Source organism: Geotrypetes seraphini, chromosome 7 (genome assembly GCF_902459505.1).
Source record: "Geotrypetes seraphini chromosome 7, aGeoSer1.1, whole genome shotgun sequence".
NCBI lineage: Eukaryota > Metazoa > Chordata > Amphibia > Gymnophiona > Dermophiidae > Geotrypetes > Geotrypetes seraphini.
Window position 1 is genome coordinate 153,319,191 of NC_047090.1, and position 245,192 is coordinate 153,564,382.

General features: G+C 42.9%; 1 protein-coding gene and 1 non-coding gene across 2 annotated transcripts; one reads left to right on the forward strand and one right to left on the reverse strand.

Moving 5' to 3' along the window:
* Positions 1-38,886: 38,886 nt before the first annotated feature.
* On the reverse strand, positions 38,887-38,993 carry LOC117364384. Its single transcript, XR_004540232.1, has one exon. It is a non-coding gene; the product is annotated as a U6 spliceosomal RNA (small nuclear RNA).
* A 56,855-nt stretch (positions 38,994-95,848) lies between these two features.
* Positions 95,849-228,939, forward strand: AHNAK2 (AHNAK nucleoprotein 2). Its single transcript, XM_033953266.1, has 10 exons — positions 95,849-95,981; positions 188,288-188,346; positions 200,494-200,589; positions 204,269-204,376; positions 208,601-208,742; positions 213,283-213,449; positions 217,147-222,207; positions 222,310-224,238; positions 224,534-225,847; positions 226,030-228,939. Exons 1-10 carry the CDS (start codon positions 95,927-95,929, stop codon positions 228,937-228,939), a joined length of 11,841 nt encoding a protein of 3,946 aa, XP_033809157.1. The 5' UTR covers positions 95,849-95,926.
* Positions 228,940-245,192: the final 16,253 nt, after the last annotated feature.

Consider the following 245,192-nt stretch of genomic DNA (forward strand, 5'->3'; position numbering starts at 1 on the left):
TGGGTTGGCTGGAGCAAGGAATACTACTGGGGAGGTAGCACTCACAGCCCGCTGTCAGGAAGGGAATCCTAGCCATTACTCAACAGTGACACCCAGTGACCAGACTTGAGATGCACAAGCACTGAGTTCCCCAATAGTCTGAGGCACCTGACCAAGAACTTGCAGTTAGCTAAATGAAAGGAAATATATGAAAGGGTTAAAAATCTGGAAATCCTCCAGAATCCCGGCTAACAAAGAGTGTTCCATGCCTGCAGCCTGAGTCTGTTCCAGCTAACTAGAGAAATGACTACTTGTAAATCAAGAGAATATAACCTTGGCTTTGGAACTTACATGTAGTTTACTATCTGAGTGTGTGTGGTGCAGTGGTTAGAGTTACAGCCTTAGCACCCTGACGTTGTTGGTTCAAATCCCCCACTGCTCCTTGTGACCCTGGGCAACTGGAACAGAAGAGAAATATGATAAAGGAGCCAAATTTAAATACTACATAGGATATAAGTGGTATATAAACAATTACAAGATAAAAAAAAACCCCTATAATAGTGGTGTCAGCATTTTACTGCATACAATTTTAATGTAAAATAAAATGGCATAAAATCACCATTCCTATGCTATCATAACGCTAAGACACAATAACGTTATAGACATTATTAGAATGTCTAGGCAATGCCTAATAGGCAATTGTGCAAAGGATGTTTTCAGACTCATCACTGCCGTATGTAACATTGCTATAAGTAACACCGCTGTATGTACCTTACAGCAAATGTAACAACTCTGCAAATGTAACCTAGCTGTAAAATAACTTCACCGTAAATGTATCGTCAAAAATGTAAACGTAGCATCGCTGAAAATGTAACTTCGCTGTAAATGTACAGTCTCTTCATCTGTTAACCGCATAGAACTTCCATGGTAATGCGGTATATAAGAATAAAGTTGTTATTATTATTATTATTAACAATATAGAAGCGCTTAGATTCGCTCAGTGCTGCTGAGCATGATTCTCTATAGTATGTGCCCTGCATTCTGCTGCTGGACGTCTAAACGACGCCTAATTTTTCGACGTCCATTACAGAATCTGCCCCAAAGTGTTGTTTTCTTCCTCCAAATGTGACATCTGTAATGCAACCAATGAATCAAGGAATTATCATTTCCTTGAAACAATCTTACAGGAAACAATTGTTACAGAAACTTCTATTGGCTGAAACCGATGATGAATTTGGCATGATGCAGAAAGCAAAGCAAAGAAAAATCCAACGGGTCTGCAGTGAAAGGCGAACACCAAAACAAGGAAAAGACTGCAGATTGGATTGCACAAGGTGGCCTGATCCAGTTCATAAAAGATTGTTCATACATGATTGCTGGTGCTTGGACATTAGATAAAAATGAAACCCTAAAAAAATGCGTGGAACGTTATTCTAAACAAATCAGAAAGACACGGAGAAGCAGAAGATGATGGTGTCCTTAAAAACATCACAAAGGAAGTTCTTACAGGTTCCTGGCTTCTCTGATTGTGATGTCAGCGAATGAATAAACAGTGATGCCAATGATCCAGGGTATCGGATCGTAGCAGATGATGAAATTGTGGAATCCCTACAAGACAAGGAACAGGAGGAATCAGAAACTGATGAGGACCATCACATGCAGAAGCCTTTGAATGTTTAAATACAGCAATGACTTGGCTAGAAACGCAGGAAGGCAGCAGTGTGAAAAGCCTATGTGGCCTTGCAGCGCAGAAATGAAAATCAGCACTAAAGCAATTAAGAATTACTTCTTTTTTTTTTTTTTTACATAGAAATACAGTAGTATCTGTACTACAAATATAGTATGTACTGCAGTTTGGTATTTTCCCCCCTTGTTGATAACCCCCCCCCTTTTCCGAAGCCACGTTAGGATTTTGTTAATTGCCGGCCGCAGCGGTATTCGCTCCAACACTCGTAGAATTCCCATGAGTTTTGGAGCTAATACCGCCGCAGCTGGCGATAAAACAATCGCCAGACAATCTGGAGATAATATCAGATGTGTTCAAGGTGCTCCCAGCAACAGTGCCCGACGCATGTCGCCCAACAAGGCTGCTTCAGGGGCATTTAATTAGCTGGTATTGGAAACAGATTCCACAAGGAATGAAAGCCAGCAGATGCAAAGGAACGGCTTACTCCAAATATGCATTGTGTCTCCTTAATCTCTGTCAAACGATTGCCATTGTCTAAAGGAAAGTAGGTGCCTGTTTTCCTTCATAGAATACCAACACAGCAGAGCAAACACACACACATATATTTTAGGCATAACCAAGCCAGCCATAGAGAAACTGAGGGTAGGAGTGAAGGGCCACTACTCGGACTGGAGGAGGGCCACAAGTGGGGTCCTGCAGGGCTTGGTGCTCTGGCCGCTGCTATTTAATATATTCATAAATGATCTAGAAACGGGGACGAAGTGTGAGATAATAAAATTTGCGGACGACACCAAACTATTTAGTGGAGCGCGAACTAAAGAGGACTGCGAAGAATTGCAAAGGGACTTGAACAAACTAGGGGAATAGGCGATGAGATGGCAGATGAAGTTCAACGTTGAGAAATGTAAAGTATTACATGTGGGAAACAGAAACCCGAGGTACAACTATACGATGGGAGGGATGTTATTAAATGAGAGTACCCAAGAAAGGGACTTGGGGGTAATGGTGGACATGACAATGAAGCTGACGGCACAGTGCGCAGCGGCCGCTAAGAAGGCAAACAGAATGCTAGGCATAATCCAGAAGGGTATTACAACCAGAATGAAAGAAGTTATCCTGCCATTGTATCAGGCGATGGTGCATCCGCATCTGGAGTACTGCGTCCAATATTGGTCGCCGTACCTTAAGAAGGACATGGCGTTACTCGAGAGGGTTCAGAGGAGAGCGACGTGTCTGATAAAGGGGATGGAAAACCTTTCATATGCTGAGAGATTGGAGAAACTGGGACTCTTTTCCCTGGAGAAGAGGAGACTTAGGGGGGATATGATAGAGACTTACAAGATCATGACGGGCAAAGAGAGAGTAGAGAGGGACAGATTCTTCAAACTTTCGAATAATAAAAGAACAAGAGGGCATTCAGAAAAGTTGAAAGGGGACAGATTCAAAACGAATGCTAGGAAGTTCTTCTTTACCCAACGTGTGGTGGACACCTGGAATGCGCTTCCAGAGAGCGTAATAGGGCAGAGTATTGTACTGGGGTTCAAGAAAGGATTGGACAATTTCCTGCTGGAAAAGGGGATAGAGGAGGATTACTCCACAGGTCCTGGAACCTGTTGGGCCGCCGCGTGAGCGGACTGCTGGGCACGATGGACCTCAGGTCTGACCCAGCAGAGGCATTGCTTATGTTCTTATGTTCTCCCACTTAGATTGCTAAAAAACCACATGCAAATGACAGTAATCTATAATTTAGGTGCCCACATTGCCCACACTCTGCTTATGAGTATAGAATGGCATTTATGCACATATGTACACACATCCATGTGTATAAACCAGTATTATGTGTGCACATGCTTGTGTATATGTTGGTGTTATATGCACACATATATGTATATGTCAGTAATATTATTTTATTTATTTAAAAATTTATATACAGTCTTCCTTAGGGGTCCCTATAGGTCCTATGATAAGATCTCGTGGATTAAAAAGTCCTAATGAACAGATTCAGGAAAAACTCTGTGCTGATGAGAAGTTCTCAGGAGTGGGGTCTTATCATAGGACCTATAGGGATGCCTGAAGAAGACTGTATTGTCTAAACACAAGACGTGTTGGGTCTGAAGTTCCCGGTGTATTGGATCCTAGACATTTTTATGTGAATTACCAAGTTGGATTCTTAATAAAGCCTACATCTTGAACATCAACTCTCCACAGAGTCTTTTGTTTCTGTTGGATTTCCTTTTGTGGATTAACCAGGGTCAACTTGTTTGCTTGTGCCATTACTACAGAGCTTCACACCCGCTGGTATGGCTCCAACTAGGCCTCAAGCATGGCTTTCTTACAATGTGCAAGTTTAAGTTTGGCTACCTTAGCCAGGTTCTAGTATCTTATATGTAGGTTGTGAATAGGGTTACTATATTTGTGAAGACAAAAAAGAAAACACATAACCCCATCCACACCACCCATTTCTAGAGTTACCATATTTTCTTCCGCAAAACCCCGTACACATGACCCAGCCCCACTCCGTTCCACCTCCAGCCTCACCCAGTTCAGCCTCCTGCCCCACCCCTTTCTACCCCCATCCCCACCCCCACAGTCTCCTCTCTTCTTCAGTGAGCTCTGGAGGGCCTGGAGCATGTGTAGATGTGTGTGACATCATCTTAGCATGCTCAGAGACCCTACAGATGTGGCCAGAGCTCATCGGGGCTTTCCAAAACCCAGACAAACTGCCAGGTTTTGGAAAGTCCTTCCGGGAACCCGGACAGTCCTCTATAAAGAGGACATGTCCGGGTTTTCCCAGACATCTGGTAACCCTACCCATTTCTTTGGTCCCTCTTTCTATCCTCTGTACCCTTTTAGTGCTTCTCTCTCTTTCCAACCCCCTCACCTGTGGGTGCTTCTTTCTTTCTTTCTCTCTCTCCTTCCAACACCTCCCCCCCCCCCCCCCGCGCGGGTGCCCCCATCTGTTTTTCTCTCTCCCTTCCCATCTAGCACTACCCTACTCCCTTCATGTTGTTATACCAGTCCCTTCCCCTCCCCGGGCCTGGCCAATGTAATTTATCCCCCCTTTACAAAACCACATTAGCTGAATGATCTACACTGCTCCCGACGCTCATATGAATTTTATGAGTGTTGAGAGCAGTGCAGAGCATTCAGCACACCAACCTGTGCTAAAAACCGCTATCGTGGTTTTGTAAAAAAGGGGGGGGGGATTAATCTTCAGGCAGCCAGCAGCAGCAATAAGATAAGCCTGTTGCCGCTGGCTTGCCCTGGAAGCCATCTCTCTGCAAGACCCTGCAGGAAGAGGAAGTTGCTGAAGAGAGGCGACTTCATGGAGAAGGCAGGCCAGCAATAGCGGGCTTATCTCATTGCTGCTGTTGCTGACTGCCCAAAGATTAAATTACAGCAGCCAGACCCGGGAAGGAAGTAGGTGAGGGAGTTGAGAGAGCCAGCTACACCTGGATAGATTCCGCCATTTTTGAAACACCGACAGGCATCCGGACAGTCCTGATTGTGAAGGCATATGCTGCAGAGCATCTTCTTTCTTTCAAGGGCCTCCTTGCCTGGTCTGAGCTGTGGGGTTTTATTTGTTTGGCTACACCCTTCCTGCTTCGTACTTTCTGAGTCACTGCTTCCCTGTTCTAGGCCCTGAAAAGGATTAGGTTCCAATTCCTGCCCCATTCTTTCTCTGTCATTTGGAAGACAGATGCACCTGAGGACATATTGTAGAGGCAAGAAATGATCTCCAAACATGTCCAAATTTATTATCAGCTTCACATCTCTTTTATATTATTTTACATGAATCAGTGTTGTCAGCATGTGACGTAAACACAAACCATATATGGACACAGGTCACATGAAACTTTAAAGACATCAGCATTTTTTCTATCTGGAGACTGAAGTCCACAGAGGATGCTGTGGTCAGCAGAGCTTTTTTCTTATCTAAAGCTGTTTGTAAATACGGCTTAACAAAACAATTGAATTCACTTCACAACAAGTTAAGAACATATGTTTTCAAACATAAATGTCCTTGTACTCTCTTCAAAGAAGGAAAGACAAACAGGGTCTGGATTTACAGCTTTAAACAACATATGCCTAAGGAAAATTATCAAGGTTCATGATATGTGTCCCTTCAATCCCCTCTTACGTCATGAAAATGACATCATAAATACACAGCATGAGCTGGAAGGGAGTGATACTCTAGATATGTCTCTCGAGGAGGGTTATTTTTAGGAGCTGTAATACAAATAACACAGTACATGAGCAGTCAAGACAAGAGTGCAAATAATAAGAGATTATAACAATAAAAAGGTCTTTTACCCAACCCTGCATTCAACTAAAGTGCTGATCCCAAGAATTAGATAAATCAGAGTTACATTTGAGCTCAGCAAAGAGGTCTGCTAATTTCTGAATGGCCATAGTAGGACCTATATTGTCAGAAAGAAAAGTACAACAGCTTAAAGTACTGAGAATAATTTTTTAGCTAGAATCATAGCTAGGGCCATACGATTTAACCATCTGAGAAGTGGAGCCTAATTGATCAGTAATACCTTGCAAGGCGTCCCTAGAGTAGTTCACAAAGCGTTTCTGATTATAATAATTTTAATTAATCCAATCAACATTCTTATTAATAGTAATAAAGGGAATAAGGAACTCAAACCCAGCCTTAACCTGAGCTCGGGCCTTAAATTCAACTGGGACCCCTCTTGGGACCCCTATAGCATCTATGTATACATGTGATCAGATTTATATCGAGACAGAAAAGAGGAAAAACCATGTGAATAGGAAGGATGCCTTTCAGAAAAATATGCAGGAGCATAGTAACCTTAGCTAAAGTGCACTGGCCTATCCACTGGCTGGGTAGCTTAACAGGGAGCCAAAAGTCTCCATAAAGCCAGTAAATATCACCTAGGTTGAAAATCTGATGCAGCAACAATGGGGCATACCTATGAGCCAAGACAGAACAATAACCTGGGGGTAAATTACCTACAAAACTACCTGTGTCAGATTAGAAACATGACATGTGTAATTACCCTTATAGATGGTAACGGCAATATCAAGCTTTTTCTCTGTCCAGGCAGCAAAAGGTATTTAGAACACCACAGTGCACAAAGGGGATAGGTAAAATTAGAGGAGGTAGATAGATCCCATACGAAAACTGATGGGTCGGATAGCTAGACCCACCCTTAAACCACATGTCCATAATGTACATACCTTCATCAATAGGTCTAGGGTTGTCAATAGTAAGAGAAAGCTTAATAATTTCTGCAGGAACACTTTTCCTATAACAGTTTCCAACCTTATGAAGGGTCATACAAGTAAGCAGTGATTTACCATTTTGGTCCACCTTTTTTTCAGAGTATGTTCTAGTTTATAAGCCCAGTCAGTATCAATATTCCACCCTACCGCTCCCCAGAATGCACACTTATCCCCCAAAGTGAGTCAGTAACATATATATATATATATATATATATATATATATATATATATATATATATATATATATATATATATGTCTTTAGTTTTTAGGAATCTCTGAGGACCAATGACACAGCCTTGGGATATCAATTGATGAACAGTCCACAATGTCACAATACTCAAAAGAGAAGGTGGCAACTTGCACACTGCTGGAATTATACCAAAGGGTAGCATACTGTCTGTCTTTCTGGATTCCAATTGAAGGACAGCCTTTGCGAGGGAGTAGTCCAGCTTAACGTGTGTTCGCAAAGAGGTGCCGGGGGTGCTGTTTACAGATGGGTATGGGCAGAAAGTGTCGTGGACCCAGAACACATCATCCCTGTAGACCCAGTTAGAAATGATCCATACAGGGAGAAAAACTAGCAGCAGTGTTGCCAGTAAGAGAATGATAAAGTTGGTAGAATGCTGCAATGAGATCATCATGTTGTTCCACTGGAGGAGATGAAATCTGCGCAGGGAAGACTTGCTTCTAGGGTTTTAGGTTAACCCTCTTGAAGCGACTTGCGTGGATCCAAACAGGACACTCCTCAGTGAGTGCAGCGGGCCTGGTCACAGCAATCACAGTAGTGGGAAGGCCGAAGGGGAAATCCGTCTGCTTCCGATCCTTGGAAAGCTTCTGGACAATCACCAGGCTGGAAAAAATGGGTAGGAATCTGTGGAGAGAAAGGAGAAGTGCAAGACACATTTCTTTGAACAAGCCCTAATATTTCAATTAGCTTTTGGATGTATTCCTCCTGTATCAGGGAAAATCTACCCATGGGGCGGGGAAAGGTCATCCCGTGAGAACCTCAAAGGGAGAGCAGCCAGATGTCTGTGCATACAGAAATAGATACTTGAAAAGAGATGCTTGAAAAGCATTCCAAATATCATTCAGCAGCTGTACTCCAATGTGATCCAAATAAGAGATAGAAAACAAGAGAAACCATGTTGCCTGTACTGAATGTGGCAACATGTAACAATACCAATTCATTTACTTGATATAGCTATGGCAAAAGAGAGACAATACTCAGTTACTTAAGGTTCTTAATTGAACAATCCAAAAGGATATGTTTTTTTTTGTGCTGCATATAACTATTATGCACTTCAGAGAGACCATACTGATGTACTGAATGTATTCAGAAATGTATATTAAATGGATCATATGTAGGGAACACCACGAAATAAACGCTGTATAAAGTAAAACTTTTTCTTAAACATATAACCCTTAACTAAACTATATTCAGAATATAAAAGCTATAAGTAAAAGAACATTGCGCAGTTAGACTAGTAAGAAGTGGAAAAAGAGCTCTAGAAATGGCCAATGTTATGTATCCTGGGGTACCCACTAAACTAAAACAAGTAGACATGACACAGACAACACATAAAGTTTTAAGTGTGGAGCTATTACTCCATCTGTCAAGTGTGCAGGGCTGAATTTAACTCTGCAAATAAACACATTGATATAAAAAAAACCAAAACAAAGAAACAATAATATATATCATAACCATCTCATATTTGGAAAAAGGCATAAAGCTAATGTCTCTTTGGAGTGTCTCCATCTCTGCAGTGATAAAGAGGACCCTTGGAAAACATTAGAAATATCAGTGCCAAAACTGATCTGGGATGGCTATGTATACATCCGGACAAAACATTTTAAATTAGCAACATCCTAATTTCAGCTAAAACAATAGAAAGGAATTGTATTTTCCAATTTGTTTTCAAGTCACAAACGTGCCAGCTGTAATTATCGAGCTATATATATCTGTATCAAGGAGCAAAAGGTCAAGAATGAAAATATCACTAGCAAGAAGTTAAAATGTCGAGCGAGCACTACGATAACCAATACCATGATATTGGGCAATTGAATAAGGGAGAGCTAGCAGCTGGTATCCAGGGTTTCCCCTCTTTGCACCAAAGTCCGTCCAAAAGGGCGGCTTTGGGCGCCTGCCAAACGCCAGGCATCAAGTGCAGAGGGGGGGGGGTAACAAAGGACTGAAACTGTCCTGTTCACCCTTGAGACCCAGGAGCCCATTTAAAAGAAGGGCTTGGACATCATGAAAAGTGTGAAGGGTAATGGGGTGACCAAGGGTCAAAGGAGTAACCATCTCTACCACCACAGCACATGCAGCCAGGGCTTTCTTGAACAGGAGTGACTATAGAAAAAAAGGCAACAGAGCGTAACTTACCGCCATGTTCTCCCTTCATGGTGTTACAATAGTCCCAAACAAAGAGATAAAACATGTGGGCATAAGCAGAAGAACCCAAACCTGAGCTAGAAACCAAAGCACATTGCATGAGTCCATCTGATAAGAGCAGTCATTTCAGAAACCAGGGTCTGTCTCAGAATCTGGTCATAGAAGGAACAAGCAGAGATCCATTGGCGGCATTGACCAATCATAGCAAGAAAAATAAGCATGTCTTGCTTGGTAGCTGGGCGGGGCAGACCCAGAACAGCAGCAGTGCGGAAAATGCAGATTTTCCTCTGACCATGAAACAGGACAAAACCCAGGTATTTCACTTCAGATTTACACCAGTGCAATTTATTTCGTGACACCTTGTGACCACACACAGACATTATAAAAGGTGCAAACTATCATCCTGACAGGTCTCCTGAATTATGGAACACAAAAAGAGGTACAAAATGAGGGCAGGACCATGAGGGGCAGTGCATGACTGTAGAATAGCCCAAAGGGCAATGGAGTCAACATAGTCCTGGGGCATTCCACATCAGGTATACTGTTGCTTAAAGGTGAAGGCAAAAAAGAGCTGAAAAGCCTCACCAACAGGGACAAAAATAAAACATTCTTTAGGACAATGACAGAAAAAAAAATCATTGGCTGCCGGTGGAATGGTGGAAGAAACATAAGTGCAATGAGAATTACCAAAACATTAACAGCCCTAAAATCTAGGACGAAACGGGGAATGCCATCAGCTTTGACAACAGTAACAAGCAGTAGAATCATGATTCTCACCGTACTGCTTGATAAAAACAAGAATGAGTAACTTCAAAGAAGCACTATAGGGGGTCAGTGTAAGCCCAAACTGAGAAGTCTGGGGGAAGGGGCAAAAGCATTCATGCACGGACCCTGATAATGAAAGCTGCTTGTATACAAGCTGCGAAGGAAAGATCTTAGGCTGATTCAAACAGTGCTTTCAATTCATTCCACATAACAGCACGTCCTACCTCAGTGTTAAAGATTGGTGACACAGAAAGATGTGAGCTGAAGGAAGAATGTCATACACACACAGCCGTACAAGTCTCATTTGTCTAGGAGAATCCTAAGTGCCTTTATGACTCATTACAAAAACAATATAACAATGCAAAAATATTCGCTTATCTTACCTTATAAGCGAGGTACAGTAATAAGAGACAATAAAATCTTATACTCTATAAAAGTTTTAACCTTACAAATGACAGAGTGGGCAGGGGGGTTCTATAAATAATTTCATTCTTCCCGAAAGAATGGCAGCTGCTTATATTCACGAGGGGCGCTTACCGAAAGTACCCCGAGAATTTTCCCAAAAAACTCCATAATAGAACCCAAAGCTTGAACTTAAAATAAGGGGTGGGTACAAGTCACCACTACCTAGTGAGTATTAAAGAACAGAAAAAATTCAGAAATACTCACAAAATATTGGTGATATCATCTGCCCATCGCGGACGTGCCCCCAACTGAAAAGGATTAGGTTCCAATTCCTGCCCCATTCTTTCTCTGTCATTTGGAAGACAGATGCACCTGGGGACATATTGTAGAGGCAAGAAATGATCTCCAAACATGTCCAAATTTATTATCAGCTTCACATCTCTTTTATATTATTCTACATGAATCAGTGTTGTCAGCATGTGTCAGCATGTGACGTAAACACAAACCATATATGCACACAGGTCACATGAAACTTTATATGTATATAAATTAATATGTAAGTTTACCATTTAGACTATTGTACGGCATCTAGACTCTTTGTTCGGTACGGTATTTAAACTTATTGTATAGTATTGTATTTAGACTTACTGTATTGTATTATATGTGGAGTTATTGTATTGTATTAGCATTGTACTGTACTAAGACCTTTGTTATTCGCTGAATGTCCAGCCTTCTTACATTGTAAACCGCCTAGAAGTCGCCTGACTATGGCGGTATAGAAAAATAAAGTTATTATTATTATTATTATTATTATGAAACTTTAAAGACATCAGCATTTTTTCTATCTGGAGACTGAAGTCCACAGAGGATGCTGTGGTCAGCAGAGCTTTTTTCTTATCTAAAGCTGTTTGTAAATACGGCTTAACAAAACAATTGAATTCACTTCACAACAAGTTAAGAACATATCTTTTCAAACATAAATGTCCTTGTACTCTCTTCAAAGAAGGAAAGACAAACAGGGTCTGGATTTACAGCTTTAAACAACATATGCCTAAGGAAAATTACCAAGGTTCATGATACGTGTCCCTTCAGGCCCTGCCTTTTAAAGTGACCCTTTAACTATGAGGAACTGCCTTTAAGGGAGAATGATAGTTTCCTATAGACTCCCTCACATAGTCTATGATTGGAGCAAAGGAGCAGTGGACTGGGAATTGGAGGACCCAGGTTCAAATCTCAAAACAGCACTTGTGGGGAGAATGCCCTGGGGGCTAGTGTCAGACTAAATCATCCCCCCTTCATGGCAGCAACAACATATTAGTATCTTAGAGTACACAGGAGAAGACAATGGCAAACCACTCCATGCCAAGAAAACCACAAATGGCTGGGGTCCCTCATTATGCGCTCACCAAGAGCTGGTTTCACTCATGGGTAGGGTTACCATATGGCTCCAGAAAAAGGAGGATGGATTAAGACATCCGGGTTTTACTTCCATTGCTTTCAGCAGAAGTAAAACCCGGATGTCTCAATCTGTCCTCCTTTTTCTGGAGTCATATGGTAACCCTACTCATGGGTGCACTTGGATCAGAGGGAGAGCCTATAGACCAGGATGTTTTAATGACAAGAGTGCAAGACTGAAGATTCACCTAATGCATTTTATACTCTTGCAGCAGCTTTGGCCGTGGGCTGAGAAGGCAATGGCAAAACTCTGCAGTATACTGTCAAGAAAAACATTACAGACACTGAAGTGAGGCTATGATTGTCCAACCCTGAACCTTTAAGTGGCTAGAAAGAGGTTAGGAAAAATAACGGGAATTCTCACGGGACTTTGTAAAGAAGATGCCTTTTCAGGGAAGGATTTTTGTATTCTAATTTAAATCACTGGGAATTATAACTTGTTCCTACCGCAGAGCTGAATAATTCTTATTGGGATCAGATTGTGAATCATACTGATTGTTTGTCAACAGAAGAAATGACTTTGCTAAAGCACAGTGAGATTTTAAAGGTGCCCCACCCTTCCTGGTTAGGTGTTGCTTGGAATCCTGTTACATTTCTTCAGTTCTGTTACCTGCCAGAATAGGGTTGGTTTCTTCTCCAGGTTATAATTAGATCTGCCTTCTACAGGGCTTTGGACTTGTTTGAACAATAGGAAGAGCTGCAAGTTTTCTAAAATTCATGGCATTGGCAGGATCAATGCCTTTATTGTCACTGAAAGCATTCGGCTGGTGAGCAGAGGAGCCAAGCAGCTGATATCAAGAAGGGTTTAGGGAGGGCCAGTCAGCGAGAGTGTTAGGATGAGAACACGGTCACAGGGGCTGCTTATGGAAGGGAAAGCGAAAAGATTTTGGACTTAGCTCACACCTTATTCTGTAGTAGTTCAAGGTGAGTTATATTCAGAAGAATTCATATTTTTCCCCGCACTATAGGGACCTTATTACTACACTGTGAAAGGTGCTAATGCGCATCTAATGTACCTTAAAATGGCATTACTATAAGATGCGCTTAGGTAGGGTTACCGTATGGCTCCAGAAAAAGGAGGACGGATCGAGATATCTGGGTTTTACTTCTACTGAAAGCAATGGAAGTCAGGAGGTCGGATAGAACCATCTGGGCTTTACTTCCAGTGAAAGTAAAATCCGGATGTCTCAATCCGTCCTCCTTTTTCCGGAGCCATATGGTAACCCTATGCTCAGGCATCCTATGGTAAGTGCCGAATTAGTATGTGCTAATGTGTGCACAAAAATAATTGTGGGTTTGTTTGGGTTTTTTTTGGGAGGGACATGTCGGGGGGAGGAGGGACAGTGGGTATTACTGTGCTAGACAGATAGTGCATCCATGTTACTGCACACTAACTGGCTTACATAGGAATCCCACACGAGCCCTTAACACCTACAGTAAGTAGGATTCATGTGGATTCATGGGGCTGCAATTTGTGGTACCTTGAATCCCATGAATCCCACATGATGCAGCTTCCTGTTTCCGCCTGGGCAGTTCGCGTCAGAGGGAAGCTTTGGGATGAGCACCGCTTGCATGTGCTGTGGCTGATCTCGCTGTCGATGCCGGGGGGGGGGGCAATCATGCTGCCCACTGGCTGTACGAGCGTTCTTCACTGCGTCTGTGGGATGGAAGCGGGAGCCTCTGCAGCAGGTGAGCGCCGTGGGAGGGGCGGCTCCAGGATGCGTGAAGAGGGAGCTCCGGGGGGAGCGGTGTTTGCTGCAGGTGTTGGGCACAGTGGGGAAGGAGGAAGAGGAGTAGCTGGTGGTGTGAAGAGTACCACCAACTGCAGCCCCATGAATCCCACATGTAGGATTCATGTGGGATTCTATAAATGGTGCGTAGCTCGCAAGCGCTGTTGAGTGCAATTGTCGATTTTCTCATAGGCGATGTTTATAGAATCACGCCTGGCAGACATCTACCTCGAAGTGGTAGGTACCTACCGAGTTTTGTGCCTACCAGATAATTTTTTAAAATAATTTTAAAATTGGTTTTAATGGCACTTTCAATTAAACCTAATTGAATAATTAAGTTAGGTGCCTAGATGCGCCGATCTAGGCACATAATTTTAGGCGCCTTTTATAGAATCAGGGCCTAAGTGCTCACATAATAATTTTTTTTTTTTTTTAATGGATGCGCACTAATGGCATCATTAGCGCATGGCCCTTTAAAAAAAAAATAGAAAATTGACTACAGTAAAAATGGCCTCTGCACAGAGGAAAAATCCACACAAGGGTGCACTAAGATCACTTTTTATCACAGCTTAGTAAAAGAATCCCCAGGTTTGTAGCTGAGGGAGGGAAGGGTTAAGTGGTTTGCCCTAGATAGAAGTAGTGAGATTTGATCAGCTTCCCTGGTTCTCAGCCTGCTGCTTTAACTGCTTTGGGGAGAGAGCTGCCAACAGGCCTGGTACTAGGTGTGGTTTATTATAGTTTTTCTGAACATGCTTACATATATTTACACATATTAAAATTTTTCAAGTTAACTTAAGAATTGCCCACTGGGACACACTGAAGGTCCATCAAGCCCAGTTTCCTGTTTTCAACAGTGGCCAATCCAGGTCACAAGTGCCTGGCGAGATCCCAAGGAGAAAAACAGATTTTATACTGCTTATCTTAGGAATAAGTAGTAGATTTCCCCAGTCCTTAATAATCCAAATAATAAGAATCTATATATATATAAAATCGGAGGTATGTATGTGTGTATGTATGTGTGTGTGTATGTGCCGCGATCACGCAAAAACGGCTTGACCGATTTGAACGAAACTTGGTATGCAGATCCCTCACTACCTGGGATGATATGTTCTGGGGGTCTCGCGGCCCACCTGCACACGTGGGCGGAGCTACAAACATAAAATCAGATTTCACCCATTCATGTCGATGGAAAAAATGTAAAAAGCTGCCATTCTCACAGTAATTCAAAAACGGCTTGACCGATTTGACCGAAACTTGGTATGCAGATCCCTCACTACCTGGGGTGATATGTTCTGGGGGTCTCGCGGCCCACAACTCTATGTTGCTTGCTCAAGGGTGGGTTCACCCAAGAATTTATATGTTCTTGCTCCAGGAGGTGAAACTAAAAATGTTGTTTATAATCACGTTTTGCGTTAGTTGTATTGTATTCATTTTATCAAATATTTCACATTATAATTTGAATATTGTACTTTTTATTAAGCTGTAAAAAAATAATTTCATTCACCACTATAAAGTATCTTTATTTGAATCCATTTACAGTGTTATTGCTATAATTAAATACCCGTGCAACGCCGGGGCATCAGCTAGTACTATATAAAATTAGCCTTATTGGGTCAGACCAACGGTCCATTTAGCCCAGTATCCCGTTTTCACGGTGACCAATCCAGGTCATAAGAACCTGGCCAAAATCCAAACAGTAGCAACATTCCAAGTTACCAATCCAGAGCAAGCAGTGGCTTCCCCCCTGTCTGTCTCAATAGCAGACTATGGACTTTTTCTCCAGGTCCTTGTCCAAACCTTTTTAAAACCCTGCTAAGCTAACCACTTTCACTACATTCTCTGGCAATGAATTCCAGAGTATTTATTTATTTATTTTAAATTAATTTTTCTTCCCTGCTTAACACCTATGCAGGTTACAGTACAAAACATACTCAAACATGTTATAATATATCCATCCTATCCTATTCTTCCACATATAATCGCTAAAATTAGCATAATGCTTGTAAAAATGTTCATCCCCTATGAACATAAAATGCAGTATAATTATACATTGAGTAAAGAAATATTTTCTCTCTTTAAAAAAAAAAAAAAAAAATCTATCACTTAGGGCTCCTTTTACTAAGGTGTGCTAGTGTTTTTGGCGCATGCCACAAGATTAGTGCGCGCTAGCCAAAAAATTACCACCTGCTTAAAAGGAGGCGGTAGCGGCTAGCGCGCACGGCATTTTTGTGTGCACTATTCCGCGCGTTAAGGCCCTAACGCACCTTTGTAAAAGGAGCCCTTAGTAGCTTCATTGCATGCCTCCCTAGTTCTAGTATTTTTGGAAAGAGTGAACAGGTGATTCACATCTACCCATTCCACTCCACTCAGTATTTTATAGGCCTCAATCATATCTCCCCGAGCCATCTCTTCTCCAGGCTGAAGAGCCCTAGACACTTTAGCCTTTCCTCATAGGGATGTCATCCCATCCCTTTTATCATTTTTGTCGCCCTTCTCTGTACCTTTTCTAATTCTGCTATATCTGTTTTGAGATGCGGCAACCAGCGTTGCACACAGCATTCGAGGTGTGGCCACACCATAGAGCGATACAAAGGTGTTATAACATTTTCATCTTTGTTTCCCATTCTTTTCCTGGTAATTCCTAACATTCTTTTTTTTTTTAAGGAAAGAATGTGTTTTAAGTTTTTTATTCATTTTTCATATAATAACAATTTCATTGAGCACACACTTGATAATCCTTCATACTTCATTGTAAATACAACATATTATTATTATATAATACTTTACTATAATATTGAAAAAGCATATCATATTTAATAAGTATACCAACTATTACTCTAATTATAAACCCACCCCCTCCCCTTCCTTTGAAAATTGCATACAATATGACAAGATATAATGATGAATTATATTATGAGATGAATAAAATAAACCCACCCATATCCCCTCTTATCAAATATCTTATTATGGGAAAATTATATCATTCATTGCAAAAGTCTGTTAATGGTCCCCAAATCTTCTTAAACTTATCAATATAACCTCTTTGTATTGCAAATGTACGCTCCATTTTATATATATGGCATACTGAATTCCACCAAAAGTTATAGTTTAACCTGTCATAGTTTTTCCAATTGTGTGTTATTTGTTGAACTGCAAGTCCAGTTAAGATAAATAAAGGTTTGTTATTATTTGAAGAAATTTGACTCTGTGCTCTCATTGCTGTGCCAAATAGAATCGTATCATATGTCAAGGCTACCGGATTCTTTAACATCCTATTTATCTGAGGCCAAATTGATTTCCAAAATAATAATATGAATGGACAATAAAATAAAAGATGATCTAATGTCCCCGGCTCAAGATGACAGTGCCAACATCTATTAGACTTAGAGCTATCTAATTTTTGTAAACGAACAGGGGTCCAAAAAGCTCTATGCAAAAGAAAAAAACATGTTTGTCTCATAGACGCTGAAACTGTACACCTTAACCTCCAAGACCAAAGTCGTGGCCATTGAGATGCAGTAATCTGATGCTTAATCTCAATGCTCCAAATGTCTCTAAGGCCATGTTTTAGTTTTTTATTTATAAATCCAGATATTAATTTGTACCACAGTGCGGCCCGGTGGCCCATAGAATCCATTTGAAAACATAAAAATTCCAGGCTATGATAATTATTAAGATTTCTCCATTCAGGGAATCCCGCCTGAATGGCCTGCTTCAATTGCAACCACCTAAAATATTGCGATTTATTTAAACCAAATTTATGTTGCAATTGTGAAAACTCAAGCAGTTTCCCTTTGTTCCTCACATCCTCTAAAGTACAAATTCCAGCCATCATCCAATGTTTCCAAATGATTTTAAAACCGCCAACCTTGATCCTGGGGTTTAGCCAAATTGTTTGAGTTGTTGATTTATTTATTGGAATAGGAGTTAGACTACTTATATACCTTAAAGTTTTCCAGGTATCAACAAAAATTTTATGTTCTTTATATAACCTTACAACAACAACAATACACTCCAAATTTGCCAAAATTCCTACTGTAGAAAAAACACAAAAAGGCAACCTAGTCACGTCAAGGTTTGTGTGGGGGACGTTCAAGACGCCAAAATTGGCTCGCAACTAACAAACCAAAAAGGGGTGAATATAATATAATATAGGGTGCTCTCAGTGTGAACCCACAGTGATAGGAGCACAGCTCCGACACTTCACTTCTGGGTCAAGGCGGTAAGCCTCCACCCACACACCATCATTGAGCACCCTGAATGTGCTGAAATTAAAGGGACCTGAGTCCACTAAATCAAACAAATCAAACAATCAAAGTGAGTAAATTAAACTCAACACAAACAACCTGAGCGACCCCCAAACAAACCCTGCCAGCCAGACCCCCCGACTCACACAACAAAATCAAAAATCACCATGCAAAAATCAAATGAACATAGTACTTATTTGAAACTATCTCACAAACTGATAAACGCAAAAAAAACGCGCCAGGAGAAGAGGTTCGACCGCACTGGTTTCGGGAGGAGCCCTTCTTCAGGAACCTGACCCCCGACGGAACACGAACAAACCTCTTTGTTCGTGTTCCGTCGGGGGTCAGGTTCCTGAAGAAGGGCTCCTCCCTAAACCAGCGCGGTCGAACCTCTTCTCCTGGCGCGGTTTTTTGCGTTTATCAGTTTGTGAGATAGTTTCAGATAAGTATTGTGTTCATTTGATTTTTGCATGGTGATTTTTGATTTTGTTGTGTGAGTCGGGGGGTCTGGCTGGCAGGGTTTGTTTGGGGGTCGCTCAGGTTGTTTGTGTTGAGTTTAATTTACTCACTTTGATTGTTTGATTTGTTTGATTTAGTGGACTCAGGTCCCTTTAATTTCAGCACACTCAGGGTGCTCAATGATGGTGTGTGGGTGGAGGCTTACCGCCTTGACCCAGAAGTGAAGTGTCGGAGCTGTGCTCCTATCACTGTGGGTTCACACTGAGAGCACCCTATATTATATTATATTCACCCCTTTTTGGTTTGTTAGTTGCGAGCCAATTTTGGTGTCTTGAGCGTCCCCCACACAAACCTTGACGTGACTAGGTTGCCTTTTTGTCTTTATATAACCTTGGCATTTGAATTCTAATAACATGACTAACATTCTAATTGCTTTCTTAGCCATTCCAATGTATGTAAATGACATTATGCAGATTCATTATGGGTATCCTGAAAACCCAACTGGCTGTGGGTCTGGGATGCCCTGAATTAGCTTGTATTGTCAGTGGTTTCTCATATAGGGTTGTACTTACTATATACATTATCCCCATAAATTACACAGACATAAGGACTAAATTCAGGATATGACCTGCTAGAGCAGTGGTTCTTAACCTGGGGTGCGAGAAAGCATTTCCAGGGGTGCGAGAGAAGTTTCTACATAAATATATATATATATATATATAAAAATTATCTTGCTGTAAATGTGATCTCCTAAATAGAAAAATAGAAACATATTTTTCAAGGGGGTGCCGATCACTAAAGAGGTTACGAACCACTGTGCTAGAGGTATGACTGTTTTCACAATTTGTTTAAAAGAACCAGTTTCAAGCACATCAAACCTTATTTTTCCCTGAATCCCTGAGACATAAAAGGAGAGATCAAATTGCACAATAAAGTCACCTAAAATACAGAGTTTATCTAAATAATATACAGTCAAAGATGCCAAAAGATCGAACAGAGGAGAACAATTGGCAAGCAATTTTCCTGGTGGACAATGCAAAACACAAGAAGCGGTAGAGCCTTTTACTGCGAACCGGTGAGGTAAATGCTCCAATGCTCAAAGGAATTGAATGAGCATCAAAGCATTCACCTCACTGGCCCATTCACTGGCCCATGGTAAAAGGCTCTACCCCGCTTCTTGATAAAAGGAACCCACAAATAGCCATTTCCTCATTTGCTACAGTTAGAATTTCTGCAAATTTAGTTGACTCAGAATGGATCGGTTTAAATTTGAAAGAATGATTTAAATTTGTATGAAATATTATTGTAATTCTTATTGTATTGAATGTATTTTTGTATTATCCTATTGTACTGATTATTTGATTCTTTCAATAAAAATTGTTATACATAAAGGCTAAATCCTTATATAAAAAAAGACAACTCCTCCACCCCTCTTATATGACTTACAAGCTCATTCCCAACAATAATCGACAGGATAACATTATCTAACACTCGCTAAATCAAGATGTTAATCTAATTTAGTCTTCAATTTATATACCGGGTCATCTCCCAACGGAGCTCGACTCGATTCACATGTAATTAAGACTAGAGTACATAAGAAGGAGAGGATAAAAGAAAAAAAAATCTGGATTATCGTCAAATCGTTGATACTATAGTTAAGCCGTTTAGATTTTGTGTAAACAGCAGAGTTTTCAGGGCTTTATGAAATTGTTGTAGCTGGCCTATCAGTCTAATGGAGTCAGGAAGTCCATTCCACATCTCTACCAGCTTGAAGACAAAAGATTTACTAAGCTTTCCTCTAGATTTAATACCCTTAAAAGAAGGGAAAGATAGTTTATATCTCTGTGTATTCCTCAAATGGCAAGATCTGAAGGGGTTCCAATATAAGGGAACTAAAGGATCAAATAGTCCATAGGGAAGCTTAAAGATAATGCATGCGCATTTAAATTGAATCCTGAAGCGGACTGGAAGCCAGTGAAGCTTTCTCAACAAAGGAGAAACATGATCGTACTTTCGCTTCTCGAATATAAGCTTAGCTGCTGTATTTTGTATCAACTGAAGTCGTTTTAGACTGTCCTGCTTAATGCCTAAATAGACTGAATTACAATAGTCTAGCTGGACAAGCACTGTAGATTGTATACCAATACTGAAAAATGTTCTTGATGGAACAATGATCTAACTTTCCTCAACATACATACATAGACTAAAAAAAAACACTTTTTTGTCAAAGAATTTATCTGTTCGTGAAATGAAAGTGACGAATCAAGGATAATACCCAATACTCTAGAACAGTGTTCTTCAACCTTTTTACACCTATGGAAAGGCAGAAATAAAATAATTATTTTGTGGACCGGCACCAGTCCACGGACCGGTGGTTGAAGAACACTGGGATAAGTCATAGGCCAGACCCTACCCATCTCCGCCCAATCTCCGCCCCAGAACCCACCCCCATAATAGTACTAATTGTAACTATTTTTTCTTTTCATTTTTCATATATATAAACAATATAATTTTAACAACACATAACGGTTAACCACAAAATTAAACTACAGAAAACACGCTGTATGCTTCTCAACATTCATTCTTTCCTGAACAGTGCAAAATACATACAGCAGATGTAAATTCTCAAAATTAACACAATTCAATCACTAAATTTAAAAATAAAATCATTCCCCCTACCTTTGTTATCTCCCTCCCTCCATGCTGTGCCTTAATTTCTGGCCTGCTTCCGCCTGGATGTTTTATGCCACCCCCGGCATGGGGTATTATCTTTGGGCTGGCTCCCTCTTCCTCACTGACACAGTGCACAAAGCAATGGGCAGCAGCTCCTTGCTCATCCCATGCCTCATCTGGAAGCCTTCCCTCTGATGTTGCGACGTCAGAGAGAAGGCTTCTGGTTCAGGTGCAGGATGCGCGTATGAGCCGCTGCCCACAGCTTTATGCACTCCGGCAGTGAGGAAAAGGGAGCTAGCCCGAAGATAATGCCCCATCAATTGCACTACGGACCAGCGGTTGAAGAACACTGTTTCAGGCCCAATGCACATGCCGGCCCTGTGGACCAGCAGGGAATTTCTGCGGACCGGCACCAGTCCACAGACCGGTGGTTAAAGAACACTGCTCTAGAGGAAAAACCTATGTGCAATGAGATAACTGTATTCAGTATAACAGAAGTAGGAAGTTTTTCTAATCTTGGTCCAACCCAAACCAATTTGGTTATAGCAGTGTTCAATTTCATTTGGATGGACAATGCCCACATTTGGAGTTTAGAAATATAGCCAAATTGCTGAGATCAGAGTCGAATTCCAATAAGATAAAAATATCGTCTGCGTAAGAGAATATAAAAGCCAGGATTCAGTAGTACAGAGTACAGTATATCATAAATTTGTGGTAAGAGTAAATCATAAAATTGGTAGTGCTGACAGCTGATAATGTAAGATATGTGGCAACTCAACTTCAAGGGCTCCTTTTACTAAGCTGCGATAGCAGTTTTAGCGCGCACTTAGTGCACGCTAAAATGCCCCGCGCGCTAGACGCTATCACCAGCATTAAGCTGGCATTAGTTCTAGCCACGTAGCGCGGGTTTAGCGCACACTAAAATGCCCCCCGCGCTAGATGCTATCACCAGCATTAAGCTGGCATTAGTTCTAGCCACGTAGCGCGGGTTTAGCGCACACTAAAATGCCCCCCGCGCTAGACGCTATCACCAGCATTAAGCTGGCATTAGTTCTAGCCGCGTAGCGCGGGTTTAGCGCACGCTAAAATGCCCCCCGCGCTAGACGCTATCACCAGCATTAAGCTGGCATTAGTTCTAGCCGCGTAGCGCAGGTTTAGCGCACGCTAAAATGCCCCCGCGCTAGACGCTATCACCAGCATTAAGCTGGCATTAGTTCTAGTCGCGTAGCGCGGGTTTAGCGCACGCTAAAATGCCCCCGCGCTAGACGCTATCACCAGCATTAAGCTGGCATTAGTTCTAGCCGCGTAGCGCGGGTTTAGCGCACGCTAAAATGCCCCCCGCGCTAGACGCTACCACCAGAATTAAGCTGGAATTAGTTCTAGCCGCGTAGTGCGGGTTTAGCGCATGCTAAAAACGCTATCGCAACTTAGTAAAAGGAGCCCCCGAATGTTTTCCATTGCTGGACTATCATATTGGAACAAGCTTAGCAGGCAACTAAGATTATGTACAGATCAAAACCAAGCTGTTTGTTGACGCATCCTTTTGATCTGTCTTTCCAAACGTTGTTTGGGCATTTTTGTAACATTTTTTAAAAATACGTTATTGAAGAATTTGTAAGTTTTGTTTTCACATGTGTTAGTATTATTATGAAGAATGGTTTGTATTGTTATTGTTTAGTTTCTCACTGGCCTAGCATTTATCAGTCAGATTTTCACCCTTCCTAAATTTAACTGATCTTTCCTGCATAACGGCACTTGCTTTAATACATCAGTTACTCCGGTAAAATCCCTTTGACAACTAAGAATAGAAACCAACTCCCTATCTACCTTGCCCCATTACCACGTCAAATCAAAGAGATTTTACACATTCTCAAAACTTATCAATTATACCAGGGCCAGCTCAAGAGAGTACAGTGCCCTGGCCCATGTCCCGCCCTGCCTCGCTCCATGCCCTGCCCTATCTTGGTCCATGCCCCACCCCCAGTCAATTCCCACCTCCCTCCTCTGATGCTATGCCCAGGCCGGCAGGATGCGGTTTCATAGGCCTGTGTCTCTCTGAGCACACTACCCGGACCCTTGTCCACGCTCTCGTAACCTCACGCTTAGATTACTGCAATCTACTCCTAACTGGGATCCTGCAGTGTCACCTCTCCCCCTTGCAATCTGTGCAAAACTCTGCTGCACGAATCATCTTCTACCAAACTTCGCTACGCTCATGTCACCCCTCTCCTTAAGTCACTTCACTGGCTCCCTATCTGCCATCGCATACAGTTCAAAATCTTATTGCTGACCTACAAGTGTGTTCATTCTGCTGCCCCTCAATATCTCTCCTCGCTTCTCTCTCCTTATGCACCTCCCAGAAAACTCCATTCCTCAGATAAGTCACTCTTAACGTTACCCTTCCCCTCCATTGCCAATTCCAGACTTCGTTCCTTTCATCTAGCTGCCTGGAATACATTACCTGAGTTTGTCCGTCAATCCCCTTCCCTTCCTGTGTTTATAAGCAGACTGAAAATCCACCTTTTTGATATAGCTTTCAATTCATAATCCTACTCCCCACTGCCTACCAATCCAGCCAGCAGATCAACCGTTCCCCTTGACTGTATCCATGACATCCTGTTTGTCTGTCTTGGCTGTTTAGATTGTAAGCTCCTTCGAGCAGGGTCTCTTTTCTTCTTCTTTATGACTCTGTGCAGTGCTGCATGTGTCTGGTAGCACTATTAAAATAATTAATAATAGTAGTAGTAGTAGTGTCAGAGGAAGGAATATGGTGCAGGACCTGCTTACATTGGAAAGTTGGTCCTCGACCTGGCAGCTGGGCTTCAACGCTAAGAAATGTAAGGTCATGCACCTCGGAAGCGGAAATCCATGCAGAACGTACACCTTGAATGGAGAAAGTTTAACTAGGACTTCAGCAGAACGAGATTTAGGAGTAATCATCAGTGCAGACATGAAAACTGCCAATCAAGTGGAGAAGGCATATTCTAAGGCAAGGCAGATGATGGGTTGTATTAATAGAAGTTTCGTCAGCCGGAAGTCTGAAGTCATAATGCCATTGTACAGAGCCATGGTGAGACCTCATCTGGAATACTGTGTGCAATTCTGGAGGCCACATTACCGTAAAGATGTGCTCAGAATTGAATTGGTTCAGCGGATGGCCACCAGGATGATCTTGGGGTTCAAGGGTCTCTCGTACGAAGAGAGACTGAACAAATTGCAGCTCTACACTCTCGAAGAACGTAGGGAGAGGGGAGACATGATTGAGACATTTAAGTACATCACGGGACGTGTCGAGGTGGAGGATGATATTTTCTTTCTCAAAAGACCCTCGGCCACAAGAGGGCATCCGCTCAAACTCAGGGGCGGGAAATTTCATGGCAACACCAGGAAGTATTTCTTCACGGAAAGAGTGGTAGATCATTGGAACAAGCTTCCAGTGCAGGTGATCGAGGCCAGCAGTGTGCCAGACTTTAAGAATAAATGGGATACCTATGTGGGATCCCTACGAGGGTCGGGTTAAGGAATTGGGTCATTAGGGCATAGACAGGGGGTGGGTAAGCAGAGTGGGCAGACTTGATGGGCTGTAGCCCTTTTCTGCCGTCATCTTTCTATGTTTCTATTTCCCTCCTTTGATGCTGACACTGGCCCATGAAGTTGCACCCTGCCAGAACAGGGCAGCAACATCAGAAGAGGGAGGAGGAGGAATGCCACAAGGTAGCTTAGCTTATGGGCCAATGATGTCACAGCCCTGGGCGTTTGACGCCCTTTAGCACCAGAGCTCTAGGCCAGTGCCTCAACTAGTCCATAGGTTAAGCTGACCCTGAATTACAATGGTGTGCAAAAGTCTGGAACTGCTTGTGAATTTTGCATTCTTTCAACTTTCTGACCTTTTATTTGAATTTCTTTGTTGACCCAATGGATTTGTCTGTGTACTACATTATAAGGGATACATTTGGCTATTAGAATCAACTTTTTTAAGATCACTTGTTTTTAGTTTTACAATTTTGTTGATACTGGGACATAGCTACTATAACTTTTACAGATCAGACTGGATTGAGACTGTCCAATCAGCACGCGCTATTTCTGACCAATCAGGAGGCTGCTTTTGTCAGTCAATCACAGTGCAGATATCTAGGTAACAGAGCAGCTGTAAAAAGCATAGGCTGTTTGGGTTTCATACATTTTCTGCATCAATCATGAACAAGATTCAGAACCTGACAGAGGAGCATATTCGTGTGTGAGTGATGAACGAGGAAGGATTTTTGTGCCACCGGTCACAGCGCAGTAGTAAAGATTGTACAAAAGAAAAGGGTGATGAGTTCAGTGGTAGACAAGCCTCGGTCCAGTCATCCACATGAATCAACATCATGCCAAAGCCATACTCTTTGACGCATTTCATTGACCAATTGCAAGTTGACCTCACCTCAGCTACTGCGTGAGTGATCAGACAATTGTCATGTCATTGTCAGCTCATCACCAGTTCATCGCCGGTGCCTGCAGTTTGGTCTGTGGGGCTGCAAAGCAGGCAACAATCCACTGATGACTGATGTCCAAAGGCGCAACTGGATCGAGTGAATGCGGAAGCACTCGAGCTGGACATGAGGAGGTTTCCTGGAGAGGAGTTCAAGCCTGAGTGCCTCAACCTCACTGTGAAGCATCCTTTGAGGGTCATGGTCCGGAGCTACATAGATGCCAGTGGCTTCATTGATAGAATGGTCAACGAGACCAAGTGCATCGCAATACTGCAAAAGTGCATGGAGCCATCAGCTGACTATTGCTTGAACTACCTAGCCATTGGTACCCACAGGAGTCACTACTGTAATGGCAGCCATCTTCCCTCACACGGGTGCTTCTGTGGCACACCAGAGACCCACTGACTAAGAAATTTAAACAACAATCATCTGCACTGTGCATCATCTTCTAGCCATTAGGCAGCATAGGACGCTACAGATGCTAACACTGACCTGAAAATGTAGGGTCGGGTGAGAAGCACCCCGGTGCTAAATCTGACGACAGCTTTTTTAAAGTGCACAGCAAAGCGTCTAGACATTTTTGAAAACATTTTATAGTATATCGCTTTAACATACAGTAGAAATCAATAGCACGTCGGTTCCCTTTAGTCCTTCCCTTTTGCATTTGAGCTACAGAAGACATGCAGGATCATCTTACAGCACTCACCAAGGACTCATCTGTCATTCAATAGAAAATAGATCTTCTCACCGGAATCAATACAACTGCAAGCCTACATAATCCTATTATTGTGCCACTTCCTGTGCTCCACCTTCTTCTCAACCATGTAGACAGGATCAGCACTGGATTAAATTTAGCCAAACTTTAATACAGACTTTTGCAACAGCTGCAAAAGTCACTCTACTGAGTTTTCCTGCCTGTGAAATAAGGGTCAGACAGTAGCATAGGGGAGGGGAGGTGGTCTGCCCTGGGCGCCATCTTGGTGGGGGGGAGGGCAGCATCTGTCTTCTTCTCCGCCCCCCCACTCCTTCTCGATCTCCCCTGCCGCATGCATTTGCCCCTTCCCTCGTACCTCTAATTTTCCCGGCGTGAGCAGCATCACAAACTTGCTGCCTATATCGGTGTCGGATCTCTCTGATGTCACTTCTGGGTCCCGTGCCTAGGAAGTGACATCAGAGCGAGAGCAGACATGACGCAGGCGGCAAGTTCGTGATGCAGGTCGGGACAGGGAAATTAAAGAGCTACAGGGAAGGGAAGGGGGTGTGCGCACGGCAGAGATGTGGGTCAAGGAGTAGCACGGGGGTGGGGAACGGGCGCCACTCACCCTCGCTAAGCCAATGGTCACCATTAAGTTTATTTATTTATTAGGACTGATTTAGGAAATTTACCCAAGGCAGTGTACACGAGTAAGCCAAACATAGGCAATAGAAAAGCAGTAAAAATATTCAAATAACAGTATAAATTGTGTTATAGTGCACTACTTATAATGTCGACACCGTACACATTACAACATTGTCATAGCAAAGGCTCTAAGCAGAAGTGGAACATAAAAACAGATAAGACAGAGTAACAGGAGTTAGATGGAAGATAAGGGTGACTAACTTGACAAATTACATGGAGTCAGAAAAGGTACATGAAAATGATCTCAGCTAGGGTAGGAGTTGATAAGCAAATTCTACTATAGTATGAGGGGCCGCTTGACACTTTTCATTTCACATCAATGAAACAAAAAGGGTCAAGAAAAGTGTGGAATAACTTGTAAGTTTTGTGGCTCTACATCATTCTCTTCTTGGCTGGGCTGAGAACCTTTCAGCGGCCCCTCATATTGTGATGTCATAATGCCTCATTCCACCAATGCCTAAGAGTCAACCTCGTCGGTGATGTCACAATGGCTTGGTTTCCCTATACTTGTGCCCCATTTGCTTCATTGAAATGAAAAATGTCAAGAGAAGTGTGGAATAACTTGTAGGTTTCATGGCTCCACATCATTTTCTTCTTGGTTGGGCTGAGAACTTTTTAGCAGCCCCTTGTAAGTATAGCTGAGAGACTAGCCATTAAAATCTTGGGAGAAGAGCCAAATTTTCCAAATTGTAGGTAATACCTTTTCATTGAACTAACTTAAAGTATCTTTGACAAGCTTTCGAGTTATCCATTCTTTATCAGATCAGTGAATAATGATTCATGTAAACCATTCTGAGCTCCCCTGGGAGACCAGTATAGAAAATCAAATAAATAAATATGCAAGGGAGGCAATGGGTGACTTCAATTATCTGGGGATAGACTGGAACCTAGGCACCTCCGGCTGCAGTAGGGAGACCAAGTTCCTGGCGATTGCTTCCTAGAATAACTTGTGAAGGAAAATACGAGAGGAAATGCAATTCTGGACTTAATTCTAAATGGATTACGAGGACCGGCGCAAGGTGTAGAAATAGAGGGGACATTGGGAACCAGTGATCACAATATGATCCACTTCGACCTGAACACAGGGGCAAAACATCGATCTAGAACAGTGGTCTCAAACTTGCGGCCCGCCAGGTACTATTTTGAGGCCCTCGGTATGTTTATCATAATCACAACAGTAAAATAAAACATTTTCTTGATCATATGTCTCTTTAGCTATAAATTACAATATTATTATTAAGACTTAGCCAAAAGGAAAGATTTATAAACTATAAAGAGTTTTACCTCATGCAAAATTGTCATTTCTTTCATAAAACATTAACTATTTTTTTCTGAGGCCCTCCAAGTACCTACAAATCCAAAATGTGGCCCTGCAAAGGGTTTGAGTTTGAGACCACTGATCTAGAACGACGGGCACAGTGCTGAACTTCTGGAAAGAGAATTACGAAGGGATGAGATTCATAGTGGGGGAGAAGATTAAGAAGAGGATAAGCACTGTAAAGACGCTAGAACAGTCATGGTCCCTTTTTAAGGACACTGTCACTGAAGCGCAAAATCTATATATACCGCGTATCAACATGGGATCCAAGAGGAAAAAGAACAAGGAAACAGCGTGGCTCACTGTAGCGGTGAAGGAAGCGATCAGAGACAAGAAGATTTTGTTTAAGGAATGGAAAAGGTCAAAAACGGACGAAAACTGGAAAAAGCACAAACAGCATCAAAATAGGTGCTATAACGTGGTAAGAGGGGCCAAAAGAGACTACGAGGAAAAAATAGCCAAGGAGGCAAAAAACTTTAAGCTGTCTTTCAATATATTAAGGGGAAATGACTCTTGAAGGAAGAGGTGGGGCTGTTGGATGACCATGGAGTAAAGGGAGTGCTAAATGAGGACAAAGCCATCGCCAACAAACTGAACACATTTTTTGCGTCTGTGTTTACCGAAGAGGATATACACAACATACCAGAAGCCGACAGGCTATATGCAGGAAACAAAGTTGGGAAACTGACAGGGTTGACAGTCAGTCTAGAAGAGGTATGCAGGCAGATTGATAGGCTTAAAAATGATAAATCCCCTGGACCGGATGGCATCCATCCAAGGGTAATCAAGGAACTGAAAGGGGCTATAGCTGAATTGCTTCAACTAATATCCAATCTGTTGCTCCAATCAGGAAGGATTCCAGAAGCCTGGAAGGTGTCGAATGTTACGCCGATCTTCAAGAAAGTTTCGAGGGGCGATCCGGGAAACTACAGACTGGTAAGTCTGACCTTGGTACCGGGAAAGATGGTAGAGGTGCTGATAAAGGACCGCATCATTGAGCACCTTGATGGACACAATCTGATGAGGACCAGCCAGCATGGCTTCAGCAAAGGAAGATCTTGCTTGACGAACTTGCTGCACTTCTTCAAGGGAGTACACAGGCAGGTAGACAAAGGCGACCAGGTCGACATTGTATATCTGCATTTTCAGAAGGCGTTTGACAAGGTTCCGCATGAACGACTACTTCGAAAAATTGCGAGCCATGGAATCAAGGGTGAAATACTCACGTGGATTAAAAACTGGCTGGTGGATAGAAAACAGAGAGTGGGGGGTAAATGGACAATACTCAGACTGGAAAAGCATCACCATTGGAGTGCCGCAGGGTTCGGTGCTTGGACCTGTGCTCTTCAACATATTTATAAATGATCTGGAAATGGGTACGATGAGTGAGGTGATTAAATTTGCAGACGATACTAAGTTATTCAGAATAGTGAAGACACAGGAGGATTGCGAAGATCTGCAACGTGGCATAAACATGCTCAAGAAATGGGCCGCAACATGGTAAATGAGGTTCAACATGGATAAGTGTAAAGTGATGCATGTCGGTAACAAAAATCTTATACACAAATACAGGTTGTCTGGGGCGGTACTTGGAAAGACCCCCCAGTAAAGAGACTTGGGAGTACTGGTCGACAAGTTGATGAAGCTGGCGGCAAAAAGGGCAAACAGAATGCTAGGAATGATCAAGAAGGGGATCACGAACAGATCGGAGAAGGTTATCATGCCGCTGTACCGGGCCATGGTATGCCCTCACCTGAAATACTGCATACAGCACTTGCACATGAAGAAGGACACAGTACTACTCGAAAGGGTCCAGAGAAGAGCAACTAAAATGGTTAAGGGGCTGGAGGAGTTGCCGTACAGCGAGATTAGAGAAACTGGACCTCTTCTCCCTTGAAAAGAGGAGATTGAGAGGGAATATAATCGAAAAATTCAAGATACTGAAGGGAATAGACTTAGTAGATAAAGACAGGTTGTTCACCCTCTCCAAGGTAGAGAGAACGAGAGGGCTCTCTCTAAAGTTAAAAGGGGATAGATTCCATACAAACCTAAGGAAGTTCTTCTTCACTCAGAGTGGTGGAAAACTGGAAAGCGCCCAAATATATGATATTACAGTAATCAACACTACTCAGGATGGAAGATTGAACTAACAGACGAAAAGAGGCTTCGTCGAAATACTTCTTACTAGTGCGGAGTTTCCAAAGCACTGAGATACTTTTCTTAAATACTAAATCAGAATGTTTTCCAGAAAGCATGAAGTACTAATAATATGCCCATCACTGCAGTGACCTGGCTGTGATGAATGGAAAATTTGAACGTGGAAGCAGAGATCAGGGGCGGTTCCAATAAGTTTCAGGTTTAAAAGGAATTTATTTTCTTTTTTTGCTATCTGGACTGAAAAAGGAGAAAGTAGGAAAGCAAAGCGAACTAGTGCCCATATGACACGCCACACTGCACCAGCCTGTCAAATGTGCAAACTCTGGTCGCTAGTGCTGTTTAGCACTGTTACCATCGGGACAGGCAGTCCCGCTGCTGCCCGACTTGTTCCAGCTGAGAGGGTCCTTCGGAATCCTACAAACAGCGGTCCAGCCGCCGAGGGAGCCTGTCGCTAGTGCTGTTTAGCACTGTTACCATCGGGACAGGCAGTCCCGCTGCTGCCCGACTTGTTCCAGCTGAGAGGGTCCTTCGGAATCCTACAAACAGCGGTCCAGCCGCGGTTGCGAGCCCCGGGTCGCGAGCTGAAGGGGCGTGGCTAAAGGGGCCTGCCCCTTTTGAGCCCCTTCGGAGCCTAAGAGGAGCAGGGAGCAGGATTACCGACTCTTCAACATGGGTAAGAGGAAAGCTAAAGCAATACCATCTGCTGTAACAACAGGCCCGATGGATCGCCATCTTGTGGTTCCTATCTTGCCTCCTGTTGAGGAACAGGTAACTTTTAATATTCAAGCTGTCTCCTTATCCTCTGGGGAACCAACACCACCTCCTCAACCATCATATTCCTTACGGTTAGAAGAATCTCCTTCCCCTTTTAAGGAAGGAATAATTTCTTCTTCCCCTCAATCATTGTCATTATCTGGTCTGGAGGTTTCAGGACAGTCCCTGGGACAGGCTAAAGAACTAACCCCAGTGCAGATGAGTACTGGGCAAAGCTCGGATGCTCTCCCCAGGGATAAAGTGATCACTCTAAATGATGTTTGGCTTAGTATTAACAGAATAGAGTCATCTTTACAAAAAACCGTTTTGAATTTATGTCAATTTTCATCTGATGTAACTGTGAAAATTAAAGAACAAAACGATAAAATAGGAGAAACAGCTGTAAAGGTTGAAAAGTTAGATCAGGTAGTAGGTAATTTACAAGCTAGCGCTGTTTCTAATATAAAGGATAGTATGATGCTACATGCTAAATTAGAAAAAATGGAGAATGCTATTAGAGTTAAGAACCTTCGTTTGTTAAATTTTCCTACCACACACTACCTTTCTTCAATGGAACTCTTGAAAATGTATTTGAGGGAGATATTACATTATAGTAAAGTGGAGACCTTTGAGGTCGATAATTTATATTACATTTCAAGAGATTCCAAAGAAAAGGTAGAGGAAGGTGGAATGGATAGAATAGTATCACCTGAGAGTTTGAATGTGTCACAGTTTTTGGAGTCATCTAAAGACATAATTGAAAAACGAGCAACTCTTCTCGTGACCTTCAAGACAGAACTTGAGAAACAAGATATTTTGAAATTATATTTCCTGAAAAAACAAGAGATGTTTTGTGGTCAACGGGTAGTTATTTTTCCAGATGTCTCTAGACAAACCCAGTTTAAGAGGAAACAGTTCCTTCAGCTAAAGCCTAAGGTTCTGGCAGTCGGAGCTACTTTCTTTTTAAAATTTCCATGTAAATGCCTGATTTCATATGGAAATGATAAATATGTGTTTTTTGATCCAGCCCAGGTGGAAGATTTTATCAAAGAAAAACCTTTATTGAAAGTTTAATTCCCTATATTTAGTTTATTTTTGGAGGATGATGTATAATGCATATAAATAGCCATTTGCCTGTTCCTAGATAGTAGATAGAAAGATTTGCTTTGATGTTTTATTTGTACTGGCGATCAGCTTTAATGTGGACTAGGATATGGTTGAATTAGTTTCCTTATATACTATGTTAATTCCCATTTGGGAATTTACAATTTGTATTTTTTGTGTTCATTCATGTATGTTTGTTACAAAGATATTGTAATGAATAATCCAATAAATAAAGAAAAAAAAAAAAAAAAGAAAAAAAATGTGCAAACTCTGAGTTACTTCAGCAGATAGTTACTGTTATTTCTTTGAAACAACATGCCATAAATTATACTCTGTTCAAACAAAGGCAGAAATGAACGCAATAATTTGATTGCTTTTAATAAGAGACTGTCCTAAATGTTCCATTAACTCCATAAAGGGCAATACTCACACAAAGGGCCGGCCCAAGGGTGACACCCTAAGTGATCCTGTTACTGTGCACCCTCCACCCTGGGAGGATCAAAGCCCTCCCCTACCTTGCTCATGTTCAGCCACACCCTACCCCTACCAGAGTCCAGTTTCTCTCTCCTTCCCTATTCCCCCTCCTCACGGTGCCACTGCAGCATCTCTCTCTTTTCCTATTCCCTTCTCTATGTTCAGTATCTCCCCTCCACATCTCAAGATGTTCAGCAACTTTCCTTGTCCTTTGTATCCCATATGGAGCGGCCCAGAGTGCCTATGGAAGACATTGCAGTTGGCATGGGGCTTAGTGTACACATGCGTGCTCAAAGCCCCCTGGGTACTGCCCCTTCTGAAACATAAAGTTAGGACTCAGTAGGCCTTGAGCATGTGCAGTTGTTCAAGACTTCTCACCAGATACAAAGGCATTCATAGGTGTGCTGAGTCTGACTGCTGCATTGGTGCCAGACCCCCAAATTGTGTTGTCCTAGAAAAGCTGCATCGGCGGTCATCGGGGGGAGCAGATAGCAACATTGGGGGCATATTGATAGCAGCATCAGAGATCATTGGGGGGGAGCAGATAGAAAGCAACATTGGAGGCATATAGATAGCAGCATCAGAGGTCATCGGGGGGGAGTGGATAGAAAGCAACATTGGGGGCATATAGATAGCAGCATCAGAGATCATCGGGGGGAGCGGATAGAAAGCAACATTGAGGGCATATAGATAGGAGCATAAGAGGTCATCGGGGGGAGCGGATAGAAAGCAACATTGGGGGCATGTAGATAGCAGCATCAGAGATCATCGGGGAGGGGGGGGAGCGGATAGAAAGCATTTTTCTGTTTTCAGTGTTGAATTACTTATTAATTTTTGATTTCATCTTGAAGTAGCTTAGTGAAACACTGTCCATCATTGGACATAGACAGTAATTGAGGAAAATCCTATTCCCTCAATATTCAGTCAGTGGCAGAGAGCATTTTGTTGTCCATCATTGACGTTATTCCCAGATTTTTTGCATTTATTATCCTTTTTTTTTTTTTAAGGCCCCCTTTTACCAAGCCGCTTAAGGGATTTTTATTGCAGGCTGCTGCAGTAAGAGCTCTCATACCCATAGAATTCCTATGAGTGTTGGAGTGTTTACTGCAGTGACGTGATGATTTTTTTTTTTAAACCCCTAACACAGCTTGATAAAAGGAGGGCCTAAGTCAATAGTCAGCCATATATTTAATTCATAGAAAAAAAATTTGTACTTAACTTCTAAACACATACCAACTGATATTCAAAATTATTTAACTATCTGGAAATGGCTGACGAACAGTCAAATCAGTTGATCGTGGCTGTTTGTTCATTTTCAGCAGCACTTAACTGGTTATCTCCCCTGAAAATGACTGGTTGGCAGCAAACTCAAAAGCAGCTAACTTGTGGACATTCCAGGGACGGAGCGGGGTTAAGTGCCAATATTCAGCGCCTTACTTCATAAGTCAAAAGCTTGGATTCTCTAAATGGTGTCATTTTTATGGGTGCCAGTAAGCACCCAAGTAAAAAAAAAAATGCCGTTTCAACAATGTTTTTAACTGAGTTTCAAGTCGCCTACCTGTGCCTTAAAATAATCTGTGTCGGAATCGTACCTACGTAGGATGTTTTCTGTAGACTTGAATTTGTAACTATTCCTCCTGTCAATAAAAACAGACCTGCTGGAACCATGAGGATATAAGAATATAATAACAGCCATACTAGGTTATACCAGTGGTCCATCTAGCCCAGCATCCTGCTTCCAAGTACCTGGCAAGATTCCATGCGATCAATCCCAGGGACAGCAGTGGCCTTAATAGCAGATTATGGACTTATCCTCCAGGAACTTGTCCAGACCTTTTTTTTTTTTTTTTTTTTTTAAACCCTGCTACGCTAACCGCTGTAACCACATCCTCTGGCAATGAGTTCCAGAGCTTAAATATTTGTTGAGTGAAAAAATATTTTCTTCTATATGTTTTAAAAGGGATAGCTACATGAAATGATTCTCAATTTGCATGAGGGAGGAGAGTGAAACCATGCAGTGGTTCTTGCCTGCCCAGCCTGTTTCATTAAATGGTTCGCCACCTTGTTCATTACAACATCTAATTGACTTCTAGCTAATATGAATTCTTAACCCGGTCAGGGAGTGCCTCAAAGAACAGATTACACTTGCAAACCTAAAATGAATATGAATGGATCATATCAGAGGAAGGAAGGATTCTTTTTAAAAAAAAATTCACACAGACGATCCTTAGCTGCTGAGAAGATATCCAGAGAACAAGTTGGTTCTGTGATCATAGACAAGGAATTTAGTTGGCTAATAGCTAACGCTACATTGTACAAACATTTCAGGAAACTTTTGAAAACCTATTTATTTGATAAACTTCTGTAATATTTAACCATGGACATATTAATTTGGTTTTTTTTTTTTGTAGTTCCTGAGATTGTCTCAGAATCTTAAAGTTGTGAACCGCATTGAACTATGAGTAACTAATGTAATGTAATGGGGAAAATGAGTCACACAGTCATTATGGGACCAATTCTACCAAATCTATGTGCCCATTACATGCATAAATGTTAAGTGCCATCCCTGCACAACATGCGGCCCAATAAGGCTCTCACTGCGGCCTGCACAAATTGTGAACTCATACTGTCCGCCCGCCCACCCGCTTCCTGGTGTTCTAATTTTAAATCTTCGGGCAACTCAGCTGCCACGTCAAAGAGCAAACCTGCCCCGGAGCACTTCATTCTACTTCCAGGGGTAGGCCTGCTCGCTGATGCTGCGCAGTGGCTGCCTGAAGACCTACAATTAGAACGCTGGGAGGAGGTGGGTACTTAACCAGTCCTGCACAACTCAAAAATGATCTGGGGCTGCAGCAAAAGTCGGAAACTGTAGTGCGGGACCGCAGGTCGCGTTAAATTTACCAAAAGAAAATGAAGGTGGCAAATCTCAATATTTTCAAGAGAGTACCAATTAAAAACACCTTTTTAGTGCGCGCTAACCTCTGCGCTAGCCGAAAAACTACCGCCTGCTCAAGAGGAAGCGGTAGCAGCTAGCGTGGTCGGCAAATTAGCATGCACTATTACGCGCGTTTAACCGCTGCTTTGTAAAAGGAGCCCTTAGTTATCTAATACTTTCTTAACATGTTTTTAATTGGTACTCTCTTGAAAATGTTGAGATTTGCCACCTTCATTTTTTTTTTGTAAATTTAACACATGCACTAGAATATGCGTATGCAAGAGTCTGTCAATGTTAGGAGCATCTGCATGTGTAAGGATGCAACCGATGAAAACAAAAACAGAAACTATGGATACAGATGTTCTGGAGATAATTTATTAAACACTGACATATAAAAACCATGAAAATTCAATTAAAAAAAGTACAATGATAAAAAATACTGTGATAAAAATCCAACCGGACCCAGACAAGCATCATTCTTTGACATGATTGGTCCTTGAAAACTAATAGCAAGCAATTTTAGTTTTATTTTTTTATGCAGTAGTTATGCTAACTTGCGCAACAAAGCAATTGAGGCTTTGTTACCTTTTGGATCTTCTTATCTTTGCGAACTTGGATGTTCAGCTCTGACAGAAAGTAAATTTTTTATAAAAAAGAGAATGACTGCAGATGGTGGATGATGAAATGCATGTTTGCTTGCTGACTATCGAGCCGCGTTTTGAGGTAATTTGCACTCAAAAACAAGTGCCTCCATTGCATTGATTTGCAAGTCTATTCTATCTACTTTAGTTTCACATTGTTACAATTACCCATACATAGCGTAAATTTTTTGTTGGTTTTGCAATTTTTTAATTTCAATTATAATGTGCCGCGAAAAACATTTGCTCCGTTTAGTGTGTCAGAGCCAAAAAAGTGTGAGAGACACTGTTCCACATTCTTACAAGACTGCAACTGGAGGTTGGAGCAGCCATTTTGAGATTGGAGCCAGCACAGGCAGGAGTGACTGGGGATCACTATTGCCCCAGCTATGCCACTAGACCACCAGGAACTCCAAGATAGGCCAGGGGTGGGGGGGGGGAGGCCTATGGATGGGTCTGGGAACTACCCTGGTTGAGGGGAGGGGAAGAGAGAGGAAGGAGAGATTGGAGGTTGTTCCTGGTTTTTTTTTAGGGAGGTGTAGTTTTAATTTGGGCCCAAACTAAGTGGTCATTTTTGGGTGCAGATTTGATTTCATCCGACACTGAAACAAAGTGGTTTCAGTTGCCCTCCGCTGTCTGGCATCATCGCATCACCATCTTGGGGGATGATCTGAAGCTTACCACAAGGATTAATATTGTCACCTATCTTGTTTCTTATTTGCCTCAAGGCACCAGGCTGATTCAGTGGATTGGTACCAAGTCCTACACCTATGCAGATGACATTCAGCTTACTCATACCTGTTGAACCAGACTTACTTACAGGCCTGAATAAACTGACTGCCTGTTTAACAGCAATCCAAGAACGTGCTAAAAACAATAAGCTTCGCCAGAATCCAAGTAAAATTGAACTCCTGTGGGTTCCTAACCCAAGCGGTCATGTACCTGACATCATAATCTCTTTTGGGAGCTACAAACTTCCCCTTCAGTCACACGTCAGGAGCCTTGAGATACAGGTAAACCCAACACTTATGTTGATCCTCCAAATCCATGCAACTTTCAGGAGCTGCATCTATCATCTGTGATAGGGTTACCAGGTGTCCGGATTTCTAGAGGACATGTCCAGGCATGTCCAGGCATCCGGACAGCTTTTCAAAACCCAGCACTTTGTCCGGGTTTTGAAAAGTTTGCAGTTAGGAGAGATGTCGGGGAAGGCATCTGCGCATGCAAGGATGCAATGCGGTGACATCACGCGCATGCATGCATGCATGTGACATCATCGCATCACACCAGCGTATGCACGGATGCCCTCCTGACAAGTGAACATGTTGAGGGGGTGGGGCTGAGGGCAGGACTGGGGGGGCAGAATGGGGCGTGACTCGGGCAGGACTGGGCTGGCCTGGGGGCGGGGCCATGGGTTCAGATTTTAGTTCCGGAAAATCTGGTAACCTTAATCTGTGGTACCTACACTGTCTCATTCCATACATTGAGAAGGCAAGTCTTGGTACAGTGGTTCCTGCCATGCTAACATCAAGGCTTGAATACTCTAATACACTGTACACTGGTCTGACTACAAATGCATTCAAAGTGCTGCAGCACAACCGATTGTAAATAGTGTGATCATAGGGTTACCAGATTTTACGGATGTAAATTCCAGACCCATGGCCACGCCCCCAGGCCCGCTCATTTCCACCTGGCCCAGCCCCCTCAACCAGTTCACTTATTCGGAGCAGTGTCGGGAGGGCATCTGTGCATGTGCAGGTTTGACATGATTTGTAGCAAAAAAACTCGGAAATGTGAAAAGCTAATAATATTGAAACAAACACTTTCACCAATGCAATAGAATGTCACAAAAATCAGTACTGCTGCAGTTTCAATAGAGGGAGTTTCAAATGACTTGAGGAAAAAGCCTCAGATTAGAACCCTTCCACCACCACAATGGTGGTCCAAGGTGGTCAGGCGAGCACCTCACTGGCAAAAAACCTCCAGACTGACTCCCAATAGTAATAAACTTGAAGCAGGGCTGTTGTGCAAAAGATAGAGGAAAAATCCACTTATCTAAATTGTTGATCGGTACACCAACGATGGCCAGCGTTTCACATATCTGCTGCCTCAGGGTGTAGAGCAATCCGATCACACTTTAAGCTGGACGCAAACCGCATCTCAAGATCAAAAGATGGCTCAAGATCAAAAGATGGCATTTAGATAAGTGGATTTTTCCTCTATCTTTTGCACAACAGCCCTGCTTCAAGTTTATTACTATTGGGAGTCAGTCTGGAGGTTTTTTGCCAGTGAGGTGCTCGCCTGACCACCTTGGACCACCATTGTGGTGGTGGAAGGGTTCTAATCTGAGGCTTTTTCCTCCAGTCATTTGAAACTCCCTCTATTGAAACTGCAGCAGTACTGATTTTTGTGACATTCTATTGCATTGGTGAAAGTGTTTGTTTCAATACAGGTTTGACATGATGACATCACACACATCACCCGCAACCGCTCCCTGCTGAAAGCTTTTCAAAACCCAGACAAAGTGCCGGGTTTTGAATAGCCGTACAGACGCCTGGACATGTCCTCTAAAAATTATTATTATTTTTTTTAAAATGTGGAACACTTCACGAATTTGCGTGTCATCCTTGCGCAGGGGCCATGCTAATCTTCTCTGTATCGTTCCAATTTTAGTATATGTGCTGCCGAAACAAGCACATCCTCTAAAAATTTTGATGTAGCTGTATTAATTTTCTGTTGCCCAGAGCACTCTCACAGAACTTAGAAGGTTTCTTATGCTGACGTCACTTCTGGGCGCCGCACATAGGAAGTGATGTCAGAGGGAGAGCCGATGGGGTCGCGAGGAGCATGTTGTTGACCGTCGCGAGCAACAACTTCAACTAAAGGTATGGGGGAAGGGAAGGAGGTGCTTGCAGCAGGCGGGATCAGGGAAGGAGCAGGGGGGTGGAGATGGGGGCGGGGAAAGGACACCACCACTCAGAGCGCCTCTCACCCACGCTGTGCCACTGCTGTACGGCCTCTTCTTTCTGCTGCTGCGAGCGTGGGTTCTGGGGAAGGACGGCAACGGCGGCGGCAAACTTGCAGGTTTATCCTTCAGACGGCAAGAGCCGCCGCAGCCGACAGCCTCTGCGCTGCCGCGTGCATGCACACTCCTACCTGTGGGAGACTACAGCGCACGGAAAACGGAACACGCAGGTGGGAGTGCGCATGCACGCTTAGAGTATTATTATATTAGATTTTCCAGTAGGAGACATGATCTAAACATTCAAGGTACTAAAGGGAATAGTAGATAAGGACAGGTTGTTCACCCTCTCCAAGGTAGGGAGAACGAGAAGACACTCTCTAAAATTGAAAGGGGATAGATTCCGTATGAACGTAAGGAATTTCTTCTTCACCCAGAGAGTAGTAGAAAACTGGAACGCTCTCCCGGAGGCTGTCATAGGGGAAAACACCCTCCAGGGATTCAAGAGTGGTTGATCGCTGGAACAGTCTTCCACTACAGGTGATTGAGGCCAGCAGCGTGCCCGATTTTAAGGCCAAATGGGATAGACACGTGGGATCTATTCACAGAGAAAGATAGGGGAGGGTCATTAGGGTGGGCAGACTAGATGGGCCGTGGCCCTTATCTGCCGTCTATTTCTATGTTTCTATGTTTCTAAAGTTAGACAAGTTCCTGCTAAATAAGGGCGTACGCTGGTAAGGCTAGTCTCAGTAGGACGCTGGTCTTTGACCGGAGGGCCGCCGTATGAGCAGACTGCTGGGCATGATGGAGCACTGGTCTGACCCAGCAGCAGCAACTCTTAAGTTCTTATGTAGGCGTAATGTAGGCATCTACGCTGAGGCACCTACCTGAAAAGTAGGCATGGTTAGGGGAGAAGCATGGGTGCTGGTAGGTGCCTAGTGAAGGCGCTGGTATTGTGGGCCATGAAAATGCTGGCCTAATATACTGACGCCTACCTCGATCTAGGTGCCACTAGACGTGATTCTATAAATGGCACCTAACTTTAAATGACCCTGACGGCGTGAAAAACATGAGGAAGGCCCCAGTGAAGTTTGAAGAATGGTTTGTGGCAGTTAAGAGTTAACGTTAGGAAAGGCAAGGTCATGCATTTGGACTGAAAAAACCCAGGGGAACAGTTCAGTTTAGGAGGTGAAACCTTATAAAATGCACTGAAACCCAAACTTGAATTTTGGCCCGGTTTTGGTGCTGAATCCAAACCTGAAATTCGGTTGGCCTGTAAAATGAATACTACAACTAAAGTCCATGCCATGTCTGCCTGATGTACCCAGAATATTGCAGCTCATAAGTGCAATTCTATAATAGGCTGCAAAGAGTTAGGCACCTGGCAGTGGCGTAGCAAGGGTGAGTGGCGCCCCCCCCCCACCCACCCACTACTTCCCGACCCCCCCCTTCCCTTCCCCGTACCTCTTTAATTTTCACGGCATGAGCAGTATCAGGAACTTGCTGCCCGCATTGGTGTAGGCTCTCCCTCTGATGTCACTTCCTAGGTGCGGGACCCGGAAGTGACATCAGAGAGAGAGCTGGCATCGGCGTGGGCAACATATTCCTGATGCTGCATGTGTGCCGGGAAAATGAAAGAGGTACGGTGAAAGGAAAGGGCCTCAACCGTGCTGAAGAGGGGGGTCAGGAAGGAGCCGGGAGGAGGAGGGTGGAGAGGAGGACAGGTGCCAGCACCCCCACCAAAATGACGCCCTGGGCAGACTGCCTCCTATGACCCCGTTACTACACCACGGGAGCTGGGCAGTACCTGATAGGAGCCTATTTTATAATGGAATGAAGGTGCCTACTTTCACTTATGGTATTCTAGCCTAACCAGGTACATATACGCTTTCAAGGTGCATGCAGTTATGTAAATGCGCGGCTAAATGTCAAATACAGATCCTCAATGCGTTTAATGTTATGGCTCGGTAAGCACGTGAGCAAAACAGCTTGTGAATATTTAACCACAATATCAAAACAAGCCCGTCTCAGAACCAACATAGCTGCACGGCGACAAATGAATTGCCTCGAAGTGCTATATAGACTGCAGAAGATTTAAGGGGGATTTAAAAGAGACTTTTAAAATAATAAAGGGATTTGATAAAATCGACCAAGAAGAAGCATTGCTAACTATTTCGGAGGTGACACGGACAAGAGGTCACAGACTGAAACTGAGTGGCAGCAGGTTCAGGACGAATGTCAGGAAGTTCTTTTTCACGCAGCGAGTGCTGGGAATTTGGAATGCTCTCCCGGAGGATGTTGTGACAGAGATTACTGTTCTGGGATTCAAGCGCAAGTTGGATGCACACCTTCTTGCAAATCATATTGAGGGCTACGGTATATCTGGGTCTCCAATCAGGAGTACCTAAATGGGCCGCCGCGTGTGCGGATCACCGGACTGGATGGACCTCGGTCTGATCCGGTGAGGGCTTTTCTTATGTTCTTATGTTTTCATGTTATTTCACAGCAAGCACTTTATTAATTATCGGTACTGTTTTGATTTGTTTTCACTATTTTCACACACACACAAAGTGTGCGCCTATGATGGTGTGTGTCAGTGGTCTGAAATAATCCCTGGCAAAGTCTAAGCGTTTCGAAAGCAGTAGAGCCGTAACCGTTTCAGTTACTGTGCGCCGGTTGCCCTTCACTGTATAAACGTGATAAAAAAAAAAAAGGGTAGATGGGGGTAAGGGGTACGATAAACAGACAGGCAGTGGGCAGGGACATTGACAGACAGCAGCGGCGGCAGTGGTTCGTGCTGGTGGGCCAGAAAAGACCAGGAAGCCGGGAGGGAGGGAGGGTAGGAACGGCGTTTTGGGAGCAGGTATTAGGGAGTAGGGAAGAGGTGCTGCTGGACATGGGGGGAGATAAAACAAAGGCAGAAGGGCTGCTGCTGGACAGGGGGAGCAGTGAAGGGGTGCTGCTAGACAGGTATTGATGGACAGGAGTTGCAGGGAAGAAGTGCTGCTGGACAGGGGGCAGGTAAAATGAAGGGAGAAGGTGCTGCTGGACAGGGGGAGCAGGGAATAATAATAACTTTATTTTTCTATACCGCCATAATCTTGCGACTTCTAGGCGGTTCACAGAGAAGAATAGCTGTACAGTCAGAGAATTACAATATACAGATAGAGAAGGGGTCTCAGAGCAATCAGTGATTACATGATGCAAATTGGCAAGAAGAATGATATACATAGGTTACATATAATTTTAACATGTTACACTGAAATGGTTGGAAAAACCAACGAATAGCAAAATACAGATGAGAGGAAGACATTGAAGAGTCGGAGAATACGGAATACCAAGTACCGTTAATGGGGAAAAGTGGAATCAGTATGATGAGCGGTAGCTATGAAAGGGGGGGAGGAAGTCTGGCTATGGAATAAATTTATTGAACAGAGTGGTCTTTAATTCTTTCCGAAAAGCGCCGTATGTCAGCCTGGCGCCGTCGATGAAGTGGCCTAGCCAGGTTTGCTGCCTACCAGCTTGAAACTTGAATGTTCTGTCTAGAAAGGTTCGGTATCTGCAGCCTGTAATCTTCGGGTGGGCAAAGAGGTTGTGATTTCTGGTTATTCTTGCGGGGGAGTAAAGTTCGAAGTGTGGTAGTAAATAGTTAGGCACCATTCCCCACACCAGTTTATAGCAAAAGCAAGAGAATTTGAATAAAATTCGAGCCTCAATTGTTTAACCAATGCAGCAGTTTGTAGTAGGGACTAACGTGATCACTTTTCTTTAGTCCGAATATTAAGCGGACGGCAGTGTTTTGAACTATTCTTAATTTTCTAATGTTTTTTTTTAGGTATACCCACATAAATGATGTTGCAGTAGTCCAGGGTGGATAGAATCAGTGACTGTACCAGTAGTCTGAAAGATAGGGGGGGTCGAAGTATTTTTTTATGGTTTTTAATTTCCAAAGTGTGGAGAAGCACTTTTTTGTCACCGAATTTGTGTGTTCGTTCAAGGTCAGGTGGGTATCTAGGGTGACTCCTAGTATTTTTATAGTTTTAGATATTGGGTGATTATGGCCGTTTAGATGTATTGATGTTGTAGTGATTTTGTCCTTTCGGCTTGCCAAGAAAATTTTTGTCTTTTCTGAGTTGAGTTTCAGTTTAAAGTTGAAAGTCCATTGTTCAATTTCCGTCATGATGTGGGAGATGTGTTTTGAGGTGGCATTGGTCACATTGGTCACTGGAATTAGAATGGAGATGTCATCTGCATATTTATAATAAATTAGGTTTAGCTTTTGTAGTAGGTGACCTAAGGAATAGATATAGATATTAAACAAGGTGGGAGATAAAGGGGAATCCTGAGGAACTCCTGAAGGGCTTTTCCAAGAGTTAGAATAGTTCCCTTCGTAGACCACTTGATAAGATCGTTTTGTAAGAAAGCCTTGGAACCAGGCCCAAACTCTTCCCGAGAGACCCATTGCGTCTAGGAAGGGATGCTTCTGGACAGGGTGGAGGTAAAAGGAAGGTAGAAGGGCTACTGCTGGACAGGGGGAGCAGGCAAAGGGTGCTGGTGGACAGCCAAGGAAAGAGAAAGACAGAAAGAAAGACAGACAGACAAGCGGCCAAGGAGAGACAGAGACAAAAAGAAAGAAAGATAGACAGACAGAAAGCGGCCAAGGAAAGAGAGAGAAAAAAAGAAAGAGAGATACACACATCTATTCTAGCACCCATTAATGTAATGGGCTGAAAGACTAGTTATGACATAATATGCTACTTATAATATCAACACAGTATACATTAAAACATCTTTATAGACAGCCATAGAGCAAACAAAGGTGGAACAGATAAACAAATATGAGAGAGCAACAGGAGTTAGATAGAAATAAGGGTGATTTATTTAAGGGAAAGTTTCACATGGAATCAGAAAAGGTGCAGGAACATGATTTCAATTAGAGTGGGAGTGGATAAGTAAATCCCGCAACACCAGTCAGCTTCAGCAGGTCTGAGCTGCTGAGGCTGATACCCCACGCATGCTCAGTATACATAGCTGGTGTCAAGGCCCACGCCTAGCTGTGAAATAAGAACTTAAGAATAGCCTTACTGGGTCAGACCAATAGTCCATCAAGCCCAGTAGCCTGTTTTCACAGTGGTCAATGCAGGTCACTAGTAGCTGGCCAAAACCCAAGGAGTAGCAACATTCCATGCTACCAATACAGGGCACAAAAATATTACAGGGGTAAACAATTCAAATACTACGTTGGTATTGTAGAGTGACTAAAGAGATATCAGTGATACTTAAAAAAGTCACTGCAGCACCATCAAAACGATGTAAATTCAAAAATAACTTGTTTACAATTCTTGTCTTAGAACTCTGCTCAGAGACATGAAGGCTGATTACTCCGCCTCACCACCCAATCATTTAAGAAGAAGTCCATGTTAAGTGAACCAGCGTATCAATCTAATGTGACTTCACCTCCAGCTTTAAGTCTAGCTGTTTTGTCGGTTCCCTGACGCAGCAACGAAACGTGGCACGTCGGAATCAGTCACTATTTTCAAAGTTAAGTTCATTCTTAAAGACACTAAAATTATTGAAGAAATGACAGTGTTAGCATAGCTGTTCGGGCTAGCACTTGATTTATTGAAAGCTCATATTCTCAGAGTCAGTTCATTATCTGAACACTGCAATGATTGGGTGGTGAGGCGGAGTAAGCAGCCTTCATGTCTCTGAGCAGAGTTCTAAGACAAGAATTGTAAACAAGTTATTTTTGAATTTACATCATTTTGATGGTGCTGCAGTGACTTTTTTTAAGTATCACCAATACAGGGCAAGCAGTAGCTTCCCCCATGTCTTTCTCAATAACAGACTATAGACTTTTCCTCCAGGAACTTGTCCAAACCTTTCTTAAAACCAGCTACGCAATCCGCTCTTACCACATCTCTGGCAATGCGTTCTAGAGCTTAACTATTCTCTGAGTGCAAAAAAAGTTTCCTCCTCTTGCTTTTAAAAGTATTTCCCTGTAACTTCATCAAGTGTCCCCCTAGTCTTTGTAATTTTTGACAGAGCGGAAATCGATCCACTTGTACCCGTTCTACTCCACTCAGGATTTTGTAGACTTCAATCATATCTCCCCTCGGTCGTCTCTTTTCCAAGCTGAAGAGCCCTAACCGTTTTAGTCTTTCCTCATATGAGAGGAGTTCCATCCCTTTACCATCTTGGTCACTCTTCTTTAAATGCATCTATAACATGTTATGCATGTACGTGTGACCATGTTCCCCCCGAACTCTATCCATGTTTGTGCCTACTGGCACACACTTTTCCACTAGGTGGTATTCTATAAGAGGTCATTTTCTTATATAAGTGGTCACTGTATACTGCTACTATATACTTTGGAGGAAAAGCGTGAGAAGGGAGATATGATAGAGACTTTATATGCCTACATAATGTAAATGCATACGAGTCAAGTCTCTCATTTGAAAGGAAACTCTGCAATGAGAGGGCGTTGGATGAAGTTAAGAGGTGATAGGCTCCGGAGTAATCTGAGGAAATACTTTTTTACGGATAGGGTGGTAGATGCGTGGAACAGACTCCCGTAAGAGGTGGAGGAAACATAGACTGTGTCTGAATTCAAGAGGGCCTGGGATAGGCACGTGGGATATATCAGAGAGAGAAAGAGATAATGGTTACTGCGGATGGGCAGACTGGATGGGACTTTTGGCCTTTATCTGCCGTCATGTTTCTATGTATTTGCGTGCCTTATTGGTTCCTAAATCTAGCCATACATGTAGAATTAGCCTCTATTAGCCGAATATTGCCAGTTAGCTGTAGAGTTAGGTGAAACACCCATAATCCGATAGTGCTGGTGTGATCTGTAACAATTTTCAGCAGAGCTATCTGTGTAGTGCTGCTGAAAATTTGCAGAGAGGGCACTATCCATTGTAACAGCTGCTCCCATATGGATAAGGACTTTTGAATATCAGGCCCATATATCATAAATTAATTATATGCTAACTTGTTAATATCAGTTTTATTAAATCTTTCTACTGTAGATTGCTTCAAAAATCAAAATTCTCGAAGCCTAACACATTCAAGCATTTAAAAATCATCATTCATTGTGATGTGGGCAGTTGTCCAGCTACTGTTCTCATCTCTCATAGGAATTGTCCAAACCATGGTGCCAAGGAGCAGCGAGAAGAGCTTTAATGAACTCGCTGGCTCTTGACTTTGAAACGTTTGTTCTTAGAACAATGGTCTCTTTTGTTACAGAACAATAACTATCACAGGTAGTTGAGTCAGCAGTCACCAGGCTTTGAATTTTACATGCTGCAACGTGTCTTATTTTGAATTCAGTTATTAGCAACTGGTAACTAGGACTCATTGCATGAAACGGGACCTGGCTAATATAACATGAGTGGTGAAATCACATGTCTTAATGGTAGCCTACATCAATAACATACCTCCCCCACCCCCGTCCCAGCATGCTCCATGGCAGTGGTCTCAAACTCAAACCCTTTGCAGGGCCACAGGAAAAAATAATTAATGTCTTATTAAAGAAATGACAATTTTGCATGAGGTAAAACTCTTTATAGTTTATAAATCTTTCCTTTTGGCTAAGTCTTAATAATAATATTGTCATTTATAGCTAAAGAGATATGATCAAGAAACTGTTTTATTTTACTTTTGTGATTATGATAAACATATCGAGGGCCTCACAATAGTACCTGGCGGGCCGCATGTGGCCCCCGGGCCGCGAGTTTGAGACCACTGCTCCATAGGATTCTTTTTCATAAAAGCAACTTTATTAGGTATAACCCTAAATAAATTATTTACAAAATCAAAACCAAAAGTAGCAGAAATCATACAGACACAGTCTGAAGTAGAACTTCTCAGAATGGCATGTTTCTCTATTAATCCTCTGTTAATTCCCTTTTCTTGTCTCTAAGAGCCAGATGCGTTAAAGTCAGCGATCCTGAAACGATCATCGCCAAACTGGTTTTGACTGGTTTAGCGACGATCAGATTTACCGACCTGATGCAGAAAATGGCTCACTGCCTTGTACTGATAGTTAAGCAGAATACAAATGTCAAAATTAAATAAAACTAAACTGAAAAAGAGCATGCCAAGGGGTGCTGAAAAGTTCTCAGTTCACCCAACCCACTTCCTAAATTCTGAGCATTATTTTGCCACTGTAACTGAAAAGAGTGATCTCTTATTAAGTTAAGTGCCAATTTGCAGAAACAAAATTCTATGTTTTGACATTGTTTCAGATTAAAGAATGACATGGGGCCAAATTTTTCCCCGTCCCCGCGGAAACTCATTTTCCCATTCCGTCCCCGTGAGTTCTTTTCCTGTCCCTGCCCCATTCTTGCAAGCTCCGTCCTCATCTGCACAAGCCTCAAACACTTTAAAATCATAAGTAGCAACATTCTAGAGCTCAGATTGTGATGTCATAATGCCTCATTCCGCCAATGCCTAAGCTCCGTCCTCATCTGCACAAGCCTCAAACACTTTAAAATCATAAGTAGCAACATTCTAGAGCTCGGATTGTGATGTCATAATGCCTCATTCCGCCAATGCCTAAGCTCCGTCCTCATCTGCACAAGCCTCAAACACATCAAAATCATAAGTAGCAACATTCTAGAGCTCAGATTGTGATGTCATAATGCCTCATTCCGCCAATGCCTAAGCTCCGTCCTCATCTGCACAAGCCTCAAACACTTTAAAATCATAAGTGTTCGAGGCTTGTGGAGTTAAGACAGAGCTTACAGGAATGGGGCAAAGACAGGGACAGTGCCAGAACTCATGGGGATGGGACGGGGAAATTGAATTCCTGCAGGGACAGGGAAAAATTTGTCCCAGTGTCATTCACTATTTCAGATCATTGATTGAATCATATCCATGTCGTTCTCTTCATGGTTGGACTGAGAACTTTTCAGCACCCTCTCAAACAAGGATAAGGTAAGTCCTGCTGAGTTAAAGCAAAACAGCATCCTGGCTCTCACAGTGATTAGGCCAGGTTGCAAGTACCACCACATGCCAAAAAGTAGATCAATTTCTTGAAGAACGGCTTTTCCAAATCTATCCGGCTAATAATTTTTTTATTTTTCCTTCAGAAGCTTATTCGATTCTCTTTTGAATCCTGTTCTTTTAATACAACCTGTCTTCCCATACAAAGACCCACAGGTCTCCAATCTGTGCACCTAGTAGCAGCAGGAGTCCTATAATTCAGTCATCTTTTTCGCCCTAAGTCAACTCTCCACTATTTGCATGTGACGACAGTAAAACAAACCCTTCTTTTCTCGTTCTTCTGTGGTTTTCTTGTTTTATTGCACGAAGCACCTTTTGCAAAGAGCAACACCAGTTCAACATGTTTACATTGGAATAGGGGCCGAAAACGTAACACTTTTGTTTCCATTACCTAGATCAATGGGTAGTCGTAAGGTTCAGACAGGATGCTGATAAGATTCAATGTGACAAGATCATGAAGGGCATAGAGAGAGTAGAGAGGGACAGATTCTTCAAACTTTCAGAACATAAAAAAACAAGAGGGCATTCGGAAAAGTTGAAAGGGGACAGATTCAAAACGAATGCTAGGAAGTTCTTCTTTACCCAACATGTGGTGGACACCTGGAATGCGCTTCCAGAGGACGTTATAGGGCAGCGAACGGTACTGGGGTTTAAGAAAGGATTGGACAATTTCCTGCTGGAAAAGGGGATAGAGGGGTATAGATAGAGGATTACTGCACAGGTCCTGGACCTGATGGGCCGCCGCGTGAGCGGACTGCTGGGCACGATGGACCTCAGGTCTGACCCAGCGGAGGCATTTCTTATGTTCTTATGTTCTTATGGTTACGTTTTGTTTTCTATAAAAACTGATGTAGGAAAGCAAAGCAATCCTGGAAGGGCTACGTTTCGTTTCTATCCATCATTCCAAAGACTAGTTGATTGGAATTAAAAGTTACAGTGATTCCTGATATGGGACTAGATGCACTAAAGTCAGCGATCGTCACTAAACCTGTTTTCACAGCTTTAGCAACGATCACTTTTACTGACCTGATTCACAAAATGGCCCACTGTGCATTTTTCCCTTCGATCGCCCATTTTCCATACTGGCCATGCAAATTGACTAAAACCCCGTGCAAAGTAGCCAAGCGATTGATACACTAACATTGATGGGCTATTCCTCCCCCCCCCAAAAAAAAAAGGGGGTTTTAGCGATCGAAAAAACCGACATGTCTGCCTGGGGTTTGTTTTTTTTTTTTTTCAGTGGCACAGATATTTTGTGTGTGTTACACATGTAAAATATCTGTCCCATAAAAAATAATGAATAAAGTCCCCACCACAAATGACAGCCCTCCCCGATGATCCCCAACAAATGCGGCAGGAGAAAAAATTGGCAAAAGGGATGCCCACTCCCTACTGCCACGCAGAATACCCTGCGCCATGGCCCCCACTGCGTCAGGCACCCCCAAGCCACTATCTCCCCAAACCCTCAAAAAATGGCAGGAGGGTTGCGCACTCCCTCCTGCCACCGGATGCCCCTCCCTCCCCCACACACACACTCTGAGGCTCCTGCTTCACACCCACCAGTCCTAAATGACAGGCCTTCCCCTCCCTGGTGCATCATGTGATGCACAGGAAGGGGCCAGAGGTCCTGATTGGTTTAGTTGCCTAAGGCCCCTCCCAAGGGGCGTCTGAGTCAATCAGGATGCTGAGGCTTGACCAATCAGAGCTTTAGGCTCCTCCCTCAGTAATCCTGGATACAGAGGGAGATGCCTAAGGCCTGATTGACCAATGTATCGGGGAGGGGAAAGCCTACCATTTTGAAGAGGCGGGCCAGCTAGGGAGTAGGCATCCCTCTGGACAGCCATCTGAAAGTAATGTAAGGGAGAGAGGGTGGGGGTCGTCGGAGGCACAGGGAGGGGGGTGTTGCATGGTGGCAAGAGAGCATGAGCATCTCTCCCACTACCGAGGGGGGTTGTGGGGTGTCAGGTGGAGGCGGGAGAGATTGGGCATCTCTGCTACAACTAGGGAGGGTGTTTCTTGGCAGCGAGAGAGATTGGACATCTGCTGTCTGGTGGAGGGTTACTTGCGGCTCAATTTTTTGTTGTCGGGGGGGGGGGGGGGGGGGTGTTTGTCTTTATTCTTCACATGTGCCCATCGCTATCACCAGCAATGTTCACATGCAAATTTAGCAAGTCTTTGCTACTCTCCACCAACCTCATTTGTATGAGCATTTGGGGGGGGGGGGAATGACTCACTTTTTAAAAATCGCTACTATAATGGCTGCGACAGTAGCCTGTCGGTTTTTAACACAAATTTAGAGAATCTAGGCCTAAGTGACTTAAAGCAGGAAAGCAGGGTTCAAAACCCACCGATGGTCTGTTTGACTTTGGGCACGTCACTTCACTCTCCATTGCCTCAGGAATAAACTCATAGGGCCAGATTCAGTAAATGGCACTAAATGTTAGGAGCAGGGAAAAATTCAGTCTCGGCACTATTCTACACAGGGCACGTTGGGCTCAGCTTTCTTTATAGAATAGCACTTAGCCATGCCCCCATATGGATTACATGCGAGTGGATCTTGATAGAATCGCGGGAAGCCAGATCCATTCGCAAATCCGAATTAGAGCCAATGGCTTGTTAATTAATTTATAGGTGGGTGGATCTCAGGGTGGTTCACAATTTTGGGTCCCCAAATTTGGGTGCCATTTATAGAGTCCGGAGGGGGAAAAGGCATAGTAGTGTACTGTATGCGTATGTGATTGGTGCCAATTCTATAAACAGTGAATCAGATTCTGTAAATGATGCCAAAAGATAGGCACCTAGCCGATTTAGACGTCTAACTTAATTTTATTAATTGACTGAATCGGCACTGATAATTAAATGTGCTTTTTAAAAAAAACCAATTAATTAGCTGGTATGTGCCTAACTCGGTAGGCAACTACCACTTCGAGGCAGGCGTCTACACCGAGGTACCTACCAGCAAGAAGGTGTAGTTAGGGGCAGATCTGGGGTGAATTTTGAACATGGTTTCAGTAGACACCAGTAGATGCCTACCTTAGGCACACACATTTAGGCCAAGAAAACCCTGGCCTAAATGGGAGTTCGCCTAAGGTTTTAACGCCTACTGGCACGTAAGACCGCTTAGCTGCCACTAGGTGCGATTCTATAAACGGCGCCTAGCGGATGATTGACAATCTCGCTCAAGTGCGACTAGTATTTATAGAATCAGGGCCTGTGTGCCTACCACTGTCAGAGGGGTGTATATGTGTGCATGTAGGTAAATGACATCAGCTTATAGAATGCTACCACTTATACAGTATATATGTTGCAAGGATGTTAAACATCCTTTGACTTTAGAACGGTGGCACAGTATGCAATCAAAGGTTTTGACTTAACACAAGCTCTAATTTTGTGTCAGATAGAAAAAAATCATATGGTCGCACAGCCATATTAAAAAAAGGGGGAGTTTTTAAATGCAAGAAAAACATTAAAACACAAATGAAAATTGTTAAACTGACACAAGTCCTAAAATAACGTCTTCTCACCTAGAATGTATCATTAAATACTTAGGCCCTCTTTGACAAAGGTGCTCTAAGCATTTTAGTGCGTGTTTAGTGCGCGCTAAATCAACGCATGCGCTAACCGCTAACGCATCCATAGGATAACATGCAAGCATTAGCGTTTAGCGTGTGTTTAATGCACGCTAATATTTAGCATGCGCTAAAAAGCACAACGCACCTTTATACCTTTATACAGTCACAAAAAATGAATCTCAGAACCCCTGGCATGCTCCTTATGAGGCACCTAAAATGAGGTGCCAGTGGATAGAATTGCCACCTTAGATTGGAAACCCCCAGCGGACAGGGAACTACCTCTACATGAATATAACTTGTCAAACTACATTTGAACGGATGTGAGCCTAACTCCCCCCCAAATTGAATGATGTCTTGATTTCCCTGTTGAGCCTCTCCTCTCCCACTCATGCAGGCTTCGTATGTCTTGGTGCTTATTGTACTAATTACACGGCGCAACAAATTTTAACTTTTTTCCCTGGGGCAAGAAGAAAATGAGGTTTACTTTATAGAATTTGACCTCCTGTGTATGAAAATAGCCTCAGTTTTCTCCTATCATGTATAGTTTTTGAGCAAATCGCAAATATTTATAGTATGAGATGTCATAATGTAACGCATTGCGCCGATTTAACTAAGAAGCAAAACCCTGATACATAATTGACGATTTAATCTCAACTCTGCTAATGAAGCTTGAAAATGGCTGATGATGCAATAGGCCTGCAGAGAACAGCATATTCCAGCTCCGCCTCCTCACCCATAATAATTTAATTATATAGCACATTATTACATCATCATTAAAATGAATACTTTAGCTTACAAAATCTAATTTGGGCAAACTGTTTTAATATTTCAGAGATTGTTATAACAATTTACTCCATGCATTAGAAAATATAGTGGCAATGTTATTTTTCGCATTATAATGCTCTTTTGCCAAAAAACAGATGGTTATACTGAAAAATTAAGGTCAGTTTTGAATTCAGCGACCCCCCAAATCGCTTAAGAATACCCACTGAAATTCATGCCCCAAAACCTCTGTTGCACAGTGTTATGTTTAAAATTTCAATTAAAAAAAAAAGAATGATATCTTCAGGTCTTGATCCAGTTTATTAAAAGTCTTCACAATAAATGGTGCAGGTCAATAAAACAATCGAATAATACACAGTGAAAATATTGTGGCATGGACCCAATACGGTCCATGTTTCGCTCGCAAAGACTTTCTTTTGGGGTCCTCTCTGGTTTGACCACAAAATTTGGTATGCTTTGATGCAGAACCACAGCACCAAGAACTGCTGAACGAGAATGCCCTTGCGTAGCCACATAAAGAAGAGGTAGGTCTAGCACACCTGAATTAGGTGTTCGTTCTGGTTCTTTGGGGAAGGTAGAGTAGTTGTAAAGGTCACCAGGATAATCTAATAACTGTGTTAGCTTCAAAGGGTCTGGTTTTAGCAGTCTCCTAAAAGTCTAAGGCCCAGATTTACTACAGCCAAGGATAGGATCCAATCCATGAGCGATCCGATCGGAATCATGCCCCGAATCGACCGCTTGGATCGCTCTACAGCGTTCCCGATGCATGCACAGACCATCTGTAGATGGTCTGTGCATGCACTGGCCCTCTGTGCACGGCAGAGCAGGAAACTTTGCTTTTTTTGCTTTTTATTTCTTCGTAAGCCCGTGGTTGTAACCCACTTTAAACCCACGGGTTTGTACTGCTGAGAGTCGGGGCAGAGAGCAGGGCTGCAGAAGGCAGGGCAGTCAGAATAGACCTGAGCGACTGGTCCTCAGCAGTCGCTTATTTTTTGATCGGTCAGCCCAGTCGGTGTCCCTCATTTTTTATAGTGAATCGCTGCCTGCCTACATTTGAATGCTGTTCCCCCTCATTTGCATGCGTGGATCGGAGGATGATTGGGACAGAGTTTAGTGAATCGGGTCGGAGGAAAATCAGGTCGCAAAGGGGTCGCTAAGTCATCGGGACTTGATCGGTGGGCTTAGTGAATCTAGCCCTAAGGTAACATTCTTTAATGTATTTTTTTTTTTCCTTTCTCGTAAATACCCAAGAACACATTTGGTATAAGTCTCCTTGAACAGATGAATAGTCGGTGACTCACTCAACTCCCGACCAATGGGAAGCGAGAATCCCCATCTCCCCTCCACCCACAGCCTGTGTATTTTTGGATTGTTTTATTGACCTGCACCATTTATTGTGAAGAACATAAGAACATAAGAAGCGCCATCTCTGGATCAGACCTTCGGTCCATCTAGTCCGGCGATCCGCACACGCGGAGACCCTACCAGGTGTACACCTGGTGTAATTTTTAGTCACCTATATCCTTCTATGCCTCATAAGAACATAATGAATTGGAAACAATAGGCTTAAACAATGTACTTGTACAAGGTAATATTAATGGTGCCACCTAAAGTGATGTTGTAAATCACCCTTTATACCTTGTGACTAAAGTGAGTCAATCAATTTATATGGCCCTCAGAGATGCCACCAGGGATCAATATGATCATATCCCTTGGCTTTACACACCCTATCGTCATCGGGTCAATATCAAATGTGACAATGATGTGAACATTTTTTGTTTTTTTGTTTTTTTGCTTTTACTTTTACTAATTTTAACTCGTATGCATTAAACTCTCTTTACTAATTTTAAAACAATAAATATGGCTAATGAGTTTAAGGTCAATACTTAGCTTCACCGGGATGGTTAGTAGCTGTTGGTAAGGGATACATATGCCAACATGTTTCACCCCTAAAAAGGGGGTTTCTTCAGGGCTATTATCCCTTTTGTGTTACTTTTACACGGCTGGCCACCCGATCTAAGTGAAATTTAGATCGGGTGGCCAGCCGTGTAAAAGTAACACAAAAGGGATAATAGCCCTGAAGAAACCCCCTTTTTAGGGGTGAAACATGTTGGCATATGTATCCCTTACCAACAGCTACTAACCATCCCGGTGAAGCTAAGTATTGACCTTAAACTCATTAGCCATATTTATTGTTTTAAAATTAGTAAAGAGAGTTTAATGCATACGAGTTAAAATTAGTAAAAGTAAAAGCAAAAAAACAAAAAAACAAAAAATGTTCACATCATTGTCACATTTGATATTGACCCGATGACGATAGGGTATGTAAAGCCAAGGGATATGATCATATTGATCCCTGGTGGCATCTCTGAGGGCCATATAAATTGATTGACTCACTTTAGTCACAAGGTATAAAGGGTGATTTACAACATCACTTTAGGTGGCATCATAAGAACATAAGACATAAGAAGTTGCCTCCGCCAGGTCAGACCAGAGGTCCATCGTACCCAGCAGCCTGCACCCGCGGCGGCCCAGCAGGTCTATGACCTGTCAGGTGTTCCTTGACTTAGCCCTATGATCCCCCTTTTTCTTCTATCTATACTCTTCCTAACCTATCTCTACTTTTATCTGTACCCCTCTTCCTAACCTATCTCTACTTTTATCTGTACCCCTCAATCCCCCTATTGTTCAGGAATTTATCCAATCCTTCTTTGAATCCCTGTAGCGTGCTCTGCCCTATCACAACCTCCGGGAGCGCGTTCCATGTGTCCACCACTCTCTGGGTGAAGAAGAACTTCCTGGCATTGGTTCTAAACTTGTCCCCTTTCAGTTTCTCCGAGTGCCCCCTTGTACTTGTGATTCCCCGTAGTCTGAAGAATCTGTCCCTGTCTACCTTCTCTATGCCTTTCATGATTCTGAAGGTTTCTATCATGTCTCCTCTAAGTCTCCGCTTTTCCAGGGAGAAGAGCCCCAGCCTTTCTAACCTATCAATGTATGAAAGGTTTTCCATACCTCTTATCATTTTCGTTGCTCTCCTCTGGACCCTCTCAAGTATCGCCATGTCCTTCTTGAGGTACGGCAACCAATACTGGACACAATACTCCAGGTGCAGGCGCACCATTGCATGATACAGCGGCATGATGACTTCCTCCGTCTTGGTCATGATACCCTTCTTAATGATACCCAACATTCTGTTTGCTTTCTTAGAGGCTGTTGCACACTGTGCCGATGATTTCATTGTTGTATCCACCAGCACACCCAAGTCCTTCTCAAGGTTACTTTCCCCTAGCAAGGATCCCCCCATTGTGTAGCTGAACATTGGGTTCTTTTTCCCAATATGCATGACCTTGCATTTCTCTATATTAAAGCTCATTTGCCACTTTTTTGCCCACTCTTCCAGTTTCTTTAGGTCCCTTTGTAGGTCTTCACATTCTTCCACGGTTCTGACCCTGCTGCAGAGTTTGGTGTCATCCGCAAATTTGATAACTTCACACTTCGTCCCCGTTTCCAGGTCGTTTATGAATATATTGAACAGCAGCGGAACACCGCTCGTGACCCACTGCCAGTCTGAGTATTGGCCTTTTACTCCAACCCTTTGCTTTCTTTCTGCCAACCAGTGTTTAATCCATCGGTGAACATCCCCTTCCACCCCGTGGTTCCACAGCTTCCTAAGTAGCCGCTCGTGGGGTACCTTGTCGAAGTGGGGTACCTTGTATTGGCCTTTTACTCCAACCCTTTGCTTTCTTTCTGCCAACCAGTGTTTAATCCATCGGTGAACATCCTCTTCCATCCCGTGGTTCCACAGCTTCCTAAGTAGCCGCTCGTGGGGTACCTTGTCGAAGACTTTTAATAAACCAGCTATTGGATCAAGATCATCGGTTCCACAGTCTTCGACCTTTGGGTTTGGTTTCTCCCATTCTGTGGAATTTTCTCGGTGAATTTTCTTGCTTTGTTCAGGTCTTGATCCTCAGTTTGGCTGTTCTTTTGTGTTCCTCCTCTTTTTGAGCAACCTCTACTGTTCTATTACCTACCTTTACATATGCTGGGAGATGTATTGAGGAGTGGAAGGGAGCGTACACGTGCTGGAGGAAGGAAAGGAAACCTATTTTTAAATACTGCTTGCAATCAAGTGCAGAAAAAGCCCTTAGTCCACTCTCTAGTCTAAACCAAGCTCCTCCTACTGAAAACTGGCTAAATTGATTGACTAGTGCAGTAATTTACTGCATGTACGAGATGTTTTGTGCATTTTTAGCCACCGGTTTGCATTTTGTCCTGGGTGTAAATAAGGCCCAAAATAATTTCATTTTCAATACCTGGGCCTAGCTTTTCCTCCCCTCCAGTTGGAACTAGGATAACCATATTTAACAGAGCCTAATTTCTGAAATGTACACAAGTGAAGCTTCCTGAGCTGCCAGGGGGAAGCATCTGAGGCATTTCTTGGCAGCGCGAGCATGTTTTTCACTGCAGGTTTCCTGCATGGATCCAGGCACTGTCCCTGAGCCAAGAACACCATATACACAAACCTTGCTACACTAAAATGGATATGCTCTGGCAAAATGGGCAAAGAAGGGTTTTCGTTGTTGTTTTAGAAGAAATGATTTTAGAGGGCAATAATATTTCAGGGTGCCTAAGCTAACAGGGCAGAAGACACCTATCTACAGAGTCACCTAGGTACTTATTTTGGAAGCAGTAAGTGCACTCAAACTCAGATGTAAACAAGACATGGTTATGTTGTTCTCTATGGGAACATGATGGGAATGACATCAACAGTTAGCATACAGACTTATAAAAATTAACATGCAGTAAAGTGTATTTAACACACATAGTCAAAAAAGAGGACATATTACCCTGTCTCGTCTCACCCCTGATCCTGCCCCATCCCACTCCTGGGCCCACCTCCCACCAGCGTCACCCCCCAACCCCCACCTTTTACCAGGCTTGCCTCATGCGCCGCCCCACCTTTTACCCTTTTCTTAGTCCCCCTTCCTATTTTCTTAAGTTCAATAATTTTATTGAAATTTTGTAAATAAACATACAACAAAGATTTTTTTTTAAACACATATTGCATGGTACAAAAGTGGTACAAAAATTGTAGTATGAAAAGGAATATAGAAAAATTATTTTTCAATATAAGGCCTGTAGTAAAATAATCAATTCTTTCAGTGCTTCTCTTTCCCTCCCGCCAACCCTCTCCCCCACCCTCGCATGTGCTTTTCTTTTTCTTTCTCCACAATCCCCCTCCCTATGAATTTTTTCTCTCCATCCCTCCACCCCCTCCTTCCATGGGTGCTTCTCGCTCTCTTCCCTGCCCCCCCCCCAATGGGATCATGCTTCTCTCTCTTCCCTGTCCCCCCACCTAACTCTGGCTCAGCTGAAATGTAATATTTGGGCCGGCCGGCTGCAGCAACAAGATGAGTCTGCTACCGGAAGCCTTCCCTGGAAGCCGTCTCTCTGGAGCGACCTCCTGTTCCCGCTTAGGCGGGATGTTCCAGAGAGGCGGCTTCCAAGGCAGGCCGAAAACTCGGACAAGGGCGAAAGCTGTCTAGTCACCCGGACAGTCCTCTAAAAAGAGGACATGTCCGGGTAAATCTGTATATCTGGTAACCCTAAACATATATGCACTAGCCCCCCAATTCTGTAAATGGCGCCTTAAGTTGTTCATGCAAATCTGTACACACAGCTGCTTTGTGAGCACAACTTAATTGTTAACAAGCCTAACCGGCACTGATAATTGGCAATTCACACCTCGTAATTGATGCTAATTGGCATGAATTAAAAGATATGCGCATAATTTGGAAAGCATCAGTCTATAAAAGGTATGCACCAGTTCTACAGTAGTGTGAGAATTTGAAAAGGGAGCATGGCCAGGGGAGGGGCATGGGTGGCTCATGGCATTCCTAAAAGTTAGGAGCACTGTTATAGAATACACCCGATGCACGCACAAGTTAGGCATAGGGATTATGCCTGGATTTCCTTGGCCTAAATCGGGGGTAGGCAATTCCGGTCCTCGAGAGCCGGAGCCAGGTCAGGTTTTCAGGATAGCCACAATGAATATGTACGAGATGGATTTGTATGCACTGCAAATCTATCTCATGCATATTATGTGGAGAGTGATGAGGAGAAAGCAAATGTGCTAAACAAATACTTCTGTTCTGTGTTCACAGAAGAAAATCCTGGAGAAGGACCGAGATTGTCTGGCAAAGTTACACGAGAAAATGGAGTAGATTCTGCGCCGTTCACGGAGGAGGGTGTTTATGAGCAACTTGAAAAACTGAAGGTGGACAAAGCGATGGGACCAGACGGGATCCATCCCAGGATACTAAGGGAGCTCAGAGAGGTTCTGGCGAGTCCTATTAAAGACTTGTTCAACAAATCTCTGGAGACGGGAGTGATTCCTGGGGATTGGAGGAGAGCGGATGTGGTCCCTATTCATAAAAGTGGTCACAGGGATGAAGCAGGAAACTACAGGCCGGTGAGCCTCACTTCAGTTGTTGGAAAAATAATGGAAGTGTTGCTGAAAGAAAGGATAGTGTATTTCCTTGAATCTAAGGGGTTACAGGATCCGAGGCAACATGGCTTTACAAAAGGTAAATCGTGCCAAACGAACCTGATTGAATTTTTTGATTGGGTAACCAGAGAGCTGGATCGAGGACATATGCTAGATGTAATTTACTTGGATTTCAGCAAAGCCTTTGATACAGTTCCTCATAGGAGGCTGTTGAACAAACTTGAAGGGCTGAAGTTAGGACCCAAAGTGGTGAACTGGGTCAGAAACTGGCTGTCGGACAGACGCCAGAGGGTGGTGGTTAATGGAAGTCGCTCGAAGGAAGGAAAGGTGACTAGTGGAGTCCCTCAGGGTTCGGTGCTGGGGCCAATCCTGTTCAATATGTATGTAAGTGACATTGCTGAAGGGATAGAAGGAAAAGTGTGCCTTTTTGCAGATGATACCAAGATTTGTAACAGAGTAGACACCGAAGAGGGAGTGGAGAATATGAAAAAGGATCTGCAAAAGTTAGAGGAATGGTCTAATGCCTGGCAACTAAAATTCAATGCAAAGAAATGCAGAGTAATGCATTTGGGGATTAATAATAGGAAGGAACCGTATATGCTGGGAGGAGAGAAGCTGATATGCACGGACAGGGAGAGGGACCTTGGGGTGATAGTGTCCGAAGATCTAAAGGCGAAAAAAACAGTGTGACAAGGCAGTGGCTGCTGCCAGAAGGATTCTGGGCTGTATAAAGAGAGGCGTAGTCAGTAGAAGGAAGAAGGTGTTGATGCCCCTGTACAGGTCATTGGTGAGGCCCCACTTGGAGTATTGTGTTCAGTTTTGGAGACCGTATCTGGCGAAAGACGTAAGAAGACTTGAGGCGGTCCAGAGGAGGGCGACGAAAATGATAGGAGGCTTGCGCCAGAAGACGTATGAGGAGAGACTGGAAGCCCTGAATATGTATACCCTAGAGGAAAGGAGAGACAGGGGAGATATGATTCAGACGTTCAAATACTTAAAGGGTATTAACGTAGAACAAAATCTTTTCCAGAGAAAGGAAAATGGTAAAACCAGAGGACATAATTTGAGGTTGAGGGGTGATAGATTCAGGGGCAATGTTAGGAAATTCTACTTTACGGAGAGGGTAGTGGATGCCTGGAATGCGCTCCCGAGAGAGGTGGTGGAGAGTAAAACTGTGACTGAGTTCAAAGAAGCGTGGGATGAACACAGAAGATTTAGAATCAGAAAATAATATTAAATATTGAACTAAGGCCAGTTACTGGGCAGACTTGCACGGTCTGTGTCTGTGTATGGCCGTTTGGTGGAGGATGGGCAGGGGGGGCTTCAATGGCTGGGATGGTGTAGATGGGCTGGAGTAAGTCTTAACAGAGATTTCGGCAGGTGGAACCCAAGCATAGTACCGGGTAAAGCTTTGGATTCTTGCCCAGAAATAGCTAAGAAGAAAAAAAAAAAAAAAAAAAAATTTTTAAATTGAATCAGGTTGGGCAGACTGGATGGACCATTCGGGTCTTTATCTGCCGTCATCTACTATGTTACTATGTTACTATGTTATTGTGGATATCCTGAAAACCTGACCTGGCTCCGGCTCTCGAGGACCGGAATTGCCTACCCCTGGCCTAAATGGATGTGCCTTAAAGATATGCAACACAAAGGCACATAGCACAATTCTATAAGAGGAACAGTGACATAGTAAGGGGGGTAAGGGTGTGGTCTGCCCCGGGAGCCATCTTGCTTGGGGCACCAGCACCCCTCCTCCCCTCCACCTCCTTCCCACCCCTTCCCCTGCTGCGCGCATGCCCTTCCCCCATACCTTTTTAACTTTGGCACGAGCAGTCACCAACTTGCTGCCCGTGTCAGCTTCGGTGCTTTCTCTGATATCACTTCTGGGACCCGCACCTAGGAAGTGACGTCAGAGAGAGCACTGAAGTTGACACAGGCAGCAAGTTGGTATGGGGAAGGGGCGCGCACATGGCATGGGGGCAGGAAAGAGGGAGGGGGAGGGGAACCACCATCCCGGGTGCCACTCACCCTCACTACGTCACTGAAAAGGAATGTGTACCTTTTAGAATCGTGTAAGTGCCATTCTAGTTAGCGCTGATCTTTTTTGATGCTATATATGGAATCAGATCCTCTGTGCAAAACTTTATCACTGTTTGATAATCAAGCCTTTAATCTTAGCTGCTCAGAGAGGGAAAGGAGTTCAGAATGTTGGCAGTAAAAGAATGAGGAAGTGAGGGAGAATGGTGGGAGCTAAGAGAAGTGGAGAAATGCAGCAAGGTGAGTAGGAGAGAGCAGTGTGGGAGGAGACAGAATGTGGGAGTGGGAGGGAGAGCAGGTAGAAAGTGTGAAAGTGGGGTCATAAGGAAAGAACAAACTGGGGGAGTTGAAAGTAATGGAGGAATGGAGGTGTTTGAAAAAATAGACGAGGATGTGTTGAAAGTGATATGGGGCCAGGTGGAATGGCGAGGGTGTGAGAAAGAATAGGACATCCAATAGCATGTCTCTCATCCCTTTCCACATACAAATTATGCCCACTCACATCCTATCACACCCTCAATTTAGAACTCACACAGTTACCTACACCTACAAGGGGCCACTAAAAAGTTCTCAGCCCAACCAACAAAGTTGGGGCAGTCTCCATCGAGGGCTATACACTTGTTGTTGTTAGGTACCATCGACTCGTGCTAGAGTCTTACCGATTTGATAAATTGCAGATCTAAAAAGAAATTGGTTTAGTGCTAGTCCAGAAAGTCCTCCAGCGTCATCCCCATGGTTGTTTTCAATGTGTCCAGCCATCTGATTGCAGGTCGCCATCTTCGCCTGGTTCCTTCGATCTTCCCAAGCATGATGTCCTTCTCCAGTGATCTCTCTCTTCTGATGGTGTGACCAAAATAAGACAATTGTAACTTCATCATTTGGGCTTTGAGTGACGTAGCCAATTTGATCTCTCCCAGAATCGATTTGTTAGTTCTTCTGGCGGTCCATGGCATGCCTAAAATCCTTCTCCAGCACCAATGCTCAAATGCGTCAATCTTCTTTCTGTCTTGTTTCCGTAGTGTCCAGCTTTTGCATCCATAACTGACCACTGAGAAAATGAGTGCATGGACAAGTCTGATCTTTGTTTGGAGTGTTACCTCTTTACCTTTGAATACTTTGTTGAGAATCTTCATTGAAGAGCAACCAAGTGCTATTCTGCAGAGTATTTCCTCCCTGCTAGTTACTTCTATGTTTACAAAAGACTTTTCTCTGTAGATACAAAATGTTTTCTTTGCTGTTAGTGATCAGTGTTGTATCATCTACATAAAACAGGTTGTTTATATTTTGGCCTCCAACTTTGAAAACGACATGCTCTTCTTCCAAATTTGCTTTTCTGAAGATGATTTCACCATACAAGTTGAACAGATAAGGTGACAAGAAGCATCCTTGCCTGACACCATGTTTTATTGGAAACCAATCAGTGTTGCTGTATTCGATTCTCACTGCAGCTTCTTGATTTTCATATAAGCTCTGTCAGTTGAGTTACGTGTTTAAGAACATAAGAACATAAGAACATAAGAAGTTGCCTCCGCTGAGGCAGACCAGAGGTCCATCTCGCCCAGCGGTCCGCTCCCGCGGCGGCCCATCAGGCCCATTGCCTGAGCAATGGTCCCAGACTATCCCTATAACCTACCGCTACTCTTATCTGTACCCTTCAATTCCTTTATCCTCTAGGAACCTATCCAAACCTTCTTTGAAGCCTTGTAACGTGCTCCGGCCTATCACAGCCTCCGGGAGCGCGTTCCATGTGTCCACCACCCTCTGGGTGAAAAAGAACTTTCTGGCATTTGTTTTAAACCTGTCTCCTTTTAATTTTTCCGAGTGCCCCCTTGTACTTGTGGTTCCCCGTAATCTGAAAAATCTGTCCCTGTCTACTTTTTCTATACCCTTCAGGATCTTGAAGGTTTCTATCATGTCTCCTCTAAGTCTCCGCTTTTCCAGGGAGAACAGCCCCAGCTTTTTCAGTCTGTCAGTATATGAGAGGTTTTCCATACCTCTTATCAGTTTAGTTGCTCTTCTCTGGACTCCCTCAAGTACCGCCATGTCCTTTTTGAGGTATGGCGACCAATATTGGACACAGTACTCCAGATGCGGTCGCACCATTGCACGATACAGTGGCAGGATGACCTCCTTTGTCCTGGTCGTGATACCCTTCTTAATGATACCCAACATTTTGTTTGCTTTTCTTGAGGCTGTGGCGCACTGTGCCGACGCCTTTAAAGACGTGTCCACCATCACTCCCAGGTCTCTTTCAAGGTTACTTACCCCTAGCAGTGATCCTCCCATTTTGTAGCTGAACATCGGGTTCTTTTTCCCTACATGCATGACCTTGCATTTCCCTACATTAAAGTTCATTTGCCATTTTTTGGCCCATTCTTCTAGCGTCGTTAGGTCCCTTTGCAGATCTTCGCAGTCTTCCATGGTTTCAACCCTGCGGTAGAGTTTGGTGTCATCCGCAAATTTAATAACTTCGCAATTTGTTCCCGCCTCCAGGTCATTTATAAATATATTGAACAGGAGCGGTCCCAGCACCGACCCCTGGGAACTCCTCTCGTGACCCCATGCCAGTCTGAGTAATGGCCCTTCACTCCAACCCTCTGTTTCCTGTCTGCCAGCCAGTTTTTGATCCATCGGTGGACCTCCCCTTGCACCCCGTGTCTCCACAGTTTTTTAAGCAATCTTTCATGCGGTACCTTGTCAAAGGCTTTCTGAAAGTCAAGGTAAATGATGTCAATGGATTCCCCCCTATCCACCTGTCTATTTACTCCCTCAAAGAAGTACAATAAGTTTGTGAGGCATGACCTACCCTTGCAGAAGCCGTGCTGGCTCGACTTTAGCTGTCCATTGTTTTCTATGTGTTCACAGATACTGTCCTTAATCAGTGCTTCCATCATTTTTCCCGGGACCGAGGTCAAGCTCACCGGCCTGTAGTTCCCTGGGTCCCCCCTTGAACCCTTCTTGAAGATGGGTGTGACATTTGCAATTTTCCAATCCTCCGGGATCTCTCCAGTCTTTAAGGATAGGTTACATATTCGGCGAAGTGGCTCTGCTATTACGTTCCTTAGTTCCTTGAGTACCCTTGGGTGAATGCCGTCCGGACCTGGCGATTTGTCGCTCTTTAGTCTGTCTATCTGCCTGAGGACATCCTCTTGGCTTACCTCTAGTTGGACCAGCTTTTCATCCCGATCCCCATTTACGATGTCCTCCGGTTCCGGAATATTGGATGTATCCTCCCTCGTGAAGACTGACGTGAAGAACTTATTTAACCTGTCTGCTATCTCTTTTTCCTCTTTTACCACTCCTTTTTTGTCTCCATCATCCAATGGCCCCACTTCTTCCCTTGCCGGTTGCTTCCCCTTCACATATCTGAAGAACGATTTGAAGTTTGTTGCTTCCCCCGCCAGTCTCTCCTCATATTCCCTTTTAGCTTTTTTAACCACACGGTGACACTTCCTTTGGTGTTCTTTGTGTTCCATTTGGTTGTCCTTTGTTTGGTCCTTTTTCCATTTTTTGAACGATGTTTTCTTGTCACTTATCGCCTTTTTCACTGCAGTTGTTATCCACGCTGGGTTTTTTGTTCGGTTTTTTTTGCACCCCTTCCTGAATCTGGGGATGTACAGGTTCTGTGCCTCTTGCACCGTGCCCTTGAGTAGGGACCAGGCTTTTTCTACAGACTCCATCTTCCTTTCGCTACCATTGAGTTTCTTTCCCACCAGTTTCCTCATGCCATCATAATTCCCTTTTTTGAAGTTGAGTGCTGTCGCTGTGGATCTTTTCACCTTTGATGGTCCAATTTCCAGCTTGCACTGGATCATGTTGTGATCGCTGTTTCCTAGGGGTTCTAGCACCGCCACCTCCTTTGCAAGTCCCCCTAGCCCATTGAGGATTAGGTCGAGAGTTGCATCCCCCCGTGTTGGTTCCGTGACCAGCTGTTCCATGAAACAGTCCCTCGTGGTTTCCAGGAATTTGGTCTCCCTTGTGCAGTTTGAGTGTCCAATACTCCAGTCTATCCCAGGGTAGTTGAAGTCTCCCATCACCATCACGCTTCCGCTTTTGCATATCTGCCTCAGCTCAGCCTCCAGGTCCTGGTCGAGTGCTTCCATTTGTCCAGGTGGGCGATAGTACAGGCCCAATTTTATGTCTGCTCCAGCTCCTCCAGGTAGCTTAATCCATAGTGATTCCAAGTCGTCCGCCCTTACTGTTGTTTCTATCCTGGTTGAAGGTATGGAGTCCTTTATATAAAGCGCTATTCCTCCACCCTTCTTGTGTGTCCTGTCCCTCCTGTAGAGTTTGTACCCTGGTATGGCCACATCCCATTTGTTGTCGTCAGTCCACCACGTTTCTGTGACTCCTATTATGTCCAGGTCCTTTGTATTGGCTATGACTTCTAGTTCTCCCATTTTGGCTCTTAGGCTCCTAGCATTAGTGTATAGGCAATTTAAGTCCTGGTTGTTTGCCTTTTCCGCTGGTTTTCCTCGTGGTTTGGCGCCCCTGCCAACCTCCTCATGGGTTGCCAGCCCCGGAGCTTTGTTGTGTTCATCCCCATCCTGCGGTGTGTCTATGTTGTCCTCAGCCTGCTCCCCCATGTTTGGATGACCCTCTGGCTCCTGTTGCTCTCTCTTAATTCTGCTTGCTAGGTTCGTTTGTGCATTGGCTCCCTGCATTGCATCCATGTATCCTTTTCCCAAAAGTTCCCTCTCAGTCCCGAGCCCTCTTTTACAAATTTCTGGTTCAGTATCCTTGTTTGATACTTTGGTCCGATGTGTCGAGGTCAGGTCGACTGTCGGCTTTCCCCTTCTCCTCAGTTTAAAGCCAAGTCTATGCTGCTCTGGACGTTGCGTGCCAGCAACCTCGTCCCAGCCGTGCTCAGGTGCAGTCCGTCCCTCCTGTAGAGCTTGTTCTTCCCCCAGAAAGTTGTCCAGTTCCGTACAAATTGGAAACCCTCCTCTTCGCACCATCTCCTCAGCCAACCGTTTACTGCTTGCAGCTCGGTCTGTCTCTTAGCATCTGCCCTCGGTACTGGCAGGATCTCCGAGAAGGCTATCCTCCTTGTCCTCAGCTTCAGTTTCCTCCCCAGGATCCTGAACTGCTCAGTTAGTGTAGTCCTGTTGTAGCTCCTCCTGCTGATGTCGTTGGTTCCAACGTGGATTATCACCGCTGTCTCCTCTGTTTCAGCTCCGTCCAGGATTCTCTCTATTCTGTCAATGACGTCCTTCGTTCTCGCCCCCGGGAGACATGTCACTAGTCGGTCCTCTCTCCCTCCTGCTATGTGACTGTCCACTTCTCTCAGGATTGAGTCTCCCACTACAATTGCAGACTTCCCCTTCCTTGGTTGTCTCTCTGGTCTCAGGTCCGTGTCGCGATCCGTTAGAATTTCCTCTGGGTTCGGTTGGGTCACTATCTCCTCTGTCTGTCCAGCTCCTCCGCAAGGTCCTACTCTCATGGCGTCTGGTGGATTCTGTCCAATTGTTGGTTCCATTCCGATGTGCTGTTTGTCCTGAGCCGCCACCATCCTGCAGGCCTCCTCGATGAATTTCTCGAGCTCTCTTACTTGCTCCGTGACGTGACTCTCTCCGGTGGTATCCTCCGTTGTCCAGCATGGTTCCTCTAAGGTGCACAGTCCTTCCAGCTCCTGGACCCTGGCCTGCAGTCTCCCGACCTCCTTCCTCAGGCTATCCAGTTCCTGACATCGACCGCATATGTACGCCTGCCTCCCGGAGGGGAGGTAGTCATACATATGACACTCGATGCAGTACACTGGGTAGCTCCGCTGGGTTCCTGCAGCCTCCATTTCTTTTTCCCTGCTCCTTTGGTTCCTCGGTGTGTATGAGTGGTGTCCGGCGTGCAGCTAGCTGAAAGGGTAGAGAGAGAAGAGAGTAATGAGAGAGAAAAAAGATTTTTGCTGCTGCTGCTGTCTGGGCTCCTTCTCAAGGCTCCTTCGCAAAGGCGCTCTCGCTAAGGCGAGCGCCTTTGCCGCTCGCCTTCGCCGTGCGCCGAACGGCTGGGCGCCGTTGGCTCCCTTCTTCTTATAGGGGGAGCCCGGGCCCGATGTAACCTCTGACGCGGGTGGGGGTGGGCGGAGCTAACTCTCGCCACGACCCCGGTCTAACAGCCTGCTCTGGCTGTTTCCTCCTGCCTTCCCCTCTGCCTCTCTGCTCCTGCAATACAAAAAAGAACAAAACAAAAACGCTGCCGAGGTTTACCTCGTGCCCTGGCTCCCTTCTTCTTATAGGGGGAGCCCGGGCCCGATGTAACCTCTGACGCGGGTGGGGGTGGGCGGAGCTAACTCTCGCCGCGACCCCGGTCTAACAGCCTGCTCTGGCTGTTTCCTCCTGCCTTCCCCTCTGCCTCTCTGCTCCTGCAATACAAAAAAGAACAAAACAAAAACGCTGCCGAGGTTTACCTCGTGCCCTGGCTCCCTTCTTCTTATAGGGGGAGCCCGGGCCCGATGTAACCTCTGACGCGGGTGGGGGTGGGCGGAGCTAACTCTCGCCGCGACCCCGGTCTAACAGCCTGCTCTGGCTGTTTCCTCCTGCCTTCCCCTCTGCCTCTCTGCTCCTGCAATACAAAAAAGAACAAAACAAAAACGCTGCCGAGGTTTACCTCGTGCCCTGGCTCCCTTGGGTATTACCATTTGCACTAGAGTTCTCTATAGTTTATTGTGATCCACACAGTCAAAATCTTTGCTGTAGCCAATGAAGCAAAGGTATAGGGTTTGTTTTGGTGTTCTTTGCTCTTCTCCAATATCCATCTAACATTGGCAATAAAGTCTCTTGTTCCTCGACCTTTTCTGAAGCCAGCCTGAACTTTGGGTAGTTCTTGCTCAGCATATGATCGGAGCTTTCATTGTATTATTTTCAGCAATATTTAGCTGGTGTGTGGAATTAATGCAATTGTTCTGTAGTTGTTACAGTCCTTGGCATCACCTTTCTTTGGTATAGGTATTAACAGTGATCTTCTCCAATCGGCTGGCCATGTTTTTCCTTCCAAATCTGTTGACACAGTCACATGAGGGCCATGATAGCACCTTCTGAGCCTTTTATTAATTCAATTGGAAGACCATCGATACCATGTGATTTATTTTTCGATAAAGCTTTAATCGCTGCTACGATGTCTTCTTTTAAAATATCTGGTTCTTCTTCGGCTTCAGTTTCCACTTCAATTTCATCAATGTTATCCTCATTGCCTTGTTTGTATAAATTTTCTGTATATTCTTTCCATCTCTTTTTAATGCTTTCTGGATCATTCAGTATCATTCCATTGACATCTTAAAGCATCCCCAGTCGAGGTTTGAATTTCTGCCACAATCGCTTAATCTCCTGAAAAGCTAATCTGGTTTTTCCATTTACATGTTCTGATTCAATTTTCTGACAAATATTCTTGAGATATCAATCTTTGTCTTGTCGAACTTGACATTGAAACACTTGGTTAATTTGTGGTACTTTTTATCTGTTACCAGATAGTTTTGCTTGTTTTCTTTCTTTGCTACCTTTCTGGTTTCTTCTGAGATCTAAGGTGATTTCTTGGCTTTCTTTTTCTTCTGGAGTGTTTTTTTTAGTTTCATCACTAATTACAGTTTTGATGTCATTCCATAACTCTTTGGGCGCTCTATTTCCTGTATCAAGCAAGGCAAACCTATTGTTTAGTTTTATCCAATACTCTGATGGAATGTTTTCAATATTATATTTTGGTAGGTCTCTAATGATCTTGTTGTGAAGCTTCACCTTGAATGTCAGAAGCATGTGGTCACTTTCACAGTCAGCTCCTGGTTTAATCCTTGCAGTTATAACTGCATATTTCCATCTCTGTCCTATGCAGATGTAGCCAATTTGATTTCAATACATGCCATTTGGAGAGCTCCATGTGTACTGACGATGCTTGTGGTGTTGGAAATGCATATTCATGATTGACAGTTGGTTTGTTTTGCAAAACTGTACTAAGTTATCACCAGCTTCATTTTTTTTCTCCTTTGCTGTGTTTTCCAACCACTGCATCTTCAGATGTACTTCCTACTTTTGCATTGAAGTCCTCCGTAATGATCAGTAGATCTTGTTTCGGCATTTGATCTATTACATTTTGAAGCTATTCATAGAACAATTCTACATCCTCATCTTCTGAATCTGTCATTGGAGAATATACTTGGATCAAGGTGACACTGATTGGCTTTCCCTGTGTAGACGGATTGACATGACTTTATCACTGATAACATTGTACTCTAATATTGTCTTTGAAAGCTTATTATTGAGGATGAATGCCATGCCATTTTTCCTGTGTGTTTCATGACCAGAATAGCAGATCCAGTTCTCATTTGAGTGAAAATGGCTGTGTCCTGTCCATTTGAGCTCACTGATCCCTATCAAATCGATTTTGGTTTTTTCCATTTGATCTTTAACCATTTCAAAATTTCCTTGATTCATATTCCTAGGTTGAGAATATCTTTACAGCTTCTGATCTCACTTTTCTGTCCAGCAACATCAGCATTGGGACGGCCTGGCGGCTTTGATCCATCAGCTTTATAAACACTGGGCATACTCTGGGAGATGGTCAGCTTTTCCCTAGTAGTATGTTGGGTGCTTTCTAACCAGCACTATATGTCAATTCTTTATGTCTCATCATCATCAAGTTTTCGTGGCAGAATAAAGAAGTAGATTACCGGGCCTTTCTTCTGCGCATTATAAATTCGATGTTGTCACCGTTGTCGCATCAAACATGATCCCCCGCCTCCAACACTGCCCATCTGCTGCTGCCCAGATGGGTGGTACATCATTAGTCTGACATCTCCGCTGAAACCTGTCCACCTTGTGAGGCCCTGCTGGTAGTGAAACTACCAAAGGCAAAGCTTTCAGCTTCTCAGATGTGCACAAGCCCAAGTGGCACGTCAAGCCGATGTACCATGACTGGAGCTTAATCCAGTGATTTTCCACTTTGTTGTTCCATCATAAAAATATGGAATGAAAAAAGTGGAAAATTGCTGAACTAAGTATATAGTCCTCGATGGAGACTGCCTCAACTTTGTTGGTTGGGCCGAGAACTTTTCAGTGGCACCTCGTATACCCCACCAAACCTCTCAAGTTCCTCTCATACACAGTGACCCATCCACCCAGAAGCAATGCTATTTATTGGGAAAATATTATTTTTGAAGATTCATGTTATAAATTAGCTATAGCTGTTTTGGACATTATAAAGGACACTGATGGCCATTTCACTTGTAATATTTTAGGGAAACAATTTTTTTACATTTATGTGTTGTGTATCTATATCTAGACAGATAGATAGATTGATATAATTAAACAGGTGTTTAATTAGCTACAAATTTTTCACCTCATAGCATCTGAGCATTCTATAACCAATATGTCACCTTGCCATTTTAGTGTTGTACAGGATCTTGTGATAACAATGAGAAGCTTGGCAGGACTTCTAGGGGAAGGGAGAAAGCTATAAATCAGTAGAAAGCACGCTAACACGTACTCAGATTAAGAACGCAAGGACATTGTGTTAATGCAGCTCCAGGCCTAATACAAAGCTTCTGCAAGGGTGATGTGGAGCTGCATGTAGGGTCTTTAATCATAAGGAAGCCAGAGCACAGTCACTGAAATGTTGTCTGGAGGATTGAAGAAGAGATGAAGGCAGAATTCACCCAGACAGAAGAGGAGAATATGGAAGATTTTCTTTGGGATGCATCTATACTGTGTCATATTTTAAGCAAGTAGATATCTTTTGACATTTAAATTCTTACAGCTATTGTAGCTATGTCCACATGGGTTTGGGGTTTAATTATTCACCTTTCAAATATATTCAGATAGAATAGGTACTTCTGTCTCTCACAGGACTTACAACCCAATGGACCTGTCTAATATACTGCTAAAGGTATTTCATGGAGGTTTCAACGCACATAAGCATTTAGAGCCTTTTTTATCAAGCCTTTAACTAGCCTTTAAGAGCTATTATTTCTTAATTAGACCAATGATGGGCCAGCACGGTTACACTGGACTTTAAAAAAGCGGAACATCCTTTTTACAAACTGAAATGTCAAAATTATGAATGGGGTAAAGCAAGAGACATGGTTGTCTAAGACTCTAAGTGGCCGCAGAGGAACTTCCAAATTATAAAATGGTCACATAGGCATTCATGTGCTTGAAGCAACCAGCTATGAGCCCAAACAGAGACTTGGAGGTTGCCAGTTCAAGTCTCACTACAGCTTTTTCGTAATTTTTATTATTTTTTAAAAAAATTATGAGCACTCCAAGAACAGAAAAATACCTGCTGTGACTTCATTGTTCTTCATTCAGTGCAGAATTGCTCAATCAGAGCACCTTTCTGCAACTTGGACACGACAGGTACTAGGTCTAAACAGTAGCCTAGCAAGGGTAGAAAGCACCTGGGGCAGTGGTGCCCCTCCATGCCCTTCTCTCCACCTCTCACGCTACACTCGTGCCCACTCTTCCACCGTACCTCTTTAAATCTTCACCAGCGCAAGCAGCTTCTCCGGCCTGTTGCTCATGCTGGCATTGGCTTTTCCTCTGATGTAACTTCCTGGCCCCATGACCAGGAAGTGATTTCAGAGAGGAGCCATGCCAGAGAAATTGCTCGCGCTGGTGAAGATTTAAAGAGGTACAGGGTGGGGAAGGGAAGGTGCGAGTATGATGTGGGAAGGCAGAGAGCTGCTGGCACTGCCACCAAGGTAGCACCCGGGGGCAGTCCACCCCCACCCCCCCTTACTACACCACTGGGTCTAAATACAGTCATCCATCTTTGTAGACCTGGGCATTCCTTTTCCTTCTGTCATCACAGTTGGATGTTCATATTTTGGCCCTTCCCTAGTCCCATCCAAAGCATACCCAGACCACGTCTTCATTTCATATGGGCATACTGCATGTTAGATGCCCATATCCTGCCTTTGTAAAAGTGAGAGTTGGACATCCATATTATATGGATGTCTAAAGTCCAGTTTTCAGATGTCCAAAACAAGAATAGAGCTTCTAAAATAACCACCAAAGTGTCATGTTTATAAAATGTCTAGGACTCTATGGGGCTCATATTAAAAAAAACAAAAAAGGTGGCCTCAATGTGTACTTGGACGATCAAAAAGCTTGATCATCCACGTACCCATAACCAAAGCTGGTTTTAGACGTATCTAAAACCAGCTTAGGCCTTTCCCCTGCCTCTAAAAGCATACAGTGAAAAGAGGCGTTTTTAGAGGAGAGGAAAGGGTGGGAGGTGGGACGACCTAGATATAGGCATACAGCAGGTATAACCAAAACCTAAAACAGGCTGCCTAGTCGGCACTTATACATTTTGACTTAGACCAAGTCAAAACAGGCATAAGTGCCAAAAAAGGGGCCTCTGAGCTGATCGCGGCTGCCGAAATCAGCTGAACGGCCACGGCAACCTCCCCACCTCCCACCACAACCATCACGGCAGGAGAGATGGCTCATCTCCCCTGCCGCGGCGGTGATTAGCCACCCCCCCCCATACCATGGCACTTTGGGGTGAGGATTGCGATCCTCACCCCGAAGTGCCATGGTTCGGGGGGGGGGGGTAGCCGATCGCCATCATGGCAGGAAAGATGCCCAATCTCTCCTGCCGCGATCCACCTCACCCCACTGACAAGATCGGGACTTTTTTTTTTTGAGAATGGACATTTTCCCTGCTTCTATTTTCAGCCTTTAGGACCTAGGCCAATAGGGGACTTAGACAGTTTTTTTTATTATGCTCTCGTATGTACCCAATGTAACTATACTGTTTCTCTACTGATCTGAAGAAGAGAGGAAAACTCTTGAAAGTTAGCCACATATGTAGGGTTACCAGACATCCGGGAAACCCCAGACATGTCTTCTTTTTAGAGGACTGTCTGGATGCCTGGAAAGAATTTCCAAAACCTGGCAGTTTGTCTGGAGGGCGTCTGCGCATGCATAGATTATAACGTGATGATATCACACGCATGCACGCATGCCCATGATGTCAGCGTGTCAACATTCATGCATGCGCAAACACCCTCCAGATGTGGCCCCGAGCTCAGGGAAGCAGATGTGAGGTTTGTGTGGGGTGGAGCTGGGGCAGGGCCAGGTGTCTTCCTTTTTTTTAAAGATGAAATCTAGCAAACCCTACACATATGTGTAGCATGAAACTCCCCAGCTTAGGCAAAGCTGTCTCTATTTTAGGACTGTCTATGTGTTCAAGGTGGTTAGAACAATGTGAAATGGATAACAGCAAGTCTGGATTGGAGTTGCTGCCTGTTAGTACAGGTTCATGAACAGCAAACATCTTGGAAAAAGGAATCCCAGCCTTTGGGTTTCCAGCAGCTTCTAGAAATGTGCAGTGCAGGAGACCCCAGGCAGGGCTTGGAGCTCTCTGAATGGTGGATTCACATTAATACTTCAGCGACATCATCACAGGTTTCTTTAGCTCCTGCCTTGGGCGGGAGATTGTCTTTTGAGTTATCTCCACCAATAGATCAGATTCCTACCAGCAATTAGGAGATATTAAAACAGCATACCATCTTTAATATAATGGACTGTGTAAATAGTTTGTTGGTTTTGTTCTGCTGTTCAAGAAGAGCTTCGCTCTGGTTCTAGAGAGATGGAATAAAGTTGAAGTTTTGTTTTCTATAACCATCTGTGTGGCCTGGTGTTATTGAGAAGAATACTTGCTTCAGCCTGCCTAAGGTGTTGCTACACATTATAAAAAATACCAATCTGAGATATGTATCACAGGCTCATTGCATAAAAGGGGACCTGTGATACATAATGCATGTTGACATGTGATAACGCTGTAGAGTACTGTATATTATAACATTGGGCCATAAGTTGTTTCAATAAAAAATGTTTCAGCTACAACTTCGCTGTTAACCCTTATTTTTACGTATCCAAGTGGACTAATATGACAGTCACAATTCATGTGAGGCAATTTTTTAAAGTATTTATGTGGGTAAACAGGTCACTATGGGATTTTGAAAGGGAAAGCTGTAGGGCAGGGCTGCCCAAGTCCAATCCTCGAGATCTACTGCCAGGCCAGGTTTTCAGGATATCCGCAATGAATATGCATGAGAGAGATTTGCCTGCACTGCCTTCTTGGTATGCAAATCTCTCTCATGCATGTTCATTGTGGATATCCTGAAAACCTGGCCTGCCAGTAGACCTCGAGGACTGGACTTGGGCAGCCCTGCTGTAGGGAGTTGGCCTTTGGACTAGAGAATGATACGGGGACATATTTTTCGCCGTCCTCGCAGGAACTCGATTTCCCTGTCCCTGTCCCTGCCCCAGTCCTGTAGGCTCTGCCTTAACTGCACAAGCCTCAGACACTTATGATTTTAAAGTGTTTGAGGCTTGTGCAGATGAGGACAGAGTTCGCAGGAATGGGGCAGGGACAGGAAAAGAACTCGTCGGGACGGGGTGGGAAAATGAGTTCCCTAGGGGATGGGGAAAAATTTGTTCCCGCGTCATTCTCTACTTTGTACCATGGGCCCGTAAGCTAGGCAGGAGGCTGGAGATTGGACTGCCTTTGTCAAAGTTGAATCATCATTAACATTACTTCAAATTATTATTTATCTACACGGGTTCCTAAACATTTTCTAATCAGGTCACTGAAAACATTGAAAGACAAGATGCGGCATCAGAATCCTCCAGGGAGTGCAGGGAGCCACAACAATATTATTTTCCAGTTACTGTTTAGTAAACTAACATGCTTAGTCCAAGGTCACACTGAGAGGTGATGGCAAACAGGACATAATTCACATGCTTAATTAGTAATATATCCCCTCTTATAAATACAGTATTTCTATTGATTTTAAATGCCAAAGCATAACAAATTAAAGCAGACATTTTGTAATTTTGCTTTCATAGAAATGGGATAAACCTGCTAAGGAGAAGAACAATATTCTTCAGATCCCAATGTGTCATCAGCAAAGAAAAAAACTATCTGAGGACAGTGACCTTTTCCCGCAGGCAGATTCTCTCTATGAAGGAGAAATGAGTCATACGAAATATACGGGTTAACTGGCAGTGTTTAAAGAGGTGCTAAAATTAATCTAATGGCTTGCTCTAGTTTTGTGTCTGGAGGGAAATGCTTTATACATGGCCATAAAGACCTCTTATCCCATAAATTACACGGAAAATATTTTGAGGGTCATGTTTCACAAGCCATTTATGGGGGGAGAGACTTTGGATTTAAAGCAGGCCTTTTTCAGTTATAGCTCAAGGTGAGTTCATATTTAGATACAGTAGGTACTTCCCTGTTCCCAACGCACTTACAAACTAAGGTGGCTGGTCGAATATGCGCATTTGTCTTGCGCGCATATGACTATGTATCACAAACTAAGGGTCCACCATTCAAATAAATCCTGCGTACTAGGCCCTACCCGGCAGCATGTATCCAGATAGCAGAGTTGTGCAAGTAATATATTACTGAATTGCATCTTATGGTTTATTGTTTATTTATAATTTAAAATACCGTCTGTCTTGAGGTGACAACAAGCAGTGAACAATTAACAATAAACCTAAATCTGAAAGAAAAGAATGCCAATTGTCAAATGAAAGGAAAGAAATTGAAGGAAAGGGTAAGAAAAGTCATAGTAGTAGCCATATATTATTAGTAATATATTACTGGCAACATTTCACTAGTAATATATTACTTTTAAAAGTGTGAGTAACCACTCTTGAGTAAGTTACGTTCCAAAAGTAATATAAAACAGTCACTAGTTTCATTAGAAAACAGGATTTGTATGTTATAGTTACTAGCCACTGTGAAAAATAATGTATTATTTGTAAAAGTAACATATTACCAGCAATATATTACTGCTCAACTCTGTCAGCAGTGGCGTAGTAAGGGTCCACCCCAGGCACTATCTTGGTAAGGGTGCAGGCACCAGTCCTTCTTCCCTGCCCTCCCTCCCACTGCCGCATGTGCACGCAGCTTCCCTTCCCCGTACCTCTGTAACGTTCCTGGCATGAGCAGAAACCTCCAACCTGCTGCTGCACCAGCGTCGACTCTTCCTTTGACATCTGGACCCGCACCTAGGAAGTGACGTTAGAGGAAGAGCTGAAGCCGGCGCAATGGCAGCTTAGGGGTTGCTGCTTGCGCCAGGAACATTACAGAGGTACGGGGGAAGTGTAGCGATGCGCATGCAGCAGGAGGGGGCGGGGGAGGAGTATGTGGCGGTGGGAGCAGAGGCTGGGGGAGGTGCGCCATAGTACCGGGCCCCTCTCAAGTTTCAAGTTCATTAATATTTTGATATACCGACCATCACAAGTATCTGGTCGGTTTACAATAATAAAAAGTAAAAAATTATTTAAAATATTAAAATTATATATATATATAAAAAAAGATCTAAATAAAAATAGGGGGATTGAGATCAAAACTAAGGTGCGCTAGGGCTTTAACGCACGGAATAGCGCGTGCTACATTGCCCTCTCACGCTAGACCTTAACGCCAGCATTGAGCTGGTGTTAGTTCTAGAAGCGTAGTGCACGGTGTAGCGCACGGTAATTTCCTGTGTGCGCTACAAACGCTAGCGCACCTTAGAAAAAGGAGCCCAAAGACTTGATTACACTGTCTGTCAGATAGAACCAGTGAATATCTAGGCAGACCCTCACAACACTATTTGGTTCATGCTGGGGCAGTAAGGCAGCAGATCTGGGCATTGTAGATATTCAGGGCTGGTTCCTAGAAACTAACCAGGCTTGTTGCTCTGCATATACATATCACAGTTCTAATTATTCCTGGTTAGCTATTCGAGTATGACATTGAATATTACCCATAACTAGATATTTAGATGCTCACAAACACTTGGGTATTTAGTGCCTTCCCCTGGATAGGGACAACCCTGACTATCTGGTAGTGATGTCAGTTGAATATTGACCAGTAAGTTTGCATCTGAGGCAAATGAGGGTTTAGAAACTTCTCCAAGGTCACAAGGAGCAGAAGTTGGACTTGAACCCTAGCTTCACCTGCTCTTAGTCCATTGTTCAAACTATTAGGCTAGTCCTCCAATCATGAGAGTAAATTTGTGCTGATTCGCAAAAGGTCAAAGGGTTGTCTGAAGACTGACCTCCCTCATCCCAGCTAAAAATATGCAGGGCAGTTCCAGAGCATGTGTACTTTGAGTTCCAATAGTAGGTGTTCCCAAGGGTGTGTTTAATGTGCATAAGGGTTAATTTTATAAAGATTTTTCCACTTGTAAAACATGCAAGAAATAACTCATCAAATTCTGTGTGAATATTCATGCATAAAAAAAATGTCAAGTGCTACAAAATAACTTCTACTTTTATGGGAGTCCCAGCTTGGATGGATTACAATGTGCATACATAATTCCTAATACATGCATGTACCTGCACAGATATGTGCACACAATGATACCCTTCTACAGAGCAGGCAGTAATTTTGTGTGAGAACATGTGTGTGTTACGAGGAGTCACTGCACATACCTAATGTCTAACTTGGAACAGCCCATGATTGAGGGGTTTGTTGGTGCATTAAGTTGATAGAGAGACCCTTCATTTAAGATATTTCAATATTGCCACATGCTATACAAAACAGATGCATTTCTGGAATTTTCACTTTGACCATCTGTTATGAAATTAGTCCCATAGATTGTATTTTCCAATCAAAGTGCTTTATTTTCCATTGATAACTACTTATAGAAAAAGCAGGTACAATACCACATGGTTCCTTGTTTCCTTGGCAGTTTCCAAAGGGAGAGCACGTGAGTACTTTCAACTTTCAAAACTGGTACAAGGACTGCAAACATAGTAATGAGGGTATGGTTTGAAAATTACTCCATTTATTACATCCGTGTAGCCTATTATAAAAAGGGCTTTGACACATAATGGGGCAATGATGTAATAAACCAGTGTGAACAAAAACATGAAGGTATGAAAGTAAGATATAGCATAGCAAGAACTTGCCCTTTTGAGAAGGCCCAGATTTAACCTGGGTGGGCCCTTTCCATCCTTGTGCATACATGCAATTATTGTAACCTTTCCCTCTACTCCTGCATCCATATTTCCCTCTCCCTTTCATCCTCTCTGCCCCTACTCACGACTTCATCTTTCTCCCTCTGCTCAGCCCCAAACCAGCCTCTGCCCATCTGTCTCTGAAGCCCTGTCCTCCGTCTACCTCAGAGTTGTCATGATTCTTATAGGTAACTTGAGCAGGTCCTGCAGGCTTCCCTCTACCACGTCCTCACCCTTGATAACATCACTTCCTGTTTCTTTACTGGCAGAGACGCAGTAGAAGGAAGCCTACAGGGCTGGCTCAGGTTGCCTGTAGGAATCGTGACTGGTGTGGTGACATCTCTGATATAGACCGGGGGGGGAGGGGAGGGGCTCAGAGAGAGATGGGCGGAGAAGAGGGAGAGAGGATAAGGTGCCATTACTGAGGTGCTTTGGGGGTTTCATGGACCATTAAAGTGAGTGGGCCTGAAGCAAGAAGGGGTGGATCCTCCATTGTGTAGTTCTGTTTTTATTTATTTTTTATTTATTTAAGCATTTATATACCACTTATAGTCTAAGTGGTTTACATTCAGGTACTCAAGCATTTTTCCCTATCTGTCCCGGCAGGCTCACACTCTATCTAATGTACCTGGGGCAATGGGGGAATAAGTGACTTGCCCAGGGTTACAAAGAGCAGTGTGGGATTTGAACCCACAACCTTAGGGGGCTGAGGCTGTGGCTCTAACCACTGCACCACTCACTCCCCTGTATGCTTTAAATGTATGTACTGTATTATATTCACCACCAATGATTTTGTTGCTGTTTAGCTTATAGAAAATATTACAAAGGAATGGATACGATCATGATTCATTCTTTGCATAAACTACAATGGATGGGGGTCGTGCGACTTCTGAAATACATAAGGAGTATTTTCAAAACATTAAAAAGTCCAAACCCCCCCCCCCCCCAGCATAAATCAGCACTTGGACGTCCCAGTCATCGATTTTTGAAACCTTCTTTCTGGATGTCTTGTGAGTTGTTCTACCCACTGTACATCCAGAAAAACAGTGGGCATTTTGGAGGCGTGTTATGGGCCAGCTAGGGGGGGCTTAGACTTGGACGTCTTGCGGTAATAATCAAACCTTTTCTAAGACAACCTGAATGGAAGATAGACATTGTGAGCTAAACCTGATTTAAAAGCATCTAAATGCCAAAAAGGTAGTCAAACTGACCAGATGACCACTGGAGGGATTAAGTTATGACCCTCCTCCCAACATCCAAAAAACTGAATGAAACAGTACATACCAATCTCTAGAACAGCAGCACCTGGTATGGGAAAGCTTAATAGAGCATCACACAGGTGTCTTAAGTAGCCTGGTGAGTGGGCTAGTGAGCCATAGAGAGGAGGACCCAAGCCCATAAGCAACTCTAACCACTATATTTATGGTGAAAAGTGTGAGGCCACCAAAACCCACCAAAATCCTACTATACTATCATATGGATGCCACCTGCAGCCTTACGGGCTAGTGGGGTGGTAGACAGATGGGTATAATAGGTTTTGGGGAGTTTTGGAGGGCTCACCATACATTATAAGGGGGTTATAGTGAGATGCACTTCTGGCACTTTTTATGTAAAGGTGCCCCACTGCTCTATCGGTATGTCTATGTAGCCAGTCCATTACAATACTGACCCCTCCCACATCCAAATAGTATGAATTAAGATGTTTAGAACTTGGATGGTTTTGTGGTTGAAAATGGAGAATAATATTGGACATGCTGGTGGCCAAGACATTTAAGTAGACAATTTTCAAAAAACAATTGGACGTTTTGTGGTGTTGCCAGGTTTGAAAAAGGACATTTCTCCACCTCCGCCTTTGGACATCTTGAGAGAAACGTCCAAAGTCATACTTAGACATCTATCAAAAATGGCCCTCCGTAGCTTTAATTATTTGAATCCTACATTGCAGATTTGGTTCAAGGTCTTTTGTTAATAAGAAAGGTTGAATAGTTCTGTCTTCATCATTAAATAAGCAGCATTGAACTTATGACATCAGTTAAAGATGGCCATCCGCTCTACTACTAGTCAATATTAATAAAAGTTCAGAACTAGCCAGGCTATGTTTATGCAGTACCTATTAATCAGAAATGCAATATGTTGGAATGTAGAATGCAATGTATTAACTGAGGCTTTGTTACATCATGAATTAGATAGGACAGAAAAAATGTTTGGCTATTGTGAGTCATTTATTTTAGAATAGAGTTCTCAACTCAGTCCTCAGGTCACACCTAGGCAGTCAGGTTTTCAGGATAACTGAAATGAATATGAATAAGATAGATTTGCACGCAATGTAGATACTGCATGCAAATTGATCTCAGGCATATTCATTGTGGGTATCCTGAAAACTTGACTGGCTAGATATGTCCCATAGAGAATAACATGGTGACAGAATTTGTCACCATCACCCTCCTCGTGGATAACCATGGGAAACCATCCCATTGTCATTCTTTAAGGAGAGAGGGAAGAATCAGAGTATGAATGGGCACAGCCACTGACACCTCATTGAAGAATGCTGGTGTAGAAGGACTGAGGTTGAGATAGACACTACAGAATGACACTGGATGGTTGGAACATAAGACCACAAGTACCTGACAGAAACCCAGAGTAGCAACATTCCAGAGCTGAGACTGTGATGTCATAATGCCTCATTCCACCAATGCCTACGAGCCAAACTCATCAGTGATGTCACAATGGCTTCATAATCCTATACTTGGATACATAAGAATTAGAGTATGAATGGGCACAGCCACTGACCCTCAAGCCTTACATCGAAGAATGCTGGTGTAGAAGGACTGAGGTTGAGATAGACACTAAAGAATGACACTGGATGGTTAGAACATAAGACCATTACTACACCCAATCTATGTCCGTTCTCAATATTCTATCTTTAAGAACATAAATTTAAGCATTCAAGCATTTAAGTAATTTAAGCATTAAGGCCCTCTATTATTAAGGTGTGCTAAGCGTTTTAGCGCGCGTTTATCACACGCTAAATCAACATGCACGCTAAATGCTAATGCGTCCATAGGATAACATGTACACGCTAGTGTTTAGCGTGTGTTTAGCGCGCACTAAAAAGCATAGCGCACCTTAGTAAAAGAGGGGATAAGTGTTCATAAAGATGTAATATTGAGAACGGACATAGATTGGGTGTAGTAATATTGCTTACTCTCTGCGCCTAGGGGAAAGCCTTGATACAGCCAAGAAGGCGAAACATGTCAGAGGGTCCTGAGCCAACAGAATTTTAACATCATAAGATAAGTGCCTTATTGTGGGCGTTTTAAATAAGTTAAATGAAGACAAAAAAAATTGAAAAAGTATATCCTTATTGAAGAAATGATTATTTAAAAAATATGAAAAGAAGAAAGTAAAAAGAAGATATAATATCAGGGATCGATGATGATCTGAGCAGCTTTCTTAAAGCACTATGACAGATTGCTGTGCTCAATTCTGAAGATCCTGATATAAAGAAAAAAAGCTAGAAATAATAAGAACATAAGTAGAAGTAATAGTAAGGAGGGGAAAAAATAATCATAAATTAAGTTTTTCAACTTGGAATATGTTTACTCTATAAATATGAATCTTACATTTTGATAAGCATGTGAAAGCCTGGAAACCTTTCAAGATGGCTTGGAAAATGTGATTTATTTATGGTTGTTTTGTCGGTCTCCAGTTGTTGTTTTGGGCTAGATATGGTAAATGATCACTGAGAAATAGCTAAAAAGAAAAAATTAAAAAAATTTAAATTGAATCAGGTTGGGCAGACTGGATGGACCAATCGGGTCTTTATCTGCCGTCATCTACTATGTTTTACTATGTTACTATGTATGAATGGTTTTCTGGAATGGGTACCTTTTATAAAAGAGTGCATGGCACCAGAATCTGCAACCAATTTTAGATGCAAGCACGTGCACCAACTGAAACAAGGCGTGGATCACGCAAAAAATATAGCACCGCAAGCATTATAAGGGGACACCCTTGACCCGCCTATCAGTGGCATAGCACGGGGGGGGGGGGAAAGGGAGGCGGTCCACTCCGGGTGCCATGTTGGTGGGAGTGCCAGAACCCCTCCTCCTCTCCGCCCCCTCTGCTTCTTCCCTCTCCTCACCAGGCGAGTAACAATTTCAACGTGTTCCTCGCGACTGCGTCAGCTCTCCCGCTGATGTCACTTCTGGGTGCCACACATAGGAAGTGGCATCAGAGGGCGAGCCACCAGGGTTGCGAGGAGCACGTTGAAGTTGTTACTCGCAGCGGTGAACAACTAGAGGTACGGGGGGAAAGAGAAGGGGGCTTGAGGGCGGCAGGGGGGAGCGGGGAGGTTGAGATGAGGGGAGGGGTGCCTCTCACCCTTGCTACGCCACTGCCGCCTATGCCCCTCCCATTATTATGCCCGCTTTTCATATCCATGCAGAAACACTGAGGCGCTATTCTATAACAAGGCACGTTCCACATGGATCGGCCATTTTTGGGTCATATCAGTGCCATATCAGTTTGGACATTTTGGGATGTGCATCCAGAAATCAGATAGAGAAAATGACCATTTTCAAAACGCGTGACGTATATCTTGGGGGGTTTTTGTTTTCGAAAATGACCATTTCTAGATACAGTAAAACCTTGGATTGCAAGTACCGTAACTTGGTATGCAAGTGTTTTACAAGACAAGCAAAACATTTTATTAAATTTTAACTTGATATACAAGTAAGGTTTTGCAATACAAGTTTGTACGGTATTTTGTATTAAAGTTTTTGAGCTGAGGAACGAATCGTTTGAGTTTCCATTATTTCTTAAGGGGGAATTTGCTTTGATATACGAGTGTTTTGGATTACAAGCATGTTTTCGGAATGAATTATGCTTGTAAACCAAGGTTTTACTGTATCTATCTATTTTGACCATTTTCAAAAAACAAAACTTCCAGATGCAACATGCACAAAACAAGCCATTGGAATGTAGGAGGGGACCAGCATTTTTAGTAGACTGGCCACACAGACATACCAGTAGAGCAGTGGGGCACGCTAGGGGGCACAGTGAGCTTCACATAAAGAGTCCCAGGTACACATCTCATCATAACCCCCTTACAGTGTATGGTAAGCCCTCCAAAATTCCCCCAAAACCTACTGGACCTACCTGACTACCACTCCAAAAGCCTTTTAGGCTGCAGGTGTCACTTATATGTCAGTATTGGTTTTGGTGGGGTTTCATGGGCTCACACATTCCACCACCAGTGTACTAGTTAGAGGAGGAAATGGGCCTGGGTCCACTTCTCTGGAGTCCACTGCACTGACCTACCAGGCTACTCCAGACCTCTGCTTGCTGGTCTAATAGGACTGGCTATTACACCTGCAGCTGTTCAGTTTTATTCACATCTTTGAGGGGTGGGAGAGGGTCAGTGACAACAGGTAGAGTTGGTGGAGTGTGTTTGTGTGTGGGGGGGTCATGCTTGCATCCCCTCCAGTGGTCATCCGATCAGTTTGGGCACCTTTGTGGCACTTATTTCAAGTTTTCTTAAAAATTTGATATTCCACCTATCGGATTTCTAAGCGGAGTACAAATGAGTCTACAATAAAAAGTAAAATCTTGGGGACATGGGCTATAAGACATACTGACATACTGGTACATTAAGGTAGAGGGACAGAACTACATAGCTTATAGGAAAGAGAGACAATAATGGGAAGAACACTTGGATAGGACCCTTCTGTATTAATCAAATGTCCAAATTGTACCCTGAATGTTTGGAAAATCTTTGGTCATCGCTGCAAGATGTCTAGGTCCTAAGCCCGCTGTAGTCTCGCCCAAACCATACTTCTAACACCCAGGGCAGGATTAATTTATCGAGGGCCCCTAGGCACCCAAATACTCTGGGCCCCCCTGCCACGCCCCATCCCACCATGCGCCCAGGCGGAAACAGGAAGCTGCGTTTGAGGGAAGCTTTGGGCAAGCAGCACCACTTGCACAATTACAGTTCCCGTTGCCTTTCTTACCTGCGTTGCTTGCTTGTCTGACTTTCCATCGATGGGGGGCGGCCGTGTTGCCGATCGGGGTGGGGCCTGCGTTGCCAATCTGGGGGGGCCCACGTTGCCGATCGATGCTGGAGGGGCCCATCGCCATTTGGAAAAAACAATGTTGATGCCCTCCTTCATCGGGCCCCCCTGACAGTTTTGGGCCCTAGGCACATGCCTATTATGATCTCAAAAAATACGACCATGTTAGCCCCTACTACACCAAACTCCATTGGCTTCCAGTAGAGGCAAGGATCATCTTTAAGTTCGCCTGCCTCTGTTTCAAAACTCTAACAGGATCTTCCCCAATCTACTTGTCTGAGCACCTTGAAATAGCAGGCCCCTCTCGCACACGAAACGCCCACCTATTCACCTTTTCCTCCCTAAAAGGCTGCCTCTACAAGAGATTCATTGATAGAACCCTAGCATTCCAAGCGGGCAAATGGAACAATTGCCTTACCGCCCTCATCTCCAACTCCCCGCCCTACCACCTGTTCAGGAAGTCACTAAAAACCTACCTCTTCGACAAATTCCGCTAACGCTGCCTTCCCTCCTTCCCTACACCCTCCTGACCTCGACATGCCTCCATTCCCTCTGACTACACCCCCCTCCCAAGCCACTATGGCCTCTTTTTCTCAATCTCTGTTTTATCTAATTGCCCTGCCTTTTCATTGCCTCACATTTAACATCACTGTAAATGTATCACCGCTATAACATGTAACATCGCTGTATACGTACAGTCTCTTCTTTAGTATATGCCTTTTTATTACTGCTATTTATGTAACATCTCTGTAAATGTAACAACACTGTAATATGTATCATCGCTGTAAATGTACAGTCTCTTCTATTGTTAACCGCATTGAACTTCCATGGTATTGCGGTATACAAGAATAAAGTTATTATTATTATTATTACTTGGCCTATTGGTTAATTCTGCCCTGCTAACATCCCACCTTGGATTTTAGGCAAACAGTGGATGAACAGCTGAGGAACCAGTTGTAATCATGCTGTAAAGAAGAAAGACAATAATAATTATTATTATTTTAATTTTTTATATACCGCCTAGCCAAAAAATGGTTCTAGGCGGTTTACAACAAATAATAACTAGACATACAGTGAAGAGTACAATTTAAAAGGAAAATACAATTCTATGCAATGTACAATAAATAGGAACTGATCCTACAGTGGCGAATATGATTTAAAAGAAAAGTACAATTTAAAGGAATGGTTCTAAGCGGTTAACAACAAATAAGAACCGATCGTACAGTAAAAATGCAGTTTAAAAGGTGATCCCTTACATAAAAGAAGCATAGAATTTTAAAAATAGAGCTGGGTGAGGGTACGGCGAGCCCCTGAGATTTGGGATGAGAGAAGAATGGAGCCCTGAGAGCAGTGACAAGAGCACAATGAAAATTTAAAGAAACGTAATTAGTTACTGACAGAGGTAAGAAAACAAGACCAATAGAGTGGAGGGGAATGAAAGTACAGCGATGACAAGATTGATAACACCTGCGGAATAAAGCTAGTTTAAAAATGCAAGAAACAATGTATAAGCTAAAGATTAAGCATTGTGCAAACAAGGAGACGTCATAGATAGAAAAATAGAATGATATATATATGTAGAGAGAGAACAGAAATTGGGATGTTTATCTCAGGCTTTGGGACGTTTACCTCTGCCTAACGAGAGGCACTCCCCTTTCATGCAACTATAGCCAAGGCTGTTTGATTGTTAAAGCAATACAAAAGAATAAAGTTATTACTGTACTTGCCCAAGCATTCTGGTGCTTTGCTTTATTGGGTGGGTAGCGGCCCCTCCTCAAATGGTGACCAGCCTAGCATGATTTCCTGTAGGAGGCGCTGTCTCCTATTCAGGAAAGAGCAAATCCTCGCTGGACAAGAAGTAATTTAAACCCGCGGAAGACTTTGAAACATACGTACAATTATTGAGCTCTGTATATATGTATATAGTTGCAGAAATTTGTTGCTTGTAGTTACAGCAATGTTGCCTATAGAAATAGTCAAACTAGCTAATAGTCTGTTCAAAAAAATGGTTCGACATTGCCATGATAAATGGATCAAAAAGACTTGTAATAAAGAAGGTATGTAGTGTTGGTCTAAATCAGGCTCATTGAAATCAACTTCATTGAAATGGTCTGATTTATGTCAACTGCGTACATGGATTTTAGAACATAAAAAAAGGAAAGTCACGAGACCAGCATTTACAAGTCTGGAAGCTCTGGAGGGAACTTTGTGATGATCCCCCCAGACAATATTCCTGTAGTAGAAAAGAGAAAATTGATACATATGGCTGGGGATTAAGATGAATCCTCAGCACCACCTTCGTATAATTGAAGAACTGGACTATACCCTGCACTTACTAGTACACCAGCTGTAGTTGCAGGATATGTTCCTTTAAAGCCAAATACCTCAGAAAAGATTAATAGTAGTGACAACACTTCTACCTCAGTTAATTTTGTAGATGACAAATGGGTACAAGTAAAGGATGCCTTTAAAGTTCATCCTTTGGACAAATCTCCTTTCCCAAAAAATAGGGAAGACTCTAACCCCATTTTATCAGGTCGATGAGGATCTTCGGACCTCAGTCAACCCAACAATTTGAAACGCTTAAGTGAATCGCCTAAACCTACTCTATCAGAATTAAGCAAGACACTGAGAGATCAAACTATAAATACATTGAAGCGGTAGGCCAGAAAGCCACTGGCTTAATAGCAGCTTTTCAGGATAATAATAATGATGACATCATGCCTCCTGGAATAAATTGCTAATCAGGGTTCACACACAACATTATGTCCCCTAGAGATTACGTAGGCAAACAAGAACATTACAATCAGAATGTAGTACCATAGTGGGCTAATCTAGCTGGATGGACAGAAGCCTTATATCCCCAGATGCCAATTTGGCCATGCACAGGGTGATTGGATCCTGAGAAGTTAGATATAGCCCATAGATGTATAAGAGGCCAGGAAGGATTACCGATATGGGAAAAGGATGAATTGAAACACATTCAACCAGTTATCCAAAACCCTCTTTTGTATAAACCACAAGTTGAGGGGGAGGGGGGGACGACCACGATGACTTATATCCCTTGGACATTCGCTGACCAAGACATAATCAAGCGACAATTACCCTCTTTACTGAGAGGAGCATCTAATTGGATCGCTAAATTTGAACAGTTAACCTCTGGATCTGCATTGGCTGTGGGAGATGTAAAAGCCTTGTTATACCAAGTTCTAGGAAGTCAGGCTTCCGAAATATTCCAGTTAGGAGGGTTCCCTCATTTGTCTGCTAATAGTACTGTGCATGATGGAGTTCCCTTTTCACAAATCAGACCTAACATTTGGCAAGCCCTTCATGGTCAGTACCCAGACCTGAAGGATATGACTCAGATAAGTAAGAAACATAAAATAGGCCAGGACATTCATCAGTTCACAGAGAATTTTGAGGAGAGTTAGGAAAGGGAGCCTAAAATGGACACTAGGAGATGGTCCAATAATAATGACAGTGGTCAGTGGGGCCAGACTGGCCTTTACCTGCCATCATATTTCTATGTTTCCCTGCAATTCCCAGATCTGGAACCTGACCACAACAGCCAGTGTTTAAAACAAACGCTAACTACTGTGACTGAATATTGGACTCAGGATGTTCTGTTGTCCCCATTAGAGAAGATTGATGTTATTCCATTTATTAGAACGGGCTTCTTTCATCTTCTACATTGGCTTTCACTAAAAAAATAATTAGAGAGTAGATTAGGAAGACAGACACACCTCTGTGACCAGGACAAACTCCTCAAGACATTACTGCCAAGTCACCTTGCTGTGTCCCTCCGGTTTGTCAGCCTGAACAAGTTTATGTACTCAAACATTCCGAGTGCTTCCTCTGTCAGCTGCCTGTTTCCATCTGGAATACTGCATCCAATACTGGTCGCCGTACCTTAAGAAGGACATGGCGATACTTGAGAGGGTCCAGAGGAGAGCAACAAGGATGATAAAGGGAATGGAGAACCTTTCATATGCCGAAAGGTTGGACAGGCTGGGGCTCTTTACCCTGGAAAAGCGGAGATTGAGAGGGGACATGATAGAGACTTATAAAATCATGAAAGGCATAGAGAAGGTGGAGAGGGGCAGATTCTTTAGACTAGCGGGGACAACAAAAACAAGAGGTCATTCAGAAAAACTGAGAGGGTGGTGGACACCTGGAAAGTGTTTCCAAGTGAGGTGATAGGACAGAGTACAATACTGGGGTTCAAAAAGGGACTGGATGACTTCCTGGAAGCGAAGGGGATTGCAGGGTACAGATAGAGGGTTACTTTACAGGACATTAAGCGAATGAGCGTTTTAGGTTATGAATACTATCAGGTCATGGACCTGGGGGGGGGCCGCCGCGGGAGCGGACTGCCGGGCGTGATGGACCTCTGGTCTGACCCGACACGGGCAATACTTATGTTCTTATGTTTTACAGTGAAAGTTCAGCCGGGCATCTGCACCAGCCTCTTGCATCATTATCCACAGAAAGGACTCGAACAGAGAAAGGTCTGAAGGCCCAGCTTCGCAACTCAAGACACAGAGACAGACAAGGGGGGGACGCCACAGCTTGCCCTGGGATCAGTAGCATAGAATCTTGCTATCATTTGGGATTCCAGAATCTCACTATCCTTTGAGATTCTTAATGGAATTTTGTTTTTATTTTTTTTATTTACTTATATACCACCTATCAAGGTTTCTAAGCGGTTTACATTCAGGTACTCAAGCATTTGTCCCTATCTGTTTCAGCAGGCTCACAATCTATTTCATGTACCTAGGGCACTGGAGAATTAAGTGACTTGCCCAGGGTCACATGCAATAGGTGCTTAACTTTAAGCCCATACAGTATCTTTTTTAAGCACCAATTACAGAATCTGGCTCTTAGTTTATACTAATGTGTGTTATTGCATGCCAGGCTTTAGTAAAAGGGCCTCTACATTTTTAGGCTCCTGAAATAAGTAAAATTCTGTGCTGTTAACATAAATATGACTGAAAGCTATAGGCACAGTAAGGGGTAAGAACATATGAAAAGCCATACTGGGTCAGACCAATGGTCCATCAAGCCCAGTAGCCCGTTCTCACGGTGGCCAATCCAGGTCACTAGTACCTGGCCAAAACCCAAGGAGTAGCAACATTCCATGTTACCGATCCAGGGCAAGCAGTGGCTTCCCCCTTGTCTTTCTCAATAACAGACTATGGACTTTTCCTCCAGGAACTTGTCCAAACCTTTCTTAAAACCAGCTACGCTATCTGCTCTTACCACATCCTCTGGCAACGCGTTCCAGAGCTTAACTATTCTCTGAGTGAAATTTTTTTTACTCCTATTGGTTTTAGAAGTATTTCCCTGTAACTTCATCGAGTGTCCCCTAGTCTTTGGAATTTTGTATACTGCCTTATTTTTTTTTTTAAGTTACACAACCACATTCAAAGTGATTTACATACATGTACTCAAGCATTTCCACTATTTGTCTCAGTGGGCTTACAATCTATCTATTGTACCTGGCACAATGGAAGGTTAAGTGGCTTGACCAGGGTCACAAGGAGCAACATTGGATTTGAACCCACAACCTCAGGGTGCTGAGGCTGTAGCTCTAACCACTGCCAAGGAAAAAAACAGCAAATGATTGTATAAATTTGTCATATTTTGCTTTGTAGAGATTATTGTCATAATTTGCCTTGTGTATGTGGCTACATAAATGTGTAAATGATCTCTTATGAAATACTGACTAGTGTAAAAGTACACGCCATAACATGATGGTGCATACTGCACGGGAAGAAAAACAAAGAAGGACAAACTCCACACAAAGTCAATCAGCCAAACCCAAGCAGAGATGACCAAGGTATTCAGGCTGGCAAAATCTTTAATAGGTGGCTCGCATGAAACACACTTCATGGGCCGGGTTTTAGCAAATGCCTGATTCAAGGGTTCATAATCGCCTAAAACTGAAATCCTGATGAAGTCCATTATTTAGGATGTGATGGGAGAGAGGAGATATGATAGAGACATTTAAATACAATCAGCAAAAAAATTATTAGCCTAGTGGTGGAGATACCCCATGAAAGTACATTTATAATGTCCATGGACGGAGCAGGAGAGAAGGTGATTGCCCTGACGCAGCCGTTGTTTGGCGAAACAAGAGCCTTGTTGGTGACATCCAGTTCCTTGTCTTTTTTCAGCGTGAAAAGTGCTATAGCAGGAAGATCTACTCGCTGCTGTTGTTGCCATCGTCAGAAGATAAGTGAACTGTTTTGTTTTTTTTCTGGCTCCCTGTGCACAGTGGTGGCTTTGGTCCCGTTTTGAAAAGTTACATTTTGAAACATTTTGGAGTTTTTTTGCCTATGATACAGAGCAGGACTGGCTTAAGAACTCATTGGGTTGCCGTCCGTATATTGTTGATAAGTTGAGGCTTTCTCTCCACCTATTATAAATGTACTTTCATGGGGTATCTCCATCACTAGGCTAATTACAATTTTTTTGTTGATTGCATTTATATTTTGTTATTGCGATTTGGATTCTTGAGAGACATTTAAATACCTACATGACGTAAATGCGCATGAGTTGAGTCTGTTTCATTTGAAAGGAAGCTCTGGAATGAGAGGGCGTAGGATGAAGTTAAGAGGTGATAGGCTCAGGAGTAGTCTAAGGAAATATTTTTTTTTACAGAAAGGGTGGTAGATGCATGGAACAGTCTTCCGGTAGAGGTGGTGGAGACAGAGACTGTGTCTGATTTCAAGAAAGCCTGGGATTGGCAATTGGGATCTCTTAGAGAGAGGAAGATATAATGGTTACTGTAGATGGACAGACTGGATGGGCCATTTGGACTCCACAGTACCTTTTTTAAGTTGGCCGACTGGAGGATGCTTCCTCCCTCTGGCCAGTAGGCCCGCCTCCACTGAATGGTGGGCCTGCCCCTTCCCAGTTCATCGAATCCCTCCTATACTCATCCTCCAAACCCAATGTGTTATTTCTTCCTTTATTAAGCTCTTGTAAACCGTTACGAGCTCTATAATTATGGAGAGGTCGCGGTATATAAACTTAAGGTTTAGTTTAGAATGATGCACCTGGGAGGGTCCTAAGGCCCTGATTGGCCCAGGTGCTTAAGCCCCTTGGCCAACCAGAATCTTAGGCCTCTCTCCCAGTGCATTCTGGGATGCGCTGGGAGTGGCCTAAGATTCTGATTGGTCAGCTTCCCTAGGCCACACCCTGGGAGGAATTGGGCACTCCTCCTGCTGTGGACATTGAGGAGTGGACATTTGGGGGTTCTGGTAAGAGGGACTGGGCATCCTTCCTGACAGTAGTCTTTACAGGGAGGATGGGTTCCCTGCCACAGCCGCTAAACTGATCATGGCAGGGAGATTCCCTTGCAGTGATCAACTCAGCAGCAACTTGATTCTCTAACTGGCACCTGTGACATGGATGCTAGTTAGAGAATTGTGGTGTTAGGCGGGCTTAGGCGTCTGTCTGTGTGGACAAATGCAATTCTATATAGAAAGCCCGTGTGCGATTCTCAAAAGCCGCTTAGGTGGCTTCTGAGACTGGGCATCCTAGACAGAATCCGGCCCAAAGGTGTAAATTTTGGGGTGTGGCCAGCATTTGCCCTATATTTATTGCATAGGCAGATTCTTTAGCTTATGCTAAATGCATTGGTAGATAGTACAGGTGCCATGATGCTGGTTGACCTCTAGTGATAGTCTTGCAAGAGTAATGGTAGGGATCAACAACCGTGATGCAAAATAAACAAGGAAATGGGCCCCATGGTAAAACAATATTTTAATAAATATGGACTAATTTGACCTATCCTGGGTTGATTTCCTAACCTCACTTGATTGTTCTAGAGCAGTGGTCTCAAACTCAAACCCTTTGCAGGGCCACATTTTGGATTTGTAGGTACTTGGGGGGGCCTCAGAAAAAAAATAGTTAATGTCTTATTAAAGAAATGAAAATTTTGCATGAGGTAAAACTCTTTATAGTTTATAAATCTTTCCTTTTGGCTAAGTCTTAATAATAATATTGTCATTTATAGTTAAAGAGACATATGATCAAGAAACTGTTTATTTTACTTTTGTGATTATGATAAAAAAAAAAAATACCGAGGGCCTCAAAATAGTACCTGGAGGGCCGCATGTGGCCCCCTCCCCCCGGGCCGTGAGTTTGAGACCACTGTTCTAGAGGGATTAACAACCAGCATTTTCAGCCTAGAGCTAGAGAAGGTAGGAGCAACAAGGCATCTCTCTAGAGACCATGGAACCTCCCAGTATGTCTCAGTGGGATTAAGGAGGGTTGGCTGTCACTTGAGGGTAGAATGGGGAGGGGGAGGGGTCTTGCTTATGTTCCTCAGGGGAGGTCTTGCTCATCAGTCAATATACCTTGAGTGGTGGGGAGAGTGGGGAGAGTGGGTGATTGATGCTAGAGGAATTGGCACTTTCAAGACTACCTAGGTTATCAAGGAATCTACTTGGAGGCATTAAGGAATCTTGTGGAGGCATTAAGTGGACCTGTACTATCAGCAGCTTTCGTATCTAGTGTTCACACTGAGCATCAGTCACTTAGGAGCATTTTGGGATTTTATTCCACATTATTGTAATCTATATGGTTCTCAGTTAGTGAAGCATAGGACAACTCAACATCTCCTTTCACATCAGGCAGCATTATGGGGTAAAGATCTAGAACAATTGCTTATGCCTACTACTTATAGGGAATTTAGGAAACGCCTAAAAACATATCTGTTCCTGAAATACTTAGGCAACTAACCCGCACAATCTCATTCCACAATAACTGATCCCAAGAGCTGTTAATCACTAGCTTTTAACTTTGTTAAATCCACTCAATCTGTAACATCTTTTAATTATTGTAAACCGCATAGAACTTCACGGTCCTGCGGTATATAAACTGTTATATTATTATATTATAACACGGAATATGTTGGGTCCGGCCCCCATGCACAAGAGAGCCATCCTTTGGAAATATTTTAGACTTTTTAAATCAAAATCCTGCAACTTGTACATTCATCTCTGCAGCTCTGTCCGTTCCCCATTTCTGCTCATGAGCCATCTCATTCTTGCCCCCAGCCCATGCACAGGATTGTGTAACCACATCGACTGGTTTGAGTACGCAGTAGCAGTTAGCATGGGCTTGCAGTAACATTCAGGCTAAGAAGGCCTCCAAAGTGTGAAAAGACATAAGACAAGGCTTATGATTTCCTTTGCATGGATTTTTGCAACTAGAAACCTTAAAACAGTGCCCTCTTCTCATCTTTCCTCATAAGGAAACAAACATTGAGGCGATATTACATTACATTATGTGATTTCTATTCCGCCATTAACTTACGGTTCAAGGCGGATTACATAAGAATTGTCATGATGCTATGAAATACATTCAGTGGATTACATGAGAATTGTCAAGATACTAATAAATGCCTAATGAGAGATTTGAATATTTTTTGATTTGCTAAGTAGATAGTGTTTTGGGTGAAGCTCGGGGCGGATCTGGTTCTGTTATAGAGGTTTAATGTATTTTTTGAAGAGTAGGGTTTTTGTTTCTTTTTTGAAGGTTTTGGAGTCTGTGGTCAAGGATAGCAGATTTGTGAGTTGTCTGTCCAGCTTTGCTGCTCGGGTGGCCAGTAGGTTGTATAATATAATGTGCCACACTTTCACAAAGAATATATTGATGTCATAAATAAGTGTAGGCAGTGCTGCTTTAGTTCAAGGGGGTGTATGTTTCAAAAAACGGAGGAAAAAGCCTCAGGCAAATGCCCTCCCACCACCACAATGGTGGAAAAAGGTGGTTGGGTGGTAATCTTCATTGGCAGAAAACCTCCATTGCACTCCCTGTTAAATAAACTATAAGCAGGGCTGTCTATGCAATTGATAGATGAAAAAACTTTCAACTTATCTATGATCGGTACACCGACGATGGCCAGCGTTTCACCAACTTGCTGCCTCAGGGTGTAGCAGAATCCGATCAAAACTTTTAACCGGGACGTGAAGAACGTCTCCTCTGATCAAAACCAAAGCAGCACTGCCTACACTTATTTATGACATCAATATATTCTTTGTGAAAGTGTGGCACATTACATTACTGATATTTCACATATCCGAGTTTTTTTTGGCCAGTAGGTTGTATGACATTTTTGATAGGTGGGTGTGTGACTAGTGTGTGGGTTCTCCTGTGTCTGGTTGAGGTAGATTGAGTTAATTGGTTATTCCAGTAGATTGGGCTGTCTCCATTTATAGCTTTAAATAGTAGGCAATGGAATTTGAAGTGTATTCTTGCTTGTATTGGGAGCCAGTGTGAGTCTTGGTATGCCTCTGTGATGTGGTCGTATTTTTTTAGTGAGTAGATGAGTCTTAGGGCTGTGTTTTGTATTGTTTGTAATTGTGGGCAGGGGAGATATCGGGCTCCTTTTACGAAGTCACGTTAGCAGCTTCAGCGCGTGGGACTTTTAATCACGCGCTAACCCCCGTGCTAGCCAAAAAACTACCGCCTGCTCAAGAGGAGGTGGTAGCGGCTAGTGCGTCCGGCGGTTTAGCGCGTGCTATTACGTGCGTTAAACCGCTACCGCGGCTTCGTAAAAGGAGCCCATAGTATGTTGCAGTAGTCTAATAAGCCTAGGATAAGAGATCGTACCAAAAGTTGGAATTGTTTTCTGTCGAAGAATTTTCAAACTTGTCTTAGGTTTCTCATAGCTATCCTCCAGGTTTGAAGGTTTTAGCATGAAGGTTTGCAACCCATGGAAATAAGCTATTTAGGTGTAATCCTCTTTAAATTGTGGTGACATTTTCAAGCGTCAGTCTTTCCAAATATTCATTGTTAATGAATGCTTTACAGCAGGGGTGTCCAACCTGCGGCCCCGTGAAGTATTTTGTGTGGCCCCGGTCGAGGGCGATGCAGTGTTTTCCTCTGCTGCCCCTGGGTGTTTACCGTCTTGCCGGCTCCCTCCTCTGTCTTGCTGCAGTGTTTGCGCATTTGTGCGGCCCTAGAAACATTTTTTTCGGCCAATGCGGCCCAGGGAAGCCAAAAGGTTGGACACCCCTGCTTTACATTGCCTATAACTCCTTATTTATGAATAAGCGAACCCTTGCACAAAGCTTTACCCAAAGGGGAGGCCAAACACCCTGTGCAACTTGCAGAAATCGAAGCATTTGGATGCATTTCTGGAATTTAAAAAAAAAAATTGCACTTCAGGACATCAGCCTCATTGAGTGGCAAAAACAGGAACTGAAATAGTGTAACTTAAGTTCTGCTTATTTATATTATAATGGCCTTTATCTATGTGGGCAGCTGGGCTATCAAAATTACTTGTATCTTGATTCTTTCATTCAGCCTTCGATTTATGAGCCAGCTAAATGAAACAGACGAGGCCACTCTGCAAACCAGACCATCCTCTGCTCCACGAAATTCGCTTTGTGCAGCTCCATCTCCCCTCCCCAGCCCCAAGTATCTTATTTGGAAGCCCGACTAAAAACACAGTCTGGGCCGAATATGATGCCTCAGAAACCTTTGCAAAGGAGAGACAGTGTGGTGGGTTTGTTTTTTTTTTTTCATCCCTGCTTCCTTTGCAACAGGCGGTGATCAATGGGACGTAATGCGTGCCAGGACGGCTTTGAATAATTCTGTTACTATCCAGGGACATAAACCCACTGATGGAGGCGAAGAGAGACAGTGTGTCAGCACTTTAGTTCCGGGCTCCTGGCGTTTGCCTCTGCACCGAGCCCAGCCGGTCACCTGCAGCCCAAGATGTGCGACTGCTTCCACCTGGTTCTTCCCAACTGGCAAGGATCCCCAGCCAGCGGTGGGCTTACTTTTTCTATACTTTGCCATTGCTGTTGTGTCTTGCCGGATCCTCTCTCCCTGCAGCTCTTTGGGTGTGGCTTCCGACTGGGGGGGGGGGGGGGATGCTGGAATCAGAGCCTGGGAAGAATCCGGCGTTGCTGAGCAGAAACTTTGCCTATAAGCTGCGTTAGGCCGGAGTTTAAGCGTTAGAATGTTAAGAAATGATTTTCATTTTGTGAAGGTCTAGCTTGAGTTTAAGGAGCCGGGTGGGGTTTTTTTTTTTTTTCTGAAACAAAAACGCTTGCATGCTGAAAACTAAATATAATGAATTGTCCCAAAACAACTATAGAATGGATGTTAATAAGATGTAATTCTCTATATGTTTGTCACATAGATGTAGATAGTACAAGGCTATATAGATATAATATACAGTTTGATATGCAATCAGTTTGATTGTATGCTGATAATTCACTGTTTCCACAGGAGATGTTTATTGCACCAAAGACACATTTTTATCTATTAGCTGTGCATGTTCTTTTATTTTTAAGTGCAAAAACTGTGCAATTTCATACAAACCACAGGCATAAAAGATGAAAATATTGAAGGGCCTTGAACATTCAAGGTGGTTCCAATATTTTTTTTAAGGACCCACAGTACATTTCTTAGTGCAGTAGGTCATGGCAAATTATTTACTTTTCTTTCTCAGCCTCGTTCATACCTGGCCAGAGAAGGTCACTGGACTAAGAAGCCTTGCTCACAGAGTGTGTGTTGTATGTTGCAGTTATGGCGTAGTCTCTTGTCTCCACCCTGCACCAATATGGAGACATGCTAAGCCACCCTGGAGGCATATATTATTATTATTTGACTTTTGTAATACATCTAGGTGGAATAGTTGTGGACAGAGATGAACGGGGTGTATGTATATATTTTTAATTTCTGTTGGGAGAATCCAATAATGGGAAATTAAGGATGGATAAAAGCTGAATGAGTCCCATTTATAGTAGTTTCCTATCCTGTGAACATCTTTGGGATTTATTTTTTTTCCCTTCAGATCTGCGGGGGTTTTTTTTTCTGATAATGAAAAAAAATCTTTGATTACTGGAACTAATCTATATTTTATGGGAACAAAAGTCAATGTGGTTTTTTATAGCTTAGCTGACAGATGGGCTCCCTGATTGCTTTAGATATATTTCTTCCTTGTGAGTTCTGAAGTTCTTTCGTTCGAGATTGGCGATACTTTTGAAATCTAATTTTGTTGATATTTGCACTGTCTTAAATAAAAACAAGTAGACTTGTGTCATTAAATGCTTTTACATATTTTTCTATTGATATTTGAAATAAGCAGCCGTGCTGCATCGCAAAACTATCCATGAAAGGAATGCTTGCATTATGCTATTTTTACGGGTAACAGTTTTCCTCACTCCCATCACCCACATTCCTTTTGGACTTGACGGTCTCCCAAAGGTTGCTTAATCCTTCTATTAGCAAAACTGCCGTCTTTCATTTTTGGCGTTCACCCAGCAACGGTCGAGAGAGCGTGCGTGACAGATTAAAAATCAAGAAGTTCTTCCTTGTAACAGGGCTTCACTTGAGACCAGTCTTTTGCAAACTGTGTGCCGTGGCACACTAGCGGGCCTCCTGAGATTTCAGGTGTGCCGCGGCACACTGGGAGGAGGAGAAGCGCCGGCACCAGCTGACTGCCTACAGGACACGTTCCTCTCCTTCTCTCCAGCCTTCTTCCCTGCTGGCACCTCCCCCCCCAGGATGCATATTTGGACGTCAACGTGATGACATCACGCATTCATGTGATGTCATTACAGCAACACCCGTGCACTTTCGGATGCCTCAAGTCATGGCCACTACGTTTAGTGTACCACTGCTTGAGAAAGTTTGCAGGACACTGCTTTAGATAGAGACACATTTTTCAAGTCAGAGGTTTTTTTTTAAAGCCCAAGCATTAGTTGAAAGATTTCTGTTAACATTGTGACCCATTCTTTTGTTATAATGATTTTATTCACGAAGAGGTATTAAGTGATAGTCTATAAACTAGCACCAAGATTTAGGAGCTCCAGTGCCATGGGCTTAACACGAGAGCTTACTAGCATAAGTCAACACTGGTGCGCCTGAAGTTGAATGCAAACAGTTACACCAGCTCAAAGGCAGTTGCTGTTGGGCCTATATTCTATAAATGACGCCTAAGAAATCAGCGTGATAAAGGACAGCGCTTATGCAATTCTGTAAAACACTTCCGAAGTTAGGCGCAGTTTATAGAATCATGCTTAGTGCCTGTATGTGTGACAAACATCTAGGCACTCCCATTTGGGCTGATGAAAACCAGGCCTAAATACCCACGCACAGATCGGCCATTTCTATAGCAGTGCACCTAACTTAGAAATGCCCATGATCCGCTCATGCTCCTCCCATGGCCATGAGATTTGCACCCTAGAATTTATATGCACCATTTTATAGCTTACACTTAGGGTTAGATTCACTAAGCCCATCAATTAAGTTCCGACCACTTAGCGACCCCTTTGCGACCCGATTCCCCTCTGACCCGATTGCGACCCAATTCCCTTCTGACCCGATTCACTAACCTCTGTCCCGATCATCCTCCGATCTGCGCATGCAAATGAGGGGGAACGGCATTCAAATGTAGGCAGGCAGCGATTCACTAAAAAAAAAAAAAAAAAATGAGGGACACCGACTGGGCTGACCGATCCAAAAATAAGCAACTGCTGAGGACCAGTCGCTCAGGTCCTTTCCGACTGCCCTGCCTCCTGCCGCCTTGCTCTCTGCCCTGCTTCTCTGCCCTCTGCCCCCGACTCTCTTGCCCTTCCCCGTAGTGCAAGTCTATGGTTTTAACCCGTGGGTTTAAAGCGGGTTAAAACCACGGGCTTGCAAAGAAAAAAAAAAGTAAAGTTTCCTGCTCTGCCGGGCACGGAGGGCCAGCGCATGTGCAGACCATCTACAGATGGTCTGCGCATGTGTCGGGATCGCTGTAGAGCAGGGGTCTCAAAGTCTCTCCTTGAAGGCCGCAATCCAGTCGGGTTTTCAGGATTTCCCCAATAAATATGCATGAGATCTATGTGCATGCACTGCTTTCAATGCATATTCATTGAGGAAATCCTGAAAACCCGTCTGGATTGCGGCCCTCAAGGAGGGACTTTGAGATCCCTGCTGTAGAGCGATCCAGGTGGTTGGTTGGGGGTGTGATTTCAATTGCCCTCATTTGCATGAAGGTGATTCGTGAATCAGCCCCCCGGCCATGGATCAGATCGGATCTTTCCTTGCACTTATGTGCTGACTCCAGATTCTATATATGGTACCTGGATGTCTGAGCCGAAATTAAATATCGCTAGATAGCTGGCCAAACAGAACTTAGCCGGCTCAGAGCCGTTCCCAGCTGACTAAATCCCACTGAATATAAGGGGGAGAAGGTTGATGCTGGACACAGGGGAGAGAAGGAGGGAAGGGAAGAAGGTGAGGAAGATATATGCTAGACTACAGGAAGGAGAAGAGAGTGATACCAGATCAGGGGAAGGGGGTGATGCAAGGAGAGAGATGTCAGACCACAAGAAGGGAGAGGGAAGGAGGAGAGAGATGGCAGAAAAAAAGATTAAAAAATAAAATCACCAGACAACAAAGGTAGGAAAATGATTTTATTTTCAATTCAGTTACTGAAATATGTTAGCTTTGAAATTTTACATCTGCTGTCTATATTTTGCACTGTTCAGGAAGAAATTCATTTGTTCTCCTAGGACAAGCAGGATGAGTCAGCCACATATGGGTATTGTCCCAACAGCTCCCAATTTGTGGATAAGCTCTCCAATAGCTCAGAGAGATTTTTTTTTTTTCTCTGAGCACGTGCAGTGCCCGGGCCCCACTGGGCATGCCCGAGCCCTACCCATTTCCCCCTGCTTCCCCCTAATCCCCAGTCTTTAGTTTCCGCCCGTTCCCATCGGTTGGATTTTCTACAGCTCTCCATTACAACTTTTCTACTCATCACCTTGAAGATGCCTGAATCATCTAAAGAAATGACTGGGATGCAGGAGAAGGGTCCTCATGAATTGTGCGCCCACTGATTGGATCCGGCGCTCGAGGTTTCTGTGTTGCTTGCATTGTGTGAACATGTCACCATGTGCACGCAAGCTAAGGAAGAGGGCACTGAGAGACTTCATGAAGAGAAGTGAGGCCCTGTTTCTATTTATCTGGTTTTATGTACTGCATGCGTTAGATGTGGGGCATTTAGATTTAGATTTTTAGCAAAGCCTTTGACAGTGTTCCACAAAGATGTCTAATAAATAAACTGAGTGCCCTCGGGATGGGTCCCAAAGTGACAGACTGAGTTAGGAACTGGTTGAGTGGAAGATGACAGAGGGTAGTGGTCAATGGAGATCGCTCTGAGGAACATGAGGACGTAAGAGCCATATTGGGTCAGACCAATGGTCCATCTAACCCAGAATCCTTCTACTAAGACTAAAAAATTTGGCCCGCAACTTAGCCTGTGTTTTAGATTTTGGCCCCTTATGTGATTGAGTTTGAAACCCCTGCTATAGGGAGAGGAGGAGATAGTGGAAGCTGTGGATGGGCAGACTGGATTGGCCATTTGGCCCTTATCTGCTATCACGCTTTTATGTTTCTCTGTTTTAAACTTAGCAACTACTTTTGCGATATTGTTAAGGGTACTGTGAGCTAAATCACACATTAAAGGAATTATGTGTTGCGGTGGAACTAGATGGGACATAAGTGGAGAATGGGCATGGAGAGTATAGAGCAATTAACATGCTGTACTTATTGTGTGCTAACCAACTAATGAGCACATCACCACTTAACCTCCTAATAGAGGGTGCTAAGTGCCTCCAAGCTAAATGCAAACGTGTACCATGTGCTAATGCAAATGTAAATGCATGACCTGCAATGGAAAATTCAGGGCACAGCCCTGATAGCTGCAGCTTTAAATCTGCAGCTACTACATGTTAATTTGCTGCATCAAACCATGGTAAATGCAAAATCTAATGCACTTTAGTAAACGGGGCCTCTTAATTTTCTGTAGTGAAACGTAGCTTGTCTAGTTTATACCTAAATCCAGCCCTGGTAGAGACAGTAAAAAAAAAAAAAAAAGGTCAATAAAAAGGGAGATGATTATTTTATGTGTAATGAATCTAGTTGAATTGCTTTAAAATGGAAAATACTAAAAAACCACAATGTACCAAGTCTGAGTAATCAACAGAACAACTCTGAAATAGACTGGTATGACTAAAGGTTTAAGAATACCTATAGAATAGAATTGAGGTACTCTCAGATACCCGCTACCAGGATCATCAAAGATCTCACTGGATATATATGTGCGGGTTCAGATATCAATCATCGAGTACCAAAGTATGCAAAGAAGTGCTCTAAAGTGCTTAGTGAAAATAAATATTCAAAATTAAATAGAAATATATTGCACTTATCTTAATACACCCTACGGGACCCGTTTCACCCAGCTTGGGCTTCTTCAGGGGTCAATTATCTAAAAAATGAATACAAAAACATATTAAACACATCTTAAACCCTCATGTGTACTTATATCTATGACTGTAATGCAGATGAAGTGCCTTTAAGTTTAAAATTTAAAGTTTAAAATTTAAGGTATAATGACTTACGTGTATTGTCTCGGGTTAACAAGACAAAAAATGGCGCTCTAGCATTGAAAACGCCAGCGCATGCGTGTTTAAATACTAAATCCTTATAAAATGAGCGCATGCGTGAAAAGCTAACTTAAATAAAATATATTTGTCAATAAAACACCCTCCAATCTATCATGCTGTTTAATCCCTTTGGTGTCATGGTTTGTAGTCTATAAATCCATCTGATTTCTCTTTGCGCCAAACGTCTTTTCCTATCTCCCCCTCTGTAGTTAGAATCTTCCTTATCGATGCAAAAACACCTTAGATCTTCAAATTTATGTTTGGCAATAGAGCAATGCTCCACCAAAGGAGCCGACATTTTATTATGTTTAATGTTAGACTTATGTTCTATCATGCGAGTTCTAAAACTCCTAGATGTCATCCCGACATACATTTTTTTGCAGGTACAAAAAATAACATAAATCACAAAATCAGAAGAACAAGTCAGAAATTTGTTAATGTAATATGTTTTTCCATCAACTGGATTGGTGAAGGAATTTGATGTAATGGTCGAAGCACAAATACTACAGTGGCCACATCTATGGAAGCCATTAGGTAAAAGATTTCTTTGCGGATCTTCTGCACACATATCTCTAGACGAGGAAAACAGTTCTTTTAAGTTACGTTCACGAGAAAATGCCATTCTCAATTGTGTTTGTTCAAAAATTTTCTTTGTCTGAACTATTTTCCAATTGCTTTTGAAGATCTTGGCTAATGTATTACCATCATTAAAATACTTCAACACACATGTCATAATCTCATCGTTTTGATCATTGATTTTGTTGTTCGTTTCATCCATCAACCACTCTCTATGTATGTATTTCGCTCTCTTTTGTGATTGTTTTAATACATGCTGAGGATAACCCCTCTTTTTTAATTTTCTTATAAAGTTCTTGGAATGAGTAGAATAATCTATATCTTGAGTGCAATTTCTTTTAATACGCAAAAGTTGTGAGAATGGTAGATTTTTCTTCAAATTATATGGATGACAGCTATTGTAACTCAAAAACGTGTTCCTATCGGTGGGTTTAGAATACAGATTGAATACAAATTTATTAGAAATTTGTGTTATTTTCAAATCCAAAAATTCAATCTCGTGTGAAGAATATTTCATTGTGAATTTTAAATTTTCATCACAACTATTCAACCACTTAAAGAACTCATGTAAGCTATCAATAGATCCTTCCCACAACATTAGGATGTCATCAATATATCTAAACCATTTGAAAATATATGGTTCAAACGGTGAATTCCGTATCCAGGTTTTCTCAAAATCACACATATACAAGTTGGCAACAGAGGGCGCAAACACTGCTCCCATTGCTACCCCCGATTTCTGTTGGTAAAACTCATTATTATATATAAAAAAATTTTCTCTCATAGCAATTTGTGCTAGATTCAAAATGAAGTTAGATGGAATGAAATGAGGTCTTATTCTTTTTTCTAAAATGTCCTTAATGACATTTAAAGCTTCACTTTGCGGAATGGAGGTATAAAGTGATGTGACATCTAGAGAGACCAACACATATGCAACATTCTGTTCAGTGATCTTTTCAAGTTGCTTCATAATATCCTTCGAATCTTTGATGTATGATTCTGATTTGATTACTTCGTATTTTAAAAACTCATCTATAAAACTAGACAACGGCTCCAATAAAGATCCCTTTGCTGACATTATAGGGCGACCTGGAGGGTTTTCTAAATTTTTATGAATCTTGGGTGCCGTATACAAAATGGGAATCATAGGATTAGGAGGATTCAAAAATCTATAGTCTTTCTGTGTCAAAAAACCTTGTAGTAATCCCTGGTTAGTAATTTGTTGTATTTTTCTCTGCAATTTTGTAGTAGGATTGAAACGTAAACGTTCATATGTTTTCAAATCTTGTAACTGTTTCAGAATCTCTTCATTATATTTACTTTTGTCTTGGACTACTATAGCTCCCCCTTTGTCTGCTCTAGTAATGACAATCGTTCGATCTTTAGATAGGGTCATAAGAGCCTTCCTTTCATCTGTAGTTAAATTATTGTGTCTAAATGTCTGTTGATATTGTTCTTGCCAATTTTCTACATCTTTGATAACACACTGTTTAAACGATTGTATAATGGGATCGAGAGGGGTGGGAGGACACCAAACACTTTTTGGAGGTAATATGGAACGATCATATGTAGGAGGTACTTCACTAAAGTAAACTTTCAGATGTAGTTTTCTTATTAATTTTTCTAAATCAATATGAAACTGTACTTCGTTGAACTTAGTCGAAGGTACGAAAGATAAACCAAGAGAAAGTACCTTGAATTCAATAGGACAAACAACAAAAGAGGAAGGATAAGAGGAAGAGGTACACAACGTCAAAGACCAAACACTCGGTCTCAAACGAATCGGAATCAGTGGTAATCAACATTTCAAAAAGACCGTTGACTCCTATTGAATTCAAGGTACTTTCTCTTGGTTTATCTTTCGTACCTTCGACTAAGTTCAACGAAGTACAGTTTCATATTGATTTAGAAAAATTAATAAGAAAACTACATCTGAAAGTTTACTTTAGTGAAGTACCTCCTACATATGATCGTTCCATATTACCTCCAAAAAGTGTTTGGTGTCCTCCCACCCCTCTCGATCCCATTATACAATCGTTTAAACAGTGTGTTATCAAAGATGTAGAAAATTGGCAAGAACAATATCAACAGACATTTAGACACAATAATTTAACTACAGATGAAAGGAAGGCTCTTATGACCCTATCTAAAGATCGAACGATTGTCATTACTAGAGCAGACAAAGGGGGAGCTATAGTAGTCCAAGACAAAAGTAAATATAATGAAGAGATTCTGAAACAGTTACAAGATTTGAAAACATATGAACGTTTACGTTTCAATCCTACTACAAAATTGCAGAGAAAAATACAACAAATTACTAACCAGGGATTACTACAAGGTTTTTTGACACAGAAAGACTATAGATTTTTGAATCCTCCTAATCCTATGATTCCCATTTTGTATACGGCACCCAAGATTCATAAAAATTTAGAAAACCCTCCAGGTCGCCCTATAATGTCAGCAAAGGGATCTTTATTGGAGCCGTTGTCTAGTTTTATAGATGAGTTTTTAAAATACGAAGTAATCAAATCAGAATCATACATCAAAGATTCGAAGGATATTATGAAGCAACTTGAAAAGATCACTGAACAGAATGTTGCATATGTGTTGGTCTCTCTAGATGTCACATCACTTTATACCTCCATTCCGCAAAGTGAAGCTTTAAATGTCATTAAGGACATTTTAGAAAAAAGAATAAGACCTCATTTCATTCCATCTAACTTCATTTTGAATCTAGCACAAATTGCTATGAGAGAAAATTTTTTTATATATAATAATGAGTTTTACCAACAGAAATCGGGGGTAGCAATGGGAGCAGTGTTTGCGCCCTCTGTTGCCAACTTGTATATGTGTGATTTTGAGAAAACCTGGATACGGAATTCACCGTTTGAACCATATATTTTCAAATGGTTTAGATATATTGATGACATCCTAATGTTGTGGGAAGGATCTATTGATAGCTTACATGAGTTCTTTAAGTGGTTGAATAGTTGTGATGAAAATTTAAAATTCACAATGAAATATTCTTCACACGAGATTGAATTTTTGGATTTGAAAATAACACAAATTTCTAATAAATTTGTATTCAATCTGTATTCTAAACCCACCGATAGGAACACGTTTTTGAGTTACAATAGCTGTCATCCATATAATTTGAAGAAAAATCTACCATTCTCACAACTTTTGCGTATTAAAAGAAATTGCACTCAAGATATAGATTATTCTACTCATTCCAAGAACTTTATAAGAAAATTAAAAAAGAGGGGTTATCCTCAGCATGTATTAAAACAATCACAAAAGAGAGCGAAATACATACATAGAGAGTGGTTGATGGATGAAACGAACAACAAAATCAATGATCAAAACGATGAGATTATGACATGTGTGTTGAAGTATTTTAATGATGGTAATACATTAGCCAAGATCTTCAAAAGCAATTGGAAAATAGTTCAGACAAAGAAAATTTTTGAACAAACACAATTGAGAATGGCATTTTCTCGTGAACGTAACTTAAAAGAACTGTTTTCCTCGTCTAGAGATATGTGTGCAGAAGATCCGCAAAGAAATCTTTTACCTAATGGCTTCCATAGATGTGGCCACTGTAGTATTTGTGCTTCGACCATTACATCAAATTCCTTCACCAATCCAGTTGATGGAAAAACATATTACATTAACAAATTTCTGACTTGTTCTTCTGATTTTGTGATTTATGTTATTTTTTGTACCTGCAAAAAAATGTATGTCGGGATGACATCTAGGAGTTTTAGAACTCGCATGATAGAACATAAGTCTAACATTAAACATAATAAAATGTCGGCTCCTTTGGTGGAGCATTGCTCTATTGCCAAACATAAATTTGAAGATCTAAGGTGTTTTTGCATCGATAAGGAAGATTCTAACTACAGAGGGGGAGATAGGAAAAGACGTTTGGCGCAAAGAGAAATCAGATGGATTTATAGACTACAAACCATGACACCAAAGGGATTAAACAGCATGATAGATTGGAGGGTGTTTTATTGACAAATATATTTTATTTAAGTTAGCTTTTCACGCATGCGCTCATTTTATAAGGATTTAGTATTTAAACACGCATGCGCTGGCGTTTTCAATGCTAGAGCGCCATTTTTTGTCTTGTTAACCCGAGACAATACACGTAAGTCATTATACCTTAAATTTTAAACTTTAAATTTTAAACTTAAAGGCACTTCATCTGCATTACAGTCATAGATATAAGTACACATGAGGGTTTAAGATGTGTTTAATATGTTTTTGTATTCATTTTTTAGATAATTGACCCCTGAAGAAGCCCAAGCTGGGTGAAACGGGTCCCGTAGGGTGTATTAAGATAAGTGCAATATATTTCTATTTAATTTTGAATATTTATTTTCACTAAGCACTTTAGAGCACTTCTTTGCATACTTTGGTACTCGATGATTGATATCTGAACCCGCACATATATATCCAGTGAGATCTTTGATGATCCTGGTAGCGGGTATCTGAGAGTACCTCAATTCTATTTTAAAATGGAAAAGCCATTATTAAAAAAATAAAAACTGAACGCCACGGCTTGGTGGGGATAATGGTCTTCAAACTGTATGCACCAGGAAAATGTCTTTCTGAAACGCAGCTTCCTTCTCTGCAGCCCCTCACACCCAGTCACGAGGACGCTAATGGCTCTGGTGAGATGCCAGGCCGAAACTGGACACGGAGCCCAGCTTTTGATGTTGGCTTCTGACAGGGGGGGGGGGTTGGTGCCAGCTTTGTCAGACAAGGTTCTGTTTTTTCCTTTTCTTGGGCTGTCTCTCCACCCAGTTCACAGGGTTTCACTGAGAACCCTTTAGAGTCTGTTTTTATGTATTTATTTTAAAACATGGACTCTGCTGTCCTTCTAATACAAATCAGAGCTAGACAAGAGATTTATGTTTTCTATATTAGAGAAACAAGGGCTCTGCTTTTGCTTGTCCACACCAATCCATTTCCTGGAGGCACACCTTTCCTGTCAGATTTTCAGGATTACCCTCAACGATTATGCACAGAGAGATTTGCATACAATATTTGTAAAGGTTTCTCATGTCTGTTCATTGTGGTAGTTGTCAAAATGCTATGTGCTGCTTTGCTGTTCATTGTGGAAAGCGATATGGTGATATAATGCAAAAACCAAACTATGGGCCATGGGCCCATGGAATGGGATGATTCATGCGGAGAGCTGATGTCCAAGATGAAGGCTTTATTAAAACAAATGAATAATCCAAATAAATAATCCACATAAAAATGTCTAGGGCCTGAACCACTGGAAACATATGGCCCCAACAGGGTCCGTGTTTCGACACTATTGTCTTCTACAGGGGTCCCTGAAGGTCCTAACAGCAGGATGAGTTTATCTCACTAGTGCAGAGATCTTTTCATTTTCTTTTATATTTAATCCACAAGCCTGCTGTTAGGACCTACAGGGACCCCTGAAGAAGACAGTAGTGTCGAAACACGGACCGTATTGGGTCTATATATTTCCAGTGGTTCAGGCCCTAGACATTTGTATGTGGATTATTTATTTGTTTTAATAAAACCTTTAACTTGGACATCAGCTCTCCGCAAGTTTTATGTTTTGGTTGGAGGAATCAGGGTCAACTTTCTTGTATGGGATGATTCCATTTCATCGTGGGACATTTCAGTGTGGCTGCAATGAAACGTCCCCTTCCGGTGGGAGTGCTTGACGGGGAGGTACCGGATCATGGACAGGGGGGATGGGGGACAGGGAGGAGAGAGGAAGGAAAACATTTTGGGGAGTGTGGGGAGGGCATCACCCCCCAAACGCTGAAACACTGAGTCGGGGCACAGGTACCATTCATGACGCTACTCACTGGGTACGCGTCAGCAGGCACTGCCAATACAAGCGCATAGAAAATAGAGGCCAAAGGCAGTTTCTTCTGCGCGCACCTTCTCCCCTGGCCATTCCCACTCCAGCAAACCCATCACTGGATAGACTGGCTCGAAGTGACCACAGCAGGTGATCCTCTGTTTTGGTCATTTTATTGTGGCAAGATCAGCACAATGAAATGGCCACTCTGAAATGGCTACGATGAAACGACCGCTGAATCGTCCTAGACCCCAAGGGCCCGATACTCCAAAACCTAAACTGCCCATACATAAAACACGTTCCTCCCCTTGCTTTTGTAGCGTGCATATGCTTTGAATCAATAGCTCGGAGCATCGGAGGGCTATGTTTCTGAGCTTTTCCTGTAGTATGTGGCTAGTGCTGTTTGCTTCAGCTCCAAGAGCTTTGAGCATCTGGGCCCAGGAGAGGGTTAACAACATAAGAATTGCCACTGCTGGGTCAGACCAGTGGTCCATCATGCCCAGCAGTCCTCTCACGCGGCGGCCCTCTGGTCTAAGACCAGCAACCTAACTGAGACTAGCCCTACCAGCGCACGTTCTCGTTCAGCAGGAACTTGTCTAACTTTGTCTTGAATCTTTGGAGGGTGTTTTCCCCTATAACAGCCTCTGGAAGAGCGTTCCAGATTTCTACCACTCTCTGGGTGAAGAAGAACTTCCTTACGTTTGTACAGAATCTATCCCCTTTCAACTTTAGAGAGTGCCCTCTCGTTCTCCCTACCTTGGAGAGGGTGAACAATCTGTCCTTATCTACTAAGTCATTTACATCAATGAGGTTTCTTCTGTTGTTGCTTGTTGTTGGTAAATGAATCTGGGCAGGATTTCATTTGCCAATGAACGGTTGACAGTTGAAAGCCCCTTTTCTGGCTTCATCTCCTGGCCCCTACCATAATTGTTGGCGGTCCAGTGGGAAAAGGTGGGGCAGGAGCGATGCCCATGGTGTTGGCCACATTCAATATGGTGGCTGTGACTGTCCATCCTCGTCTTGTAGGAAACCTTCATTTTTTCAGTGTTAAAATAAACTAAACATTTGGTAACTCATCCTCTAAACAGTTTGACTTTTCATTCTTATGAGATTTAAAGCTTGTGATGCTCTGATTAATTCAAAGTCAAATGCCCAATGTCTTTTTTCCTACTACATCGAAATAAATATTGGGTGGGGTGGCCCATGGGCCAAGATAGTGCTACACATTTTGGGCCTGATTCTGTATAGAAATGCCCATCTCAGCAGCCACCTAAGCAACTTTTGAGAATCGCACACAGGCGTCCTATACAAAATCACGCCTGTCCTAATGGGCAGACACCTAACTTTGCCTAACCACACCAATTCTCTAACCGGCGTCATAAGAACATAAGAATTGCCGCTGCTGGGTCAGACCAGTGGTCCATCCTGCCCATCAGTCCGCTCACGCGGCGGCCCCAAGGTCAAGACCAGTGCTCCAAATGAGTCCAGTCTCACCAGTTTAACATGAACTTGTCCAACTTTGTCTTGAAACCCTGGAGGGTGTTTTCCCCTATAACAGACTCCGGAAGAGCGTTCCAGTTTTCTATCACTCTCTGGGTGAAGAAGAATTTCCTTACGTTTGTACGGAATCTATCCCCTTTCAACTTTAGAGAGTATCCTCTCATTCTCCCTACCTTAGAGTGGGTGAACAGTCAGTCTTTCTCTACTAAGTCTATTCCTTTCAGTATTTTGAATGCAGTCTCCTCTTTTCAAGGGAAAAGAAGCCCAGTTTCTCTAATCTCTCGCTGTACGGCAACTCCTCCAGCCCCTTAATCATTTTAGTTGCACCCCGCTAGTGACGCTCTTCCAGTCTGAGAATTGTCCATTTACCCCCACTCTCTGTTTCCTATGCTTCAGCCAGTTCTTAATCCACGTGAGTATTTCACCCTCAATTCCATGGCATGCAATTTTCCGAAGTAGTCGTTCATGTGGAACTTTGTCGAACGCCTAGGGTCGCTTAAACTCACCTAAGGCCACTTCCAGTTGAAACCACTCCCACGTCCAGCCTTGGCAGAGTTTAAGCATCCCTAGATGCCTCCCTGCACCCGCGTCAGCCGCCTACAGTGTAGGCGGCCTGCCTCGGGTTGGTTTTTTTTGGGGGGTTAAAATATGTGTGCGTCCCAATTGGCTGGTTGGACAGCGGTAGGATGTCTACTGCTGCCTACAACTGGGTCTCCGTTTATTGAACTTGACCCTTTGTGCTGTCATTAATAGTCTATTCATAAAACTCAAAAAGAGACACCGATTCCAAAGTAATTTGTTGAAAATTACTGTAAACCTTAAATCTAATTATTTAAAGTATTTCAATTATTTCAATTATTTATTAATTATTTCGGGGAAATGCCTCAGACTTAGGAGTAAATCTTTCCAACTGGAACTATTCAAGAGAAGAATGAATTAATCTCTTGCCTCCTTATAACATCACAGGCTAATTCCCCACCTCCCTACCAAAATATTTATTTTATTACTTTAATTAATTAAATAACTTATAACTTTTGATCTAATTTTAATTAATTTAGTAGAGAATCAACATATAACTTATTTTTTTTTAAATTATTTATTTATTCAATTTTCAAAATACAATTCATAAGAACATAAGAACATAAGCAGTGCCTCCGCCGGGTCAGACCATAGGTCCATCTAGCCCAGCAGTCCGCTCCCGCGGCGGCCCAAACAGGTCATGACCTGTCTAAATCATCAGAAGGGGCCCCCATGCCACCTTGGTTTCCTGATGAGTCCTATCTTCCCATCGAAGTCCTAGCCCTCCGGTCTTGCACATGCACGACCTGGTTGGGTTTCTATACTTTCTCAGTATCCCACGATCCCTTTATCCCCCAGGAATCTGTCCAGTCTCTGTTTGAATCCCTGTACCGTACTCTGCCCGATCACTTCCTCCGGTAGCGCATTCCAAGTGTCCACGACCCTTTGGGTGAAGAAAAACTTCCTTGCATTTGTTTTGAACCTATCTCCCTTGAGTTTCTCCGAATGCCCCCTCGTACCTGTTGTCCCCTTCAGCCTGAAGAATCTGTCCCTATCCACCCTCTCTATGCCCCTCATGATCTTGAAGGTCTCTATCATATCACCCCTGAGCCTCCTTTTTTCCAGAGAGAAAATTCAAGATTTACTTGTACAGAAAGCTTTAAGTCAAGAAAATAAAACCACAACAATATTATAAATTCAGGAATACCAATTAACTTAAATCAGCTCAAGTCCACAAATGATCCAAAATGTAATTATAAACGGAAAAAAGCAAAGAAATATTATTAAAGAAAATAATGCAAGTCAGCTGGTAAGGACATCTTAAATATTCTATACTCCTCCATTCTTTTCCTTCTCTAGCCGAGAAAAAGAAAGGAAAGTTGTCAACTGGTAAGGCTCAAAGAAAACATATTTTTGGGAATTATATTGTATAACGCATTTACATGGATATCGCAGGAAAAAAGTTGCTCCAAGAGCTATAATTCCCGGTTTTAACATAAGAAACTCTTTTCTTCGCCGTTGTGTGTCCCTGGCTAAATCTGGGAACATTTGTATTTTGAGTCCCATAAATTCTTTTGCTTTATTTTTAAAGAAAAGTCTCAAAATCCAATTCTTATCCAATGTTAAAGCTAAGGTTGCCACTAATGTTGCAGGAGTAGCCATTTCTTTATCTGATAGTTCCAGTAATGCCGATACATCTATTGGTCCATGGTTATCTTCCTGTTGCTGAATTTGATTTTTCTTGGGAAGATAGTACACCTGTGTAAATGGAGGTAATGAACCCTCAGGAACTTCTAATATTTCCGTCAGGTATCGTTTTAACATCTCTCGCGGAGTAATTGTTGTAATTCGTGGAAAATTAATCAGTCTGATATTGTTGACTCTTGAAAAATTTTCAAATGTTTCAATCTTCCTTCTTAAATTTACGTTGTCCTTAATTAAAGTCTCTTGAAGCTGTTTGGAAGATTTTAATTCATTTTTGATACTGTCTAAAGATGTATTTGAGTCAGCAATATCTTGCTTTATTAAGGTAATTTCTTTTTCTTGGTCTTTCATTTTCCCCTCCACTTGCACTTGTTGGACATTAATTATTTTCGCCATATTTGCCACCAGGTCCCACAAGGCATCTAAAGTGACTTCTTGGGGCTTAACTATGGTAGGAATTTGTAAATGAGTAATCAAAAGTTTGTGCTCACCATTCGACCGCTCTCCTCCACTTCCCTCTGCTTGATTAGGTCCAGTTTCAGTTGTTACAGCACTCCCGACCATATTCAGGCTCTCCTGCAAAACCTGTGAGCCTGAATCGGCTTCCTCAACACAGCTCCGCGCAGCCTCTAGGGGAGAGCTCATCCCGACTTCCGGTGAGCTCTCGACCCCTGGGGAGCTGGTTGCTCGGGGGTGCAGAGGAGGAGGTCTTACGTCGGGGCTCAAAGTGGTCTCAAGACTTCGGTGAGACACCTCTGTTCCGTTCCCACGGGGCGTCTCTAACTGCAGTCCCGACGTCATCATGGTGCCCTGGAATCGCCGAAACAGCGCTTCTATGTTGCCGGAGGTAGGTGTTCCGGAGCGCAGGGAGGCCCCACCGGAGCTCTTTCCCCTTCTTTTCAGCATTTTGAGGCAAGAAAAACTAAACAAAACAGCTCAAAAGAGCTCAGAATCTTCAGCTGTAGCGTCTGTTCGGCGACCTGCTTCAGCGGCTTGCATCCGCGGCCATCTTGGATCAGTTTTCGTTATTCAACATATAACTTATAATCTATTTTAAATTACTTAAATTTAATTAAAGAATCAGCATATCATTTTTTGAGACTCAAGACCAACTTCTGTTAGTGTCAATTTAATTATCTTCTTGCATTTCAGTATATTTCATTATGTTTCAAAGTACAGTGGTACCTCGGTTTACGAGTGTACCGGTTTGCGAGTGTTTTGCAAGACGAGCAGAACATTCGCAAACTTGGTGCCTCGTAAACCGAGGCACCCCCCCCCCCCGCCGCCATTGGGCCCCCCCCCCCCGCCACAACCTGAGATCCCCCAACCCACCCGAACCCTCTTACTTCCAGTGTAGCCTCTGCATCGGCACCGGCACCAGCATGTCCTGTGCGCTGGTGCCGGTGCCCGAAAATCTGCTTCCTGTGCTGGGCCTTGAGCATGCGCGCATGCTCAAGGCCCGGCACAGGAAGCAGATATCCGGGCACCGGCACCAACGCACAGGACATGCTGGTGCCGGTGCCAGTGCCGATGCCGATGCGGAGGCTACACTGGAAGTAAGAAGAGGGTTCGGGTGGGTTGGGGGATCTCAGGTCGCGGCGGGGGGGTGCCGGATCGCGGGGGGAGGGTGCCGGTTTGCGGGGGGGGGGCCTTTGGGGGGAGCAATGCCGGTTCTCGTGGGGGGGGGGGGAGCAGCGCTGCTGGCCTCGGGGGGGAGAAGGTGGGGGGTGGAAACATATCAAAGCAAGTTTCCCTTATTTCCTATGGGGAAATTTGCTTTGATATACGAGCATTTTGGATTACGAGCATGCTCCTGGAACGGATTATGCTCATAATCCAAGGTACCACTGTATATCTTAACTCCTTTTTTTAAGCTTAACAATCCTACATTTCATTTAAACTCATCAAAATTGAAAGTGCTGTAGTGCTTGAAAGACTAAAAAAGCTAAAAGTTCATAGAAAAAGGGCAGAAAGTGCAGAGAAAAAAAGGCTGGAATGTTAAAAAGTATTTCAAAACAAAGTTACTTCGGCTGAAATAAGCCCACAGTTCATTTTAAATTGCTGTTCAATTCATAGCAAAACATTAAGTTCATTCAATTCATTCAAACTTGTGATGATTCAAACAAAAAATTATTCATATATTGTATAAAGTACTTAGCTCAAACATCCTGTGCCAAACTGGCTCCGTTGCTTGTAATCGATATCCAACAAGGCCTTTGTTTTGCAGGGCAAAACTGTAGCACCCGCTGCATCAGGGAAATGACTTAGGCAACGCTTATGTTAACTTTTTCAAAGCTCCAAAACCGTGTTGGCCCCAAGTAATAAAATAAATATTTTGGTAGGGAGGTGGAGAATTAGCCTGTGATGTTATAAGGAGGCAAGTAGAGAATGACACTGTGATAAAATTCATCACCGTTCCCGTCCCCACGGATAACCGCGGGAAACCATCTTCATGTCATTCTTTAAGGAGAGAGGGAAGAATCAGAGTATGAATGGCCACAACCACTGACCCACAAGCTTTGCTTTGAAGAATGCTGGTGTAGAAGGACTGAGGTTGAGATAGACACTACAGAATGACAGTCTCTGGTATCCAGAGCAGATACTGTGATGTCATAATGCCTCATTCCACCAGTGCCTGAGAACCAATCACATCAGTGATGTCACAATGGCTTCATTATCCTTGGCTCACATAAGAATCAGAGTATGAATGGGCTCAATCAAGCTTTGCTCTGAAGAATGCTGGTGTAGAAGGACCGAGGTTGAAATAGACACTAGAAAATGACATGGGATTATTTCCCGCGGTTATCCGCAGGGACAGGAACGGTGATGAATTTTGTCACTGTGTCATTCTCTAGAGGCAAGAGATTAATTCATTCTTCTCTTGAATAGTTCCAGTTGGAAAGATTTACTCCTAAGTCTGAGGCATTTCTCCAAAATAATTAATAAATAATTGAAATATTTTAAATAATTAGATTTAAGGTTTACAGTAAATTTCAACAAATTACTTTGGAATTGGTGTCTCTTTTTTGAGTTTTGTGAATGGTTTTTGTTATTTGTTTATTTTATCAATATAGTACCATTTTAATTTTTGTTGTTTTGTCATTAATAGTCTAAACATTTTAGGCCAAATTCTGCAATTGGCACCTAAAAATGATAAGCATCTAATGTTAGGCGCCTTAATAAAAGGACCCCTAAGTTAGGTGCCTAATTTTAGATGCCTATTTATGTGGCGACGGGTCAAAAACGCGCGAGGACAAAGGCGCGCTGACAACCGAGCATGGACAACTGAGCGCAAGGGTGAATCGCGCTAAAGAAAAATGGTATTTTAAAGGGCTCCGATAGGGGGTGTGGGGGGAACCCCCACACTTTACTTAATAGAGATCGCGTTGGCGTTGTGGGGTTGTAACCCCCCACATTATACTGAAAACTTCACTTTTTCCCTAAAAAACAGGGAAAAAGTTCAGTTTCCAGTATAATGAGGGGGGTTACAAGCCCCCAACCCCCCCCCCCATGCCAGCGCGATCTCTATTAAGTCAAGTGGGGGGTTCCCCACCAACACCCCCCGTCAGAGCCCTTTAAAATACGTTTTTCTTCGGCACAATTCAGCCTTGCGTTCAGTTGTCCGCGTGCCTTTGTTCTCGCGCGTTTTAGACTATGAACCATTTATGTAGGTGCCAGTCTTTAGGCACCTCTTATAGAATTTTCCTTTGTTCTGCCCTAGATGGTATTCCACGCAGGCGCTAAATGGGCAGCTTCCATGCCATGAGGCTGTAGAAGTTTTTTGCAAAATCATCTATAATCACACTTCCATGACTTATCTCAAATAGCACAGATTGGCTAAAAATATAATAATCCAGATAAGACTAGGGGACACTCGATGAAGATATAGAGTAATAGTTTTAAAACCAATAGGAGGAAATATTTTTTCACTCAGAGAATAGTTAAACTCTGGAACATGTTTCCAGAGGACGTGGTAAGAGCAGTTAATGTAACTGGTTTAAAAAAAAGGCTTGGACAAGTTCCTGGAGGAAAAGTCCATAAACTGCTGTGGAGACAGACATGGGAGAAGCTACTGCTTGTCCTGGATCGGTGGCATGGAATGCTGCTACTATTGAGGTTTTTGCCAGGTACTTGTGACCTGGATTGGTCTCCGTGAAGATGGGATACTAGACTACATGGACATTGGTGTAACCCAGTAAGGCTATTCTGATGTTCTTAAATTTGATTTTATTTTATTTAACCTTTGTTTTACTTGTTTTTATTTCTCTTACTTTGTCTTATCCCTGAGGTTGTGCGTTCAAACCCATGTTGCTCCTTGTGACTTTGGGCAAGTCACTTACTCCCCCCCCCCCCCCACCATTGCCCCAGGTCCTTTAGATAGATTGTAAGCTCACCGGGACAGACAGGGAAACATACTTGAGTACCTGAATAAATTCATATAAACCGTTCTGAGCTCCCCTGGGAGAAGGGTATAGAAAATTGAATAAATAAATGAAAGAATGCACCCGTGATCATCTCCTTGAAAGGGCCAAACGTTACATCCATTTGACTGAAGCAGCTTTTGCTGTGTCCCGCTTTGTCGATCGTGCAGCTGAAATCCCCTCCCATCATTATGGTTCTTCAGGTCCGATGAACTGTAAGAATTCCAGAAGCCCTTTTTACATAACTTGGCCCGCTTTCCTTCAGTTTCGCCAGCTGAAATGATATATTCGTCTCATAATGCCCAGCGGTGCTCATCATGACTTCATCCTGGAATCTTAAGACTAGATTTATGTGTCAAATAAAAGCAGGTAAACAGACCAGCATGCAAACTGGTTCCCACACTTTCAAACTAGTGCATCTTTCGTGCCAAGCTCTAATTTCAGCTTCCGGAAGGGAGGGAAAAAAAAAAAAAATCAACAGAAAAAAAAGTGTGCTTTGTGGTTAAAAGCTTGTACTCCAAATCCCTGGCAACACGAAAAAGATAAATAGAACATTTTCATTTAGCGTCCGTTCTATTTAATGTTCAATAAGCTGCTCATTTTCTTTTCATGAGCCTGAATTCTATTGCAGTGATAAAAATGAGAATATGTTTTAAAGAGAAAATAATCCCTGAATGTAATAATATAGATAGCACTGGATCCCCTGGTAATGGAAATATTTAGATTCTCAAGCAAGAAATATTTGTATTTCTGTAAGGATTTGTGGAAGATGTAACATAAGCCTCCTAATGTATCTTTCATTTTTCATCCCCTTTCACATGGTTTTTCAATATTTTAAATACATTTTAAACTTTAATACCATCTAGATATGCATAATAATTGGGCGATATATCATATAAAATGAACTATGAACTTTGCATATTTAGATGGTCCAGATATTATCAGGTTTCATCAGATACTACAGGCCAGTTTGATAACATTTTATTAGCACAAACTAGATTCTCTCTTGTACTAAGGCCATTACTTTAGAAACATTAAAGAGCCCGAGAGCTGGTCTCAATGGACTGGATGGCCCGAGTTGGTCGCCATTGGAGAATCAGCTCTGTAAGGCTGTTGGGAGGGGTAGTTGAAGATAAGGAGACAGCAGAAAGCACGAGATGAAACTCGGCTTCCTGCCAATAAGCTTAAACATGATTGGAGGGGAAGGAGGAGCAAGGCATTATGGGTGGGGGATTATAAGAACCCGTGCCTCAGAGGCACAGGGTTCTTCCCTGTTCCTTGGAGGCAGTTTTTCCTCAGCTTGCAGGTTGTTACTTGTTCGGGGGCAAGTGTGTGTGTGGGGGGTGATTATGGTATCTCCTCTGCTCCCAATGCTGCACCAGTTTTTGAGGAGGTGGGACTACACTGGTGCTCGGGGTGCTGGCCTGCAAAGGAGCCGGGCGGCATCGGTCTCTCGGTTCGGTGGTGACAGGGGTTCTGGTCAGGTGTGTGCTGATGGCAGCTGCCTTGGTCTGGCCATCCCTGTGGAGGGCTTTAAAGGGGGCTATTCCCAGGGGGAGAGATTGGGGGCCATGGTCTCCCGTGCTTTGCCAGTGGAGGACGGGGCCTTGCGATCGCTGTGTTGTGAGTTCCCGTTGAGTGAAGCCAGTGAAAAAGGGGCAGACATCAGGCAGGGAGGGTCAGAGGGGAAGTTGGAGGAGTGCTCTGGCTTCGCAGCTCCTACGTGTAACATTTATTTTGGATTGCCAGGGTGGTAGGGCCTGGTTGGTGTCAGCTTGGGGCCTCCATCTGAACCACCTTACGGAAGGTAGTACTAAACTGCTGAATCATAGGGCTCAGGCAGAGAGGAGGTTAAATGCTCTAATGGAGATGCCCCAAGTGAAGAGGTTTCCAGGAAAAGGCCCCAAGTCAAGAAGTCTCTAAGCGAGAAGCAACTGAAGTTACAGTACCTGAAGGGAAGAGATTTACCCAGAGCTAAGTGTTTCCTTGGGGTGGGCAACTCCAGTCTAGTCTAGAAGCGAACTGAAGTGGCATTAGTTGCCAGAGAGGTTTGGGCCTAGCTAGAGCCAGCCCTACGAAGAATATTAACTGGGACTGGATAGAGAGAAAGACTTGTGAAGTAACAGCTGTCTAAAGCCCCTTTTGTGTACCTAAATGAAATGCTTTTGACTTTTAGCAGCAACTTGTGTGTGGGTCTGCCACATTTGTATGAGGAGAATGGAAAATGAAGAAGTAGACATGTTGATATTTGGTAAAATCCTTTATTGTTTCAAGTTTCAATTAAAAAAAATTTTTAAACCGCTTAATTGGTTTTCTAAGCGGTGTACAATATAAGATTACATAAAAACATATTAAAACAAGGGATACTGGATAAAATCCAAGTGTCAAAACAAAACACTGATAGATGTATGGACTTATTTCTAACAATAGGAAAGTGGGGAAGAACTACAATTGTTAAAGAAAAGTGCAACATAAAGGGAAAGTACAATAGGTTAGGGTGAAAAGTATACATTTAACATCTTTTCAGCTCATCTATGGCATATTTGATGTTGATTTCACTGAGCACATTTAATTTAATTTATTTTGCTTGGGGTTTTTTTTGTATGCGTGTTTTTTTTTAAAAATTTACTTGAATTCTCTTGTTTTGTGATTATATATTTTTGAGAATTGAGTTATATTTTTGTCTCTTTAGCTATTTTTTCTCTCGATTGTAGTTATTTTTGGATTCACTCAAAAGAAGGACAAAGCATTCCAACACAGGCACGTCTGTAAAACAAGGAGGAACAGTGGTTAGTACAGTAGCCTGAGAACCTGGGGAACTGGGTTCAATGCCCACTGCAGCTCCTGGTGGCTCTGGGCAAATCATTCCCACGCTCCAGGTACAAAATAAGTATCTGCATATAATATGCAAACCACTTTGGTTGTAACCACAGAAAGGGAGCACTTGTTTGGGTACAGAGACAACTCCTGTGTTGGAATGCTTTGCCTTCCTTAGGTACATTGATAATACTAAACCTCAGGTTTCTCTCTTCAAGAAAGTGATAGGAGCATACCTTGAGGTACTTATATCACCCCTGAGGCAGCCCTGCTGGGTGAAACACGGCTGTGTTGGGCACTTTTTATGTGATCTACAATAAAGCATTTTACCAACTATCAGCATATATGCTTCTTCATCTTCCATTCTTGTGGGACTAGCGGACTGTTTGCCTATCTGTTTTTTAGGACATTTGTGTGAGGTCCTGCAGCCAGCTGCTAGCCACACAGCCATAAGTCCCTATATTTATACACTCACATATACATATCTATAGGTCAGAATTCCAACAACTTCTTTAAAAATATTCAGGGCCATATAGCAAATGCTATACATAGAGGGGCATTTTCAGTACGAAGTCTAAGTTCCGATTTTGGCCGTTTTGAGAAAGACGTCCAAAAATTGGGTGGAGTGAATGTCCATTTTTGAACCTGCAAGACATCTATCTTTTTCGAAAATGGCCCAGCTAGACATCCAATTTTTTTTTTTTGCCATTATCGAAAAAAACCCTCCAAATAAAAAAATGTCCAAAAACCAGTCCATTTGCATATAGGAGGGGCCAGCATTTTTTTTTTTTTTCAATTCCAAAATTTTATTGAAATTTTATATAGTAACACACAATAAGCAGGAGAAACATATTAAACAAATTGCTCATAACACTATTAACACAAAGCTTAGAATATTAAAAGATGAAATCCTTGAAATGAAACTCCCTCCCCCCACCCATCCCATTTGCAGAGGGTGAAAAACCAACATCCATCCACATCTACATGCATACATCTCCATTCTTTCACTATAATTCAACTACTATCTGCAAACTCTTGTATGGGCGCCCATAATGATCTAAATTTGGCCCCTTTACCTCTCTTCTCCATTATGACCGCCTCGTATTTCCCAACTAAACACACTGAATTCCACCAAAATTGGAAAGACAAGAAGGATGCATTTTTCCAGGTTTTCAAAATGGTTTGGATTGCTACAGCAGTAAGCAGAGCTACCAGTCTTTTATGAATATTAGTGATATCAACAGAAGCAAAGAGGTTAAAGATCACTCCAGCACATGTCAAGGGAGCATTTTTAATGGACTGGCCACACAGACAGGCCAGCAGAGCAGTGGAGTGTAGGTTTTTATTTTCTGACTCAAAGGACATTACCCATTTATCTGGCACACTTATATATTCAGAGTTAAGTCCAAATACTACAACTCAATCTACCCTGAATCAAATAACTAAAGACCTCAGTGGTGTTGCTGCCCAGCGTATAGCTTGTGCCTGCACCACAATTGTCGGTCTCTTAGCAAAATATCAAACAAAATCTTATAAATGGCATCTCTCAATTTTTCAAATATATGAGGGGGGGATAGGCAGCGGAATGCTGTTTTGTTTGGGGGCCCAAAAACTCCACCCTAGACCACACCCAAGCTCCGCCCCAGACCCCGCCCCATAATAATAGTATTATTTGTAATGCCATTTCTTCCATTCATTCTTCAGATCCACACAATATAACAATGCATAATGGTGACCACATAATTAAACTACACAACACACACTGTATACAGAGAAAATTTTAATTAACTATTATTTATATTCTGCTTTTTCAGAGAGGTCAAGGCAGATGCAATGTCACCTTGGTAACTGCTACAGAAAATTCCCTTTCAGTGCCAAAGAAGTACATCAAAAATCAATACAAAACCCTGCAAAGAGCATAAGAATAGCAATACTGGGTCAGACCAATGGTTCATTTAACATAGCATCCTGTTTCCTTTTTTTTTTTTTTTTGTAACTATTTAATTTTAATAAACAACATACATTGCACAAACTGCAAAGTGTTGTGAGCTCCTCAACACTCACTCTCAACCCAAATCACTTCAAAAATACAGTAGGCGGTAGGACTAATTTTTAAGCTGGGACTGTTTAGAGTCCAAAAAAGCTGAAGGAGAGTTGACAAATATCTTCCTACTTGGAGCCACAACACCAACCAAAGTTTCTGGGCTTCCCCATCAGAACACCTGGCCTCAGTCACACATTCAGAAAACAGAAAAAAAAAACCAAAAACCTTTTCAAGTACAAACCCACAAACTAAAAGTACTATTGTACGCAAACGAAACCCTAATATGCCAGACTCTGCACACAGTACACCACAAGAGAAATAGAAAGAAATGCACTTCTTCTTGAACAGTCCCAAATATAAAAACAACAGATGTAAATTTTCAAAATTGACATATTCAAATCACTGAATTGAAAATAAAAACATTTTTTCTCACCTTTGTTATCCATCAAGCAAATTATTCCATAGCTTCACTCCCACCTTCAAAACAGCGGTGGTCCTTAATCACCTGATTTGCTCAACCAATCACAGAACTCTCCTTGGAGCAGGAACTTGAACTATATCAGCATCATCCATTCTAGCTCCATATTTAACCCTTATGGCACCACAGAGTATAAATGTAAATTCCATTTTTGTTCCTTAAAATTTATGGCCTCTTTTACACAGCCACCCGGCAACTGCCCCGAAGCCCTTTAAATCTCTATGGGCTTCGGGGCCGTTAGCGCAGCTGCTAGCGTGGCTTTGTAAAAGAGGCCGTTAGTTTATAGTCAGTATTTCTACCCTCCCACCCTACTAAGCATTGCCAGTCACAGAAGCCTAAGAGAATTGTAATAGCATGTCTTTTATCTAATCAGTGCTGAACCAGAGGAGCTTGAAGGCTACCAGTGGTTATGCGAGATTTATGTTCATTTAATCTAAGCTTAAACTGCCTCCTTGAACATCCTACATATCACAGGGGCATTAGAACTAGAACACGTAGTTAAAGATTTTGCAAACAATCTCCTTCCCATTCTTCCAGTCTCTCCATGAAGGTCCAGGCATAGTTAAACCACACCATTAGCAATGTCCACAAGCACTATGCAGCTGATACGGTTTTGTTTGATATTTTTTGCTCTGAGACCAATAACGATTGTGGTGTAATAAGACTGCAGGCCAAGCTATATGCTAGGCAGCCGCACTGCTGGGCGTACACTCAGCATGAACTGGAGGTGAATGATAGCAAAGGGCTAAAAGGGGGAGAAAGCACTTAAAATGGCTAATTGTGAAAGTATTAGGAAATTCTACTTTACGGAGAGGGTGGTGGATGCCTGGAATGCGCTCCTGAGAGAGGTGGTGGAGAGTAAAACTGTGACTGAGTTCAAAGAAGCGTGGGATGAACACAGAGGATCTAGAATCAGAAAATAATATTACCGGTAAATATTGATCTAAGGCCAGTACTGGGCAGACTTGCACGGTCTGTGTCTGTATATGGCCGTTTTGGTGGAGGATGCGCTGGGGAGGGCTTCAATGGCTGGGAGGGTGTAGATGGGCTGGAGTAAGTCTTGACGGAGATTTCGGCGGTTGGAACCCAAGCACAGTACCGGGTAAAGCTTTGGATTCTTGCCCAGAAATAGCTAAGAAGAAAAAATTAAAATTGAATCAGGTTGGGCAGACTGGATGGACCGTTCGGGTCGCTATCTGCCGTCATCTACTATGTTACTATGTTACCTGCCTTTCTCCGTCAAGATCAACACGCTTATATTCATTGAAAGAACCTCAAAAGTGATATATAAATAGTCCATCATTATTATTGAGCAATTACTTTAATATTTCTCAACTGCTGAACGGAGGAGGAGAAGCCAGTAGAGAAAGCTCTACATTATCCCACCAATTTTTTTTATGTTCCTTGAGAGATAAACTATATTCCTTTGCCACACTAAAGGCATTCTTACAGAGCTTCTGATGACTTTCCTGTAGCTGTTAGAATCAAGAAATAGCAGAACAACTTGCCAGTTTGTCAGCTATAATTAATGATGTTGACAAAACTATGTCGGTCCTGAAGAAGCAAATGCATACCACGACGGGAAGATTACATAATGAGTAGGAAACCTGGGGGAAGCAGGATATTAATATGAGCTATTTCTTAAAATGAAATGTGAAAAAAAAAAGAGAGAAAACGGGCACACACAGCTGGAATGCAAGAATGGAAAAACTGCAACACAGTGTATTGGCTGGATGAAATATGAAACCAGAAAATGTCAGCTTTGCCTCAGCAGGTCCAAATGCAATCTATAGCTTTCTTGACAGATGTTTGGAAATGAGAGTTACTGTACATGAAATCTGATGGCAGTGTAGACCAGAACCTCTTGACTTCTGAGCCTGGAAGAATCAATGATTGCTATGCATTAGGGCACCTCCAGGGCTTATGTTTTTGTAGATGATCTCACCGTTTGCACACGATTCCTCAGTCTCCAAACTCATCTCTCACGGGCAATGAGCAAAGTCTTATCAGTCCACAATTGGGGGCCAGATTCGATAAATAGTGCCCAAAGTTAGGCACGGTGGCATATGGTGACATTTATGGAAAGGGATTCAGTGCATGGGCTAAGCCAGGGGTGAACAACCACAGCCCAAGCCAAGTCAGGTTTTCGGGATTTTATGCATGAGATCTAATTGTATAGAATGGAGGCAGGGCATGCGTAGTCACTGGAGAACTCCTGAAAACCCAACTAGATTGAGGCTCTCAAGGACTGAGGTTGGACCCTCCTGTGTGCTCAACAATATTTCTTTAGTTTTAGTATTTATATACCACTTATAGCCCACGTGGTTTACATTCAGGTACTTAAGCATGTTTCCCTATTTGTCCCGGTGGGTTCACTATCTATCTATCAAAACACGGCCATAAAAGTTATTATGAACGCTAGAAAATTCGACCATGTCTTGAAAAAGCACACTGGCTTCCAGTCTCTTATAGGATCACATACAAAATAAACTTATTGACGTTTAAAACACTTAGGGCCTGTTTTACAAAACCGCGCTAGCGGCTGCCGCGCGGCAACAGCCCCAAAGCCCTTTAAATCTCTATGGGCTTCGGGGGCCGTCTTGTTGCCGTAGTGTTCAGCTTTCACATCTGTAATTGACCACTGAGAAAACGAGTGCAAGGACAAGCCTGATCTTTGTATGGAGTGTTAGTTCCTTGCCTTTGAATACTTTGTCGACAAACTTCATTAAGAGTGACCAAGTGCTAATCTGCAGAGCACGTCTTCCCTGCCAGGAGCTACTTTGTTTACAAAAGAGCCGAGGAGATTGAAATCCTTTACAACTTCTGTCGCCTTCAAGCTCAAAATATTCAGCATTTTCCATGTTCATGATCTTCGTCTTATTTATGCTCAGTTATGACTTTTGGCTTTGACTTTTCTCAGTAGATACAGCATGTCTTCTTTGCTGCTGGTGAGGAGCATTGTATCATCTGCATAGCAAAGGTTGTATATATATCGGCAACCAACACTCTCTTCTTCCAAATTTCCAACTCTTTGGAACTCTCTCCCATTTTACCTACGAGACGAGACCAATTTTGACAAATTAAAAAACATTCTTATTTAGGAATACATATGACCTGTAACACCCCAATTTCACTCAGATTCCATTGAAGGAAGAGAATAACCCCCCCCCCCCACCCACTGTGCTGGCCTATTTTTGTTCACAATTGTAGTTCACCTGTGCTTTCCATTTGTTTCAATATGTTCTATAATGTTTTTGTCTTTTTTGTCTTAATTATGTCTCATCATAAAGACAGTGTCAAGAAAAGCGAAAAAAAACTCTCACAAATGTGTCATGTCACTCAAACAAAGAGAGAAAGTTAATAATGTTAATAGTGTAGTTTCAAGGAATAAAAGACCCTTGGTCTTGGAAACCTAATTTATTATTTATTTTTTACATTATTTAAATCTTTCTTTTAATAAATTAACAACTTAATTCATTATGTGCAAAAATATCAAGTGAAAAAACATCACTAACATTTTAAAACATATTCATAATGTTCCAAAAGGCACTTAACTTTACGTTGGAATGATGCAAAGAAACCCAAAGGAGTCCTTATAAAGATCAGTTGATCCGATCCTTTTGGGCCAATTCAGTCCTTTGATCAATTGATTAATCCAATCTTTTTTTGGTCCAGTCTTTAAAGTTTGATTCTTGATCCGATCTTTCAAAATATCTTTATAATCTAAACTTTAAAAGTCTAGTCCTTGATCCGATCTTAAAGTACAGTCCGAAGGCGGCTCAGCCGTTTCACAATAACTGCTTCATTAGGGACTTATTGTAAAAATCATGACATATGTAGAAATATCATTTATTCCTCAGAAAACATGGCATTGCTGTGTAGATCAGGAGCCTACATGCTAGATTTCTTCCCAAAGGCTCTACTGACACCTATTTTAAAGGCAGTAAGGAACCACGTGCTAACCCGTGCTAATCGATTAGCGTGTGACACTGTCTCACTCTAGTCTACACCCACCCAAACATGCCTCCTTGGAGAAAATTAGGTAAAATATTTTTTGCATGCGGTGTACATGCACAGTCAGGAAAATTTTACTGCGGGATGGCAACACACATCCCATGGTAAGCCTCTTTAGTGTGCGGTAAGCATGCGCTGGCACAGTGTTTTTCAACTGCCGGTCCGTGGACCGGTGCCGATCCACAGAAATATTCTGCCGGTCCACAGGGCCGGCACATCTATCGAGCCCAAGACAGTGTTCTTCAGCCGCCGGTCCACGGTGCCATCAACGCGGCGTCTTCGGGCCGGCTCCCTGAGTGCTGCAGGGCACAAAGCCTTGGGAAAAGGCTCCGACGCGTGGCCTGCGCTTGAACCGGAAGCCTTCTCTCTGATGTCGCAATGTCGGAGGGAAGGCTTCCAGATGAGGCATGGGACGCGTGCGAGGAGCACAGCTTTGTGCAATGCAGCACTCAGGGAGCCAGCCTGAAGACGCTGCGTTGATCGCACAGTGGACCGGCCCAAAGATAAGACAGGGAGGCAAGGCACATGGTTCATAGACAATGGCGCGAAAGACAAAAGTGCGCGCCGACAATTGAGCGCAGCGCGGAGGCGCGCGCCGCACAAAATTACAGTTTTTAGGGGCTCCAACGGGGGGTTTTGTTGGGGAACCCCACCAGTTTACTTAATAGACATCGCGCCGGCGTTATGGAGGGTATGGGGGGTTGTAACCCTCCACATTTTACTGTAAACTGAACTTTTTCCCTAAAAACAGGGAAAAAGTGAAGTTTTCAGTAAAATGTGGGGGGTTACAACTCCCCACACCCCCCACAACGCCCCCACAACGCGGCGCGATGTCTATTAAGTAAAGTGGGGGGTTCCCCCCCACGCCCCCCCATCGGAGCCCTAAAAACTAATTTAGAGCGGCGCATGCCTCCGCGCTGCACTCAATTGTCTGGGCGCGCCTTTGTCCCGGCGCGCTTTTAACCTGACACTAAGGCACATGGAGGGAGAGAGACAACAATAGTAGGGGAAATGCTTTTATTTTTTTTTATTTAGTGATTGATTTGTCTGTTCAGCAAGAAATGCATTTGTTTCTTTTCCTCTGGGGTTGTACTGCTTGCAGAGTCATGCATCTTAGGGTTTGTTTGTGAATATTAGTACTTTTAGTTTTTGGTCCTGCATTTGCATGAGGTTATCTGTTTTCTGGTAGGAATGAATGTTGAAAAGCATACAGTGTGCTTTGTGTATTTTAATTTTGTGGTTAACCATTATGTGTTGTTAATATGATTATATTGTGTGTGTATATATGAAAAATGAATGGAAAAACTGGTGTTACAGTTAGTACTATTTTGGGGGTGGGGTCTGGGGGAGATTGGGTGTATATGGGCACGACTTAGCCCAGTGTTCTTCAACTGCCGTCCACAAAATAATTATTTTATTTCCGCCAGTCCATAGGTGTCAAAAGGTTGAAAAACACTGTGCTAGCACACACCACCGTTTTGTAAAAGGACCCCTTAATGCCGTTAGTAAGTCCAAACCCAACACTGATTGATACATCTACCTACTTCACTCTTAAGGCTCTTAGCAAACAGTGATCAAATACACAGGAGATGGTCCATTCTCAAAAGAGCTTATAATCTAATTATGAAAACACACTGGGCAAAAATGGGTGCCCACAAAATCATTCCTTGATTTTAAATGGTTAGAAAACCAAAAATTTATTGGAATATTCTTTCACCTTTGAGGCTACAGTTTCATCAACTCGTAAAGTTTCATATGGTATCTGTTGATTGCATACACTTGATGTGCGCCCCCACCTGTTACTCGGCAAACATCGATGTGATAATCGAGCTTGGACCAGACTCTCTGAAGCATATCCGGCGTGATCGCATTTATAGCTTCAGTGATGCGTTCCTGCAGATCATCCATAGTTGCGGGTAGTGGAGGTACGTACCCCCAAAGGAAAAAGTCACAAACAGTAATGTCTGGTGATCTCGGGGAGGCCACTTGAAGAACACCTGGTCATTTTGTCACGTTGCAGTATCTGAAGGTTGTAACTTCTGCATCAATTGCAGCTTATAAGGGTGAAAGTGCAAGAGATTGTGTCAGATCTTGCTTTATGGGACTTGTATTTGCTGTCATCTTATTTATAGACATATTCCAGGAATCTCAAAGTCCCTCTTCGAGGACCACAATCCAGTCGGATTTTCAGGATTTCCCCAATGAATATGCCTGAGATCTATTTGCATGCACTGCTTTCATTGGATGCTAATAGATCTCATGCATATTCATTGGGAAAATCCTGAAAACCCGACTGGATTGAGGCTCTCAAGGAGGGCCTTTGAGACCCCTGACATATTCCAATAAGTTATGATTTTGTAACCATTTAAAATCAAGGAGTGGTTTTGTGGGAACCCTGTATATCAGGGATGTCAAAGTCCCTCCGTGAGGGCCACAATCCAGTTGGGTTTTCAGGATTTCCCCAGTGAATATGCATTGAAAGCAGTGCATGCACATAGATTTCATGCATATTTATTGGGGAAATCCTGAAAACCCGACTGGATTGCGGCCTTCGAGGAGGGACTTTGACACCCCCGCTGTAGATGCTGCTCCTGTAGTTCCGACAAAGGATGGCCACTGGGTTTTTGAAGGGTGTGAGCTTGGATCTATTTTTGCTCTTTTGCAAGGTCCACAGGGTCTGGCGTTCGCACTATGCAAGACAGAGCAGAAGAAATTTGTATAGCAAATAAATACAGGTTCTTCTTGCTCGGCTCTTAAGTTTGGGCCACCTCAATACACTGAACACTGAGTCTCAGGGCATATATTTTCCTCATTTGTTTTCTGCAGGTCTCCAACTCACCCCTCTACTTTGCATAGAACTCTTAACTATATAATAAAAAGATATACCCCCCTCCCAATCCATTATTAATAACAAACAAGAACACAGAAGCTCCCTGCTCCACTTGATGTGTACAGTAAGAGAAAGTGTACAACATATACATGTCTTGCTGATGACTCAAGTCTGCCTCAGGGCAAGGCTGGAAAGTAATAGCAAAGCAAAGAGCAGTTTGCTTTGGATTCCTACTCTCCTGTGTGCTTTTTTTTTTTTTTTTTTGCATACAGAAGAAATTCCTTCTAGATCCCTAATTTCTCCACCCCTGCACACATATTGGCGTTTGCAGGAAATAACAGAGGAGGAGGGTTGACATGTGCATCTGAGTGCAGCTTGGGCTGAGCAAGGAGCAAGGCGAAGCTCAGAAGCGTCCATGCTGCCTTATGAAGCCAGCGGGGCTGTTGCATGAAAAGCCCGCGAGCTGCCACTGCCCGGCCTGGGATGTGGCGGTGAACCCTCGAGGCCTGCGATGAAACGCGGGGGGAAAGGGATTTGCTGAATTTCCCTTCGGTGGTGGGGGGGGGGTCTTCCGAGGGGAGAAGGCGGGGCAGGCTCGGTCGGAACTGCTAGTCCCAACTTCGGCGCAAGTTTCAGGAAAGCGCAACTGCTTCGGTGAGTTGGCTTAAACTCTTCCTTCGTTTGCTGATTGCTTGGTGGGCGAGAAAAAGGTGACGGTGGCTCGCTCGTTCCCTGGGCTTGAGAAAAACCTTGCGCCAAAAAAGGTACCCGAAGGGGCAACTGCTTAGTCAGGGTGGATTCGTTGAGGAGCCTAATCGCCGGCCAAAGATGAAAGAGCTACAGCGATCAGTGATTGCCTGTGACAGCTTCATCCTCGTTAAAAAAGAGTTCCGTTTTGCTTGCAGTCCTGCACACACGCCTCACATAATCAGCCATTTGGTTGTTTCATAGATTATTGATGATGTTCAGAGGAGAAATTGATAAGTTTTAGAAAGAAACAAACACGCGCACACATAAGAACACAAGAATAGCCTTACTGGGTCAGGCTAATGGTCCATCAAGCCCAGTAGCCCGTTCTCAAAGTGGCCAATCCAGGTCCCTAGTACCTGGCCAAAACCCAAAGAGTATCTCAAAGAATAGCAAGATTCTGGAACCCCAATGAGAGCAACATTCCAGACTGTGATGTCATAATGTCTCATTCCACAGTGCCTCAGAGCCAACCTCATCAGTGATGTTACAATGGCTTAATTGCCCTATACTTGGCTCAGGTAAGAACAGCCTTACTTGGTCAGATCACTGGTCCATCAAGCCCAGTAGCCCGTTCTCACGGTGGCCAAGCCAGGTCCCTAGTACCTGACCAGAACCCAAAGAGTAGCAACATTCCAGCATCTCAAAGAATAGCAAGTGTCCGGAACCTCAAGAGAGCAACATTCCAGAGCTGAGACTGTGATGTCATAATACCTCATTCCACAGTGCCTCAGAGCCAACCTCATCAGTGATGCTACAATGGCTTAATTGTCCTACACTTGACTATCGTAAGAACATAAGAATAGTCACTCTGAGTCAGAGCAAGGGTACATGAAGCCCAGTAGCCTGTTCTCATGGCCAATCCAGGTCTCTAGTACCTGGCCAAAACCCAGACAGTAGTAACATTCCATGCTACCGATCCATGGCAAGCAGTGGCTTCCCCCATGTGTCTCTTAATAGCAGACTATGGACTTTTCCTCCAGGAACTTGTCCAAACCCTTTTTTTAAAAAACCAGTTATATTAACCGCTCTTACGACATCCTCCGTCTATGCATTCCAGAGCTTATCTATTCTCTGAGTGAAAAATATTTCCTCCTGTTCACTCAGAGAATAGTATATACTTATCAATGCTAGCTTTGTGGGTGCAGTGGTCGCTTGAGCATCTCCAAGTTTATGGAAACCCCTTCACTGTATCCAGGGAGGCATAATTTGTGTTGAATTTTGCACCCAGTTGTTTTGAAACCTTGGTGACTGTGTATATAAGTAGTAGTGGGACTGCATCTTCATTGCCCTTCTATAGTCGCTTATATCAAACAAGTAATTGAGGAACTTAAGCTTAAGCTTCGGAAAAAAACTAAATTCTTCTTTGCCACTTCTCGTCAAGATATTTCTGAAACTGTGATCGTCTTAATTTTTCCTTTTGGTGGGCGAGCTTATGTTTCAAGTTTCAAGTTTATTAGTTTTTAATATCCCGATCATAAAACGAATATCTGACCGGTTAACAATAAAATTTAAAATAGGTAGAAGGGAGAATAGTTAGGTGTATTGAATATTTAGAGTAAACATATATAACGTATACAGACAAACTAGAAAGTGAGGATAAGTGGGGAGGTGAGGAGAAGTTACATAATATTAGAAGAAATGAGATAGAGGGAAAGGGGTAGAACATGAGGGATGAGGGTATATGGTAGAAGTGATATGCGCTGAAGAAAAGTTAGATTTATGAATTACAGGTAAACTGACCATAAAAGAAAGAAAAAGAGAGAAAAAAAAATAAATTAATAATTGGAGATTAAAATTTGTCAAAAGCATCTTGAAATAGGAAGGTTTTGAGATTGATCTTGAATTTTGGTAAATGAAGTTCATCGCGGAGAAATTGAGGGAGAGAATTCCATAAGGTGGGGGCAGTTATAGCGAAATTAGTTTTCCTAGTATAGTAGGATTCTTTTAAGGATGGAATGAAAAGAAGTTTTTGGTCAGTAGATCTTAAGGAACGGGGAGAACTTTGGGGTATTAATAATTTATCAAGAAATAAAGGCAAGTGGGAGTGTTTGATTTTAAAAGAAACTTATGCTTAAGTTACAAGTATGAAAAGATGAATGCTGACATTTTAGGGCATTCTAAGATATTTAACTTAGTTTGGGGTCCATTAACATCTTTTGTACAATTGTTATAGTTTATTTAACCTTTTGTTGGTGTTATTCAGACACATTCAGGGGGTGGGTGGGGATGTATCTTTAGGGTGATCTTTAAGGTAATTGTGTGGGGGGGGAAGACATATATTGTTGTACTAATACTGATTGTATTTAAGTGCTTATTTATTATTACTGATGTGAACATTGTGTTGCACTTTTTGTTAGTAATAAAAATTAATAAAGAATTTAAAAAAAAAAAGATTTCTGAAACTTCAATTATGGGCTTCTTTTACGAAGCCAGGGTAGCGGTTTAATGCGTGCTAAACTGCTGACCGCGCTGGCCGCTACACCCTCCTCTCGATCAGGCGGTAGTTTTTCGGCTAGCGCGGGGGTTAGCGTGTGTTTAAAAGTCGCGCGCGTTAAAGCCACTACCGCCGCTTCGAAAAAGGAGCCCTATGTTAAAGACGGTTCAATATCCAATTCATTCTACCGTCAAGATTCTGGGGGTCATTATTGATCAAAATCTGACTATGGGAAACCAGATATCTCAGGTAGTTCGGAAGGGATTTCATACTCTGGAAATTGCGTACTCTGAGAGCCTACTTTGATTTTTCTGTTTCCAAAGTGCTGGTACAGTTGTTGGCGCTCAGCCATCTCAACTATTGCATAGAAACATAGAAGATGACGGCAGAAAAGGGCTACAGCCCATCAAGTCTGCCCACTCTGCTTACCCACCCCCTGTCTATGCCCTAATGACCCAATTTCCTTATCTTGACCCTCGTAGGGATCCCACATGGGTATCCCATTTATTCTTAAAGTCTGGCACGCTATCTGCCTCGATCACCTGCACTGGAAGCTTGTTCCAATGATCAACCACTCTCTCTGTGAAGAAATACTTTCTGGTGTAGCCATGAAATTTTCCGCCCCTGAGTTTGAGCGGGTGCCCTCTTGTGGCTGAGGGTCCCTTGAGAAAGAAAATATCACTTCCACTTTGACACGTCCCGTGAGGTACTTAAATGTTTCGATCATGTCTCCCCTCTCCCTACGTTCCTCGAGAGTGTAGAGCTGCAATTTGTTCAGTCTCTCTTCGTACGAGAGACCCTTGAGCCCCGAGATCATCCTGGTGGCTGTCCGCTGAACCGATTCAATTCTGCGCACATCTTTACTGTAATGTGGCCTCCAGAATTGCATACAGTACTCCAGATGAGGTCTCACCATGGCCCTGTACAACAGCATTGTCTATTTGGCTGGGACTATGAAAAATTTGTTAAGACTGAAAATTATCCAAAATTCCTGCAGCGAGACTTATTTATGGTCTGAAAAAATATGATCCTCCATCTCAATTCTATAAGGAAGTGCATTGGTTACCGATGCAGGCGCGGATCATTTTCAAGTTGGGTTGTCTATATTATAAAGTCTTAGCTTGAGATGCTCCTTCCTATTTGACAGAACTATTTTGTTTCACATTCTTATAATTTTCTCGAAATGCTGAGGCCCTTCCATCGGTGAAAGGCTGAAAATTAAAAAAAATATCATGACCAAATGCTTTCATACCCAGCAGCTATATGGGATAAGGGGTGACGGGACAAAAGCGCGATGGACAAAGCCGTGCCGACATTTGAGAGCAAACAATAGCTGGCAAGAGTATAGCGCGCCGCCGTAAAAGTTTATTTTAAAGGGCTCCGACAGGGGGTGTGGGGGGGAACCCCCCTCCCACTTTACTTAATAGTGTTTGCGCTGCCATTCATTGCCGTTGGGGATGTGTGTGGGGGGTATAACCCCCCACATTATACAGAAAACTTAACTTTTCCCCCCCAAAATAGGGAAAAAGTTGTTTACTCTATAATGGGGGTTACAACCCCCCAAAACCACCACCAACAGCAGCGCGAAAACTGTTAAGTAAACTGGGGGGTTCCCTCACACACACACACCCCCGTCGGAGTTCTTTAAAATATACTTTTATGGCAGCGCGCTTGAGTCTTGCGCTCAATTGTCTGCTCTCAAATGTCGGCGCAGCTTTGTCCCGTGCGCTTATGATTGTGAACCGGGATAAGGAGTTGAAATTTCTACTATTGATGTCTGTATCTAGGAAATAACTTAAGACGTTTAGGAAATACTGAGTCTGACCTAGGAATACTGGAAAGACTTGGAATACCTAGGAATTCCTAGTCTTAGACTTAGAGAATAAGTACGTCTTAAGTTGTTTCCTAGACTATTGATGTCTGTATCTATTCCCAGCCTATTGATGTCTTTCCTAGGTCCAAACTCATGTCTAGACTGTAGGGAGCATGAGGTAACACCTCCCAGCCGTGTGGGCGAGCTTAATCAAAAGTCAAACAAATGATGATTTTTGCTTATAATCATGAAGGCATCATCATCACAGACAAAGTTCCATGTGGAAGAAGTGTCACAGCAGTGTATTATCGTGATTTTTGCAAAAAAAATGCACAGAAAAATGCACAAAACCCAAACCTCAGTTGCTCTTGGCTGGGCCACTCATTCTTCACAACAACGCTCGCTCGCACATAGGGAATGTCATCATTGAAAAACTACGCGAATACGGCTGGGAGGTGTTACCTCATGCTCCCTACAGTCCAGACATGAGTCCACCAGACTTCGACCTTTTTCCAAAGTTGAAACAACCTATGCGTGGACATCGTTTTGCATCCCTGGAAGAGCTTTCTTCCACCGTTACCCGAGCCATTCGGCAACTGAACAGAAATGGTGTCTTGGGTGGAATAATGAAGCTTCCCGGATGTTGGGACTTGGTCATTGCAAAGCAGGGAGACTATATTAAACGATTGTAAAAAAAATACTTGAAAAAACAAACAAGCATGTAAAAAAAAAAAAAATAGTGTACATTATTTGTATCTACACACAAAATATCTGTCCCATTGAAAATATCTGTCCCGATTGCTAAATCCCGTTTTTTGTTGTTGTTTTTTTTGGGGGGAGGAAGGGGGGGGGGATTTGCATAGCCAAGCGATGTTAGTGCATCAATCGCTTGGCTACTGTGCAAGGCGTTTTAGCTCATTTCATGGCTGGATCAGAAAATGGGCAATCGAAGGGAAAAACTCACAGTGAGCCGTTTTGTGAATCGGGTCGGTAAAAGCCATCGTTGCTAAAGCTGTGAAAACAGGTTTAGCGACAATCACTGATTTTAGTGCAACTAGAAGTTAGACGCCTGTAATGTAGGCCAGGGATTTAAAGGCACCTAATTCCTTTAGAGAATCACACCTTAGGCATCTAAGTCCTTCTCCACCCCTAACCATGCTTGCTTCGGAGTTAGGCATCGCTAGGTGCCATGTAATAGGCACCTATCTTTTGTAGAATCGTGCCTGTCAACAAATTTATTTTTATTTATTTTTTTTCAATTATGAACTTGTTAAAGTTCATAATTGAAACCAATTTACTAAATTAACCCCCACCTCCCTTTTGCAAAACCGTAGCGCGGCTTATAACATCGGCTACGGTGGTAACAGCTCTGGCACTCATTATGAGCATCGGAGCTGTTATTGCCATAGCCAGGGCTACAAACCGTGCTACAGTTTTGTAAAAGGGGAGTAAGTTAGGTACCTAAAGTATGTAGGCACATATCTTTAGGTGCCTTTTATAGAATTTCCCCCTGAATGTCTTGTAGGATTGATCTGTACTATCTTGCTTGTTTAATTTTCCCAATAGGCGAATTGAGCTGCTACCCACTTCAATGTTTACAGAGCTGCTCTTTCCTAGGTAGGTCCTTGTCGTTTGATTCCTGGAGGTTAGCATTATTATGGCATGGTAGAATTGTCTTATAGGTCTCGAGTGACTTTTGAAGGGTTTTATATCGATTTACAGTACGCTTGGTACTAGATTTTGGTTTTTTTAAAAAATAAATCTTTATTGATTTTCAAACTTTGAACAGAAACACTGCATAAAATGCACTATTAAATACATAAGTAAATTTTAATACTCAAGATACATTTCCCTCCCCTCCCCTCCCAGATGTGTAAGGAAATCTAATAAAAGAAGAGATAAATGACCATTATTGTGAAGTAACAAATGTAGTCAATGGGCTCCACACTTTATTAAACAAATTACTAAGTATATATATATAGGGACTCTGGATCATCTGTTATATTTTTGTCCATTGATAATTAATTTCTGGAGGTCAATTTAGGGGCAAATCAATCTTATTCTTGAGTCATCTATTCCCTTAACTTATGAAGCCATAATTTGTAGTACTTTATTACACGTTAAGCCTACTTTGGATAAATATAAAAGCCGTCTTTTCTTGATCATGATGGGAATAGCTATCCAAATGGTTACACGCAACTGGAAGAGCCATGACAGACTTAATTACACATTCTGGTGGGCAAATGTGTGTACTGCTTATAAGTACGAGAGAATGAATGCGGATTGTTTAGGGTTTATACTAGATTTTGGATTTAGCTCACATCTGTCTCAATAGTAGTTGAAGGCCAGTTATTTTCAAGTGCAGTAGACTTTCTCCTGTCCCTGGAGGGCTTACAGTCTTAAGTTTGTACCTGAGATAATGGAGAGTTAAGTGACTTATTCAAGTCAGAAGTAGGATCTTCTAAACCCTGGCTTCCTGATATACAATCTGTTGTTCTAACCATTGTTGTTCTAATGTTCTAATGTTCTAATGTTGTTCTAATGTTCTAATCTGTTGTTCTAACAGCTAATACATATTCCAAACATATGTTGGTTTCTCTTTTCTTTTCCTTGAATTTTGCTGTAAACTACTTAGATGTCCCTAATAGCATTGCAGGATATTAAAAACATTGATAGACAAATTATTTTATAGCTGCCAGTAACCACAGGATTGTTCACTTGTCAACAGGAAAATACTAGACTGGGAACCAAGTGTTAATATATTTCCAGAATCCTGCAAATATTGTTTTATGTAATATGTTGTATTCTTTTGGTGCATTGAAACATAGAAACATGATGGCAGATAAAGGCCAAATGGCCCTTCCAGTCTGCCCATCCACAGTAACCGTTATCTCTTCCTGTCTCTGAGAGATCCCACAGGATTATCCCAGGCTTTCTTGAAATCAGACCCAATTTCTGTCTCCACCACCTCTACCGGGAGACTGTTCCACGCATCTGCCACCCTTTCTGTAAAAAAGTATTTCCTTAGATTACTTCTGAGCCTATCACCTCTTATCTTCATCCCTATGCCCTCTCATTCCAGAGCTTCCTTTCAAGTGAAAGAGATTCAACTCATGTGCATTTACACCACGTAGGTTTGACTGTTTTGCACATAATTCCCTGCGGTTTATGCATATTACCTTTAGTAAAAGGGTCTTTCCCTGCTGTGTTTAAAAGTGGCCTACTGTCCAGCATATAAAAGGCTTGGGGAGGCTAAGCTTCCACAACCACAAGCAGGACCCTTGCTGCAGTGATTACGCACTGTTCAAGGATGTTGTCGGCTTCGGATCAGTATCTCCCTCTCCTCCTGTGATCCAGTAGAGTGCCTGTTCATTTTGCTTTGATTGCTGTGGGTAGCAGCATCAAAGCAATTAAAGCAGGCTGCCTTGGGGCCTCCTGCCCTCCTCTCAAAGCCCTGAATATGTATATCCTAGGGGAAAGGAGGGACAGGGGAGATATGATTCTGACGTTCAGATACTTGAAAGGTATTAATGTAGAACAAAATCTTTTCCAGAGAAAGGAAAATGGTAAAACTAGAGGGCATAATTTGAGGTTGAGGGGTGGTAGATTCAAGAGTAATATTAGGAAATTCTTCTTTATGGAGAGGGTGGTTGATGCGTGGAATGTGCTCCCGAGGGAGGTGGTGGAGAGGAAAACGGTGACAGAGTTCAAACAAGCGTGGGATGAACACAGAGGATCTCTAATCAGAAAATAATGGGTATACATTGAAGGAACTAAGGCCAGTACTGGGCAGGGTTGCACGGTCTGTGTCGCGTATATGGGCATTCGGTTGAGGATGGACTGGGGAGGGCTTCGATGGCTGGGATGGTTAAGATGGGTTGGAGTGAGCTTTGACGGAGACTCCAATAGATAGAACCTAAGCACACTATTGGGAAGGGCTCTGGGTTTCTGGCCCCGAAATATCTAAGAAAAAGGACCATTTAAATTAAATAATTAATTTATGGAGCATGTATGGTTGGGCAGACTGGATGGACCATTCGGGTCTTTATCTGCCATCACTTACTATGTTACTATGTGGGCAGGAGTTATCACTGGGAAGGCCATGGCCCCAAGGCAACCTGCTTTAATCACTTTGGTGTTGCTACTGGCAGTGATCAAAGCAAATGAGCAGGCACCCCATTGGACTGTGGGGAGAAGAGGGAGAGTCAGAGTCACTGGAACCAAAACTGGAGTAGAAGAAAACGGGGGAAATGCTGGGCTTGTGTTGGGAGAGAGGAAGAAATGCAGGACCTGGGAAGGAGAGATATAGATATTGGGGGAGAGGGAGAGCGGTAGAGACCTGACTGAAGGAGTGGAAAACAGTGGGAGATATATTGGAGACCCAAAAGGGAGCAATACTAGACCAGGAGGAAGGGGAGGGGGAGGAAGGGGAGGGGGAGGGGGAGGGGGAAAGAGTTGGAGAGATACAGGCCCTAGATTATCAAGCCACGCTAGCAGGGTTAGCACATTGGACATTTCATCACGCGCTAACCCCTGCGGCAAGCAAAAAAACTAACGCCTGGTCAATGGAGGCGTTAGAGACTAGTGCGGCAGGCGGTTTAACGCGCGGTATTCCGCGCGATAAACCCCCTACCGTGCCTTGATAAAAGGACCCCTAAGTTTTAGGGGTCCTTTTACTAACTGATTTAGCGCGTGCTAACTGATTTAGCATGCCCTAATTGATTTAGCGCATGCTAACAATTAGTGCACGGTAAATGCTAATGCATCCATAGAATATAATGCGCGCATTAGTATTTAGCGTGCATTAAATCGGCTAGTGTGCCTTAGTAAAAGAGGGGGTTAATTAGGCATGATTCTGTAATGGGTGCCATGAAATAGGTGTGATTGCCATGAAATAGATGCCTATCTTTTTAGGCACCCGATTACAGAATCTGTCCCTGAATGCAGAATTCTGTGGGAATTAGTGGAATGTGTGGCATGAAAATTCTTTCTCCCATTTCACAGCCGGCCAATATTTTTGCCTCAATGAGTTGTGATTTCAGATTTATTACCTGACATCCTGTTCCATGATGTCATATATGTTTTGAAGAGGTATGAACCAGCTTGTCAGGAGGCATTCCAGATAATTTGGTAGAATTAAAAATGATACTTGGCAATTAATTATAATGAATAGTTTCATCTGTATCTGTTGTCCCATTTATGGATTTATATTCAAACTCTCAAGCGTTTGATTTATTTAATAGGTAAATGTCAATGGTAAAAACTTTTATTTGTTGAATCCAAAAGGGGCACATTCACATGGTTCATAGACAACCCCGCGAAAGACAAAGGCGCGCGCCGACAACTGAGCGCAAGACGGAGGCGCGCGCCACAGAAAATTACAGTTTTTAGGGGCTCCGACGGGGGGTTTTGTTGGGGAGCCCCCCCCCCCCAGTTTACTTAATAGACATCGCGCCGGCGTTGTGGGGGGCTTGGGGGGTTGTAACCCTCCACATTTTACTGTAAACTTAACTTTTTCCCTAAAAACAGGGAAAAAGTGAAGTTTTCAGTAAAATGTGGGGGTTACAAGCCCCCACACCCCCCACAACGCCCCCACAACACGGCGCGATCTCTATTAAGTAAAGTCCCCCGTCGTAGCCGTAAAAACTGTAATTTTCTGTGGCGCGCGCCTCCGCGCTGCGCTCATTTGTCTGGGCGCGCCTTTGTCCCGGCGCTTTTGAGTTGCCTGCTGCTTAATTGTGAGCCTTAAAAAGAGTTTTTCAGTTCATCGGGGAGGGTGTGTGCCATGCCATGAAAAAGAGTTTGTGGGGGGTGTGAGTGAGAGAGAAGAGGAACGAGGCTGCATAGGTCTGTGTTTTATGTGAGAAAGAGAGTTTGTGTGAATATGTGGGGTGTGGGTGAGATGGAGGGAGGATATGTGTGTGAGAAAGAAAGGTTATGTGTAGGGAAATGTGGGTGAGGGGAAGGCAGTGAGGCTATGTATATGTGTGTGTTTTGTGTGAGAAAGAGAGTTTGGGTGGGGGTGGGGGTGAGAGGGAGGGAGGTAATGTATATACAGTAAACTCCGCTTTGGACCAGATCACCACATGCGCTTAATCGGAGTGTATGCATAATAGGAATCCCCAAAATAAAACATTTACTAAGAAACAATTTTTCAGAAGAATTGTACATGTATATGAAAGAAAAATGGGCAAACAGCATGGACTGCGCGGATACTGGCACAGGGGTCCGCAACAAGCCCTGTAAAAAGGAGGCCATCTCCGTCCAGAAGGTCTGAATCCCCTCACAACTCCAAAGACCATGAAAGTAAGAATTTACCTCCACCAAACAGCGGATACATAACTGAGTATCAATACATCCCATGTGGTAAGCCTGACTTTGGGAAGCATAGGCCCGCAGGACAGTTCGAAAATGACATTCACGTAGCTCAGCACTATGTACCAAGCCCGCAGTTCGAGTCAGGGTTTTCAACAAAAAGGCGTCCCCCAAGTCCCTACCCAAGTCCCGCTGCCATGCCTCCAAAATACCAGGGAAAACCTTAGGCGGGCAATGACCTGTCAGGCATGAAATTACAGTACACTGTAGTCAAATGCAATAAAACTTTTATTCAACCAAAAACACACCGAATACAATGTAATACGGTACAGTTGCAGAATCAATACTGTTCGGTCTAATGCAATAAACCTTTTTTTAAACCAACATTCTACTGAAATAATCAGTCATTGTTTTCTGCATGCAGATTGCACGATTCAGGCTGTGTATCTGACTACTGATGCTGTAAAACTGTCCATAGTCGTGACAGCCATTTATCTCCAGATAACAACGCAGCGTGTGTAGGGACTTCAGCGCGTCCGAGAAGGAAATAATCTCTGCAGGTGGTTCATTAGTCGTGATGAAAGCAGCAGTTCCAAAAGTACTGTAGTTCGAACACCTGGGGGGTGGGGAGGGGGCATCCAGGGGGGTGGCATCAGGAAGTTGGCATCCCTCCTGCCGTTACCTAAGTTTTTGGGTGGGACCGATGGCAGGAGGGAGTGGGAACCCTCTTGCCATAATTATTTTCGACACGGCTGCAGGGCAAATTTTTTTTGGGGGGGGGTTCTGGGAGGGAGGGGGTTTAGGGGTACTTATTGGGAGGGGTGTTAGTAGTTGTAAATAAGGCAGGAGAGTGTGGGAACCTTCCTGCCATAATTTTAAAGAGTACGGGGAGGGGTGGGCCGGGCCGATGTTGGTTTCAGATCCCTCCTGCCATATTTGCGGGGACCGGGTGGGCAGCGTCGGACCCGATGGCAGTGGCGGCAGTGGATTTGCTAAAAAGCATTGCGAGCCCGTGGTTTTAAAGGGCAGAAGAGGGCAGGAGAGTCGGCCAGGATAGAAGCGACTGGTCTTCAGCAAGCCCAATCGGTATTAGCTAAAGTGTTTAATGAATCGCTGCCCTCCCAAGTTTTCAGGCCATTTCCCTCATTTGCATGCACGGATCGGGAGGGGATCGCTAAACACTTTAGTGAATTGGGCCAGAGGGAAATCTGCTCGCTAAGGGCTTAGTGAATCCTGGCCCTAGTAGATACTTGTTTATCACAAGCTTTACTGGATCCACACTTGCCAAAACAAAGGTTTCGAGCTTGGGAAGAGACCATAATAAAAGTCTTAGAGGACATTGCTCCTTTTCACACCAAGAAAGTGAGCGAGAAAAAGGCGATGTGGTTTACTCCGGAGTTAGGCAATTTGAAAGATGCTGGGTTACATCTAGGGGAGAAGAGGATTTTACAACATGCAAAGCTTGCTTATATCACTGTAAACAAGTTGGCAAATAAAAGAAACATTTTTTTTCAGAGAATATTAGCCTAGTAAAGAGCTTTCTAAATTGGTTAGGTTCTATACACAGCCACCATCACAAAATAGTCATATATCAATTATTGCGCAGGATCTTGCAGATTTTTTTCAATCTTAGATAGACAAAATAGTAAAATCTCTACCTCGAGTAGATGTGGAGGGTAGGTACTGCCCAAATAGAAATAGTTGATAGGTACTGCCCAAATAGAAATAGTTGATACTTCAAGGGATGTTCCAGTAGATCGTATTTGAACAGCATTTATATTGGTTGAGACATGATGTTAAAAATATTGTGATTTTCTACAGAGGGCGCATCACATGACCAGGCCGAGCGGTAACACCCGTCACATTTCCACCTCAGACATCTTGGTTCTCCAAGTCTCTGTTAAAACACAACATACAGGGTTACATACATACATCATACATTCTGTTAAAATCCCCGATCAGGTCTCTCCTTCTCCTTCCTCCAGGTCTTCACTGAGTTCTTTCTGATCCTCCATTGGCCCTCCAGGTCTTCGGCAGCTTCCGGTGCCATTTATCAGTCCCTACGCCGGTTGCCACCATCCCAGCCAGTCCTTCTGCCGGATCCTCCTCAGAACTCTGTCCAATACTCCCGGGGTCTACCAGGCTGCCTCCTGAGGATCCACTGACTGCTACCGATGCCATTACCGGTCTCTCCGCTGGTTGCCACCATCCCAGCCGGTTCTTCCACCAGTCAGCTATCAATCCTTCCCCCTCACCTCTGCTTCTCAGTTGCTATGGAGGCATTCCGTAGTGGCCTGGCTCTGTGTCTTTCTGTTACAATACTAGCATAAAATGTCTTCAGTTGTCCATACCAGCAGCCTTCCTGTATAACTCACCAAATCAGCATGTTAGACATTGTTAGATAAGCCCTATAATCACCTTGTGACCTTCTCCATCAGTCTGGAATCAAAGAATGTCCAACAGCATGGATGTTGGACACCTGAAGATATTTGATCTTCCCACTACAATCTCTCATAGTGTTTTACAAAGCTTTTCCTCTTAAAGTATCCGTAGATCAAAATTTACTCACAATTCCCTCCTTAAAAATAATTAATACCAGAAGAAAGGAAATATTTTCAGTATACGCACCTCAGCTATGGAACACTTTGCCTTCGTTCCTCAGAGGAGAACCAAATCTTGATAGATTTAAGAGCTCCCTGAAGTCATTTTTGTACAAAGACGCTTTTGAAGACTAAATCTCTACTCTTAGTTCTTCATTCGTTAAAAGAAATATAATTACTCCTTTGAAATTACAGGAGGCTTCAGCTATTTCCTTTGGTAGTTCCCTTAAATGTATCTTTCCTATAATTACTGTAGTTCTTCCTTGTCCCCTTTGTATCATGTTAGTCCTCATTTGATTTTGTTTATGTTTATAACCTGTAATATTGTATCCTTGTTTTTATAATGTACATCGCTTAGAAGTATTTTAAGCGATATTATCAAATTTTAAATACACCTGAAACCTTTAGACTCTGAAATAACACAGCTGCTTTCAGAAGGATCATGCCACCTAGGCGGGCTGTCAAGTTCCCAGTCTAATTTGGCCTGCTGTTTTGCAAGTAGACATCTTGAGATGTTCTTCACTTCTGGGGTCAGCAGACTCTGATTGCAGGAGAATGACAGTTCCCAATAGAAAAGCCAAACCAAACAAATCCCTCTTCTTTTCCACAAGGTGATAAACAACACCTGGCACTGATATACTGGTCTGACAAGTTTCTCTGCATCCCTTTTTTTTCTTCCAAACTGCTTGGATAAGAGATGATCTTATATCCTCAACCACAAAGACAAATCCATAAGCACACATCAAAAGCTGCAAAATTCAGGCACATGAAACTCTACCCAGAGGTGTGTTTCTATATAATGATGGATTCCCCCTCTGAGTGGACTTCTGAGGGATGCTGTCCATGAAATGAGACTTTAAATAGTGCATTTAATTAGCATGGCATATTTCTGTCCCTCTCATCATGGGAAGATTGGAGCAGATCACTAGACACACAGTAAAATTGAATAACCGCCTCATCCACAACACCGCAACCAGACATAGGAAAACTCACACCCCATTCTCATACCCCCCAATTAAGGAGGTCAAACGGAAAAAACTATTTGATGGCCTCCTGGCCACTCAAGCAGCCAAACTAGACAACCAAATCGCCAATCTACTGACGGCATCCCTCGACTACAAGACTTTTAGAAAATAAATAAAGACCATACTCTTCAAGAAAACTCTGAAAAAAGAAATAATACCGCAAGTCTCAAACTCCACCTCTCACTAAAGCCAACTACCCCAAACAAATAACCTTATCCATTTCTCATTCTTTTTGAAAATGACCAATTTTTTTTTTTTTTTTGTAAGTTCTTGTTGTAATACATCTTGGATAATTCTTTTGTAATCCGCCTTGAACTGCAAGGTAATGGCGGAATAGAAATCCCTAATGTAATGTAATGTAATATAAAATTAAAACAACACAATAAATAAGCAGAGAATTTAATTGTCAAATGACCTGGAAAAGTAATAGGTCTTTAATTTATTTCTAAGTCATAAAAGTCAACCAGAGCCACTGATCCTGGGTCTGTAGCACAGTCCACTTCTGGTACTTCTGACAGTCCAGTACCAACATATCTGAATTCACAAACAGGAGAACCCAATTTAATAACGTCTCTGCTAGAGTTTGGTTTGTTCATTCATAAGGTCGTAAATCAAAATAAAAGTTTTAAAAGGAATATGCCACGCAACACACCCTTAAAATAAGGTGTTGTATGATCAAACAAGGCATTCCACATCACACCACATGTATTCTGGAATCCCTATAGAAATACACCTGTTGCTTAAAGGTTATGGAGAGTTTATCTCCTGATGGTTCTGACCCACATTCCGGAATAAGTGATTGATAAGTGAGGAAATTCCTAAGCATAATTGTAAATGCATTTGCACGAAATTGTTTTATTTAAGGAATATGTTAGGTTTATTTTTACTGTTACTATTTTAATTGATTGGTTTTTTCCCCCAAGATAATTAAGTAACTCATTATGGGGCTCGTTTTCAAAATGGAAAGATGTCTGAAAAAAGGCATAAATTGGCACATGGGCGTTTTTCTTGCCAAAGCATCCAAGTTGCAGACCTTGAAACCAACTTTCTAGACGTTTTGCTAGGCTTTTTGTCTGCAGTGCAACTAAATTTCAAGGGGGCATCTTGGAGGCATGTTATGAGCAGGATTTGGCCTCTTGGAGGTGGCAGTGAGTGGGTGAGTGTGAAGAGGGGTAGGTGGAGCTTGAGGTTGAAGAAACTTAGCCTTTCCAAGCCTCTTATGAGTATTGGGTGCCTATGCACATAAAACAAGAAAATGCAACTTCAAGGTGTCTAATCACAAAAAGTGCAGCATACAAACACACCCATAGAGTGATTCAAACCATGTCAATCTATCAGGGGATGAAAAGACCTCATAGATCTTGCCACAATGCCGCTTAAAGTTAGCAAAATGCAGCAGGTCGTGTCTCAATCGCTGGTCAAAACCCCATGTGATACTTAATATGAAAGTGCAAAATGCATAATAAATATTCAATGGCAAGTTCATTTAAATGCAAAAAGATGGTGCAAAACTTTACGACCAGCACTTATCTTGTGCAGTAAATGCCACGGTGAAACTCCAGCACTGCTCTTCAAGCCCTTACGTGGCCTCCGTTTCATCAGGATAACCCAGGCTTCTTCAGGGAAAGTGCTTTGTGCTACTTATCATTGAGAAAAATGGCGTTTTGACCAGCGATTGAGACACGACCTGCTTCATTTTTGATAACTGTAAGCAGCATTGTGGCTTCTTAAAGGTCTCCGATGTCTTTTCATCCCCTGATAGATCGAATTGGTTTGAATCATTCTTGTACACGCAGTCTTCATCCCATACACATTCTCCCCAACCCCTTGCCAGCTGATCTCAGTCCCTATCCATGTCTCCTATCAGTCAGCTTCCACCATCTTGTCTCTATCCCCGTCCTGCAATGCAGATTTACCCCCAGTTTATTATTCCTTCCCCTGGGGAGGGCTCATTTCTCCTTCTTACAGTACCACATGGCTCTGAATGTGAGTTGCATGGTGCCCAAAGTCTCCTTCTGTTCTCGTGATGAGAATATGGTAGCACTTCAGCAGTGACATACCTAGGGTATGTGACACCCGAGGCCCCCCCCCCCCCCATATAAAAAAATATTTTTAGTAATTTTATTCAGTTAGTTAGTTTTATATCCCATCCTCTCCAGAGAGCTCAGAACGGGTTACAGTTTAACGTTCACAGTGTTACAATATAACATTACAAAGGGTTACAACCTCTCCAACTCCACGCCGGCTCTGTGGTGTAAACAAAATAAACAAAAAAGTCTTTTCCTCTCTAGCCCCTCCTTTTACTAAACTGCGATAGCTGATCCTGACATCAATTCCTGTGAGCGTCGGGAGCAGTGCAGAACATTCAGTGCGACTCCTTGCGCTAATAACCGCCATCACGGTTTGGTAAAAGCGGGGTATGTTAGGTCCTAGCTCATGCTGGCTGTCCAACACCAGCTCTGGCAGGATACACATTTCAAATCTGACATATTGTAATCACAAAACAGAAAATACAATTATTTTTTTCTACCTTTTGTTGTCTGGTCACCTTATTATTCAAATCATGTTGGTTCCAGGCTCTGGTTTCTGTTTGGCTTCTGTTAACTTGCTCGCCAGGGTCTCCTGCCCATTTGATGCTTTATTCTTTCTCCATGCTCACCATCCATCTTCCACCTCTATTCCTCCCCTGCCATTGCCATATCCAACATTTCTTTCCCACTGTCTACCATCTTTCTTCTCTCTCTCTTCCTGCCTTGTGCCCTAGGTCAAACTTCTCTATTCCCCTCCATGCAACATGTGCAAAATTTCTTTCTCTCTCCCTTCCCTATGTTCCCCCCCTCCACCCTATGTCCAACATTTCTCCTTCTCTTTTCTCCATGCATGTCTCCCTCCCCTCCACCATATGCAGGATTTCTCCCTTTCACCCCTCTCTTTGTTGCATCTCCCTTCCTCTTCTCCAATCCATGTGCAACAATTCTTCCTCTCTCCTTCCCCTCCCCCCCCCCATTGTACAGCAGCTTTCTATCCCTCCCTCCTATCCTCCTGTGTAGCAGTTTTCCATCTCTCCCCCTCCTCCATGGCTGGTTTTAGACATGCTGGGGCCTCTCTCCTCCTTGCTTCCTCCCTTTAATCTCCTCTTCTGCCATTGCTACCACACATAAAAACAACTTTAAATGATTTCTTCACACACAAAACACAGACCTATACCAAATGTAGAACTGAGAACCCCAAGAAATTAAACTCAGCAAGAGAAAGAAAAACAGATATGCACTTTTTGTTCTGAACACACAGGGGTCCTGGGGCCAGAATCTCCTAAAATTAGCCACCTTCCTTGCTGGTGGAGATCCCAAAGCGCTACCAGTTGAAGACCACCTCCTCTGGTTTGGCAGCCAGAAATCTCTAAGCTCTGCAACTAGCAGCAGTGTCACCGAGCTGCCACCAGCTGCAGAACTTGGAGAGTTCTGGCTAATGGACTGAAGGAAGAGGTCTTCAGCTGCCAGGACTGTCAGGGTATCCAAGTAGCCCATCTGCTTAGTTATTTATATTTTGCATTTGGACAAGGGGCACGGGGAAGGGCAGGGTGAAAATTTGGTTATCCATTTTGGGCTCAGGGCCACTGTTCTTCCTCCCCCCATCAGCTGTCTGCTAAACCACTAAACACAAAACAAAGATCTGTGATAAACATATCCCAAAGCTAACGTATTCCTTTTAATAAATTTAAAATAAAACACTTTTTCTACCTTTGTTGCCTGGACATTTTATTTTTCCATCATGTTGGTCCCATTTTGTCACTTCTGTTTTCCGGTGTCTTCTGATCATTCTTTTTCTAGTGGTTGCTGTCCATATGTCTTTTCTCCTCTCTCCTGTCTTGTTTCATTTCTTCTCAACACCTGTCTTCCTATTAGCTCTTTTTTCTTTTCTGCCTTTCCATCCACTCAAATTTCACCTTTTTTTACTTTACAGCAGTATCGTACCTAGCATATGTGACACCCGGGGCCCATCATTTTTTGGCACCCCTCCCATTTGTATGAAAAACATGATTTTTTAGTAACAATCCACACGTCATGCAAGAGTGTACCTAGGAAAAGGCAGCATCTTACATACTGCAGTGAGCAGTACAACATCAATACACCCATTGTAAAACTAAATAAGCCAGACTAGTACAGATCAATCCTACACAGTCAATCCTAACAGAAAACCATGTCTTTTCGAACACACAGAACACAGAAAAACACCTTCGCCTAGTATGTAATCACAAACTAACCCCTCCCCTTTTACAAAACTGTAGTGTGGTTTTTAGCTATGGTGGTAACAGCTCAGATGCCAACGCTAAAAAATGCTCTACAGTTTTGTAAATGGGGAGATAGAATAAAAATACGCAGACAAAGGTTAAACTGAAGCACCAAGAAGCTGGACTCTGCATACAATGCAACACCACAGAAACAGCGATGCATCTCCCCTAAAGCAAAAATAAATAAATAGAATTTTTTTCTACCTTGTCTTCTCTGGTTTCTGCTTTCCTCATCTTCTTGTCACTCTCTTCCTTTCATCCTCTCTCTGCCCCTTCTATATGGCATCTTCTCTCCTTCTATTCCCCTTCCAGAAACTTTATGCCTCCCCCTTCCATCTCTTCCTTCACCCCCATTGGTCTGGCATCCATCTTCTTACCTTCCCTCCTCCAATGGTCTAGCATCTCTCTCCTCTCCTTCCCTCTCCCACACCCCCATGATCTGGCATTTCACTCTCTCCTCTCCCTTCCCCCAACTTCCATCAGCATCAGCCCCCTTTCTTTCCATCCAACCCAATTCCATCCAGTATCCTTCCCCCTTATGTTTCCCCCCCCTTTTCCTGCACACTAATACCTGTCTGTGGAACTTGAGGACCAGAATTGAGTAGCCTTGCCCTAGAGGCCACCAGAGGATTTGAAAATCCCACCTCTCAGGTTTGTTCCCTGTTTCCTAGTGGGCTTATCTTTGAATTTCTCAAACTGTCTGCTTCTAAGTAGGGCTGCCAGATTTCGTCTTAAAAAAAAGGACACCTGGTCCCGCCCAATTCTGCCTCCAGCTCCACCCCAGTCCCGCCTCCACACGAACCTCCGGTCTCCTTCCCTGAGCTTGAGGCTGCAACTGGTGGTACTCTGCACATGCACAGACATTAACGTGATGATGTCACATGCAGGTGCGTATGCATATTACATCATTGTGTCAATGTACACACATGCACAGAGGGCCTCCAGACACGGCCCCAAACTTGGGGACTTCCAAAACCCAGACAAACTTCCGGGTTTTGGAAATCCCTCCGGGCACCTGGACAGTCCTCTAAAAAGAGGACATGTCTGGGTTTTCCCAGACATCTGGCAAACCTACTCCTAAGTTTAGTCGGACTGAGTTCAGGTATTCTTGACAATAGCACTGTATGTTAAAAAGCACATGAGCATGTGCATAAACTAATCTGGCAAATTTGTGCTTAGTCAAGAGCAGGTGTGAATTTATGTGCATAAAATTTTGGGGTGTAGGGAAGGGGGGATGGGAATAGGGGGGAATGTATAGTGGTATGAAATAGGTAATCTGGAAATATATTTTGGAGGAATGATAGAAATATGTATGAAAATTAGTATTGTGAATCTAATTGTAATGAATTTCTTATTGTATTATATTTAAAACATTTTATTGAAGGAATCAAATAAATATACAATTTTGCAATATAATAAAATATTCATTACAATTAAATTCAAAATTCTAATATTCCATACGTATTTCTATCATTCCTCCAAAATATATTTCCATATTACCTATTCAAACTTCTATACACACCCCCTGTATCCTTCCCCCATAGTTTTATTTTGAATTATAACAAATATACAATTCAAGAATTTACAAACAAATTACTATCATCCACCATATTCCCTCCCCTCCCAAAGAAAGAAAGTTACAAGGTGTTGAGATACTTATTTGATTCCTTCAATAAAAAGTTTTAAATTAAAAATTTCCCGAAATAATTTTTAAAATTAGCAGTATTGAACATACTTTGGTTGTGCAAATTCCCTGTTATCTGCATAGAGAAAAGATGTGTGTATTATTTATGGGTGTGGTCATTTATAAAATTCCCCCCTCTCTTCTCGAGTGGTGTGATGGTTTTACATCCTTGACCCGCTGCTCGCTTGTCAGTTTCCAATTCACCGACAGCTCTTTCCTACAGGAATGGAGGAGGTGCTGATCCTGTTTCTTATTTGATATCAACAGCTTTTTTTTGTTTCGCACTTGTCCCACTTCTCCTTTCTCAGGTTTCACTGTTCTCGTTTGATGTCCTATCCCTGGAGATATTCCTGATTTCCTAGACATTTTTAAGAAGAGGAAAAAGCATTCTTTAGAACAATTTGTGTTGTACGATGTGTTATTTCTGCTCAGCACACACATTGCTGGTGTCCCTGACCACCTCTAAAGAGCAGCTTTTTATGTCCGTTGGCTTGGTAACGTCTATGTTGATATTGTGAACTGTTGTAATGGCATTCTTGCTTGGCTGGGAGGTTTATAATCTTCTCCTTTAGTTTTTAGGATATTATGAAGAACTCTGGCCCAAATTCTGTAACCAGCGCCTAATTTTAGGCCCCTATTTTGGAGGCGCCCAACTAGATTAGCGCCTATCTAAATTAAATAACAAGCTCAATTAGGCTTTTTAATCAGCAATAATTGAAACTTAGGCGCCTATCAAGAAAGAGCGATTCTGCAACAAGGTGCCTCTAAAAATTTAGGCGGCCTTCAAAAATATAGGCGCCAAGCATGTTAGGCGTGGGCGTGGCTTCGTGTTAGGTGCCTTGTTACCGAATCGCTGCTCTTAAGCGTGCTTAAGCGCTCGTATGGCCGCCTAACATTTTAGCTGTGCCTAGAGCTGGCCTATTTATTGGGCGTCTCCAAAATAGGTGCAGTGCGCAGGCGTGGCAGGGGGTGGGTGGGGAATTTTACTTGAATGTTAGACAACCAGGAAGTGAAGTCAGAAGGGAGCCAAGGCTGGCACGAGTGGCAAGTGGAAAATGCTGATTGCACCAGCAAACTTTCAAGAGGTACATTGGGGGTGGTGGGGGGGAGAGAAGAAGCATCAGTAGCCCTGCGAAGACAGTGCCCGGAGCAGTCCATTCCTCAGCTCCCCATCCATCCTTATTATGCCACTGGGCATCATTAACAGTAAGCTGGAATCCTGTTATGTATATTGGTATTAGATCCCTAGTATGTAAGCTCTTCTGAGAAAGGACTGTCTATTGTATGTTAAATGTTTCAGCACTATAGAAATGATAAATGATAGTAGTAGTAGTAGTAGTAGTAGTATGTCTCAATTTAGGATACAAACTTGTATCGCAAAACTTGTACTATAACTATGGCGAATTGTAATCTGTTAACTGCATATTATGTGTGTTTAACCTGTAACCCGTTCTGAGCTCTTTCGAGACAACGGGATAGAAAACGAAATAAATAAATAAATAAATATATTTGTTCAAATAATGATAGTTTTACAGTGCAAACATTTCTGAAAGTGAGTGGTCACCCTAAGAAAGGGGTGTCAAAGTCCCTCCTCGAGGGCCACAATCCAGTTGGGTTTTCAGGATTTCCCCAATGAAGATGCATGAGATCTATTTGCATGCCCTTCTTCCATTGCAGATCTCATGCATATTCATGGGGGAAATTCTGAAAACCCGACTGGATTGCGGCCCTCGAGGAGGGACTTTGACACCCCTGCCCTAAGAAGTTGGTCACCCTCATTCCACTTGGCACATAAGCATACATAGTAACGACAAATGAGGCTGTAAAATTTCACACTGAAATGCCAAGCAGTTGCTGAGAAAATAGCAAAAAAAAAAAACCCTCTAGGGGGGGTTTCTTTTCTTTTTTTTTTTTGCCTCGCCCTCTATACCGGTTCATAGTCATTCGCCGACATTGCAGCGCAGACAATTTGGTGCAAGACCCCAGCGCGCCGCCTAAAAAGTAACTTTTAAAGAGCTCCGACGCGGGATGTGGGGGAGAACCCCCCCAGTTTACTTCATACTCTTCGCGCTGCCATTGGGGAGGGGTTTGAGGGGGTTGGAACCCTACATTATAGAGTAAACTTAACTTTTTCCTGATTTTTTAGGAAAAAGTTAAGTTTTCTCTATAATGTGAGGGGTTGCATCCCCCACACCAGTGGTTCCCAACCCTGTCCTGGAGGACCATCAGGCCAATCGAGTTTTCAGGCTAGCCCTAATGAAAATGCATGAGAGAGATTTGCATATAATGGATGTGAGAGGCATGCAAATCTGCTCCATGCATATTCAGTAGGGCTATCCTGAAAACCCGATTGGCCTGGTGGTCCTCCAGGACAGGATTGGGAACCACTGCCCCACACCCCCCCCCAACAGCAGCGTGAAGAGTATGAAGTAAAGTAACTTTTTAGGTGGCACGCTGGGGTCTTTGCCGAATTTTCTGCGCTGCAATGTCGGCGCGCTTTTGTCCTGTCACCTCAGACATGGGCAACTCTGGTCCTCGAGGGTCGGAATCCAATCGGGTTTTCAGGATTTCCCACCAGTGAATATGCATTGAAAGCAGTGCATGCAAATAGAGGAATAAATTGTGGGCTTTCGCAAATTGCCCACGCATTTGGATAAGATCATGTGCGAGACTGCCTCTGGCAAGAACATACAAAGTTATCCTTCAAATTGTTCCGCAGTTGTGCTTTTACACTGTGAGTTTCTAGAAATAAAATGTTTTGGGGTTCTATTAGCAATCCACAACAATTTATTATTTCTATAGTGCTGCCAGGCGCACGCAGCACTCAATAAGTGGCGGCAGGGAGTCAGTCGTGAAGGTCACGTGCAGTAGCACCATCTTTAAGTGAATGGAGCTATTATATTTGGAATCCTTTAATCTGTCTAATATATTGGTTTTGTGATCTTTCTCTTCTGTTGTAGCAGCTGTCACTGCCTAGGGCAAGACGCCCACTAATTATACATCCATTAATAAAAGCACGTCCACTTATAAGAAAGAGCAAAAATTGGCCCCATTAGGGCCACATCTAAGCTTTGAAGAAAGGTAATTTGAAAAGTACAAAAACCCTACATCAGTGTTGGCGCAGGATTTTGAGATAATGCCTCTTTTGTCCACAAGACTGAATTTCCTGCAGCTTCTGAAGGGCAAAATAATTTCTTGGAGTCTAACTAGCACTTACACAATAACCCCTCAGTAGCCCAGTTTTGAAAACTTGCAAAAGCCCCGCAGATTCTTTTTCCTGTCAAATTTGTTTTCCCTTTCCTGATGTTTCCTCAGAACTGAAATCAGTGAGGTAAAGAAGGTGCACAAATCAGCTGACTTTCAGGCATCTTGCAAGCATTTTACTTAATGGTCCTCAAATACAGCCCTTAATCTGGTGTTAAAGTTACCTGAGATTTTTCCTAATCATTTAGGAGCGCTTAGATACACAAAGTACCTCCGAGCTAGAAAACATCTTGTTTCAAGGACTTCATATTTGGTTATTCCTGAAGTCCATTTATGCATGGCTCCCGTAAAACTCTGCTGATGGCATTCTTCAGGGAACCCATTCGTGTTATATGGCCCATAGACGTTCAGTAAACAGCTGGCCTGCAGCCTGGCATTGAAGAAGGGGTTTATTGCCAAGAATAAAACTATCCCTGCCCCCCCCCTTTTCCCACTGTTTCAGTAAGTACTTTCTGACTGTCAACCCAATCATTTTAATTTTGATTTCCTTTTATATGATATTGCTTTTATGTTTCTTTAAAGAATTTTTACTTTTTTTAAAATAAATCTTTATTGATTTTTCAAGCTACAATTGCGCAACAAATGAATCACAAATATGGGTATTACAAACCAAGCACAACAAATGTATAACATTAATGCTCTATTATTTTTATCCCCTCCCTCCCACCCAATACAAATATATTAAAATCTTCATGAAACTATTCATAAATTCCTATATCAATACCATTTCCATGCCCATTCCCCCACCCCCTATCCCCCCAGGATGTGTGTGTTTACATGTTCACAAAATGAAAAATTATTCCTCTTTACAATATTTAGCCAATGGCTCCCCAACATCCATAAAATTCTTAAATCGTTCCTGTTGTATGGCCAAACAACGTTCCATTTTATAAGCAAAACATAGGGTTTCCCCACCAAAATGAATAGCTTAACCTGTCCCAGTTTTTCCAGGTTTTAAGCATATTTTAATTTTTATTATAAATCATTGTAAATCGTCTAGATCAGTGGTCTCAAACTCAAACCCTTTTCAGAGCCACATTTTAGATTTATAGGTACTTGGAGGGCCTCAGAAAAAAATAGTTAATGTCTTATTAAAGAAATGACAATTTTGCATGAGGTACAACTTTTTATCTATATATATATAAAATCGGAGGTATGTATGTGTGTATGTATGTGTGTATGTGCCGCGATCACGCAAAAACGGGTTGACCGATTTGAACGAAACTTGGTATGCAGATCCTCACTACCTGGGGTGATATGTTCTGGGGGTCTCGCGGCCCACCTGTACACGTGGGCGGAGCTACAAACAGAATATCTGATTTCACCCATTCATGTCAATGGAAAAAATGTAAAAAGCTGCCATTCTCACAGTAATTCAAAAACGGCTTGACCGATTTGAACGAAACTTGGTATGCAGATCCCTCACTACCTGGGGTGATATGTTCTGGGGGTCTCATGGCCCACCTGCACACGTGGGCGGAGCTACAAACAGAAAATCAGATTTCACCCATTCATGTCAATGGAAAAAATGTAAAAAGCTGACATTCTCACAGTAATTCAAAAACGGCTTGACCGATTTGAACGAAACTTGGTATGCAGATCTCTCACTACCTGGGGTGATATGTTCTGGGGGTCTCGCGGCCAACCTGCACACGTGGGCGGAGCTACAAACAGAAAATCAGATTTCACCCATTCATGTCAATGGAAAAAATGTAAAAAGCTGCCATTCTCACAGTAATTCAAAAACGGCTTGACCGATTTGAACGAAACTTGGTATGCAGATCCCTCACTACCTGGGGTGATATGTTCTGGGGGTCTCGCGGCCCACAACTCTATGTTGCTTGCTCAAGGGTGGGTTCACCCAAGAATTTATATGTTCTTGCTCCTGGAGGTGAAACTAAAAATGTTGTTTATAATCAAGTTTTGCGTTAGTTGTATTGTATTCATTTTGTCAAATATTTCACATTATAATTTGAATATATGTGTGTGTGTGTGTGTATATATGTTCCAGCATAACTCTTCAATGCATGGACAGATTTCAACCAAACTTGACATACACATTACTTACTATCTGAGGACAAACACTGTGGGGGTGGGAAGGGGGGGATATGTAAAAATGATTGAAAATGACAGATTTTAGTATCTACCCCATAGTGTTTTCGGGCTCACAGATGAATACTCAGCATAACTCTGAAACGCATGGAGAGATTTCAACCAAACTTGGTACACATATGACTTACTATCTGGGGAAAAATATTGTGCAGGTGGGACGGGGTAAAATACTGTGGGGGTGGGAAGGGGGTGATATGTTAAAATTATCAAAAGCGACAGATATTAATGTCCAACCCATAGTTTTCGGGCTCGCAGAGATGAATACCGACACTCCCGATGCCGTTTAAGTCTAAGTTCAGCCCCATAGAGAGGGACATTCCTTTGGGACATGTGGAGGGTAGGGGGTTGGGACATGGGGGTGGGGCATATGGGACATGTGGGGGAGGTAACTTGGGGGGTGGGACATGTGGAACATGTAGGGGGTTGGACATTTTGGGATAAATAAATATCCGGGCAACGCCGGGTAATCAGCTAGTAGTTTATAAATCTTTCCTTTTGGCTAAGTCTTAATAATAATATTGTCATTTATAGCTAAAGAGACATATGATCAAGAAACTGTTTTATTTTACTTTTGTGATTATGATAAATGTACCAAGGGCCTCAGAATAGTACCCGGCGGGCCGCATGTGGCCCCCGGGCCGCGAGTTTGAGACCACTGCTCTAGATATTCCTTGATAAACGGTATATCAAGTGACAAATAAACTTGGCACACAACTGAGAACAGTATAATACCGATTTAGGAAGTAATCCAATATTTTTGTGGCCTAGATTAGAATCACATTTAGCCTTTGCAATTTCAGTTTCTTTCTACTGTGAGGCCGCTGTGGCAAAGATGTCATCATCATCTTAGGTGCAGTAGAAAGTGCTGGGGTTAACCACCCAGATCTAATGTGCATGAAGGGAATTAGTTGTGAGAGAAATGCAAGTCTGTTTTGCAGTTTGGTCACTTGTTCCCTATTTTTGACACGCCTGTGTATGTGTTGGTGCGTTTGTACACGTGTGTGTGTGTGTGATTCCAGGAGTGGTGGGGCCGGGGCTGTTAATGCCAGAAAAGGAGTTTCCCTCAGATTGTTTGTAGCTTCTTGAGATCTATGGTTTTGACAGGATCGGGCTTTTGGAAGCATGACAGATGCAGGTCGCTATAGCAACAAACAAAAGCATCGGATGGAAATTGGCATGGAAATATAAACACATTTTCTAGTGATACTGCACAGAGTGTAACTACAAATTCGGTAATTTTCAGCAGCTTAATAAATGGTCTGTTTATTCCAGGTGGGCGTTGGTCATCTCACACTGTCAAGGTCTTTTTGAAATGACATCACTCTGTTCGACATACTCTAATACTTTGTTGTGTTGTGACTTCTCTTTCACTTTCAAACCACCCTCATTTGTTCTACAGCTGGGCTGCTTAGACTTGTAGGGCGGAAGAATTTGGGGGCAGTGGGCATGCAAGAGCCTTGCCCTGTTTCCCTTCTCATTGCCGAGCTTGTCACTACCCTCCCCCTTGGTTGGCCGGAACAAGGGTAGGCAATTCCGGTCCTCGAAAGCCGCAGGCAGGTCAGGTTTTCAGGATATCCACAATGAATTTGCATGCACTGCCTCCTTGAGATGCATCTATCTCATGCATATTTATTGTGGATATCCTGAAAACCTGACCTGCCTGTGGCTGGAAGGTTACAGAAGTATCAATGCTGCAAGGCCCCTGTAAGCACAGATCCACTCCCCCACCTCCCCCCGGGCAGACTTCCCGTCAGAGAGGGCTCAGCAAATTAGATTCTATCATGAAGTGGTCCCTTCATTACTACTACTGTGATTGATCATTTCTGTAGCCCTACAGGAAGTGCAGCACTATACAGATGCATATCAGTAAGAGACGACCCTACTGCATGGAGCTTACATTCTAGTCAGGGTCTGCAGACAAGATAGGTTTCAAGCAACATATTTATTACAATGACACAGAGGCTGATGGGTTTTGTAGACTGACAGATTTATTGAGAACAGTCAAAAACATCTGATAAAGTGGATTGTTTTCCTCAAAGATTCAGACCTTAATAAATCCAAGACTCCTGTCAATGGCCACCAGCCTCTCATTCTCACTACTATTGACTAAGAGGAGCATTAATTATTAATGTACATTAAGGCAATAACACCCATTATTTGTCCCTTAACTTGGGCTAAATGGTATATTACTATAATGAATATAAATATAAAGTATTTTAGGATAAATAATAATGAGGGACAGGAATAAAACTTTGTCCCCATGTCATTCTCTACCATTTCCTCTCCTCTAAACAGAGACGCTAAGTGCTTTTATGTTAACTGGAAGAAGATATGTCAATGCACAACCTACAATAGATAATACTAGGAATGTTCCCAATGGACTCTGACGGGGGGATGTGGGGGAACCCCCCCCATTCTACTTAATAGGGATCGCGCTGCCTCACGCTGCCATGTTGGGGGTGTAACCCCCCACATTATACTGAAAACTTAACTTTTTCCCTAAAAAACAGGGAAAAAGTTAAGTTTCCAGTATAATGAGGGGGGGTTACAACCCCCCAAGCCCCCCCCAACGCCAGCACAACCTCTATTAAGTAAAACGGGGGGGGTTCCCCACAACACCCCCCGTCGGAGCCCTTTAAAATACGGGTTTTCTTCGGCGCGATGAAGTCCTGCGCTCAGTTGCCCGCACTCGGTTGTCGATGCGCCTTTGTCCTCGCGCGCTTTTGACCCGTCACCGTTCCCAATAGGTGTGTGATGGGGCATATGACCCATGTTGGGAAGTAAGGGACCTCATGAAATTATTTTTATATTTGCAGCCATTAGCTGGTGGAAAGGCAAAGGCATGAGTTTTTCTGGGCTTCCTCTGAAACGAGAAAACAAATAAGTCTGTCAAGTACTGTGGTGCTTGACCATTAGCAACTTTGTACTAGAAGCAGCCCAGTTTAAAAATAACACGCGCATCTATGGGGAGCCAGTGTAAGTTTCAATACAAAGGAGTAACCTGGTCATATTTCTTCTGATTGTGTATGAGTTTAATTGCAGTATGCTGAATAATACACAGCCTTAAGATGTTTTTCTTGATGCCCGCAAGATATACTATACTGTATTACAGTAATCAAGCTGGCTCAGAATCAGAGACTGGACCAGAGATCTAAATGCCGAAGCATCGAAGTAGGCTCTGTGTGCGCAGTTTCCACAACATGAAGAAACCTTTGCAGACCACAGTATCGACTTGATTTTTCATGGTTAAATTTTGATCAAGGGTAACACCCAATATTTTAATAGTGGAATGAATTGTATATTCCATAGAATTTACTGTTATAGATGAATCATGAAATAACTGTCGAGGAGAGGCAAAGAAGAATTTTGTCTTGTCAGAAATAATTCAATTTCACTTTGGATTCCAACATCCAAAGCCTCAATAGTGTCGAAAATAGCCTCAATGATATGAGTTATATTACTCAGCGATGTATTACAAGGGACTATGATGGTAATATCATCAACATTGCTGAACAATTTTACTCTGAATTTACTGAGTCTTGGTCCGAGAGAAGAGAGATAGACATTGAAAAGTGTCAGAGACAAAGGTGAGCCCTGAGGAACTCCACATTGTTAGCTCTGACTTGGTATGTACGGGATTCTAAAAATCCCTGAAACCAGGAATAGACCTTATCATGGATGCCAATACCATCCAGGCATCCCAAAAGTTTTTTGTGATCAACCAGATTAAAGGTGCAACTTAAGTCAAACTGCAATACAAGCGCATTGCTGCCCTTCCTAAATAGATTATGTTCCGACATTATCGTGTCGACATCCGTGCATGTGTGGAGGTCCTCCAGAGGCGGTCCCAAGCTCAGGGAAGGAGACACGAAGTTCATGTGGGGGTGGGAGTAGGAATGGAACAGGGCAGGGCTGGGGGCAGGGCCAGGTGTCCTCTTTTTTTAAACCCTACTTTTGACCAAAACCGAAACTAGGCAGAAAAAAAGATTATTGGCCAGTTTCAGCACCGAAACTGAAATTCTGTCAGCCTCTAGTGTGTAGTGTTTGGTTGTATTTGTGTTGGCACTGTGTATGTCTGTGACCAGGAAATTAGAAAAGAGGAGGTGGCAGTTTGAAGGGGAGAATTCCCTAACATATGTTTCAGTGTATCAAAGTTTCTATGCCTGCAGAAGCTGGAACTAGAGAGTTGCCCGGGGACAGAAATCCCACTCATCCCCGCCCGTCCCCGCCAGGATCCTCTCCGTCCCCACCCGTCCCCGCTAGGATCCTCTCCATCCCCGCCCATCCCCGCCAGGATCCTCTCCGTCCCCGTCCGCCCCATCAGGATCCTCTCCGTCCCCACCCATGCCCGCAAGGAATTACCTCCATCCTCGCCCGTCCCCATAAAAAACAGCAATTACTTCCGACAGGATCATCAATTCCACAGTTTCTTTTGTGTTTCCGCTGCTGTTTTCCTTGTGGAATCTCTTTAGTGGAACCCTTTTTTTGTTTTCTGTTCAGGTCATTAACTTATAAACCCCCCTCTTTTACTAAGGCTGACGTGTCCATTCTATTACATGGATGAACCCTGCTTCCAAAGCCTTCCATCCCCTTGGGAGTCCCATGGGCCAAAGGGGGGTCCCCGTGGGAGTCCCGTGGGTTAGGGGGGTTTCCCACGATCCCCGTTCCTGTGCAGACCTCTAGCTGGAACTACCTCTTCCTTAGAAATACAGTATATTGCAGTGGCATAAGTATTTCCTAGGGGGTGTATGATTCTTTAAAAGAAAAATGCTTCATTTGTTTCTAAGTTTGGCTAAAAATAAGGCACAAATTTAAGAGACTATCCCCCTCCCCCTTCCACAAAGCTGCACTAGCGTCTGCTGCTGCAGTAAGAGCCCCCAAAGCCCATGGGTATTTAAAGGGCTTCTGGACATTTGCTGCTAAGCAGCCGCTAGTGTGGCTTTGTAAAAGTAGAGGGGGGTAACTTAAGAGCATAAAATTTATGTGCTCATGCTGCCCATGTTGGTGCTTTCCTCCAAAAGGCCACCTGCCCCCTAGCAGTCATCTCGTGGTACTACAGCCCATTTTCTGAATATTTGGTCCATTATTTTTATTTAAATTTAGCTCATGCTTTTTTCTTTAGTAGCTCAAGGTGATTTACATTCAGGTGTGCTATATACCGACCTCTGGTTGAAGGACTTACAACAAATGAGCCCCATATTCAGCTGGCCGTGATCAGTGTTTTGCTGACTTCTTCTGGCATTGTCCCAGGAAATTCAATGCTAGGCCATGTCCAGGCTCCGAAATTGCATTTCCAGAAATTCGGAGCTGGCAAAAGCTCAGCCAATTAAGTGCAATATTCAACACTTAACCAGCTATGGCATTTAAAAACAGGACTGACTTTTATGTGGTCCTATTTATTGCGGTTACCTTGACTGGTTTAGTGCTGACTCTGCCCCTGGAATGCCCCCCAAATAGCCTGAATTAGCAATTTAACAGGCCAGGAGCCATTTCTAGCTGGTTATAGCCCTTTGAATGTTGACCCGCATGTTTGTCCCTTTGGCAATGGAAGATTAACTGACTTGCCCACGATCGCAAGAAGTGTGAGCGGGATTGAAATCTCACTGCCCTGGTTCTCAGCATGCGGCTCTAACCACCAGGCTAGTCTTCCTCTCCTAGAGATAATACGAATAGTGGGATTATAAATTCTTGATTTAAATAAACCCAAAAAGAGAGATTCTTTTTTTTTTATTTTGTTTACAGTTTCTAAAGCTAATGGATATTTAAAGTTGCAAGTTTTATGGCTTCCTATTTCCTTTCCCCGGTCTCTGAATACGACCTTCCCACCCATCCTCTGGCAATCCCCAGCCCTGTTGGATAGGCTGGGGCGGGCCGGGGCGGTATGTGGGAGAGCAGCAGCCTGCGCATGCTCTAACTTTGAGAGCTTGGCAAGGAGCTGAGGGCTCTGCTGCTGCTGCACAGTCACTGGTGGGGAAGGAGGAGAGATTTATGTTACATTCGACACCCCTAATTATTTTGAGAAAATTGCATCTTGTGGCAGAAGGAAGTAATTCTCAACTTCTCAGCACACTGCCGCTTCCCGTGGCTCATTGGTGCTCCTGCTCAGACTCAACCGACGGATAGCAATTTGTAGAACTGCGCTTTTTCACCCACCCTTCTTAGCTTACCCGGCATAATGCACAGCTCAGCTTGAGCCAGCAAGCAGGGAGAAAGAGCAGGAATTTCTAGGAATGAGCAGGCAAAAAAATTTTGTGTACTTTTTTCAGGGGGAGGGCTTGGGGGGTTGCATTCTATTTATTTGTATTTATTCATTCAGTTTTCCATACTGTTCTCCCAGGGAAGGTCAGAACAGTTTGCATGCATTTATTCAGGTATTCAAGCATTTTTTTCTGTCCTGGTGGGTTTACAATCTATGTAAAGCAGTGTTCTTCAACCGCTGGTCCGCGGAGTGGTGCCGGTCAGCAAAAAAATCTTGCTGGTCCGTGAAGGATTCTGGTCCCCGCAACAACATAAGGTGCCAGCGTCAGCTGACATGCAACTTCTTGTTGCCGTCGCTACGCCGGGACTCCTGCCTTCCACTGACTCCTGCCACGTATGCCTCCAGCCTTTGTCCCTGCACCCCTCAGACCAGCAGCGGCAGCTTTGTGTGCTTTTAACTTCGGCACACAGCTGCCCCTATGCAGTAGTCTAACCGTGGTTTCATGAGACAACCTTGGAGCCTTTGCTAGGCCGGCCCGCTTTGATGACGCGATCTTTTTATACTTTAATAAAATACGTTCAATATAACATCATAACTATTTGAGGCTTGTGCGAATGGGATCAGATGGTTTGCGGGACCGAGCTCACGGGGATGGGGCGGCGATGGTTTTTAAAAAAATTTCAGTCTTAGTAGTTTGCCGGGCCACGAAATAATTATTTTATTTCCGCCGGTCCATAGGTGTAAAAAGGCTGAAGAACACTGATTTAAAATACCTGGGAAAATGGGGGGATTAAGTGACTTACCCAGGGTCACAAGGAGCAGTGGGGGGTTTAAACCCACAACTTCAGGGTGCTGAGGCTGTAATTTTAACCACTGCGCCACACTCTTCCCCTCTAGAACGGGCGTCAAGGGTGCACCCTCTTTACAAGGGATTGCACACTATGGGTTAAATTCAGTAAATGGCGCCCAGTTTGGGGGCTGAAAAAAAACAAGCACTAAGCGCTATTCCAGACACGGTGCTCAGAGTTGGGAGGAGATTAAAAAAAGGCCAGCTAGCCTCCAAATTCTATAAAGTCCACCCTTAAGTAGGTGCGTACCTCGGCATGCCTAGCTGATGTAGGTGCCTAACTTAATTGATCAGCTTAATCAGCACCAATAATTGGCAATTAACGTAACTGACATCAATTGGACTTAATTGAAAGTTAGGCACACAACTCGGTAGGCACATGGTACAAAACGATATGTGCCTAGGGCAAGGCAACTACCTAAAAGTGGATCATGGGCGTATTTTGGGGTTATGCGCCTGTTTTTGAGTTAAGCATCATGCGCACAGCTTAGGAACAAGCATTTAAACCAAGAAAGCCCTAACGTAAATAGGGTGCACCTAAAAGTTAGTACGCATAGCGATGTCAAATGCCGCATATATAGTACTAAGTGTGATTCTATACAGTGTGCCTAATTTTTCTAGAAAAGCTAGTCGACACCAATTTTTTAGCTGACTTATAGAGAATTGGTCCTTGTTCTATGAGTTTCTACTATTGCCACCCACCACTGATTGGGTTTTCTTCTCTTCTGCTGGCTCCCAACGTGGGGCCAGCTAGCCTGCCCCATGTCAAAGCTCTCTCCATTATAGCTGGTGCCAGATTCTGTGTGTTAAGCCGAGCTACATGGGAAAAAGCTGTTATGGCAACTTCTGCCCACTTTTGGATTGGTCTTAGTTTCTGCCAGCTCCCACTTTGGAGCCAGTTGCCAAAGTGCTGGTTAGTATCAGCTGCCTCACTGTGGTGCTGCAGTCTTCTGTTGGCCTGTATAGGTTAGTCCTTTATTTCTGGTGAGTTGGCATTTTTATAGCTCCTGCCCACTGCCTGGATATTCTTTTATTGGTTCCTATGAGGTCAGCAGTCAAACTGCTGGTTATTACCATAAAGATGACTTTATTACTGTTGCATTGCTGCGGTCCCAAGGCTGTTGCTATTTTGAAATTGTCATCGATTTGTGCTTTGTTGTATGTTACTCCCAAGCCAGGTGCCTCTCTCACTTCACCCTTGTCCTGACTTTTTAATATGACCATTGATGCTTGGGGAGTGCTAAGTTGGGTTTTTGATACCAGTGAGGTGGTGTGGTGGCCGTGTTAATCCACTTTCCAAGGTAATATATTTTTATGCAGACGACATATTCCTGGTTTATCCACAAATAATTGTTAATCCAGATTTAGCACTTTTACAATCAAGTATTGATATGATTAGCAATTGGTTAACTGAAAATAAATTGATTTTGAATCCACAGAAAATAGTTGGGATGTGGGTCACTAGTTCATCTCAAACATCATCTTTGTCACCTCTTATGGGTTTTCAACCCATAGAGCTTTCAAATCATTTGAACTATCTAGGTGTCCATTTAGACTCCATGCTTACATTTCATTTACAAATTTCGTCAGTTGTGAAATCTTGTTTTTCTCTTTACGAAAGATTCGTTCTATTCGTACTTATATTGATGCATTTGGTTCGAGTCTCTCATTTAAGCCTTAGTAACTTTCAAACTCGACTATTGCAACATTGCTTATATCAGATTACCATCATTGTCTATTAAGAAACTGCAAACTATACAAAATACTGCTATCAGAGTCCTTGTCAATGCTCGGAGATAGGATCATATTTCTCCATTTCTCCCGTTAAATTTCACCTTATGCATAAGGTTTTAACACTTGATTAAATCATTACAATCAGGTCAACCAGGCTACTTAGGAAAATTATTAATTCCCTATAAGCCTTCTCTACGTTTATCGACTGTTCATCAACTGGCTTTGCCCGCAGTTCATTTGGTGTGTTTGGCATCTACGCAAAAGTCTGCCTTTTTTGCCGCAGTTCCTTCCCTGTGGAATTCTCTCCCACTTTTGATTCATTCTGAGTTATCCTTTGTAAAATTCAGATCAGTGGTTAAGATGCATCTTTTTGGTTTAGCATTCTTATGAGAAGATTGGTGAATTGGGATCCTGCTTTTTTTTTTTTTTTTAGCAACTATTTAAACAAGATTTAAACAAAATTATTTGCCTTTTTAGATTACTTAGATTTAATTAATTAATTTTTTAAATTTCATTTTTCTGCTTTTTTAATGCCTTTTCTTTTGCTTTCCTATTTTATATGGTGTTCCTTTCTTTTCTTGTATTTTATATATTATGTACACTGTCATGATGATAACCGAAGTGCTGTTAAAACTTTTAATAAACATAAATAAGATAATGCCTTTTTTATTGGACTAACTCAATGCATTTTATGATTAGCTTTTGAAGGTAACCCCTTCTACAGATCAGAAATAAGTAAAAGATGACAAATATCAGTATATATAAAGGAAACATGAAAGCATTTTAGTGATAGTTTCACAGGAAGATGGCGGGTTGAGTGGGTAAGTAGGAGATAGAGAGGTGACAAAGCAGTTTAAATTTCTTTGTAGTGTGAAAGGACGCTGAGGTTTTTGTTAAGTCCTGTCTGGTAGGTATCAAAATATTTCATCATTTTAATTTCAAAGGTCTTATGTTCTTGCATTGTCTTAAAATTTCCTTTTAGTATTCTCACCATAAAAGCATTGATGGCAGTGGTCAGTTTTTCCAAAGTGTTGTCCGACAGAAGTGACATCCTGGTTGGTGCTGCAATTTTTAATATGATACCTGTGTAAGTTGATCCTAATCTTTAGCATCTGGCCTGTTTCACCAATGTAGCACCCTTCTTTGCACTTTTTTGCATTGAATGATATACACCACATTAGAAAATGAACATGTGAAGGATTATGCTGAATGTCTTTCCCGTATGAGTGGCCGTGGGATCCTTTCAGAGGTGCTCGCACAGTTTGCAGCTTGCCACACCGCAAGGATGTGTGCCATTCTCTTCTTTGTGGGTTTATATAGGGCGTTTGCTTTTTACCAGTTTCTTTTTCAGATTAGGTGGTGCAATTTGCTCAGATCCATCAAAGGAACAGTATGTAAAATTAGCTTTCTAAAACTGTCACACTACTGCTTTCCCTTGTAAATGACAGAGATCATAAAAAGAAATAGGTGTGGCATGTCAACGTATTTTATTTGGGTTTTCTAATGACTGAATTATTTAGCAAAAAAAACTTTTACTGTGCTTTGGGTTGGTATTTAAATCCTGAAGGATCTTTGGGTCATTATTTCCCTATGGATAGAAATCACCTCTTTTTGGAAGAACTGTCTCTGAAATGATACTACATATTAATGGTGGAAAAAAAGAAGCACTTTGGAGAGGGTGAAAGAGAGAATGTATCTGAAAGGGCTGCAGCGTTTTAGAAGTATTTCCCTATAACTTCATCGAGTGTCCCCTAGTCTTTGTAATTTTTGACGGAGTAAAAAATCAATCCACTTGTACCCGTTCTATTCTACTCAGGAGTTTGTAGACTTCAATCATATCTCCCCTCAGCCGTCTCTTTTCCAAGCTGAAGAGCCCTAACCGTTTTAGTCTTTCCTCATACGAGAGGAGTTCCATCCCCTTTACCATCTTGGTCGCTCTTCTTTGATGTCATCACATCGACATCTGCGCATGCTCAGATGCACTCCAGATGTGGCCCTGAACTTGGGGGCCTTCCAAAACCCAGACAAAACTACCAGGCTTTGGAAATCCCTCCATCACCGGGAGAGGGGGGGGGGGGCAGAGAAGAGGAGAGGTGCCAGTGTCTCTGCTGGCAGTGGCAGGCTCTTATCTCACTGCGGCACACCCTGAATCTCGCCATGGCACAAGTTTGCAATTCACTACTGGCCACTCATACTAACTTTTGTTTCTCAATAAACTCAGTTCTGGCTATGCCACTGCGTGTTTCCCAACTTGGGCAGAAGACTTTCTTGTAGCTGAAAACATGTTTTGGTGTAGGAGCTAACGTCTTCCTCATATTTCCCTGTAAATATTTGATTTCCTTTCAGGGAAACAGATATGTTTTTCTAGAGGCTCTGCAAGAAACAGAGAAAATGGCAGCAGATGAAAGCTTTGTGGCCCATCCACATCATTCACTATCTCTTCCTCCTCCTAAGAGATCCCACATGCCAGTCCCATGCTTTCTTGAATTCAAATACAGTCCTTGTCTCAGCTACTTCCACCAGGAGGTCGTTCCATGTATCTACCACTCTTTCTGTGAAGATGTATTTTCTTAGATTACATTTGAGTCTGTTCCCTTTCAACGTCATCTTATGCCCTCTTATTCAAGAGCTTCCATTCTGTTAAGAGACCAGCCTCCTGTGCTTTTATGCCAAGGAGATTTTGAAATGTCTCAATCATATCTCCTCCCTTGTCTTTCTTCTAAAGTACACATATTGAGGTCTATGAGTCTGTCTCTATATGCGTTATTTATTTAATTGTCTATACCGTTCTCCCAGGGGAGCTCAGAATGGTTTACATGAATTTATTCAGGTACCCAAGCATGTTTCCCTGTCTGTCTTGGTGGGTTCACAATCTATCTAATGTACATGGGGCAAGGGAGGGATTAAGTGACTTGCCCAGGATCACAAGGAGCAGTGTGGGTTTGAACCCATAACCTCAGGGTGCTGAGGCTGAAGCTTTAACCACTGCACCACTCTAGAAATCAAAATGTAGCAAAAGTGAGCCAAGTATAGGACAACCAAGCCGTTGTGACATCACTGATGAGGTTGGCTCTTAGGCATTGGTGGAATGAGGCATTATGACGTCACAATACTAGTTCTGGTTATCAGAGGCTGAAACTTTTCACACTATTTATTTATTCAGTTTTCTATACTACTACTACTAATAATTTATTTTCTTGTATACCGCCCTGCCAGTAGTTCTGGGCGGTTCACAGCAAGAGAAACTGAGACATTTCAGTGAAAAAATACAATACAGAAAACATATTACTACTTTAAATACAACATCAGTAAAAAAAACAATTCAATTAAAAATTGGCTTACATGAATTTATTCAAGTACTCAAGCATTTTTCACTGTCTGTCCCAGCAAGCTCACAATCTATCTAATGCACCTGGGGCATTAAGGGCTCCTTTTACGAAGGTGCGCCAGGGCCTTAATGCGTGGAATAATGCATGCTAAATTGCCTTGCGCGCTAGCCCTACCGCCCCCTTTTGAGCAGGCGGTAGATTTTCGGCTAGCGCGCGCTATAGAGCGCGCTAATCCGGTGCGTGCGATAAAACCGCTAGCGCACCTTCGTAAAAGGAGCCCTAAGCGATTTGCTCAGGGTGACAAGGAGCAGCGTGGGTTTGACCCCACAACCTCAGGGTGCTGAGGCCGTAGCTATAAACACTGCGCCACACTCTCCTCTCCATATGTACATGTGCTCCCATGCATGTGTACATGCCAATTATCAGCTTAACTTATAACCCAGGTAAGGAGCATGCAACAGAAGACAAAGCATGACGAAGTAAAGGAAGCACTGCTCACCTGGCTTCGGGAGCAACTGAAAAAACTCCGCTGCAGGAATGCAGAAGCTAATTGAACGATACAGCAAATGTGTCGGCTTGCGAGGGAACTAAGTGGGGAAATGATGTGTTCAATAAGAACATAAGAAATGCCTTCACCGGATCAGACCCTAGGTCCATCTAGTCCGGCGACCCGCATAGGCGGAGGCCAAGCTAGGTACTTTGATTACCCGTATCCCTCAATGTGATTTGCAAGAAGGTGTGCATCCAACTTGCGCTTGAATCCCAGAATGGTAGTCTCCGTCACAACCTCCTCCGGGAGAGCATTCCAAGCGTCCACCACTCTGTGCGAAACAGAACTTCCTGACATTTGCCCTGGCCCTGCTGCCCCTCAGTTTCAGTCCATGACCTCTTGTCCGTGTCACATTTGAGAAAGTGAATAACGATGTTTCTTGGTCTATTTTGTCGAACCCTTTTAATATTTTAAAAGTCTATAATTTTAAAAGTCTCAATTGCTCACAGTTGCTTCTATTAAAGCCGTTAAGCGTATTTTCCCTTTACTTTTTGATTTACCCTCGTAGATTTCTTATGATTACTTTATGTGTTTGCATTGCAAAGTCTAATAAAAGAAACATTTTGATTTGTCCAACAGCACCATGAAAACTGAAATCTTTCAGTTTTCTTGTGTAATGGGCTAGTTCAAGACACACTGGTGACAGACAGAAATAAAAAAAACCTATCTACACTTCTCGTCTTATCTATCTGCTGCATTATCTTGGACCTCTGGCATTACTCTTGTTTTCCTGTTGCTAAAGTCCCTTAAGTCCTTTCTAATGCCTATCTGAAATCAGATACCTTATTTTTTTTTCCTGCCTCACTGTCAGACTAACCCCCTCTTCTATTAAACTGCACTAGCAGTTTCTAGCGCAGAGAGCTGTGCTGAATGGCCCGCGCTGCTCCCGACGCTCATAGTAACATAGTAGATGACGGCAGATAAAGACCCGAATGGTCCATCCAGTCTGCCCAACCTGATTCAATTTAAATTATTATTTTATTTTATTTTTCTTCTTAGCTATTTCTGGGCGAGAATCCAAAGCTTTACCCGGTACTGTGCTTGGGTTCCAACTGCCGAAATCTCTGTTAAGACTTACTCCAGCCCATCTACACCCTCCCAGCCATTGAAGTCCTCCCCAGCCCATCCTCCTCCAAACGGCCATGCACAGACGTACAAGTCTGCCCAGTAACTGGCCTAGTTCAATCTTTAATATTATTTTCTGATTCTAAATCTTCTGTGTTCATCCCACGCTTCTTTGAACTCAGTCACAGTTTTACTCTCCACCACCTCTCTCGGGAGCGCATTCCAGGCATCCACCACCCTCTCCGTAAAGTAGAATTTCCTAACATTGCCCCTGAATCTACCACCCCTCAACCTCAAATTATGTCCTCTGGTTTTACCATTTTCCTTTCTCTGGAAAAGATTTTGTTCTACGTTAATACCCTTTAAGTATTTGAACGTCTGAATCATATCTCCCCTGTCTCTCCTTTCCTCTAGGGTATACATATTCAGGGCTTCCAGTCTCTCCTCATACATCTTCTGGTGCAAGCCTCCTATCATTTTCGTCACCCTCCTCTGGACCGCCTCAAGTCTTCTTACGTCTTTCGCCAGATACGGTCTCCAAAACTGAACACAATACTCCAAGTGGGGCCTCACCAATGACCTGTACAGGGGCATCAACACCTTCTTCCTTCTACTGACTACGCCTCTCTTTATACAGCCCAGAATCCTTCTGGCAGCAGCCACTGCCTTGTCACACTGTTTTTTCGCCTTTAGATCTTCGGACACTATCACCCCAAGGTCCCTCTCCCCGTCCGTGCATATCAGCTTCTCTCCTCCCAGCATATACGGTTCCTTCCTATTATTAATCCCCAAATGCATTACTCTGCATTTCTTTGCATTGAATTTTAGTTGCCAGGCATTAGACCATTCCTCTAACTTTTGCAGATCCTTTTTCATATTTTCCACTCCCTCTTCGGTGTCTACTCTGTTACAAATCTTGGTATCATCTGCAAAAAGGCACACTTTTCCTTCTAACCCTTCAGCAATGTCACTTACATACATATTGAACAGGATTGGCCCCAGCACCGAACCCTGAGGGACTCCACTAGTCACCTTTCCTTCCTTCGAGCGACTTCCATTAACCACCACCCTCTGGCGTCTGTCCGACAGCCAGTTTCTGACCCAGTTCACCACTTTGGGTCCTAACTTCAGCCCTTCAAGTTTGTTCAACAGCCTCCTATGAGGAACTGTATCAAAGGCTTTGCTGAAATCCAAGTAAATTACATCTAGCATATGTCCTCGATCCAGCTCTCTGGTCACCCAATCAAAAAATTCAATCAGGTTCGTTTTGCACGATTTACCTTTTGTAAAGCCATGTTGCCTCGGATCCTGTAACCCATTAGATTCAAGGAAATGCACTATCCTTTCTTTCAGCAACACTTCCATTATTTTTCCAACAACTGAAGTGAGGCTCACCGGCCTGTAGTTTCCTGCTTCATCCCTGTGACCACTTTTATGAATAGGGACCACATCCGCTCTCCTCCAATCCCCAGGAATCACTCCCGTCTCCAGAGATTTGTTGAACAAGTCTTTAATAGGACTCGCCAGAACCTCTCTGAGCTCCCTTAGTATCCTGGGATGGATCCCGTCTGGTCCCATCGCTTTGTCCACCTTCAGTTTTTCAAGTTGCTCATAAACACCCTCCTCCGTGAACGGCGCAGAATCTACTTGAACGGCGCAGAGCATTGGGAGCAGCGCAGCTCCCCTCACTACAAACTGTTAGCGTAATTTAATAGAAGAGGCCCTAAGTCCATGGCATTTTCTCAGGTTTTCAGTGCAGACCTGCAATCTTACATTTCGCACAGCAAGCTGACACCCTCCAACATTTATCTTTTATTTTGGAAGGATTTTTTTTCTATCAGTGAATACTTGCTTCTTGTGCATTATTCATATCTACTATTACTATTAATTATTTCTATAGCGCTACCAGATGTACACAGCACTATATAGAGTTACAAAGAAGACAGTCCCTGCTCGAAAGAGCATACAGACAAGACAGACAAATAAGATGACATGGATTTAAATTTATCCATTTGTATTTCACGTTTTCCAGGATGTTTGCACAGATTTATGTCCTTATGTCTACGTGCAAACTCTGCAATGTTTTGGCTACTCAGTGGTCAGTATGGTTGTAACATGCTTCTGTGACATAATCACAGAGAATGTTCAGCGAACAAACGGATGGAAATTTGAAATGTATCTACATTAGAAGCAAGGTGGCTTGTGAGCAGAATAACACACTCCAGACTACCCTTGAAAGGACTGTGGCACATTGCCCTAGTCCTGCTGACAAAGTAACATAGTAAATGACGGCAGATAAAGACCTGAACGGTCATGAAACCTCACAACACACCTTGGACAACGACTGAATTCAACTAGGTCATTAATATAACCCACAACACTAAGGCTACCATGAGCTGCACTAGGGAAGCAGCAAACCTTTTTGGTCGGAGGGGGGTCCAACAAACCACTCTGACTCTGCCCCAAAGTTTCCTAGTTGCTGGTACTGCGTTGAGTAAAGTATTGAGGGCCAGGGTCCCAGTTGTCCACCCTATTCCACAGCCTATGGGATGCATATTTATTGCGACTCTGCTTGAGCAATATGTATCATCTGGATCATATGCTCTATTATCTTTCCACCAGAAAAAAAATACTTTCTGTGGCAGCTGGAGCAGTCGCTGTTGGCAGCCTGTTTCATGATAGCCTCACCCTGATTCCTGGGTGTGGCCTCTTCTCCAAACCTATTGTAGCATAAGTCTGCAAGGGGGCAATCATGCAAATTGAATTCCTTTCTTTCTCCTTGCTCAAGGAAAAGCATGGATAGCACTTCAGACACAGCATTTCTCCTGTCATGAAACCATTTCTGATCTTAAGGGCTATTTATGCCCAAGATCCAGACTGGCCAAATTTCCAAAAGAATTCATTTCTCAGCAGCCTTCAGTAATAGCCAGGTTTTGCTGCCAGGAACAGACTGCTAGGACTCATGGAAGTAATGATGGTACTTATTTTATTAGAGTTTGGCTTTGGGAGGGCAACAGTGTCCTGCAGTTTTCTCCTCTTCCACTGGTCTTCCTGCTCACTCATATAGAAACATATAGAATATGACGGCAGGATCAGGATAGAAGCTGGATTCCAACTCCATATGTTTTCATTTGCAATTCCATGAGGATTTTGCTTCCCTCTTAAATCCTCTCCCTGCTGTCTGCCAGCTAGGGATGCCAACTAGTTCCAGATTCACTGCACAAGTTGATCCAATCCAGATTTTATACCACTGCATGCAGAGACTTGTAGTTCTGATCTCCAAGCTGGATTCCCTAAGAAAGCAAGATTAAATTGCATGCAATGGGGTAAAACCTGGACTAGATCCATCTTGTTAGATGAATCTGGAGCCAGCTGGCAACACCACAGCTTACCTAATCATTTACTACAGTCTGCAGCAACAGACCTAGACTGGGCCTGGGGCCATGCACTAGAGAGTTGCACGGGGACAGAAATACCACCCATTCCCGCCAGGATCCTCTCCGTCCCCACCCGTCCCCGTCAGGATCCTCTCCATCCCCAGCCATCCCCGCAAGGAATTACCTCCATCCCCGCCTGTCCCCATAAAAAGCAGCAATTACTTCTGACAGGATCATCAATTCCACAGTTTCTTTTGTGTTTGCGCTGCTGTTTTCCTTGTGGAATCTCTTTGGTGGAACCCTTTTTTTGTTTTCTGTTCAGGTAATTAACTAATAAACCCCCTCTTTTACTAAGGCTGACGTGTCCATTTATTCTATGGACGAACCCTGCTTCCAAAGCCTTCCATCCCCGTGGGAGTCCCGTTGGCTAGAGAGGGGTCCCCGTGGGAGTCCCGTGGACCAGAGGGGGTTCCCTTGGGAGTCCTGTGGGTTAGGGGGGATTCCCGCGATCCCCGTGCAGACCTCTACCATGCACCAGGACTCCTGTAAGCTGAATTTATGAGTGCTGAATCTAAGCACCAGGTGTCACTATCGCTTAATAATTAGGACTTTTCCCAGGGGTTTGGATGGCATCTTCAATTCACATGTCCAGCTAGCGGAGGGAGCCAGGAATCAAGGCCAGTTCCTGTGCATGACGAGACCCTACAACACCTTCATGAACCACTAAGCTCCGCCCCATATTTATTTATTTATTACATTTATAACCTGCTTATCACTTAAGAGGGGTGTAAGCAAACATACATAAAAATATACAAACATTCATGATATTTGTTATCATCCTATCTTAAAGCTGCCAACTGTATCCAGATTCGCAGGACAGGGTTGATCCAATCCTGGGTTTACCCTGTTGCATGCAGGGACTTGTAGTTCTGATTTCCCTATTATGGTTCCTAAGCAAAGCAGGACTACATGTCTAGCTGCCCTGGGGTAAACTCAGACCTGGATGAACCATGTCCCGTGAATCTGGATCCAGTTGGCAGCCTTATCCTATCTCAAATATTGCTGCATCATTATACCACTTAAGCAGGTTAGGGCTCTTCAGTTTGGAAAAGAGATGACTGAGGGGAGATAGGATTGAAATCTACAAAATCCTGAGTGGAGTAGAACAGGTACAAGTGAATCAATTTTTCACTCTGTCAAAAATTACAGAGACTAGGGGACACTCGGTGAAGTTACAGGAAAAACTTTAAAAACCAATAGGAGGAAATATTTTTTTCACTCAGAGAATAGTTAAGCTCTGGAATGCTATGCCAGATGTTGTGGTAAGAGCGGATAGCGTAGTTGGTTTTGAGAAAGGTTTGGACAATTTCCTGGAGGAAAAGTTCATAGTCTGTTATTGAGAGAGACATGGGGGAAGCCACTGCTTGCCCTGGATCGGTATATCAATAGAGAAAGTCACTCCTCTGTAAAGGATTCAAAAAGATTTTTACATAGTCATAATACTTTTTTTAAAAAAATATGTTTCAAAAATATATGCTCAGACTTGAAGGCAAAAACAAGGGGCGAACCCCAAGAATATTGCCTCACCACCCAGTCATCACATATGTTTAAATAGCATAAAAAGACCTTTTCTTTGCTGCATCACACAGTCGACTAACTTTATACTGTTCATATGCTTAAGTGGCAAAACACGTATCTGTAATTTCCCAGATCTCCCTGGAACCCTTTTTAAAAATCGGCATTACACTGGCCACCTTCCAATCTTCAGATACTACAGACAATTTTAGCAACAGGTTACAGATCACTAACATCAGGTCAGCAATTTCATGTTTAAGTTCTTTTAGTACCCTGGGATGTATACCATCTGGTCCAGGCGATTTATCACTTTTCAACTTGTCGATCTGGCTTAGTATATCTTCCAGATTCACCAAGGTTCTTTCAGTTCCTCCACATCATCACCCTTGAAAACCATTTCCAGTTCAGGTAGATCTCTTACATCTTCTTCCATAAAGACTGAAAAAAAGAATTCATTCAGTCTCTCCACTATGGCCTTATCCTCCCTGAGCGCCCCTTTTACTTCTCGCCATTTTGAGCCAATCGGGGCCTTTAAGCCCCTCCTATTGCATCCCATGATACATTGGGAGGGGGAAGGCCCGTCATTTGCAGCACATAGCCCTGTAGGTAGAAGGGAGTGGGCTTCCCTCCTACCGATCTGTCATCGGCAGGAATGGAGGTGTCAGGGGATGTGGGGGGATGTTGGGGAGTGTTCAGGGATGTCAGGGGGTCCAGCAATGTTGAGGGATGTTGAGAATGTCAGGGAGGGTCTGGAGATGTCGGGAGGGGTCCAGCGATGTTAGGGGATTTGGAGGGAATGCCGTGGAGGGTCCAGGAATGTCATGGGGATGTTGGGGGATGCCAGGGGGAGGGGTGTAGAGCTGTGTGGCTCAGCTGATCTTGGCATGGGGAATCCCCATCAGCTGAGCTAGCAAGAATCCTCAAAATCAGCTCAGCTGATGGGGATTCCTCTGCCGCCATCAGACAAGGGAGTTGGGTACGTCTACAAAACTTGCTTTTGTGCGTTTTTCATGTGGATATTTTAATTTTTGAAAATTCCAAAAAAGATAGACGTCCTAAGGACCAAAACTCATACATAGGTCATTTTCAAAAATAAAAGATAGATGTCTGGCAGTTTTGAAAATGGACATTTTTTTCTGCTGGTTTTGTGGACGTCTTGCCCATAACGTCCAGCCTCCGACTTAGACGTCCTATCGAAAATGCCCCTCCACGTATACAAGTTACTATACTTGTATAAAGGAACTTTTTCTGTCCCTGGGGCAATGGGAGGTTAAGTAACTTGCCCAGGATCAAAAGGAGCTGCAGTGGGAATCAAACCCACTTCCCCAGGTTCTTAGCCCACTGCTGTAGGCATTAGTCTACTATTCCACTCAATAACTGAGTTTTCAATTTTTTTTTCCCTAAAATCAGATGGGGTGATGCTAAACAACTCAGTTCTGGCAGCTTATTCCACAGATATTCAGAGCTGCCAACTTACCCATTCCAGGAGGGAGACTTTTTGGCCGGCGCTGGTTTTAAATTCACATCCCAAAGCAGTGTAGAATTTGTAGTCCATGATTCTATCCATTGAAATCAGTGCTGCGGGTTCCATATTGCACCAGGATGAAGTTGGAAGAAATCCTGGACCACCCAAAAAGTCTCCCTCCTGGAAGAGGAACTTGGCAGCTCTCAATAAATGTAGTACAGTACCTTGCATGAAGAAAGGAGAGCAGATATAACTCCTGATTTATTAGATTTATAGAATAGCATTCAAATGTAAATACTTGTACAGGAATAGAACTGAGATCATAACATTGAAAGAATAAATAATTATATTTAAGAAAATCCAATTTTTAAACTCCTTGCAATCTACAATAATGAGAGTATAAGAAATCATTAAAGATTCCCAGCAACGTGGCTATAGAAGGAGTCTCCCCAATTGGCCCAGCAGGAAGCCTTTTTGAGCCAACAGAGCAGATAATTGAGAAGGAACAAAAGAAACCACATATTTATGTGAATCTGGTTTAACCGTACATTTACAAAGAAAAAAATAAACCCCCAAGAGGCATCAGGAAAAATCCAGATTTTTCTATCGAGGAACCGTTTTTGCTTATGTTTAAAGTAAATTCTCAATAACCAAGGCCAGACATGGACAGAGAAATTATTAACCCCACCCCCTTTTTTTTTTTTTTTTACATAGCCACGCACACATTAATGCCCATTAAATCCATATGGGCGTCGGAGCGATTACCGCAGCAGCAGCCGCTACCATGGCTTTGTAAAAGGAGCCCTAAAATTGAAGATACCAATACTTCTGACTGAGAAGATTCCTAAATTTCAGTTAAATTAACCAAATTCCTGTGGCATATCTTGATTCCCAAGAACCTGTCCTTGTTCTTGACCACTACTAATACTACTATCCATTCAGTCGTGTCCGACCGTTTTCCACGGCTTACTCAGTAATAAATAATACACTTTTGAGCATGTTGGAATATTATTTGCAGGAATTTCTGAAACTTAAATGAAGTATTTCAGTAGTTGCCTTCGTCATATTTTCCGAAACTTCAATTTTCCCCCTCAAATTAGTCTTATCCTTAAAAATGTTCATGTGGACAGATTACATATTCTTACATTCCCTTTCAGCCTCATTCACTTGTGTAGTCAGAGATCCCAGGTCCATACTTAGTTTATCAACTTGTTTGTGAATTCCTGAAACGTTCTGGGCCAAAACATTAACCTGAGGCATCATTACTTTAACCAAGTCAGAAATCACTTGCCAAATTACATCTAAGGTTACCAGAGCCGGTCAAGATTGCAAATATTGAGGTATAGATAGAGGCAAAGATTGTCAGGCCAAACCATCTGTGGCTTCCAGAGACTCCTGCTGGTCTCAAAGAGCAGATTCCACAGGCACAAAACTTTCAATCACTGTCCCAAGAGCCACTGCTATCAGGTTTCAAGTTTATTAGGATTTTATATACCGCCTATCAAGGTTATCTAAGCGATTTAACAATCAGGTACTCAAGCATTTTCCCTATCTGTCCCGGTGGGCTCACAATCTATCTAACGTACCTGGGGCTATGGAGGATTAAGTGACTTGCCCAGGATCACAAGGAGCAGCGCTGGATTTGAACCCACAACCCCAGGATGCTAAGGCTGTAGCTTCAACCACTGCGCCACACACTCCATCTGAGCATGGCACTCCATCCCTGTTGAGGCTCTTATTCTCTCTCACACCTATGCAGTGCCACCTTCCGACATCACAGTGGGAGCCGCCAGAACCGGAAAGTTCTGCGCACAGGATTATGGTGGAATTACTTGACTGTCAGGGCTCGGTGTAACATCAGCGCCAAAGGAGACCTCGAGGTCTCCCATTCCTCGAGAAACTTTCAACCGGTGTTCTCCTGAATTCAAGGGGTGATTACCGGATCTTATCAGAACGGGTTCAATAGGTCCCGAAAAGGCCTGTAACGAGGTGACCCAGCCTACTGGTCAACCACCCTTCCATTGCCCTATCCAGGATAATTATGGAGGTAAGACCCAATCTGTGAGATATCAGCGTGTGGAAGCCATCGTGGATCCCTCAGGGTGTCTCCATAACTCCCACTTTAAAAACTCTCCTCAGCCCATGGGAGCTCTCCAGTGTAGAGGTTTTTTTTCCAAAAGATGCTTATTTTCTGTCTGCAAACTAAACTATAAACTCCTATACGTTTGCCAAAAGGTGCTTAACCCTTTCAGGACCATAAGGATCGTAGGCCAATTTTTGTGGTTTTGACGACATTTTTATGGTAAAAAGGGCTTGCAGATGCCAAAAAATTGATTATTTTTTTGTGAAATATCATTATTTTTTTTTTAAAAAAATCAAACTTCTGGCTTATGGACAGTGTGGCAAGTGAATCTTCTCATCAATCTGGCAACGACGCTAATGAATGAATGTCGGAACCAGTTTGTTTACATAAAGGCAGTATCATATGGAATCCGTACATATCAAATTTAGAACTGTAGACTATCCCAATCAAAATTTATAGGATTTTAAAGTTATGGGACAAATATGTCCCTTGGTCCTGAAAGGGTTAAAAAGATACAAAAAAAGAAGGCAAAAGATGTCAGTAAGGACTCTATGAGTGTGTCTATCAGCTAATCACTACTAACAGACCAAACCACACAAATACCAAATGTCAATTGAGGAGTAGGGACGCTCTCAGTGTGAGGTTATTAGCGACGGGAGAACAAACTCCAGCGCTTCCACTACAAAGACGGAGGTGAATCACCCCGCCTGCACATCATCATCGGGCGTCCCTAGTGTGCAAAATCAACTGTGCAGAATTAATAACAATAAATAAGTCACAAACAGTGAACTAGTGAGAGAGTGAATCACACTGAAAACCCACTCATAGAGTCCTCCCCAGCCTAATCCCCAAGATACAAAATGAAACCACAGCCAACTTAGCTTTTAAAGCGAGCCAAATGAAGTCAATGAGAATTGCAGGAGACCAGAATAGTCATTGGATCAACCGGTTTCGGGTGAAACCCTTCATCAGGATCTTAAGGCTGGAGCAGAACCGGCTGGGAGGGAAGCAGGAGAGCCCGCAGAGGCAACTGACCGGGCTTAAAAGCAGATCCAAAATGACATCAGACACTTTCAACCAATCAGAAACAAAAAAGAAGAAAAAACAAGGAGGAGTCACCAAAAGATGACGCACCAAAAGACCGCGCCCTCTCCTGCTGTTACCAATATCAGCTTTATTAATGAAGGTTCCGCTGTTATCAACATTTCTGGTTCTGATCTTTCTTTGGCACAAATTCAAGTATTAAATAAGGGTCTTACTTTTGTTCCCACCACTAATTTTGATTCATTCACTGCACATAGAGACATTGCTCGGTTTGTGAGGAATCTCCAAATAAAATTGTTTTTTTCGGATAAAATCAATACCACCGATGGTTCTCTGTTCCGCGCAAAGTCTCATTGGGTTCCACCAGGGAATATGGACCCCCATATCAGAGTGTTTAGGGATTTGATGTTCAGGGAGGTCAATCGTATGGCGGCTGGTGGAAACCCTCAGAGGTATACCAATTTAACCCGGGTTCAGTACCAGGCGCTTCAAGCACTGAGAACTGATCCTACCCTGGACATCAAACCCGCTGACAAGGGAGGAGCCATTGTTGTCCAATCTACTACTCAGTACCTAGCTCAAGTACAGGCCCATATTACCAACACGGCATGGTACAGAAGGCTTGAGTCTGACCCCTCCCTCGTCCTACAAGCTGATATTGCTAAGGTGGTCCAAACTGCTCTTGAAAAAAACATGATTACCAAAACTGAGGCGAAGTTTCTCACCCAGACCCCTACTCGCACTCCTCAATTTTATACTGTCCCCAAGATACACAAGTCTTTGTACAACCCTCCGGGCAGACCCATTGTGTCTTTGCGTGGGACTGTCCTGGAGCCGTTGTCCAAGATGGTAGACCACTTTCTCAAACCTCAGGTGGTCAAAGCCAAATCGTTCATTTGGGATACCACCCATTTCTTAAAAAGTATCAGAGCACTTGAAGTCCAGTCCACTGATTATTTGATAGTCATGGATCTTGAAGCACTTTACAGCAACATCCCTCAGGCAGAAGCGTTAAAGATAGTGGAAAAGAATTTGTCTGCTTTGCCTATTGATAACAGAATCCCTGCTTCTTTTTTGCAGACTTTATCCTCTTTTGTTCTGCAACGGAATTTTTTTGAAGCTCAAGGAGAATTTTATTTACAGACGCACGGGGTAGCGATGGGTACCGCCATGGCTCCTAGTGTTGCTAATCTGTATGTGTCTAATTTTGAGGAGTGTTTCCTTTACCAGTCCACTTGGATGTCTGTCATCTCGGTGTGGTTTCGCTTCATCGATGATGTGTTTTTAATATGGACGTATTCTTTGGCTCGTTTTCATGTGTTTTTGGATTGGCTTAATTCAGTGGATACTCATTTGAAGTTCACTGCCACTACAAGTGCTATTTCAGTGACTTATTTGGATACGGTGGTGACTAAGAGTGCGGGAAAGTTGATAACGTCTGTGTTTAGAAAAGTGACCGACCGGAATACCTATTTACATTTTACTAGTTGTCATCCTTTCAGACTTAAACAGGCTATTCTGGTCGGTCAATTTTTGAGAATTCGCCGGATTTGTTCTTCTCTGGCTGAATTCAAAATCCAGGCCAGAGATTTATCTCAACGTTTTTTGGAAAGAGGATACCCGGAGTGGACTATCAGACGGGCTTATTTACGTGCCCGGCATGCTAATCCTGAACTATTGCTTCATCATGTTCAGCGTTCTGATCCAGAACGTCAAGTATGTGTGGTTACATATTCCCCTCGGGCTCAACAAATGGCTGCCCTCATCAGACAACATTGGCAGGTTTTGAGTTTCCACTCTATCTTTCAGGAACCCCCCCTCATTGCATTCTCGCGCCCCAGGAATCTAAAAAATTTGTTGTCTACTCTTGTCACTAAGAGCAGTCCTGGCTCTCATCTACCTTGTGGGCGTTGTTCCATGTGTGCAAATACTATCACTGCGTCTTGTTGGCATGATCCTCATACCCACAGGGAATTTCAGTTAAGGAGTCACACCACTTGTGAATCACGGTGGGTTGTGTATGTCATCAATTGCCCCTGTGGGTTATCCTACGTAGGTCGCACATGCAGAATGATCAAAACCAGGTTGACGGAACACAAGAGTAGACTTCATCAGGCTGTCGAGTCGGCTCCTATGGTCTCCCATTGTTTACAATTGGGCCATGAGTTCCAACACTTAACATGGATGGTGCTGGAACAGATTCCTGATACCTACAGAGGAGACAGAATGACACAACTTCAATTGAGAGAACAACATTGGATTTTTAAGCTTGGCACGGTCATTCCGGGGGGCCTCAATGAATGTGTGGAGTGGAATACTATTGTTTGATCTTTTGGTGACTCCTCCTTGTTTTTTCTTCTTTTTTTTTCTTCTTTTTTGTTTCTGATTGGTTGAAAGTGTCTGATGTCATTTTGGATCTGCTTTTAAGCCCGGTCAGTTGCCTCTGCGGGCTCTCCTGCTTCCCTCCCAGCCGGTTCTGCTCCAGCCTTAAGATCCTGATGAAGGGTTTCACCTGAAACCGGTTGATCCAATGACTATTCTGGTCTCCTGCAATTCTCATTGACTTCATTTGGCTCGCTTTAAAAGCTAAGTTGGCTGTGGTTTCATTTTGTATCTTGGGGATTAGGCTGGGGAGGATTCTATGAGTGGGTTTTCAGTGTGATTCACTCTCTCACTAGTTCACTGTTTGTGACTTATTTATTGTTATTAATTCTGCACAGTTGATTTTGCACACTAGGGACGCCCGATGATGGTGTGCAGGCGGGGTGATTCACCTCCGTCTTTGTAGTGGAAGCGCTGGAGTTTGTTCTCCCGTCGCTAATAACCTCACACTGAGAGCGTCCCTACTCCTCAATTGACATTTGGTATTTGTGTGGTTTGGTCTGTTAGTAGTGATTAGCTGATAGACACACTCATAGAGCCTTACTGACATCTTTTGCCTTCTTTTTTGTATATTTTCTGTCTGCAGCATTAGAGATATTTCAGAGTGTGCTGAAGGAGAAGGCAAAGGCAATCCGGCGTGCAGTAAAGCCATGTCACAGGCTGGAGACCAAAAGCCACTCGTTTCCTAATATAAAAGCGTAATCAGTGTTTGGGCAACTAGAAAAGCTACTGCTGGGAAAGTCTAATGATGCTATAAATAATTGATAATAGTTATTGATTTATGTGACTCAGCACTCTATGCTTAGGAGTTTTCCCAAGTGCTGCATAAGAACATAGAACATAAGAACATAAGCAGTGCCTCCGCCGGGTCAGACCATAGGTCCATCCTGCCCAGCAGTCCGCTCCCGCGGCGGCCCGAACAGGTCACGGCCTGTCTGAGTTACCAGAAGGGTCCCCCTTGCCACCTTGGTTTCCCATTGAGTCCTATCAAATTGGTTTCTTGTGAGAGGCGGATTAAAGCATCATTTCGAGATGACTAATCATAACATTGGCTAGATTACACCGATTGGGTGTGAGCTAGTGGCGCTGTTATGTCGCCTTATACAGTAACTATGATCTTGTGGCATCTGATGGCCAGCGCCGAACATGGGCCAGGATTCACTAACCTACCCGATCAGGCCCGATCTGGGCAGGTACGACAAATTCAGTAAACTCCAACATGCAGATGAGGGCAATCGGAGGAACGCCTCCATCTGCAGGCATGGATCGCGCTATAGCGATTCCCGCGCATGCGCAGACCATCTATAGATGGTCTGAGCATGCGCTGGACCTCCGGGCCGTCGGAGTTGGGGGGTTTTTTTCTTCTGTTTTTATACAAGTGCTGGATCTCGATCGAAGAACTTTTGGGAGCCCATAGTTTTAACCCGCTTAAGCCTACGGGTTAAAACCACGGGCTTGCAGTGTGGGGAAGGATGGGAGAGTTGGGGCAGGCAGGCAGGGTGTTCTGTATAGGGCGGACGCATAGGCTGCAGGGTAAGGATCAAGCTGTGGCTTCCCCCATGCCCGGCAGAAGGATATAGGCGAGCGGGGGCTGCAGCCCGGGGCCCGGCCAGCCTGTACAGTTACAGGGGATCATGTAGCCTGGATTGCCTGGAGACGGGTGCGAATGGGTATGCCTGTGGCTCCCAGCAGCCGCGGCTGCGTTCGGGGCAGGCAGGCAGGCACTTTCAGGGCTGCAGGAGGCATTCGGGGCAGCAGGAGATCGGGGCTGACAGGGCAGAGAGCAGGGCTGCAGAAGGCAGGGCAGTCGCAAAGGGCTTCAGCGACTGGTCCTCAGAAGTCGCTTTTTTTTGACCAGCCAGCCCAGTCGGTTTTGCAGGGTTTTGTTTTGTGTATTGTGTCCCTGCCTACTTTGCATGCCGTTGCCCTCATTTGCATGCGCGGATTAGGAGGATGGTCGGAAGACAGGTAAGTGAATCGGGCCAGGGTCGCTAAGGGATCACAAACCGATCGGTATACGATTGGTTTGCTTTGTGAATCTAGGCCATGATGTGTTGTTTTGCATCACTGAAACCAGGCTTAGCCCAGAAACACAGCTTCTCAGTTTCTTATCTTATATCTTCAGCATTCATCGTGATGTGCTTCACTTCCTGAAAATCATCACTATCGAAGATTATTTTTGATCTGCAATATCTTTCTGATGTCTACCGCTGTAAAGATCAAAGCAAATAATTTAGTTTTCCACTATGTCCTTATACTCCCTGAACACCCCTGTTACCCCTTTGTCACATAATAGTTCAAATGATTCATTCACAAGTTTCCTGCTTCTAATGTACTTGAAAAGGGTTTTACTTAGAACTTTGGTTTCTATTTCAAGCTTTTTTCCCCAATTCTCTTTTATCTTGCCTTTGTAATGCTTTACAGTTAATTTGCCAGTGCTTATGCTGATTTCTATTTTCTTCACTTTTCTAATGCATAGAATACAATAGTGTCTTATATCCTGCAGTTCGCTACAAGGATCTTTACAATAAAAGTTAGATCAAGTTCTTGATGTTACTTTTTTTGTAATTTTTTATTTAATTTTCAGTTACAATTTCCAATCTTGACCAGAATGATTGACAGAAATTAAACATACCAATAATGTGAATCAAAATTAAAGAAATAACAACAGTATTTCTATCATTCTCAAGTTCTCAATTATAAGAGTCCAAGATTCAATCAAGTGACAAAGCTCAATAAAGAAATACTTAAGTCAAGGAAAAAAAAACCCCCAGCCTATAATGGTGGGAGGTTTATCTTCATTTACAGTTGTTATCAAGGATTTAGGTTCTTTGTCAAGGCATTTAAGAGACAAAAATCCATGATGTTACATTTTTAAGTCAGATCTTGTGGTCGTTAAAGAGAAGAGGTGAAAGGCTATAGAGAGAAATATGTCTTTAGCTTCTTCCGGAAGCAAGATAAGAGATGGCTTATCTTAGGTATGTTGGTAGTTTATTTCAGATAAGAAATCCTTGGTATTTAAAGGTAGTCTCAAACATCTTCTTCCGCCGAACTTGTTGATGTGATGGAAAGGATCATTTGAAATGCTACGATATTCGTGAATTGAAGAAGGAGTGGGGGACTTTGACTAGGGCTACCAGACATCCGGATTTCCCCGGCCATGTCCTTCTTTTGAGGACATGTCCTGCGGTCCAGACAGCTTTTCAAAACCCGACACTTTGTCCAGGTTTGTTTGTTTTTTGTATATCTTTATTGAATTTTCAAACTACAATTGTGCAACAAGTAATTCATATACATAAAATTTTTACAAGACAAGGAGGGCATCCATGCATGCGCGAATGTCCTGCCCAATAAGAGAAGACAGTGGGGGGGGGGATTAGAGACGGGGCTTGGGGCAGGCTTGGAGGCATGATAGGGCGGAACCAGGGCGTGATGGGGCAGGGATGGGTAGGACTGGGCGGATTTGTGAGTGAGTCTAGGGGTCCAGATTTTCCAGATGGAAAATCTGGTAACCCTAATTTTGACATCAGACGTTAGTCCATTCGAGTTTTCTCCACAGATCGCTTTGTGAACCATGCAGGCTATCTTGAATTGGATTCGCTTTTTTTATCAGCAGCCAGTGCAGTTGTTCTTATAGTGGATTTGCCCTCTTGTACTGATTCGTTCTGAAAATTAGCCTGGCGATGGTGTTCGATGGTAGTTGTAGTCTCTTGAGGTTTTTTTCTGTGATGCCACAGTATAATGGGTTACAATAGGCCAGGTATGGTAATAGGATGGATTGTGTTACTGTCTTGAAACTGGTCTGGATTAGGACTGGCCCTATTGTTCTCAGTTGTCTCATCTTAAAGAAGAATTTTTTCATCAATTTAGTAGACGGACCCCTATGTTTGTTAATGTATACTTTCTGTTTTAGTTTCCTAACCTATGTTGTAACTGCACTTTTCACTATGTAGACTCTGACTCTGTTACATCTGCTATTGGTACCCCCAATTTTTTTTATTTTTTTTTTAACCCCTGACAATCCAGGAATCTCCAAGATAACAACTTTTATTATAAGACAACTTGGAGCCATTTTATTAAAGCTGTGCCACAAATGGCCTTAGCGCACCCCTTAAGTGGGTCTTTCTCATGTGCTAAGGCCACTTGTGCCATGGCTGAAAAATGGCACATATTCCCATTTTCCAAATTAGTGGTGAATTTTGCCATTAGTATGTGGCTATTAAACACCTTAATGCATGAGCCCCTATCGACACCTGTTTTGTAGGCATAAGAGCCCATGTGCTAACCATGTGTTAATCAATTAGTGCATGGCAATGCCTCATGTACTAACTTATTAGTACTTTCACACAATTTCCACCCTCCCTTAGAAGAAAATTATTATTATTTTTTTTTGTGTGTGTGGTATACAGAGAGGCATACATAGTTAAGCCTTTTTAAAATGTGATAAACACATGCTAGTGCTTACCACAGGTTAGTAAAAGGATCTCCTTATGATGTACAATGGTTGAGTGATATGGGCTCGACACAGGTTGTTCTACACCTTCACCACACTGTCAGCACAATGTTCACACTTTCTGGTGCAAAAGCATGGAACAGTCTCCCAACAACCGTCAGATCTGAACCAAACTACCTCAATTTCATAAGAAGCTAAAGACCTACCTCTTCGACGCCATACACTCCACCGACAACTAACCCCAATGACCATCAGATCCAAACTAAACTACCTCAAGTTTCGTAAGAAGCTAAAGACCTCCCTCTTCGACTCCATACACTCTGTCGCCAACGAACCCCAACTTACCATCAGATCTGTGCTAAATTACCTCACATTTTGTAAAGAGCTAAAGTCCTACCTCTGAGACTTCATATATTCCATCAACAATTAACCCTTCGACCTACACTATGGACCTATCCCATCAGAACCTATATTATGCAACCTACCAAGTCTGCTACCTTCCTATGCACTGATTAAAAACTGACCAGTTCCTATCCATTCATCGAAATGTATCATGCACCAATTTGTATATCAATAATTTTGAATGTAAGTCACCTTGAATCCACTGTGGATAGCGTTACCAGATGTCCAGATTTATCCAGACATGTTAAGAATATAAGAAAAGCCTGCACCGGATCAGACCCCGGGTCCATCCAGTCCGGTGACCTGCACACGCGGAGGCTCGGCCAGGTGTACCCTGGCGAATACCTTGATCACTTGTATCCCTCAATGTGTCCTGCAAGAAGATGTGCGTCCAGTTTTTCCTTAAATCTTAGAATGGTGGTTTCCTCCACCACCTCTTCTGGGGGAGAGAGTTCCATGCGTTCACCACTCGCTGTGTGAAGCAGAACTTTCTGACATTTGTCCTGGCTGTGTCCCCTCTCAGCTTCAGTCCATGTCCTCTTGTCCGACTCACATTTGATAATGCGAATAACGCTGTTTCTTGCTCACCATCCTTTCCCCCTGCTGGTGAGGGAGCTTGCTCCATTTTGTCGATTCCTTTCAGTATTTTAAAAGTCTCGATCAGATCCCCTCTCAGTCTTCTCTTCTCGAGGGTGAATAATCCCAGTTTTCTGAGGCGATCTTTGTAGCTCAAGTTTTCCATACCTTTTACTAGCTTAGGCGCTCGCCTCTGCACCCTCTCCAGCAGTGTTATATCCTTCTTCAGGTATTTAGACCAGTGCTGGACACAGTATTCCAAGTGTGGTCTGACCATTGCCCTATAAAGCGCCATTATGACCTCCCTCGATCTACTCGTGATTCCCTTCTTTATCATGCCCAACAACCTGTTTGCTTTCTTTGCCGCCGCTGCGCATTGAGCCGACGGCTTCAGGTTCCTGTCTTATCAGTACCCCCAGGTCCTTTTCCCCAATGTTATACCTAACAGTTTGTACTCATGCTCCTTGTTTTTCCTGCCCAGGTGCATCACTTTGCATTTTTCTACATTAAAACTCATCTGCCAATTTTCTGCCCATCTCTCAAGTTGGTTCAAATCTCTCTGGAGTTCCTCGTTATCTTTTTGTGACCTGATTGCCCGGCATAGCTTTGTGTCATCTGCAAACTTGATGATAAGACTGGTCGTTTCTTCTTCCAGGTCATTTACAAAGATATTGAATAAGATAGGCCCAAGAACCGAGCCCCGAGGCACACCACTAGTTACCTGCTTCCAGTCCGAGTACTTCCCATCTATGCCTACTCTCTGTCTTCTGTTTTCCAGCCATTTTCCTATCCATCTTAGTATATCCCCTTCTATTCCATGACTTTGTAGTTTTCTGAGAAGTATATCCCCTCTTTTTAGAGGACTGTCCGGGCGTCCAGATGACTTTTCAAAACCTGGCACTTTGAGTTTCGAAAACTTTCCAGCTCGGGAACGTGTCAGGAATGCGATGATGTCACACGCATGTGCAGATGCAATGCAGTGGCATCACATACATGTGCGCATGCATGTGATGTCACTGCGTCACATCTGTGCATGTGCAGATACCCTCCCAACACAGCTCTGAGCATGAGAAGAGGTTGGGGGTGAGACTGGGTTGGAACGGGGCATGACTTGGGTGAAACAAGACAGGGCTGGGTGGAACTGGGCAGGACTGAGTCCAGATTTTACAATTGTGAAATCCGGTAACCCTAGATGTGAACATAGTACAACTCAGAAATTCCAGATTAGATTAGAAGTATTTCCTTAGGTTACTCCTGAGTCTGTCCCTTTCACCTTCAACCTATGCCCCCTCCATAACTTCCTTTCAGTTGAAAGAGACTCACTTCCTGTTCACATCTATCATACCTTCTCTCGCCTTTCTTCCAAAGTACAGATCTTTCATTCTGTCCCCTTATGCTTTATGACAAAGACCACCAACCATTTTAGTAGCTGCCCTCTGGACTGACTCCAACCTGTTTATATTTTTTTGAAGTTTCAAGTTTATTATTATTTGATATCCCACAAATCAAATCATATCTAAGTGGCTTTACAATACAAATTAATAACAAAAATATAAGACAGAATTGTATACAGTACTCTAAGGGATCCTTTTACTAAGCTGTGTACTGTGGGACACGCAGAGGCAGCCTATTGTACATTTGCGCACGCACACTGCGCACTAAAAATAATTCTTCTATTCTGGGAAGAGGATGTGTATGGGGGTTCAGCATGGGTATGATAGCACTAATCAATGAGTATATGGGGCATTTCCGCGTGCTAACTGATTAGTGTGGGGTTAGCACGCAAGCCCTTACCACCAGTAATGACCGTGTACTTATTTTGCAATTAGTGCATGGCCATTAATTCCGGAAATAAGAAAGTCAGCCTATTTACAGCCACGGCAAAAGTGGCTGCGCACAGAAAAGAACTGTGGTAAGGGCACGCTAAGGCCACTGTTGCCACGGCTTTAGTAAAAGGGGCTCTTTATGAGTTCTAACAAAGTGCCTACTTTTCTATATAGAATAGGCTTAAATAAGCACACTAACTAGTGGCATAGCGGGGATGAGCGGTGCCCCTCTCCCGCCCTCTTCCCCGCCCCCCTGCCGCGTTTGTGCCCCTTCCCTCCATTCCCCCATACCTTTTTATCTTCAGCACGACCAGCCACAAAGTAGCTGCTCATGTCAGCTTTGGCGCTCTCTGACATCACTTCCTAGGCGCGGGTCCTGGAAGTGACGTCAGAGAGCGGCAAAGCCGGCGCGAGCAAAGTTGCTGCTCGCGCCAAGATAAAAAAGTACAGGAGGAAAGGGAAGGGGCGCACGAACGGCAGGGGGGCGGAGAGCAGGAGGGGTGCAAGCGCCCCAAGGAAGGCCGTGCCCGGAGCGGACCGCCCCTCCCTCTGCACTCCCCTTACTACGCCACTGAAACTAACCAGCACTTTTGGTAGGTACCCTGCTATAAGAGTGCCAGTTAGGAAAAGGAACCCTGCTGCACACTTACCCCCTTTAAACCTTATCTCTTGATTTTCTCCAGGCTCCGGCAGACCACTGGAAGAGGAGGAGCCTGATGGGGACCCTGAAGACAATGATTATGTGAGTAATTATGAAGCCAAAATGCATATTTGTGAAATGAATTTATTAAGATGATCTCTGGTATGTTCATTTCAAAAGCAAGAACGCCACATAGTTGTACCCTATGGGACTCAATAAAATTTTAAAAAGTCTAAAAAGTGGCCTAAATCGGTACTTGAACAATCAAAAATCCAGATCGTCCAAGTACCGATAATCAAAGCTGGTTTTAGACGTATCTAAAACCAGCTTAGGCCTTTCCCCTGCCTCTAAACACATAGAGCGAAAAGAGGCGTTTTTAGAGGAGGGGAAAGGGCGGGAATTGTGCGAGAGGTAGGCTGACCTAGACTTAGTCGGACAGTAGGTATAACCAAAAGTTTGAACAGGTTGCCTAGTATAAATGCCAAAAAGGAGCCACTGAGCTGATCGCAGCTGCTGCGATCAGCTCAGCGGCCCTGGCAGCCTGCCCACCGCAACTATCGTGGCAGGAGAGATGCCTCATCTCTCCTGCCGCAATCCTCACCCCGAAGTGCCACGGTTTATGGCAATTTGTGCGATCGCCATCGCAGCAGGGGAGATGAGCCATCTTTCCTGTTGCAATTGTTGCTGGGGGGGTGTGGTTCTGTAATCGGTGTTCTTTTTGACAGAGACGAAGGACTGGCCCTTTAGACTTTTTTTTTATTATGCCCCTCCACATGTGTCGGTGTCAAACACCTGAGTATGGCAGCTATAAGGGAATCGTTCAAATGTTTATTAGCATACATCCAGGTGCTTTAAATGGAATTTAGTATACTGAAAAAGGACTGTAGAAAATATAGAGAGAGTGCTGTTTGTATTTGTTCCTCCTTTTTAATCATCCTGTTGCAGAAAGACCAGCTTTAACCTTGCAACAATTCTGCTAACCCCAGCACAGGAGACTAAGGGCCTGTGGGAGGCGATCCTGGATATTCAGTGCCGAAATTGTATCCAGCCACCACCATTGAATATCCAGGTCAAAGTTCACTGCTAGGGACTTAGCTGGCCAAGCAGATATTCTTCAGCTGACCAGCTAAGGTCTAGTGGCCAAAGATAGACCTGCGTTTAGGTGGGTCTATCTGGCTGCATGCCTTAGCTGGGCAGCTAATGAATATTGGCGGTGACTGGTTATGTTGCATGAAATAAGTGGTCACCGGCCAAGCTAGAAAACCGGATATTCAGCAGAAGATAGCTGGCTATCTCCCACTGAATATTGGCAGATGGCCATCTAAGTGGTACTTTGCCAGCCAGGAGCCATTCCCAGCTGGCTAAGTACGTCGTGCCTTATCCAATCAGGAGCTGCGTGTCAAAGCAGCTCCTAATTGGATAAGGCCCGACTTAGTGCAGGATGAGGCGGTCAGAGCGTACCGCAAGTGATTTCCTGCACTCACGGTGCTCCGGCTGCTCTCTCCTGCCTCTCCCGCTTCCCTCTCCTTGTCGGCGGTTCGCAGTCAGAAAATACCGCGAATGACCAGGACCACCAACCGCGAACAACTGGGGGAACACTGTACTGTATATTTAGGTATGGTAGACATTTTTCTGTTTTTGGAAGGCTCACAATTAAAAAAAAACAGCTGAAGTGGAATTTGAACCTGGGTCCCTTGGTTTACAGACATGCTTTCTGTTTTGTTAAGAATGACCATAATACCTGAAGCTGTCATAGAGCCGAGCATCCCCTTCCAGTTTCACTTTCAGGAAGATGGAAGTGGACAGCAGCCACTGGGGAATTAAGGAGGTGTCCTGCCTTAATCCCTTCAGTGGACAGCTGCTCACTCAGAGCCCTTTTCTTTAAACCTGGAATTTCTTGAAACAGGTCCAAATAGACATGGACATTTTTTCCCCTTCAGTAATGACAGTTGGATGTCCAGATTTCTGGCCCTTCCTCGTCCATCCAAAATACACCCAGAACGCGCCCCCTTGCTATTCGGACATACTGCATTTTGGATGTCCCTATTCTGCCTTTGCAAAATCAGTATTTAGACATTTCAAACTCATGGACAACCATTTCAACCTTTCGTAAGAATGGTGGAGCTTGAATTAGAGCAATGAGCAAACATTAAATTTCTTATTAAACTTGGCAAGAATGGAATTGAAATCAGGGATATGTTAGTCTAAGTTTATGGGGATAATGCCATGAAGAAAACGGCAGTGTACAAATAGATTGAATGTTTTTATGAAGGGGGAGAAAGCATCACTGATGAAGAAAGGCCAGGGCGACCAGTAACGAGCAGAACTGATGAAAATGTTGCACACATTTGTTGACTTGTGCGTCAAAATGATCAGCTGACTGTGAGAAGCATAGCAGACTAAGGGCTCCTTTTACTAAGCTGTGATAGCGTTTTTAGCGTGCGCAGAATTGCCGCAAGTACTAGATGCTAACGCTAGCATTGAGCTGGCATTAGTTCTAGCTGCATAGCGTGGGTTTAGCGCACGCGGCAATTCTACGCACACTAAAAACGATAGTAAAAGGAGCCCTAAGTAAACATCAATGGAGAAACAGAAAAATCTTAACTGAAAATCTTGGCATAAGAAAGGTGTGTGCATAAATGGTCCCGAAGGAGCTCACCAATGAACAAAAGCAAAGCAGAATCAAAGTATGCTAAGACCCTTTGGAGAGGCAAGACAATATTTTGGGCTGTGTTATTACTGGTGGTGAAACATGGGTGTACCAATATGACCCTGAAACAAAGCGTCAACGTGCACAATGGAAGTCAGCCAATTCTCCACAACCAAAAAAGTTCCACCAGTCCAAATCAAGAATCAAAATGATGTCACTAAAATTTTTTGATATCAGAGGGATTGTTCATTATGAATTTGTGCCAACTGGACGAACAGTCAACTAAGTTTAGAATTTGGAAATGCTGAAAAGGCTGCGTGGAAAAGATGAAAACAACCTAAACTTTTCGCCAACAACTCATGGTTCTTTCATCATGACAATGCACTAGCTCATATGGCACTGTCTGTGAGGGAGTTGTTAGCCAGAAAACAAATAATTGTATTGGAACACCCTCCCAACTCATCCAATCTAGCCCCCAATTATTTTTTTTCTTTACCCGAAGATAAAAGAAATATTGAAAGGAAGACATTTTGATGACATTCAGGACATCTAGGGTAATATGACATCAGGTCTAATGTGCATTCTAGAAAAAGAGTTCCAAAATTGCTTTGAAGGGTAGACAAGGTGCTGGTATCGGTGCATAGCTTCCCAAGGGGAGTACTTCGAAGGTGACTATAGTGATATTCAGCAATGAAGTATGTAGTTCTAGGATGAGTTCGTGAACTTAATTGTATACGAGGGGCCAACCAACAAAATTGGGACAGTCTCCATCGAGGACTATACACTTAGTCCAGTGATTTTCCACTTATTTGTTCTGTTGGAAAAAAAAAAAAAAAAAAAAAAAAAAAAAATATATATATATATATATATATATATACACACACACACACACACACACACCGAGGGGATGTTGAAAAGTTCTCAGCACAACAAGCCAACTTCCTAAATTCTGAGCATTATTTTGCCACTGTAGCTGAAAAGATTGTTATCTTAGACCTCCTTTTATCAAGCCATGGTAGAGCGTTTTAGCGCTGGCCGGCAAGGTAAGTGCTCCAGCATTCATAGGAATTATGCCCCTAGTTGAGTTTCTTTGAAGACACACTACAAAATTTAAAACAAAATATCTCTTTAGTTAACACTTGGACCCATAGGAATTTTTTAAAGTTGAACAAGTTGAAAACCAATATCTCCTGGTTTGGTGACTTTGATTCTCTACCTGTTAAGGAACTAACCCCTCCTATGAGCGTCGGAACAGTTACCGCTGCTGCCGGCGCTAAAACCCACACTACGCGTTAGTAACTCTTGATTCAGGCAAATTTTTGGAAAATCAAAAAAGAAGTTCTTTTGGACTCTAAATTAACCTAAGTTTCCAAGTTTATTATTGATTTGATATACAACCTTATCATTTATTTCAAGGTGGTTGTACAATAAAAAATTAGGGAAATACAGATAATACATCATAAAAACCCATTAACATAAACGAACAAAAACAATAGACACCACTGGACAAACAGGTACAAATGGAAAAGAGGGAGGAACTACAATAATGTTAAAGAAGAGGGAAGATACAAGGAAAAGACCGAGAGGGCTGGGTTATGACAAGTAGGTCCAATGCAAATGGACTACAAAAGTTTAAAAATCCTTAAAAGGACACTCAAATTTGGAAAGCGTCTCTAAAAAGAAATGTCTTAAGAGATGACTTGAACTTCTCAAGGTTTGTTATCTCTCTTAATGCGATCGGTGCTGAGTTCCAAAGGGTTGGGGCAACTACAGAAAAGACTGCATTTCTTCTAGTATTTATATAGTTCAGGGATGGGATTGCTAATAGATTTTGATCAGGGGATCGAAGAAAACGTGATGAGGAATATGGTATCAAAAGTCTATTGATAAATTCCGGCTGGCCAGTGTTTCTTGTTTTAAAAGTCAGTAAAAGTGTTTTATAAGTAATTCGGTGATGGATAGGGAGCCAATGGGCTTTTATCAATCTCAGAAAAATAATTGGACTAAAAAGCTTTTTTTAAAGTTATGCCAATTAAGAGCTATTAGGTCAATTTTGAGCAAGCAGAGTTTTAGGATTATAACCCAATCAATACGTCTTCCACAACTGGATTTCTGTAATTCTTTATACTGTGCAGTCTCCTCAAGATCACAAAGAAACTCCAATTCCTGCATAATACCACAGCTAAGTATATTTATTGTCTGGACAGATTTGAGAGAGGGCCTTTCTTGGAATCTCTGCAGTTAACTCACAAATAGAGTTTAAAATTGCCTGACTGATTTTCAAATCCTTTCATGGTCAGAACTCTAAAAGAGTACTTTAGACTTTGATTCTCCTTAATAATTGGTCTATACTACAAAAACCCAAGGGAACGGCACAGTTTAGGGGGTGAAGAACTTATGTGCACAACAGAAGAGCGGGATTTGATGTGATGATCTTAAGGTGGCCAAACAGGTTGTAAAGGGTGCATAGGTAGAGGCATGGCCAGTAGGAAAAAGGAGGTATTGATGCCTCATTTAGAATATTGTGTACAATTCTGGAGGCTGCACCTTCAAAAAGATATAAAAAGGATGGAGTTGGTCTAGAGGAAGGCTACTAAAATGGTGTGTGGTCTTCATCATAAGGCGTAAGGGGACAAACTTAAAGATCTCAATATGTACACTTTGGAGGAAAGGCGGGAGAGGGGAGATATGATAGAGACTTGTAAATACCTATATGATGTAAATGTGCATGAGTCGAGTCTCTTTCATTTGAAAGGAAACTCTGCAATGAGAGGGCATAGGATGAAGTTAAGAGGTGATAGGCTCCAAAGTAATCAAAGGAAATATTTTTTTATAGAAAGGGTGGTAGATGCGTGGAACAGTCTCCCGGAAGAGGTGGTGGAGACAGAGACTGTGTCTGAATTCAAGAGGGCCTGGGATAGGCACATAGGGTCTCTCAGAGAGAGAAAGTGATAATGGTTACTGAGGATGGGTAGACTAGACAGGCCATTTCGCCTTTATCTGCCATCATGTTTCTATGTTTCTAATTGAAACTAAATTTTCCAAAATGAAGAGTTTGATATTAGAAGCAGCTAGAACTGTCCTTTCCTTTTCAAATGATAGGATTTGTAATAATCTTATGAAGCAAAAGAAAGAATTATCTTTTTACTTCCTTATTTGAAAAGCTTTAAAAACATATTTGTTTTCAAGATCAATATTTTAATTACATATCTTTACTTTCCTCTGTTGTTGAGGTTTTATTACCATGATCCACTTAGAATTTTAAATTAAATAAGTAGCATAAAAGACTATAGATAGTATAGTATAGTTTGAGAAATACTACTATAGAGTGGAATAGTTCTTATAGCGTGCAAATACCATAGAGATAATAGTGTGATAGATTAATGAAAACAAGGTACTGGGTTCCACCTAGTGGCTAGATCTAACAATGCTATGTTAGGTTAAGAACATAAGAATATACGAGGGGCCGCTGAAAAGTTCTCAGCCCAACCAACAAAGTTGAGGCAGTCTCATTCAAGGGCTATACTCTTGGTCCAGTGATTTTCCATTTTTATCATTACATCAGAAAATATAGAATGAAAAAAGTGGAAAATCGCTGCCCCCAACTTTGTTAGTTAGGCTGAAAACTTTTCAGTGGTCACTCATATAGTTGTCATACTGGGACACACAAAAGGCCTGATTCTCTATAGGACGCCTGGTCTCAGCAGCCACCTAAACAGCTTTTGAGAATTGCACATGGGTGTCCTATCCTCAAGGAGAAGTAAATAGAGAGAGAGAAGCTGCGACCAGTTCTACATCTGAGTCAGAGAAAGGATTGGAATCTTGAAGCGGTGGAAGCCTTTGTTTAGAGTTAGAAATGAAGGAGAACCATGTTGTATTGTATAACTAAAGGTTAAAGATGATGACAACCAGGAAGAAGGAAGACAAGGATATACTCGTATATCACAAATCACTAGGTGGCATCAGTATAAATTAGCATCTGTAATATGTTTTCTTGAGCTGTGCACAGCTTTCTGTTGTAAATTCCTACAGATCACATCGCTGAGGTGGTTCTGAGCACACTGCAAATGTAGACAGGGCTTTTCTGCACATTGTGTTGCTGATCCCTTTCAGGCTTTGGTGGGCTGTTATCCAACATGGCATGCATTCTTTGTACTGTATTTCTTGAATGAAATGGTGTGGTGGCCATGTCAGTCCACTTTCCAAGGTAGATAAATAAAAGAAAAGGAAATAAGGTGATACTTTTTTTTATTGGACTAACTCAATGCATTTCATGATGAGCTTTTGAAGGTTATCCTTTTTCTTCAGATCAGAAATAAGCAAATGCTGGCAAATATCAGTATATATAAGGAAAACATGAAAGCATTCCAGGGTGGGCAAGAGACAGAGAGGTGGCAAGGCAATTTTTAAAATGTCTTTGTAGTAGGAAAGGAAGCCCAGATCTCTGTTAAGTCCTGTCTGGCAGGTGTCAAAATCATTTTATAATTTTGATTTCAAAGGTTTTATGTTCTTGGATTGTCTTAAAGCTCTCTTTTAGTATTCTTACCATAAAATCATTGGTGCAGTGGTCAGTCTTTCCAAAGTGTTGTCTGACAGAGGTGACATCCTAGTTGGTATTGCAATTCTTAATATATCTATGTAGGTTGATTCTGGTCTTTATCATTTGCTTGTTTCACTACTGGCTCAGGAGTCATCACTGTTGTTTCCTTCATCTCCTGTGCTCTCTAAGTTTGGGTATACAGTTCCCCCTCTGAATCCGCAGTTTCAGTACCCGCAAATTTGGTTATTCGTGAGACTTCAACGGGAACTCACGGCAGTCATTTTGATGATGGCTTTGCATGGGGCAGGAGCGTAGAACGATCGATCCTGCCCCGCGTCGCTGCTAGACCATCAAGTAAGGTCTGGGGAAGGTCCAGGACATGGGAGGGAGGCAGGGATGGGTCAGAGCCGGCCCTAAAAATTATCTGCGATTTTTCAATATTCGCATACCGGCTCTGCCCCTAATCCCCACAAATATTGAGGTTCTGCTGTATAGTGGAGCAGAAGGACATGACTTGTCCTTTAGCCAAATCATGTGTGCACTGCCTTTGTGAAGCTAGCTGCTCAAACACTCATAACTCCACATGATTGCAGCAGTACAGACAGAGTTCCTTCAGTGTGTACTAGATATGTGTGTGTCTTTTGTACACAGGTACCCAACTGCCAGTGTTTTATACGATCCCCTGGCAATGGTTAGATGCAGACTGAGTGAGTCCCTAATATTCATCTCAGGCAAATTTATTATTTGCATTTTTGAAATTAAAATTTCTCATAACCATAATACATAGAAAATCAAGAACAAATAATACATGGCCAAAACAAGAGAAGAAATAGCGCATTATATTTAGTCCACATCAAGGGAAAGGAAGGGCGTATTACATCAGGAAATTAATTCTAAATCATAATTAAACAAGATCTTCAGGAAAAGATCTTGATCTACAGTATACTAGCTGAAACAATTAAAAAAACTCTTTTAAGTAACAACTCAACCTCTTCAAGATTCATTTTCTTTAAAAAAAAAAAAAAAAAATCCTACAGTTGCAAATGTCATTACACAGGGCTCAAGTAAATTGCTGGCTATTGGCAATGATGTTTTCACTATCAACCTCTTTTGATTATTTGTTCAGTGTGGGTTTTGTGTGCCTGACCAGTGACTATTTACAAATAATATGGCGTAGTAAGGGGGCCATCCCGGGCATCATCTCCGCTCCTCACACCATGCATGTGCCCTCCCTTCCCTGCCCCTTTAAAATCGTCACCAGTGCGAGCAATTGGCCTGGCTCCTTCTGAAATCACTTCCAGGTTGTGGGGCCGGAAAGTAACATCAGAGGGAAAGACAATGCCAGCGTGAGCAGCAGGCCAGAGAAGCTGTTCGAGCTGGTGAACATCTGGTGAGCTCGAGCTGGTGAAGTCTCCCCTAAATGGTGCTCATAAAATGGCAGAGAAGAATCTACACAAAGCACTATTCTCTACATGGCGCTCTGAGTTATGCTACAAAAAAGAACCCAAAAGGTTTGCCAATAATACAAATATGAATATACAAAACACAATTGGCAACAAACTTTTTATCACCTGGTGGAAATATGCCAAAATGGGAAACTTTAAATAGATACTAAAAAAGAGTATCTCAAGCAATAATAATAGGACATCAGTACGAGTCAAGCTCACTAATAGGAGCAAGATTTAACCCTGGGCAAGATCTCATAGATGACAAGCACCAGACACAAGGTCTAAATAAGACCTGCACCATACATCATTATGTCCAATAGTTGTTTTTTTTTTTAAATTCTTTATTCATTTTTAATTCAAATACATAGTGCAAACATATGAACAACCATGTAATATAACAACCTGCACTCTTATTCCAACAAAAAATATACAGTTATTAAATCCCACCTCCCACCCTAACCCTCCCCTCCTGGATGTGTATAACAATCTTTCATAAATCAAAGGGAAATAATATTAATATTTCATAACTTACAATATTTTGTTAATGGGCCCCAAATTTCCTTAAATTTGTTATGGTGTCCCCTCTGTATAGAATGAATGTTTTCAAACTTATAAATTTGACATAAGGATTCCCATCAAAAACTATAATTTGTTATCCCAACTTTTCCAATTTTTCATTATCATCTGCATGGCTACTCCTGTCATGATGAGGAGCAATTTATTCTGATTTGTATTAATTGGTTTCTTGGGTAATAATATTGTTCCAAATAATATTATAACATATGATAGTGATAATGGAACTTCCAATATCATAATAATTTGACCCCAATTAGATTTCCAGAATTTGAGTATGTCCAATAATTTTTAATTTTATTAGTGCAAAAATCCATAAACCATGGGCCTAAAATCAAACCAGGTGAAAAAAAGGTTAAAAACATTTTAATCTCCCAGTATTAAAATTCATCAAAAATTCATCTGAAGTTCATCAAAAGACTTTGTAAGAACCATTAAAGTGCAATGTGCTAGTAATAAAATGTCATGAAAAAACTATAGCCGTTGAGGAGAAATACTTAGCTAAATCCCATCAGGGTCTGTATCACCACTCAGGAGCGGAGATTAAAGTACTAATAAGATGAGATGCAAAACACGCTAGTCCATTTTAGTACAGCAAGTAGCCATAAATCCTGGAGACATGATCCATCAAAAGCTTAGCGCCATTTAGAGAAAATCACTCAGAGCTGTTTCTGCATCAACCTATGGGTGTGAGGATTTATATCGGCTGAAACCTGGTGCAAATCCTGGTGCATAATTTAGGTGCAGATCCCTGGTATTCAGTAATTCTGCGCACATCTTGAATGAATGCTCCAACCCACCTGTGCCCCTCCCATGGTCAATGCCCGCCTTTTGAGTGACACACAATATCTACATGAGTTTTTTTTAGAGAATAGCACGTAGCAAGATACATATTGGACAATTTTCTGAAGGAAAAGGGGATAGAGGGGTATAGATAGAGGATTACTACACAGGTCCTGGACCTGTTGGGCTGCCGTGTGAACGGACTGCTGGGCACGATGGACCTCTGGTTTGACCCAGCAGAGGCACTTCTTATGTTCTTATATGCAAATCTAAAATGTTAAATTATACGAGGACGCATAACATATATGTTCATATAATGAGTCAAAATGTTGTGTGATCGTGGCACCGAGGTACCCCCCTCTTCAAACCCAGCATGCATCCAAAAAGAGGGAGAAAAAGCCTCAGACTAATGTAGCAGTATAAAACTAAAAGGTACAAATCAAAACTGCTTTAAATACTTTCACTGGCAAAAAAACTCCCTCACAGAACAGCTCAGGTTTAGAAAAGGGCAAAGTCACCCGGAGGCATGTTCAAGGACTTAGCTGACAAAAGACAACTTGAACTCCAACGCAGTCATGTCTTCTTCAATCTTCTCAACAAGCGACCTTGTTTCACCAATGTTTGGCTCATCAGGGGAACAAACAATGCAGCCTTGACCAGCCAATTAATGCCAATAATTGAGGCCAAAGGCCGGGTTGAAAAGGTGACGGTGAAAGCTTAAAGGATGCTAGGGTGCACAGGAAGAGGTATGGCCAGTAGGAAAAAGGAGGTATTGATGTCCCTGTATAAGACTCTGGTGAGACCTCATTTAGAACATTGTGTACAATTCTGGAGGCCACACCTTCAAAAAGATATAAAAAGTATGGAGTCAGTCTAGAGGAAGGCTATTAAAATGGTTGGTGGTCTTCGTCCATAAGGCATATGGGAACAGACTTAAAGATCTCAATATGTGTACTTTTGAGGAAAGGTGGGAGAGGGGAGCTATGATAGAGACATTTAAATACCTACGTGGCATAAATGCGCATGAGTCGAGTCTCTTTCATTTGACAAAAAGCTCTGGAATGAGAGGGCATAGGATGAAGTTAAGAGGTGATAGGCTCAGGAGTAATTGAAGGAAATACTTTTTTACAGAAAGGGTGGAAGATGCGTGGAATACTTTCCCAGAAGAGGTGGTGGAGATAAAGACTGTGTCTGAGTTCAAGAAGGCGTAGGACAGGCATGTAGGATCTCTTAGGAAGAGGAGGAGATAACGGATACTACAGATGGGCAGACTCAATAGTCTTTATCTGCTGTCATATTTCTATGTCTGTGTTTCTATTGTTAGCATACAAGTATTGGTGCTAATCTGCTCGTTAGCCAATTTACTTGTGCACGCATCTCTAATCATGCATAATTTTGTGCATAGAAATTTGTGTGCCATTTATAGAATCCTGGGGATAGTGAATTAACATATTAAAACAGACATAACAAGACACTAAAAAAATCTCAAACAGGCAACCACCTCCCCTCATCAGTACACAAAATAAGTTATCTACAACATCAAAGTCAGATTTCAGCCTCCAAACACACAGCTAGATTAATTCAATTTCAGTTGTTTGCAGAAGATCATTCCATTCTGCCTTTAAAAACATTTGGCAGAGCATTGCAAAGCTGTAGAGCTATGAGGAAGTAGGCTGAGTCCCGATTCTTGGACAACCACCCTTCATGTAATGAGAGCACGGGCAGAAAACATCAACTGGCCAAATGCAATAGCAGACCTAGCATATAGGGTTGTAAGAGCTCCTTGAAGAAAATCAGTGTCCCATCATTCAAAATCTTAAATCAAATATGAAAATAAAGAGGTAAGCAATGTAAGGACTACAGCCGTGGCGTCAACTGAACCATGGAAATTTCAAGTTTATTTGTAATTTGATATACCGACCATCACAAGTATCTGGTCGGTTTACAGTAATAAAAGTTAAAAAATAAGGCATTGCATTTTTTTTTGCTAGATTTCATGTTACTGCCGTAATGCAAGTGAGGAATTCCTAGGACCTTTTTGCAGTACATTACAGGATGGGAATGCATTTCTTTGAAAGCAGAAATTCATGCTAAGAGTATGAGTGATATGCAACAATTTCATGGAAAATGTTATAACCATGCACCGAAAAACGTTCTTGAACAATTTTTATTTTATAATTTTGTTTAGGTATGTAGAATAATAAGTCATTCTCTGTGTTCAATTAACTTGTTTTGGTTTTTTTTTTTCCTCACAGACAAGTGAAGTAGCAATAGAAAGCATTAGGCCTCGACCACAGGGATCCTCACCAATTAATGAATATCCTATGGAAGAAGATTACTTTAACAAAAAGGCAAGTTAAAAAGTAGCTTCCATGTTTGGTGTGCGTGTTCCCATACTTTAAAACATAACCTCAAATGATTTCCTTTTATATATTTTTCACTTTATGTAGCGGAAAAGGGTTACAAACAGGAGGCTCCAACAATCTCCAGTGCCTACTCACTTCAGTTCCTCTGAGCCACAGTGACACTAATAAAACCAGGGTAACAATATGACCTGGTGATATCACTGAAAGAATGTGGTGTAGCAAATGCCTAGCAAAACAAGAAAGTGGGAATAAGCCTTTGACCAACCAACTTTCTTGAGAAATTTAAAAGTTGGCAATTCCTGGTTGGTTGGTCAAAGACTTACATAAGAATATAAGAATTGCCATACTGGGACAGACCGAAGGCCCATCAATCCCAGTATCCTGTTTCCAACAGCAACCAACCCAGGTCCCAAGTACCTAGCTAGATCCCAAGTAGTAAAACAGATTTTATGCTGCTTATCCTAGGAATAAGCAGTGGATTTCCCCAAACCATCTAAAAAAATGGCCTATGGACTTCTCTTTTAGGAAATTATCCAAGCCTTTTTTAAATCCTGCTAAGCTAAGTGATTTCACCGCATTCTCTGGCAAAGAATTCCAGAGTTTAATTACATGTAATTAAACTCTGGAATGGGCAAGTCTGCCCAGTACTGGCCTTAGTTCCTTCAATGTATACCCATTATTTTCTGATTAGAGATCCCCTGTGTTCATCCCACGCTTGTTTGAACTCTGTCACCTCCTCGGGAGCACATTCCACGCATCAACCACCCTCTCCATAAAGAAGAATTTCCTAACATTACTTGAATCTACCACCCCTCAACCTCAAATTATGTCCTCTGGTTTTACCATTTTCCTTTCTCTGGAATAGATTTTGTTCTACATTAATACCTTTCAAGTATCTGAATGTCTGAATCATATACCGAGTAAAATGACAGCAAATAAGGACCCAAGTCCATCACTCTGAGTAGATGAGCACACAAATACCTAATATCAAAACTAATGACTGCTCCCCCCCCTCTAACTTCCACCCTACCCTCAATTCCACTTTCTCCACTACCCTCATATTAGAGATCCTCATGAAGCACAGGTTTTTTGGTGTTCTGTTATTTTTTTGTTTTTATTGTTTTGTTCCAAAACTTTTGTTTTAACCTGCACTATTTGCAAAATTTAAAGGCAGTGTAAAAGAACAAAATGAAACCTGATTTTGCTTTGTGCAGTTTTAAAACAGCAGCACATCCCTACAAATCTGTCTAAAATCATGCTCATTGCTGTTGGTGTTATAATCACGGTACAGGTTATCACAGCCAGTAGTTTTGGCCTAGGAGTTCTAAGCCAGTGCTTTTCAACCCTCTCCCAGAGACACACCTAGCCAGTCACGTTTTCAAGATCAGCATAATAAAATTAGCATGTAAGAGGTATCCAGTATCTGCAGATTTATCTCAGAAAACCAGACTGGCTAGGTGTGCCTCCAGGAGAGGCAGAAAATTTCCAGTGTCATTCACAGAAATTGCCATTGCAATCAATTTTGTTGTTTTCTCAGGTGCCGATAATAGTGCCCTCTCTTTGGAAATAGGGCACTCTTTTCCCAATAGGGCACAGGTGTGTAATAGCTCATTTAGGGGTTACTAGATTTTACTATTGTAAAATTTGGATCCTTGGCCCTGCCCCAGGCCTGCCCAGTTCTACCTGGGCCCACCCCATTCTGCCTGATTCACACACCCCCAGCCCCTCCCCCTCAACCTGTTCTCATGCTTGGAACCGCATCAGGAGGGCATCTGCGCATGCGCAGGTGGGACACAATGACATCACACTCGTGTGTCATCACCGCATTGCATCCGTGCATGCGCAGATGCCCTCGCGATGTGGTTCTGAGCTGGAAGCTTTTCAAAACCCAAACAAAAACAAGGACATGTCCGAGTCAATCCAGATGTCTGGTAACCCTAAGCTCATGCGCACCTGGTGGCTCCACTTTTGGGAAAGAGTGCATTCTCTTTGCAAAATAATGTGCCCTTTCCACATAGACCCTGGTTCTATTAAAAAAAAAAATGCCTAAAGTTAAGAACCTAGATCTAGGTACGCCTAGCCAATCTAGGTAGGGTTACCATATGGCTCCAGAAAAAGGAGGACGGATTGAAACACCCGGGTTTTACTTCCATTGCTTTCAATGGAAGTAAAACCCGGGTGTCTCAATCCGTCCTCCTTTTTCTGGAGCCATATGGTAACCCTAAATCTAGGTGCCTAATTTCATTTCCTTAATTGGCTTAATCTTCACGGATAATCGAAAGCACCGTTAAAAAAACAATTTTAAATCAATTTTTAAAAAATTAGGGCTCCTTTTACAAAGCTGTGGTAGATTTGTACTGCAGGCCGGCGAGGAATTCTATGAGCGTCGGAGCATTTACCTCACCGTCCCGCGGTAAAAACCTCTACCGTGAATTTTTTAAAGCTGGTGTTTGTTAGCCGGTAGCCTAACTGGGTAGACATCTATACTGAGGCACCTACCAGTAAGTAGGTGTGGTTGGGAGCAGATCCGGAGTGGATGTTGGGTGTGGTTGACGTAGGCCAAGAAAGCCCTAGTCTAAATGGCAGTATGCCTAAGGATTCAATGCCTATCGGCACCTAAGACTGCTAGGTGCGATTCTATGAATGGCCCCTAGTGAATGGCTGTCAATTGCACTCAATGGTGCGTAGGACTTAGGCGCTGTTTATAAAATCAGGCCCATAGTGCATAGTATTATCATCAAAGGACAATCCACAACACGTGTTTTATCTACTCATTTTTAGGTTCTAATGACATGAGACATGTGAGTGAAATTTCTTATTGTTTTAAGTGACAGCCCATCCCCTATGGAACAATGCAAGCGTACACCAATTGCATAGTACACTTATTCTCCTGTAAATGCACAAATTATAATCTCTTCCTTTCCAATGTCCTGACCTCTCCTTTTTAACTTTTGTACGTAGTCCCATGAAAGGTGGTACAGAATAGAATACGTAAAAAGAATAAGACTTTGTTGTAAGATTATTACCTAAAAAAGTGTCCAAGATCAGGATGTTTCCCTTTCTGCTGATCAACTAAAAATAAATTTTGTAGTTTACTTCTGTCAACTCAAATCACAGCATGCCCATAACTAGGTAGGTTGGTGCCTAGGGCAGAGGGGCCCAGCATCGCTGCACCGTGTGCCCCGCTCTTCAGTGCCCCCCCTGCCCTTTGCAGCTTAAAAGCCTTTCCCTGCGTATCTCTTGAAATAATCACTGGTATGAGCAGAACCTTCCATCTGCCGCTTGCGCCGGCCTTGGCTCCCTTCTAATGTCATATCCTGGTCCCGCGACCAGGACGTGACGTCAGAAGGGAGTCGAGGCCGGTGCGAGCAGCAGGCGGAAGGTGTTACTCGCACCGGTGAACATATCAAAAGTTATGCGGGGAGGGAGGGGGGCAGAGATAAGGAGAGGCACTGTTGCCCCCGCAAAGATGGCACCTGGGGTGGTCCTCCCCCCCTCACTACACCTCTGGGTGTGCCTATAGCTTTGTTCAGTATGTGTCCTTTATAACCTGAATAACACATACCTGAGGCATGGGTAGGGCAGGTCTAAACAAGTTATTAAACAATGTTTCTAGCTATTTTGATCATTAAGTAATTGGAGCTCTTTTTTATTATTATTATAGAGACAAGAGGCTATATCACACAAAGAATACACTGGTGATTTTAAAAAATCTCAGTTTGAAGAAGGATTTGAGACAAGACAATTATCTGTCAAAATGAGTGACTCAGAGGTAGGCAAACACTGAGACTTTTTAAAATTGTTTAGGAATGTATTGGATTTTCATCAGATCCTGCACTTCAGAAGTAAACCATAAAAAGGATTTAGAGCAATGGAATGTGAAGGGCTGCGTTCCTCAGCTGTATAAACCAGAATAGAGCACCTTTACCTCTGAAAATATGGCAATTGGCAATATATAGCATGGGCGGACTGACAGGGATCTGGGACCCCAGACATTAAGGGTTATGGGCCCTCTCACCAGGGTCCCACAGCTCTCCCCTTCTCCCACATTTACGTCAAAAGTTTTTCCATACAGGACCCCAGCATAGGATTTCGCTGCTGACCAGAACCTTCTCTCTGCTGCAGCCTACCCTTGTGAAAGCAGGAAGTTACATCAGAAAGGGGCAGGGTGTGGCAGAATGTTACAGTCAGCGGCAGACAGCCTATGTTGGGGCCCTATATGAAGACAGGTACTTTTTGAAGTAAATAGAGGGGGAGGGTTGGGGTCAGAGAAAGGGGAAATGCTGGAGTGGGGGAGCGGGTAAGGAGTACCAGAATGGAGAGAGTTATCAGTCGAGTGGGTCTAACTGCTCTGGGCCTTCGGATACTGCCCAGTTGCCCAAATGGTCAGCCCGCCTCTGGAATATAGCCTTACAGTTCTTTGTCTGTATATTCCCAGGAGGACCCTGGTAGAATTGTTTAGAACAGGATTCCCCAAATCTGGTTTTTGAGGCCTGCAAACCAGTTGGGTTTTCAGGATTTCTACAACGAATATGCAATAAGACATATTGGCACGCCTTGCTCGCGTTGAATGCAAATATATCTCATACCTTTGAAGAGTTCTGAAATTTCCCAGTTAGTCATTTAGTTTATTGATGTTACAGTTGGATAATTGATAATGGTGTAACTGCATTGCTGTCCTCTAGATCAGTGGTTCCCCAACCTACCCTGGGGAAACCCCAGCCAGTCAGGTTTTCAGAATGTCCACAATGCATATTTATGAGTTGGATTTGTATGCAATGAGCCCTAAGTTTGTATTGATCATTGACAATGATGATCTGGGCCTGATTTGGTGACTGAAAGACCCTATTTAGAAAGAACAGTCCATTGGGTTAAGCTGTTCGGCAGAGAGAGGGCATTGCATTTCTATTGTGACATGTCCTTGCCAATCAATTCAGCTTGTGGTAGTGTAGACCTGGATATTGAATGCTGGGCCATATCCAACTTCTAGCACTCAATGTTATCAGCTGCTACCAGAAGTTTTCCAGATGTTACCAGCAATGCACAGAAGACTCCTGAACCTCAGGATTGTGAGCCGAGCCTCCGGATTTCTAGATCCTGAAACCCTGTGCTTTGCCTCCAAACTGCCCTGGCACTAACCAAAAAAATGCCATGGCAGACTGGAAGATATTCAACTGCACTCACTGGTTAAGTATTGGTGAATATCTGCCCCAGACCTGTCAGCAGGAATTACCTGGCTAGGAGCAGCTCTCACTGATTAACTCCCACTGAATATTGACTCCCTAAAGAACGGTTGTCATAGCAAAATATAATAATTAGTTCTGTTACTTCCTGAAGTACTTGTTTATATAAACAGAGAAGGTTACCAGGGAAATCCAATGCACAATACAGAAGAACACAGAATAGTATGAAAAACATTCAGTAAGGACTTCATTGGCTATGGCTTTTTAACTGTTTTGTGATACAAAAAACCTAGGGCTCCTTTTACGAAGCTGCGGTGGCGGTTTAACACGCGTAATAGCACGCGCTAAACCGCCGGACACACTAGCCGATCCCGCCTCCTCTGGAGCAGGCGGTAGTTTTTCGGCCAGTGCGGGGGTTAGCGCGTGATGAACAGTTGCGCGCGTTAAACCCGCTTAGCGCGGCTTTGTAAAAGGAGCCCCTAGTGAACCGGTCCCTAACTTTGCAAATACTTCTGAACCATGCGCATCGATGCAGCTTTTTCCATACTGATTTCACAAGTAAAACCATTTACCTGACATCTCATTCCATGTGCTAACGTAATCCAAAAGTCTGCTGTAGGCACTGTGGGGGAAATTCAATTAATAATGCTCAAAGTTAGGCGTTGGGATGATCCACACTAAGCTAGCATTTTGTAAAGGGCACTCTGCGTGGAATGTCCTTTATGGAATACTAGCTTAGCATGCATTTCGCGCCTGAGCATTTACGCCAGGGGTGTCCAATGTCGGTCCTCGAGGGCCGCAGTCCAGTCGGATTTTCAGGATTTCCCCAATGAATATACATGAGGTCTATTTGCATGCACTGCTTTCATTGTATGCTAATAGATCTCATGCATATTCATTGGGGAAATCCTGAAAACCCGACTGGATTGCGGCCCTCGAGGACCGACATTGGACACCCCTGATTTACGCCTACCAAAGATGTAAAAGCTGACATCCAGATGGCACTTAAGTATGCAAATCTAGATATTCTATAATATTGCGCCAAATTTCTGGCAATGTCCCTGGCACGCCCATGTCCCTCTCATGGCCCTGCCCCCTCTAGAGTGGCACAGTATGAAATTTAGGTGCGCATATTATAGAATAGGGCAGTGCTTCTTAAACCTGTCCTAGGGGACCCCCCAGCCAGGCAGGCAAATGGAACGATTGGCTTAGTAACTTTATCACGCTCTCCTCATCCTACTTCAATTTTAGAAAAGTGGTAAAAACGAGTTTATTCAATCGATTTGTAAACTAAGAATCTACACAGCTTTGCTAAGAACTATATAGCTTTCCACTTCTTTCATTATGTAAGATTGCACTGTTGACTTTGATTGTAACCTCGTCGCTGATTGTCCAGTGCTTCTTGCTGTAAACCGCCTCAAACTTCCATGGCTTTGGCGGTATATAAGAATAAAATTATTATTATTAATGATTCTGCATGAGGCAGATTTGCATGCCTGTCACCTCTATTATATACAAATCTGCCTCATGCATATTCATTACCAAATACCAAAGAAGCTGTTCAATACCCTATACACAAACTTTATCATAAATATTGTAAATATTTTATTATTCACCATAAATAATCCCACACAACACATTCATCATACATCAAGCTCAATTTAAATAATATCATGCATTAAAATGGAGACCCTCCCCCCTCAGTGCACTTATTATAAAGTTCCTCTTTTCTTTCAAAAAATTTCTGCTGAATATAGGCCCTCTTTTACAAAGGTGCGCTAAGCATTTTAGCGTGGATTTAGCGCAAGCTAAATCAACGCATGCGCTAACCGCTTAGCGCATCTTTGTAAAAGAGGAGGATAATGTCTCTTCTCAACTATTGACAATCCATTTTTTTTTTTTTGTAACTTTTTATTTAGAAAAAATGAACATTGCACTGAAGCAACATTGCAAAATCCTCAACAGGGGGTTCTTGGGGAATATGGGGTGACCTGCTGTTAGGGGGTGGGTGGGAGGGGGGAAGTTCTTTTCAACATGTTGTGCAATCCATATTTGATGTTTCAGAATCTGTCTTCAAAAAGACTCTCGCTGTTCCACAACAGTTTCCATTAACTTTTGGTATATCAGCCAATTATCCATTTCAAGCTGATATACCAAAAGCTAATGGGAACTGTTGTGGAACGAGAGTCTTTTTGAAGACAGATTCTGAAACATTAAATATGGATTGCCAATAGTTGAGAAGAGATTATATTTAGGAGAAATTTTTTGAAAGAGGAACTTTATGATAAGTGCACTGAGGGGGGGAGGGTCTCCATTTTAATGTGTGGTATTACAGTATTACTATTTAAATTGAGTTTGATGTATTATGAATGTGTTGTGTGGGATTATTTATGGTGAATAATAAAATATTTAACATATTTACAATATTTATGATAAAGTTTTGTGTATTGGGTATTGAACAGCTTCTTTGGTATTTGTTATTAATAAATAATTGAAGCGGGTTTTAAAATAGTGAAGCTCCGTAATGGTAAAGTGGTGAAACATGTACTATATATTCATTAGGGATATCTTGGAAACCTGACCGACTGGGGGGGGGGGGGTCCCCCAGGACAGGTTTAGGAACCACTAGAATAGGGCATAGAGCAGATCCACACGTGTCTCCTAATTACTGCCTTATTAGCAAATTAGTGTTTGCGTGGATTTGCAATCCACACTCAACTTTGAGCGACCTATACAGAATCTGGCAGAGGATAACCAAGTGCAGCTGAATGACCATTAGTTTTGTTACGTTACCTGGTTTTCTTTGTCTCTAGGAACACATGGAGGTGATGCTAACAACAGAAGCTGAAGAAGGGGCCACTGGTTTTAGTGTCTCCGGGGGAGGAGAAAGTGGTATATTTGTGCAGCAGGTGATAAAAGAATCCCCTGACTCAAAAATATTGAGCATTAAAGAAGGTAAGCCCAAATTAGTATTCCTATTGTTTGGGGATTTTTTTTTTTTTTTCTTTTTTCACATTTCATTTTAGCAACGTTTGTTTTTCAAATTGTACTCAGGCACAGACCAAAGAGAGTTGATGATTCTCAAATGATCAGCATTGTACACTCAAAGGATGCAAATTTGTTTTGGGTGCCACAGGCAGGATTAGAAAGAATTTCCAAGCGTACCTGGATAGGTTGCAAACATGTTACATCTTATGAACTCCAGAAGAAAGCAAGTACCATGGCAAGCGTTAGCACTAAATCGAAGGAGTAGCCTAGCAGCTGCCTCAGGACCCTGTGAGTTTGATTTCCATTGCAGCTCCTTATGACTCTGGGCAAGTCACTTAACACTTCATTGCCCCAGGTACAAAAATAAATACCTGTCTAAAATATGTAAACTACAATAATTGTAACCACTCGCAGAAAAAGCAGTATATCAAATTCCATCAGTGGCGTAGTGAGGGTGGGAGGCGCCTGAGGTGGTACCCCATCCCTGCCCTCTTCTCTGCCCCCCACTCCTTTCCTGCCACCTCCCCTGCACTTGTGCCCCTTCCCCCGTACCTCTTTAACTTCCTAGTTGCTTCCTGCGCCAGCTTCAGCTCTCCCTCTGTTGTCACTTCCTGGTCCTTTGACCAGGAAGTGACATCAGAGGGAGAGCCAAGCCCAGTGCAAGCAGCAGGTTTGTGCTGCTGCTTGCACCGGTGAAGATCCACAAGTATGGGGGGTGGGAAGGTGCGCATGCAGTGGGGGAAGGGTGGGAGAGCCAGAGAAGAGGTGCCAGCACCCCCACCAAGATGGCACCTAGTACAGTCTTCCCCCCCCTTCCTATGCCACCGAGTCCCATCCCCTTTATACTCCACATGCCCTGATTTAGGAGTAAGATTCATTAGGATGAGAGAATATGCAAAACTAACCAATTTGGAAACATTGTCCCTGAGAGAAACATGATTTTTTATGTTGGAAACCTGAAAGATCCAAAAAGAGATAGAAGACGTTACATGTGCCCCGTTTCATGAACAGTTCCTCTCAGCACCTGCCAGTTACCCCAGGCAGAGAGGGGAAGATGAGATGTAGCCATCATGCGTCTGACCTGGTATTAGTTCTTTTGCTCAATGTGTCTTTTATGAATGAAACAACACATATGCCAGCAATGGCTTAGTGAGGGTGAGCAACACCCACCCCTGACGCACACCTGCACCCCTTCCTTTCCTCCATTCTTTTTTAACTTCAGCGCAAGCAGCCACCAATTTACTGCCCGCGTCGGCTTTGGCACTCTCTCTGACATCACTTCCCGGAAGTGACGTCAGAGAGAGCGCCGAAGCCGACATGGGCAGCAAGTCGGTGGCTGCTCGTGCCGACATTAAAAAGGTACGGGGGAAAGGAAGGGGTGCAGGCGTGCAGCAGGGGGAGGAGTGGGAAGGGGGGCAGAGAGGAGGGGTGGTGGCACCATGAGCAAGATGGCATCCAGGGCAGACCTCCCCTCTTGCCCCCTCCCTTTACTATGCCACTGTATCCCAGGCAGAGGGAGGGGGCAAGTGTCCACAAGTTTTTGAGCAATGTTTCTAGCTATTTTATATTTCTCCTCTGATTTCTCCTTGTGATACCAATCCCAGCAATCTAACTAGTTCCACTGGGGTTCCAACCATTTAAATTATTTATTCATTCAATTTTCTATACTGTTCTCCCAGAGGAGCTCAGAACGGTTTACAGGCATTTATTCAGGTACTCAAGCAGTTTCCCTCTCTGTCCCAATGGGCTCACAATCTATCTAACGTACCTGGGGCAATGGGGGGATTAAGTGACTTGCCCAGGGTCATAAGGAGCAGTGTGGGTTGAACCCACAACCTCAGGGTGCTGAGACTGTAGCTTTAACCATTGCGCCACACTCTCCCATGAGCAATATTATGACAAGGGTGGAGGTGATGAGGCCAGATGACTCTGTACCACCTAGAGCACATGCAAAAACTGCATGAATGTGAAACAGCAAATAATAAGAGACTTGGCAGAAGGGCTTCGAGGTAAAATAACATTATTCGCTGATGACGCCAAACTAAGTAGTGTAGTGGGCAAATGCACAACGGACAAAGATTCAATGCCCGACAACATGATGCACGACCTGCTCCTACTGGAGCGCTGGTCTAGGAACTGGCAACTCAGCTTCAATGCCAAAAAATGCAAAGTTATGCACCTGGGCAGCCATAATCCATGCAAGACTTATACCCTTAATGGCGAGATCCTAACAAGAACGGTAGCAGAACGAGACTTAGGGGTGATCGTCAGTGAGGACATGAAGGCTGCCAATCAAGTAGAGCAAGCTTCATCCAAGGCAAGGCAAATCATAGGTTGCATACGCAGGAGTTTCGTCAGCCGTAAGCCGTAAGTCATTATGCCATTGTATAGATCCATGGTAAGGCCCCCACCTGAAATACTGTGTGCAATTTTGGAGGCCGCATTATCGCAAGGATGTGCTGAGACTGGAGTCGGTTCAGAGAATGGCCACCCGTATAGTCTCGGGACTCAAGGATCTCCCGTACGAAGAACGGCTAGACAAATTACAGCTATACTCGCTCGAGGAGCGCAGAGAGAGGGGGGACATGATCGAGACGTTCAAGTATTTCACGGGCCGCATCGAGGCGGAGGAAGATATCTTCTTTTTCAAGGATCCCACGGCAACAAGAGGGCATCCGTGGAAAATCAGGGGCGGGAAACTACGAGGTGACACCAGGAAATTCTTTTTAACTGAAAGGGTGGTTGATCACTGGAATAGTCTTCCACTTCAGGTGATTGAGGCCAGCAGCGTGCCTGATTTTAAGGCCAAATGGGATCGACACATGGGATCTATTCACAGGGCAAAGGTAGGGGAGGGTCATTAGGGTGGGCAGACTGGATGGGCCGTGGCCCTTATCTGCCGTCTATTTTTATGTAATATGGAATATCTGAAGGTGTCATCATTGAGAGACCAAAGCAAAGGACAAGAACTGTGGAATCGATGATCTTGATACAAATGTTTCCGAATACAATTCAAACTCTTCTTACTAATCTACAAATGCACTCCTCAGCTGTCCCTCACTATTTCTCTTTGCTTATCTCCCCCTATGCTCCGGTCAGCTGGTAAGACCCTCCTTTCTGTGCCCTTCTCTTCAACTGCCAACTCCAGACTCTGTCCTTTCTACCTTACTGCACCATATTCTTGGAACAAGCTGCCCGAATCCCTATGGCAGGCTCCATCTCTGGCAGTGTTCAAGGCCCAGTTAAAAGCCCACCTCTTCGAGAGTGCTTTTGACTGCTAACTCCTCTCACCTTGGGTTCTGCATCTCCAACCCTATATGTCATGTCTGTCTGTCCAAATTAGATTATAAGCTCTTCCCAGCAGGGATCATCTATAAATGTCATAATGTACAGCTCTGTGTACGCCCTTCAGTGCTATATATGTAGTAGTAGTAGTAGTAGTAAATGTTTATTTAAAAGTGATGCTGGTCAATCAATAAATCCACATAATACACAGCAAAGGTATTGTCACATTAAAGACTACTGCTCAGTGTCCAGCTGCAGCTATGAAAGCAAATAGGAATTATTAGGAAAGGAATGGAAAATAAAACTGAGAATATTATAAAGCCTTTATGTTGCTCCATGGTGCACCCACCCACCCACCAGGCTACTTAAGATACCTGTGTGATGCTGTACTAGGCTTTCCCATACCAGATGCTACTGTTCTAGTGACAGGTATTTACTGTTTCATTCAGGGGTTTGGGGGTGTAAGGGGGTCAATGACCACTGGGGGAGTGTGTGGGAGGTCATTACTTAATCCCTCCAGTGGTCATCTGGTCAGTTTGGATACCTTTTCGGCACCTAGATACTTTTAAAAGAAGTGTAGCTCAGAACATCTAAGTTCCTTCTAGAAAGTCTTGAGAAACATTTAATTATCGCCAGAAGATGTCCAAGTCTGCCCAAAGCCCACCCACAACATGCCTCCAACATGCTGCTCTTTAGTCTTGGATGCACAGCGGGTAGAACACCTCACAAGACATCCAGAAAAAGGGTTTCGAATATCAGCACCTGTTGGACGTCCATGTTCTGATTTATGCAGATTTTTGGATGTCTTAGTTTTTTTTAAATGCCCCTAATAGTGTACTTACACATCGGTGCACCACTGCCAACGTTACACTACCATTTCATAACAGACATGTTATTGAAAATTGACTTGCATTTCTCTTTTTTATAATGGAGGTCATCGCTGATGATACTAAGGGCTCCTTTTACTAAGCTGCGCTAGCGGTTTTAGCGTGCGCTAGACGCTAATGCCTCCATTGAGCTGGTGTTAGTTTTTGGCACATAGAGCGGGGTTACCGCGCGCTAAAAACGCTAGCCCATCTTAGTAAAAAGAGCCCTAAGACTTCTGCTAACCCTAATGATGCTCTCTCTTTAGTTTTAAATTATCATTATTTATATGGTTTGTTAATAAAATGGACATGCTTTGAACAATAAAATTATAACCTAGCAAAAAAATGTTTTCCAGGAGATCAACTTTTAAGTGCAACTATATATTTTGATAATATTAAGTATGAGGATGCATTGAAGATTCTACAGTATGCGGAGCCATATAAAGTGCAATTTAATCTTAAGCGCAAACTTTTAAAAGAAGAGTCACATCTTGTGGTGCAGTCTACGAAAGATAAAACACAGGTAAAGACATCTGAGTTCATCTCTATTATGAGAGACATAGTGTGGCGGCTGTGCTAGTTCACTCTTAAAGATATTATGTAGAAATAAAAAAATAAAACAAAGCAAAGCAAGTGGCTATGGCAAATTGCAACCTGTTAACCGTATATTATGTATGTTAACCTGTAACTCGTTCTGAGCTCTTTGGGGAGAGCGGGATAGAAAACAAATTAAATAAATAAATAAAACAAATCCAAGGGCTCCTTTTATCATGCCACGCCAGCGGTTTAACGTGCGTAACAGCGCGCATTAAACCGCTAGCCGCTACCGCCTCTTGAGCAGGTGGTAGTTTTTGGCCAGTACGGGGGTTAGCGCATGATGAAAAGTCACGCGCATTAACCCCCACTAGCGCGACTTGATACAAGGAGCCCCAAGTGATACCTTTTTTATTGGACTATCTAGATCAGTGTTTCTCAAGTCGGTCCTGAAGTACCCCCTTGCCAGTCAGGTTTTCAGGATATCCACAATGAATATTCATAAACTTGATTTGCAAGCACTGCCTCCATTATATGCAAGTTTCTTTCATGCATATTCATTGTGGTTAGCCTGAAAACCTGACTGGCAAGGGGGTACTCCAGGACCGACTTGAGAAACACTGATGTAGAGCAGTGTTCTTCAACCTTTTTACACCTATGGACCGGCGGAAATAAAATAATTATTTTGTGGACCGGCAAACTACTAAGACTGAAATTAAAACACCATCTCCGCCCCATTCCCGCAAGCTCGGTCCCCACAAACCATTTGATCCCATCCGCACAAGTCTCAAATAATTATGATTTTATATTGAACATATTTTATTAAAGTATAAAAAGAAACAATATTCTGTACAATTGTCATTTTATAAATACAAATAATACAGGGCAAGGATCAACAAAACCCGTCTTCCCTCCCCTTTACATATATCCCCTCTACTATCAAGAAAACTGAATAAGCCAAATTATTACAGAATGGTACACAAAAATATCATGCTAACAGAATACAACAGTCACACATGACAGGAACAGTGTTAGGAGAGTGCAACTAGGGCAATTGCCCCCTGGTCAGAGAGAGCCCTAAGCCAGCTGGAAGCTAAAGACGCACTGCCTGGGCTTTGCAGTCCCCAGTTATGTTTAACACCAGTTCTAGCAGGATACATATTTCAAATCTGATATATTCTCCACTTAAAATTGTATTGATTTTATAAACAAAATAAAACAAGTCAAATTACAGAAGTAAAAAATACAAAAATCCATGAAAAAGAGTACAGCAACCTAACAAAATAGGTACAACCAATATTCTACTTCTGAAAAAACCCATGATTAATCAACCAAAACTATAAGAACATAAGAATAGTCTTACTGGGTCAAGCCCAGTAGCCCGTTCTCACAGTGGCCAATCCAGGTCACTAGTACTGGCCAAAACCCAAGGAGTAGTAATATTCCATGCTACCGATCCAGGGTAAGCATAGCTCCCCCCATGTCTTTCTCAATAATAGACTATTCTGTGTCAAAAGTAAATATGATCACACTCTGCTCTACACTGTTACCAAAAATTAAAAAATCATGTACCTAAACCTTTAACTAATGCCAACACACCTCTTTCCCCTCATCTGCACAGAACGTTCTTTGAGAAATAAAAGGCTGTTGAGTTTCTGTTTTTTGTACATCTTCTCCTTGGATATCTGCAACGGGGCACCCGAGTTCATCCTGAATACAGCATGAAGGGTCCCAGAAGGGGTAGGAAAGGAAATGAGGCTCTGATGAGAGGTCTGTATCTTTCAAATAATCCCAATAAAACAGACATGACAAGGAGAGGAAACTGGCAGCATTTTCTTTTCTATAGCTGCTTTAATTGGGGGGAGGGGAGGGGATGTCAACCAATGCTGTATAATAGGGTAGGCTAAGCTTTGGTGAACACATCAGGCTCCAAATTAGCACAGATTCAACCCAGCTCCTCAGAAAATACCCCCGACTACAACTACCATTAAGAAATATAGGAAAATACAGATCTGAAGTAACATGAATCTGCTCATACATCTATGCATAATAGAGCCAGTGCAAGTGTATTTTTATATACACACATAAAGAGAAAATGCTTCCAGGATGCACACGAGGAACAGGGGAAGAGCAGCTCTCAGTACTTGCCTGCAGTAGCGTCAGGACAGCGATTCACTTCGACAGCCTTGGGGCTTTTGACGGGTCGTGCCCGCCTCTGAGAAAAGAGGAAGTTGCATCATCAGAGGCGGCCCGCGACTGATCAAAAGCCCCAAGGCTGCCAAAGTGAATTGCTGCGCTGCGCTGACACTACAGGCAAGTACTGAGAGCGGAGAGGAGGAAGCCCTGATCTCACCGGCCTTGCACGGACCAGCAGGATATTTCTGCGGACTGGCAGTTGAAGAACACTGATCTAGAGTAGGGTTAGATTAGTTTTCAAAAATAATCTGATCTGAAGAAGAAGGATTACCTTCAAAAGCTAATCTAACCATGCTCTAGATTGTAGAAGATAGTCCAATAAAAAAGGTATCATTTTGATTCTTTTTGGGTTTTTTTGATTTTTTTAATTTCTACATATTATCTGTATTATAGAGTGTGTTCATGTAATTCAAAATAAATGATACAGTACCTAGAAATGTTTCTTTTAATTTCTACTTAGAGGGACTTTCCTGCTAGCCAGTTCTTGATCCAAAATGAAATGAAACAATATTTCTCAACATAATTCAAAAAGTATTCAGGCTGATACTTGGCAGCACATAAACCAAAAGCCGATTTTCCAAACTTCCATCCACCCCCCTAAAACCCCAACATTATAAGAAAACCTCCCGCAACCTGACCATTCTTTCTCTTATGTTTTCTTCCTCTTACCCCTCTTCTCTTTTTCAGTGGCATAACCATGGGTGGGCTCACCCACTTTGAATTCAGGCCCATCCAGCAGCAAAACAGTTGTCATGTGGTTGGCAGGGATCCCCAAGCCCCACCAACTGAAGACTCCCAGCATCTCTCCTACCTTTCCCCCCAGGCAATCAGGAGTCTCTTAACTACACTCCCCCATCCCCCAGTAACTTTCACATCCTTTAGGTTTTGGCCAGCAGCGGCTGCGCTGCTCTTGCTGATCCCAAGTCTCCCCTCTGATGTAACTTCCTGTTCGCAGGACCAGGAAGTTATATCAAAGAGAAGGCTCAGGGCCAGCATCAGCAGCAGGTATGAGTCGTTGGTTCTGCTGGCAAAGAACTGAAGGACTTAAAAGGTATAGGGGATTGGGGGAGCGCAGTTAAGAGACCCCCTTCAATAGCCTGGAGGGGAGGGGAGGGAGAGATCACAGGATGGGATTCCTGTGCCTACCCACTTTGGGCTTAGGCCCACCAAAATTGGGTGTCTGGCTATGGCAATGTTTCTTTGCCATCAGCTCCCTTGTCCTAGTGCAGGAGAAGGTAAGCTTACCTCCTCCTTGCTCCACTGTTGATTTCTGAATGCCACCAGCAGGAAGTGCTAAGCAGGGATAGATTTTCACAGGAGCAGATCTTGCCACCAAAATATTTTTAGGCAGTCAGATTACTTTGAAAATGCCTCCCCCACCCCCCCCCTTTTTTTTTTTTTTTTTTTTAAAGCAAATGCTACTTGGATCTCTATAAAATTATATTTGTATGCTGTATGAAAATAATTATATTTATAAACTTTATTTTTAGGGGAAAGACACTACTGATAACACATTGGGAATAAGTGAAGAAAGAGAAAAAGATAAAGTAACTGTTAAGAGAAGAGAACATAAACCAATGAGATCAAAAAGGGAGAGACTGTCATGGCCTAAATTCCCATCAATCAAGAGTAGCAAGATTCTGGGACACCGAAGATCTCGTAGTACATCAGAAACCTTTGAGGAAATCAGATCGGATATTTCTTTGGCAAGCACCAATATGGAGTCCCAGTTTCAGAGAGAAGAAAAGTGCTTGGTAGGTAAAAAAGGGAATCAAAATAAACTGAAATTCCTTGGTTTCAAGGTACACAAAAGGAAAACAGAAGACAATCAGGTATCAGAAATACAACATACAGTGATATGTGAAACAGAGAAATTAGCCGTGGAAGGAGATGGCAGTGATTGGAGCACAAAGTTAACAACTGCTCCAATGGATGTTCAAATGACTAAGATTTTACCTTTTGATTGCTGTACTTCTGCTGATATAAATTTACAAAAAAGAACAGAAGTACAAGATAATGAAAACAACGAGTTGAAAAACAAATACAGTGAAAGTTCAGTTCATACTAGAGTGTATCCTGAAGTTGAAATAAGTATTCCAAAACACACAGAGTTCTTATCTGTATTCAAAATGCCTTCTACAGATATGAATACTCAAACAATTACAGCACAGGCTCTAGAATCAACAATGCCTGAACAGCTGCATCAAACAGAATCACTGGACAAAATGACATATCAAGAAATGAAACCTAGAGATCCAGATTGGAAGATTCAAATACCTATACTCCAAACGCCAAAGTTTGCTGCTTTCGCTCCAGCAGAAAAAAGGACTGAAACTGAAGGTGACAACACCAAAGATGAGCCAGATGCAAGATTCCAAAAGGTAACAAGTGAACTTGGAATAGAAAGTCCAGGACAAGAAATGATAAACCATACTTTGGAAGCGCAATCAGATATCTTAAGCTGGAAAATGCCAATAATTAAAATGCCTAAACTGCCAAAGCTTTACACCAGAGCAGCAAAAGAGGAAACGGGGTTACCATCTGAAGAGAATTCAGTGACAAAGGAAGAGAAAATGGATACAGAGTGGAGATATATAACAAGTGAAAGTGAAAGAAAAATGAATAAGACTAGACATGAAAAACATGGGGGTTCATTGACAATGCCAAAACTCAACCTTCCATCCTTCGGAGAGCTCACTAGAAACGAAACAGGACACGATGATGGTGAAACCAACAAAAATCAAGACAGGACCATTGAAACAACTAGAGATTTCGATGTGCAGATTAGAAGCACTGAAACTGAAATGAAACCCTCAACGGTTGACTTTAAAGGGCCAAAAGAAAAATCCATTACATTAAAAGAATCACTAACTGACCCAAAACCCTCTGAAATAGAAATCTGTCTTCTACAGAAAGAGAAAGATATTTTACAGATACATAAGGAACCAGAAACTATAACAAATCCAGATATTAGAAAGAAGATAAGAAGAAAAGAAGCTGATATTGATAGTGATAAAATAATTGAGAGCACTAATAAGTTAGCACATATGCCAAAAATAAAAATCCCAAAGGTAGGATTTTCAATCAAAGAAGAGAAACTATTAAGAATAGATAAAGAGGATAGATTGCCAGAAGATAATGTCACCCTAACCAAATATAAATCCTCAGATGCAAACAATGAAAACAAATTTCTTGAAACTCTAAAAAGCAAAGATGTAAATGATGAAACACAAAAGACATCAACTCCACAGCATAATTTAGAATTACATACCACAACAGAAAAATATGCCAAATTGCAAGAATGCTCCATACAATATCCACAATTCCAAAAAACAGAATCTACTGATTTCCTCCATAAAGCTAAAAAGACTGATAATGAAATTCTCATAGTCAGACCTGAAACGGATGAAATCTTGAAAGCGATGGTAACAGATAAAACAGATACCTTCATGCAAAAGCAGAAAGACAAACCAATAGCTAATGAGAGTGAATTTCCTGAGTGGAAACTCGAATTACCCACTGTCAAAATTGCATTATTCACCAAACCTGAAATTACATTTACTTCAACAAACATTATACATCAGAAAACAGAGGAACACATACAACAGCTTCATGAACAGAGCAAAGAATTAGACAGAGAGCAACAAAGAGTGCTAGAAAACACAGAAAAAGTTTGTAATAATTTCCAAATTTGGAACACAAAATTCACCTCATTTGATTCTATTGACACAGAAAAAATCCAAAGCAACATAAACAGCAAACATACCCATCATACAATAGAGGAAGAAAAAGAAAACCGTAGAGATATTAATGATTTAACCAATCAGATTCTGAAAGACTACAGATTCCTGTATGTTCAAACATCCACTGAAGGGAAGGAACAAGAACCTGATACTTCAACAGCGTCATATCAAACGGCTTTAGAAAGTAAGGAAGTAAAACATTCAGGTCTAGAAGGCGCAATTACGTTTCCCAAATTTCAAATGCCCAAATTTGGTGCGTTTCCTTATACAGAGACCATTGCTGCTGCTGCACCCATAGTCATAGCAGAAACAGATGTCATCCAACCAGCAGTTGCAGCAGATGTGGAAGCTGCAGTGGCTCCAATTGAGGCATCAGCACTGGATGTAAAGGCCAAAGTCCCTGATAGAGAAAGTGAATCTGCCGCCTGGAAAATGCAAGTGCCTTCTGTAAAACTCCCAATCTTTACTAAACCTGACCTGAAAGCTCCAACAGTTGATCTTAGTCTCCTTAGCACAGACATTTCAATAGCAAAACCAGAGGTACAGATGGAGGAGCATGAAGCCGAGACCAAGAAATTAACAGTTGAAAGTGAAATCACACCTGCAGTGATTGAACCTGGTACGGCAGAAAGTTCCTTCAAAATGCCCAAAATCGGCATGCCTTCCTTTGGCCTCTTCTCCAGAAAGGGTACACGTGGCCAACATGAAACAGAATCGAGTGAATCAGAGGCTGAAATACCAGGAACCGCAGTCAAAGGCGAACATCAAGTCAAACAGCCAGAACTTGAAAGCAAGGAAGGAGCCACTGTGGTTGGTATTCCGTCCTCTGGAGATCTTGAAGTAAAAGAAGAGAAAAGCAAAGCAAAAAGGTTTAAAATAAAAATGCCATCATTCCATAAATCTCCCCAAAAGGGGAAGGGCCTAGAAGAAGACATTCTCGGGGAGCCACATCTAGAAGGAGAAACATTACTACCTGAACCCAAAGAAATCAAGGTTCTCGATGTCGGAGTTTCCATAGAAGCAAAGGAACCACAAATTGGTATTACAGAACAGCTTGATGAGATTTCAGCAGAAACTAAGGGCATTGACTTTACAGGACCTGAAGGCAAAATTGTATTTCCTAAATTTGAGAAGCCCAAGTTTACTGTTTTGCCTCCTGAACCAAGAACGATTGATGCTACTGTAATCATAGTCAAACCTGAAGCTGACATTTCCCTACCAACACTTACAGCAGATGTAGAAACTATGCTCTCTACAGCTCAGCCTTCTCTGGATGATATATATGCCAAAGCCTCTCAAGGAGAAAGTGAATCTGCAGAGTATAAAATACAGATGCCCATCGTGAAACTCTCACAGTTCACTAAACCTGACATGAAAGCACCAAAGGTTGACATTAGTCTACCTTCAGTAGACATTGCAACTCTAAAATCAGAGGTACACACTCAAGAGCTAGAGGGACAGAGTGAACCATTGAAAATAGAAGGACAAATAGAACCTGCGGGGATTAAGGAGGCTGTAGGGAGTTCTTTTAAAATGCCAAAACTTAAATTACCCTCATTTGGTCCATTCTCCAAAAAGGGAACTGCTGGCCAACTGGATGTTCAAACAGGCCATGGGGACACAAAAATAACTATGCCCTCAACCTTAGCAGAGGCTGAAATCCAACTTTCTCAAACTCAGGACGAGAAAGCAGATGTAGATGTGGACAGTACAGAGCTGGAAATAAAAGGAAAGAAGAGCAAAATAAAAGCACCTAAAATAAGAAAGCCTTCTTTCGGTTCCTCCCAACCAAGGGCTCCTGAAGTAGATATGGTTGTACAAAGCGCGGAAGGAGATCTGTCGCTGAGTAAACCGGATGCAGAGGCAAAAGTGGAGATAACGTCAGGAGAAAAAACCATCAGTTTTGACCCAGTCAAGGCAGCAGCAAGCGAAGTACACATGCGCTTGCCTAAAGCAGAATTGCCCAAATTGGAATCAACTGCAGATGCAACTTTGCCAGCAGTCGACGTGATTCTATCCAAACATGACATACCAGAAGGAGATAGAAAGAAGCTTCCAGATGTTAGTGCCTTAATTGTTGAGACTGTGAAAGACTTCAGAGTACCAGACATGCAACCGTCCACTGAAGGAAAAGAGTTGGAACCTGAAGTAGCAACTGCATCATCTCAAAGGTCTCTAGAAAGTAAGGAAGTAAAACATTCAGGTCTAGAAGGCGCAATTACGTTTCCCAAACTTCAAATGCCCAAGTTTGGTGCGTTTCCTTATACAGAGACCATTGCTGCTGCTGCACCCATAGCCATAGCAAAAACAGATGTCATCCAACCAGCAGTTGCAGCAGATGTGGAAGCTGCAGTGGCTCCAATTGAGGCATCAGCACTGGATGTAAAGGCCAAAGTCCCAGATAGAGAAAGTGAATCTGCCGCCTGGAAAATGCAAGTGCCTTCTGTAAAACTCCCAATCTTTATTAAACCTGACCTGAAAGCTCCAACAGTTGATCTTAGTCTCCCTAGCATAGATGTTTCAATTGCAAAACCAGAGGTACAGATGGAGGAGCATGAAGCCGAGACCAAGAAATTAACAGTTGAAAGTGAAATCACACCTGCAGTGATTGAACCTGGTATGGCAGAAAGTTCCTTCAAAATGCCCAAAATCGGCTTGCCTTCCTTTGGCCTCTTCTCCAGAAAGGGTACACGTGGCCAACATGAAACAGAATCGAGTGAATCAGAGGCTGAAATACCAGGAACCGCAGTCGAAGGCGATCATCAAGTCAAACAGCCAGAACTTGAAAGCAAGGAAGGAGCCACTGTGGTTGGTATTCCGTCCTCTGGAGATCTTGAAGTAAAAGAAGAGAAAAGCAAAGCAAAAAGGTTTAAAATAAAAATGCCATCATTCCGTAAATCTCCCCAAAAGGGGAAGGGCCTAGAAGAAGACATTCTCGGGGAGCCACATCTAGAAGGAGAAACATTACTACCTGAACCCGAAGAAATCAAGGCTCTCGATGTCGGAGTTTCCATAGAAGCAAAGGAACCACAAATTGGTATTACAGAACAGCTTGATGAGATTTCAGCAGAAACTAAGGGCATTGACTTTACAGGACCTGAAGGCAAAATTGTATTTCCCAAATTTGAGAAGCCCAAGTTTACTGTTTTGCCTCCTGAACCAAGAACGATTGATGCTACTGTAATCATAGTCAAACCTGAAGCTGACATTTCCCTACCAACACTTACAGCAGATGTAGAAACTACGCTCTCTACAGCTGAGCCTTCTCTGGATGATATACATGCCAAAGCCTCTCAAGGAGAAAGTGAATCTGCAGAGTATAAAATACAGATGCCCATCGTGAAACTCTCACAGTTCACTAAACCTGACATGAAAGCACCAAAGGTTGACATTAGTCTACCTTCAGTAGACATCGCAACTCTAAAATCAGAGGTACACACTCAAGAGCTAGAGGGACAGAGTGAACCATTGAAAATAGAAGGACAAATAGAACCTGCAGGGATTGAGAAGGAGGCTGTAGGGAGTTCTTTTAAAATGCCAAAACTTAAATTACCCTCATTTGGTCCATTCTCCAAAAAGGGAACTGCTGGCCAACTGGATGTTCAAGCAGGCCCTGGGGACACAAAAATAACTATGCCCTCAACCTTAGCAGAGGCTGAAATCCAACTTTCTCAAACTCAGGACGAGAAAGCAGATATAGATGTGGACAGTACAGAGCTGGAAATAAAAGGAAAGAAGAGCATAATAAAAGCACCTAAAATAAGAAAGCCTTCTTTCGGTTCCTCCCAACCAAGGGCTCCTGAAGTAGATATGGTTGTACAAAGCGCGGAAGGAGATCTGTCGCTGAGTAAACCGGATGCAGAGGCAAAAGTGGAGATAACGTCAGGAGAAAAAACCATCAGTTTTGACCCAGTCAAGGCAGCAGCAAGCGAAGTACACATGCACTTGCCTAAAGCAGAATTGCCCAAATTGGAATCAACTGCAGATGCCACTTTGCCAGCAGTCGACGTGATTCTATCCAAACATGACATACCAGAAGGAGATAAAAAGAAGCTTCCAGATGTTAGTGCCTTAATTGTTGAGACTGTGAAAGACTTCAGAGTCCCAGACATGCAACCGTCCACTGAAGGAAAAGAGTTGGAACCTGAAGTAGCAACTGCATCATCTCAAAGGTCTCTAGAAAGTAAGGAAGTAAAACATTCAGGTCTAGAAGGCGCAATTACGTTTCCCAAATTTCAAATGCCCAAGTTTGGTGCGTTTCCTTATACAGAGACCATTGCTGCTGCTGCACCCATAGCCATAGCAGAAACAGATGTCATCCAACCAGCAGTTGCAGCAGATGTGGAAGCTGCAGTGGCTCCAATTGAGGCATCAGCATTGGATGTAAAGGCCAAAGTCCCTGATAGAGAAAGTGAATCTGCCGCCTGGAAAATGCAAGTGCCTTCTGTAAAACTCCCAATCTTTACTAAACCTGACCTGAAAGCTCCAACACTTGATCTTAGTCTCCCTAGCATAGACATTTCAATTGCAAAATCAGAGGTACAGATGGAGGAGCATGAAGCCGAGACCAAGAAATTAACAGTTGAAAGTGAAATCACACCTGCAGTGATTGAACCTGGTATGGCAGAAAGTTCCTTTAAAATGCCCAAAATCGGCTTGCCTTCCTTTGGCCTCTTCTCCAGAAAGGGTACACGTGGCCAAAATGAAACAGAATCGAGTGAATCAGAGGCTGAAATACCAGGAACCGCAGTCGAAGGCGATCATCAAGTCAAACAGCCAGAACTTGAAAGCAAGGAAGGAGCCACTGTGGTTGGTATTCCGTCCTCTGGAGATCTCGAAGTAAAAGAAGAGAAAAGCAAAGCAAAAAGGTTTAAAATAAAAATGCCATCATTCCGTAAATCTCCCCAAAAGGGGAAGGGCCTAGAAGAAGACATTCTCGGGGAGCCACATCTAGAAGGAGAAACATTACTACCTGAACCCAAAGAAATCAAGGCTCTCGATGTCGGAGTTTCCATAGAAGCAAAGGAACCACAAATTGGTATTACAGAACAGCTTGATGAGATTTCAGCAGAAACTAAGGGCATTGACTTTACAGGACCTGAAAGCAAAATTGTAGTTTCCCAAATTTGAGAAGCCCAAGTTTACTGTTTTGCCTCCTGAACCAAGAACGATTGATGCTACTGTAATCATAGTCAAACTTGAAGCTGACATTTCCCTACCAACACTTACAGCAGATGTAGAAACTACGCTCTCTACAGCTGAGCCTTCTCTGGATGATATACATGCCAAAGCCTCTCAAGGAGAAAGTGAATCTGCAGAGTATAAAATACAGATGCCCATCGTGAAACTCTCACAGTTCACTAAACCTGACATGAAAGCACCAAAGGTTGACATTAGTCTACCTTCAGTAGACATTGCAACTCTAAAATCAGAGGTACACACTCAAGAGCTAGAGGGACAGAGTGAACCATTGAAAATAGAAGGACAAATAGAACCTGCAGGGATTGAGAAACAGGCTGTAGGTAGTTCTTTTAAAATGCCAAAACTTAAATTACCCTCATTTGGTCCATTCTCCAAAAAGGGAACTGCTGGCCAACTGGATGTTCAAGCAGGCCCTGGGGACACAAAAATAACTATGCCCTCAACCTTAGCAGAGGCTGAAATCCAACTTTCTCAAACTCAGTTCGAGAAAGCAGATATAGATGAGGACAGTACAGAGCTGGAAATAAAAGGAAAGAAGAGCATAATAAAAGTACCTAAAATAAGAAAACCTTCTTTCGGTTCCTCCCAACCAAGGGCTCCTGAAGTAGATATGGGTGTACAAAGCGCGGAAGGAGATCTGTCGCTGAGTAAACCGGATGCAGAGGCAAAAGTGGAGATAACGTCAGGAGAAAAAACCATCAGTTTTGACCCAGTCAAGGCAGCAGCAAGCGAAGTACACATGCACTTGCCTAAAGCAGAATTGCCTAAATTGGAATCAATTGCAGATGCCACTTTGCCAGCAGTCGACGTGATTCTATCCAAACATGACATACCAGAAGGAGATAGAAAGAAGCTTCCAGATGTTAGTGCCTTAATTGTTGAGACTGTGAAAGACTTCAGAGTCCCAGACATGCAACCGTCCACTGAAGGAAAAGAGTTGGAACCTGAAGTAGCAACTGCATCATCTCAAAGGTCTCTAGAAAGTAAGGAAGTAAAACATTCAGGTCTAGAAGGCGCAATTACGTTTCCCAAACTTCAAATGCCCAAGTTTGGTGCGTTTCCTTATACAGAGACCATTGCTGCTGCTGCACCCATAGCCATAGCAGAAACAGATGTCATCCAACCAGCAGTTGCAGCAGATGTGGAAGCTGCAGTGGCTCCAATTGAGGCATCAGCACTGGATGTAAAGGCCAAAGTCCCTGATAGAGAAAGTGAATCTGCCGCCTGGAAAATGCAAGTGCCTTCTGTAAAACTCCCAATCTTTACTAAACCTGACCTGAAAGCTCCAACAAGTTGATCTTAGTCTCCCTAGCATAGACGTTTCAATTGCAAAACCAGAGGTACAGATGGAGGAGCATGAAGCCGAGACCAAGAAATTAACAGTTGAAAGTGAAATCACACCTGCAGTGATTGAACCTGGTATGGCAGAAAGTTCCTTCAAAATGCCCAAAATCGGCATTGCCTTCCTTTGGCCTCTTCTCCAGAAAGGGTACACGTGGCCAACATGAAACAGAATCGAGTGAATCAGAGGCTGAAATACCAGGAACCGCAGTCGAAGGCGATCATCAAGTCAAACAGCCAGAACTTGAAAGCAAGGAAGGAGCCACTGTGGTTGGTATTCCGTCCTCTGGAGATCTTGAAGTAAAAGAAGAGAAAAGCAAAGCAAAAAGGTTTAAAATAAAAATGCCATCATTCCGTAAATCTCCCCAAAAGGGGAAGGGCCTAGAAGAAGACATTCTCGGGGAGCCACATCTAGAAGGAGAAACATTACTACCTGAACCCAAAGAAATCAAGGCTCTCGATGTCGGAGTTTCCATAGAAGCAAAGGAACCACAAATTGGTATTACAGAACAGCTTGATGAGATTTCAGCAGAAACTAAGGGCATTGACTTTACAGGACCTGAAAGAAAAATTGTGTTTCCCAAATTTGAAAAGCCCAAGTTTACTGTTTTGCCTCCTGAACCAAGAACGATTGATGCTACTGTAATCATAGTCAAACCTGAAGCTGACATTTCCCTACCAACACTTACAGCAGATGTAGAAACTACGCTCTCTACAGCTGAGCCTTCTCTGGATGATATACATGCCAAAGCCTCTCAAGGAGAAAGTGAATCTGCAGAGTATAAAATACAGATGCCCATCGTGAAACTCTCACAGTTCACTAAACCTGACATGAAAGCACCAAAGGTTGACATTAGTCTACCTTCAGTAGACATTGCAACTCTAAAATCAGAGGTACACACTCAAGAGCTAGAGGGACAGAGTGAACCATTGAAAATAGAAGGACAAATAGAACCTGCAGGGATTGAGAAGGAGGCTGTAGGGAGTTCTTTTAAAATGCCAAAACTTAAATTACCCTCATTTGGTCCATTCTCCAAAAAGGGAACTGCTGGCCAACTGGATGTTCAAGCAGGCCCTGGGGACACAAAAATAACTATGCCCTCAACCTTAGCAGAGGCTGAAATCCAACTTTCTCAAACTCAGGACGAGAAAGCAGATATAGATGTGGACAGTACAGAGCTGGAAATAAAAGGAAAGAAGAGCATAATAAAAGTACCTAAAATAAGAAAACCTTCTTTCGGTTCCTCCCAACCAAGGGCTCCTGAAGTAGATATGGGTGTACAAAGCGCGGAAGGAGATCTGTCGCTGAGTAAACCGGATGCAGAGGCAAAAGTGGAGATAACGTCAGGAGAAAAAACCATCAGTTTTGACCCAGTCAAGGCAGCAGCAAGCGAAGTACACATGCGCTTGCCTAAAGCAGAATTGCCCAAATTGGAATCAACTGCAGATGCCACTTTGCCAGCAGTCGACATGATTCTATCCAAACATGACATACCAGAAGGAGATAGAAAGAAGCTTCCAGATGTTAGTGCCTTAATTGTTGAGACTGTGAAAGTCTTCAGAGTCCCAGACATGCAACCGTCCACTGAAGGAAAAGAGTTGGAACCTGAAGTAGCAACTGCATCATCTCAAAGGTCTCTAGAAAGTAAGGAAGTAAAACATTCAGGTCTAGAAGGCGCAATTACGTTTCCCAAACTTCAAATGCCCAAGTTTGGTGCGTTTCCTTATACAGAGACCATTGCTGCTGCTGCACCCATAGCCATAGCAGAAACAGATGTCATCCAACCAGCAGTTGCAGCAGATGTGGAAGCTGCAGTGGCTCCAATTGAGGCATCAGCACTGGATGTAAAGGCCAAAGTCCCTGATAGAGAAAGTGAATCTGCCACCTGGAAAATGCAAGTGCCTTCTGTAAAACTCCCAATCTTTACTAAACCTGACCTGAAAGCTCCAACAATTGATCTTAGTCTCCCTAGCATAGACGTTTCAATTGCAAAACCAGAGGTACAGATGGAGGAGCATGAAGCCGAGACCAAGAAATTAACAGTTGAAAGTGAAATCACACCTGCAGTGATTGAACCTGGTATGGCAGAAAGTTCCTTCAAAATGCCCAAAATCGGCATGCCTTCCTTTGGCCTCTTCTCCAGAAAGGGTACACGTGGCCAACATGAAACAGAATCGAGTGAATCAGAGGCTGAAATACCAGGAACCGCAGTCGAAGGCGATCATCAAGTCAAACAGCCAGAACTTGAAAGCAAGGAAGGAGCCACTGTGGTTGGTATTCCGTCCTCTGGAGATCTCGAAGTAAAAGAAGAGAAAAGCAAAGCAAAAAGGTTTAAAATAAAAATACCATCATTCCGTAAATCTCCCCAAAAGGGGAAGGGCCTAGAAGAAGACATTCTCGGGGAGCCACATCTAGAAGGAGAAACATTACTACCTGAACCCAAAGAAATCAAGGCTCTCGATGTCGGAGTTTCCATAGAAGCAAAGGAACCACAAATTGGTATTACAGAACAGCTTGATGAGATTTCAGCAGAAACTAAGGGCATTGACTTTACAGGACCTGAAGGCAAAATTGTATTTCCCAAATTTGAGAAGCCCAAGTTTACTGTTTTGCCTCCTGAACCAAGAATGATTGATGCTTCTGTAATCATAGTCAAACCTGAAGCTGACATTTCCCTACCAACACTTACAGCAGATGTAGAAACTACGCTCTCTACAGCTGAGCCTTCTCTGGATGATATACATGCCAAAGCCTCTCAAGGAGAAAGTGAATCTGCAGAGTATAAAATACAGATGCCCATCGTGAAACTCTCACAGTTCACTAAACCTGACATGAAAGCACCAAAGGTTGACATTAGTCTACCTTCAGTAGACATTGCAACTCTAAAATCAGAGGTACACACTCAAGAGCTAGAGGGACAGAGTGAACCATTGAAAATAGAAGGACAAATAGAACCTGCAGGGATTGAGAAGGCAGGCTGTAGGGAGTTCTTTTAAAATGCCAAAACTTAAATTACCCTCATTTGGTCCATTCTCCAAAAAGGGAACTGCTGGCCAACTGGATGTTCAAGCAGGCCCTGGGGACACAAAAATAACTATGCCCTCAACCTTAGCAGAGGCTGAAATCCAACTTTCTCAAACTCAGGACGAGAAAGCAGATATAGATGTGGACAGTACAGAGCTGGAAATAAAAGGAAAGAAGAGCAAAATAAAAGAACCTAAAATAAGAAAGACTTCTTTCGGTTCCTCCCAACCAAGGGCTCCTGAAGTAGATATGGGTGTACAAAGCGCGGAAGGAGATCTGTCGCTGAGTAAACCGGATGCAGAGGCAAAAGTGGAGATAACGTCAGGAGAAAAAACCATCAGTTTTGACCCAGTCAAGGCAGCAGCAAGCGAAGTACACATGCACTTGCCTAAAGCAGAATTGCCCAAATTGGAATCAACTGCAGATGCCACTTTGCCAGCAGTCGACGTGATTCTATCCAAACATGACATACCAGAAGGAGATAGAAAAGAAGCTTCCAGATGTTAGTGCCTTAATTGTTGAGACTGTGAAAGACTTCAGAGTACCAGACATGCAACCGTCCACTGAAGGAAAAGAGTTGGAACCTGAAGTAGCAACTGCATCATCTCAAAGGTCTCTAGAAAATAAGGAAGTAAAACATTCAGGTCTAGAAGGCGCAATTACGTTTCCCAAACTTCAAATGCCCAAGTTTGGTGCGTTTCCTTATACAGAGACCATTGCTGCTGCTGCACCCATAGCCATAGCAGAAACAGATGTCATCCAACCAGCAGTTGCAGCAGATGTGGAAGCTGCAGTGGCTCCAATTGAGGCATCAGCACTGGATGTAAAGGCCTAAAGTCCCTGATAGAGAAAGTGAATCTGCCGCCTGGAAAATGCAAGTGCCTTCTGTAAAACTCCCAATCTTTATTAAACCTGACCTGAAAGCTCCAACAGTTGATCTTAGTCTCCCTAGCATAGACGTTTCAATTGCAAAACCAGAGGTACAGATGGAGGAGCATGAAGCCGAGACCAAGAAATTAACAGTTGAAAGTGAAATCACACCTGCAGTGATTGAACCTGGTATGGCAGAAAGTTCCTTCAAAATGCCCAAAATCGGCTTGCCTTCCTTTGGCCTCTTCTCCAGAAAGGGTACACGTGGCCAACATGAAACAGAATCGAGTGAATCAGAGGCTGAAATATCAGGAACCGCAGTCGAAGGCGATCATCAAGTCAAACAGCCAGAACTTGAAAGCAAGGAAGGAGCCACTGTGGTTGGTATTCCGTCCTCTGGAGATCTTGAAGTAAAAGAAGAGAAAAGCAAAGCAAAAAGGTTTAAAATAAAAATGCCATCATTCCGTAAATCTCCCCAAAAGGGGAAGGGCCTAGAAGAAGACATTCTCGGGGAGCCACATCTAGAAGGAGAAACATTACTACCTGAACCCAAAGAAATCAAGGCTCTCGATGTCGGAGTTTCCATAGAAGCAAAGGAACCACAAATTGGTATTACAGAACAGCTTGATGAGATTTCAGCAGAAACTAAGGGCATTGACTTTACAGGACCTGAAGGCAAAATTGTATTTCCCAAATTTGAGAAGCCCAAGTTTACTGTTTTGCCTCCTGAACCAAGAACGATTGATGCTACTGTAATCATAGTCAAACCTGAAGCTGACATTTCCCTACCAACACTTACAGCAGATGTAGAAACTACGCTCTCTACAGCTGAGCCTTCTCTGGATGATATACATGCCAAAGCCTCTCAAGGAGAAAGTGAATCTGCAGAGTATAAAATACAGATGCCCATCGTGAAACTCTCACAGTTCACTAAACCTGACATGAAAGCACCAAAGGTTGACATTAGTCTACCTTCAGTAGACATTGCAACTCTAAAATCAGAGGTACACACTCAAGAGCTAGAGGGACAGAGTGAACCATTGAAAATAGAAGGACAAATAGAACCTGCAGGGATTGAGAAGGAGGCTGTAGGGAGTTCTTTTAAAATGCCAAAACTTAAATTACCCTCATTTGGTCCATTCTCCAAAAAGGGAACTGCTGGCCAACTGGATGTTCAAGCAGGCCCTGGGGACACAAAAATAACTATGCCCTCAACCTTAGCAGAGGCTGAAATCCAACTTTCTCAAACTCAGGACGAGAAAGCAGATATAGATGTGGACAGTACAGAGCTGGAAATAAAAGGAAAGAAGAGCATAATAAAAGTACCTAAAATAAGAAAACCTTCTTTTGGTTCCTCCCAACCAAGGGCTCCTGAAGTAGATATGGGTGTACAAAGCGCGGAAGGAGATCTGTCGCTGAGTAAACCGGATGCAGAGGCAAAAGTGGAGATAACGTCAGGAGAAAAAACCATCAGTTTTGACCCAGTCAAGGCAGCAGCAAGCGAAGTACACATGCGCTTGCCTAAAGCAGAATTGCCCAAATTGGAATCAACTGCAGATGCAACTTTGCCAGCAGTCGACGTGATTCTATCCAAACATGACATACCAGAAGGAGATAGAAAGAAGCTTCCAGATGTTAGTGCCTTAATTGTTGAGACTGTGAAAGACTTCAGAGTACCAGACATGCAACCGTCCACTGAAGGAAAAGAGTTGGAACCTGAAGTAGCAACTGCATCATCTCAAAGGTCTCTAGAAAGTAAGGAAGTAAAACATTCAGGTCTAGAAGGCGCAATTACGTTTCCCAAACTTCAAATGCCCAAGTTTGGTGCGTTTCCTTATACAGAGACCATTGCTGCTGCTGCACCCATAGCCATAGCAGAAACAGATGTCATCCAACCAGCAGTTGCAGCAGATGTGGAAGCTGCAGTGGCTCCAATTGAGGCATCAGCACTGGATGTAAAGGCCAAAGTCCCTGATAGAGAAAGTGAATCTGCCGCCTGGAAAATGCAAGTGCCTTCTGTAAAACTCCCAATCTTTATTAAACCTGACCTGAAAGCTCCAACAGTTGATCTTAGTCTCCCTAGCATAGACGTTTCAATTGCAAAACCAGAGGTACAGATGGAGGAGCATGAAGCCGAGACCAAGAAATTAACAGTTGAAAGTGAAATCACACCTGCAGTGATTGAACCTGGTATGGCAGAAAGTTCCTTCAAAATGCCCAAAATCGGCTTGCCTTCCTTTGGCCTCTTCTCCAGAAAGGGTACACGTGGCCAACATGAAACAGAATCGAGTGAATCAGAGGCTGAAATACCAGGAACCGCAGTCGAAGGCGATCATCAAGTCAAACAGCCAGAACTTGAAAGCAAGGAAGGAGCCACTGTAGTTGGTATTCCGTCCTCTGGAGATGTTGAAGTAAAAGAAGAGAAAAGCAAAGCAAAAAGGTTTAAAATAAAAATGCCATCATTCCGTAAATCTCCCCAAAAGGGGAAGGGCCTAGAAGAAGACATTCTCGGGGAGCCACATCTAGAAGGAGAAACATTACTACCTGAACCCAAAGAAATCAAGGCTCTCGATGTCGGAGTTTCCATAGAAGCAAAGGAACCACAAATTGGTATTAAAGAACAGCTTGATGAGATTTCAGCAGAAACTAAGGGCATTGACTTTACAGGACCTGAAGGCAAAATTGTATTTCCCAAATTTGAGAAGCCCAAGTTTACTGTTTTGCCTCCTGAACCAAGAACGATTGATGCTACTGTAATCATAGTCAAACCTGAAGCTGACATTTCCCTACCAACACTTACAGCAGATGTAGAAACTACGCTCTCTACAGCTGAGCCTTCTCTGGATGATATACATGCCAAAGCCTCTCAAGGAGAAAGTGAATCTGCAGAGTATAAAATACAGATGCCCATCGTGAAACTCTCACAGTTCACTAAACCTGACATGAAAGCACCAAAGGTTGACATTAGTCTACCTTCAGTAGACATTGCAACTCTAAAATCAGAGGTACACACTCAAGAGCTAGAGGGACAGAGTGAACCATTGAAAATAGAAGGACAAATAGAACCTGCAGGGATTGAGAAGGAGGCTGTAGGGAGTTCTTTTAAAATGCCAAAACTTAAATTACCCTCATTTGGTCCATTCTCCAAAAAGGGAACTGCTGGCCAACTGGATGTTCAAGCAGGCCCTGGGGACACAAAAATAACTATGCCCTCAACCTTAGCAGAGGCTGAAATCCAACTTTCTCAAACTCAGGACGAGAAAGCAGATATAGATGTGGACAGTACAGAGCTGGAAATAAAAGGAAAGAAGAGCATAATAAAAGCACCTAAAATAAGAAAGCCTTCTTTCGGTTCCTCCCAACCAAGGGCTCCTGAAGTAGATATGGTTGTACAAAGCGCGGAAGGAGATCTGTCGCTGAGTAAACCGGATGCAGAGGCAAAAGTGGAGATAACGTCAGGAGAAAAAACCATCAGTTTTGACCCAGTCAAGGCAGCAGCAAGCGAAGTACACATGCACTTGCCTAAAGCAGAATTGCCCAAATTGGAATCAACTGCAGATGCCACTTTGCCAGCAGTCGACGTGATTCTATCCAAACATGACATACCAGAAGGAGATAAAAAGAAGCTTCCAGATGTTAGTGCCTTAATTGTTGAGACTGTGAAAGACTTCAGAGTCCCAGACATGCAACCGTCCACTGAAGGAAAAGAGTTGGAACCTGAAGTAGCAACTGCATCATCTCAAAGGTCTCTAGAAAGTAAGGAAGTAAAACATTCAGGTCTAGAAGGCGCAATTACGTTTCCCAAACTTCAAATGCCCAAGTTTGGTGCGTTTCCTTATACAGAGACCATTGCTGCTGCTGCACCCATAGCCATAGCAGAAACAGATGTCATCCAACCAGCAGTTGCAGCAGATGTGGAAGCTGCAGTGGCTCCAATTGAGGCATCAGCACTGGATGTAAAGGCCAAAGTCCCTGATAGAGAAAGTGAATCTGCCGCCTGGAAAATGCAAGTGCCTTCTGTAAAACTCCCAATCTTTACTAAACCTGACCTGAAAGCTCCAACAATTGATCTTAGTCTCCCTAGCATAGACGTTTCAATTGCAAAACCAGAGGTACAGATGGAGGAGCATGAAGCCGAGACCAAGAAATTAACAGTTGAAAGTGAAATCACACCTGCAGTGATTGAACCTGGTATGGCAGAAAGTTCCTTCAAAATGCCCAAAATCGGCATGCCTTCCTTTGGCCTCTTCTCCAGAAAGGGTACACGTGGCCAACATGAAACAGAATCGAGTGAATCAGAGGCTGAAATACCAGGAACCGCAGTCGAAGGCGATCATCAAGTCAAACAGCCAGAACTTGAAAGCAAGGAAGGAGCCACTGTGGTTGGTATTCCGTCCTCTGGAGATCTCGAAGTAAAAGAAGAGAAAAGCAAAGCAAAAAGGTTTAAAATAAAAATGCCATCATTCCGTAAATCTCCCCAAAAGGGGAAGGGCCTAGAAGAAGACATTCTCGGGGAGCCACATCTAGAAGGAGAAACATTACTACCTGAACCCAAAGAAATCAAGGCTCTCGATGTCGGAGTTTCCATAGAAGCAAAGGAACCACAAATTGGTATTACAGAACAGCTTGATGAGATTTCAGCAGAAACTAAGGGCATTGACTTTACAGGACCTGAAAGCAAAATTGTATTTCCCAAATTTGAGAAAGCCCAAGTTTACTGTTTTGCCTCCTGAACCAAGAACGATTGATGCTACTGTAATCATAGTCAAACCTGAAGCTGACATTTCCCTACCAACACTTACAGCAGATGTAGAAACTACGCTCTCTACAGCTGAGCCTTCTCTGGATGATATACATGCCAAAGCCTCTCAAGGAGAAAGTGAATCTGCAGAGTATAAAATACAGATGCCCATCGTGAAACTCTCACAGTTCACTAAACCTGACATGAAAGCACCAAAGGTTGACATTAGTCTACCTTCAGTAGACATTGCAACTCTAAAATCAGAGGTACACACTCAAGAGCTAGAGGGACAGAGTGAACCATTGAAAATAGAAGGACAAATAGAACCTGCAGGGATTGAGAAGGAGGCTGTAGGGAGTTCTTTTAAAATGCCAAAACTTAAATTACCCTCATTTGGTCCATTCTCCAAAAAGGGAACTGCTGGCCAACTGGATGTTCAAGCAGGCCCTGGGGACACAAAAATAACTATGCCCTCAACCTTAGCAGAGGCTGAAATCCAACTTTCTCAAACTCAGGACGAGAAAGCAGATATAGATGTGGACAGTACAGAGCTGGAAATAAAAGGAAAGAAGAGCATAATAAAAGCACCTAAAATAAGAAAGCCTTCTTTCGGTTCCTCCCAACCAAGGGCTCCTGAAGTAGATATGGTTGTACAAAGCGCGGAAGGAGATCTGTCGCTGAGTAAACCGGATGCAGAGGCAAAAGTGGAGATAACGTCAGGAGAAAAAACCATCAGTTTTGACCCAGTCAAGGCAGCAGCAAGCGAAGTACACATGCACTTGCCTAAAGCAGAATTGCCCAAATTGGAATCAACTGCAGATGCCACTTTGCCAGCAGTCGACGTGATTCTATCCAAACATGACATACCAGAAGGAGATAAAAAGAAGCTTCCAGATGTTAGTGCCTTAATTGTTGAGACTGTGAAAGACTTCAGAGTCCCAGACATGCAACCGTCCACTGAAGGAAAAGAGTTGAAACCTGAAGTAGCAACTGCATCATCTCAAAGGTCTCTAGAAAGTAAGGAAGTAAAACATTCAGGTCTAGAAGGCGCAATTACGTTTCCCAAATTTCAAATGCCCAAGTTTGGTGCGTTTCCTTATACAGAGACCATTGCTGCTGCTGCACCCATAGCCATAGCAGAAACAGATGTCATCAAACCAGCAGTTGCAGCAGATGTGGAAGCTGCAGTGGCTCCAATTGAGGCATCAGCACTGGATGTAAAGGCCAAAGTCCCTGATAGAGAAAGTGAATCTGCCGCCTGGAAAATGCAAGTGCCTTCTGTAAAACTCCCAATCTTTACTAAACCTGACCTGAAAGCTCCAACAGTTGATCTTAGTCTCCCTAGCATAGACGTTTCAATTGCAAAACCAGAGGTACAGATGGAGGAGCATGAAGCCGAGACCAAGAAATTAACAGTTGAAAGTGAAATCACACCTGCAGTGATTGAACCTGGTATGGCAGAAAGTTCCTTCAAAATGCCCAAAATCGGCATGCCTTCCTTTGGCCTCTTCTCCAGAAAGGGTACACGTGGCCAACATGAAACAGAATCGAGTGAATCAGAGGCTGAAATACCAGGAACCGCAGTCGAAGGCGATCATCAAGTCAAACAGCCAGAACTTGAAAGCAAGGAAGGAGCCACTGTGGTTGGTATTCCGTCCTCTGGAGATCTCGAAGTAAAAGAAGAGAAAAGCAAAGCAAAAAGGTTTAAAATAAAAATGCCATCATTCCGTAAATCTCCCCAAAAGGGGAAGGGCCTAGAAGAAGACATTCTCGGGGAGCCACATCTAGAAGGAGAAACATTACTACCTGAACCCAAAGAAATCAAGGCTCTCGATGTCGGAGTTTCCATAGAAGCAAAGGAACCACAAATTGGTATTACAGAACAGCTTGATGAGATTTCAGCAGAAACTAAGGGCATTGACTTTACAGGACCTGAAGGCAAAATTGTATTTCCCAAATTTGAGAAGCCCAAGTTTACTGTTTTGCCTCCTGAAAGTTTACTGTTTTGCCTCCTGAACCAAGAACTGATTGATGCTACTGTAATCATAGTCAAACCTGAAGCTGACATTTCCCTACCAACACTTACAGCAGATGTAGAAACTACGCTCTCTACAGCTGAGCCTTCTCTGGATGATATACATGCCAAAGCCTCTCAAGGAGAAAGTGAATCTGCAGAGTATAAAATACAGATGCCCATCGTGAAACTCTCACAGTTCACTAAACCTGACATGAAAGCACCAAAGGTTGACATTAGTCTACCTTCAGTAGACATTGCAACTCTAAAATCAGAGGTACACACTCAAGAGCTAGAGGGACAGAGTGAACCATTGAAAATAGAAGGACAAATAGAACCTGCAGGGATTGAGAAGGAGGCTGTAGGGAGTTCTTTTAAAATGCCAAAACATAAATTACCCTCATTTGGTCCATTCTCCAAAAAGGGAACTGCTGGCCAACTGGATGTTCAAGCAGGCCCTGGGGACACAAAAATAACTATGCCCTCAACCTTAGCAGAGGCCTGAAATCCAACTTTCTCAAACTCAGGACGAGAAAGCAGATATAGATGTGGACAGTACAGAGCTGGAAATAAAAGGAAAGAAGAGCATAATAAAAGTACCTAAAATAAGAAAACCTTCTTTCGGTTCCTCCCAACCAAGGGCTCCTGAAGTAGATATGGGTGTACAAAGCGCGGAAGGAGATCTGTCGCTGAGTAAACCGGATGCAGAGGCAAAAGTGGAGATAACGTCAGGAGAAAAAACCATCAGTTTTGACCCAGTCAAGGCAGCAGCAAGCGAAGTACACATGCGCTTGCCTAAAGCAGAATTGCCCAAATTGGAATCAACTGCAGATGCCACTTTGCCAGCAGTCGACGTGATTCTATCCAAACATGACATACCAGAAGGAGATAAAAAGAAGTTTCCAGATGTTAGTGCCTTAATTGTTGAGACTGTGAAAGACTTCAGAGTCCCAGACATGCAACCGTCCACTGAAGGAAAAGAGTTGGAACCTGAAGTAGCAACTGAATCATCTCAAAGGTCTCTAGAAAGTAAGGAAGTAAAACATTCAGGTCTAGAAGGCGCAATTACGTTTCCCAAACTTCAAATGCCCAAGTTTGGTGCGTTTCCTTATACAGAGACCATTGCTGCTGCTGCACCCATAGCCATAGCAGAAACAGATGTCATCCAACCAGCAGTTGCAGCAGATGTGGAAGCTGCAGAGGCTCCAATTGAGGCATCAGCACTGGATGTAAAGGCCAAAGTCCCTGATAGAGAAAGTGAATCTGCCGCCTGGAAAATGCAAGTGCCTTCTGTAAAACTCCCAATCTTTATTAAACCTGACCTGAAAGCTCCAACAATTGATCTTAGTCTCCCTAGCATAGACGTTTCAATTGCAAAACCAGAGGTACAGATGGAGGAGCATGAAGCCGAGACCAAGAAATTAACAGTTGAAAGTGAAATCACACCTGCAGTGATTGAACCTGGTATGGCAGAAAGTTCCTTCAAAATGCCCAAAATCGGCTTGCCTTCCTTTGGCCTCTTCTCCAGAAAGGGTACACGTGGCCAACATGAAACAGAATCGAGTGAATCAGAGGCTGAAATACCAGGAACCGCAGTCGAAGGCGATCATCAAGTCAAACAGCCAGAACTTGAAAGCAAGGAAGGAGCCACTGTGGTTGGTATTCCGTCCTCTGGAGATCTTGAAGTAAAAGAAGAGAAAAGCAAAGCAAAAAGGTTTAAAATAAAAATGCCATCATTCCGTAAATCTCCCCAAAAGGGGAAGGGCCTAGAAGAAGACATTCTCGGGGAGCCACATCTAGAAGGAGAAACATTACTACCTGAACCCAAAGAAATCAAGGCTCTCGATGTCGGAGTTTCCATAGAAGCAAAGGAACCACAAATTGGTATTACAGAACAGCTTGATGAGATTTCAGCAGAAACTAAGGGCATTGACTTTACAGGACCTGAAGGCAAAATTGTATTTCCCAAATTTGAGAAGCCCAAGTTTACTGTTTTGCCTCCTGAACCAAGAACGATTGATGCTACTGTAATCATAGTCAAACCTGAAGCTGACATTTCCCTACCAACACTTACAGCAGATGTAGAAACTACGCTCTCTACAGCTGAGCCTTCTCTGGATGATATACATGCCAAAGCCTCTCAAGGAGAAAGTGAATCTGCAGAGTATAAAATACAGATGCCCATCGTGAAACTCTCACAGTTCACTAAACCTGACATGAAAGCACCAAAGGTTGACATTAGTCTACCTTCAGTAGACATTGCAACTCTAAAATCAGAGGTACACACTCAAGAGCTAGAGGGACAGAGTGAACCATTGAAAATAGAAGGACAAATAGAACCTGCAGGGATTGAGAAGGAGGCTGTAGGGAGTTCTTTTAAAATGCCAAAACTTAAATTACCCTCATTTGGTCCATTCTCCAAAAAGGGAACTGCTGGCCAACTGGATGTTCAAGCAGGCCCTGGGGACACAAAAATAACTATGCCCTCAACCTTAGCAGAGGCTGAAATCCAACTTTCTCAAACTCAGGACGAGAAAGCAGATATAGATGTGGACAGTACAGAGCTGGAAATAAAAGGAAAGAAGAGCATAATAAAAGCACCTAAAATAAGAAAGCCTTCTTTCGGTTCCTCCCAACCAAGGGCTCCTGAAGTAGATATGGTTGTACAAAGCGCGGAAGGAGATCTGTCGCTGAGTAAACCGGATGCAGAGGCAAAAGTGGAGATAACGTCAGGAGAAAAAACCATCAGTTTTGACCCAGTCAAGGCAGCAGCAAGCGAAGTACACATGCACTTGCCTAAAGCAGAATTGCCCAAATTGGAATCAACTGCAGATGCCACTTTGCCAGCAGTCGACGTGATTCTATCCAAACATGACATACCAGAAGGAGATAAAAAGAAGCTTCCAGATGTTAGTGCCTTAATTGTTGAGACTGTGAAAGACTTCAGAGTCCCAGACATGCAACCGTCCACTGAAGGAAAAGAGTTGGAACCTGAAGTAGCAACTGAATCATCTCAAAGGTCTCTAGAAAGTAAGGAAGTAAAACATTCAGGTCTAGAAGGCGCAATTACGTTTCCCAAACTTCAAATGCCCAAGTTTGGTGCGTTTCCTTATACAGGGACCATTGCTGCTGCTGCACCCATAGCCATAGCAGAAACAGATGTCATCCAACCAGCAGTTGCAGCAGATGTGGAAGCTGCAGAGGCTCCAATTGAGGCATCAGCACTGGATGTAAAGGCCAAAGTCCCTGATAGAGAAAGTGAATCTGCCGCCTGGAAAATGCAAGTGCCTTCTGTAAAACTCCCAATCTTTACTAAACCTGACCTGAAAGCTCCAACAATTGATCTTAGTCTCCCTAGCATAGACGTTTCAATTGCAAAACCAGAGGTACAGATGGAGGAGCATGAAGCCGAGACCAAGAAATTAACAGTTGAAAGTGAAATCACACCTGCAGTGATTGAACCTGGTATGGCAGAAAGTTCCTTCAAAATGCCCAAAATCGGCATGCCTTCCTTTGGCCTCTTCTCCAGAAAGGGTACACGTGGCCAACATGAAACAGAATCGAGTGAATCAGAGGCTGAAATACCAGGAACCGCAGTCGAAGGCGATCATCAAGTCAAACAGCCAGAACTTGAAAGCAAGGAAGGAGCCACTGTGGTTGGTATTCCGTCCTCTGGAGATCTCGAAGTAAAAGAAGAGAAAAGCAAAGCAAAAAGGTTTAAAATAAAAATGCCATCATTCCGTAAATCTCCCCAAAAGGGGAAGGGCCTAGAAGAAGACATTCTCGGGGAGCCACATCTAGAAGGAGAAACATTACTACCTGAACCCAAAGAAATCAAGGCTCTCGATGTCGGAGTTTCCATAGAAGCAAAGGAACCACAAATTGGTATTACAGAACAGCTTGATGAGATTTCAGCAGAAACTAAGGGCATTGACTTTACAGGACCTGAAGGCAAAATTGTATTTCACAAATTTGAGAAGCCCAAGTTTACTGTTTTGCCTCCTGAACCAAGAACGATTGATGCTACTGTAATCATAGTCAAACCTGAAGCTGACATTTCCCTACCAACACTTACAGCAGATGTAGAAACGACGCTCTCTACAGCTGAGCCTTCTCTGGATGATATACATGCCAAAGCCTCTCAAGGAGAAAGTGAATCTGCAGAGTATAAAATACAGATGCCTATCGTGAAACTCTCACAGTTCACTAAACCTGACATGAAAGCACCAAAGGTTGACATTAGTCTACCTTCAGTAGACATTGCAACTCTAAAATTAGAGGTACACACTCAAGAGCTAGAGGGACAGAGTGAACCATTGAAAATAGGACAAATAGAACCTGCAGGGATTGAGAAGGAGGCTGTAGGGAGTTCTTTTAAAATGCCAAAACTTAAATTACCCTCATTTGGTCCATTCTCCAAAAAGGGAACTGCTGGCCAACTGGATGTTCAAGCAGGCCCTGGGGACACAAAAATAACTATGCCCTCAACCTTAGCAGAGGCTGAAATCCAACTTTCTCAAACTCAGGACGAGAAAGCAGATATAGATGTGGACAGTACAGAGCTGGAAATAAAAGGAAAGAAGAGCATAATAAAAGTACCTAAAATAAGAAAACCTTCTTTCGGTTCCTCCCAACCAAGGGCTCCTGAAGTAGATATGGGTGTACAAAGCGCGGAAGGAGATCTGTCGCTGAGTAAACCGGATGCAGAGGCAAAAGTGGAGATAACGTCAGGAGAAAAAACCATCAGTTTTGACCCAGTCAAGGCAGCAGCAAGCGAAGTACACATGCGCTTGCCTAAAGCAGAATTGCCCAAATTGGAATCAACTGCAGATGCCACTTTGCCAGCAGTCGACGTGATTCTATCCAAACATGACATACCAGAGAGATAGAAAGAAGCTTCCAGATGTTAGTGCCTTAATTGTTGAGACTGTGAAAGACTTCAGAGTCCCAGACATGCAACCGTCCACTGAAGGAAAAGAGTTGGAACCTGAAGTAGCAACTGCATCATCTCAAAGGTCTCTAGAAAGTAAGGAAGTAAAACATTCAGGTCTAGAAGGCGCAATTACGTTTCCCAAACTTCAAATGCCCAAGTTTGGTGCGTTTCCTTATACAGAGACCATTGCTGCTGCTGCACCCATAGCCATAGCAAAAACAGATGTCATCCAACCAGCAGTTGCAGCAGATGTGGAAGCTGCAGTGGCTCCAATTGAGGCATCAGCACTGGATGTAAAGGCCAAAGTCCCAGATAGAGAAAGTGAATCTGCCGCCTGGAAAATGCAAGTGCCTTCTGTAAAACTCCCAATCTTTATTAAACCTGACCTGAAAGCTCCAACAGTTGATCTTAGTCTCCCTAGCATAGATGTTTCAATTGCAAAACCAGAGGTACAGATGGAGGAGCATGAAGCCGAGACCAAGAAATTAACAGTTGAAAGTGAAATCACACCTGCAGTGATTGAACCTGGTATGGCAGAAAGTTCCTTCAAAATGCCCAAAATCGGCTTGCCTTCCTTTGGCCTCTTCTCCAGAAAGGGTACACGTGGCCAACATGAAACAGAATCGAGTGAATCAGAGGCTGAAATACCAGGAACCGCAGTCGAAGGCGATCATCAAGTCAAACAGCCAGAACTTGAAAGCAAGGAAGGAGCCACTGTGGTTGGTATTCCGTCCTCTGGAGATCTTGAAGTAAAAGAAGAGAAAAGCAAAGCAAAAAGGTTTAAAATAAAAATGCCATCATTCCGTAAATCTCCCCAAAAGGGGAAGGGCCTAGAAGAAGACATTCTCGGGGAGCCACATCTAGAAGGAGAAACATTACTACCTGAACCCAAAGAAATCAAGGCTCTCGATGTCGGAGTTTCCATAGAAGCAAAGGAACCACAAATTGGTATTACAGAACAGCTTGATGAGATTTCAGCAGAAACTAAGGGCATTGACTTTACAGGACCTGAAGGCAAAATTGTATTTCCCAAATTTGAGAAGCCCAAGTTTACTGTTTTGCCTCCTGAACCAAGAACGATTGATGCTACTGTAATCATAGTCAAACCTGAAGCTGACATTTCCCTACCAACACTTACAGCAGATGTAGAAACTACGCTCTCTACAGCTGAGCCTTCTCTGGATGATATACATGCCAAAGCCTCTCAAGGAGAAAGTGAATCTGCAGAGTATAAAATACAGATGCCCATCGTGAAACTCTCACAGTTCACTAAACCTGACATGAAAGCACCAAAGGTTGACATTAGTCTACCTTCAGTAGACATTGCAACTCTAAAATCAGAGGTACACACTCAAGAGCTAGAGGGACAGAGTGAACCATTGAAAATAGAAGGACAAATAGAACCTGCAGGGATTGAGAAGGAGGCTGTAGGGAGTTCTTTTAAAATGCCAAAACTTAAATTACCCTCATTTGGTCCATTCTCCAAAAAGGGAACTGCTGGCCAACTGGATGTTCAAGCAGGCCCTGGGGACACAAAAATAACTATGCCCTCAACCTTAGCAGAGGCTGAAATCCAACATTCTCAAACTCAGGACGAGAAAGCAGATATAGATGTGGACAGTACAGAGCTGGAAATAAAAGGAAAGAAGAGCATAATAAAAGCACCTAAAATAAGAAAGCCTTCTTTCGGTTCCTCCCAAACAAGGGCTCCTGAAGTAGATATGGTTGTACAAAGCGCGGAAGGAGATCTGTCGCTGAGTAAACCGGATGCAGAGGCAAAAGTGGAGATAACGTCAGGAGAAAAAACCATCAGTTTTGACCCAGTCAAGGCAGCAGCAAGCGAAGTACACATGCACTTGCCTAAAGCAGAATTGCCCAAATTGGAATCAACTGCAGATGCCACTTTGCCAGCAGTCGACGTGATTCTATCCAAACATGACATACCAGAAGGAGATAAAAAGAAGCTTCCAGATGTTAGTGCCTTAATTGTTGAGACTGTGAAAGACTTCAGAGTCCCAGACATGCAACCGTCCACTGAAGGAAAAGAGTTGGAACCTGAAGTAGCAACTGAATCATCTCAAAGGTCTCTAGAAAGTAAGGAAGTAAAACATTCAGGTCTAGAAGGCGCAATTACGTTTCCCAAACTTCAAATGCCCAAGTTTGGTGCGTTTCCTTATACAGGGACCATTGCTGCTGCTGCACCCATAGCCATAGCAGAAACAGATGTCATCCAACCAGCAGTTGCAGCAGATGTGGAAGCTGCAGAGGCTCCAATTGAGGCATCAGCACTGGATGTAAAGGCCAAAGTCCCTGATAGAGAAAGTGAATCTGCCGCCTGGAAAATGCAAGTGCCTTCTGTAAAACTCCCAATCTTTACTAAACCTGACCTGAAAGCTCCAACAATTGATCTTAGTCTCCCTAGCATAGACGTTTCAATTGCAAAACCAGAGGTACAGATGGAGGAGCATGAAGCCGAGACCAAGAAATTAACAGTTGAAAGTGAAATCACACCTGCAGTGATTGAACCTGGTATGGCAGAAAGTTCCTTCAAAATGCCCAAAATCGGCATGCCTTCCTTTGGCCTCTTCTCCAGAAAGGGTACACGTGGCCAACATGAAACAGAATCGAGTGAATCAGAGGCTGAAATACCAGGAACCGCAGTCGAAGGCGATCATCAAGTCAAACAGCCAGAACTTGAAAGCAAGGAAGGAGCCACTGTGGTTGGTATTCCGTCCTCTGGAGATCTCGAAGTAAAAGAAGAGAAAAGCAAAGCAAAAAGGTTTAAAATAAAAATGCCATCATTCCGTAAATCTCCCCAAAAGGGGAAGGGCCTAGAAGAAGACATTCTCGGGGAGCCACATCTAGAAGGAGAAACATTACTACCTGAACCCAAAGAAATCAAGGCTCTCGATGTCGGAGTTTCCATAGAAGCAAAGGAACCACAAATTGGTATTACAGAACAGCTTGATGAGATTTCAGCAGAAACTAAGGGCATTGACTTTACAGGACCTGAAGGCAAAATTGTATTTCCCAAATTTGAGAAGCCCAAGTTTACTGTTTTGCCTCCTGAACCAAGAACGATTGATGCTACTGTAATCATAGTCAAACCTGAAGCTGACATTTCCCTACCAACACTTACAGCAGATGTAGAAACGACGCTCTCTACAGCTGAGCCTTCTCTGGATGATATACATGCCAAAGCCTCTCAAGGAGAAAGTGAATCTGCAGAGTATAAAATACAGATGCCCATCGTGAAACTCTCACAGTTCACTAAACCTGACATGAAAGCACCAAAGGTTGACATTAGTCTACCTTCAGTAGACATTGCAACTCTAAAATTAGAGGTACACACTCAAGAGCTAGAGGGACAGAGTGAACCATTGAAAATAGAGGACAAATAGAACCTGCAGGGATTGAGAAGGAGGCTGTAGGGAGTTCTTTTAAAATGCCAAAACTTAAATTACCCTCATTTGGTCCATTCTCCAAAAAGGGAACTGCTGGCCAACTGGATGTTCAAGCAGGCCCTGGGGACACAAAAATAACTATGCCCTCAACCTTAGCAGAGGCTGAAATCCAACTTTCTCAAACTCAGGACGAGAAAGCAGATATAGATGTGGACAGTACAGAGCTGGAAATAAAAGGAAAGAAGAGCATAATAAAAGTACCT

Coding starts and splice junctions, on each gene's coding strand:
- AHNAK2 (XM_033953266.1), top strand. CDS start 95,927: ATGTGCGACTGCTTCCACCTGGTTCTTCCCAACTGGCAAGGATCCCCA. Junction 95,982..188,287: donor GCAAGGATCCCCAGCCAGCG/GTGGGCTTACTT, acceptor GATTTTCTCCAG/GCTCCGGCAGACCACTGGAA. Junction 225,848..226,029: donor GGAAAATGCAAGTGCCTTCT/GTAAAACTCCCA, acceptor CTGGTATGGCAG/AAAGTTCCTTCAAAATGCCC.